Source organism: Squalius cephalus (genome assembly GCF_949319135.1).
Source record: "Squalius cephalus genome assembly, chromosome: 9".
Taxonomy (NCBI): Eukaryota; Metazoa; Chordata; class Actinopteri; order Cypriniformes; family Leuciscidae; genus Squalius; species Squalius cephalus.
Genome location: NC_137130.1, coordinates 23,707,629 through 23,995,986, shown reverse-complemented (window position 1 = coordinate 23,995,986; position 288,358 = coordinate 23,707,629). Strand labels below are relative to the sequence as shown.

The 288,358-nt window shown below is 39.0% G+C and overlaps 12 protein-coding genes and 2 long non-coding RNA genes across 23 annotated transcripts in view; 6 read left to right on the top strand and 8 right to left on the bottom strand.

Moving 5' to 3' along the window:
- Positions 1–20,828: 20,828 nt before the first annotated feature.
- Positions 20,829–37,805, bottom strand: LOC307164930. The gene is made up of 4 exons (XR_013822362.1): positions 37,652–37,805; positions 22,050–22,203; positions 21,638–21,709; positions 20,829–21,500 (listed from the first exon to the last, which is right to left on the bottom strand). It is a non-coding gene; the product is annotated as an uncharacterized lncRNA (long non-coding RNA).
- A 10,731-nt stretch (positions 37,806–48,536) lies between these two features.
- fzd7a (frizzled class receptor 7a) lies at positions 48,537–51,407 on the top strand. The gene has a single exon (XM_079881182.1). It carries the CDS (start codon positions 49,084–49,086, stop codon positions 50,743–50,745), a length of 1,662 nt encoding a protein of 553 aa, XP_079737308.1. The 5' UTR covers positions 48,537–49,083; the 3' UTR covers positions 50,746–51,407.
- Positions 51,408–54,764: 3,357 nt separating this feature from the next.
- kiaa2012 (KIAA2012 ortholog) lies at positions 54,765–91,877 on the top strand. Of its 2 annotated transcripts, none has more exons than XM_079881141.1 (29): positions 54,765–54,934; positions 55,278–55,410; positions 55,503–55,772; positions 58,591–58,705; positions 60,627–60,767; positions 61,202–61,368; positions 61,797–61,983; positions 62,112–62,245; positions 63,162–63,348; positions 63,442–63,603; positions 64,834–64,995; positions 66,011–66,142; positions 66,511–66,588; positions 80,157–80,221; positions 80,854–80,946; positions 81,765–81,854; positions 81,975–82,067; positions 82,165–82,257; positions 82,452–82,544; positions 83,418–83,510; positions 83,607–83,673; positions 83,871–84,081; positions 84,946–85,132; positions 85,211–85,343; positions 86,006–86,451; positions 87,913–88,118; positions 88,209–88,381; positions 88,874–89,093; positions 90,318–91,877. In XM_079881141.1, exons 2-29 carry the CDS (start codon positions 55,309–55,311, stop codon positions 90,484–90,486), a joined length of 4,269 nt encoding a protein of 1,422 aa, XP_079737267.1. In that variant the 5' UTR covers positions 54,765–54,934; positions 55,278–55,308; the 3' UTR covers positions 90,487–91,877. The 2 variants fall into 2 exon arrangements, with proteins under 2 accessions (XP_079737267.1, XP_079737266.1); XM_079881140.1 differs by having other exon boundaries at positions 80,154–80,221.
- Positions 91,878–92,725: 848 nt separating this feature from the next.
- On the bottom strand, positions 92,726–104,873 carry carf (calcium responsive transcription factor). 8 transcript variants are annotated; one of them, XR_013822236.1, is made up of 17 exons: positions 104,796–104,873; positions 104,093–104,178; positions 103,280–103,453; positions 102,955–103,066; positions 102,031–102,151; positions 101,542–101,623; positions 101,099–101,288; positions 99,926–100,046; positions 99,684–99,827; positions 99,333–99,611; positions 99,095–99,251; positions 98,926–98,989; positions 97,367–97,479; positions 96,417–96,732; positions 96,141–96,313; positions 95,052–95,135; positions 92,726–94,439 (listed from the first exon to the last, which is right to left on the bottom strand). XR_013822236.1 is itself a non-coding variant. In XM_079880688.1 (16 exons), exons 5-16 carry the CDS (start codon positions 102,380–102,382, stop codon positions 96,276–96,278), a joined length of 1,695 nt encoding a protein of 564 aa, XP_079736814.1. In that variant the 5' UTR covers positions 102,383–102,425; positions 102,955–103,066; positions 103,280–103,453; positions 104,093–104,178; positions 104,796–104,829; the 3' UTR covers positions 95,182–96,275. The 8 variants fall into 8 exon arrangements, 7 of the variants coding, with proteins under 7 accessions (XP_079736813.1, XP_079736814.1, XP_079736815.1 ...); XM_079880688.1 differs by lacking the exons at positions 92,726–94,439; positions 95,052–95,135 and adding an exon at positions 102,313–102,425 and having other exon boundaries at positions 95,182–96,313; positions 104,796–104,829; XM_079880689.1 differs by lacking the exons at positions 92,726–94,439; positions 95,052–95,135 and adding an exon at positions 102,313–102,425 and having other exon boundaries at positions 95,182–96,313; positions 104,093–104,199; positions 104,796–104,818.
- On the top strand, positions 96,620–100,882 carry LOC307164199. Of its 2 annotated transcripts, none has more exons than XR_013822237.1 (3): positions 96,620–96,823; positions 97,356–97,546; positions 99,990–100,882. It is a non-coding gene; the product is annotated as an uncharacterized lncRNA (long non-coding RNA). The 2 variants fall into 2 exon arrangements; XR_013822238.1 differs by lacking the exon at positions 99,990–100,882 and adding an exon at positions 97,667–98,915 and having other exon boundaries at positions 96,684–96,823.
- A 2,785-nt stretch (positions 104,874–107,658) lies between the features above and the next one.
- fam117bb (family with sequence similarity 117 member Bb) lies at positions 107,659–156,532 on the bottom strand. The gene is made up of 8 exons (XM_079880537.1): positions 155,353–156,532; positions 144,436–144,605; positions 123,526–123,618; positions 121,897–122,010; positions 114,014–114,157; positions 113,635–113,869; positions 110,474–110,597; positions 107,659–110,299 (listed from the first exon to the last, which is right to left on the bottom strand). Exons 1-8 carry the CDS (start codon positions 156,032–156,034, stop codon positions 110,041–110,043), a joined length of 1,821 nt encoding a protein of 606 aa, XP_079736663.1. The 5' UTR covers positions 156,035–156,532; the 3' UTR covers positions 107,659–110,040.
- A 752-nt stretch (positions 156,533–157,284) lies between these two features.
- bmpr2b (bone morphogenetic protein receptor, type II b (serine/threonine kinase)) lies at positions 157,285–233,263 on the bottom strand. Its single transcript, XM_079880536.1, has 13 exons — positions 232,499–233,263; positions 196,235–196,423; positions 195,279–195,452; positions 175,411–175,521; positions 175,241–175,332; positions 174,860–175,090; positions 170,318–170,432; positions 166,405–166,565; positions 166,097–166,244; positions 165,208–165,344; positions 163,998–164,170; positions 161,818–163,139; positions 157,285–160,130 (listed from the first exon to the last, which is right to left on the bottom strand). Exons 1-13 carry the CDS (start codon positions 232,575–232,577, stop codon positions 159,838–159,840), a joined length of 3,225 nt encoding a protein of 1,074 aa, XP_079736662.1. The 5' UTR covers positions 232,578–233,263; the 3' UTR covers positions 157,285–159,837.
- A 432-nt stretch (positions 233,264–233,695) lies between these two features.
- Positions 233,696–253,017, bottom strand: LOC307164113 (uncharacterized protein). The gene is made up of 23 exons (XM_079880535.1): positions 252,860–253,017; positions 251,967–252,120; positions 251,717–251,854; positions 250,448–250,525; positions 250,304–250,374; positions 250,065–250,230; positions 248,144–248,250; positions 247,444–247,683; positions 247,048–247,228; positions 246,818–246,961; positions 245,673–245,821; positions 245,203–245,352; positions 244,921–245,077; positions 243,871–244,017; positions 243,565–243,674; positions 242,701–242,854; positions 242,053–242,246; positions 241,622–241,749; positions 236,684–241,503; positions 235,359–235,565; positions 235,219–235,278; positions 234,691–234,762; positions 233,696–234,622 (listed from the first exon to the last, which is right to left on the bottom strand). Exons 2-23 carry the CDS (start codon positions 252,105–252,107, stop codon positions 234,395–234,397), a joined length of 7,842 nt encoding a protein of 2,613 aa, XP_079736661.1. The 5' UTR covers positions 252,108–252,120; positions 252,860–253,017; the 3' UTR covers positions 233,696–234,394.
- Positions 253,018–258,272: 5,255 nt separating this feature from the next.
- hce2l1 (high choriolytic enzyme 2-like 1) lies at positions 258,273–260,306 on the bottom strand (the record flags this gene model as incomplete). Its single annotated transcript, XM_079880291.1, has 9 exons — positions 258,273–258,286; positions 258,565–258,689; positions 258,833–258,914; positions 258,995–259,173; positions 259,520–259,637; positions 259,753–259,896; positions 259,982–260,041; positions 260,123–260,174; positions 260,247–260,306. 9 exons carry the CDS (start codon positions 260,304–260,306, stop codon positions 258,273–258,275), a joined length of 834 nt encoding a protein of 277 aa, XP_079736417.1.
- Positions 260,307–260,959: 653 nt separating this feature from the next.
- hce2l2 (high choriolytic enzyme 2-like 2) lies at positions 260,960–262,908 on the bottom strand. The gene is made up of 8 exons (XM_079880454.1): positions 262,785–262,908; positions 262,658–262,709; positions 262,511–262,573; positions 262,101–262,250; positions 261,891–262,008; positions 261,632–261,810; positions 261,460–261,541; positions 260,960–261,374 (listed from the first exon to the last, which is right to left on the bottom strand). Exons 1-8 carry the CDS (start codon positions 262,857–262,859, stop codon positions 261,242–261,244), a joined length of 852 nt encoding a protein of 283 aa, XP_079736580.1. The 5' UTR covers positions 262,860–262,908; the 3' UTR covers positions 260,960–261,241.
- A 177-nt stretch (positions 262,909–263,085) lies between these two features.
- LOC307164061 (uncharacterized protein) lies at positions 263,086–264,946 on the top strand. The gene is made up of 6 exons (XM_079880455.1): positions 263,086–263,190; positions 263,430–263,546; positions 263,648–263,736; positions 263,993–264,130; positions 264,303–264,442; positions 264,541–264,946. The coding sequence occupies exons 2-6, from the start codon at positions 263,490–263,492 to the stop codon at positions 264,630–264,632; spliced, it is 516 nt and encodes a 171-aa protein (XP_079736581.1). The 5' UTR covers positions 263,086–263,190; positions 263,430–263,489; the 3' UTR covers positions 264,633–264,946.
- A 1,100-nt stretch (positions 264,947–266,046) lies between these two features.
- ankzf1 (ankyrin repeat and zinc finger peptidyl tRNA hydrolase 1) lies at positions 266,047–273,216 on the top strand. Its single transcript, XM_079880452.1, is given in 18 exon segments — positions 266,047–266,163; positions 266,474–266,645; positions 266,723–266,814; positions 267,808–267,910; positions 268,009–268,214; positions 268,581–268,684; positions 268,786–268,939; positions 270,106–270,328; positions 270,418–270,516; positions 270,598–270,756; positions 270,842–270,991; positions 271,142–271,430; positions 271,553–271,664; positions 272,070–272,121; positions 272,124–272,198; positions 272,201–272,235; positions 272,330–272,400; positions 272,522–273,216. Coding segments are annotated over 17 exon segments (2,184 nt in total). The 5' UTR covers positions 266,047–266,163; positions 266,474–266,509; the 3' UTR covers positions 272,646–273,216.
- Positions 273,187–280,921, bottom strand: glb1l (galactosidase, beta 1-like). The gene is made up of 16 exons (XM_079880453.1): positions 280,667–280,921; positions 280,121–280,287; positions 279,883–280,033; positions 278,689–278,749; positions 278,516–278,610; positions 277,940–278,120; positions 277,078–277,136; positions 276,855–276,976; positions 276,700–276,740; positions 276,485–276,603; positions 275,573–275,647; positions 275,408–275,497; positions 275,140–275,253; positions 274,613–274,744; positions 274,104–274,319; positions 273,187–273,798 (listed from the first exon to the last, which is right to left on the bottom strand). Exons 1-16 carry the CDS (start codon positions 280,727–280,729, stop codon positions 273,595–273,597), a joined length of 1,890 nt encoding a protein of 629 aa, XP_079736579.1. The 5' UTR covers positions 280,730–280,921; the 3' UTR covers positions 273,187–273,594.
- A 3,980-nt stretch (positions 280,922–284,901) lies between these two features.
- The window catches only part of LOC307163943 (calcium-responsive transcription factor-like), a gene marked incomplete at both ends in the record, with an annotated part of 10,601 nt that continues 7,144 nt past the window's right edge, over positions 284,902–288,358 (top strand). Inside the window, 7 exon segments of the mRNA XM_079880290.1 lie at positions 284,902–284,978; positions 285,461–285,542; positions 285,784–286,000; positions 287,617–287,728; positions 287,827–287,970; positions 288,043–288,082; positions 288,085–288,281. Coding sequence (XP_079736416.1) covers positions 284,902–284,978; positions 285,461–285,542; positions 285,784–286,000; positions 287,617–287,728; positions 287,827–287,970; positions 288,043–288,082; positions 288,085–288,281 — 869 coding nt within the window.

Below are 288,358 nucleotides of genomic sequence, written 5' to 3'. Positions count from 1 at the left end.
CAATATCCTAGTAATATGCATGATAATAAGCAACTAGTTCATAGTGAGAATTGGACCCTAAACTAAAGTGTTACCAAAATCTGATATCACCCTGATATATAACATATCTGATATAGCTTTATTTGGTAGTATTTTCATTGGCAGAACCAAAATAAATGAAATAACTAGCAATATTGTGTCTAAACTATCAAGCAAGCAAGAGTGCTCACTCATTCAACTGATTGATCCAGTGTTTTTGAATGAATTGGCGAATAGTGAGTGTATAATTCTGACTATAGTAAAAGTAGTATGTTAGTACGCTATTGCAAATTCAATTAGTCACTTGTTTAATACATGATTGAAACATTGGTTTTGATTGAACTGGTTGGGTGAATGATGGCTAGCCCCTAAAGACATTCACTTGAATTAATTAGCGTTTTTGAACAAACCGGTTGAATGCATGAACCGATGACTCCCTCATTATGAACCGTCACTTGTCGCCACCTATAACGTAACTTGCAGAATGAGTCAGTGAAAAACCCCCTCACTAATACACAGACTGACAGTCAGTCTGGAGCAAGCAGTGTGATGCAAACAGTAAAAAATTCCAGTGATGTTTGACCACTCATGCCAATCAAATTAGAGGCTCAGAACTAACTGTTGTTAAACTGCTTAAACATTAGATATCAAACGCTGGGTAGAGACACAAAACAAACCAGATTATGCAAAGTAGCTTTCTGTCTGGGTAAACAGTGCAGTGAATTTACATCCCTGTCACAGAGATGCTCTTCGCAGCCGACCGCATGGTAAATGAATCAAAACTGTTTACCTCCAATTAATCAGTTAGTTTATCATGTGTATTGTGAGTGTAATTGGTAGGCTGCAACAGTCAGAGCCTCCTGCTTTCATCAGGCCAAATTAAGACAAACACATATCAGTGTAGTGCCAACTCCATCTGTTGAACTGCGTAAACGGTCCTGGCCACCTGATCCATGTTCTCACCTCTTCTGTGGCCCATTTGGAGAGGTACCCAGGTGGCGACACACACACACACACACACACACACACACACACACACACACACACACACACACACACACACACACACACACACACACACACACACACACACACACACACCTTTATCTGAGCCAAGTCTCATTCACACTTGGGGAGTTTGGTGTCAGGCCAGAGGTCATGCATTACAAAACATGACTGCATTTCCCCTTTTGCCCTACAGAGGTCTCTCCGTTTCCTACTAAGGTCTTGCATCTCTCAACCTCTGTAAGTGACTGTCATTTTAGCTTTTAATTATTTACAGCTCAGTCCAGTAATTGGGTAAGAGTAATTAGGTTTGCATTCCTGTGCATTGTATGGAGATACAGTGTAGATGTTTTGAGTGAGTCACAAAGCCACAGAGGAGAAATCTAATCATGAGAGTGATTATCTGCCGTCTCTCACACTGTGCTGTCGCGGGGAGATGTGTATTGAGCTGGCTTTGATGAGAGAGCAAAGTTTTAACAGCGGTGCAATCCTGGGCCTCTCTAGCATTAAATTACGTGCCAAAGGTGTTAATAGCATTTGGGAGTGAAATGAGTGATCAGATTTCACACAGATAGAGAGAACGAAGAGAGATCCCATCAGAAGGTGATAAGTCGGAGCATTGTTAGTGCATTTTGAAGAAGTAAAAACATTAACATCAAGATCTGCACTGTGATTGAGCGTTCCCTTGGGGAGGAAGATGCTTCAGACATAACAAAACTACAGATCTCTCACTCTTATGAAATCTTGTAACTCCTGAAGCAAGGATATATAATATTTTTTAAAAAAGGAATTCAGAATGCCTTGTACTTAACAATCTTAAAATATGATTATCTAACAGTCAAATTGAGTGAAATAAGCATAAACTATTTGAAAATGTTTTGTGTGAAAAAGATTTTTTTATTTTTTTATCTGTCTTTTTCAGATGTTGTTATCAAAAGTGAGAGTCCTTGTTTTGCAAGGAGACAACAATGTTAGCGAAGAGCAGCTTGAGATGAAACATGAGACAAGTTGTGTGAGGAAAATATTTTATGACTTTTAAACAGATTATTTGTATTGTTCATCAGAAAAAGTGTGAAAACAGTATTTAAGGCATTAGTAGCGAGAGTGTGAAAATTGCCCATAGTTACATCCAACTACTATACGATAAAATTAAAGTACTTACAAATGATTATAAGGTGCATTAGAAAGTAAAGGCTTACACTATAACGTTAAAAAGTTTGGTATAGATTTTTAATGTTTTTGCTATAAGTCTCATGCTCATCAAGACTGCATTAATTTGATCAAAAATACAGCAAAAAGAGAATTCACAATATTATGAAATTATTACAATTTAAAATAACTGTTTTCTATTTGAACATGTTTTAAAATGTAATTTAATCCTGTGATGGCAAAGCTGAATTTTCAGCATTATTACGCTGGTCTTCAGTGTCACATGATCCTTCAGAAATCATTCTAATATGCTGAATTGATACTCAAGAAATTTTTCTGATTATTATCAATATTTTTTAATATTTTGTGGAAAATGTGTAACTTTTCTTGAGGAATTTACTGATGAATATATATATATATATATATATATATATATATATATATATATATATATATATATATATATATATATATATACATACACACACACACACACATTATATCCCCATGCACATGAAATGGCAGCAGGTTTATTTCTAGCTCTGGTTCCATGCGTCATGTCTTAAGCCTGACTGAGACTGATCACTGGAGCCCCGTGTGAACTTGACCCAGTGGAGCGGATCCCTGAGATGCTGGTCGAGTGTAACCGGATGATAAATCATAAAGGGATACGCTGATGGCCATATGGCCCCAGGCTGCTCTCTGCCCTCTCTCCCTGCAGGACCCACCACCACACAGCATGGACACACTGACCCTCACTCCAGAGGCCTAGTCCCTGCCTCGGACACCATTAACTCTCTCAGACAAATGGCCACATTCCCTCCCCCCCCCCGACACACTCATTCCCTGTTCGCCTCTTGCTTTTTGTCAGCACTCTGACTCTCTTCTTATTATCTCATTGATACGACGTATTTTGCACAAATGCGGCACAGCGAGCGCCATCAGTTGATGGCAGGTTTTGAAGTTCCTCAGCTCATTTTGAATAGATGCTTTTTTTTTTTTTTTCTGTCATGCTGCGGAAAACGATGTGACAAATAAAAACTACTCAGAGGTTAAAGGAAAAATCATGTATGACTATTTTTTTATTTTGTCAGTACATTCAGCTTTTAGACTGGAAAAGTAACTTAAAAAAAAACAAAAAAACATTTGGACCAGTAGATATAAATCACATTTATGTCAGGTCCATTGTAAACATTATCTTGGGGGAAACATGACTGAAGAAGTCTCATTGTGATGCATTCCTTCAAATGACTTTTTTCAGCAATTAGCATGTCAACTACAAGGCCTCTTTCTGATGGAGATGGCAGAGCCCAGTGAACTAAAGTGAGTAAAAAACTCTTTTGTTGTCAGAATGGCTCAGATTGGAGTTGGTGGGGGGAGAGAGAGAGACCACCAAAAGCACCTGTTTCCCCTTCAGAAAACACACCAAACACAACACGTTTTTTTTTTTTTCAGTCTGCTTTCGGTCGCAGGTGAGAAGAAAATACAGGAATGAGCAGCGAGGTGGAGAGAGAACAGAAGAGTGGAAACAGAGGAAGCAGGTTTGAGTCGTGTCGTGTTTGTCTTTCACACTGAGTGCTGGCTCACAGCAGATGGGCTCCTCAGTGGGTGGAGCAGCGTCAAAGAGACTGAAGGATTCCCCCCTCCTGAGACCCTCCACCCTCCCTCGCACATTACCATACTCATCCCGAGGAGGGGTCGAATTCAGTACTGCGAGCCTTCAGGGCCTGAGCGGCTTCCCACCCCCCAAACACTAATCTGTGAGGAGAAAAAGATGCCAACCGCATCTGTTTACAGGACTGTAAATAAACATAGCTAGATAAACAGGGATGTGGAGGAAAAGCGCTTGATTAGGGAAGACTCCCAGGGACTGTTAAGTCATTTCTTTATTTTTAAAAGCAGATTAAGGTGTTTTCTGAGTGCCGCTGATGCAAATGTTACTCATCCGGACCACACGGAATCTGTGAAGTTCCATAGATTCCGCACAGAGTTGGGAATGCTCTACACAGGCCCTGTCCCTCGTGTGTTTGGTTATTAAAAAATACGGTTAATTTAATTACATAAGAGTGCAGCACTATTCAGCCCCGTTTACACCTGGTATTAAGATGCGTTTTCATCAATCCGATCACAAACGGGGTCTAAAACATTTTGAGCTTGTCCACTTTCGACCACTTCCAGAGTTAGTCGAAAACTCATTCGACCAGATTGCTTTCGTACAGAGGCTCATGTGGTCGAATGAGTCCAAACAACCACAAAAGACCGCTTACTCTCTGTATTACTGACCTTCGTAAACACTATGGGAAGCGAACTAGCCAGACAGCATTTAAACTTTGTCGGCTGAAGACCTCATTTTAGATTGATGACAAAAAACATACCAAGCACAATGTTCGTTCACCATACCTGATTTCTAACACACACTTGCGGCCGTCAGAGCAGAAACGAAAGCTGCTGTTATCCTTTTTTTTTTTTTTGACATCTCCTGGCGCGTTCATATGTAAATTGCGTGATATTATTTTGGCCATTAGATCGAAAGATCTGAAAAAAACCATTCATTTACCCGCCCATAGACCCTCCCCTAGAAGAAATCAGGACAGAAGTGGCTGAAAGTGGACAAAAGAGACGGATTAAAACACCAGGTGTAAACGGGAATGTGTCTGCCTCGTCTACTTGTGATCCGATCGACCAAAACGCATCTAAATACCAAGTGTAAACTGGGCCCTAGCTCACTTTAACACATTTTAATAATTTTAAATCCATTTCCATCATAATCAGGGCAAACAAAGTCAGCATAATCCATCCAGACAAACACAATTACACATGACGAATTGAAGAGAGATAACTGAAAGCTAATGCCAAATAGACCCATTCTGTCACCATTTACTCAAGCTCATCACTCTTAAAAATAAAGGTTCCAAAAGGGGGGTGTCACGGGTTGCTGTATTTAGAGCGCACGAAGACGAAGAATGCAAGGAAATAGTATTTTTTTATTCAATACTCCATGGGATACATGGCAGAAACACGGGATAACACATCCACTATGAAAAGACGGGACCGGATAACAAACTGAACATAACAGGGAGTATATATATACAAAGACTAAATGAGGTAATTAACAAATGACAGGTGAACAGAATCATTAATCAAACTCACTAAAACTGGGTCGAATGACAGGGCACACAGGCAAACAGGAACAGAAGTAAAACACAAAGAAACTAAGTCAACACAGAACATGTGACAGGGGGTTTGGCGGCGAAGCCATATAGAAGAACAATTTTCAGTTAATAACTTTTAAGTCAACATTTCTTAAAAGACTGTATTGTATAAAAGGCTATACAAATAAATGTGACTTGACATAAAATAACCATTTTTTCTTTGTATTTTATTAATTTGATTCATTTTAATAATATAAAGAACCCCTTTCCATGAAAAAGAACCTTTAGTGTGATGGAAAGGTTTTATGATGATAAAGGTTCCTCATGGAACAGTGTTAATAGTGTCTAAACCTGTATGAATGATTTTCTTCAGTGGAAAACAACAGTAGATATTTTGAAAAATGTCTGTTTTGGACCCCAATGATTTTTATTGTATGCAAAACTATAAAAACTGTTCTCAAAATATCTTCTTTTGTGTTCCACAGAAGAAAGAAAGTCATACAGGTTTGAAACGACATAAGGTTGAGTATTTGTGGGTGAACTTATCCTTTAAAATTTTATCCATCTGAATATCAATCACAATATACAAATCTAATAGATCATTCAATTGCTTCTATTAAACATACTGCTAAGAACATAATCTTCACCACAAAGTTGTTCTTTTGGGTTTTATTAACCTAATTTCAGAAGAAACAGGAAAAGAGGTCAACTACAGGAAGCTGTGGGTTTTTATACAGACAATTGTCCGTCATATTAAAGACTTCCACATCCTTTATCAGAAGCTTGGAGCATGTCCAGTCTACAATACAAACAACAAATTAGAAAGATTAAGCCCCGGTGAACAGAGAAAGAGTTTAGTAAACTGGTTCAGATGGTTGGGGGAAATCTAGGAAGACAGTCATCTACATTAGATTCCGATCTGCTGTGGAATCTCAAACTAGACACGCAGCACTTCATCCCTTAGTCATGGTTAAAAATGAACACATTTACAGCTGCAAAGAGTCTGAGCGTAAGCAAAGATAGATGGGCTGAGTGTGTGTGTACTGCAGGGTCAGCAGCTTTACATGGAGAACACTGTCCACCCACACACACACACACACACTACCCATACAGACATGGAGGGTAAGTATTTATGGCCAGGTTGTAAAGCACTTTGTCACATTTCAGCAGGAGGCATTCAGAGCAGGAAGGAGTTCTCATTCACCTGAGAGAGAACAATACAGCACATAAATATTTTTGGGAGTAAAATTACAAAAGTACAGTAGCACGTCATGCATTATGTAATACATGTGTTTCACAAGGCAAAACTATCAAACACTCAAAACTGCTCCTCCTATGATTCTACCTTTTCCTGATTCATAAAGCTAAATTCAAAAAACGAAATTATTGCTATTCTGACTGAATAAAAGACATGTAATGTAATATTATAAATAATTTGTTATTTTATATAAAATATTAGTTATTCCAGGTCATTTTCCATTATTAGGACAAATGAACCTTATTTAAAGTGAACCTTATTTCACTTTAAAGTCTTAAATTCCCTAAAATTCAGTTTCTATCTTTTAAATGCATGTTATTATTGTGACAAATTCATCCATATGTATATGTATATGTATGTGTACATGTATATGTATACTATTCTTCTTTTTTGACCTATTAATATTTAATTAAAAAGTCATAAATATTACAATACGAGTGAAATTATCTGTTGCTACTTTTTCTCTCTTTTTTTGCATTTAAAAGTTATTTATGTGCCACTAGTGGAAGCACAGGGAATTGCAAATTGTCTTTAGAGGTTTTCCCAATCACCCTCCTGTCACCAGTTTTCACGCACTGTCCCCCCAAAAAATCAGCTGAGGAAATAAATAAAAAAATAATTTATACATAAATATATATACACACATATACACAGTACAGGAGTTTGTAGAGTCAGATAAGTTTCATCCTCCTGTGGAAAAAAACTAGGGAAACACTGAAAAAGAGAGTGAGAGCGAACGGGTAATGGGACGCAAGAGAGAAATATATAAATATAATTTTAAATTGGTTAACATATTGCCTATTCAAGGTCCCAAACCACAATCAAATACTTCATTGATTACATAACCCCACTCACAGCCCATAATCTCCACTATGTGCTTGTGGGACTAGATCTAACTGTTTGATTAAGATGGCTTTATCACTCTCAGGCTGGGATCATCCACACATCTGACCTCTGACCTTTTATCCCAGTTCCCTGATTCTCCAGAGAAAAGACCAGCTCCAGCTTTCATCCCACCACTGGAACTGTGCTGTGATCATTAATCAGATTAAACAGAAGCAGAGGCTAATCTAGAGGGCTTTTTATGAATTATTTGCAGGAGGGATTAAACAACTTTGAAAGTGATGAAAACTTGATATTGTTCTTTTATTGTTGGGCACAAAGGCATGCCTGCTATGAAAATCTGGCTAAATACATCCGTACCACTGTGTGAGAAGTGCTACCACCTCCCTTTTGTTGTTTCACTGAAGCTGTTGTTGTTGCAGATACTTTGAGGTAGAGATGATGCAGAAAGTCAAGATTTTTTCATTATTTGATGCCAGAATTAAAAGAACAGCTCCTATTTTGTAATCAAAGCAACAGTACACTGGTGCTAGTTAGCCAAATGCTAGCCACACGACGATGTCCAAGGGTAATTTAACTGGGTTAATGAATTCCTTCCACACGTTATGGAATGAAATCCAGGGTCAGGTCCAGTAAGCTCAAGATGAGCGTAACCTGTTTGGAGATAAAGCAGTAGGCAGGATTACTGGAGCACAAGTACTGCCCCAGTGGCTATGCAGAGGCATTCCTCCAGTCTCACACACAATGCTCTGGCTTTACACAAACCTCTGAGGAATGCCTTTTAAGTGCCCTGCTCCGGTCCTGAGCTCAGTCTGTGAGGAGCTCTTCTATAGCTCACCTCACATGGACCTATGTGGTCTCATCCATAATATCATATCTTATCTGTCTGCAGTGTGTGTAGCTATTTCGTTAGCTAGCATAGTAAAGTACAATGAACCTAAACATTCCATCACTTGCACCTTTGGCATTATATATTAAAACACTGCTCATGACGAATAATCAGAAAGTGACCTACTTTATCTGTATTCGTCCATTTGTATGCCATAGTGATGTACATCCTGTCAGTGGTTCATCTGTACCTATATACCCACATGCATGTCAAGCAGGTAAATTGCTTTGACCTATAAATAGTGTTGCTATGAGGTTTACAAAAGCAAAACCATGCAATGATTTGAACAGAAGACATTTACTTTAGAGCAAAAAAACACCATAGCAAAACAAAATTGTATGATGTATAAATGGACTGATGTCAGGGAGCAGAATTAAATCAGGTTTATGATATTCTATATTCAGCAAATAGCAGGACTGGAAAAATGAAAAGCATAAGGTGAAGATAGCAGCTTTTCTTGTGACTTGACGTGTTCAGATAAAGGTCTTGTTTATTCTCATTCTCAGCTCATGCGAGGACAGATTTCAAGGGTGCTCTTCACACAAACACCATTTAACACCATCCCCCTTGTTTTCTACACTCTACACTTTCTTGATCCTTCTTTTTCCCTCTTCCTTTCTCTATATTGCCCACATTTTACATTTAGCTTCACTTATACGAATATTATAAATTCCAATATGGGTTTTCTTTTCTTTCTTTTTTATAATCTTTGCTAAAGTTTGAGACTATAGGTCATTAAAGCTCAGTGTGAGATATTTATCTGGAGACATGAAGACATGGGTTGTGGTTATATGTATTTTAAGGGTCTGGAAGATTCAGTGTATGAGATTATTTAGCCAAAATAGAAGCTCAACTGCAGTTTTCCACCTAAATAAAAGCTCATGCAAATTAATAAATCAATTATGTAGTATAGAGTGATTTGACAACAAAAACTAGTCATATATTTCTTCAGAAAACTATTTGCACTATTTTTGTTAAAAGAAGTATATATTTCTCCAATGACAAAATAATTATATAACAGTTTTCCCATATTGGAGCAAACAGCACATTCCAACATTCACATAAATAACAATTTAATGCATGCTTGCTGAATAAAAATATAAATCTTACTGACCCCACACTTTTGACCAGTTATCAACACAGAGTTCTGGAAGGGAATCCTAGATAAACTTCTGATCATTTTACATTTCTGTCAAATTGAACTTCTGTACATTTTACACCGAAGTTAACAGGCTTATTTCTGTCACGAGAAGACAGGAAAGATCAGAGGGGGAAACATTTATTGAAACACAAACGCATCTTTGATTTCATTTGCTTACATTATTTACGCCGGATAAAAACAAAGAGGGTAAAAACTATCATTGTTTCCATGTTGCAGTTTCTAATAAAGTTCCCAGATAAATAGCCAATAGCCCCATTCTTATTTACTCAGCAAAACAACTCGGCACTGTGATTTTGGACTTTAACAACAATTCAGCAGTGGTCAAAACATATTGAGGCCTCTCTCTTCTCTTCACGGCTAGAGGAGTTTTTCAGTAGAAAGCAAGGCATGATGGGCCGGGGAGGGTGTGGGGCCAGCATTTCTTCAGAGGCCCGGCAGAAGGGAGAGTGGGGTCTCTTTGAGATGCAGAGGGGGTTAATTCGAAGCACAATGGAATGAGCTGACAGGGCCGGGGACTTGTTCCAAAAAGTGGAGCCCGATGCCCACTGAGGTACCGAAGGGCCAGCGAGGTCGTGTTCAGCCTGTTGTGCCATTGAGCTAGGCGGGAGGGGGTGGCCGGGGGAGCGGGGAGGGGTCGGTGGAGGCCCACGCTGTGAGGCAGTGGGGGGCATTTTAATCCCCTATTACTTGGACAAGAGATTAAAAGATTCCTGCTTTATTTCTCCACATGTCCCGCTGCTTCTAGCAGTGCCTGGATGACGGCAGTTTGAGCACAGGTTTTATTTTTAGCTTAAACACACAGAATGAAGCTAGAGCCTAAGGCACCTTTGATTTGGGCCACTTAGCTGAAAAATTGATGTCATTGTTCTGAGGGCTTTTTGAGGATTGTTCACAAAAGCACGGCTAAAGTCAAGCTTACGATTGAGGTGTTGATTTGACAAGCCACTAAAATTGGGAGAACAGGGACAAAAGGTGCATGGCGACAGCAAGAGATCTCTACGTGTGACTGCGAGGAGGGCCGTGTGGTGCGAGAGAATCAGAGAAAAATACGAGCGAGAGAGGGGGGTGGGCGCAGAATGGTCACAAAAAGGGGGAAATTTGCAAGGAATTTGGCCATGATGAATGAACTCTGCTCAGTCCCCACAAAAATCACTCAACGGCAAATAAACATTCCCATCGTTGCCGCTGTGTCCCCTGATGGAGGCCCGCATAACCTGAATGTCTCGGTCCCATTTCAAGCCTTATTTCAAATAACAGCCTGTCAGATAGTATCTCCCCGTCAGCTCAACCTACACACAGCCGTCCCGCTCTCAGCCACACAGGAGCCAGCGTGGGGTCAAGAGCTGCTAGTCAGGGTCTTGTTTCTTTGTTGATCCAGAAGGGCACCTCGATGAGAGCTCTACAGCAATGCAAACAGTCTTGTGTTCCTTCTCTTGTAGATACCAACAGTCTGTGTGCATTGTCAAAGAATTTACCTGCTGACCCTGGATCTGTCAGCGAAATGAATGATGAGGGACAAGGACTTGCTAAATGCAAACACTGCAGGCTACGTTGAGAGCCAAGAGGAGCGCTTGTTCAAGACGCTCACGAACAGGCGTTGCTTCACTGAACTCATCATTCATGATTTAAATGACATGTAAGGATTGCAGCATTTCAAACCCATTTTATGTTAACATACTTGACTGTATTAACTCGACTGCATTAACTCTAATGCATGACACAGAATTTTACATGAACGCACAAAGGTGGTCCAAATGACCTGTAATAGATTCATTTCTCTTCAAAAACAAGACAAGGCAAAACACAGAACACAACAAAACAAAGCACATAAGACAAATACATTACAACAAAATAAGGCATTGTTTTCATCTGTAAAAAAAACTAAAAAAGATTCCTTTCTAAAAAAAAATGCTCAAATATAAAACTTTTTTCAACATGAAATATGAAATTGTCATAAGCATAAACTGAGATTTGGAGTAATTCATGGAGTTTTAAGGAATATTATTGACAAAATCTATGGGGGAAAAAAAAACAGAGTAAAATTTACATAGAAAATGCATGAGGGGCATTTTGAAGTAATACAAAAAAATATAATAATAATAATAATAATAATAATATGTTTATTATATATATTATAAAATATAGATATGAATTATTATTATTTATAATATTATAGTCACTTATTTTTGTAATGACTTCTAAACTTTATAATTGACTGCTATCTCCTACACTCTTCTAGGCTCATGTCTCTTATATAAAGTAATTTCAACTCAGATCAATAGTTCAGTTGTTACTTGGTTAGTTGTGTAAAATGTGGAATAATGGAGAATCAGCAACTCATTATTGCAAAAAAACAAGGCCTGATCTGTCAGGTTCTTGTGTGTGTGTGTGTGTGTGTGTGTGTGTGTGTGTGTGTGTGTGTGTGTGTGTGTGTGTGTGTGATAATGGCTAGCTGACAACAGCATTCCTTGCATAAGCTGAATTACTTAACTTGATGTTACATTATAGATTCTTCAGATCAGTAAATTGGCATTGATGTTTTTAAAGGGGTCATGAACTGACAATTCAAATTTTCCTTGATCTTTTGACAGTTAAGAGTTCATTATGCTATAGACCTTATGTAGCCCTGCCCCTTTTCAGCGCTGCGCTCGTTGTCTTTTGACTTCCGGTCTGTATTTTCACATTGATTTCGCGTGTTTATTAATGAACGGCTCGTTTTAAAATCTTCCCGGTCGACTGACATTTGTTAAGACATCTGCTTTAAAAATTACAGCCCTCATGATAACTTTCGTCAACTTTACATTAAGTAAATCCACTTGAATTGCTAATTACTCCTGGACAGCAATGCCATAGAAATATACAGAGCGACCGCAAAAACGGAAGTTAAAAGACAATATTCTAAAGACGGCGGCACCCTCGTTTCTCTAGCGCATAAGGTCTATAAAAATACCCTGTAAGTTTCAAAACTTCCTTGTTATTCCAAAAACTGCTTTTATTGAAACCAAGGCCAGAAAACAACAGGATCTAAAAAGTGGAGACTTATGACGTCACAGGGCAACGAAAGACCGCCTTTGCAGAAGAATATCAACTCCTACGTCTACATCACGGTGTCTTTGGCCCCGCCCACTGGCGCGTTAGTAAATAGTGACATGAGAACAAAAAAAAAAAAGATTGACAAAAGATCAATAAAACCATTACCAGATCCGACCTAATGTATAGGATAGTGGGGTTTTTTTTCAACAATGTGAATGTCTCAGCAGTGCATTATTTGTTTGTATTCGGTGCATTACACACTTTTATTTGGTAAATTTGGATTATTTGGTCAATTTCGGCGCAGGCTTTGCAAACAGACTTTTACGATATGAATCTGCCAGAAACGCCACAAACATGTAAGTAATCATGTTTATTCTAATGCCTGATCTGTGATCAGTGATTTCTGATGTATAATTATTAAAGTTCAGATAGATTATCTCTCAAAATCGTCTCAATACTGTTTATGCATAAATAAATCAAGCCAGTGACTAAACGTTCAACTTCATGTCGTTTCTCTTAGTAGAATGAAAATAATCTTATTTAAACTGTGATTAAATTATATACAGAAAATGCTCAAAGAACGCTCCCTTTCCAATCGCAAGCTGTCAATCACACAGTGCGAGTTTATATGGATACTTGCCAAAACTCGTTATGAAATCAATGACGCTGTTACACTGCACAAGGAAGCTCTTACTGTATTTACATCGTGTTTGCTTGTTATTTGGTGAAAGCATTCATGAGAGTGCAGAAATTACATTGCAATGGTGAAATCTCTTAATTTCACCATTCAATGATCAATCCTTTTCACGATTCGTTAATCTCGAAAGCTGTAATAGTAAAAACGTAGTAAAAGTTTTCGAGAGAGTTCCACATGTAATACTAGCTATTTCATATGCAAACATGTCAGCCAATCACAGCAATGGGCGTTTACACTGAAGTCTCACACAGACACGCCCCTTCAAACAGAGCGTTTAAATCAGAGGCCAAAATCAGGCTTGGAAAAATGCCTTTTATTTCTAAATTATGAAAAATTTTCATGTAAAAATCATACTAACATTATAAGGGCACCCCAGTAAACATAACATAATAAAATAATCCAGTTCATGACCCCTTTAAAGAACTTGACAATAAAATGTTTTTGGAGCTTAAAAAGATTATTTTCAAGATATAAACTTTTTTTGTACTAACTGGACCATTTATTTTTAATGTGTTGGAACCCGTTTTATCTCCCCACATTCCAACAGCAGAAACTGCTTAAGAAACTGATCTCAGATCAGCTCTTCAAGTTTGCTCTTCGCCCTCATGCCGTCTGTCTGAACGGCGACTGATACAGCATAAGTGCGTGGGGGGTTCCCCTGGTCTGTCTCTCTCACATGATGTGGTCAGGCATTTCTGCATTCCTGCAATAACACTCATTCCCCCCTCGCCATGTGCTGCCGTCCGGGCCTGCAACTCCCCCCACCAGCAGCCCTAGACTGCCACTCAAACCTGCTCTCAGGACTGGATCAAAATAACCCCAGCGGGAGCAGGTATCACTCATCTTAGTCAGCACAGAGTCATGATCCAAATGAAGACTTCACTGACCAGACAGCTTGAAATCCTACACAAACATGAAGATTTACCCAAAAACTAGTGACTGATAGCAGGGCCCAACATCTCACAATTGTTCTTGATCCTGAAAATCATTTAGCCTTAAGAAGAGGCTTAAGATTTCAAGTATTAAGAAGACATTTTTTCAACTGTGAAGGTATGACCTCTGCACCACAACCTAAAGGTGCGGTCACATTTACAGCTGTTCTGTGAATTTTTTTGGGCAAAATTCAGTCATTTCAATAGGAATCAACGCAATCGGGAATTTCAAATGAGGTCGAAAGATTTCCCCACGCAGATTTCACAACACTTTCTATTGGCCAGGTGAATTCGCTGTGTTAATCAGAAAGTTGCTTGGTTTGAAATTGACTTGTGTTTGAGCCACATTGCACATTTCTTTTTCGCCTATTAAATTTCGCTAATGTGACCGCACCTTAACTACCCATCCTGACCCTCATGGATCTTTGACCAATTTGTAAAGTTCTACATGGGTGCCATCTTTGTGTTCAACTTGTGTTTCTCAAGGAAAGTCAGTTCACTCGGCAGCCATATTTGCAACATGCAAGACCAATACTTATCTACTTGAATCAGGGAATCTTGAACTCTCAAAAACTGCATGTCAAACTCACATTTAATAACATTTTTAAAATCAACAACAAAATCTGACATGAAATGTCCCATAAATTATATTTCTTATGCTCAAGTAGCAATAAAAATGCATATGTTTCAGGTTGATCCAGCTAACGCACATTTGCAGTCCAAAGGGCGCACTGAAGAAACTGTTTCTAGGGGAAAGTTTCCCAATTGATGATTCCACCACATTGTGTGCATTGCACCTTTTCTCTTTCATAGCAACATGAGTGAACAGTCTTGGTATATATAGAGTCTTTGGTTTAACATTAGCATGTTGCTGAGCTAAAATACTGATAAAAAACACATAACAGTAAACCAAATATTGGGATATTTTACTTTCCGTTATTGACTGAAGTATTTTTAAGTGGTTTATTTTAATTTTAAGTCTAAGTGTTGTCCGCAAAACAATTGGAAAAGTTTTTGGGGCAGACCTGACCTGTTGAAAAGAGATGGTATTCATCCCTCCTGCAACTCTTCTCTCTAGTAATATGGCACAATCTTAGAGCTCAAACATGAATTGGGGCTCAGGTCAGGAAAGCAGACAGACTGGCTAAACCGACTGTCTGCTAGCTGTCTCACGTCACTGAGGTCAGATAAATCTCATCACATAGAGACTCTTTCACCTAGATATCATCATATAGAGACTGTGTCTGTTCCCCGAATTAGGAAATACAAAAGAAAGAAAAAAGAAAAAAGAAGACATAAGACATACGTTTTTTCTACATAAGAAAAAAGATCTGCTTATTTTTCAACCCTATTAGAAGAAAATAAACAAAACCCTAGGTATTTATTTGAAACAGTGGCTAAATTAACGAAAAATAAAGCTTCAACCAGACATTTCCAAGCAGCACAGCAGTAATGACTTTATGAACTTCTTAAAGGGATAGTTCACTTTGAAATTAAAGTTTAAGTTTGTGTGAGAAAACGAACAGTATCGTTTTTACCTCTTATAACACCACCACGTCCAAGTGATCTGAGGGCGCGGGCGCTTCCTGCTGTGTGACGTGTATGCAGACTGGTGCATAGATATATATACACTAGATGTCGCATTAAAGACATTCGTTCCAATGAACTGCCGTAACCAAGGCTGACATCTAGTGTATATATATCTATGCACCAGTCTGCGCACACGACACTAGGGCTGGGTTTCGATTCAATTTTCAAGAATCGATTCGATTCCGATTCTCAAGATCTTGAATCGATTATCATTATTCGATTCGATTCGATTCGATCCGATCTTCGAGATTTAGATAATGGTTTTTGAAAAAAGCAATTTTTTCCAGCTGTTACCTGAATTACATGACTGTACTAGTTATGCAACATATTGATACTATTATTATAGACATTCAACTGCAAATTAATGGAATATTGGTGGTTGTAAAGAACAATCCCCCTTCCAGAGTGTTGATACAACTGCTTTCACAAACTTGCACTGGTGTAGACGACCGAGGACGCAGAGGTATATCAGCAGCAGTAGACCGATTATTTAGACGCGAACCTGATGTATTATTAAAAATGACATTAAGAATTTTCCAAAAAGCTGCTACAGTTCAGATGCAAATGCACCTTTATTTTTTATTTTAATGATCAACATTTAGAACACATTTGTTCTAAGCCAGTGCAAATGTAAACAGATTGTTGGTTACTGGCTTCACAGTAAACAGACAACGAGATGTGCGGATGGGCTATTATTTCAACCGCATCACAAAACGCATCCGTCCGCACCAACGTTTTTGACCAATTTTCAAAACAGCACCCGCTTAATGTATGCATATATTTTTTATATGATTGGTTAACCGCCCGCCACCCATCCGAAAATATAATTTTTCGTCACGTCATCCGCCCGATCCACGGTTTATCCGCGGAGTCCGCGGCTGTAACCGCCAACCGCGCATTTCTATCAGAATGTAAATACAATTTGAACTTACAAAACCTTTAGAAAACCATTGCTTTTGTCAAGCTCGTTCTCTGCATTGCTTCTGATTCTGAACCCGAAATGGTGCCAGATCCATAGACTGTGGCCAGATCGGAGCTTTGAGCGTTTCTGGAGTTTTCAAAGCAACCGCTTGCTTAACGTTACTGACGTTGTTTTAATGTCCTTCCACCTCGCGCGCATGCGTGAATTCAATGACGCGGAAAGTTAAAGTTCACGGGGAAAATCGATCCTCTGAGTTACGGATCGATCTTTAGAAATTAATATGAAAATCGATTCAGAATCGGTGAATCGATTTTTTCAACACAGCCCTACACGACACACACCAGGATGCGCTCGCACCCTCAGATCACTTGGACGTGGTTGTGTTATAAGAGGTAAAAACGATATAAATACTGTTCGTTTTCTCACACAAACCGCTCGTTTCGTGTCTTAGGCCATCAATGTGTACTTACGATGGGCAATTGTTTAATTTGGACGATGGGGAATTGTTTTAATTTGGACTGTCAGACAAGAACGGTTTGACCTAAAAATATCAAAATTGAAACTACTGCGGAAAAAAAGACACCTACATCTTGGATGCCCTTGAGGTAAGCTAAAACATACCAACATTTAATTTCAAAGTGAACTATCCCTTTAACAAGATTGATAATATCAGGTAGAATTATAACTATGCAACCGTCTACTACAGTATCGCATCAGGCAGTGCATTGTAGTCTCCCTGAGGAAAAATTAGATTCATTTATTGCTATAGGAAAGGAAGAATTTTCTAAACTCGTTAAATCATCTAAATCGACAACATGTATGTTAGACCCTATACCGACTAAGCTATTGAAAGAGATGCTTCCAGAGGTCATAGATCCTCTTCTTAATATCATTAATGCATCTTTGTCATTAGGATACATACCAAAACTTTTAAGCTGGCTATGATTAAACCGTTTGTTAAAAAACTGCAACTTGATCCTACAGAATTAGTCAATTACAGGCTGATCTCAAATCTACCTTTTCTGTCAAAGATACTAGAAAAGGCAGTATCCTCACAACTATGTTCCTTTTTAGAAAGAAATGGTATCTGCAAGGATTTCCAGTCTAGATTTAAACTGTACCATAGTACCGAGACAGCTCTCATTAGGTCACAAATGATTTGCTCTTATCATCCGATCGTGGTTGTATCTCGCTATTAGTGTTACTCGATCTCAGTGCTGCATTTGATGCTATTGACCACAACATTCTTTTAAATAGACTCGAAAATTATGTTGGCATTAGTGGAATTGCATTAGCATGGTTTAAATCATACTTATCTGACCATTATCCGTTTGTAGCAGTAAATGAAGAGATGTCTTATCGATCACAAGTTCAATATGGAGTACCACAAGGCTCAGTACTAGGACCGTTGCTGTTCACTCTGTACATGCTACCCTTGGGAGACATCTTCCTAACATTGTCCGGGAAGCAGACATACTCTGTCAGTTTAAGACTAAGACTTTCTAGACTAAAAACACATCTCTTTGACCTAGCATACACATAACACATTATAAACTTCTAGAATTCAATGTTAGGCTGCATAGTTTAGGTCAGCCGGAACCGGGAACACTTCCCATAAATCCTGATGTACTCGTTACATCATAAAAAGAATGGTGTCTACACTAATATTAGTCTCTCTGTTTATCCCGAGGTTTGCCGCAGTCCGCCGGATTCAGGCCGTATCCAGATCTGATGAAGGACCTGCGCCTGGACACGACGACAACGCAGTGCTGAAATGTCAACTAGTCTCTCCCCTGTGAAGGCCCCTTCTCCTTCCCTTTACCTCTGTACACATAAAATGTCAAAATAGATCCGGTTCACATGGCTATGCGGAAGCGATAAAAATAATTCTGTATTATAAATGTTTAATGCCAGACAAGTCATTTGTTTCAAGGTCAATTTGTAAAGAAAGACTAAACGCCTGCACACGTGCACATATATATTCAAATGCGCATACCTATATAGACCAAACACCTAATACGCATGTGCACACCATCAGTGTTTTCACAGGTTTGCGTTTTTAAAGCTTGCGCAGAGATAGAAAAAAATATCTTTTTTTTTTTTTTTTTGCACCTTGGGACCTATTTCAAGGTTAGCTTTCTCGAGCCACCAGGCACTGTTGTTGTGCGAATGAGCGGGCCGGAGCGTTAAGGGTTTTCTGTTAGAACGGTGTCGTGAAGCGGCCCCTAAGTTAATAACTAATGATCTTTGCAATGGAAGTGAATCAATCAAAACTGACTTTAGCTGGATAATAACTTTATTCTAGAGCTGCTGTAAAGCCAAAACAATCTATGTTACTTTAATGTCCTATTATCACTGTAAAGCTGCTTTGAAACAGTCTATAATGTTAAAAGCGCTATATAAATGAAGGTGACTTGAAAATGCTAACCTTAGTCTAAGTAGTTGCCCTCTAAGTTTCAAAACATGTCTGCTACCATCTATATGAGTGGAAGTTTTTTCCCTTTAATAAATTCTTTGCCTCATCTGGAATTTGGTAATGCTGCTTGTAAAAAGTATGGAACAGGAAGTGTTTCCAAGGATGGTTTGTAAATGATAACACATTTTAGCTCTCATAGATCTGTTCTCAATGAGCGCCTAAGTGAATTTTTTTTTTCCACTTAGTTCACTTCCAAATCTGGCACACAAAGTGTGTGTGTGTGTGTGTGTGTGTGTGTGTGTGTGTGTGACTGTGTGTGTGACTATGTAAGAAATAGCCAGAGAGGGAGAGAGAGAGGAAGAGACAAGGAAAAGACATAGGGGTGGAGGAAGGGAAAGGAAGAGACAAACCTTGTCATGACCCCCAGCTGAGCAGAGAGGCTGCCCAGGATTTAGTGTTGTTTATGCAGCTGCCGAAAGCACCCAGGAGATCACGGCAATGGAACAGACGTATACACCCAAATTCCACACCTTCACAAGTCACAAAATCACATCTAAAAGCGTTCAATGATGAAACAACCTTTTGTATTTGGAAAGATTCTTTTACTTTGTTTGTTTTCCAGTATAGGACTGAGGAGGTGATTTCCGATCCTCATCACATCATTCTACACTTCAAAACTTCTGCCACTCAAACTCAGACCTGTCGCTGACATCTGAATTTCTCAATCACATTCTTGGTCTGTCTGAATAGTGATACACAGACTACAGACTCTTTGCATTACACTCTTTCACACTGCATTACACACATTGGCTCTAAAGTGAAAAAACAAGTCTGGAGTGGAGCTGGGGAAACACGGGTCTAAAACAAACACCATTTGTCTAAGTATTATAAATCTAAGGAAACATGTCCCACATACTGAGCAGCCTCCTCCCTCCCTGCTTACACCAGAAACAACAGGTCACAGGTAATCAATATGACATTATTGATAGGCATGCATGGTTTTTCTAAAGTATATCATTACAAACTGAAACAAAATAGGGACGATTCTTAATATAGCCAATGAAAATAGCTTCTTCGATATCCACAACTAAATTTAAATTGCTAAAATTTAATAAAATAATAATTTAAATGAAATAATAAACTAAAATTGCTGTTTACTGTTTTAATATATATTAAAATGCAATGTATTCCTATGATGGCAATGCTGAATTTTCAGCATCATTACTTCAGATTCTTTAGTGTCACATGATCCTTCAGAAATCATTCTGATATGCTAATGTGCTGCTTAAGAAATATTTCTTATTATTATCAATGTTGAAAGCATTTGTTTTGATTAATATTCTTGTGGAAACCGTGAAACATTTCCCACACGGTTCATTTGATAAATAGAATAGAATAAATTGAAATAGAATTTCAAAAGATCCGCATTTATTTTGTAACATTATAAAAGTCTTTACTGTCACTTTCGATGTACTCACTTAATACATTACTCTGTGTACTCTTTCTAAATAAAAACATTAATTCCTTAAAAAAAAAAAAAAAAAAAAAAAAAAACCCTACTGAGCCCAATCTTCTGAACGTAGTTGTTTAGCATATGCACAGTTTTGTTTTCTTCTAGTTTTATTTGCATCTGTATGCGAATGCTTTGGAAAATACCAAAATAATATTTTCCATACCAGTAAAGCTAGCGAAAATTGCAATTGAAATGGAAAAGGTTTTAAAAATCTGCAGCTAATTTCTCTTCTAATGCACTACTGTCTGTTACATCAAGCCTCACTGCCACACACACTCCTGCAGGAAAGACCTTGTGAACAAAATAATTAGAATCTTGAAGATGGAAACTGAATCCCAGTTGGAGCCTAATGTAAATGATGCTGCTAAACATTCTTGACATCCTAATGCGTCCTAATTATCTGGTGTAAAGTGTCTTTCAGTATTTTGGAAAGTGCTGGATGGACTGAGAGCCAATCCAGAAGTCACAGCCTTAAATAGAAGACACTCGCTGCAGCTTGGACACCGAAAATGCTTGACATATTGTCTAACAATGACGTCAGTGGCAAATGTTTATCTAAGTTATCTGAGGCATTTATTTTAGTCTACTGAATATGATACTGGCTGGCTGTCAATCCTTGAAAAGATGTGCATATGTATATGATCTCCATAACAATGATAAATGTTCTGAGCATATTGCAGGAATGATCTATTCAGAGTCATTGTTAACCAGACCTGACGTTGGTAAGGAACTGTGCTGTGATTTGGAGCTGGTCTGATTTATTTGAGGGTAAATATAGTCATATTTCTGGTGCTGCAGGAGGGTTATGAGAGTGGGTGTGGAGATGAGACATCCCCGTTAGCAGAGCACTATTTTCGGGATCAGGCTGTCATGTGCCCAGAGGCTCAGAGTATCTCCATACAGTTTAGCTGTTTGAAGAGTCTGAGAGAGAGAAAGGGAGAGAGAGGCATGTCAGACATGGGCCCTGTCAGTTAACCTCAAAAAGACAAAAATAATGATATTCCAGAAAAGTCCCAGCCGCCAAGACCACAAATATAGCTTCGAATTAGACAACATGCCCTTAGAGCATACTCGAAACTACCTCGGTCTAAACAACAGCAGCGGGAAGCTTCAGCAAACCTGTGAACAGCCTAAGAAACAAGACACAAAGAGTGTTTTATTTTTGGAGACCAGAAAAAGTAGCATTAAAAATGGCATCCTAATCAGAATGTGGCTAAAATAATTTTTCTTGATAAATAATTAATGTTTGTTTGAGAATCCGACAGCCTGACATTGGCATTGGTTAATGGCTGATGGCAAAAGGGGAGAGTGGTTAGAAAACCAGCTTGAAAACAGCAAATAAAAAAATGTAACTACTAAAAAAATATTTTGTTATTTGCCAATACTAGATTTTTGTATTTGTATTTGCCTATACTAGATTGTTAAAATCCATATGCACTCGTAATCTTTATCTTGATTATAAACGTTAACCTCCATTCCCCCTCCAAACGGCATGTGTTCTCTTCATGAAGTATGTCACAGCGGATGGTGGGACTAAATATCCTCCACAGCTGACTGCAAACTGCCATTCAGATGTGTGTCGTTTCAGTTTGCAACGGCCAACTTTCAACAATCCAATCAATTCCTGAAGGAAGAAATTAAGTCCCGCCCTACATATTTTTTTTCTCATTCCAGCAGTTGTTTCACTCGGATATACGTCACAACAGGGAAGAAAGGACTATTGCAAATTCCGTTTCATGCCAAGTTGCCAACGTTAAAATCCCAACCCACCTAAACTAGAATGACACATAACCCCTTCATCAGACCACAGAGGAATTTTCTCAAGCAGTTTAGGGGGTGCATTCAAAAACCAAAACACATTCCTCAAAGCCTCAGGATGTATACATTCAGACAGGCAAACGTGACAGACCTACTAAAAAAAGAAGACAGTTTGTGGTTTTACTACACATACACCATGGTATAAACGCAAATACGCTTCTTAACTTCATGCAGTAACTATGAACTTACCCTATTTTACAAACCACAAAATTTGTTAATTGGCGTCTAGCAGATCCAAACCATGGTTGAAACCACAACTGAGCTAACTGTTGAACCTAACGAAACCTGTCAAGAACATTTCTGGGTCAAATTTCACCCAGAAATTTGTACGGTCAAAGTAAGAAAATCAGAAATGACATTTAACTTAAAGAAAATTAAGCATTTTTTAAAGGACAAGATGTTTTCTTTTTTCCTTTTTAAGGCCGGATCACACAGAATGAGTTTTTGCATTTAAAAACGTAAGACGCAGGGCAGTGGAATTGAAAAACAATGCAAGATCTTGAAACACATTATTAAAACTTATTTTAACTTGAGTGCTGTTTTTAGAACGGCGTTTCACCCGTGAGACGGTAAAATATGTACGTCTAGCGGATGTTTACACGCCTTACCGTAACAGAAAAAATCTTTGACATTAAGTATGTATGCATTATTCTAGTATTTGTTTACTTTGAATTATGATCATGAAAATCATCGCATCATTACAGTAATGACAACACAGGAGGAAAATGTGACATCAATGATACTTTGCAAAAACAAACACCAAATTATTTTATTATTATATTAATTCTTTTACTTTATTTTTTACTTTTAATTTATTGGATGAGATATGATCTGGACATGTTTTTGTGAGATTCACCCACCAAAATGCTCAGCACGTAAAATAAATATTAGCCTGATGTAGCCTGAAAATAACATTGTGTATATATGCTTTCAAATATAAACTATTGTTTAAGAAACCTATAATCCATTCTCTTTTGAAATCTGATTCATAAGAGAGGAAACATTTAAAAGTGTCCTTAAAGGTTTTATGAAACCTAGACAAAGTTGCAACAGTGAGAGATGAAAGGACATGGAGGAGCAGAGGGAGTAGAGTTGGAAAAACACATGAAAATGTTGAAAAGATGAAAAGTACTGAGGGAATGTGAGGAATGAGCTGGGTTTTGTCAGTCACTCACTCCAAACTCAAGCGAGAGCTCTTTAACCAGCAGCGGCAGCCCTCCCTCTTTTCTGTCCGTCCACAACAGTCCCTCAGCCATTGACTCTCTTCTTTCACTCCTTCCTCAGCTCCTCTTCTAAAGAGCTAAAGCTCTCTCTTTTCTGCTTTTGGGATCTTGCTCACAAACACACACTGATTCATTTGACTTCAAAGCAGCACCACATCGACCTTTCTCTCCCCACAAATCACTTTCCTTTCTATCCGTACTCTCCACCCTTTTATTCTCTCTCCCCTCATTCTCTGGAGTCCCACAGCCCAGCAGCTGTAGAGTTACAAAGTGAGACGGTGAAGGAGGGAGCGATTTAAAGAAATTGCTGAAAGACAGCGCTGCTTTGAAATAAAAGGCTTCACGGGTAAACAAATCTCCATACTGTCGACAGTTTTCATCCTCTAAGCTTAATTAGTCCTTTCTCTCAATCTCATCACCCGTCTATCTTTCAGTCACCCTCACCTCCAGACATTCCTGCACTGTTAGTTGCTCTCTATCCCTCAAAGAGAGCAAAAAGCCCAACATGGCTCTGCTTTGGTGTCCTGCTGGGAAAGATCAGGTATGGATGATGAGAAGATTTCCCCTGCTTAGCGTCTCATGCATGGAGTGTTTAACCTCCTCATGCGGGCACAGTCAAGGATAAAACAGACATTTATGCACCATCAGAGAGCCACCCGGTCAGCAGCACACCAGATAAGTGGTATCTGAGAGATAGACATGTTAGGGTGAGTTTCTCATTGCGATAGACGTTATTTGAAATCAAAATTGAAGTTTTTTAGCTTTTAGTATGAATATGTTAGCTTTAAGATTTATGAATAAGCTGGTGTGTTCCAAAACAATGACAAAATTCGCATTTAGGAGATATAAGCATTCAAAACTTACAGTCTCTCACTTTCGCTAAAATGGATCATGGATTTTTATGACATCACCACGGACTTCAGCTTCTCGTCACATCTTCTGTCCAATCAAATGCTCTCTAGAATCTAAAGCGTCCCACCCCTTTGCTATAAATACCACCTGGCCAAAGCGACCGTTGACACGTCACAGAGCAATATGGGTTGGAGATGTGTGCTCGGTTGCTCAAACGCTTGAGTTTGCTATTAACTAACTTTTAACTACGACTTTTGCTTTAATAAACTCCTAATTACTGCTTATTAATAGCTAGTAAGGTAGTTGTTAAGTTTAGGTATTGGGTAGGATTAGGGATGTAGAATATGCTCATGCAGTTCTCGCTATTAACTAGTTGCTTATTAGCATGCATATTATGCTATATTATAGGATATTGGCTTTATTAGTACTTATAAAACACATAATAATGCCTTATTCTTCATGTGCACATTCTACATCCCAAATTCTACCCAGCAGTGTACAGTCAAACCCCTGTGGTGGACATAATTGAATCTAATAAACAAGGAAATGAACACTGAAAAACGACTTTACAAATCCACCATTAAGTGAAGTCAAATGAACACCAAGTCCTTTAAATGTCTTCTAAACAAACTGACTCTGGTGACATTACAATGCTATAGCGTTCCTGTAGCTCAGCTCATAAAACATGGAAGTATCAACGACGAAATCATGATGTAACAAATCAAGTGCCCAACAAATGCATAAATGTATTATCACATTGCTGTTCCACCTCAAAAATCAGTTTCAAAATGTTAAAAATACAAATATATGTTTTTAGAAGAGTTAACACACTAAACTTAATTTGCAGAACTTATATCAAGCCAAAACCTCCATTTTCTACAGTAAAAAAAAAAGATAAGACAATAGCATTTGCCCATGATGTTTAATCAACAATTACCTTTGTTAAAGAGCTGGGATAATTAAGTATGATGATAGGAGCAGTTCTGAGTGGAGCCATGAGAAAAGCACAGCTTTCATCAGGTATATAACTGACACCACTTTCATACCATTGATCCAACAGGCTTCTCCATATCAGAGTTCACACACTGTTTCTCAGGCTCAGACCACATGAATGTGCCTTCACCAGACGCACTGAAGCGAGCACAGCCACACTGAGTACAGCAGTGGAATTCATGTCTCTAGACGGACGCTCAGCACAGCAGGGTGGGCTCCAGATAAGGGCTGTATAGAGAAACAGGTATCCACTGCCACAGGGGCCTCTGTGATAACCTGATGGGACCTTAGATGGAGCAGAGGTCCTGAAAGAAAAGAGTTTGGCTTTCAGCAATGGCTGAAGTTTCATCTTTGTCAAAAGCAAAAGCTGATCTCACAATGGATAAAAAGTGGGCCAATACTGCTGATAAGATGTGTATCTTAAAGAGACAGAACTGCAAATAAACAGAAGAAAAACAGTGGCCACAATGTTAGGCCACCTAAAAATATCTTTGAATTATTAACCAAGTAACATTCATTTAAAAAAAAGACAGCACAAACACTTACCAAGCCCACCATGTTACAAAAAGTTGGAAAAGTAGGGTTCAAATTATAAAACAATAAATAACGTTCACGATTAAGACAAAATGTATTTGAACACTTTTAGAAAGACACCTGTGGTTATTCTGCTCAGGCACCTGTGTGAACCTGAGGGGAACTTAGTAAGGAACTGACTTACTCTGACACTTTCAATCTAGTTGGTCATTGAAAAAATGGCTTAGAAAATTAAAGTTAGTTCTGAGAAAAGCACTTTTCCACCTATTTTCTGTTTGCAGATGTTACTCACTTTGATATTTTACAATGAAATTCATATAGTTTGTAAGTGTGATTTAAGGCCCTGTTTACACCTGGTATTAAAATGTGTTTTGGTTGATCGGATCACAAGTAGACGAGGCAGACACATTCCCGTTTACACCTGGTGTTTTAATCCGTCTCTTTTGTCCACTTTCAGCCACATCTGTCCTGATTTCTTCTAGGGGAGGGTCTATGGGCGGGTAAATGTATGGGTTTTTTCAGATCTTTCGATCTAATGGACGAAATAATCTCACGCAATTTACATATGAACGCGCCCGGAGACGATGGAAAAACATATGGAGAGCAGCAGCTTTCGTTTCTGCTCTGACGGCCGCAAAGCCACAGTGAACACAGTGAGTGTGTGTTAGAAATCAGGACCGGTGAGAGAACATTGTGCTTGGTATGTTTTTTGCCTTCAAACCAAACTTGGGTCTTCAGCCGACAAAGTTTAAATCCCGCCCGGCTAGCGTGCTTTCAGAAGGCATTAGTTTACGCATTTACACAGTAGTTCGAATGCATTTTTGGCTACCTCTGGAAGTGGACAAAAGCGGACAAGCTCAAACTGTTATTTGTCATATTGTTGATTTTACAAACTGGTATTTGTCCTCATTTGTAGGACACAGTTTTACAGTTTACTGCACTTTGTCATTCTTCAGTTATTTACGGCTAATGAATCTGTGGTATCACACATTCAGAGAAAACAAGCTTACTTCCTTGCTGCAATATAAGGTGGATGCTTGAGAGGAAGCAGCATCTAAATACTTTCCAAAATATTTTTTTTAAAAAGGAGAGAAAAGGGTAGAGAGAAACTGTTCTCTTCAAAGAAACATTACACAATTGAGTCAAAGTCTCTATGCTGCAACCTATGACCTTCCAACCCCCCCCTCCCAGGGTCATGACACAGAGAGGAGACGGCAACCACTCACTAGCCTGTTCCCAGAAAGAGAGAGAGAGAGAACGAGAGAGTCAGAGAGGAAGGAAAAATAGGGGTGAAAGAGGGAGGGGTGGCTGCCAGTTACCAGTTTAGTAGCAGTCTCTGAGTTTAATAGAAAGGGGTGTTGACTGATTAATATTTATGAATTTGGGAACAGTTGTGTTTTTGTGTGGGACTGTGCTTTTCTCACGCAAGGTGGGACGGCCAGGGGGAGGAATGCATTACCACTCTGAAGACCAGGGGAAGAAAGAGGAAGACAGAGCGCTGAAAGAGAGATGCTGGACAAAAGAGGGAAAGGGAGAGAGGGTCTTCACTGCCTTTCCGTCAAATGAAATAAAGAAGGGCGACAAAAGAAAAGAAGTAGGTCCCTGAGAGGGGGTGATATCAGATTTCTCAAACGTTTGAGTGTTGAGAGGGCTGAACATGATCCAAACTCTCGCCTTAGTGACAATAAAAGTCTGGCTACAATCATTCAGACCATTAGTCATCTCATATAAGTGGAGTCAGATATTAAATATAGGCAAACATACCATACTAGATAGCTCATCTTGACGTGCTGGTCATTAATTATAAGAAAACAAAGGCTAACAATAGGTTGAGTATGGAAACTAATTTCTTTGACAACTCACTCCTGGCCAGATAGATGGCCTTTGTGAAGCACATAACACACACACATAATCATGGGAAGACTTCATTTAATCTTGCATTAATAAGTCATTTGCAACACATTATATAATTAACAGATTATTAGTTCATGTTGGTTGCACTTTATTTTACAGTACGTGCACTTTCAGTGGACTTAAAGTGTACTTACAAAGAAAGTACTGAGTAATATAAGGTAAGTACATGGGTTAAGATTAGGTTTAGGAACTGGTTCAGGACTAGTAGTTATTACCCGGTTATTGTAATTCATTTCTACAATAAGTATATATAACGCTATCTCACGACCAATTGGTACGAATTCGTACGAGTGATTAAAAGGTGGATAATTCGTATGAATTCACACAACCTCACTCGAATTCATACGATTTATCTAAACCCACGTGATGGGTAGGTTTAGGGGCGGGGTCAGGGGTAGGTCATTCGTATGAATTCGTACGAATTAGCTACCTCGTAAAATTCATACGAATTGCCGTGAGATCGGGTTGGTATATAGTATGTACAGGAGTGTAAAATAAAGTGCTACCATTCATGTTCATTAAAATAACAAATAGCCAATGAAAATATATAAATGAAATGAAATGCACCAAGGACATGTTAAGCAATATATTATGTAAACGTGTTTATAATTAATGAATGTTAGTACCAAGAGTGAGTGCTTTAATCCACAGGCACTTTTAAATAAAATAAAAAAACCTTTTAAATACAAAAATTAAGCAAGCTAGATTTATTCAAGATTTATGCAGTTTTATGTCTATTATATAATTATGACAATATCTGATTAAATATTTGTTTAAGTGACAGTATATACAAAAATAACACTATTATAGTATTTTTTTTTTTTAATTGAAAAAATCTTTTCTTCTTAATATTTTCAGTATTTATTTTAATTACGTTTTAGTAATTGTATGTATTTTTGTATTGTGTAAATTTATACTGTTTTAGCTTTCATTTATTTTTATTTATCAATTGTACCAACAGATTCTCTGAAAATATTTGATTCAAAACAATTAGTTTAATATTGTAATATTTGTTTATTTGTAAAAATCAGACATCACAGGCTATGACATAATAATGACTTAAATTTCAGTCTGTTTCTCACACAAACATATGGCTTCGGATGACTCAGTGTTTAAAGCACATTAGGCATATGGACTTCTTTGATGACACATTTATGGGGTCATTTTCAACTTGACAGCAGTCCTCATTCACTTACATTACTTTCTTCAGTTAACCTTTTGTGTTCCACAGAAGAGAGAAATTCTTACAGGTTTGAAACATTAAGGTGAGTGAATGATGACAGAATTGTCATTTTTGGGTGATAAGTAAAAAACAGAAGTTTGAAGAGGTAAAAATCTTCTCTTTTCTTCCTTTGTTCTTTCTCTCTCTGTGCAGCCTGGGGCCTTGTGGCCTGTCTTGTCTTGTTAATGACCCTGAATGATGCAGTAATGGGATGTAAATACCATTGTACTTTTTAACATACCACCGCATTCAAAAGTAGCCTCTCCCTATCTATTCAGTATTTCTGTCCCCTCCCCATAGGCAACTCAAGGAGGAAACTCAAGGAGTGAAAGAGTGAAACTTTTCCATTGGAGATGGTGGCACAGCTGAGGTGAGGAAAGAACTGAAGGACTGAGGAGGGTCACTGGTTTCTGTGACGCAAGAGAACTAAGATGAGGATCTCTTGTTTAGGAATGCCGGGTTTAAGGGGTAATGAGGGCTGAAAAGGGTTTTAGGCCCATCAGTGACACCACAGACATCAGCTATTTCAGACGCTGTTATATGCCCGTAAAGCCATTACCCACAACTCCACTGTCATTAGGAGATTAGAGACTCTGCCATAACCCTGACAGGCATTTAACATAAAAAGACACACATTAGAGGGAAACAGAGAAAATGCTAAGAATACAGTGACACAATTAAGATGCAGTTAAATGGGTCATGTTTAGACCAAAATAAGCAGTAGCAGACATACCAGTCTTGCATGTTCTCTGAGCATCTTTAGCACACATGAGTAAACCAGTCAGTCTTCCAGCCAATTAGTGCAGTTTCTACTCATCTAATCCTCTGGAAAGCTGCCCATTGACATGCTTTTCAATGCTTCTAAAATTCTAGAAAGTAAAAGAGCCAAAACTACATAGAGAGCATTAGGCTAAAACATAAATGCTTCAAGTAAAATGTATGTACAGATAAGATGTACACATGATCCTTCAGAAAACATTCTAAAATGCTGATTTGTTACTCAAGAAACTTTTCTAATTTATCAGTGTGTGATTAATAAGAAATGTCCATTTTTATTTCAATTCTTGACTTATTGTTATGTTGATATTAAAATTTGTAATAAACAATATTGTATTCTTTTAGAAGAGAATGCCAAATAGAAGCTTTTCCACTATAGGGGCTTTTGTTGTATGTCCTCTTTGACATATCTACGCTCATACTCATCATCCGCAGCAGCAGCAATCCAAGATGTGGCTTATCTTCACCTTACTTTCTGCACTCGTTAAAGGACATGAAGGGTTTATGATGGGTGTAGCTTGCTAGCCTTAAGGACAGGAAGTGGCTGGCCATGCACGCGAGACAGATCCCACACCGACAATTCTCAGGGTATGAAGGAAGGATGCCATCAACATGAAGCTGAAGAAGAGAATTTGAGGATGGAGTGAGGTTTAGAGGACATGACGGAGGATCCAAGATGGAGTAATAGGGAGGAGTAATAGAGATATGGATGGATATGGCTAATGAAAGGAAGAAAGGAAGGGGGCCAGTCTCCTGCTGGGGGCATCCTAGCTGATGGTCCCCACCATGGTTTTATCTGTCCTTTCTTCCTTTGTTTCACCCTCTTCCTCCCTTAATTCCCTTTATCTCTATGTCTTTCTTTCTCTCCGATGACTCTTTCTCCCTCCCCCTTTTCTCCTAAAGCAGAGAGCCCTGTTCTATCCAGGAGAGAGAGATAAACTCCTGGAGACTTCATCAGATGCTCTTTGAGGTGTTTGCTAAAGCGTACACATGTGGCTCTAGCTATGTGAATAATTCTTTTCCATTGATTGAGATGTGATTATATCTTGAAAGGACACAGAAAAAGAGCTCTGTTTCAGACGGTTGCATCAGGCAGCTAGGATGGCTAATGCACCTACCTAGCGCTGTCGCAAAGCCATATCAGTAAAACTGATGAACAAGAAAGAGAGGTAACAGAAACAAAACACCCATACAAATGTGAATACGTGGAATAAATGTTAGTCATCATGGATTGTCTCAAATCAGTTATATATAGAAACGCAGCAGCCGTAACAGTTTTGATTTACCGTAAATGAATTTGTGTGATTTATTTAGTTGCAACATTTGGAAGGAGGTGGGTAAAGAAAATGTAAAAAAATATATTTCCGATTTAAAAATCTTATTTAATATGACTCAACTCAATAAAAGCACAAAAAATAATCCAAATGTTCGTATCCAGACAGTTCTGGGTGGATTCGACTGCATTGCTATATGCAGTTGAGTGTTCTTGGTTGCAAATCGATAGTGCAGTGCACCCAAAATTCTCTATGATATTCAGGTCTCTAAATATGACTTGTATTCCTCCTTCAGTAAAAGTCACTGGGATTTTTTAAAACGATTTATCTTTTAATATTTGTTCTCTACTGCGTCCAGACGCATCTACTCTGGTGGACACTGCAGAAATCTTTCAAGCGAACTGGAAAGTGAAGACAATGTGAAGTGATGTGCTCATTCAACCAGCTGCTAAAAACATACGGTCGGCTAATCGTGATAGATTCACCTGAACTGAGCTGCAGGCCAAGAATAAAAAGAGAGAGAGAAAGAGAAAGAAAAGAGAAAGCACAACAAATTATCCACCTCACAAATAACTTGGTTAAAGACTTTAAAAGTGCATTTAGCAACAAAGATAGGCACAAAAGAAAATACAATGAGTGGCATCTTATCATGTGACCCAAACTTTTCTATACATGCCAGTGATTCTTTAAAGCAATCTCTACTGTTTCACTTCCACTCTCTCTCTCTCTCTCTCTGGCCCAAAATCATCTCTCATACAACAGAGCCATCGGCCTCAGAGCCTGAAATGATAATATATTCCAGCCACAAAGCCATCTGAACAATGCTGCCTAAAGAAAAGGCTCTTGCTGCCTTCCTGAGCAGAGCCCAGCCTCAGCCCTGTGTTTTGAGTTTCCCCCCTTCTTTAAATGACAAAGTAAATCCTCCTGGCAACCCCCTCTGAGGGGCCCCCACCCCCCTTCCTTACCCCCCGAGTGCCTAAGCAGACCAACAAAAGGGCCCATTTGCACGGTGTGAAGGTATAATGCAGTTATTAGTGTGGAGAACTCCAGAGGGTCAGAGGAGGGGAACCACCCTCCTGCCCCGGGACAATGCAGGAAAGTGGACAGAGCCAGGGGGCTTGGGTGCTGGTCATCTCAACTTTCTTCTGACTTTCATGGAAGCGCTGTCTGAATTACGGCTTTATAATTATATTGATGCAAAATGAAAACTCTTTTTATTCTGATCCATTTCACAATTTCACACAAATAGAAATGCAATCCATTTTGTTACAGAAAACTGATTGCTTTTGGAACTGAGAATATCGCCTAGTAAAAAAATACATTGAAGGGAGATCAAAAATATCTAAAGAGCCAAATGCACTGTAGATAATTAAATTCGAAATACTTTTAGAACAATCACTTGATTTTAGAATATACACCACCGTTCAAAAGTTTGAGGTCATTAAGACTTTTTTGAAAGATTAATAGTTTATTCAGCAAGCATTAAATTGATTAAATGAATGCATTAAATTGATCAAAAGTGACAGTAAAGAAATTTATAATGCAAAAAAAAGATTTGTACTTACAAAGATGTTTGTTCTTTTGAACTTCATATTCATTAAAGAATCCTAAATAAAATGTATCATAGTTTTCACAAAAATATTAAGCAGCACAACTGCTTTCAACAATTCTTGAGCACGAAATCAGCGATCATGTGACACAATAATGCTGAAAATTCAGCTTTGCCATCACAGGAATAAATTACATTTTAAAATATATTAAAATAGAAAATGTTTATTTTACATTATAACAATTTTTCACAATAAAACTGTTTCTACATTACCGTTTTTACTTTTTGATTAAAGAAATGCAGCCATGGTGAGCAGAGACTTTAAAAAATCTTGCCGACCCCAAATATTTGCACGGTATTGCAGCTTGATTGGAAACAACCAAATAAAATATTGAAATGGTTAATATTAGTTTCACTTTTTGTGTATGCTCAAGATAAGCATTTTTCACTACATCTGTGGTTTCGGTAATCTGATGTCAACTTTTCTTTACTCCTTTTACACTTAGTGCTGTCCACTTGTTGCCAACATGACAGAAACTAGCTCTTTTGGTTGTAGTCAATTTCCCATGGCTCTGGTCAGACTGAAGTTGTTGTGCATGTCTAAGACATCATCAGTCTTCATAACTATGGGCTTAAAGACAGGTTAAAACCTCCATCCTCTGCCCTGAAGCTCATCCTGTCATTAACCCCCTTCTTTACCCTTCTTCCCGAGCGCAGAGACATCACTTTGATCCACGTCTCTGATCTATTACTATTTCACATTTGGTTAAGGTTCTTGTGACCTGAGAGGAGGCGCCAGGGCGATAAAGACTAAAGGCCGATCACACAGCACCTCATCAGTCTGACGCAGGGTCAGGTAACGTGAAAGAAACCTCAGATGCACATGGGGAACTCATCACTCGCTGCTCTCTGCTTACAACATGGCAAACAAATGCAACTCAAGAGTTTCACCACCTTTTCAATACAACAGTTATCCTGAAAGATGGTCTCAGTACAGCGCAGGGTGTGGGACCGTAGTCTGCAGAAAATTCCTTAGAAACATACAGCTTATTTATCATCCATAAGGCATGCAAATAACAAAGAGAGCGCCAGTAAAGCATTTAGCGTGTGGAATAAATCCAATGCACTCATCTGAACTGAGTAATGCTTTCAGCATTTGCAGAAAAAAAAAAATTCTCTGGTGGTATTGCCTCTTCAATATGGATTTACAGAAAAAGCAATTATAACTGGTGTGTTCCACTATCCAAAGTTATTAAAGAAACAACTTATTTTTACACTGTGACAAAAAAAAAATGAATATAAATGTAGTTCTTTTAACTGCTTTGCATTAGGAATATCCCTGCTAGACTCAAACATGGTGATAGAAAGGCCTCGTGAGCTCTTGACGAGATTCACACATGCCAGACGGAGCGTCTACAGGTCTGAGGCGTTCTGCTAGAGCCAGGTCATATGAAGAGACCTGGCCAGTGTCTGTTTACTGCAACAGAGCAGATTTACAATATCCAGCCTCCTATCTATCCTGGAATCCTTGGAATGCACTTTGGCCACCTTTACAGGCATAGCGCTATCAGGACAGGGGTTAAAACTCAGTCAGTTTATTGATAAAACAGACTCTCTCTCTCTATCTCTCCCCCTCCACCATTCTTTTTCTTTCTGCTTTCATCTAAGACATACTCAAGAATAGACTGGCCATTGGGACTTTTCCTAATGGGTCAGTAGAGTTGTGGGCTGGCTCTAAATTTAAAGGGATAGTTCACCACAAAAATTGTATCATTTAGGGTGCTTTCACACTTGGTTCAATTGCCTGGTCCGAACCCTAGTTCGATTGTGTCATCATCAAAGCAGCAGATTTTTATCCTGTTGCTTGGTAATGACATTGCAGGAGAATTCGGCAAAATGCATAGCGTTGTTCAATGCTCACCTCACTTTTGGTTTGATTCCAAAGTGTCAGCACATAACGACACTTATATCTACATGCCGCAAATGTACTGCAAATGTTTTAAAGAACACGGGAGTCAACTTCTGCTAAAGGCGAACAGAAATTAGATATACATTATCTCTGATTGCGCTGCATCAGTCACGATTCTCAGGAAACAGTTTTATCAAATCCTCAATAGCAGTTTACTTCTGCGATTTAGTACAAGCATATCAGCATATCAATTCATATCAGCAATGAACCGTATCGGAGTTCACATGAACGTACCCCAGACCACCATTTTTAGGTGGACTCGGGTACAGTTCAGACAGTGTTCACATCATTCAAAAGAAACCAAACTCTGACGTCAATCGAACCAGAGAATGCACTAAAAGTGCTGGTGTGAAAGCATCCATAATCATCCTCATGTTGTTCCTGTATGAGTTTCTTTCTTAAGTGGAACATTAAAAAAAGATATTTTGAGAAATGCCCAACCCGATTTCATGAGGTGGTGATTTCATATGAATTTGTACGATGTGATTCTTATGGAAACGTATGATTTTTTAGAAAAAACTTAAGCATGAAGGTCCACTCCTAAATCTAACCGCCAATGGGGCATGAGCAGATCATATGAAAACAAATGAATGAGATTGTACAAATAACCGCCAATCTAGCAAAACGCAAAATAGTTACAAATTGCCATGAGAGTGTGTAGGAATTAGGAAATATCTCTGGGCTAATTATTTTGTTAATACAGTGGAAGTCAATGGTAACTACAGCTGTTTGGTTAACAACATACTTCAAAATATCTTCCTTTGCATTCATACAAGATTTAGAATGACACGAGAGTAAGTAAATGACTTACTGACCACTTTTGGGTGGACTATCCCTTTAACACATTCATTTAATACAATTAGTAATTAGTGAAACACAGCACAGATTTCTCACAGATTCAATAGTTTAAAAAAAAAAAAAACGTAATTCAGACATGTTAAAATACTGTGAAAAACAATATACACTAGATGAAACATCAAGCAATATTTTGTATTACACGCATGTGTGCTAAAATAGTAGAGGATTATCTGCTGTGGATTGTGATGGTCTGGCATTGGTCCTTGGCTGCTTTTTACTCCTCCCTGAGGTACAGAAGCTGTCAGAAGTGTGGAAGAGAAACAGGGTGAGAGACCGAATTGCTGAGAGTAAGAATGGATTTTAAAACTTTCAGTCACGGCAGTCAAACTTTCTTTCCAGAACAGTCCAAATGTGAGTCAAACACCTCCTGCAGCAACACTAGAGCAGTAATCTTCTAATCTGGTTTGCAGAGTTCATCTCAATTTTGAGTGTCATACAAAAACAGAATGGATGACAAAAAAATGTAGAAATAAGCCCTGATTGCTTTTGGTATTTAGGGGTAGATTAGTCGTCATGGAAATTTAGTTAGCTGCTCTATGCTTCAAGTATAATCTGGGAGCAGTGCAAATAAGAGGGGTTAAAACTGGAGCATCGGCAAACAGACAGAGACAGTGGCAGGCGAGAATCATTCCATTAGAGAACAACAACAAATCTTCGATAGTCGTCATGGAAACTGGAGACCTGTCGTACGTGTTTTGGAGTTGTGAACATGGGAAAATTATAATGAAACCACATGTGATCACAAACACACACACATGCAGATACACGACACAAACAAAAGTTACACAAACCACAGGAACCAAACATAGCAGTGGCACACTTTTTGACTGGGTTATTCCTAAACTTCTAAAAAATAAAGGTTCTTTGCAAAAAAAAAAAAGTAGGCCTACAGCAAAGAAACCTTATCTTATTGGCTGTATGAGTTCTTATCTTGAGATCGCTTTATGGACTTTTGGAGAAAAAGTTGATGCTACATTATTTCCATCAGATGCATGTGCTTCTAATTAGCTCTAATATTTTTGCAATATTAATGCTGCCTTCACGTGCTATAGGACATTTCCTACTTCCCACTTCTAAAGTCATGATTACGAGCTTATCGCGTTCAAGTGCTCTGTTGTCGGACAGAACAGGAATCATGGAAGCAAAAATCAAGCGTATAGAGTCAGTTCTGGCAGGTCACGTCAGTCAAGCTCGCATCAGCTGACTCTCAGCTGATCCACCACATCTACCTATAGACATACATTGGAGTAAACATATAACCCCATTTGGAGCAATGGGAATCCAGATTTGGCAATCTGGAAAAGTGTGTATCTGGATTAGAGTGATCCAATCCTATTTTGCTTTGAAAAACCAGCACAAAAGTAAGATGGATTACCTGATCCTAGATTCCAAATCTAGATTTTTCTGATCCAGATTAAGCTTTTTGAACATCTGGGCCTAGAGTATCAAAATTATCCCAGAGTTTCCCCATTGATAAATATGACTTGAGAGGGTGATTTGTCCAATTTTTAACCAGGAAACTCTTAGGCTATTGACGATAAGTCTGATGCATGTGAAGACAGAATTTTAGTCTTAGTGGCCACCACAACTTTCGGTGCAGAGCAGTGTATGAAAATTATGATAAAATTAATAAAAAAATGTAATCTTGAGGAAGTGTCTGTTGATACAATCCACCTTTACAATAAAGTACTAGCCTACAATGTTATGTTTGAATATAATAATGATATGTTTACTATAGGCTAGTTAATAATATATAGAATATATCTACTACAATATAATTGGTTGTAATCTAGCCTACAGTTATTAGAAGTAGCCGACAGAGAGAGCTTTCACAACACCGGAAGCTATAGCACTAAAATTGCAGCAGGAGGCCAAGTGTGGTACAATTCAAGCATTTTAACAGGGATGTCTTTTTAACTAAAGAAATTAAAACAAATACATAAATAAAACCTGCTGTAGGCTAATCGATGATATCCGACTTGGAGACTTTAGCCAAATAACTAAACATGTCCGCTTTTTCTACTAACCGCGCCGCTTTGGCATAACCACAACATTACATGTTTAAAATAAAGCGAAGCAATTTCGGCACCTGTTTTCAAACGCGTTGAAGCTCTCAGCTCTCTGCAGCGATGAAAAACCTCTCCTCTTGCTCCTGTTTTGGTGACTTTATTCTCCTCTGTCTTCCTATTTCGTTTAGGATAGCTGTGTTCGTCGTTGTTGACAAGAGAAATCCGGCTTTGAATATGGACTGATTCCTGTGAACGCGCAAAATGATTGACAGGCAGACAGCGCCTCAAAATCCTTTTTGATTGGCTATCAAAGAATATAACAGAGGCAGTTTTATTTCATTTTACAGAGAAAAATAAAAGCATTTTAATTCTTAGCTCAAAAAATGGCACCAGACTAAAAGTATTTGGGGGGAATAACCTTTATTCTAGTCAGCAAACATGACATGAAAATTCACCCTATCTTCTATATGTGCGTGTAACAGATTTTATTGTGAATGATTCATCCATTAGAACTAAATCCACTTGCATCATCCCATGGACGCACAGAGAAAAACAGACCCTCATGATGACAGAGAAAAGTGTGGAATGCTCAGAAATGAAGAGTTAGAACAGAAGAAAGAGTAAAACAGAAGATTTGAAGATAAATAAAACATGAACAAGAGGGTACCTGTCCAGAATTTAGATGTATTTCCCCTGCCTTTTACCTGTCAGAAGGACTAAAAAGCTTATTGAGGTTATATGGCCCATCTCTCGCAGGGATCTGGCCCTCCCTGATCCACTATCCTGTGACACAAGCTCTTCCCTCATCCATCCACATCACTACCTTTCCTGTGACATCACTTCTTCCTCGTTCATTTGAAAGGTTAGGTGTCTGAACAGTGAACAAAGTGGATGTTTGGAATGAAAGGAATAAAGTGATAGAGTGGCTTTTAAATTCCATCCTAATTCCAGAAACTGAATTAAAATTAAATTGAGCAGGATACAGAACTGCAGTGTGAATCTGAATTTAAGGGGGTAAAATAGATCGCGTTAGATATGATAGATAGATAGATAGACGGACGGACGGACGGACGGACGGACGGACAGACAGACAGACAGACAGACAGATAGATAGAGAGATAGATAGATAGATAGATAGATAGATAGATAGATAGATAGATAGATAGATAGATAGATAGATAGATAAATGGATGGATAGATGGATAGATAGTTCAGAAAAGTTTGAAAATGTGATAGTATCTGACCCCGTTTCTGTGCAGCTTCAAGGGTTGTGCACTATTACTGGGATCTGTCACAGTCAGCACTGAAGATACACATGAACACATACACTATGTTTTTCAGAGTGGAACACAGCCAGAGGGGTCGTAGCAGCACCCCGGCTCCCCTGGGGCTAATTACTATTACTTCCGCCTCAGGGGGATATTTAGCTAAAAGAATACTCCATATAAACACACACAGCTAACTATCGTTCTCACAATATACAAGATTCAAACGCCACATTCTGCCATGTTGAAAATCCACACACATGCACAACTCAGCAGCCATCACAAAAACATCTCCCAAGCTGCTTAAGCTGCATGAAACAGCAGCCATGTGGAGCGTAATGAATGCAACAGTGAATGAAACAACCCCATGCTCACCAACTCATCCCACAGGCCTCATCCCTTTATCCTACTTGTAGCTGCTGTCTTTTGTCTAGAAGTGTTAATATCCCTGACTGTGTAGCTCTAACCTCAGTAGTCCAGCTGTGAGGGGATCAATACCATACCCCAGTTCTGCTCTAGGTTATGTAAACGCCTCTTGAACTTTACAGTAAAAACACCAGGCTCCATCCCTGAGCTCCACTAAATGTTTTTCTTTTTTTCTTAAAAGCCAACTATCTGACAAGGTGAGGCGGCATCCAAAAGTCTGGGTCGACTCTGCAGTGATCAGCTGGGAACATTGATTTTATGTCAAGCTAAGAGCCAAACCTGCCAGGCACAGTTGGACTGGCTGCCTCCTTCAAGTTGAACTCTCCTAGCTGCCCGCTTGGCTGTTTGTTTAAAGAGGCTGATCGATACAGACGCCCCTTAGCATCACCGCAACACAAACAGCACCAGGGCAACCACATAACTCTTTCACAAGGGCTCCACATCTCCTCGGAGTGAGTAACAGGGTACTTTGCCTCAGTAATTCATATTATAGATATTCATTAGTGATGTTTACACTTACATTTTTGTTTTGTTTGGATAGACACTAAAACTTTCCAAATCACCTGATAATTAGTCAGAAGAGAAATTTTGTGAACGGGTCAATCTAATTGCAGAACATTCATTGATTTATTTACTGGAGAAACATTATGCAGAAATATATATATTTCATTTAAATATGCACACACACACACACACACACACACACACACACACACACACACACACACACACACACACACACACACACACACACACACATATATATATGTGAAATGAAATGCAGATGGGGCTACTAAAAAAGTGATACTTAGTGCTCTTGATATTTTATGGTAAATATATGTTATATTATTATATATTATTAAAGTCCACCTGTGAAAATCAAGCTTTTAATGTTGTTTTATGTCTATGGGGTGTTTTTAATATGCAAACCATGTACAGCACCATTGCAGAGTATTTTCTACTTAAAACTGCAGTGAACCAAAGACCAAACCAAGGTTTGAAATCGCTGGTGTTTCTGACGTCACAAACTACCCTGTAACCAATCACGTCAACGCGTGATCGTCAACAAGTGGATCTCTGAGCTGGTGTGAGTGAGTGGAGACGGGGCTAATTTGTTTATTCATAGAACAGCGTATACTAAATGAGGCTAAATGAGTTACATTCAAGCTATTTTAAGGCATTTTTTTCAAGGAAAAAAACATTTAAATATGTAATTTTGGTGGTCAAAGATGAGTTTTAAGGGATACAATTATTGACTACAGGGAGACTTTAAATTTATTGGTCACATTTTAGGGTCTAATTCTCACTATTAACTTACTATTAACTGTGACTTTTGCCTCAGTAAACTCATAATGACTGATTATTAATAGTTAGTAAGGTAGTTTTTAAGTTTAGGTATTGGGTAGGATTAAGGTATGTAGAATATGGTCATGCAGAATAAGGCATTGATATGTGCTTGATAAGTACTAATAAACAGCAAATGTCCTAGTAATATGCTAATTAGCAACTAGTTAATGAGAATTAGTCCACAAAATAAAGTGTCACAGTGCTTTAAATACATGTAATGTCATTAAAATTATTTATTTTATGTAATAAATCATGATGAAAAAGATCAATTTTTGTGTGTGTTATACAAGTGTGTGTTATACAAATAATATATGCTTTAGATGTTGTAAATATATTTATTCTATATGTTTCAGTTTCTATGCAAAAGTGATGCTTGTTTAAAACATACTATACACTGTACACATTTCAGATTTTTTTTTATTTATTTAACATTATTACAACCAGACATATTACACAAACAAAAGTTAGTATATACTTTAAGCTAACAATTACACATTAAAACTATTTACAGTGTATGTACAAATACATTTGAAGGTCCCACTTTGTATTATGTGTCTTTACAACTAACATTTAAATTATAGTTTGATACAAAGCACTTATTGTGTACATACATGTTTTACATTGTACTTATATATAATTACCTACATGTAATTACATCAGATATTATCTTCTGTAATTACATCTTTAATCACACAGTTGACCCTTCCCTTACCTTTTAGCCCACCCTTAAACCTACCCATACCCCCAAACAGGGACACCCCTGATCTTACCCGTATCCCACCTCAATAGCAGCAAAAGTGTTTTGCAATACAACATGAACTCAATAAATACATTGTACTTATTGTTTGATGTAAGTACATAGTTAAATACACCAAATTTAAAGTGTGACACATTTGGATTCTAATGAGGTCACATTGGTTAGTAATCAGAGATAGACAGCAGCACACACAATGCGGTTTGAGATATGATTGAGATACGTTCTCCTCTACAACCCCCCTCTACAGTTGAAAAATGTTTGGAGCAGCTGTTTCCTTCAGACCTTTGATTCAACTTGGCTTATGCAGCTGTCAGGGTGCAAGAAATGATACTTATAGAAATATAGGACAGGCACTTCATTGTTTCATCACATGTTCCTCTGCACTGAAAGACTCTAGCCAGAGACCTGATCGAGTGAAATGAATTTAAAAATCCAGGTGCTTCAATCAGACAGCATCAAGACCAAACAGTAACACACGGCACATACACACTCTTTCTCAGTGAAAACAGAAGGTTCCCTCCTGCTAAAGTGCAGCACATATTGAGGTCCTGTACTCCCAGCCAGCCAATGGGTCGCCTTGTTTATTAATCCTGTGTAAGAATGCCACTTTCAAACAGCACTGAGCTCCCAGAGGTGCCCTGGCCTTGCTTTTTTTCTGACATGTGATAAACACAAGATGGCCGCCCCCACCCCAGTTGGTTTACATAAGACTGTTAAAACATCCCTCCGCCTCTTGCCCTCTACACCGGCAGCACGTATCCTTCACAGCACAACCCCAGCAGCCAGAAACAGCCTACCCGCTCATTTGCTAGCAGACCATACGTGCTGCGTATTTGTACTGCATAAATCATCCTTTCATCACTCAGTTTCTCCTGGCGGCCATGTTTTTTTTCCAGGTTTGTGGAGGTAGCATACCTCTGCCCTGTACTGTAGCGGCTCTGTAAACCATTGACGGATCCAGTCCAGCTGGCTGGGTGAGCAGCCCTCTCCCTGACATACTCGCCCTCTTCTAGTCCACTCCAGGCAGGCTGACGGGTCCTAGCCCTCATCTACCACCTCCGCTGACCAAAAACAGCCTCATTTTTATTCATCTCCTTTTTCACTCACTGACTCTGTGAAATTAAAACCTCTGTGGGAGAAAAAAAATGAAGACTTGCAGTAAATGAAAGTAGCAACACATGGCTCGTGATGAAGACTACCCTTGTGAACATTTTTAAATGTATTGAATGGGCAAAAAAGTAGTGCAGACATTGTTAAAATAGTCCATGTGACTACAGTGGTTCAACCTTAATGTTATGAAGAGACGAGAATACTTTTTATGTCACATGGACTATTTCAATGATGTCTTTACTACCTTTCTGGGCCTTGAAAGTAGTAATAACGTGGCAGTCTATGGGGGGGGGGGGTCTTACAGGTTTGGAACAACAAAAATTGAATTTTTGGGTGAAATATATCCCTTCAATGATTAACATGCTAAAGCACAAGTAAAATACTTACAATTAAAATAATTTAACTGTATATTCGTTTTCATTTAAACTTTTTGGTTTCACAGCAGGGCTTAGATTAAGCCAGGATTAGGTTTTAGCTCAATTATGATATTTAAGTGGCTTTTAAGAACATGCCTTAGAAAAAAACATTACTGGTGTGCATCTTTCATGGGACTAGGCTTAAGCCTGTCTGTGAAACCAGGGATATATATTTTAAATGTACCAAATTGCATCTCAATCATTATAAATGTGTAATTACAAATGTTTAAATCCATGCCAAGTTTCAATAAAAATGACATTATAGTATATTTTAGTTTTTAGCAGTACATTTTAATAATATTTCAAAAACAAAATAATATTCCATATAAATATTTACTTAAGTGGGTCAAAAAAGGTAACTCTAAAGGTAAACTATTTCCATTTAATACAACTTTTAACTATAATACATTTTTATTTAATTGTAAATAACATAAAATTAAGTGTCCGGAAACATTACATTAAGTTCGTACTTAAGTAGCCTATATTAGAAGTATATTCTTTTAAAGTATATTATTTCCGTGTAAGTTCTCTTTTTATGTATACTTTTTTTTACTAGTGTAATACCACAACCATGTCACAATGAGATAACATCTATTACAAGACACTTAACTTGTATACTGAGAAATAACTGGATAAACTGGAAACATATACTACTAAATCTACTACAGATATGTTATTTAAAATAAATATGGGGTGATCCGTATAAATAGGTTTGCATATTTATTTAACTGAAAGTTGTAGAAACTTAGAGCCAAAAATCACTAACCCTGTTGAAAAAAAAAGCTGGTTCACTGGTCTTCCAGCCTGGTCAGATTTTAAAGGGGTTTTGACCAGTTGGCCACCCAGCTAAACTAGCTAAACATCAGCTTGACAACATGAAGACCAGCTTAAACCAACAAACGTTACAGTTAAGTAACGTAAGTGTGTTTGCAGCCTGCAGACTGCTTCTTTCATTTCGCCTTTGATGAGCCCACGTTTCTCTAAACTGTTTCCCTTAAAATGTATATTGCCAGACGACTGTGTTTAGGTTAACGGTATAGCGTGTTTATATGACGAGTACATCTTCCATTGTAGAAAAAAGAGAAAATCTTGCTCTGAATCAAGGGATTATAGGACAGACGCCTGCTCTCTGACAGCTGGCCACTTGAGTTTTACAAATGACAGACAAACTCCATCAGTGGAAAGTTTTAGAAGTATGTCGACCAGAACAGGAGGGGGGAAAACTGTGCACATGCAGGGTCAGGAAGAACACACTACGAAAAAAGCAGGAGGAAAGAGTGAAAGATAAGACGAAACTAACTTGTCAACTCACAAAATATATAACATAAACATGTCAAAAAGGGAGTTTACGAGTAAAGTGTGTTCATACCACTAAACTGTGTGGCAATAAAACATCTTAAGCATCACATTCTGGTGCAGTTAAGGTGTGGATATCTGTCATGAAGTCCTGTGGAGACAGCCTGGAGCTCTGTTTCCGTAACACAGTGTGATGTTCAGTAAGCTGGATGATCAGAGGGCTAAACCAAAGCTTTCCTCCCCTTTTCCCGTCCCCTGTGACAGCAGTACACGGAAAGCTGGAGAGGGACGGAGCTCTTGGCACAAAGAATAAATGAGGGAGTTTAAACTGCTAATTAATTGCAGGTCCAGCTCACACACACACACACGAACATGCAAACACCCTAAAAATTCTCTCACATGCAACTACACAAGTTTGTTCACTCTCAAACACACAAAAAACGGACATTCAAAAGCTCTTACTGTGTGTGTGTGACACATTTTTAAAGGAATTACAAATATTACGAGCTGGTGTTCCTCATGTTGTGCCCCAGCACATGATCTTAGATTCATATCAACAGCATTTTGCACCGTGGACGTCATGTTTCTCTGGAGAGGCCGTATTAACCCCTTCCCCATACACTCGGCCGTATTAGCCGAACTGAATAAGCCTCCTGTCATTTATGAGACAGCGCCTGCAGCCTATCCTCAGGCAATGCTCAAGAGTCCAGCGTAACCTGCATTTCCTGTGGCTCTCATTCTCTTTCTGCCTTTATCTGTCTCAATCTCTCTCTCTCTCTCTCTCTCTCTCATGACTATCTTCATTCATTCCTTCCGCAGACACCATCCCTTCATCTGCTGCCTGCACCTCTCCCAGTGCATGAGAACCACTGTCATAGGCAGACTTGCCTGGGGCTTTTTAAATATGTATGTGAATCATGATACTCTCTCTTGCCATTAGCAATGGAAATATAATACAAACAAAGGACATTTAAATGGAGCTGCAATGCTGATGAATGCTGTGGCATTCTTCTGCAAGTCCAGACCTACATAACTTGGGTATAAAACAGGTTTGTATTTCTTCTCTTACATGCACACTATTAATTTAGACAAGAGCAAACATTTCTTCAAACATGAAAGTGTTGAGTAGTGGGCTAATATATCGGCACCACCCATGCAGATATCTGGGTGTGTGACTCTGAGGGTTTTCTTGCAGGAAAAATCTCAACTGAAGAGAGCCAGAGCTTTAGAGTCTGACACGGTAGCTAAATGACCACAGTGATATACACTTTGCCCGGGACGATGTGCCTCAAAGCGCTCACTGACCATCCTTAAGCGTTTTATTTGGCTTGCTCGTGTATGCAGTGTTGAGTTATGTGCCACAGTCCTCTGTAAGTTAACGTTGGTGCCAGACTACGGGAAACCAAGGGCTTGACCAAATCAAAACAGACTCGCCCGCAAATTTACGGACCTGCTACTGAAAGAGCTGAATGACCGGGGGAGGGATTTTCTGCTAGCGTCATTCAAATTTGAAAAAAGCTTCTTTCTTTTTTTTGTATGTAATATAAGTTAAGAACAAAATGGGGAGATATGAAAGAATGAAACTATATAGCAAAGGTTCAGAACAGGGATATTATTTGGTGTTAATATTTGGGGGAAATGCAAGAAGAATGTGCATGATAAAAACATCTCTGGGACAGCAAATCCAGCATGGTGTAATGAGATTTCCTCATGTACAGAACGTCCTAAATCATGAAGCTTTGATGGGGCGAGCATCAATAGATCCAACTGTAAAAGAAACTCTACACAATCTGGAAAACATGTTAGTTTTTTTTTCCCTGCAAAATGTAAGTGATTAAAACATAGCACCAATGGGAGGAAATGTTCTTGGAAAACTAACAATTGATTTCCAAAATTTCCTGGAAACTTACAGTTAGTTCTCAGGCTGGGTCATGTCAGAGATGTTTCACTTTTAATCTCAGTGACGTTGAGTTTTGTCTCAAGGGACGGCGAATGCTGGTGGGTGTATCCGAGCGTCTCCCTTGGGAAATCAACCTCTCTGAAACTATCACTGACTATTAGTAAAACACATATAATTTAAGTTGCTTTACTGACAACTAGTTGAAAGAAAAACATAATTATTTTCCAAGACATTGTGATTCCTAAAGACGTCTCCTCTTTCTAAACCAAATAGGGCAGAAGATTCTTGATTCAAATTTTGTAGAATATTTGTAGATACTATAATGCTTAAAGTATTTCAAATAGAATGATTTGTTGGCACATTAAAAAATGATATACACGTGCTGTTTTTTTCAGGTGTGTCAGTCATAAAAAAAAAAAATGAAGACATGCAGAGCTCTAACTGGGGCTATAAAACACAGAAAGGACAATAAATATTGACACACTAAAAGCAGTGGTTTGATTTTTTGTCAGGATGATTAAAGGTCAAATTCAATTAGCCCCAAAAACAAGTACGACCAACAGGTTAATACTCAAAGCACAGCCAAATAAGATTGGAGAGTTGAACTGATGGCTCCAATGAAGTTCACATCATTTCACAAAATACCACAGATCATGGCACCCGTATTCCCCTCATTACCTCCTTTTACTTTCTCTCTTAGTTGAAATGTAAAAATGTGGAGCTGAGCAGTATGAGAGCTAATAAGGTCCAGTGGGAAACCACAAAATATTAATGAAGATACTAAAAACTCATGAACTTTTCAAACTTGTCTAATCATCTGTACTAAATCATTTCTTTTTGGCATCTTTCAAGCCACCCATACCACCATCATACCATCTCTCAATATCGTTTCCAAATTTCACATATTCAGCTTTAAAGTTGTTGGTCCTATACATGTAGGCACATTAAAAACACAAAATTATGTAAATCACTCTTGCAGAGTAGCATTTTTAACCATATTCTGTTCTCAAATTTTCCCTCAAAGGGACAAGAATCATGAATTCAGAAAGTCATGATGTATTTTATCACTAAAACAACATCAGAACAACTTACTGGATGTATTTTTTAGCCCTAATAAGCCAGAGAAGCATACTCTTAAGAAAATGTCGGTCGAAGTTTTAAGTTGCATGTCTGTTGAAAGACGAAGTGAGTGTATATGCCCAGTGATCAAACATGGGCTGCTGTAGAGCTGTACGGTGAGTTCCAGAATAAGCGTGCCATGGCGCTCATTTCTGAGGCAGCAGCTTTAGGCTCCGTGTGATTGATGTTGAGGTCCAGAGAGCAGATCATCTCCCTCAGCCCTCACATTTACATACCACGTAACCAGGCATACAGCTATAAAGCTCAGATCTATTTTTAAAACTCACTCAAGCAGAGGGAAGAAGATTTTTTATTTATGATTAAGAATAAGTTATTCAATAAGCCAATAGCTCTGGCTACCGCTGGTCTCAGACACTTATTAATTAATTGGTTTATAATTGTAACAAGTTGTGAATTTTTCACATTTTTGGCACCACTGAAACTCTGTTTGGTTTAGCTTCTAATCTGGACCTTAATGTACTATTTCACAGAATCTTCCAGGCAGATTTCATGTAGTGTTTCTCTTAATCTCTTCCTTACATGGACATACTCTTCATGTACATTTAATTCTCAGCATTTTTTGCCCTTAAATAGTCCAAATTGTTTAGCTGATGGTCCCCACCCACTCTGCATGAGAATTTATATGAAAATAATCAAAATATTTACCATGCTTTAGCAAGTTAACTTTCCAAGCCAGCCTGAATAGTGCGTGTGAGGTGTGTCATTGAAATTAACATTTAAACTCAGACCATTTAATTGTCTATTTCGTAATGTTACCTCAAAACAATAGGCTACTTCAATAACAAATATGCTGATATTAGATTGGGAAAGATGTAGGCTATTTACTCAAAGGAATTTATTTTAGCTCTGCTTTTTCCGATTTATTATATGATTATAGACTACTCAGATTATAACAAGAAAACAAATCCGATTAAAGGGTGTTTACATTTTGTATACTGACTTGCTAGTTGCTATACTATACTACTATACTACTATACTTTATACTTTATTTTTTAATGGCGACTATCAACATACACACATAATTATCATTTGAATTGTTTTAAAAATTAAAAGCTGGATTTGAATTGAGAAACTAAAATTGATTGACTTAGTATTAGTCATGTGCAAGGTTTGGCACCGTTTTGCATGCCCAAAAGAATCACTACACTTTCAGAACCCAGCCTATGGATTTTTTCCTCCGCCGTCTATAGAAGGAAAGTTTCTGATGGCTGAAACCCACCGCAATTACAACCAATGACCAATCAAAAGCAAGACGCAAAGGAAAACAAAACCTGTGATTGGTCTAAAACGCTAGTGGTTTCAAGGCGCCCCGCATCGAGGGGCAGTGATTTTGAATGAGGGGTGTGTGGAAACCGACGGCACATTATTGTATGTGCGCCTCACTTGCGCTCAAACCTTCCAGTCAGTGAGTAGCGCGTCTACCCAGCGCACACGAGAGCGCGCTCTGCTCGAGAAACCCGACTTAAGTTTTCCAGCACCAACACGACTCTCTGGAAGACAGTTTCTAAAGTCACTGGATACACAGGCTTTTACACGCGGGATTTGGAGAGACAGACGGAAAACTCGAAATACTATTCGAAAGATTCTCTCAAAAACCTTGAGGAAGAAAAACTATGCGCTCCTTGTGGATTTAGTTTGGATCTATTTTCGGACTTTTGTCAGGGCTTCCTTCACAAATCCACTCATTTGCTTAACATGATTGCTTTCAGACCACGAGTGTCGTGACAAGAGCTCAAACAAGGAGTTTTTAAAAAGAAAAAAATCATTTACGAACTGGTCACAAAGAAACTTTGACTGTGAACGCGCAGCTTCATTTCTTTCAGAACGAATCAACTGAACAACGACTTTCCTCAAAATGCAACACTGTTGCGGAATTACTGTATATTTTCTTCTGTTTTCCACCCTGTTCCTGCAGCCATCCAGCGCTCAGTATCATGGCGAGAAGGGCATCTCCATTCCCGAGCACGGGTTCTGCCAGCCCATATCGATACCTCTCTGTACGGACATCGCCTACAACCAGACCATTATGCCTAACCTTTTGGGTCACACCAACCAAGAGGACGCCGGGCTGGAAGTGCACCAGTTCTACCCCCTGGTGAAAGTGCAGTGCTCCATGGACCTGAAGTTCTTCCTCTGCTCCATGTACGCGCCGGTTTGCACTGTGCTCGAGCAAGCCATCCCGCCGTGTCGCTCCCTGTGCGAGCGCGCGAGACAAGGCTGCGAGGCCCTCATGAACAAGTTCGGCTTCCAGTGGCCCGAGCGACTGCGCTGCGAGAACTTCCCGGTCCACGGCGCGGGCGAGATCTGCGTGGGCCAGAACACCTCGGACGCGGGAAGCCCGACCTCAAACCCGACGCCCTACGTGCCAGAACTGATCACACTACAGCCGAGCGTGGTCAGACCCAGCCAGCAATTCACATGCCCGCTGCAGCTCAAAGTGCCCACTTATCTGAAGTACCACTTCATGGGCGAGAAGGACTGCGGGGCGCCATGTGAGCCCACTAGACCCAACGGATTGATGTATTTTAGAGAGGAAGAGGTCAAATTTGGCCGGCTCTGGGTGGGCATTTGGTCCATTTTGTGCTGTGTGAGTACACTCTTCACAGTTCTCACGTACTTAGTGGACATGAGGAGGTTCCGTTACCCGGAGAGGCCCATCATCTTCCTCTCCGGGTGTTACTTCATGGTGGCTGTTGCATACGCAGCTGGCTTTTTCCTTGAAGACAAAGTCGTGTGCATTGACAAATTCAACGACGATGGTTACAAGACCGTTGCGCAGGGCACCAAAAAAGAGGGCTGCACTATCCTCTTCATGATCCTCTATTTCTTCGGCATGGCGAGTTCAATCTGGTGGGTCATTCTGTCCCTCACATGGTTCCTCTCTGCGGGAATGAAGTGGGGTCATGAAGCCATCGAGGCCAACTCTCAGTACTTCCACCTGGCCGCTTGGGCTGTCCCAGCAGTTAAGACCATCACCATCCTCGCCATGGGCCAGGTGGATGGCGACCTCCTCACCGGTGTGTGCTACGTTGGCATCTACAACGTGGACTCGCTGCGTGGCTTCGTCCTGGCGCCGCTTTTCGTCTACCTCTTCATCGGTACCTCGTTTCTACTGGCCGGCTTCGTGTCGCTTTTCCGCATCAGAACCATCATGAAGCACGACGGCACCAAGACGGAGAAGCTGGAGAAGCTGATGGTGCGCATCGGCGTGTTTAGTGTGCTCTACACGGTTCCCGCGACCATCGTGATCGCCTGCTACTTCTACGAGCAGGCTTTCCGAGAGCAATGGGAGAAGACCTGGCACATGCAGACGTGCAAGCGATTCGCCGTCCCTTGCCCGGTCAATAACTTCGCCCCTATGTCTCCAGACTTTACCGTGTTCATGATAAAGTACCTGATGACCATGATCGTAGGAATCACCTCTGGATTTTGGATATGGTCTGGGAAAACTCTGCAGTCGTGGCGCAGGTTTTATAAACGGCTCAGCAATAGCAACCAAGGCGAGACGACGGTATGAAAAAGAAGCGAGTCTGTGTTTGGTTTTGGTCAGGCTATGAATGACCATGCAACTTTTCTCTGAGATAAATGTCTCGAGCGGAGACATGGCGAACCGTTACGCGAAACGAGACTTGTTGAGTGAGTTTTGTGGACACTACTGTGTGCCTAGACGTTTCCACAGTGGAAGCGGACCATCATGAACAGTGTTATCAGCCTGAGTCTGTTTAACCATTGGGGTTTCTCATATTATATGTATGTGAAAAAGACATTTGAGTGTATTTCTGTGTAACACGATATCATTTGCAGATGTGATCTCTGTAGACAGTAGCCTACTGAATGCTTTGCGCAATGCTCACGGTTCTGTACCTGAAATTTTGGAAGTAATTTGCCTTATACACATAACTGGGGACTTGTATGACTTTCGCAGCCCTACGTCGACAATCATGCATACTTCATGGACCGTCAAGTACGCATTAGGATTGGGACTCTTTAATGCATGTGTACAGCTGTGAATTTATGCAAGCTCCCTTTAAACGTTGAAATGTGTAAATAATCACCTTTTCTCAAAGAATATATGTATTTATGAAAATAATCTTGCTGTTTTTTACTTGGTTTTTAAAATTTGGTAAGAGACCTTTGTATCTGTACAGTTTCGCTGAATAAAATGATTAGATTTTTAACGAACTGACTCATTTTACTCTAAAGTTTTTATTTTTAAAATGATGAAAACAAAGACATGCAGATGTGGAAACCTCGCACGGGCTACTCTGTTTAACCTTTAGCATTTCTTGTAAGAAAAAAAGCCTATATCAGAAAGTGCTCGGAGTTTGAAGACTGTTGCACCAAATGTGGTATTATATCTTGACTTTCAAAACGAAAAGCACATGAGACAAATTTATTTTTAATTTAACTACTAAACAAAGTCAGCCTCAAAGAATGAGATCTACCTACATGGTGATATTCGGTGCATTATTGAACAAATTTGCGTTACTGGGATGAAGTGTAAGAGCGGTGCTTTAGCGCCACCCACAGGTGACTGATATATTGTGAAAACTTGAGTTGACTTTACAGCAAGTATTATGAATGAACTACAAAGACAAGCTTCAAGAACGAAACATACTTTATATTTAAGCAAAAGTTTAGGTTATCATCAACTGTTGCACATAATTTATCTCTTGTGCTATTGGAGAGCTTTAATATATTCAAATGTATTGTTTTCTAACAGTCTTGAAAGAAAGACTTATATTGATAAGAATATTAATATCCCTCTTGAAAAGAAAGGTTCCAGAGGGTTTTCGCAGTAATGCCATAGACAAACCATTTTTGGTTCCTAAAAAGAAAGTTTCAGTGAACGGGTTTTAAAATAACTTTTTTTTTTCCAAGTGAGAAGAACACTTTAAAAATCTAAACAATCTTTTTCCACGAAGACCCTTTTGTCCAATGGAAAGTTTTCATGGATGTTAAAGATTCTTTATGGAAGCAAATGCAATAAAGACCCTTTGTTTTTAAGAGTGCACTGCAAAGGAAAAGGGATCACCAAAATATTATATTGCATATTATATTGTGAATAAAATACATTAATGTTACATTTTATTTCAAGAATCACATTAACAATAATTATGTTGCAAACTCTCTTGAATGCCTACAAGCTAGAATGTTCTGCACCTTTAAAAATGTTTAAATCTGTTGAGCCCCTCATATAAACTAGGCTATACTGTTCTTCGAATGTGCAAAGTGCCCATATTAACTATGGCACTCGCAAAAAGCAACTGATTTGTGATATACACATTAAGTAAAACTCCAAGATCTTTTGTCATTTTAAAGACAGAAGAAAAAAATTAATTTCCTTATTTTACTATAATCATGATTTTTTTTCAATGTAGGTCAAGAGCTCAGCTCAGAGGGTGTTGGCAGGTTAATGTTAAGTATCCTAACATTCTGTCCTCATCAACCTGCAGCTGCTCAATAGGGTTCTGTTCATCGTCACAAAGTATGATCTCACAGAGTAATAAAATGATTCACCATGTAACACAAAGCACATGCATTTGTGGTTGAAGAGGCTAGTGTTGTGGTTCAAAGGCATCCCTAGCAGCCTGAAGAAGTCTTTTCGTGACACTCATTTTAAACCTCCAAGTATATTGAAGCACAAGAGCTGCACTTTACAATATGGTTCCATTTGATTTGTTAAACTAACAATGAAAAAAAAAAAAAAAAAAATTACTAATACATATTAAAATCAAAAGTTGTTTCTGTTAATATAAGTTAATGGACCTGAGCTAACATGAACTAACATTTGTATTTGTAACATTAACAAATATTAATAATTACTGTAACAAATCTGTTGTTCATAATGCATTAACTAACGTTAACTAATGGGACCTTAAGTGTTACTCAATGCACTGTTCCCAAAACGTGTTTATTAGTGCCGACACAATAAGTTGCTGCCTTAAATATTTATGTACAATAAACTTGGTTGTTTAAATCATTTCAATGAAATTACATTAAACTGACTTAAAAAATGAGTTAAATATAATTTTGCTTGACTTTTTTCAAAATTGTTTAACTTATTTTGACCAGTTAAAGCAATGTAAGAACATAATTCTCTATGTTGTCAAAACGTATTGATCACATAATTTTTTACAGTGCACTGTCATACAGCATACTTATCTTTCCTTGTCTCGTGCTTTTGTGGCCAAACTGTCACATATAGTGTTATTTTAGAATCAATGTTATACTTTTTTTTATTCATATTTTTATTTTTATATTTTATTTTTTCATTTTAATTTTAGTCAAAATGTTAGTAATTGTGTTGTGTTTTTGTCATTTTTATAAGTTTTTGTTAAAAAAAAAGTATGTATATTTATTTACAGTTTTAGCTATTTCATCAAGTTAAACTAAATGAAAATGAGAACTGTTAGTCTTGGCAACTGGCTGAAATAAAATTATTATTTTTTTAAATATTTGATTTGATTTCAGTTAACATGTATTTTATTCCAAGAAACAAAAAGTTTTTATGGTTTGGTTACACTTTATTTCACAGTAGTTGTACATACAGTTACCCAAGAAAATACTGGTAATATAGGGTAACTATATGTTAAGGTTAGGTTAAGGGATAGGTTCAGGGTTAGTCACTGTAAAAAAAAAAAAAAAAAAAAAAAAATTGTTGGTTCAACTTAAAAAAAAAAGTTATCTGGTTGCCTTAAAAATTTTAGTCCATTGAAATGATAAATTTGAGTTAATACAACAAAGTAGATTGACTTAATCAACAGAAACTCAAAATCTGAATCACATTAATCATCTAAGTTGATCTGACAAAAGAAAAAAAGTTGCGATAACAAATCATGAAAATACATTTTTACAGTAGGTTATAACCCAGTTATTGTATGAAGTAGTATGTACACTGTAAAAAAAAAAAGTTGCTGTCTCAAACATCCACGTTTATTGTACGTAATAATTTTAGTCATTTCAACTTAAATTACATTAAACTGACTTTATAAAAAATAGTTAAATCTTGTATAACTTATAAAATAAGTTGAAAATTGCTTAACTTATTTTAAAGAGTTAAAGCAATGTAAAAACACATGTTGTCATAACTTATTGATCATATAAGTTTTTACAGTGTATATGCGGAACATGACTGTAAAATAAAGTAGCTACTACCTATGATTTTAATTTTAGTTTCAGTTCCTCCAGGATCCTCTTACATTATTTAAGGACATCCTGCAGGTCTTTTAGTTGTACGTTTTAACAATTCCCCCTGTCTGTTTGATTGATGGAGGGGGTTTATGTGAAGGAAGGAAAGGTCTATATCTTGTGGCACAGTCAATAACACTAATTAGGTATGTGCTGTACTGGGCATATGACAGGACGTGCCTGTCAAGTTACTCACAAAAAACTGAGAGCAGTTATCTTCCTTTTGTTTGTATTTTAGGATGGGTTTAGCAAAGGTAGTCAGAGTTGCTGTCCTGACCAGGAGGGGGTAAGTGCTTGGTTGCAACCAAGGAAACAAGAAAACAGTGCTCTGCCGAGGAGCTGTGGAGAGCCTAGCAACACCAAAGCTCAGCAAACACAGACATTCGTAACATGGCCCGAAATGATTCTTAGTATGTAAAAGCAGCTGTGGAGATGCTGAAAAAACACGCAAATGCATTCTGAGGTAAAGAGAAATGGTCGCTGAAGAGAGGGGTGCTGCTAGGCCACAAACTGAGGTACGAGAAACAAAAAACAGTGTTGAACAACTGTGAAAATCGCTGACTTTTGACTTTCTTTGAAACCTAATTATATCAATAAGTTATATGACAACCTTTGTTTTTACATGACTTTATTTTCAGCTTTTTTATAAGTTATACTTTTTAATAAGTTATACAATATTGAACTCATTATTTTAAGTCTAATGTAATTTAAGTTGAAATGACTTAAACATCTAAGTTGACTGTACTTAAAAATTGAAGGCAGCAACTTTTTTTTTAACAGTGATACAATTGCTATATATAATATTACAAATTAAAAAGGCCTTTGTGATTTTAAAAACTTGTACATGTACTTTTTCAGCATCCATTCAAAGAACATTATCAGCGTCACAATGAAAGATTTTGTCCTGTCATTGCTGAGTCGTGGGTACGGCCAAATTGTGCCCGATGAAGATGGTAATGATGGAAGACTGGAGGTCTGTTTTGAACCAGAGGTAAATGTTTCTTACATATGTGTCTATATAAGGCCAGTTTCAATGAGTACGCAGTAAAACAGTCAATAGAAACATGATCTTTTCCTAACTAGGACTACTTCAACTGGAAATCTCAGCCTTCACTGCTGCGTCTTACGAGCAGTGGGCGTTTTTTTGGAGGCCTAGAGCCGGCACCACCTAAGACCTACAGTACAAGGAGAGGGCCTCTTATTCTGTATTCAGAAGATCTCGCACTGGCATACCAATCTGGCCAGGTTAACAGGAAGAGAAAGGCTCCTGGCTGCCCGAAACAGGAAGTTGAGAAGCAGTTGCACACACTGCAAGACCTGACTGGAGCAATTTTGGCCTTTGGAAAAAAGAAGGTAAATTTGTGAAATAGAAGAAAGAATAACACTATTACCCTTCAATGTAAAACATTTGCCTTAAAATGCCTTAAACTCAACTCAACTAAACATGAAGATATCCTTTGTTTCAACTCACAAATAGTCGAAACAATGGATTACTTTTTTTTTTTCATTTTTGAAAACGTAGAAATTTGAGTTCAAAATCCAAAACTTGTCTTGACAGTTGGAGTAAATTTGACTTTAAAAATGTACCATCTCCCCCAGGTGTAATATATATATATATATATATATATATATATATATATGAAGAGTTCAGATGCAAAAGCCTCTAAGTGCCATCTGAAATTTTCTTCTAGAATGATATTTTTATCAAGCTTGTATATTTAAGTTCAGTAACTTCACTTAAATGGCAATTAATAGGTACATTTTCATTGCCATTTAAGTGAAATTACTGAACTTAAATATATGAGCTTGATAAAAATGATCGTTCTAGAAGAAAATTTCAGATGGCACTTAGAGGCTTTTGCATCTGAACTCTTCATATATATATATATATATATATATATATATATATTAAAAAAAAATTCTTCTTCACAAGGGTAAACTTCTTTTTCACAAGGGTAACTATTAAAAATAAAATCAATTTCAATCAATTTAATTGTATTTAGTGGGTGTTACACACAATAATGTTAATGCTGTTTGCAGAGGTCATGTATTTCTGGAAATATCACTCAGATTTACTGTTCCGGATATAAAGATTTAATGGTCAAGTTTAAAAAACATTAGATACTGAAAAGGCAGCTGAACCGAACAGTCGTCTGATTAATGTACCAGGTTACACACACGTACATGACCAAGTACTGCATGAAACAGTTCGTTATCTGTCAAATTTCTTCAGTTAAGAGGCCCAGATCTACTACAAATGGACTATTGTCCAGCTCTGCCTGAAGTTGCCTCCTGATTGCCAGAGAGCAAGAGAGGTGGGACATAAACTTGAAGGACAGACCAGTACACAGTAAATCTTCCAAAATTTTACTGCCCAGAAAAGTTGAAACTCAGGTTCAGGTCAGGGTGACAGACTCTGTGGTAGTATTAGTTTACCGGCCCTCATTGGCGAACCACTACTCTGGCCAGAGGTAACACCATCCTGAAGTCAACTAGGTGAAATGTGGTATGTTCATTTTACATTTCACTTCATAATCTTTCACTGAGTGCTTAAAACTGCACCTGGACAGGGGAGATAACCCTGCCGTCAGTACGCAACACACACACACATGGTCAGTGCTCAAGGTGTCTTCAATTTCCACACATTCCAGGTCAATCAAACTGGTGATTTACCCATAATGCGCCATTTGACCTCTGTGAGATGTGAGCTGCAAATCTTAATAAAGGTGTCCTGAGGGATTTTACATAAGCACACAGTCCACAATCTATCCAATTCCCGTCCACCACAATCTGCTAATGGTCCACAGCCCTTGACTGTTCCCTCATTATATGCACATTAATCCGCCCTCTCTCTGCGCCCCCGAAAATCATCTGTCGATGCGGAAGAAGATCAAAAGAATCACCAAATCAGGTGTGCATCTTGAATGAGAAACGTAAACTCCATGGTGGCTTCCGTTTCACAATGTCCACCTTCTATCATCCAAACGTAAACCTGCATGAACCATCAGAAGAGAAACTGTGATCAGCGGGAAAAGAGCAACTTCAATGACACCGACAAATTGCTGCAGTATGTGACCGAAATGGCACTCTCTCGGGGGAAAAGGGGAATGATCCAGGTGATGAGAGCTGAATGCAGTAATCAGTGTGTTTACCTCATAGACATGAGGGTTTGGACAGGGATTTGGAGGGGATCCAGGAAGAAGGGTCTTCGGTGTGGGTGGCCTGTGTGAAGTCTCGATCTGTCACGTTCAACTGCAGCAGAATGAAAACAACACAGGTTCATCCAGAGACTGGAAAATGGCCGCCATAGTCATCCTCAGCAAAGCCAGCTGAATTCAAACAGATAATGCTGATAATCATAAACATAACACCAGTTATTTTTAACAAATCTAAATGACTAAAATAATCAAAACCAACACAACTCCAAACAAAACTGACTAAAATCAATCTTTGAAACTATTTTATAAAACATGAAACCTTTATAACCCACTTGCATTCAACATTTTTAAATAATACCGCTTTGGCACTCCTAAAATACAGAACCTATAATAAAGTGAAATAAACTTAAACTTTGAAAAAACAAAAACTAAACTGAAAAGACGAATAGAAAACAATTTTAAAAACAAAATTAAAGTTGGCATGAAACCAGTAAAAAATGTAACGCCAGTAAACACGCATCAGAGAAAAGAAGAGATATCCCTATATAAGAGGGAGGGGAAGATATTTTGTTTACAAGGGGACATGAATAATAAAAAAAGATGTGCATGGAAAAATCATTTATAATAAATATGGCAATATTCCATTTTGATTTCATGGTAACTGATTCCAAAGCATTGATGTCTAGCACCTGGTATCTCTTTATTATTGTTAAATGTTCAACCCAGGAGATCAAAACATCTCAGGTCTTTTATATTCTTTTGAAAAAAATTTGCATCCAAAAAGATTCCAGTGTGACTTCCAGCTTGGCATTCACATTCACATTTGAATCTTGAGGAACCTTGAAAATAAGTGAACCTTGAAAAGAAGGTGAACATCATGTTTGAATGGTTTCAAAAGAGATTGTTAGAGATAATGAGGAACAGTTCATGTTTTTGTAGAGGCCTAAGAAATCATGAAGATGTGAAAATCAAACACATGTTCTTTTTATATATGATTCTTTGTTTCTTTTAAGGAAAAAGTTGGATCTTTTGCTGGTGTAACGCACCACTTATTCCCAGATACTAAACATGCTACACTGAACATCCAGAGAAGAAGAGAAGATAACTATAATCTAAACCAGGTTAAAGGTGAGGATCTTTACACTCTGGTCAACCTTTTAAAATATTTTATAGGCTTAGAATTTTTAATTATTTATTTATTCATAGACAGGTTTATAGAATAAAGGGCAAAAATGGTTTTACATTATTGTTCATGTTACATTTAACGTCATTTATAATAATTAATTAATTTAAAAAAACACATTAATGTATCATAAAAACTGTCCATATGAGTCATGTGCTATATTCCAATTCTATTGAAACAACGCAATAGCTTTTTGTGAGGAACAGAATAAACTTTTTACATTTAAATCTTGGAACATGACACATCCAGTCCTTATTCACTTTCATTATATAAAAACACTGGCCCAATTAAAATAATAATAATGTAAAAAAAAGAGAAAGCAAGTCATTTGACAACGTTTTTTTTTTTTTTTTTCTTTGCATGTACAATACTGTTCAAAACTTTGGGGTAAGTAAGATAAAAAAAAAATTAAAAAGAAAAGAAATAGATTTGCACTTTTATTAAGCAATGACACATTCAATTGTGCCAGTAAAGACATTTATATAGCTAAATCTACTGATGTTGTTTTAATAAAATAAATGATTTTTTTTTTTTCTATTCATCAATGCTGAAAACATTTTTTTTATCATTATTTCCACAAAAATGTTAGGCTGTATAATGTTAGAATGTAACTGTTTTCAACATTGATAATAATTAGACATGTTTCTTGAGCAGCAGATCAGCATTATGATTTCTGAAGGATCATGTGACACTGAAGACCTGAGTAATGATGCTGAAAATTCAAAAATAACTTTTTTTGTTCAAAATTAACCACATTTAAATAATGAGTCAATGCATCAATCCTTTTTTACAAAAAGTGTTTTTGTCTTACCCTGATTCACTATCGTAAGCCCATCAACCTTTATAATACTCACCCCTGCGTGTCTCGTCAAAAAGGCTACTTTGATGTGTAGGCTATGTGGTGGTGTGGGAGTGACATAGGTTAGTTGTCTGACTTGAGATTGAGATTTGAAATGTTGTAAAAGCGACACGGAGATGATGTTTTTATTACTCAACAGGTAAGGTGTTTTATTGAACAGATAAATGGCCACATGTAGCACTCTAACAGAGTTCATTGTAAAGCATTATCTATTGTCAAGGGTCATTATGGTTGTTGTAGCGCTGTGCTGGAATTTAATTTCAAGGAAGTACCGTGATAGCTATAACATCTTCAGCTAGTCAGTTTGAGATCCTTTCCACCTAAACTGCTTATACCTCATAAACCTAGTAGTGAAAGTTTTATGAGCAGTATTCATCATCAGCACAGTCACTCACCGAAGTACACAACCAAAACAATGTTCGGTAATACTTTACAGTAAGGTTTATTAGTTAACTTTAGTGTAGCCTAGGCTATTAATCAACATGAACTAACCACGATCAATACATTTGTTACTGTATTTATTAATTTTTGTTAACATTAATTAATGGAAACACATGTTCATTGGTTCATGTTAGTTCACAGTGTATTAACTAATGGTATACAACTTTTGATTTTAATAATATATTAGTAAATGTAAATTTACATTAAGAAAGAAAGGCTGTAGAAGTGCAGTTCATTATAATGAACCTTATTGTAAAGTGTTATCCAATGTTCTTCCACAAACTGCATGCAGTTTTTTTTTTTTTTTTATTGCTGCTAGAGGGCCAAAAGCTACATAGAGTACCTTTAAATTTTAAAACATTAACATACAAAACCGTTATTTTAAATTTCAATAATATTTCACAATATTACTGTTTTTACAGTATTTTTGATCAAGTAAATGCAGTCTTGTTAAGCATAAGAGACTTCTTTCAAAAACATTACACAATATCTTAGCAACCGGAAACATTTGAACGGTAGTTACATCCCATATCTATCATAAAATTATAAATCTCATTGTGTTTCAGGAGAAAAAGCGGGACAGGTCAGATACCAGCCACAATTCCTCTGTTCCCCTCGACCGAACAGGGCCACCCTGGGCCCTCTGCCGCCCATAACGGAGGGTTTGGTACATGTACAAATCCATGAGGAAACTCATGCTGCACCAGGTATAGTTCATAAAATATAGTGACACTAACGATCAGATAAACGTTGACTATACAAAAGCAGTTCTTGATTAGATCAACAACATCCTGTGCAGGACAGCAATGCCAGTGAACACAATGCAGAAACGCAAAAAAATATGTGTTGCCAGTGTTTGCCAGTGTTTAGTAAAAGTCCATTCAGAGGGTGAATGTTTACATATTTAAGATCTTTAACACATGTCAGATACCTGCCTCTGAATGCGCTCCATTCATGTTGGGACTTACAGCTTTTAGTTTGGATTTTACTTTCCCATTGCCAAAAGGAAGTAAAAAGTGTTTCCTAAAATGTAAACCATTTTGATTTCAAGCAGCTTCTTCTGTGATGCTGTGAAACATAATTGGATACAGAGAATAACGGTTTCGCTTTAACCTAATGTCAATTTCAATCTTGATTCCAGATGAACAAATGACCTTTAAGACTAAAGTACAGAAAGATGAACTGAGAGAGAAGCCGAAAGAGAGAAAAGGACAGGATAGGAGTCTCAGGATAGCGGTTGACGCATGCAGAGCTCAGATGAGTCCGATCCCTGAGACAGAACCTGCACATCAGACTGAAGATAAAACAGTGAGTCCAATAACCAGATTAATCATCTTTAGTACATGTTGCTCTGGCTCTTTTCGTCTGTTTCCCAACAGTGACCTGAAATTCCCTCCAACCATATAATTGACACTGTGCTTTTGGCATCATAAGGCCAGACACTTGGAAAGTTCTACTCATAAATAAACATCTGACCTTTAACAGCATCTGATTTCATTTTTCTTGGTTCATCTCTGTCACTGATGTAATATACTGTTGTTTATGTGAAGTATTTGGCTTTTGAACCTTTACAATGAAAAACGGAGACCAGAAATGCTAAGGTGAAGTACATGTGAATTTGATCAAATGTCTAAATGATTTCCACTTTTTAGTCCATGTGTTTTTCCAAACTGCATGACCATAACTTCAAAACTTAGCTAAAGAGCTTTTCATTATTTTGCTTTGACATATACCAGATACTCCCACATCTTATCGACCATCTGAAGGATCTAAATGGCCGTGGGAAGCGCACTCGGATGGAGAGTGGAAATGGTGTTGCAGAGACGTGCCCTCTGAGGTCAGTGTATGTGGATTCGTCTTTGGAATACAGCCCACTCTCACGGGTCAACTACTACGGTGGACACATGGAGGGATCCCGCCAGAGTAAGACAAGAAGTACATCAGTATTTAGCGGACCATTTAAAGTCCATAAAATCCACATATGACATCCAGATACAAGCCTGAAGTCATAAATTTGCTAAGTATGTTCTGCAAAACTGTGTTTGCTTTAGTGAGACATTGTGGGGGTGAAACTCACGAGAGGAGAGTGAATATAGAAACAGATCCCAGCTTCACCGTCTTCCACTTACCACCCATTAACCAGAGCCCGCTGGTCAACTCAGACTCTGACAATACTTCAACAATGGTAAGAATTCGGTATTTGGTAATTAATTACACTGAAAGAAATGGCTGAAGAAACATTTATCTCAACCATTACCCTAAAACCAATGGACTTCTAAACAAAATATCAAACCTAAAATATATATATTTTTAAATCTCCCTCTTGTTCTCTATTTTTCTGCATGTTAACTTCTGTGATGTTAACTCTATGTTAACTTCTTGCCAGCTTCTTGACAAAACTTGTCAAACATTTTCAAAAGAGAAAACACCTAATATTACTGAAATATGTATTGTAAGAACACCTGGGACTCTTATTCAAGCGCAAATCTCAAAATGACTCTTTACTATAAATAAACCTAAAAAAAAATTGTCTCCTTGTTCTCTCTTTCCTGTACTTTTCTGCATTTTAACATCTGCTCTAGCTTCTGTTCTACTCTGAATTACTCTTCCACAAGAGGATAATGGATATTTTTGAATATTGCATGATAAATTGCTTATCATTTTCCTCATTTGTAATTCAATTCATTTTTAAATGCTAATATTGTGAAATATTATAAATTCAAATAAATTCTTATTTAAAAAAAAAATAAAAATTTTTGAGTAGATTTTAAAATGCTGAATTTTCACTCAGTGTTCAGTGTCACATGATCCTTCAAATTCATTCTAAAATGCTGATTTGATGCTCGTTTTGTATTATTATTAATGTTCTGCTGCTTACTTTTTGTGTGGAAACGTGATATAATAATATCTTTTTTTTTTGTATACATTTTTGATTTAATTTGGATTTAATTGCTAAATAAAAGAACCTTCTGACCCCAAACTTTTGAACGGTTCTCAAACATCCGAATAACAATATATTTGTCTTTTATAAATTCACCATATCTTCTGAAAATGATTTAAGTGCATACAAATGATGTAGTTCTTTTGGAATTGTCTTGAAGAATAAACCGGAAATAACAGATAAAAAAAGGAGCTGTGAGAATTTACCACAACGAGAACTACATGTACATCTCCCTGGCATCAAAGTGGGAACTACACATGAAAACCCCTCAGAGAGCCGCGTGCACAGGAAAGTGCTGCTGCTTTTCCCTGCACAAACAGAACATACAGACACCCATCAGCCGGATGGTATGCAACATCAAATTGCACACTTTTACCAACAAGTACATTTGCATAATGGATTATACCACATTTTACCATTCTTTCTTTATTGTGCCTTAGATGACCTTCATAGGACCCCTGTTCAGGAGCGTAAGCCATGTGGTGATCTGCATGCAGAGGGGCTCGACCAAAAAGGAAAGGACCCTCTCTCTGACAGCAAGTGCAGGATTATAGATATGGACCTCGGGCACATCATGTGGTCTGACGATCTAGAAAAGGGAGGTAGTGATATATTTATTTCTTTTTTAGATTTTACACAGTGTGGCTGCGGATATGACTCACAACATATATGCTGAAAGAAATACAACAAAAACAATCCATTTTAGCAAGATCGTTTTTGTGATATGATCTTTTTAAGTATCAACCTTTATGCCCAGTGCTGTACAACTGAAGCATTACCTGACACATTCAAAAAGTGGTGCTGCAATTCAATACAAACTCAAAAACTTGTCAAACATTTTCAAAAGATAATATTACTGAAATACATATTGTAAGAACACCTGGGCGCTGAACTCAAAATGACTCATCCTGAAAGTCAACAGCACTGCGGTATTGAAAACTGGTCAAGTGATGAAAAAATATTAGAACACTGCCAAGACTGAGTACATGTACAAGCATTACCAAAGAGTCTGGAATCATGTGATCCTGCTTGAAATTTATAATAACAGTTATATATGAAAATGGTTTGAATGTACTTTACTTGTTACATTTAAAAAATGAAATTCAGTATTGAGGTTTACTGACCGGTCTCACTCATGCATTACTAATGTTAATTTATAGCACTTAAAATGTTAGTCACCATGAAATCATTCTTTATGGAATATTTCAGTATTTATTATAAATGACTTAGGGTTAGGTTTAGGACAAAATCAAATTTTGTCTTGTTCGAGAAGCCGTGTCACTCTGATAAACGTCACAATAGCGAAGAAAAGACGTATTCAAAAACTTGATTCAAAAACCTAATGCATATTAATGAGTTAAAACCTTAATTTAAAGTCTTGCCAATTTATAATATCTCTTTCTCATTTTTAACCATCTCATTATTCATGCTGCTGACCGCCTTTCCTCTTCTCATTAGTTCACACATACTCTCCTCATCCAGAGCTTAAATAAGCCGTACGCTCCAGGGGTGCTGTGGCTCATACAGTGAAGCCGTGCTGGTAGAGCAAAGCCCCCCTCTGAGGGCCGAGCACCTCTTCATGTGTGGCTCGGCTGGTGCTTGGCTGCAGCTAAATGAAGTCTTTAGACAGGCAGAGCAGTGGGGAGTGAGGACAGGGGTTGGTGGGAGATCCCAGGGGCTGATACGGTAAATAACAACACAGAGGCTAAGGTTCATTTGTCCTCTAGCGCTCTGGGACCCAGGCAAAACAAGCCTCTATGAGAATATCTGAGCATTTCTGAAGTCATTTCTGGTTCAGTCTGAAGTGAATTCTTTTCCTTGAATTCCCTCAGATCAACATCCCCCCCTTGGTCCATTGCCACCCCTGGTGGGCCGGAGGGGTCCCGGTAAACAGAGCTCCATGGCTGTGTACAGACAGAACCTACATGACCCTGCAGACACAACAGAAGCACAGACAGGAAACACTAGAGGCTGTCTTCCTCCGGAGCTCAGAGGTAGCCGGATGCTTCAGACGGTTCAAATCAAGTTACAAGAAAAGCAGGCCAATTTTTTGCTGTGCACTCTGTCTAGAGTCTAGGGTATACCCAGCCCGGTGACAAGCAGGTCAAGGGTTAATCCTTCATATAGTAAAAAAAAAATTAAAAATCATATTTATTACATTGTATAATATTTAATAAATAATTATATTATAGGTACATTTGTATAGTTAGATTTGACCAATATATATATTTTTTAGTCTTTCTTTGAGTCTATACAACTATGGAATTTTTTTTTTTTATTAAATGTAGAATATTTAATAACTAAATGCAGTTGCATTAAAGATATATTTTTATAGTTTCATTTTAACATTACATTAGATATTTTTGAGTGTATATAATTATTGTATAAACTCAAATATCTATATATTTATATATATATATATATATATATATATATTATACAATAAATAAATAAATGTTTACATAATATTACAATGTATAATATTTTATATATAAATATAATATTAATAATATTGATATATTTGTATAGTTAAATTTAACCAGTATATAGATTTTCTTTGAGTTTACAATTAATGTACTTGCTCAAATTACTGTACGAGTCTGTGTCAATATAATGGCAAAATGTTAATATACAAAATGTATTTATAATATAAATATAAAGGATTGCTTTAGGAAGATGTTTGCTTCTAAATATGTGTATGCTAAAAACTTTTTTTATTTAGATGCTTTTGATTCGTCAATATTGTGCATTTCAGCAAATACTCAAACGTACAAAAATGTACATGTAAACATTACGTTAAATGCCGAATAGTGAGATTATGCTGATATTAAATATGAAAATCCCATTTGACAACATATTTCTGTGACACTTTGTTTGATATGTCTAATGCAATGACATTTTTACATGTGGCCCAAGTGTCATCTTGGAGCCCCTCTATATAGAGCAATCTCAACTTTTTTCCTTTTTTAGGTTTGTCAAGTCTGTCTGTTTGAATCTGTGTGTTTTCAGAATGGGAGCGAGGCAAAGCGTTGGGCACCTTAATAATGGGTCCTGATGGTGAAATCATACGCTTGTCTCTCTGGGATCCCGCAGTTGACACCGAGGACCACCCAATAAAGGGTGATGTCACACAAGGTCACGGTAATCGAGGCTTTACTTGGTTTTATATTGTGCTCAACCAAATAAACACAGAACACAGTAAAGTCTATACTGGCCTTTGCTCGCATTGGGCTCTTAAAGAAAAGGGGGGAAAAAACGCATTAAAATGTCCACAAGATGTTATTCTCAACGATGTGTGTTATTAGTTATTATGTTGTAAATGTAACTTGTTGTCAGGGGAGTCTGTGTTAGTGTATTACAAGGACAGAGTAGGTGCTGGTTAAGAGTTCAGGTCAAATAAAGGTACTCTGAAGGGGAAACACAGCAGACAAAACAAAAATAGAGAGCAGAGGAGGTCCGTAACAGACAGAGATGATGTTAACATGAAGAATGTACCTCTTTGTTTCCAGTTCTTAAGGTTGTGACTTCTGAGGGAGATTTGAAACAGCCTTGGACGATCATTATACAGGACCACACCACAGATGAAGGTTAGAGTTTCCTATCCAAAGCACTGGAAGAATTTACTCTGTGTGCAGATTTATTATCGGACATGGCTAAAATGAAACAATATACATTCAATTACACTACTGTTCACATGTTTGGGTTTGGTAAGATTTTTAAATGTTTTGGAAAGAAGAATCTTATGCTCCCCAATGCTGCATTTATTTGTTAAAAAAAAGAAGAAAAAAAAAGAGAGAAAAACATTTATAGTTTAGAATAGCTGTTTTAATTATATTTTAAAATGCAATTTATTCCTGTGATGTAAAGCTGAATTTTCAGCGTCATTACTTAAAGGGATAGTTCACTTTGAAATTAAATTTTGGTATGTTTTAGCTTACCTCAAGGGCATCCAAGATGTAGGTGTCTTTGTTTCCGCAGTAGTTTCAATTTTGATATTTTTAGGTCAAACCGTTCTTGTCTGACAGTTATATAATGCAGGTCTATGGTCACCACCTCAAAGAGCATGCACAGAGAAGTCCAAATTAAACAATTCCCCATCGTAAGTACACATTGATGGCCTAAGACACGAAACGAGCGGTTTGTGTGAGAAAACGAACAGTATTTATATCGTTTAATTTGGACGATGGGGAATTGTTTTAATTTGGACTTCTCTGTGCATGCTCTTTGAGGTGGTGACCATAGACCCGCATTAAATGACTGACAAACAAGAATGGTTTGACTTAAAAATATCAAAATTGAAACTACTGCGGAAACAAAGACACCTACATCTTGAATGCCCTTGAGGTAAGCTAAAACATACCAAAATTTAATTTCAAAGTGAACGATCCCTTTAAGTCGTCAGTGTCACATGATCCTTCAGAAATCATTCTGATATGCTGATTTGCTGCTCAGAAACATTTCTTATTATAATCAAAGATGAAAATAGATGTGCTGCTTAAAATTTTTGTGGAAACAATGATAATTATTTTTCAGGATTCCTTGATGAATAGTAAAAAACAAATTCAAAAAGATTAATTCTTTGATGAAACAGCATTTATTTGAAATAGAAATCATTATAAATATCTTCATTATTGTCGAATAAAAGTATTTTATTCCAGCAAAAATCTGACCCAAACTTTTTAATGGTAGTGTATATATTAATATTATTATTTTAATAATAATTATTAATAATATTAATATAAAACATGTACTAGTATTAATAATCAGGTATAATAGAATATCATAACATTCATTGTAAAATTCTATTATGCTACTCTTTTATATGTGTTTCTACCTGTAGCTGTAGATGTCTTGGAATGGATTCACTTAAGAATCTTTCAGCAAATTAGCATTTTTACATGACCAACCTTTTTTTTTTTAAATTAATCCCACTCTCAAACTCATCTGATATGGGCCCAAACGAGCAAAATATGAGTAAAAATAGTACAGTACAATGAAACACACAAATATGCATATAAAGCACACACTGCCCCCTCCCGCTCTCATGCTGGCTGCTCCACATCTGGTAGTGGTTTGCAGCAGTGAGGTATCCCGGACAGAGAAACCCGATCCCCCCCCAGGCTGAGGCCTAATCCCGGCCCAGGAGTCTGTGTGACTGACAGAGGCTGTGTTTTCTCAAGCCGACCTCTGGAGCTGTTCTGTTTCCTTTATCCTGTCACTGGTCAGAAACTCAACCCCCACCGACCCGCCTTAGCCCTACCAAACCCCCTCCTCCATCCACACTTTCTAAATAAAGACTGTTGGAGCAAATGGCTATCATCACGAGGGCAACGTCCCCATACCATGATATATATCCAAAAACCAAGGCAGCATAATTATCTGATACCATCATTGTACTATGGTACTGTGAGAGTACTATTTTGTTATTAGTTCTTTAACTACTATTATTAACGTTTAAATTAATCATGTAGTGCAATGCACATATTGCGTACATACATGTTTTTACATTGTACTTATAATTATGTATTTACATCAGTAATCAATTTCTGTAATTACATCTATAACTACAGTTGACCCTTCCCTTCCCTTTTAACCCATTCTTAAATTTACCCATGCCACAAAACCTGTCCCTGATCTTACCCGTATCCCACCTCAATAGCAGCAAAAGTGTCTTGCAATACATACAATTTACTCTACTAATTTTTTTTATGTAAGTACATAGTAGTTAAAAACATCTTAAATGTAGTGTGTCCTTTATTTTTCTTCAAGTTCTAGTAAATCCCCTACTGATATATTTCAATCGAAAGCTAAGTTTTAGCTACAAAACAGTCAGATGTGTGTTACAGCAGGCTATTCATCCATTAACATTAGTGCTGCAGACAGCTCTTTACGTTAACCTAAAACCAAATGCCAATACGTGTGTCCTTGTGCTTATTCTGGGATGTTTTATGCTTGTCTGTCTGGACATTGACAATGTGCTAACAAGTTGGTTGCTGAAAATAGTAAGGAGTGTTCAGAGGTGCCACATAGCATTCTGGGGTGTCTGGAATGCTGGAGACGGGTGGCGTTCATTACAGATGGACCAGCAGAAGGGAAGGAAGAAATCAAGAGGCAGCAATGCTCCCCTGAAGCTTATTAATTAAGTGTATATTTTCAGTACCATTTGTAGAAACATTTATTTATTTTTACCCAAGGCTGATATCGCAAATAACATTCTGTTGATATAGTAAAAACATTGTAGTCCCTCTAGACTTCCGCTGACTAGGATTTCTAAAGAAAATTTTGTGCAGGTTTTTATACATGAATGTCTTTTGTGAGAAAAAAAATTGACAGATCAAAATAATGAACTACATTAATCCAAACAGTTTAGTAGACAATCTCATATTTAATAACGGATAAGTGAAATGGAAGTCACGATAGTCTTTTCTTCCCTATAGGGACATCTTTCCGAGTTAAACGGCTTCTCCAACAAGACAAAATGTGGGGAGGGACTTTTTGGGATTTTGTCCATTTGGAATTGATTGGATCATTGTGGTTTGCTGTTGCTGTGATGTCATGTGAGTGACAGGTTGATCCCGCCCTATCGCCAGTAAACACGTCATCAGAAAAGAGAAGTCACTGCAAGAGAGAGGGGAAGTTATTTTGATTAAAGATTACGAGGGCACATGCATTAAAATAAATAAATAATGATGTGCATGGATAAGTCATTTATAATAAATACTGCAACATTCCATAAAAAAAATAAGAATTGTCCATTTTGATTTAATGCTGACTTCAACTGCTAGTAATAATAGTGAGGTAACTAACAATTGACATATACAAAGTTCTGTTATGAAACTCTAGATGGCGCAGGCTGATTGGTCCTTATTTGTTAGCAATCACATTGTTTATCTACATAACACAGCTGATTGGTTGCTGTGGCATCAGCAGCCAGTGAGCTTGCTGGTCAACATTCAAATACTTGGCATGGTTTGCAGTTAGCAATCAGTCTTACAGCGCTCTTCAGAAACCGTCTCGGTTACGTATGGTAACCCTCGTTCCCTGAGTAGGGAACGGATACATCTCGTCCCAATTCGTTGGAAACTCCTCCGACGAGACGTAGGAGTTCCCGAACGAAAGGGAACCTCCACCTTCCCCAGCTCCGCCTGTATAGCAGATCTTTTCTGCCAAGACCAACTACATTAACTTTGCCATATCAATTACCATGCCAATCTCTCAGAGAGTTGTTATATTATATTTTACATGTAAAAACAAGTGCAAATCCAATTAAAACAAATCTAGTGACCAGTGAGACGAGAATGAGAAAGCAAGCAGAAGAGCATTCCTGTTGCTTTTTGGCAGGAATTGTGTCATGGCTGATGAATAATTGCAGTGGCTGGGTGGGTAAGTTCAGAGGGCGAGGAAGGTGAGTGGGGTGTGGAGAGACAGAGCAGAGGTCCCACATGTGGAACCAAATGCAGCCCTTCTCTCCTGAGGATGGGGTCGCTGCTGCATTCACACTGCCTTACAGGCGAACACGTGAGGCTCTTTCCATCCCCCTTCAGTTAAACTCCCTCCCTCGAACTGTCTATCTCCTCCGTCCACACACCCGTTTCTTTGCCTCATTGACATCAAAGCAGCGCTGGAACCCATTAAAGCAGACAGACTTGCTGAAAAATAAACCATCAGTGACCGGTGCAGGGGTGCAAAATAACTGGCCGCTCTGTGTCCTGACTATAGGCCGGTAGGGAGAGGCACAAAGAAAACACTGCAGATCCTACAGCAGGACACTGAACATGCTCGCTGTCTCATGGTTAAATGCAGAAGACAGAAATCTGGCGTTCAAAAGTTTGTGTGAGAATATCCGTGCCAGCAAAATACATTGAACAAGTAGCAAACTGAGAAGCTGCGGTTGCTATTCTACAACCTAAATCAAACCGCACAGTAACCTCAGAACTATTTTCTCAGACAAAAAGATTTGACTGAGAAATGACTAGACATATAAACATACTATTATAAATACATTTAGCATGGCAAGCTGAAGTGCTGTCATGTGCTGTTGAGGTTTTTGTGAGCGATCATGTTTGGGACAGGCCTAAGTTAGTTGTGCCCCCTGGTGGAATGCAGCACTTTTCCATGAGGTTCATCCACGTGATTAGAGGCGACGCAAGCATACTAAACTTGCGACAACTCAGTGCATTCATGTCATGTCAGAATGATTGTATTTACAAGCTGAGCACAACCATGAAGTCATAATTACCAGTGGGAGAAAACTGGTATTGATCATAACAATCTATGATTGTGAATGTTGATGGTACAATTTATTTTGCCATCTTGTTTACAGTTGTTTGAGATTCATTAAGTTGTTTTATTTCAACTGATACGATAAAGACAAATTATATGCAAAGTATCAGTTAAATACCTAATGTGCAATGTTTACTCTTCATCTTTTTATTTTGTTGAATTAGCACACAAAAAAACTGTCTTTGTCAAGAAGTCAAATAGTCCAGTCCATTTCATTCCAAAGAAAATCACTTGACCGCATATTACATAGCAATTACGATTTCTAAACCTCCCAGGATGCAGAATGTAACTACTCGCTGGTTATTAAACAGTCCACGCTTCCGAAGTACTGATGTCCATTTTTTATTTATTTATTGAAGAGACACCGTGAAAACTAGACACAAAGGAAAAACAAACCATAATTTACACATAACACCATTACGGACACAAAACCAAACATGATATACAAAATATTAACAGTTTTACCGTATTCGCCTGGTAACCAGCAGTAGATTAAGTCAGGAGCACTAACATGCCTATCTGAATTTACATCTCATTCAGTTGACGCTAACACGTCCAGGTGAAATAAATCAGCACGGGTCACATGACACTCAACTTAAATAAACTAAATAATAATAAAGTACAAATGACAAACCAAAATTATGACATTATCATAATACACAAAAATACACATTTAAACTATAAAGTCAAAAATAAACATTAACCACCAAAATGTCATGACCCACAGCTGACTTCCCAGTGTCAGCTACACTCCCACCAAATTACCATTGAGTAACAAATAAAAAGAAAACAAAAGCAAAAGAAAACAAAAACACCTACAAAATACAACAAATCAAATAATCAATGGTAATTTCCAGGCTCCAAAATGAAAACAACAACAATTCAAAAAACATAATTCATAATTACACATTCTTACACTAAAAAGAACAAATTGTTCACCATACTTCACATTCTAATATTCACCAATATTAACCAGCACAAATCAACATGTATCCAAGATACCACCTAATACCAGCATGATGCTAATATGACTAAACTTCTAATAAGTGATAGGGCGATATTAATTTTCAACTTATGGCTACAAGAACTACCAACTTTTGAATAGGGCGTTCAATAATAGAGGGTTTAGTGAGGCGTTCACCCCTTTTTCCCAACTTCCGATCCCCAATCTGTATTGTAACTTTCCGTACCAGTCCATCATCAGCTTTGCAAACTTCAATGACCCTGGCCAACCTCCATTCGTTGCGGGGAATTTCCTCTTCCTTGACAATGACAATGTCCCCTACTTGCACGTTCCGCCTTGGTGTGTGCCATCTTTGCCTGAGAGAGATATTAGCAAGATATTCTATCCTCCATCTGCTCCAAAACTGTTCACTCAAATACTGGACCTGCCTCCAACGTTTCCTTGCATAAAGATCTTCCTTAACAAATGTCCCCGGTGGAGGAAGTGGAACAGACGACTTCATGGTAAGCAGGTGGTTGGGGGTTAGAGGCTCTAGGCTTGTAGGATCACTGAGGCCATCCACTGTCAATGGGCGGTTATTGACTATAGACATAGCTTCATAGAAGAACGTACGTAAAGAAGCATCATTAAGTCTTCCAGTACTTTGTGCCAAAACTGAACTCATTACGCTCTTTATAGTTCGAATCTGCCGTTCCCAGACCCCTCCAGCGTGACTCGAACTGGGTGCGTTCAGACAGAAATCGCACTGCTTCGCTGCCAGATATGCTGCCACTCTCTCTTTACTCACTTCCTTTAGGGCATTCTTCAACTCATTCCTTGCCCCCATGAAGTTAGTTCCTTGGTCTGATCTAATATGTCTGACAGCTCCCCGGATGGCTATGAAACACCGTAAAGCGTTGATGAATGCATCAGTCGTCATATCCTCCAACATCTCTACGTGGACAGCTCTGGAACAAAGACAAGTAAAAAGGAGGCCATATCGTTTATATGTCTTTCGACCTTGCTTGGTGTAAAAAGGACCAAAACAGTCCATGCCACAATAAGTAAAGGGTGGGGAAGGATCAGTGCGGTCACGGGGCAAGTCCGCCATCCGTTGTTGTTCTGGCGGCCTACGAGCTCTCCTACAAGGAACACACTGGCGTATGTAGTGTGCTACCACCTTACTGCCACCCATAATCCAAAAGCCATTGGCTCGTAATTCATTCAGAGTCTGTCCCCTGCCTTGATGTTGAATCTTTTGATGATGGTGCGCTAAAATAAGGTGTGTGACAACACCATCCCTTGGAAGGATTGCTGGGTACCGCAATTCAAAAGGTGCACATGCTCTCCTCAATCGTCCTCCCACCCTCATTATTCCATCCTCTATGAATGGATTAAGTTGATGCAAAGGATGGTTACAAGGCAGCATACCAGAGTCTTGACTGAGTACATTCAACTCTTCTTTGAAGGCATCCTGTTGTGCAAGCTGAATGAGCGTAAATGAGGCCCTCCTCCTTTCCTCCACACTTAAAGATTCTGGTGTCTTCATCTTCTTTGCTAATCTTTGAATCCGGGCAATCACATTCACAGCTGTAGTCCATTTTGATAATCGTGCCAGTTGCTGTTGAAAATCCACTTGCATCATGGTCTCGGTCCTCAATACCTGGACAGCCTTGACCTCCGGGTCTCCCACCAACAACTCCGACGTTCCTTGTTTAGCAAATACCTCTTTCTCCCAGAGGAATCTGGGCCCTGTGAGCCAATTTGAACTGATCAACTCTTCTACAGTGAGGCCCCTCGAGGCATGGTCAGCAGGATTCTCTCCCGTATTGATGTAATACCATTGTCTTGGATCGGTGGCCTCCCGAATTCTCTGGACACGATTAGCAACAAAGACATGAAATCGTCTTGCTTCATTATTGATGTAACCAAGGACCACTTGAGAATCTGTCCAAAAATATTCTCTATCAACTCTGAGTACCAACTCCTCCTTCAGTATACTACTCACAGCAGCAGAAATGACGGCTGCAGTTAACTCTAATCTTGGTATAGTGACAACTTTTATGGGAGCAACTCTCGCTTTACCCATAACCAAGGCACAATGCACCTTACTTTCACTCATCAATCTGATATAGGAGCACTGTCCATAACCTTGACTGCTAGCATCAGAAAAGTGATGTAATTCAGTTCTCAGAATCGGTCCGAAATTTGGAGGGGTGAAGCATCTTGGAATTTGTACCTTTTCTAGGTTGGGCAGATCATTCAGCCAACTCTCCCACCTTGGTCTGAGCTCAGAGGGTAACGGTTTATCCCAACCGATGCCCTTATGGCACATCTCCTGCAGAACCTTCTTGCCAGATATAATGAATGGGGCCAAGAACCCCAATGGGTCGTAAACTGAAGCCACCATGGAAAGAATTCCACGCCGTGTGGCAGGTTTCTCATCAAGAGCAACCTTAAAGGTGAGTACATCATTCTCTACATCCCACCTTACGCCCAAGACATTTTGTACTGGAAGAAAGTCATGATGGAAATCAACGTTCTTTACTTCGGCAGCATGATCACAGGGACTAATGGACTCCAACACTTCTCGGTTGTTGGAAATAAATTTGTGAAGATGCAGCTTCCCTTTGGCACACACAGCTTGAGCTTCCTTCACCAGCTTGATTGCTACCTCAACAGATTCCAGGCTTACGAGGCCGTCGTCTACATAGAAATGGTTTCTAATAAACCCAGCAGCCAAGGGATATTCACTTTCATTCATACTGGCAAGATACTTGAGGCCATAATTGGCGCAGCCTGGAGAAGATGATGCTCCAAAAAGATGTACTTTCATACGATATTCTCGGGGTTCTGTGTCTGTATCTCCATTTGCCCACCACAGAAAACGCAGGAAGTCCCGATCTTCCCTAATAACATGAAATCTATGAAACATTTTCTCAATGTCGCACATGACAGCGATAGGGTGTTTACGGAAACGGCAAAGCACTCCAGTCAATCCATTGGTAAGGTCAGGCCCAGTCAAAAGATGATCATTTAAGGCGGTACCTTCATACTTAGCTGCACAATCAAAGACCACCCTGATCTTATTTGGTTTCCTATGGTGATAGACGCCTTGGTGTGGAATATACCACACATTTCCCGTATCTGGTTGCTCATTTGCTATTTCCGCATCTCCATCTCTGAAGACACCTTCCATGAACGTCATATAATCATGTCTGAATTTAGAATTCTTGTCCAATTTCCTCTTAAGGTGCTTCAGCCGTCCTAATGCAAGACTCCTATTATTTGGAAGATGGGGCCGTATTTTGAAAGGAAGAGGCATCTCAAGATGGCCATATTCATTCTGATAGACACCCTCTTTTACTACCTGCAGGAACTGAACGTCGTCTTGTGATTTACTCTTTTCACCTGATGGAGTATCTACAAAATCCAGCTCAAGTGCTCTGATAACAGCGGCGGGTGTCATGGAGGGGAGCTCTCTGACTGATATGCGGTGGCATAAACCAATCACATCCTTGGAGTTTATACCTTGTGAAGTTCCTCCTATGATGCTCCAGCCAAGGTCCGTCTTGATGGCATAAGGCTCTTCATCACCGCCAGTGATGACCTGTCGAGGCGCCAGAGCTCTGGAGCAATCATAACCGATCAAAAGACCTACTCCACAATCCATCCGTGCGGGCATTTCATTTGCGATCACTTCTAGATGTCTCCACCGTTTAGCTGTTTCACAGGTGGGAATGTGTGTGCGCACAAAGGGAATGAAATCCCTTGTATAAACAGGAGGCAGGCAGATAGGGCTGTCCGAAGAAAATCCTCTAACCCGAAGTCCATTAACTCTGTGACTCAACACAACAGAGTCTTTTCCCATCATGGTGGAAAGCTTTAGTTTTACTGGTTCCATTAATGCCTGCAAGCTTTCACACACTTCCTGGTCAACAAATGTGTGACTACTCTGGGTGTCTAATAAAGCATATACGCAGACTTCAGACTCTGAGTTAGGTAAAGACAACCATACTGGGACAATCATAGATGTTATATCACCTTCTCCTCCATTCGTACAGCAGGTTAGAGAGAATGCATTATCTTCAGTCTGCAAAGCTGTCCATGGAGCCGACATCTCTCCTGGCTGACGATCTTCATGTAACGAAGTTGGGTGGCGCTTCTTACATACCACACACACAGCTCTATTTCTGCAGTCTTTGGAGCTATGTCCTTTTCTCAGACATGCAAAGCACAACTTATTCTCCATGACAAACTTTCTCTTTTCTTCTGCTGCTTTTTCCCTTAGTTTTTGACATTCCTGAATAGAATGACATTCATCACAGAACATACATTTAACTGAATTTGAGCTACACACGAATGTAGTTTTCTTTCTACCAGACTCTTCAGCCTCACGGTCAATAATGTTACTGAATTCAGCCGTAGCGCATGCTGCATCTAAAGTCTTCGTAGTGGTGGCAAACGTGTTTACTCTTGAACGCTTTATTTCCTTAGATGGCTTCTCTTCAACGATCTTTAGTGCATACAATGATGACACAGGATTACATGCTATACGTGCTTCTTTTGATACAAATGAGGCAAACTGGTTAAAGCTTGGATAATCTTTGTCTTTGTCCAGCTGTTCTGTGACATAACGGTTCCACCTGCTCGTCACCCAGAAAGGAAGCTTGGCCAGTATCCTCTGATTCTCCTCGCAGTCGTTCAGCACCTGAAGACCCTTAACGTGCGGTAAAGCATCACTACATGATTGTAGGAAGTCACTAAACTCTCTTAACTTGATGTACTCGGCTGCACCAATCTTAGGCCACCTATTAAGTTTCTCTCTGAAGGCACGTTGCACCACAAAGGAGTGACCATATCTGGCATTCAGCTTCTCCCACGCTTGCTGATAGGCCAGTTCATCTTTCCTGTAGAAGCTGCCTTCCAGAGCCGATCTTGCCTCACCATCAACATACTTCTGTAAGTAGAAGAGCTTATCTGCAGGATTAGAGCACCGTCCCTCTATAAGAGCTTTAAAGGAGGTGCTCCATTCTATAAACTTCAGTGGGTCGCCAGAAAATACAAGGGGTTCTGGAGCAGGAAGTCGAGACAGGGCCATGGACCCTTGTAACGCCTGCACTAAGGATACTTCGCTTTTAGTAACTTGCTGATTCAAACATGATGTGTCAGAAACAAGAGGACCGTGGTTGCTCCTGTCACCGCTTGCTGAACCACACTGCTGACTTCTTACCCTTGACTCCTCCTCAGTATACACTCTGAGCCTTGCTTCCATAACCTCAATGTCTCTACGATCTTCAAGCTTCTTCAGTTGCTGCCTTTGTGCCTCAATGTCAGCCTCCCTTTCCACTTCAGCTTTTTTTGCAGCTAACAGCGCAGCAATCTCTGCTCTCTTAGTTGAAATGCTTGCAGACTCAGATGCAGGTTTAGAATGGTTGCTAACAACCGTGGCTCTAGAAACTGTGGATCCAAATATGGACTCAGCGTACTCGCAGTCCAGCAGCATACGTAACCTTGCTCTTTCAGCCTCAGCATCAAATTCCATACCATCCTCCACCATGCGTACCCTCATTAATTTCAACAAGTCTGCCGTTACAGCTGAACATGCATCAATTTTCCTCCTAGTTTCTTGACTTGGTGGTGCTTGGAATCGTATGTTATCATATAGATCTTTCAATTCAAACTCTTGCCTCTCAACCTCATCCATCATATCACACAAGTCACTTTCAGAGCACTCATGTTTTAACTTTAAACGAACATCTCTGACTTGAAACTTCCATTTCTCATATGCAGATTTAAACTTCTTCTCTTTTTGAGTCAGTTCTTGCTCTTTTAACTCCTGCATCTTTGGTGTTAAACGTTTATCACGGGAAGATTTTCTGATTTCATTTGTCTCTAATAAAACAGAATTAAGCTCTTTAAGTCTTGCCTCAGATTTCTCTGTGCATGATGCACATGATACATGACGATCCCTCACAACACCATCCATATTCTCATTCTCTGCAAATAAGACTTTCTCTTGTGGTGGAGAATCATTTTGCTCAGCTAGATCGCCCTGGACAGACATTTTCCTCTAAAGGGTTTGCACTTTAACAAATAGTACAAAATGTGTAACTTAATCGCAATAGATAGCAGTGAAACAATCTTAGACTGAATAACCACACTTAACTTATCAATGCCCTTAACACTTGAATGTTTAGCTACTTAAAAACCTTAAACACATGATAATCACAGAAGTTAAGAACCAGTTACCTCATTAACTTGTAAAAACCATCCATCGTTTACAAAAACATATCATTTAATATTGTACATCTAACCTGCTGATGCACAGCTGACACAAGGTTGTATGAGAAGATCCTCCATTGACGATGTAGCAAATTTGCACACTAAAGCTCGCAACAGTCCATCACAGAAGGCCACACTGCACGCCAAAACTTTCTAGTTCACCACGGGACAGTCAAACAGCACGCGAAGTCCAGGGAAAGGCGCAACAGAGCCACGCGCTGAAGACAGCAGCATTAATCACCACGGGAAACAGTCAACCCGCGCGCAGAGACCCATAAGTAGAAGGCTGCACGCTGAAGCTGGAGAATCACCGCCAAAGCACATCTTGTAGCCGGTAGGATGGAATTAGGCTACGTTTTCACTGTAACTACTCGCTGGTTATTAAACAGTCCACGCTTCCGAAGTACTGATGTCCATTTTTTATTTATTTATTGAAGAGACACCGTGAAAACTAGACACAAAGGAAAAACAAACCATAATTTACACATAACACCATTACGGACACAAAACCAAACATGATATACAAAATATTAACAGTTTTACCGTATTCGCCTGGTAACCAGCAGTAGATTAAGTCAGGAGCACTAACATGCCTATCTGAATTTACATCTCATTCAGTTGACGCTAACACGTCCAGGTGAAATAAATCAGCACGGGTCACATGACACTCAACTTAAATAAACTAAATAATAATAAAGTACAAATGACAAACCAAAATTATGACATTATCATAATACACAAAAATACACATTTAAACTATAAAGTCAAAAATAAACATTAACCACCAAAATGTCATGACCCACAGCTGACTTCCCAGTGTCAGCTACACAGAATGACTTCCAGTTTACTGAACACAGGCAATCTTTCTTATTGCATCTAGAGTCACTTAGAATACACTACTGTCTGTAAGATTTTTTTCTAAATGTTTTTGTCTCTAATGCTCAAAAACAGCGTTATTGTAAAATATGATTACAATTTAAAATATCTCTATTTTAATATATTTTAACATTTATTCCTGTGATGGCAAAGCTGAATTTTCAGCATCATTACTCCAGTCTTCAGTGTCACATGATCCTTCAGAAATCATTCTAATAGGTTTACATCTCAAAAAACATTTCTTATTATTATCAATGTTGAAAACAGTTGTGCTGCTTAACATTTTTGTGGAAAACATGATGTTTTTCAGCATGAACAGAAAGTTCAAAAGAACAGAATTTATTAGAAATAGAAATAGTTTGTAAAATTATGAATCTTTACTGTAACTTTTTATTAAATTAATGCATCCTTCCTGACTAAATAAAGGTATTAATTTTTTGGTAACACTTTAGATTAGGGTCCAATTTTCACTATTAACTAGCCTATGACTTTTGCCTCAATAAACTCCTAATTACTGCTTATTAATAGTTAGTAAGGTAGTTGTTAAGTTTAGGTATTGGGTAGGATTACGGGATGGAGAAAATACTCATGCAGAATAAGGCATTACTACTGTATGTGCATTATAAGTACTAATAAACAGCCAATATCCTAGTAATATTCATGCAAATAAGCAACTAGTTAATAGTGAGAATTGGACCCTAAACTAAAGTGTTCCCTTTAACTCCTTTAAAAAGTCATGCAGAAACATACTATTTCTGTTTGCAGAAGAAGTCGCCACTAGTACGTCTGAAGAAACTGCTTCTAACATGGAACAGCTTGACTCTAGTCATAAGGTATGGCCTCAAGCAAACCTTTCCATCCTGCCTGGATCACAAAACATCTCACTAGATCTGCTGAGAGTCAGAGAGACACTTTTATAATATAGTATGAAATATTTCACAGTGAGAGAGAAGGAATTATCCATGAACTACAGTTCAGTGCACTCCACCTCAATATAGCAAAGTCAGATTAATCTCTTTGAATCAAAGCCAGTTCTGTTCCCAAATTAATGACATTTCCATTACGCAGACAAAGTCAGCATGCTTTTCTTCTGAATTAATATTTTTATTATACTTCAGTGTGGAGCACAGCATGTGTTGACCAGTAGATGTTATTAAATCAAGCAACATGTATGGTGCAATCTGTTGTTACATTGATTTTGTCTTTTTTGATAATTCAAGGACATTGCTAAGTGCTTTTTTGGCACCAGAGAAGTTTTCCATCCTGTATGATCCTTAGCATTGTGCAGAGCAATGGCAAAAACACAAGAACTTTGCACTGTAAACTAATCATACATTTTCTTTAGGTTTTTGATCATGCAACTTCTTTGGCCAGAAAGCCTTGAGGATCTATGAGTCCTCCTGAATTGTCCAGGGTAATTGTTTTTGTGAAAATCACAACATATTTGTGTGGTGTTTTTTTATAGGCTTTTAAGGTCAGTCAACTTGCAGAGAAAACTAATGCTAAGAAGAAGCAGCATCTTTTAGGTCCCTACAATGAAACATTCCAGAAGACACAGGTGAGTCTTTTTACACCTGTATACAGCTGAATATTAAATCGATGTTGGCCTCCGGGGAATTGCAGGATCATGTTTTTATGAAAAATCACAATAAAAGGTGAGATGCTGCTTTCTGTAGGTTTTTAAGGTCCAAACAGACGCAGAGACTAATGCAGAGGAGGAAGAAGAGGAGGAGGAGGAACAGGAAGAAGAAGAAGAACAGGAAGAAGAAGAAGAAGAACAGGAAGAAGAAGAAGAAGAACAGGAAGAAGAAGAAGAAGAAGAGGTGTATGAGAATGAGGAAAATTGTTTAGGCTCTGACAATAAACTTGTTAATAACGTACAGGTGAGTCCTTCCAAATCTGAATGACTTTCTCTATTTCTTTTACATTTTCAACTGTGTAATGTTGCTGTTTGAGCATGAAAAAAGTCAAAAACTCTGCAAATTACAGAGCCCAAAGTCCCTCCAAAGAGAGTTATTCTCTATATCAGTGCACACTGTTTCTGAACTCCCTTGTAGTCTTGAGTTTTCTTCCTGGAACGGACACGTCATAGTATTCCTCATTTTAAAAATCCTGCCCAAGGCAAATGCAAAATAAAGGGGCGAGGCCTGGTTGAGTTGCGTTAGTAGGGTGTTGAAACTCACGGTTATGGTAAGGGCTGTGACATTTCTGAAACACACTCAATGCGGTTGACCAATCACAACACACTTGTCCAGCCAACCAACCAATCAGAGCACATTGTGCTTTTTTGAGAAAACAGAGCATTACAGACAGACTGGAAAGAGAGGGGCTGCAACGAATGAAAACAGGTGATCACACATGTGAATTTTTCTGTAGGTATTTAGGAGGAAAGTGCACACACGACAGAATAATGCGGAAGATGATCAGGATGATTTAGGCTCCGACTGTCAGATAATTCAAGAACAGGTGAGTCTTCCTCTTTAAGCACACTATGGGATTTGTTACAACCAAGTAAGAGTTCACCTAAAGTTTCAAACTGGTTTTGTGGAAATCACAATAAAATACGAGAGATGCTGTTTTCTGTAGGTGTTTAAGGCCAGATCACGAGCAAAGCAGAGTAATGCCAAGAGGAAGGAGAACTGTTTAGATGCTGACAGTGAAATAATTCAGGAGGAAAAAGTGAGTCTTCCTCTTTTACCTGTATTGTGTTTAGAATGCTGTTATGAGATTTGTGGAAATAACAAACTCCAAAAAAGTAAAGTGCTGTTTTCTGTAGGTGTTTAAGGTCAGATCACGTGCGAAGCAGAGTAATGCCAAGAGGAAGGATGATCGTTTAGACGCCGCCAAAGAAATAATTCAGGAGGAAAAAGTGAGTCTTCCTCTTTCCTCTGCCACCTGTTCTTGTTTAGCATGATATTATGAGATTGGTCACCTTCAGTCTCTGCAGCCAGGACGTCTTAATAATCCGTGAAGCCTAAACTATCTTCAGAACAGCAGACCTAAGAGTTACAGATTTAGCTGGAAATAACAAACTCAAAATATATGAGATGCTGTTTTCTGTAGGTGTTTAAGGTCAGATCCCGTGCAAAGCAGAGTAATGCCAAGAGGAAGGAGGATTGTTTAGATGCTGACAGTGAAATAATCCAGGAGACACAGGTGAGTCTTACTTATATATCATGTGGCACACTATTATAAAACTGATTAACTTAACGTCATAATATTCTGTGAAGCCTTAACCGTATTGCTACCATGCAACACTTGAACTAGAGTTTCAGGATAACTGATTTTGAAGAAATCACAATGAAATGCAATACCATTCAAAAGTTTTGGGTCAGTGTAATTTGTATCATTTATTTGATCAAAAACACAGTAAAAAAATTGTAATGTTGTGATATATTATTACAATTTAAAATATTAAAAATGTAATTTATTCCTGTGAAGCTGAATTTTCAGCATCATTAATCCAGTCTTCAGTGTCACATGATCCTTCAGAAATCATTCTAATATGATGATTTGCTGCTCAAGAAACATTTATGATTATCAATATTGAAAACAGTTGTGATGCTTCATATTTTTTGTAAAACAGCGTTACTTTTTTTTTACGATCCTTTGATGAATAGAAAATAATCAATCTTATTTTAACATTACAAGTGTCTTTAGTGTCACTTTTGATCAATTTAATGTATCCTTGCTGAATATAAGAATTAATGGTCACACTTTGGTTTAGTTGATAGTTATTTACTATGACTTTTGTCTCAATTAACTCCTAATTACTGCTTATCAATAGTTAGTAAAGTAGCTGTTAAGTTGAGTGATTGGGTTATTACGGGATGGAGAATATGCTCATGCAGAATAAGGCATTAATATGTGCTAATAAACAGCCAAACTCCTAGTAACATGCATGCTAACAAGAAACTAGTTAATAGTGAGAATTGGACCCTAAACTAAAGTGTTACCGAATTAATTTATTTAAAAAAACATACAAAATATTTTACAAATGGTATGTAAGAGCGATAATGTTTTCTGTAGGTAATTAAGGTCAAATCACGTGCAAAGCAGACTAACGGCAAGAAGATCGAGGATTGTTTCAGCTCTGACGGTGAAATAATTCAGGAAGCACAGGTAATTCTTCCACTCGTATAACATATAGCATGCAATTATAAGTTATCCATTAACGCCTGGTTTAATCTGACTGAGTCTTATCCTGTCTCTCTCAAGGTCTATTTACCTGAGGAGAGATTAGAGGAAATGAGCAGCTCCACAACTCAGCAGTTCAACAAAACCGGTAACCTGAGTTACAGCTCAACACAGAAACATAAAGAGCAATGGTGCTGATCTGGTATCTAAGCTCTGCAGTCTGAGTAGACTCTGTTTACCATCTAAAAGAACAGAGCAAGAACCATTCTTGCATTGCCATTAAGTGTTTTACCTAAACTTCTCTGTATATTCACAAAAAGTAAATAGTTGTGACTCTGCCCACAGGAGAGGAGGCCAATGGGGTCTCAAAAAAACGAAAAGTAAAGGCAACTTTACAGCCGGAAGCAGGGGTGACACGGGGGTCAAGGAAGACCAAAGGTGATGCGCCTGCTATCATCCCAAAATCAACACATTTCACTCCCAGAGCACATTCACCGGAGTCTCTGTCTCCTGAAGGACAGACAGAAATCCAGACAGGATTACCAATGGAAGCAGAGTGAGTCTCAATCACATGTCATGTTTTGCTCTTGTGTTTGTGTTTAGAAATTCTGTACTGATGTGCAGCACCGGTAAGCATGATTGCCATGCTTGTGTATTTGAATTCGGAAAGCCAAATGACAATAAATTCCCTGAATAATGTGCAAATGTAACCCATCTATCCAAATAAATGATGCATAAGGGACTGAATTATGTTGCAAATGTTTATATTATTGTGCTAAATTATGACCCGGTCAGAGTGAAACAGTAACAAAATACTGTTTTGGTTAAGTGGCAGTTATAGTTTATAATTATAGTTTATCAGAGAGGGTTAGAGAGTTTTATAAAAATAAATACGACCCAGTGCTTTATCTAATTAATGGACAATCAATCCCCTAAACCTCCTTTTAATTTCCCTGAACTCCTCCCTCTCGCTTTCCGTCGCTTCATCAGTTTTTACCTCTTCAATCATCAGCCTGCTCGCATTCCCGTCATGTTTTGGGCATACACAAAGCAGGTTGCGACTTCGAGTCAGAGGTCAGACAGAGGTCGAACAGCCTGGCTCCAAGGTTTTTGGGACTCATTAATATCCTGTCTAATCACTGTTTGCATTCCTCTCTCGTCACTCCATCCGTCCCAGTCTCCGGCGCTCTTTGATTGCAGCTCAGATTTCAGCCCGAACCCTTCTCAGGCCCTGTGAGCGGTGAGAAAGCCGAGAGGAGATTAGGGTATCGCTTCACATCTGAGCTCTTATCAGTAAATCTCTCTCACTCCCTACCTCACTCCATCTGGGCTATATCTTAACCCCAACACCAGACTTCCGACACTGTGCTCCAGTTGATTCCCATTAATATTTGATATCCTTTGTTGTTATTTTTGACAGCACGGGTCATTCAAAGAACGCAGGTGGAAGAGAAGATTCACAACACACACTGGTGGAGAAAGTAAAGAAAAATAAAAAGCTTAATAAGCAAACAGTCAAATCAAAGAGGAAGACCGTTCAAATTCATGAAGACATTGAGACCCAGAATACCAGCGTCCCCGACGATCCCAGTTCTACCTCAAAGAAAGTGAGTTACATACTAGTCCAAATGTTCTTATTTATTTTATACACATTATAATTGTTATAGTATGCTCTCAATCTGCAGAAGAAAAAGAAAACAGAAAAACAGAAAATTGAAGTGGCAGAAGAAGAAGAGAAGGAAAAGCCTGAAAAAGCCCAGAACTCAATTGTTAAAGTTAAAAAGAAGAAGAAAAAGGATCAACCAGCATTTGTTGTTGGTGAGTTTATGTTGAAATAAGGTAGGCAGAATTTAAAGGCATCATGAAGTTTTGCGGTACACTGTTATATGTACTGTATAATTCTAACGTTTGGGGTAAGCACTTTTCTTTTTTCAAATAAACTAATAATTGATTCAGCAAGGATGCATTCAATTGGTCAAAACTGATGACAGTTTTTTTTTATCATGTTTTATCAAATCTGTTTCAAATAGATCCATCCATCAAAGATGAAAAATATTAAGCCGCACAACCGTTTTCAACATTGATAATAATAATAAATTTTAGAGCATCAAATCAGCATATTAGAATGATTTCTGAAGGATCATGTGACACTGAAGACTGGAGTAATGATGCTGAAAAATCAGCCTTACCATCACAGAAATATATATTTTTAATATATTAAAATAGAAAACAGATATAATACCATATACCATTTCACAATTTTACTTTTTTTCCCTTTTTTTTTTTTTTACTGTATTTTTTATTTAAAAAAGAGACTTCTTTCAAAAACATTTTACAGACCCCAAACTTTTGAACAGTAGTGTATATTTATGTTTATTAGAGGCAACTCATTAGGACAGCAATTAAACAGAAACCATTTCATAAACAGAAAAAATTAAGAACATGTGAAAGAAAATATATTTTCAATGCATGTGTTTTAGGAAAACCTCGGCCACAGGAAGCTGAGTGGATGACAAATCCAGTGGATGAGCCTGAGAGACAGATGACCCTTCAGAGAGAGGTGACAACTCACGACACAGCGGATGACCAACAACAAAACACTGAGAGCACAGAAGAACAAACCTATATTGACTCTGAAGACGACATGGATGCTGATACAGACTCAGAGAGTACAGACACACATGAAGCACATGAAGACTCTCCCAGATCAGTTTACAGCACTCAAAGATCGCAGAACTCACTCATTACAGCACGTTCAGATGCCAGCATTCACAGACTCTCACAGAACTCCACCAGAACCAGCTCAATGGGGGTGGCAGCCCAATGCGGCCCGTGCAGCCCAGCACCCCTGTCTCTCATCCACTTGCCTCCTCAGTCAGTACACCCTCCTGCCTCAGACCCCACCAAATCTGAGACAGCCAATGATGTGAGTATTTCTCATTCAACAGCTAGACATTTGTTTGAATCTATACCAGGGGTAGCCAACCCTGCTCCTGGAGACCTTCCTGCAGACTTCAGTTCCAACCCTGCTCAGACACAATTGGCTGTTGTTTTCAAGTAATCCTAAGCACTTTAATTAGGTGGTTCAGGTGTGTCTGATTACAGTTGGAGATAAACTCTGCGGGATGGTAGCCCTCCAGGAGCAGGATTGGCTAGCCCTGATACACTTATGTGCTGTGCTCAAAATCGCCCTCATACCCTCATTCACTATTCACCTCATTCACATTACTCCACTAATATAGTCCACTTGAAGGAGTTGATGAAAATGAGCACCGGAAGGGCTGCCAATTTTGTATAGTTTGTGCTTGCTGTTTAATAATAATCATTTGAAACGTAGCAAACTGGCAGTCCCAGTAGTAATGAAATTATGTATCTTGAACTCTGACATGGAAACTAGCATATAAACCTTAATTAAACAATTTAATAACAAATTAAAAAGGAATTTATACCTGTATGATATTACGCTGGACCAGCACGGTTTGGAAAATGGATGGAGGATTTGATTCAGCTGCAGGCACCGGAAATTCATTCAGCGCTCGACTCTCACAGTGCATTATGGGTATTCTCTAGCCGTTGAGCGGTTGTACACTCGTTATTGCGGTGCATTGTGGGATTGAATGAGTGCACTCAATAACGTCTGGACACCACTACAAATGGTTGTCCCTTCAAATTTAAGGGCATATGGGGTGATTTCGGACCATTTATATCAGACTGTCAGTGCATTAGTGGTGAGGATTTTACAGTGACTGCCCGCAGTTACAGTAGGTGGCGACAAGTGACTGACTTTATAAATAAGCCAACGAATCTTTAATTCACCCATTTTTTTCAAGCATACTGATTCATTCAGAAATGAATAGTCATTGAATAGTTCACTTAACCGTAAGACTCATTCAGAAACAAAACACCACTGTTTGTTGCACAGTGTAACTGCAACTCTGATTTTACTTCATTTGGAACTGTTTTTGTTGATAGAGCAAACATACACACTAGGAGTTAGAAGTAATTGGAAATACTGTGTCTTGAACGAAATTTACTCAATATAGAGTGCCTTAGTGCCTGCCCACTTTTTCAGTAGCTTTGGTTCTGGAATTATTTTTCCCATAACGTCTTTTGCAAAGCTTCATGGGAGTGGATGGGCGCTAAAGAGCTTTTTTATTCTTTTTTTTTCTTTTTACATGATTTGCTTGTACTATTTGCTTTCTCTGATTGGTGGAGATTTCTCCGAAACACAAAATTTTGCACTAAACTCTTTTTTTCATTGAATAATTGAATAAGTAAAATCCCCATTGCAGTTGTGCTGTTCTTCTGAATATCAGCACTCTTGTTTGTGTGTGATGTTGCTTAAGTACGCTCATATTCATAACCCTACCATTGACTTCACTATTAGGTTAAAAGCAGCGAGGTGCCAACTAACCAAACAGACAAAAAAGCTGCAGCGCTGGCTGAAAAGGCAGAGCGCCGTCGTCTGGAGGTGGAGAAGAAACGGAGGGAGAGAGAGGAGGAAAAGAAGAGACAGCAAGAAAAAGAAGCGACAGAAGAAAGGATGAGGCTGGAACTGGAAGAAGAACAGAGGAAGAGAGCAGAGGAAGCGAGGTACAACCTGTTTACTGCTTTTTAGAAACAAATAACAAAACACAATATACTCCAAACACTGGCAAGAAACTAACACTGTGATATATGCAGGTTACGGAAGATTAGAGAAGAAGATGAGAGTCGAAGAAGGCAAGAGGAGGAGATGGAGAGACAGAGGAGAGAGCAGGCAGAGAGGGACCGAGAAAGAAGACGACACGAGGAGAAGAGGAGGCTGCTGGAACGGCTCCAGAGAGAAAGACAGGAAGAGGAGAAACGGCAGGCTGGTAAATATCAGTGTAGTAATGATTTATAATTGGTTGGGGCCCTTAACACATGACAATCTTGATTCCTGCATTAGTTAACACTCTACTGTTGATTTAATATGTACAGAGCAACTGTTTGTGCTTTAATGTGGCCATGGTCTGGATTTCAGCCTTGACAATAGCGACACTGACCACAGTACTAAGGCCCTGTCCCAAAAATAGCACACTTGCGGTCTTGTATCTTTTATTTGTACATGAAGTCAATGAAACCATAGGAAGTCCCACTGGTCATTTTATGATTTAAGAGGGTGCTCACGGTGGCTTTACATGCCAAACCTGCAGACTATTGCGCAACAGTCTACGACTCTGCAGCATTACATCCCCTAAGCGTGCATTTGGTGAAGGAACACATCGCTGATCATGCATCCTACTACATTACAATGTAAATATCCTGCAAACATAATGCTTTATGAATAAGCAAACAAATGAATGGATGACTTTCCTCGTTTTCAGCTGAACTGGAACGCCAGCGTTTGGAAGAGGAAGCTCGTAAGGAGGAGGAGCGCAGGAAGCTGTCAGAGATGGATGATGCTGAGAGACTGGAGTACCTGCGAAAAAAGCAGGAGGAGGAGGAGGAGAGAAGGAAAGCTGCTGAGGAGAGGAGGAGAAAGGAGGAGGAAGCAGCGATGCAGGCTGAACAGGAGGCCAGACTGCATGCTGAGCTGTTTGCCAGGTATGTCACGCTACATCAAACACGTTCATTCAGAACTCCTTCAACGTTTCATCAACTAAGGTTCCTTCATGTGAGAACATTTACAGTGTCTGAAACTTCATATCACTAGCACCTCGTGTGTATCGCCTGTTTAAGCGGAATCGCTTGAGACTATTCCTCATTTGTAAATCACTTTCCATTAAAGTAACAAAAGTTTGGCAAATCTGACATTAGATAGAGAATGTGATTTCATGTTGAATCGTCGCTCTGTTGAGAACATTTAGTGTGTTCACCGTGAACTAAACTTACTCCCACACACTTTTTTTAAACCAGCATGCCTCGATTAAGCAAGGTTTGGTTTAATCTTCCGAGAGTGCAGGCCTTCAGGGTTTGTTTGACGGTAAGATAAACTTGCTTTCTGGAATACCCCCCCAGACCTTCTTTCCTTTATTTACGGCTATGGCGTACGTAAACCCACAGGGATGAATGATGAAAGTCTCCTGGGAAAGCTCTAAAATATAAATAACTATTATAGGCTCACCATTGTGGTTTAGGATAAGGTCAAACACGGTTTGGAAAATGGCTTTATGATGTATGCTACTCACTCATTATTGACATTTTACTCATTTTTACATTGTGTAGCATTCTCACATGAAGGATCATAATTTATTTTATTTTATTTTTTCAGATTTTTGATACAGATCAGCTATATTAGCATGCATTAAAGGCACACTATGCAAGACTTGTACCTTAATGTAACAGCTTGGAAATAATTTTGATGGTAAACTAACTCGTAGTAGGGCGAATCATCCCGATAGCAAAGCAGGGCGGGGGACGCCGCTGGCAAAACCAGCAATGCAAGTTTGAGAGGTGGCGCCCCGACAAATCTCGCGAGAATCACGAATGGCTTTACGGCACGACGTCACATACATCAACAACATATGAAGCAGCCTCAATGGAAGACACTAGCACGCATTTCAGACGTGAATCATGGCAGAGTCGACGAAGAAAGTGCGGTCGGAAGAGTGCAGAGACGGCTCTGCGTGAGTGGTGTTTACGACAGTAGCGTTAAATACAAGTACTCCACAGCGACTCTAGGGGTCGCTGTTTGAGAAAAACGGAAACTGCATAGTGTGCCTTTAAAATGGTCAGCATTCATTGCATTGGTTAAAAATCTCCTTACATTTTTCTATATAATATTGCTATTTTTCAAACTGAAGTAAAGTGTATTTCTCTCTACGACAGGCAGAGGGCAGCACTGGAGCAGCAGTTAAAGTTTCACAGGGGTCTTTTTGTGGAGGCAGAAGGGCTGGAGCAGACGCAGGATATTTCCCGTCCCTGGCTTTTCTCCTATTTCACCCTGTTAAAGCTGCTTGGCTTGGCTGAGGAGGACACACTCAAAGATGTGCTGTGATTCCTTCTTTTGGGTTCATGCAGTAACCCTCACCACACCAGCGCTTACAGCTAGTATTTCAGTTATGTGCAGTTTTCTGTAAGAGGTGAACAATCTGCCACATGTGGAAATCTGCTGGATTGCTCTCATCATTTCAGATGACATGACTCATATCAGCACTTTTGAATTGATTTTTCTTCATTTCTGTCTGAAAATTTAGTCCTAGCCCTATGCATACCCCTAAACCTAACCCTTCCCATAATTATCCCTAAAATCAGAGGGAATTTATAGGTGAATAACATGTAGAAGCACTTAACCCTTGTTGTAAGCTTACACTTCACATAAAATAAACTTGTCCCTCAAACCTGATTGGTTGATGGGAATGTTGTTCCAGGATCAACAAAGATGTTGATCCAGGAACATGTTGCACTTGGTGAAATCAGTCATAGAAGGAAGGAGTTGTAGAAGTTGAGAGAAACACCGACATTGAGTGAGCAGCGCCCTCTACTGTTTGTCTTTTTAACAAGATGAGAGATTTGTTCACGTGTATTCTCATATTTTATATGTAGTTCAATTTGGCAATTGACACTATAGTAGAATAAAAGTATATTGGTGTGAAAGATCACAGCACAGACCTTGAGTTACACAACAGCTAGTGGATTAAAAAGACAAGCAGGATTTAATTATGATTAGCAGTGTGAAAAAAGACCCAAAATATCTGTTAGTGAAAGACAATGGGCAAACATCAAAATCCAGATTAGTCTTCATGAGGTAATAAACATAGTAAAAATAGAAAACTTTATAAAGAATTTGCAAAAAAAAAAAAAAAAAAATTTACTTATCATGATTGAGTGGCAGATGATGATGACAGTTTTCTTCATGCAGCGCCACATATACAAACACATACTGTACTTACATACATACATATTCTATTTGCTTTAAAAGCTGTCAGTGCTTAGAGCTAGATGTGGAATACAGATCTTTTCTGTAAAAAATATAGAATAAAATCAGCCTTTTTATCAGATTATGTGAAGGAATTATCAACAGATTAATGGATTATCGTTAGTTACAGCCCTAGATATTATGAATTATTATATTATTTAACTAGCCAACAATGATATTAGTGGATGCAGACAATAAATATCTATTGATTTGCAAGTTAGCAAACATAACACAGTAAACAAAGCATACTTGCACATATAAATCAAAATTATTTGTTCATTTTCTTTTGTTTTAGGAGAAAAATCAAATGGCAGTAAAGACTGACGATCACTACATAAATCTTAGCGTAACCTGTGTCTTTGCTTTCTTCTTTTCAGCTGCTCAATGTTTCTAGAAAGAAACTTTACGTTTCTTTTCGCCCTTGGTGTCTGCAATTACAAAATCAAGAAATTACAACATTTTATAATTTGAGCAGATATTTTGTTTTATTTGGTCAGCTGCTGGACATTTACCAGGCTAGAAAAAGAACAAGAAAAGGATGAAAAATAAAACAAATAAAAATGTAAAAAACTATATGTATGTGCATCTGAATATTCATTCTCCAACAGGATTTAATCAGACTCCAAACAGATTTATTTAGTAGATTCACAACCAACCAAATGCTTCTTCACAGGCCGGCTTGTGCTCTAGTCTGTGGAGGCAGGAGAAGCCACCAGAGCAGCTGAGCACTGAACAAAATAAGACACTTCAGTGAACAAAAGAAATGAGTCAATGCAAGAATGGTATGTTCACTTTAAAGATTAATTTCAACATGCAGATTCATTCATGAACCCAGTTCCTAACAGTGATGCTGGCCTTAACAAACACCACTACATACACACAAAGATGAGTAATATATATATACATACATGTGTATATACATACACAGGGATGGGCAGTATTTCAGATACATGTATTTAAAATACGTATTTGCAATACAAAATACTATTTTGTATTTTAAAGCCTTTGGAAAAAATCAAATGTAATTTGTATTTAAATACATTTAAGATGAGTATTTTTGTATTTTCAAAATATATGCCAGTCAACCTCTTTATCAGGGTACTGATTTTGTGCATCACCTAGTTCAGACATTCACTTTTTTCTTTTTTATAAGGTGAGAATGTCATGATCAATTCTACTTGTTGATTAAAGTTAAAATAGTGCATTATTCACTTCAGTTAACATGAAAGAATTAAAGAAAGAATAGTTGATTTTTGTCAAATGTGTTTAATTAAAGCATTACTGCATGTTAGGGCTGGGTGATATAGTATGACACTACATATCATAGCGATGATATAAAGTTTGAATTGATGGAACTTTTTCTAAATCGTTTACATAGATGGGCCTATTTGTGGGGTAAGCTAATTTATCCGTGCAGCTTTTAGTGGGCAGGAATTACTGGAACGTTGGAGTGGAAAAAGAAGCACTGATGAATGATACACCACAAAAATCTTCAGCTTTTAGTTTTATTGTACATTAAAAATAATAATCAAAAAGGGGTAAATAGTGTCAAATGAATCTAAATTAATTCTATTTCTTTCTAATTTTAATAAACTTATGGAAACAAATAAACTTTACATAAATTAAACATAAAATTACTTAAAAAGCATTGGACTACCTACAAAAAAAAAAAAACCTCAAAAGAGTTTGAAATTCAGTTTATGCTGTGGAATCAAAACTGATATTGAGAATTGTGAAACCGTGATCTTGTTACTGTGAAGTAAAATTGAGATTTTGGTCATATCGCCCATCCATATTCTTTGCTAGATAGCAGAAAAGGTTCCCACAGTTTTACATACAGTATGCTCTTTATAATAGTGTTCACCACAAGTAATAGACTACATTGTAACCATAAATAAGTATATAAATGGCTGCTATTTTGCATAAATTTATTTGTAATTTCCAGAAAGAAAGAAAGAAAGAAAGGGCAGAGATGTGGTTAGGTATGAAAAGTCAGTAGGCCTATGCAGTTTCTTCATTCACTGTGGCCTATACCTGCACTGGATGGCCAATTTCACATGTATTTAGTGTATTTTCAGAATACAAAATACTGTATTTGTATTTAAATACATTATTTCACACAGTATTTTGTATTTGTATTTAAATACATTTTTTTCACACAGTATTTGTATTTTAAATACATTTCCATGTATTTATGCCCATCTCTGTACATAGAGGAATAAATGAAGATGATAATGGTAATTGGAGAAGCATATAATACATGTAACATAGAGCTCATGCTGCTCTAATTGACTTGCTGCTGATTTCAAGTGTTGTTTACATTTAAATGATCCTAAACATTATATGTCAGTCCAGTAGATTAAAAATCAACAACTGTTTCTGAAGCCTTAAAGCCTGAACGCACTTGCTGCAAGCTCTTCACAACTCTACAATTTGGTAAGTCTTAGTGATTTGTCCAGTCATTGTAGTTCTTCTAGATTCATTATCATGGAGAAGCGTTGGTCAAGAAGAACCAGGGCTCTTCCCTCACACCTGAGGGGATTCTTGGTGGAGGACGTCTCTTCCAGTCCGGACCCCTGTGAGCTTTCACAGCTGGCGGCTGTAACGTTAGTCAGGTTAGATCACACTTACAGCTGCATCTCTGCCAAAGCTCGAAGACCCACAGGTTTGGAGGAGTGCTACTTGAAGAACGCTGCTGTCCTTCCTGACATCCGTCCAGCAGTCTCAGTCTCTTCAGTGGACGTGCGTCAGCAGGATGAGCCTATCTCCATCCACGGCTACAGGCCTACCAGGACATCTACCGCTCTGTGGTGGAGCCCATGATGAAGACGCCCAGTGGTCGGCCCTACATCCTTAAACTAGAACTGAAGATCAAGCAGCGACTGTGGGAGGCACTCAACCGCCCTTCACTGGAGGAGACGGAGCATCCTGATGGACGTGTCCGGATCACTGAGAGCTTCTCCACAACCAGCAGAAGCTTCGCTCCTCAAATCCACGTGGACATCAGTGAAGAGCCCCTGCCTGAGGAACCCCTGAAGAAAGAAGCCCAGACACTGAGTCATCACTGTGTCACATGGAGCCCGGAGTATCACACAGCGGGACCTAAATACTGTATATAGAGTAAATTTATAGTTTTATGAGTAAGTTTTATTTTCTATAGTAAGTTTAGAGTTTTATGAGTAATGTTAAGTTTTATTTTCTAGAGGTGTTTTGCACATTGTTGTGAGGTTGTCAGGATGTTTTTGGTGATTGTCAAAGCATTGATATGCTGTTCATAGGTTGTTCAAAGTGGTTTTTAGCGTGTTGCTACACGGTTGTTGGGATGTTTTGGATGGTTTCCTGTGTTGACATGCGTTTGCCAAGGTTTTTTGCGCGGTTGTTAGCGTGTTGCTTTGCGGTTGCTGGGCTCTTCTGAGTGGTTTTTCATGCATTGCTATGTGGTTGTGAGGATCTTTAGAGTGGTTGGTTGATATGCGGCAGTTACTGCAGGTTAGGGTCCCTCACACAGTTTGCAGCTTGACGTGCTATGAGGGCTTGTGTGCATCAGTAATGATGAGAGCTATGCCACTGGTACTTCACAACTACTGCTAGGGTCACCCATAGTGGACAGGTCTCAACTGAGATGCCAGACGAAGACAAACCACCTGATTCTGGACAGCAGAAGATTGACCAGATGTTTCCGGCAGAAGATCACTGTCTTGTTACAACGACAACAACATCAGCGGTACCTGAATGGAAGAAAATTCATGATTCAAGAAAAACTGATTATTTGTGGAAGTCATCAATGGATCAATGGAAGCAACCGATCGAACAGAACAAGGTAAAACAGTTTAATATTAGCAAAGGCTGCATTCTTTCTTCAGCATTTTTGTAAAAGCATTCGGCCAATTAAATCAGAGGAATGCTAATATTATAATTTCTTACATTCTTGTATATGTATGATAAATATGAAATAATTCTCTTCTAAAGTCAGGCACACGATCATGTTAATACAGGCAAGCAGAGAAAATGATTAAAATACAACAATTACTATTCACAGGTAAACACTATCACAGTAATCTGAACTTCATAAACAGACACTGCTCTTCTTTACTGTTCTTCTGTTTTGTCCTTGAGAAATGTGTCATGCCTTAAAATAGCTTGAATGTAACACTACACCCTTGCCTCATTTAGTATACTGGTTCTATGAATAAGCAAATTACCCAGCTCAGAGATCCACTCATTGACAATCACATGTTGATCTGATTGGTTACAAGGTAGTTTGTGACATCATAAACACCAGCGATTTCAAACCGCATCTTTGTTTCACTGCAGTTTTAAGGAGAAAATACTCAGCATTGTTGCTGACTTATGAATTTGCACATGGTTTGTCTTAAAGCATATTAAAAACACCACATAGACATATAAACAACATTAAAAACTTGAATTTCACCACAGGGGGACTTTAAAAAGTCCACCGCAAGGATCCATTAGGCTTCTATTCAAAGGGTAGAAATCCCTGCAGAAATACTCATAAGATATTCTTATTAAAAGTTGTGAAATAGTTTTTTTGTGTGAACAGAATGCAACAGAAAACATTTAGGTTTAAATATTTAATTTTGATCTCATTCATACTTTCGAGAAATTGTTTTTTTTTTCTCCAGTCACCACTGTAATAAATTAAAATAGGGAAATGGAAACAAATAATAATACAAATCAATATTGCATGAGTTCATGTTATCATAATACTGTACTTGAAACAATGAATCAGTCCTCCATTGGTCAAAGAGCTCAATCGTCAGTCGCTGTTGTCACAGAAATGGACATTTGTTTTCTTTTCTCGTTGTTGTATTTCTGACTGCTGACACATCCATAGATTTCCCACTCTCCTATTTAACTGAAGTGTCGTCTGCTGAGGGAGTCAAAGCTGAACAATAAGAACAAACAACAGGTTTATATGTTATTTTCATGATTCTAATTGGTTAAATTTAGATTTTTTTTTTTTTATTTCTGTGGTGCCATGTACTTACTTATGCTTGCAGGGTCCACAATCTGGACTGGAATGGCCTGTCCGTCCTCCAACAAGATCTGTGTGATGCCACCTTCAGCTCCGGCATTAGTCACCGAGGTCACACTCACCAGCTGGCTCATGCCGAGCAGGGTCGGGGGGTCACACAGAGATATGCTTTCACCAGCACTGCCACTTGATTGGAGGAACTGGGACGGACTCAGCAGAACAGGCTGTGGAGGTGCAGGGCTGGACAGCTCTGGGGCTTCTGGTGGTGGTGGGAGTGTAGGTTGGGCAGTGTCTTCAACTGGACACAAGGCAGGCTGTATCTGGATGGCCTATCAGACAAGAGGAGAGCACTCTTAAAGGATAAGTTTGCCAACCAGCTTTGTCCCAGGCAACAGGGAACATTCTCACAAATGAAGCCAGGCAAGTTTTTATGAACAAACATTCTTCCATTAACGTTAATAGAACATTTGTTCAAAGTTATGTTTTTAAATAATGTTCTGAAATATATTTTTTTCTGAAATATTATAGTTGGATGTTTATCTAACATTTTTTTTAAATGTTACAACTTGTTTCAGAATGTTCAGAGAACATTCAAAAGTAACCTTCACATGTTTGCAAAATTATAAAATTGAATGTTCCCTTAACGTTCGCATAAACCACCAAAAGTTTTTAAAATGTTTAAAACTAGAGGTTTTGAAAGCCATGAAATAACGTTTTCATAAGTTAATGGGAACATTAACAAAAAGTTCAAAACAAAAATATATAAAAAATTATTACATAATCAGGTTTTCAAGCATTTCATTTTAATGTTTTTTTTTTGTTTCTTCAATTATACTATCAGAACAGTTGATCACCCTGAAGCTTTTTACATTTATTCAGAGATTAAAAACTTAAAAAATGAATGCATTAATTTAATAAATAAATAGATCCATATAAAAAATGATCATTTCAGGACAGGGTCACCTGGAGATGTGCAAAGATCTTGGGCTGCAGTGAGGTGAGAGAGCTGAAGAGCTGCACAGCCTCTGGAGAAAGAGTGTCACTCTCTTCCAAGAGTCCTTCCTTCTGAGAGGACACTGTCAATATAACAGCAGTACACTAGATTCTGTGGCAGGGTCAACAATGCTTATACTTGGACTACAGGTATGTGCTTTCTTTTTGAGGCAGGACCTTTCCTCTACTCTCTAAATTGTATTGAATGATTCCAGGATGTTAAAGGCTGGAATACACTACACAACTTCTGAACAGATTTTAAAACTCTAGGCATCATACACCGAATGACTGAGGATACGCAGACACTTGGAGAACATGCAAACTCCACACAGACAGGACTCCTGGCTCAGCCGGGACTCGAACCGGGGATCTTCTTGCTACCCACTGAGCTACTATGACAAAACCTGGGCAAAAATTCTGTAGTGTATTCCAGCCTCAAGTCATTAAAGACCCACTCCGATGAAAATCATGTTTTTCTAGGTGTTAACATGTTCTTGTGGCATTTTTCTGATGTTAGAGGACATATCTTGAGAAAAATAAGCTCAAAGTTGTATTTCTGAGTATTTCTGCATTCAAATGTCTGTGAATCAGTAGCAGGCGCTAAAATAGACTGGAGTTGTGACGTAGTAACTCCACTGGGTGGGGCCACAAGCTCATACTCCCCTCCGCCCGCTTAGGTTCTGAGGAGTAGAGAAGACGATGGCGGATCAGCACCTATGTGCGGTAGCGGGTTGCAATACTAACTGTACGTTCACACCGCCGCCGACTTCAGCGGCAAAGAAGCTCTGGCCGCACTGTCAAGGACGCTTGTCAAAAAGTACGAGGAAGCTTGTTGACGCATTGGCCGCTCTGACGTAGCAGCATTCTATGTTCGATCATGGGAGAAGAGAAGTGCCACACCATGATAAGTAAACAGAATAAACAAGCAATACATTGACACTAGAAACCTTTTATAATGACAGCATTTGTATAACCGTTTTGGTCACATTATTATTTATTATTATTAATAGTGAGTGCGCGCGCGCGCCCGGGGCTCTCTCTCTCTCTCTCTCTCTCTCCTCGTTCTTATATGCCCTGTCAAGCGCGCCCTGTTAAACTGGCAGGACTTAAAAACACATGCAAATGATAAACTTTCACTCTGTGATGGTTAAACTGCAATTAATCCGATAATGATAGGAAACCCAGCAACGGCGATGATCAGCTTCTCCTCCGTTTTCTCGGAAGCTCAAGTCGGCGCCGGCGGCGGTGTGAACGTACAGAGGAGAGGAGGGGGAGGGTCGTCTCCGTGCCAACGGCTCCGCCCACAACGCAGAGGCGAATTGCTAATGAGCTACTGCCGCTCTGCTGAAGCGAAGTCCCAGAAAACGGCACAGGTTTTGTGATTTTGGCTAAAAACGGCATAATCATCATTTAAAGACCACTGAGAATGTTTAAAAATAGCTCGAAAATATGATCGGAGTGGGACTTTAAACACTTATTGTTTTAATAATGTATGTCAAATTTCAAACAATATTTCAACAGTATTTTACCATCCACAGTAGCAGAAGTCAGGGTCAACGTCTCTGGAAGCAGGTTATTAGCCTCTGCTTTCCACTGCAACAACAACAAAAACATAAAAATAAATGCTCACTACAGAAAATGGTTGGCATATTTATGCTCACCAATCTAATGCTTTACAAACATGTTTTCTGTTCACACCTCTGTATCTGAGGTAGCCAGTGGTCCCGCCGTCAGCTGAAGAGCTTTCTGAGCCTCATGGATGTGGTTCTTGATGTCATTGACAGTGGGAAAGTAACACAGATTGTGTCTCTCAGGCACTTCCTCTGACTTGAACATCTCATGTTCCACAAACCTCCTGCCAGGGCGTTCACAAAGCAACGGTAAATATTTTTCCAGCAAATAAAACAAAGGAGATTTGAAACCATCTGAGTCATACCTGAGCTGCTTGCGGACAGTGTAAACTTGGTTATGACCTTGTGCTACCAACTCACAGATCTTCTCTGCCACGAGCGGGTGTAGTCGAGAGGGTAGGGACGCCCCATCCTCCATCGTGACATCCTGCATGGCTTCACTGTCCAGCTCCTCTGTCTCTTCCTCTTCATCTTCATTTTGTTCTTCCTCTGCAAAGCAGATCTGCTCTGGAAGTGGAGGCAGGTTTGCAGTGTCCACGTCATGGTACAGGTGGGCTTTCTCTGTAGGGAGCTGGGTGTAATACCTGTCACGAATGTAAATGAATGAAGTGAACCTTGCAGTCATGTGATGGACTGTGATGGCTAGATGTTTATACCTTACAATGCCTCCAACATCCCATAAACTCTTCTTGAGGTTGAAGAAGGCCTTCTCCTGCTCTTGTCGCACTACCTTCTTGTCCACTTTGGGATCTGTAGGAACCTTGTACTCCGGGAATTTTCGTACTTTTTTAATATATATTCTGAAAAATGGTCATATATTACAGTGTGGGTTTCATAATGAACTTCCTGTGCACAGAACAAATCTGTTGTGCTTGGCCCAACTGTAGGTTGTGTGTACCTGGCAGGGCAGGTTGCTTTGTAGAGTATGTATTGACTCATTTCTTGCTCTGACCCTTTTTTAGGTTGAACGCCCTTCCTCCGTGGACCAAACTGGCATTCCATCACAATGGCTCTGCTCCCTTAAAACCATATTAAAGATCAAGATAAAATGACTTTGTGAAATATTGTAAAACCATTACATTATCTGCAACAACAGCATTCAATCAAGGCTTAAGACAAGGCATGTCCCGCCTCGACATGCAACTTGCTATTGCAAGCATTCTCATTCTAGAAACAATTTGATTGAACAAAAATCTGGACAAATTAGTATGGAAGCTTGTATACGCCATATAATAAAAAATAAAAAAGGGTAATTGTGACTAGGGTAATTATCTCGCAATTCTGACTTTTTTTCTCAGAACTGTGTGATATAAACTCGCAGTTGCGAAATATAATGTCAGAAATGTAAAATAAAAGTTAAAAAATAAATAAAAGTCAGACTTTTCTCAGAATTGCAAGTTTATATCTTGCAATTCTGACTTTATTTCTCGTAATTGCAAGTTTATAACTGTGAGATAAAAAGTCACAATTATCTCTTAAATTGTTTTATTCCATAATGATTTGGTCTGTTTCCCCCCAAAAAAGATCAACACTGTACATTTTAAATTCACATACAATGCTTTTTAAATGTTTGGGGTTGGTAAGATTTTTGTAATAGGTCTCTGAAGCTCACCAAGTCTGCTTTTTTAAATCAAAAATATAGTAAAAAACAGTAACATTGTGAAATATTCTAAATTATTTCAATTAAAAATAACTCTCTTCTGTTCAAATATATTTAAATCGAATTCCTGTGATGACAAGAACTCATTCTGTCATCATTCTACTGCTGATTTAGCTGACCAATGTTGCTGCTTAATCTTTATGAATGCATTCACGGTCATTTAATGCATACTGAATAAAAGTATTTCTTTCTTTCAAACAAATCGTATCTGCTAAAGTTTCATTTGCTAATTTTGTGAGCCAATATACCACTAGAATTATTCAGATGTCCCCAAATTTACAGACATCGATTCAAATTCCAATTTTGAAAAATAACATATAGACTACATGACTAAAAAGCTTTAAGACTTAAATAAGGGTATCTCACATAAAGTCGTATCACAGATCCCACAAGCAAAAAGGGCCATATTACCTGCGTTAACAAAGGGAATGCCATCGTAGGGCACATACTGTGATTTCCACATGAGTCTGGTGGCAGGTTTAGCCGGTGAGGGTGATTGGCGGGTGCCAAACACAGCGTGAGTCTGCTGCTTGTGTAGAAGCAGAACGGCCTCTAGCTCTGCCTCTGTGTTACAGTAACCACGGTACGATTCTCCGATCTTCTGTTCCTCGTGAAACAATCACACAGAAAAAAAGATTCACCAAGCCGCATTAGCTTGACATCATCAGATTGTGTTGCTGTAAATGGATCTGTTTGACAGAGGGCTCTACGCACAATAGAAAAAGTACAATGCATTTAGGCTATTTCCATGCATATTACACTACTTTTTTTAAGTTATTATTTAAATTTTTGTAAGTGAAAGTTTTGTCAAAAAACCCCAAAAACTCAATTTATCCATTTTCCACTGGACAAACCTCACACCCACGCAGTCTTAGAGCCCAGTTTGGTGCCCCTGGTGGTAATGGCTTCACTGGGGGCTCAAATACATCAGGAGAACTGAAAGAAATGAGAAGACATTTCAGTAAAACTGTCAATAATTTAAGGTACACTTAAACTCCAGGAATGGGGCATGGGATAAAGCAGGGGATCAATTGAGCCAGAACAGGAGTTTAATTGGGTAGTTTGCTTGTCAACCCATTCCATATGCATATGAATGCTTTTTTACTAATCCAGTACATATTTCCCAGCTCCATATTTGCGCAAGACTTGTAAAATCTGTGTTCAAATAAGTGATTTTCAACATTTAAAACAAATCGGCTGAAAAAAAAATTTATAAAAAAAAAGCATGTAGTTTATAATAAAAAAATGGTAATAAAAATCAACAAACACAATAGGAAAGTTCATCTTTCAGATTAGATACAGAATGTGACAGATATAATGATGTGCAAACAAGGTTTACTGACCCTTTTTTCTGTATTTTAATACCAGTGACATTCTGAGCCGCTAGTGCAGATAAACTGTGGGTGCCATCACTGTCTTTTGTGGATGTGATGATTGACTGCTGTCTTTTCTCCACAAAGATTTCTATTTAACAGAACAGAAAGAAATGGCATAACCGAACAGCAACCAATTTTCTTCATTATTCTTTCCATTTTCTGTTTATTTTATTAGTTCTATTTCATTTCTTCATTATTAGATGTTAACTACTCTATTATATATGCATACACATACACACACACACTCACCAGCCACTTTATTAGAGGACATTTGAGTGTAGTGAACTGATGATCTGAGATGATTTGAGCTTTGTGACATTGTGCATTATCCTTCTGGAAGTATCCATCAGAAGATGGGTGCACTGTGGTCATAAAGGGATGGACATGGTCAGCAACAATACTCAATCGTCATTTTGCGTCATCTGAGGCTAGAGACTACAGCCAGTAGTAAGAGCTAGTTCTGTATGTTTTCAACCCGCCCATTGGGGGTGGGATATCATGATAAAACGGCGTCTTTTCAGTTTCGAGTCAACTAGTAGCCTAGTTGTATCATTTCTTCCGATACTGCCCTCTGTTACCGGTAGGCGTGGCTTGGGAGTGGCCTCGTAGGGCAGCGAAGCAAGTGCATTCTGGGAGTTGTTGTCTTTCATCCACATGAGCCAAAAATACATTTTCTGGCTTTTCTTTCTCTAGAAGACACAAACTTCTAAAATAATTTCACATTTCTACTACATAAATGACCCAATTTAAATACACATTCATCTTTCCAGCGGTGAAATATCCCTTTAACTAATAAAGTGTCCAGTGAGAGTGTGTGTGTGTGTGTTTATATAATTAGAAAAGCAATAGTCAGTAATATATTTAATAATAAAAAAAAACATAATTAATTACCAGATGAGTTTGCTACTTTCAACAGCTGACCGTGAGGTAGTAACATCTGAGGGCCCCCTACAGACACAGATGGGACACCGTACAACTGTCCATTCTCCCCTTTCACGATCACCTGAAAAAATGCATCCGTCTTTGAGATGGGGAAAAACTGTCATAAATATATCGTTCAAAATGACTTAATGGGTGGAATACATAAGGTCAAGCTCATATTTGAACATTTTGGTATATCTGGTGGCTGAGTCAATTACATGGGTAATACACATGTCTTCTAGTGTGAGTAATAGCCTGTAGTTTATAACAATGGATTATAGTGCAATGTCCTTACCACCCGCTCATACTGAATAGGATGTCCGTTTTGATCAAGTATAACTAAGTTGTCCACTTGTTCTGGGACTGTAGAGGGCTTCTGATTGGCTGCTACAGTTTCTGGGGCTGGAATGACTGACGGAAGCACTTGTGCATCTGCATTTTCTTTAGATTTTGCGTTTTTGCCAGGTTGCTGATACATCACAATACAAAAATAATAAATCGTTTGATCACAAAACATTGACAGCTGATATTTTACAATTATTCTTTGCAGTTCAGATTTATTTATTTATTGCTATTTAATATTTAATCATGCATTTTGGTAAAAGTGTAAAAAAAACAAAAATGTCCAAAAAGCCCCATTTCGTATTTCACCAAAAACCATAAGAAATTATACTTTTCTATACAGTAAAATTTATGAGGTTCTTATACTCATTACTTTAATGCCAAAAAGTGAGAGTTTAAATTGTATTATCACAGTATTTATCACAGTAATATCTGTTGCACTTTTAATAAATAAAAAAAACAGTTTGATAATATTTTACTGTAACAGAGCAAAATGTGCATAGTTAAATTAAAATGTCAGACCACATGAAAATAATAATTAGTGGAAAAAATTGTGCTGAAAATAATCAAATGAACTTTAATAAAAAATTCTTCATGGAAAATATAATACATTTTTATGACATACGATTAGGACTTTTGTGAGATTCGCCCAACTCATTTGTTTGTTTGTGTGTGGCCATTAAACATAGTATTTTAGTGAAGAGTGGGTTATACAAGGATTATTCAGCAATGTACAGTATTTCTACTAGTCTACATTTCTCCTTACCAGTCGTGTGTCTGCAGACTGTAGATCCTCTCTCTCTTCAGACTGAAGAACATCTGTCACATCTCTCTCTTCCTCCTCCATTTATTCTATCAGACATACACAGCAGTCTAAATCAAGAGCCCAAGCCAGAGATACACTACAGTTATGCATGAATTGAGATGTTTTACTATTGGGGTAATATTTTTGTGAATTTAGTACAATGAGAAAAAATAATTTTGATGGGTGTGAAACTGACCCCTTTAGTTCACGCATATGCTATTTTTGTGTGTAAGGTGGCCGTCTCTAGATTTTTAGGTAGAAGTACAATACTTCATGAATAAAGCAGCAATAAAGTCAGTGATTATTTTGCAACTCATTAATCTCCATCTCACTAACATTGGAACGTTTAGGCAACACTTCTAGTGTTTGTACGCTTTGCGAGCAATAATTCAGGTTTACGGAGAGAAGAGCGTTACACAAATGCGACACATTAACATAATTTGAAACATAAACGCCATATTGGAGCGGTGCTCGCTAGCGCAGCAGTTTCATGAAAACACAGCGTGTAAAAGAAAGAAAACAGACAGATCTCTAGCGTTATACTGAATTTAAATCATGTTTTCGAGTCAGCTCGCTCTGACAGCGCATCCCAATGAACGGGATGCAGTCGAGCCCAGGCTTTATATACAGGAAGCACCTAGAATTGAAAACGAGTCTACTCAACCTCGTCTTCGTCCGGGATTCCTCACGCCAAAAAAACGCGTAAACTGCGCATCATCCGCCTGCAGTTTGAATCCTCGCGGCTTCCGTAGGACACGACGCGCGCTCTCTTTCACTTTGAGCTGTAATCAGCTAAGAAAACGAATTTCTTTCATTTAAATATGACAAGAAGCTTATAAATGTGGAAAATAACTCGTTTGTCCTATAAAATAACTAGTTTGTCCTTTTGCAACTATGTTATGTTGTTTCAGTGTTGTTTGTTAATAAAATGTTGTTAAACGGTTTCAATTTGACTCTTTCATTATGTGCAAAACACAAGCATTTACATGTGGGAAATATAACAGAGCAAAACAACCGAGAATCATAAAAAAAAAATTAAAAAAAATGAAAATAATAATTTGTGGGTAAACTGTGGGTAATTGTCCTGAAAAGTGAACAAACCATAGTCTTAACCGTAGACTAATTTTGATCCGAGATTTTCACGTTGATCTGTGAAATGTGCTGTAAAAACACCTTTCATTTAATTTGACAAATACAAGTTTATAAATGTGGGGGAAACTTGTTTGTCCTTTTGCTTAACAACAAAATCAGACCTTAATGTTATTTCAATGCATCATTTGTATAAATAAATCGATATTCCTCATGTAAAAATACATTTCTGTGTTTTGCACAGAAGTGAAATAATAATAAAAGTTTGTTGTAGGCTACTTGCATAACGTCATATGATTTTTAAATCAAAAATAATAATACATTTTATTATATTTTACTATTATGAATAAATACTTCTAATTACTAAGGAATATTATTCTCCCATCCATATTCAACGGATGACTTGGCGAAACAATAAAATTGAACATATTTGTTGTTATACATACGTCTCACCGGTAAGGGGCGCTATACGTCTTAACAAAACAAAATGTACCCCATCCCTGACTAAACCCCTCAAAAAAGGAGCTTTGCATTTGCTTGAACAAGGAGACTTAAATAATTGTTCTCAAATTATAACTAGGGGAACTTCGTCTCTCTGCATTCCTCTAGATTCTAGAAAAACCAAACAGGAAAAGATCTGTGTGTGCTTGGACCTGTAGGAGTCTGTATGACTGTGTTGAAGCAGCTGATCCTTTGTCAGGTCTAAACTAACAGGACGGTGTTTGAGCTGAGCCTGTAACAATGAGTCTTGCACGCTCAGAGCGAAAAGAAAACGTGAGGAATCTGGGCCTATGATCCCAGGCTGGGAGTGTGATTAGAGGCCGAGCTTCCCCGGGGCCTCAGTGGGGCGTCCCGCTCTCGCTCACACTCAGAGTCTCACGCCGAGGTTTTGATGGAACCTGTCAGCAGAACCATTTTGAACTCACTGGGAGAACAATTTGCATTTTTATGTTTTCCAAAGAGATCCAGCACTTGTGCATTCACAGACTTATTATACAATGTCATATTTCTTAGTGGATTCAATCAGAAACCCCTGTGAGGCTAAACACACGCCATGTCCAATTATGTGGGCTCCCCTCGGACAAGCTTCTTTCAGCCCCTCTTCCTTATTTTAGTTTCAAACAACAAAAGAGTGCCATACGTGTGCCTGCAAGATCATCAATGGTCTATTTCCTGCATTTCTCATGGCTCATTCATGTTTAAATGCAACATGAGGCAATGAGGTGCTGATGCATTGTGGGATTGATGTCTGGGACTGACCTGAAATACTGCTGTGTAATGGCCCTGTCTCTGGCGGGGGGGATGAGGTGGGGAAGGGAGTCACTGGGGAAAAAGCCCCTGTTTGGACTGCCCTCCGTGTGAACATTTTTGCCCCTACATTCACAAAAGACCTTACAGAAAAAAGAGAGTGAGAAGGGAGGGGGTGTCAGTGGACGACGGCTGAAGAGTTTGCATGACTGAACCATTTCAAACACCTTCCAGCTACACTTGTTGGACACACAACTGTGTGTGTGTGTGTGTGTGTGTGTGTGTGTGTGTGTGTGTGGCGCTCGAAACCACAGCACCCCTTTACTGACGGGTCCACTCATCAACTCCATAGAGGATTCATTCATCAGTTCATGTGTGTTGTTCTAGTTAGTGAATGGAGATGTCAATATGAGAGGATCACCGATTTGAAATCGGCCCAGGATGAAATGAAAAATGTCAGATTCTGTTTGTGATTTAAATGTGAATTTTGTAATGGCGATTGTATGTAAATAAGCACATATTTGTTCTTGTGATTCTGGTAAATAATCATCCATTGGCATCAACTTTTACATTTCTTTCAATCTGTTTTTCCTGGCAGTTAGTGTGAAATTAAGCAGTGCGCAACATTTCTATACACCTACTACACTACCATTCAACAATTTGGAAGATGAAAGGTTTTGAATACCTTTTTTACTGACATCAAACTTGTATCATACTGTATTATCATGATGCTAAAGTATGTAGAATTTAGTGTCAATCCCTTTTGTTTCTGCAAACAGTATTTAATATATTTTTCCCTAGACCTGACTTTTCCCCAAACCAATCATATTACCAGTTATTTGCCTGAGGACTGAAAATAAACGGTCATACTTTTATGAAGACTTTTTATGATTTACAGCGTGATTTCCACTAGGTGGCGTGTGTGGGCGCGTCCAAAAACACATGGTCGAGATCTACTGCCAAAATACATATTTTCATTACTCCACATTTCTTGTTCTCAGCGAGAGATGAAACACATTTTTAATGATGCTTAAGTTTGGGAGGTTTAGTTTAATATTCTTGGGGTCTCTTTGATACCAGCACCAACTAATGATCACACACTTCACATCATCCAACAAAGACATGTAATTATTGAAAAAGCGGTTAACCCCAAGCTCAACTCGCACGTCAAATAACACCCTCAGACATTTGGAGCGAGTGCAACTTTATTCCGTTGAGTTCCATAGATGTAACAACACAGGAGACTACATGGTGTACAGTATGTGCAGAAACATCCACTGAGACAGACAGCATACAACACAGTATCCCATCATACATCACTTGTCCCCGTGTTAAGGTACGTATGGATTGTTAACATCTGACTGATATTCCGCTCGAATTAGAAAGAAGGCCACTACCCATATAAAAGTATATTAATATTGGCCCTACGGCGAGAGATTTCTCTACTTCAATACATATCCTAAGGAGATATACAAAGCGCTTGATAAAACATTATCAATTTGTGTTTGAGCAAGAGACGCTTGGATTCTTGTGCCGTTGCCAGAAGAGATTGCTGCTTTTACATTCCTGAGTACTGATCTATGATAGTAATCACAGGCTGTGAGCTTATTTCAGTTCAAACATGGAGGCCCTATACTGATTCACAATGCTGGTGTAAAAGTGCTCAAATTTTCCAGGTTTATGTTGTATTTTGCTTAAAGCTCAAAACAATACCTTAACTTCAACAGTGAACAAAAAAAACAGGAACTCTGCTAAAAATGCCTCCCAACAGAATAACTGTGAGGAACCCCACCCTGCACACAAAGCACAACCGCACAGAACACTAGCGAGAGATGATCACGAGCCGGACAATCCGTCAATCCGTGACCTGTGCGTTATCCTGGCAACTGAGCTTCAAGCTGGAAATCCTAAATCACTCCTGTAACTGATGACGGATTCAACATTTGTTTACTCATTTCAAACCTGTATGACTTTATCTCCTCCGTGGAACATAAAAGAAGGGATTTTGAGAACGTTGGCAACCGAACAGTTTTGGTGACCATTGACTTCCATTGTATGGACCAAAAAAGAACAACAAAACACTGAAACATGTTCCACAGAAGTCAGTCAGTCATAGAGTTTTGGAAGGACTGAGAGACTGATTTTTCATTTTTGGGTGATCTATCCCGCTAAGTCGCCTTATAATTCCATCTCTTCTATCTACAATGACTTGTCACTGAGCCACAGGAAATGTTTTCTTTGGCCAAGTCTACAGAAGCACTTGCGTGAGCTGCATAAAACGACAATCTTTCATCAGACACTACTTGATTTCTTACAAAATAATGATTAAAAACAACTACAGCACAGGAAATCAGCTCAAATGCTCAACAATGATGAAAACGACAGCAACGTAAGCAGCCTAGTTCATTTAGACACTGAAACGGACAGAAAATCTGTGCTGTTTTTTAATTGCTTGAATCTAGTGATACACACACACACACACACACACACACACTTGACTGAAATTTCCCAGAATGCATGCATTAAATCAATCTGGTGACAATAATGTGCTCTGACTTTGTAAACTATTTCATTGGATATCACAGGAAACATTACATGAATGTTCTGATAGACATCTGAATTGGTAACTACCTGGACATTTATGCGTTACATTTCCGCAATTTGATTTTGTTCTTATCGTGTCCTTTTTTCCAAACATTCCTGGAGCTAAATCGGCTTAATCATTGTGAGAGGCGAGAAAACACTCCATCTGTCTGTCCACCCGGATCCTGTCGTGCCCTCCTCTCACTTTGTTCCCTGCTGGGTTTGAAGTTCAGAGTTTGGACCCATATGCATTTGAAACGCATTTTACAGCTATGCAAACAAAAGAATCAGGTTTACAGGCCACTCGTCCTGTAGCTGTCAAACACGGCGATTTCTCTCACACTCGCTATTCTTATCTTTAACGCCTTTCTGTCTCCTCGCCGCCAGTGAGAAAGGTAGAGGAGAAAAGGCAAAGAACCGGTCCCTCCTGTTCCCCTGCTGCTTTTTGTGTGGACTGAACGGAGAAGGCCTGCAACTGTGACAACGATTCAGTCTGAGAGACCTTCATCAACCCAGAATTCATCCCACCAGGTCTCTTGGTCTCACTTGAAATGGCATCATTTGTATTCAATGATGTGCTGGTCCTAGTACGATAGAAACGATACTCGCAAACGCGATCCACTGCAAACTATTATAAAATATACATTGTGTCTCACAAAAACGGATCCATGTAGCCACTATTCATAGTGATCCGAGACACATTCTCAGGTTCGCTCTATGAAAGGTAGAGCAATAATATAAAGCTACATACATTTATCCCAAACCCAAAACCCCCAAAATGGCCTCTTTGTTCTTTGAGAACAAGCACAAAGCTAAAAATGTGCATAGCAAAAGGCAACCGTTTCATCTTCTTTTCACCCAACGAAAGCCGTCGTTTATTAATAAACACTTTGTTCTCTGAGAGTCAGATTTTTTTTTGATCACGTTCGATTATTGAAATGTGCAGAGTGTGTGGATGCAGTTGCTAGGACGCTCGATGAGGGGCGTGTCTAACTCTCTGACAGACAGGAGGAGGGGGAGGAGCCTGAGGGCTGCTGGGAAAGCATGCAGGTTCTCCGCGAGACTCTCGGCTCGGGTTCGGGCGTGAGGCGGGCGGCGCTCTGGTTCTTGAGGTTGTTGAGCTCCTGTGTGGACATCAGCGGTTTGGGAATGCTGACCAGGCAGAACGCGGAGCCGCTCTTGGGGATGAAGTTGACCTTGTTCCTATCTGGGCACAGGAACTGTGGGATCTCTCGTGGAGGCCTGGCCCTGAGGAGAAGAAAAAGGAGAGCGATAAGACGGTGAGAAGCACTGACTCAGCTTTGAAGTCGGTGTAAATGTTACGCTATCATCATTTCAAGGCTCATGCCGCAACACAACAGTGGAAAACAGAGTGCAGAGAGAGCAGATAAAGCAGTGTTTCAGACACACTGCAGCACTCACTGCGTTTCCTCTGTGAAGACCTTGACTCGCTCGCAGCCCTCGGGTGGCTCGCGTTTGAACATGTAGCTGTTGTTCGGCTTCGGGGATGAGGCGTATTTGGGTAACGGTGAGCAGGGGGCCAGATCTGTGAAAATGGTACGAGGAAAAATGAGTAGAATGACAATACAACACGGACAGGCTTATCAGAGATTCAACAGAGAGCTGAACAATTAGTTGAATAATCAGTCTTAATCCACCAAAAAACAGCTTGATAAAGTGCAGAATTAAGCAGAATTATTTTGAAATTGACGCATCTTAAAAATGCATATGTAGAATATGTAGAATTCATATATATATATATATATATACATATATACACACACACACACACACACCTAAAGGATTATTAGGAACACCTGTTCAATTTCTCATTAATGCAATTATCTAATCAACCAATCACATGGCAGTTGCTTCAATGCATTTAGGGGTGTGGTCCTGGTCAAGACAATCTCCTGAACTCCAAACTGAATGTCAGAATGGGAAAGAAAGGTGATTTAAGCAATTTTGAGCGTGGCATGGTCGTTGGTGCCAGACGGGCCGGTCTGAGTATTTCACAATCTGCTCAGTTACTGGGATTTTCACGCACAACCATTTCTAGGGTTTACAAAGAATGGTGTGAAAAGGGAAAAACATCCAGTATGCGGCAGACCTGTGGGCGAAAATGCCTTGTTGATGCTAGAGGTCAGAGGAGAATTGGCCGACTGATTCAAGCTGATAGAAGAGCAACTTTGACTGAAATAACCACTCGTTACAACCGAGGTATGCAGCAAAGCATTTGTGAAGCCACAACACGCACAACCTTGAGGCGGATGGGCTACAACAGCAGAAGACCCCACCGGGTACCACTCATCTCCACTACAAATAGGAAAAAGAGGCTACAATTTGCACGAGCTCACCAAAATTGGACAGTTGAAGACTGGAAAAATGTTGCCTGGTCTGATGAGTCTCGATTTCTGTTGAGACATTCAGATGGTAGAGCCAGAATTTGGCGTAAACAGAATGAGAACATGGATCCATCATGCCTTGTTACCACTGTGCAGGCTGGTGGTGGTGGTGTAATGGTGTGGGGGATGTTTTCTTGGCACACTTTAGGCCCCTTAGTGCCAATTGGGCATCGTTTAAATGCCACGGCCTACCTGAGCATTGTTTCTGACCATGTCCATCCCTTTATGACCACCATGTACCCATCCTCTGATGGCTACTTCCAGCAGGATAATGCACCATGTCACAAAGCTCGAATCATTTCAAATTGGTTTCCTGAACATGACAATGAGTTCACTGTACTAAAATGGCCCCCCACAGTCACCAGATATCAACCCAATAGAGCATCTTTGGGATGTGGTGGAACGGGAGCTTCGTGCCCTGGATGTGCATCCCACAAATCTCCATCAACTGCAAGATGCTATCCTATCAATATGGGCCAACATTTCTAAAGAATGCTTTCAGCACCTTGTTGAATCAATGCCACGTAGAATTAAGGCAGTTCTGAAGGCGAAAGGGGGTCAAACACAGTATTAGTATGGTGTTCCTAATAATCCTTTAGGTGAGTGTATATATATATATAAAAACCCTTTTATTTAATAGTATCATAGTACTCAACAAAAAATGGAGAAGTACGAATGACAGTCAAACAGCAGATGCTATTAGCATGCTAAATAACTCTGACACTGTCTTTAAATTAATCTCTTACAAAATGTGCAAATCGCAAAAATATAAAAAATAATATTAATAATATTATTAAAATAATACAATTAATTAAAACAATCATTTTATATATATAAAAAAAATCTAAATAAAATCAACTAGCTGATTGGTGGATAGTAACTTATTTAAAGGGGCACTTTTCAATTTGTGATCACACATACTCGGTGTATGGGGAGTGGCGATACGGATCGCACATTTTACAAGATCAGATATTTATCAATGACGCTCAGGATTTGTTGCTCACCAAATCCTTCACCATCGTCCTATCAGTTATCTCTCCTTACTTTCTTCACATGATAAGTGAAATCTGATGTCCTGTAATGTAACCCACTACCACAGCAAGCCTAACCATGCCCCTTTAGGGGCTCCGTAAAATGCGGTATTTATATTCTGTGCCTTTCCGAATTCAGAAGTAAGCTTCGGGCACATCGCTATTGTCAAAAGGCCATATACTATATTGTATTATATTATATTATATTATATTATATTATATTATATTATATTATATTTACATATGCAAGTGGTCACAGGAGACGCATTTGAAACGAATGATAATACCAGATGTAATGGTAATGTGTCTTGGCTGACCTTTTGTGATCTGATCACTGAAAACGCATCTTAATAGTGGAAACAGGGCTTCTTTCTCGCAAGCTCTTTTTCCGGGATATTACATATAATTTGCGGGCCTCAGGAAACCACTGAGTATGCAGGAGACATGAAATACGGAGAGAATGGCACGACTGAAAATCTGAAAAACCTTTTGTTAATGTTTGTAGTCAACATTTCAAACTGGATGACACAGAGTTCTAGGCCAAATGAAAGGAAACAACTGAAAGAAAGTGCCGTTCTGTCAGTTCTGCCTGAAGCAAAACGCTGTCACGTAAAGGTGAGAAAGCTGTTGCCATAGTGTTCCATTTTTTCCATAAGGCTTTTGAAAGGGCAAACAAAGCATGGTACAAAGTATAATTTGATGATAAAACTACTCTTACAATAACCGTTCTGTTAATATCCCTCTGTCGATCCGACTGCCCGTGGGCGGGGACACAAAAATGTGAAAGTATAATCTGTGGTTTTGACGAAAGCCATGAAGCTGTTCATTAAACGTGAATTTCTCGGATCCAGGTAACACGAAGAACGAGTAAACATTGCTCATTTACACATACTACAGAAACTGTAACAATCCAAAGTGGGTTGAACTTGAAAATTGGCGAAGTTACACTATTTTGATGAAGCTTTTAGCTACTAATAATAGCGTAGCACTGTCAGCACCATATAACAAATTTGAGCATGTTTAAAACCATTCCACACATTTTCATACACATCAATGCAGAAAAAGCGTGTGCAGATCTGTGTGGGCCTAAGGACATGTGAACAGCCCAGAGTGTGTGTATGTGGGTGTGAAAATATGTGAGCTGTACCTTTCTCACAGCCGTCAGCCAGAGTCTCGTCCTCGTGGGGGGACGGACTATCGCTGCAGGGCTCACTTGGCACGTTTAGGAACGTGGGTGAGATGGATTGAGAACGGCTGCTGCTGTTGCTGTGGTTACTGCCCGCTGCGATGCCCAGGGGCGTCTGCGTGTCGATGCTGCGGGAGCTGGCGCTGCGTTGGCAGAGGGGCGGAGGAGCCCGATGCCCGTCTGGAGCCTCCTGAGGCTGGGCAGAGAAAAAGTGGAATGATTGTAAACAACAGAAACAAACCTTTAGTTAAACACACACACAGTGTCTTTAGGGATTCTATGAGGACACCTGATTATGTAACAGAGAGTGTGCTTGACATGATTCTGCAAAAACACTCACAATAAGCTGCTCCTCTCTGTCTCCTGTGTCTCGGATAATGATGCGCTCAATCTCCTGATTCAGCCCCTCCACGCTGTTCCGGAAACGAGAGACGGAAGACTTGGAGATGGGAATAGAGATCAGGACACTCTTTGGAATAGGAGCCTGAAACAGGAGAGAAGAGAATGTGTGATTATTTGCTGTGTGTGATGTTTTAAAGTACAATGTGTTGGAGCCTTGACCTAGTGCTTTCTGCATATGCTTGAACAATCTTTCCCACAAGAGCTCAACTCCAAGTCCAAGTCGAGCTGTGTATTTTGTATGATGTGTATCTGTACTGTATATTTTATGTTGTTATATGTTACCGATAATATATTATTAAATTAAATGCGTTTTAGGTTTATGCGCATGTAGTTTGTAACAATGAGTGATCAAGAAGCATCAGAAAAGCAAAGAAGATAAATGCGTGTATGTGGTGTGTGTGTGTGTGTGTGTGTGTGTGAGTGCAGTATGCATAACACAGAGAGACGACCTCAAAACGAGAGCAGATATGCCTCTGAAAGTAAACACTGCCTGTGTGAAAACTTGCAGCAACAGCATTACACAGCAGCTGAATCAAGCCCCGCATATTCACACACTGTCAGCACACACTTCAGTTACCATATGATGCTAAACACTAACAGGGGTACGTGTTTTCACACCACAGCATACAGACACATTGCATGGTAACGTGTTGGTCTCCTCTGCAGATCAGCGAGTTATGTAACTCGGTCTGCCTCGCAGATTTCTGATTCTCGCTTGTGTGTCCGCGGAGCACACCTCACGACTGTACCGGGACACAGATAGATAACATGACGCATGAAAAACGCACTTACTGAGTTAAATCTAAAACGTGCCATCTATGCTAACTGCTGTTTGCGACGACTTCTGCGACAGATGAAAGACTGAACAAAAACGTCACCTTTCCAGAGAGTCCACTTCCTGTCATCCTGTCAGAGAGAGGTCCGGTCTTCCTCCTGGTCCACCGGTCTCTCTTTCTCTCTCTCTCTGTTCTGTGCTCTGTCGTGGCTCATGCTCTGGATTTTAGTTCTCTCGCCCCCCCCTCCTTCCTGTCTCTCTTCATCATGTCTGCCCCCCCCCCTCTCTCTCCCTTGTTCTGATCTTTCCTCTCCAAGTGTATTTCTCCATCTCACCCCCTTTCTTAAAATACATAGCACTGCTCTCGTCGTCCGTCCCTCCCCCTCTTCTTTCTCAGGGTAAGAGGGAACAATGCGAGGGCATTAGCAGGACGTTGCTGAGAGCTGTGTGGCCCTGCGGTGGCCCTCGCTTAAAGCACGCCAGATCTGCTTCATTACCATCTCAATAGAGCAAGCCAGGTTTTAAACTCACATGCAGCATCACTCCATGCATCTTTCCTCTCCAGCGTGCATGTGTGTGTTTAAGCGGACATCACATTGTTTCAACATAAAAGTCTTCTGGACTCTTTTCTTCTGGGTGGTTTGGTTATTTATCTGCTCATCAGGATAGAAAACAGCTGAGAGAAACCCTGACCCTCGAGGTCACCTCGAAACAATACACCGGTTAAGTGATTTTGTCTATTTCCTAGCAACTTTCTCGCGAGCGGTCGCTAGGAGGCAAATATTTGTTTACATATAAGATTTCCAGTGGCGTGCCGTGACATTAAAGGAAATAATGTACGGCCTGACCACAATGAAGGACGACATGATACTACTCACTGTCAGCGCCGATGATCTGATTGTCGTCATCTTCAGACAGAAGAAACATGGCTCAGCACTTTGGTGACGCCTATAGAGGCCGCATAGGATTGCTAACAAACCCATGCTAACCAGTTGAACACAGATGTCAGCCATTTACTTCGGAGGTCTCGATTAAAGTTCATTAACTACAGGAGCAGAAATGTCGATGCCTAAAATAGACAATGGCAGACAAAGGTTGCAGAGTGTGGAAAATGTGTTTACAGTTGCGATGTAACTGGAGTGGCGACAGGTTTTCTCCTCTGTACTGTGATGTACAAATGAAATTGATAAGTGGTCTAAATAATTAATAAGTCTGGCTTAAATATGAACCCTGTTCCAAAATGCGAAGGCTGTTCCAAATGCTTATACAGCGCAACAGTGTCCATCCACTTTTTTCAGCGTCCTTACGATCACGGCTACTAACTACAAAGTGAATCGTAACATTACAACATTACATTTGATTTGAAAAAAGTATTGGACGAAAGACTATTTACTTAACGGTTTTGAAGAGGGAAAAAAAAGATTTTAATCAGATACACAGAAACAATATATTTTACGTTTGAGACTAAGTAGTTTGAGAGCGAAGGGAAACTTCACCAGCCACCAAATCCCATGAAGCACTGCGAATGACCTCTCAGATTGGTGGAGCTTTTTGTACACAATCATGGGTAATGTAGTTTCTCCCAGAAATTCCACTGCCAAACAGTATTATTTCAAAAATAAGATGAAATGACGCAGGCTGATGGATTCTACAAAAACACATACCATCGATTAACAACTTCAGAGCTCACAGCAGGTCTGCCTTTAAAGGTTTATAAGTTATCATTAAAAATCAATTCCCATGTGGAGAAAATCAATGTGATTTTTACTTACGAAACCCGACTGTTGAACTCAATTAAAGTATCGTAACATTAGCATTGCAACATGTTTTAATGCTAGACTCCACTGGAATCAACTGGGAGTGGCACCAATCGTAAGCGTCATTTGAGTAACACTATTTGTGAGAGTTTCTATGAAGCATGTCCCAAATTAGTCACTTATGAGGCTCCATTTGCTGCCTTAGAATTTAACTACAACTGAGGGCTGAATGTACACTCAAATAAAACTGCATATATATATATATATAAAAATAACTTCATTTTGCCCTGTTCCTTTTAGTTGTACCAAAATTACAAGGACTAAAAAAACTCAGTGTCCATGGACACGCACAGAAGCCTCAGTAAAACAGTGAAAGTCTTCCCGACAGCATGTAAAAGGCTTTTCTTCACTGGTATGGAGGTCTGTATTGGTTACCACAGTCTGCCTTTAAAACGAGAGGTTAGACAGAAGAATCCCTTTGAAAGGTCTCCAGGCCTTGATAGCTATACTGGGCACTTTCACGTCAGCCTTTCTTTGACCACTATGGTCTTTATAAAAACAAGAGATTCATGGGGCTGAAGTTGTTGACCGGTGCTTAACTAAAGGTTTGTGTAGAAACTTAAAGGAATGACCCCTCCAAAGCCCCACGCAAGCTCAAATGACTCACAAACGCATCTCTTCTGTCTCTCTGGATTCACAACATATTCAGGTTCAGAACCACTGAGATCAAACAAAACCTGAGAAGTTCCTATTGTTCTGGTCACTGTTCCAGTAGAAGGTTAGAAAAATACAAGTCACAAGTGATCAAAAAACTTAATCCATCAGAAGTCCTGCCAATAAATTCATCAACTGCGGCAAAGAAACAACACATTAAAATTCTCAGTAAACCCAAAAAAAGGAGATTAGAGATTATGATAGAGATTAACTTCAACCTGAAATATGCTAAATGTAAGACTTTGAAATGAGATCAAACTAAAGCTAAAAAGAGTAGAGTACATAATTTCACCCGAATGCTCTAGCGACGGCACACACACTGCCTCTGCACTCCTCATTTCTGACACTAGCAGGCGCTGTGGACTCCCACACAGAGAATGGTAAGAATGCAGGGAAAGATGTGCTCAATCCTTCAGACACAAAAACAGCAGTCAAACCCAGAAAGCAGCCAAAAACTGTTAATTATTGATCATCGAACACAGCACTCGACAGACAAGAAGAGCAGAGGAGATAGAGAACAAAGCCAGGAGGTGTGTGAGTTACTAGGATCCTTTATCACTGGCCTTTACCCTGCAATACATCACACATGAATGATCAAACTCTGAATGTCATGGAGATCTGAGAGACTATCGAATCTGCCAAAAATCGACTAGGACTAACAAACTGACCGCAAAGTGCTAATCGCACAGTACAGTCGTGCTAGCTTACTTAGGGCCAAGCTAATATACATAGCATGACTAGGGAAGATAAGCTGACTAACTTGGCAGTACTTAGTGTTATTGATGAGAGTAGATGCTATTAATTGAGTTTTGATATAAACCAAAACAAGGGATGGAAGTAGAAGCCATGCAATGTGTCATGCTAATGCATTTTTCAGATCTTTCTATTGTGTTTCTGGAGGTTAGCTTATAAAAGTAATAATATAAACTAAAAAACAAACAAATTATTTTACATCCTCATTTTTACTCTCAAAAACACCAAGGATGTTACCCATTTCAGAGGTGCAAGTAAATGCCCACTGCTGTATTTCATTGCACATTTATAATAGCAATGGTCACATAAACTACACCGGCATATACTTCATGCATTCAACTGTTTCAGCTTTTCTTGCATAGTGGAAGGGACTATCAGACTCAGTTGTAGAATGATGAAATCACTCATATACTAGACCAGGGGTGTCCAGTCCTGCTCCTGGAGGGCTATTGGCCTGCAGAGTTTAGCTCCAACCCCAGTTAAACACACCTGAACCAGCTAATCAAGGTCTTACTAGGTGTTGAGGTAAGTTGGAGCTAAACTCTGCAGGACAGTGGGGCTCCTAGAGCAGGTTTGGCTATAAGTTTGTCATTTGGGACACATCTCATGACTTCTTGTCGACTGGAAATTTTTGGAAAGACATGTTTCAAGGTTGTTACTAGCTGAACTATTGACACACAGGTAGGTACACAACAGTACAACATATCGAACAGACTGTACAACCGCCTTGTTTTTATTTATAACAAATATAGCATCTACTCTAAGTATGGCCTATGATCAAGTCTGTCGTTTCTGCAATCCGTGACAAAGCAAAAATTCCCAAGCCTAAAGAAGAGATAAACATCTCCACAGCTGTTCACCCGTATTTCTGTGTTTCCTCTGATGTTGTTGTTCTTCTTTTCTTCTCATGGAGCTGCTGACCTTATGGACGGATTTCTCAAAGGTCTTCAAATGCAACTTTCATTCCTTCTCTTTTCTTATTCTCCCTCTTCAGAGCTTTTATTTCTGGAAAGAATGCCATTTTCATGACTGCCACTTCATCTTTAGCTGCTTTCCACGCACATAATGGGGAGAACACCCCCACGCACACCCGACTCAGCCCTTGAAACGACACACACACACACACACACACACACACACACACACACACACACACACACACACACACACACACACACACACACACACACACACACACACACACACACACACACACACACACACACACACACACACACACACACACACACACACACACACATCCCTGCAGCCCTCCCCCTCTACACAGAGGTCACGTTGTGTGTGTTCTTTAGGAAAGTGCATTTACATCGGAGTGCCAAGACAAAAAGGAAGTAGAAGACTCAGAGACAGAGAGAAATGGAAGTTTACGATAAAATTTGGGGGTTGAACTTGGGCAGACTAAGTGCTTACGGTGACAAAACAACTGCAGGCAGGTCCTGTGATGGAAGCCAGAGAGTTTCCAGTCTACATTACCCACTGGGCGTCACCCGACCCCAACGGCCCAGCTGAGAAACATCACGACCACTCAGCCTGAGGCGGAGAAAAATGCCCCCTCACGTCCAAATAAATGCATGCTTGTTATAATCACCCAGCCTGGGCATCTCTCATGCTCTAAACTCAACCTCAGCTGCTTCAAATTAAGGCTAATACACAGCAGAGAAACCCCCTGAATAAATAAACCTTCAAAAAACCAGTTCCACTTCGTATTCCTGTAGCTCTCTTCATGGCAGTCGGAGGCAGAACGGAATGGCACTGATTAATGATACACTGTTCAATCAACCCCACTTACATCTGCTGGAGGGGACGGCAGATGCAAGTCTATGTTTGTGTATAATGATCACATAGTAGTAGACTGGGTTCCTGGAATAGCAGGTTAGCATTTCCATATGCTTTCTCACAAAAAAAGAAAAAAAGGAAATGCTGCAAATCTCTCACTGAAGAAAGCAAACAAGGCAGAAAGTAATTTAACCATTTTCATTTCCAAGTTGACACCAGCTGAACGCCATTCACGTGAAATGTGTCATGCGAGTCATGTGATTTATCGTGGAATAAAATAAATATAAATAATAATGAATAATAATATAAATATTGTACCGTTTCACCTAATTATTTAAATAGGTAGGCAACTTGAAGCATACAGTATACTGCACATCCAATAGTAAGCTAGTACTCCATTCTGAACACAGATTTGAAGTGGGGATTCTGTACGGTGTACATCTGCGCTGGTCAAATCAGTATTCTTGTCCAATTCGGACCTAGCTGTGAGTACAGTAGTTTGGTGTTTTGTGCAACAGAGGGGCCGAGTCTGAGTACAGTTCAGAGGATTAAATACAAAAGATGAATACAGTGAGACAACAGATGGTGCTTGAGCCCAACACATGCACAAAAAAAAAAAAAAAAAAAAAAGCCCCAGCCGTACAACGGGCCCCAAAACCACACATCCAGCGGGCCGGACAGAGTGTGGCCTTTAATTGACTGGCTGGCAGCTATAGTACAGTAAAGGCCAGGCGTGCGGCACATTCACCACATGCTGGACTAATTCATGGACAAACACAAAACAGAGCGAGAGAGCGAGAAAAAGACGGAGGCAGGGAGGGAGGGAGGGAGGGAGACAAGGCAAGCGAGAGGCCACAGTAATTTATTCACTGTTTTTTGTCTTCGTGAAGAGAGGTCTTTCACTCTGAAACAGCCTGCAAGCCTGCACCTGGTCTTGCCAATTACGACCAGAGTGCAAGTACACACACACACACACTGTGACACGCTTTTACACACGGGTATGCACACTTACCCACTCACGTTCTTTCAGAATGAGTGAGAGAGAATGTGGCAGAATAACTATGACTTCTAGTTCTCAACTACAACTGCATTAATGATACACAACGTTTGTGTTCAGTTTCTTCTTCTGCTTATATGGCATTAAGTGCACTCACTGCACTGTGCTACGCTTATGTTAACAAACAGACTCTCTCTCTCTCTTTTTCTCTCTCTCTCTCTTTCTCTCTTCAATTTCAAATGAGCTTTATTGGCATGACTGTGTAAAATTGCACAATATTGCCAAAGCAATAGACATATACAAACATCTAGATAAATAAAAGGGGGAAAAAACATTTCCATATTATACATAAATATATCACAATAAAAATAAATAAATGAAAAATAAGTACAGAGAGTAGTTTAAAGGGAAAAGAGGGTTCAGCCCTTGTCCCTCATATGATGGCAGGAAGACATACTGCGCTGCCAGTGCCAGGTGAATACATTCTTCTTTCTCTCCCAAAATATAAGACAGTTTGTTTATGAGGCTCGCTTATTGGAATTGAGGTAAAATATGTGCTATTGGTGTGAAATAAGTGTCTCTGATGTTTTTATACTTGGTGCACTCGGTGATGAAGTGCAGCTCGTCCTCTATGACTCCATCAGAGCAGTGTGAACACAGTCTGAGCTCTCTGGCTCTCCAGCTCTGCTTGTGTCGGCCCGTCTCCACACACAGTGACTGTGGTCACTAATGCGATACCTTGTCATGAGCTTTCTCTGACCATAATTAGTAATCTCTCTATCTCAATGTGATTTCTGAAGGATCATGCGGCACAGAACACTGGAGTAATGATGCTGAAAATACAGCTTTGACTATTATTTGGCAAAAATACTGATAGACCATCAGCTTATGATGGGGGGAGGGGGCACTGCTAAAAACGTGATCTATGAGAGTAAAAAAGTGTTCCTGTTGGTAACTATCAACACACCACCCCAGGTAACCTTCTCCACCAGGACTTCTGGGTTCAGAGCAGTTGAGAAATAGCTCACCTGTGATTGGATGAAAGCAGCATGGTTGCCATTGAAAGGAGATTTGCGGTCCTTGTCGCGATGGTGACGGCTGCTGTGTTTACTGCGCTGGAGCTGCTGTCTCAGCTTCACAATCTGAAACACACAGAGAGAGAGAGTGTGAGAGAGAGAGAGAAAGAGAGAGATTGTCAGGACAGACATTATTTCTCACTTCAAGTGAACTTTCAAAGCACTGTTGCTTAGATAAAAGACACCATTCCATTTCACACAAAAAAACCCTACATGACAGTTGGTCATTATTGCAAAATAAACCCCTTCAGGGGTCAGGATGCTTGGTCCTGAGTTTATTGTGCCTTATTGTGTCTTATTAAACTCTAGTAATGGGCGAGTCAAAGCCCAGGGTCAGATGGGTTTGTTGATTGTCTCATTGCACTGCATTCCTCCAAGTATGTACACAAATAAACACCCCAACCCTCTCCACCCCAAACACATGCTTACAAAAACACTTATGATCGATTACATTAGTACTCTTTCCTTTATAAACATCCGTCTGTTAGACAGAAAACCAATACACCCTCCCGCTCCCTCTCTCTTTACCCCAGCCTAGGGAAGAGACGGGGAATACATGTACAGATGGGGTCAGATGTCGAGTTTAAGTCCAGCCTCAAGTCAGTAAATACAGGCTATGAGCGACACCCTTAATGAGATGTTAGCATAATCTCACCTGAAGCCTGTAGCAGCCAGGATGTGACAACACTAATTCCCAGAGGCATTTCTGACCAGGTCTTAATGTGTATGTGTGGGCTTTATCTGTGTGTGACTGTGGTGCAGAGGGGTTTGTGTTGTTTGTGAAGGTACATGATGTGATGCTTGTACCAGAGAAAACAGCTCTGTTCAAAAATTAAGAGAGAGGTTCCTCACTGCCTACTGAGGCAGATACTTTCTAGGGGAGCGTCCGAACTGAAACTGAACCTCACATTTGACTGATTTGAAATGGTCTGCATAGGCAGCAAACAGCAATAATACCGCATTCAAATAATTCATCTAGGTAGGCAGCTTAGTAGGTTTCCATCAGATTTGCCTACAGTGTGTGTGTGTGTGTGTGTGCACATATGACCTGCTGACTGTGTAGGAAATGATTAACTATGAAGTAGTACACACACTAGAGTTTAGAGTCGACTGAGCAGCGAGAGATGGCAGTTGAGATAAAGAGTGACAGGAAGATAATGTACGTACAGACACCTGTGAATCCCTGACACTCAGGGGGCACAGCAGAGACATACAAAGGGAGGAGACTCTTGAAGTGGTGGAGGAGAGGAAGAAGATAGGCTGAATAGAGAGAACAGTGTATGAAGCAACTGGAGGATGTGACAGGGGAAGGAAGGGTGTACACACAAACAGTAGGAAGGGAGGGTGTAATGCGAGGTGACACCAGGCTGCTTCTGGTTCACTAGAGACTGCCAATAATATGATAATGACACAGCCTCAATCTTCCCCTCCCCAACACCCTGTTGCTGCCTCGTCTCCTCATCCACAATCTCACACTGGGGGAGAGAAAGACAACGAGGGGGTCCAGCCCGGGCCCTGCTCCTGCTGAATGGAACAAAGCACGGGGGAGGAGAGGAGATCAGGCCCTAAACGCGTCCTGACCTCTTTTAGCTGGTCAGTGCTGCCGCAGGAGGCTGAGCGCTTGTGACAGCTCCTCTTCTTCTCTCCGCATTCATCGGCCCAGGCACTGGGGGTCTGTGGGAGACACACATGAGACCATCAGACACGAAACAACAATACGTTCTGATCATCACAGCATCATGTTGTTTCTTGACTCGCGAGTATGCGGAGGCGGTCGTTTGACTCGTTTCCAAAATAAACACTCGCCAAGATCCAAGACTGGGGTTAGCCGCCTTTGAGCTAGTAACTTTATCAGGAACTGCAACATTACCTGGTTTAAATGGAATTGTGCGAGGGATTCAAATCAACTTGACTGGAAAATGTATCATCAAAAGTTTCATTAGAAGTTGTTGTTTTCACCTTTTTTTGTCTCAATAAGCCAACAAAAGCAAAATAAGAATAACTGCACTTCAATCGGGACACACACACACATATACATATATACACACGCACAAAACATATAATGGGTAAAATAAGAAATATTTATGGCTGTTTATTTCTCTCCCCATTAGCAGGTGTGGCATAAAGTTAATTGTGGGCCCCATATACCATCACAAAGAGCTGCTTTACTGTTAGAAAGAAAAATGGATGTTTTATGACCATATAAATGAGCTGTCTAGCCTGCCCTTTAAATTCATTCATAAACAAAGTCACAAAAAAGACCCCTGACAGGACGGATCACTCCCACCCACGCACACATACATGAAAACACACACAACTGAAGGCAAGAAGCCGGTGGATGGGGAATTTGAATTAGAACTTATTAACATCCTGCAAACAAACCGCATAATGCTCATCTTTACAGAATACTTGGTTTGTGTAACTTATTTGTGAACTTCCTTCCTAAATGTAAAAATGCAGCTGCTGTTGCCAAAGAGAGCATGGAGAGGCACGCAGGGCATATGGCTTCTGGCTCTGAGCTTCCTTTGTGAAGTGTCTGTCGCTCAACTGTGTGCAAGCTCTCTACAAAGATAACCGCAAACACTAAATCCAGAGCAGAGACTGGCAGTGTCTTCAGGACAGTACACACACACACAAATACAAACTTCATTTGCTGAAACTAAGAATGCAGATATACCAATATTTATTTTTTATGTAATTATCTGATATCTGATCAATATAATACATCTATATTGCTTAGTCTATATTTTTAAACAGCATGCTTCAAGTGAAAAGAGGTAATGAGCCATTTTATACTCCTTACAATGTTTTAACCAATACTGAAGATAAAAAGCTAATATTGATTAATACTGAAGTGGTTATTGATGCATCACTTGCAGGAACTATGTACACTATTTACACTTTTTTTTCTTTTCTAAATAGCATTTGAAACTGGACATTACGCAACTATACATGTTTCAAACAGTAGTATGCTAGATTGTTGTCTGCATTAATTCATCAAGTGACATCCAGTTATCATCTTGGAAATAAAACAAATACATTATGTTGAGTCCAATTTTAACAGTCCAATTTGGCAATCTGATCAAATAATGAGTCAAGAAAGTCAAATATGAGTCAAAATATCATGATTGGAAGGTTAAGTTGTTAAAATTACACTGTGGAAAGGGTAACTATATACTTTGCAGTGTGCCTGGTTTTATTCAACTCATTTTGGCATTTGTAGTAAATAATTTGGGTATTCCATGGGTAAAGAAAATTTGTACTGTATACTATGAACTTCTAGCCTGACTACGTCAGACTTCCTACTTCCGCTAATTTCATTTCGCTCCTGTAGTCAGTCTGAGATAGCAGCGTATCTTTCAGTTTTCCACCGGCCTGAAAACAGCCGGGCCAATCAACGAACAGAGGGCGGGCTGAGAGCCGTGACGTACACGCTGATTGTACCGTGGATGCGTAGATTTACTTCACATAATCTGCAAAAGTCGTTCACAGCCATGTTCACTCCGGTATTTCGCTCGATGGTTTAGTTTTTGCATCATACATGTGTTTATAGTGGAAGTTAGATGCGGCTGAGCATGCGCATAACACACGCCATAACCAAACGTTATGTGATTGGCTTACGGGTAACCAATAATTTTAAACTTCAGACAAGCGCCCCCCGCGAGAGAGAAAACACTTCTCTATTATGCTATTCCAGACTCTGTCTACGAAACAAAGTGAAGTAGCAGAGTCTGGTATTACCAGGCTAATGAACTTCCATACCACATACTAAAATAGTTAGTATGCAAGTAAAAAGTGCTCAGTTCACTTACTTAAATAAATTGAGTAAACCTGTTGCCTTAAAATGAAGTAAATAAACGTAATGCTTAAAAAAAAAAAGTTATGTGAACTTGACAATACCACATTACTTAATTTTGTTGATTAAGCATGAAGTTTATTTACTTAATTTTAAGTCAACTGATCACTTTTTTACTGTGTAGTACACATTAATGTCAATCTTGTCTCAGAGAGCTGAAAAAAAGGACCCCAAACAAGAGAACATCAGCTCTGACAAACCTGCCTCAGATAGCCGAATAAGAGCAGTAAACATGAACAACATTCATCAAACATGTGACATACCTCGCCAAAACACAGCATTCTGTGAGAGAAAGTCGTTTCTGGTAGTTTAAAGTCGCTAACACACAACTGGGAAAGAATTTAGTCACATACAGCTCTTATAATCAGTACACCACGTCAGCCTAGAGAGTTATGAGAATCGCTCAGCTGTGAGTATGTACACATCATGGCCTTACTTACACCTTCAAATCACTTATTGGCTCACAATCACACACACATTACCTCAGTGTGTAGGGCTTTTCACACTGCGCTTGTCCCCAGGTTATTGTCGTTCTAAGCCCCGCTTTTAACTTTTCACTTATAACTGACTATTGCAACAAATTCCCTCATAAAAACACAAACACATTGAGTAAGCAAACATTTTGATGAGATAATTAGAATTTATTTTTTACAATATGTATAACACCCCCACCCCATCAAATTACCCCACCCCCCCATTAAAGTTAATGTTTATGTATTATTGTTTTTTTTAACCATGGTATCGACTTGGTGGTATCGGTACCGACTACTAGATTTTTGGTATTGTGACATCCCTAATCATAACACACACTCACACAAAGATTTGTTTGGGAACCTCTTGATCAGGGCTTGTCTTTGTCTCTGGGTAAGCACAGCCTCCCACTGCTGTTAACGGCACGACACCAGAGATTCAGCCTGTGGGTTTTCACTGTAAACAACTCAACAACAGATCATTCTACCCCCAATACACTCAACATGCCTGTACTAGCAAGTTCACAAACTTTCACTCAGAACGTTGCAGGAGATTTATTACTGGACAGCTATGGCCTTATTTAGATATCTGCCACAGATGAAGAGTGATCTTATGTTGAGGAGGTATGGAAAAGTAACTCTCTGTCACTCAAAGGTGTAAGCCAAAACTGTACAATGCAGTACAGAAATAATAAAATCTGTGGCATTGGAAACAGCCTGCCTTGGGACATTAGCTGTCAAAAGACAACCAATCAAAAACACAACACGGGACATGCTCTTTTTCAGTGATGTGCATCATGATATTAAAATAAACTTCGCTTTTCTCAAAACCATTGTCCTGTTTTTAACATACTGGTGTCAACAATCACCCATGATTAACATATGTTTTCACGCAAATTAATTAGCAGGCTCAATCATCAGGGACGCACAAACGTTGACTCACTTTCCTATGGCCTTGGACACAAATTGTGACAAACATGTGTGGGGAAACCAGTCGACTCCTCTCAGTCTCTGTACACCCTGAGGCTCTGTCTCTAGACACATCTCTAAACGTGTGTCCCAATTCACACTCCCTTCAAACAAATACTTCACGTCAGCTGACACTACACACAAGTGAACATGCATTCAAGACTGTATGATCACAGCTAAACCTTTGCTCTGACATGCTTCAAAAAAAAAAGCATTACAACAAAATTACTTTCTTATTATACTACGAGGTTGTTGAATGCTTGAATCTGATTGGTTTACGAACGTTCTAAGGTGTGCAATTATTTTCAGGGAAACGCACGCCTAAAGGAGTTCAAAGCAGGTCTTGACCGCATTACAGTTCCACTTCACTTCACCAAATGATTTCAGTTGTTTCAAAGGTCCTTATACAGACCACAACAACAAAAGAACCAAAACCCACAATGACACTGACCAAACAAATAAATATAGTAAACAATAGAGTGGTGCAGGTAGAACATCACTTAGTAGGCCAAAACGAGGAAGCAAGTTAGCATTTTAGCACTTCCGGTTCCATCGACCCGAAGTCAATGTTTTTTTGTTTTAAATGGGATATTGGTTAAATGCTGAAATAAGGTAGTGAACACAAGGTAAAGAAACGTTCACGTTTTATTCCACGACACACAATACGTCAGTATTACCCCAATCGTGACCCTTTTTTAAAGGGTTACATGTCTGTTACATGTCTTGAAAAAGGCGGTTGCTAACATGTGGCTAAATGGGTCTGCAGAGGCTGTCGGGGACAAAACATGTCATCAGGTAAACTCAGTCCACTTTTACAGCCTCGCTATGCTTATAATTGTGCTCTTATAAACTCAAACAGTCTGGGAAATGTTTTTAGATAAAAACGGAAGAGTTGTTGGAAGCTTAGAGATGGTGACGTTGAACTCGCGGGACCGTGGTGAGAGAGCTTGATTTTAGTGACAATCCAAAAATCCTATTGGGTTTTTGTCGAGACACACACTCACAAAGAAACGTGTTGTCAACGCTGCTCTGACTATTTAATCAGTAATGTAGTTTAGCAACTTAAAAGCTACATTTCTCACTAGCAAGGTAATAACGGCACTGTTCTTGGAGCAGACAAACTTACAGTTTCGCTATTAGACGCTGCTGTCGAACACTGTTGAGAGACACAGACTCAGGTAAATCACTATATATGTAGATCTATAACTGCATTAAGGCTTGGGATTAGAAGGGTAAGAAATTAGTCCTACACACAAGAACGTTTTAAGGACAAAAACCTTACACATGTCTTGAAATACATCACCTGAACAGTGTTTTGAGGTGTGGTAACCATAGCATAAGCGGAATAATTGACTCCGGGCCGTTGAATTATTAGAAAAATAATGCACACCCGAGGTGTAACGGCCACTCCACTTCGGGTGTCCTTTATTTTTCTAATAATTCAATGGCCCGAAGTTAATAATTCCTTACATAAATATTCCTGGTCTTTCGGCATGATTCACAAATGCAAGAGCTAAATGTTTGCTTTAACCAAAATAACTTTTTTTGCCTCTGAACCAACAAGATTACATTTCAATTTCCCAATCCAATCAAATTCCGACATAAAATTAAATCCCGTCTTACATTACATAAATACAGTTAAATATTTAGTTTCACTCAGAAATGCATCAGAATGAGAAACACTTATTTTTACAGTAAAACAACATTCACAACCCTTTTAATGTAATGTATTTCAAAGTGAAACTGGATATTCAATGAGGGAAAAGAGTAGAGCGGGATTTAATTATATTCACAAGGATCATGAAAATTGGACATTATATACCAGGGTTCGGAGTCGATTAAAGAGGACAGCTTCCCTCCTGAAACACTCCTGGCACCTGTTGATTAAAATATTTGCTGTCTTGGTGACCTCAATCGAAAATGAAAGGCGTTTCAGAGATGGAGAAATTTAATATGGCACAATAAAACCAGGAATGTGTAGCAAGAAAGAAAACCGGTCAATTTGATTTCATTCTGACTTTAAATATAAATTTTGACCATTCATGGAAATGTGTCAGATAAGTTAAAATTCTGACCAGTTAAAATAATTATTTCAATCCATAGAAAGAGAACAGCGCCAAAAACGAGAGAAAGTGCAACATGGCTGAACAAGCCAGTAAGATAAAGTTTCTCTTCTTAATTAACTTCATGCCCTGTGAACCTCCACGAGTTGAGCCGTAGGAGTGGCTCCTGTGCCCGGGCGTACCTCTCCTACCCCTCACCAACATTTATTCCTCTAAATTCCTTTCTTTCTTTGTTTAATTAATCCGTGCATGTGCTTCTTTGTTCCATCGCTCTTTTCTGCTTCTCTAGCTATTGTTCTGCTGGTTTTGCACACTCATCTAAGTCTGATCCCTCTTTTCTTCATCTTTTCCCCCCTCTTCATCACTGCATACTCCTTTCATACACTTCTGCTTTTTCTACCTCCTTCTCTCTTTCATTCTCTCTGCAGGCTTCCTCTTATCCTATGAGTGTTAAAGTGAATGGTGACCAAGTCCTCTGTAATGATGTGCCGTTCAGTTTACTCTGCATCACATGGGCTGATTGGGCTCATTTACACTTGGTATGAACAGACACACCTGAGGCCGATGTTTGTACCAAGTGTAAATAAATGAAGAAAGAAAATGAATTAAAATAAAATATAATTTTTTAATTGTAAAAAGTCTAAATAACAATAAATAACTAATTAATTAAAACACATGAAAACAAATACATTTATTATAAAATCGTATCCATCCATCCATCCGAATCCAACATATACACAAAAAGCAAATATGTCCTTGATATTTAACCACAAAAATTACATTTTAAGCTTAATTTCTGTAGTTGTTTAAAAATTTGACATGAACTTCTAATTATGATTGTGGCTTGAGTAACTTTCAATTCAAAAAACATTTTGGACCCTGTTTTCACCTATATTTACCCTCTTCATTTGTGATCGGTCAAAATAGATGTTATCACCAAGTATAAACAGGGTCATGGACAAGCCGTTTTCCACCATCGGGCCAAACCGTTTTTGTAGCTTAACCATTCCATTCTATGCCGGTATGTATGGGATCAAATTCCCGCCAAATATATAGCGGTCGCGTATAAAAAAATAATAAGCGTGAATCAAAAATTTAAAAACACATGTAAAAATATATTGCACAAACTGAAAAAAAGAATGCAAAATGATCAGAATAGCAAACAACGTGGTCACGGATCAAAATATAATAAGCGTGAATAAAGAAATAACAAGCATGAATAAAAACTTTAAACACATTAAAAGTTATTTTGCACAAAACTTAAACTTATGGTCATGCTTTGTTAAAAAGTATGGTTTTATTACTGTGTACTTTCTTGCATTTTCTGCTCATATTTTACTCTTTTGTATGCTTGTGATGTTTTTCTCTTCGCTCTTCTTTCTATGTTCTGCGCTTGCTCTTCCAAATGTTGCAGTTCGAGTTTCATGTAAATTAGGGCGGGCTTAAGCGTCACCATTGGTCCACTAGTTCTAGATTGACAGATACTCCTCCAGCCAATCAATCGAAGAGGGGAGTTGACGTCACACTAATGCGACTCGTGGCTACTGATGCTTACTTGTTATACAGGGGAAGACGACCATCAACAGGACACCTTTAAACTGCATGTGTGCCTGCTACTCAAACTGTTGCCGGTATACGTATACCTGGCAATATGGTATAGTTAAATTCGTCATCCTAACAACGACCTGTTACATTAATGCCTGTCTGATGATCCATCATTCACCTCTAATGCACTTGACCTGGCACCGCGAGCGTCGATCTTCTCCGAGCAGCCACCACCTACTGGCCGTTTTACTTTCATATTTAATCAATAACAAGGATGTGTAATGTCGGTCCTGGGTGCAGAGTTTAGCTCCTTCAACCCTAATCAAACACACCTGAACCAGCTAATCATCGTCTTTAGGATATTTAAGACAGGTGAGGTTTTTAATCGGAGTTGACGCTAAACTCTGCAGGACAGCGGCACTCTAGAAACAACGTGTCTATCGCTGATGGAGATGTTGCTGTATTCAAATTTTAAGCTATATTTAAAACATTAATTCTAAAGTAATATGCAATTATGTAGCTATGTAAGTAAACACAGTAAGTTTGTAATAAATCACTGTATTAAATTCAACTGGTTTCATATCTTCTCTGTAACACAATCATTTTCAATAATCTTGTCAAATTTGGCGAGGTTAATAAAAAAAGGTAGGCAATGCGTAGCGGCGACAGGTCAAAGTCCTAAAGTCTTCAGACAATGGCCGTTTTTAACTTAGTTTTTGCAACGAATTGTAGTGTTTCATAATTGCAGGATGTTTCGCTTACAGCAGCCTTAACATATTGACATCATGAGCCAAGTAATATTGTTTAACACCAATTACCAGTGTGCACATTAACATTCTCATGTATCTCAAAAAAAATTAATTTAATTATTTAGCCTATGTCCAGAGTTCAGATAGCTTTAATGATTGAAAGTCTTTGTAAAGTTAAATTGAACTGCCGTCTTCCCTTGTAAGTGTAGCACTCCTGAAAAGGAGTATAATGATTAAAGAAAAATGAAATAAAAGAGAGTGCAGCAGTGCTTCTTTGTTGTTATATTTACTCAGAATGAAGTGCATCACGGGCGCGCACCACCCACTGAAGTGTGCGGTGACCTATTTTTTTACAATCTATGGCGGTGACGCAATCACGCTGGTATGCCAAGCGAAAATAATTAATTTAATAAATGCACATATCAAAGCACAAATAAGAAATTGAACAGTATATAAAAGTATTAGAAAAATAACATTTTAAACATAAACAGCTTGTACCACGAGTCGCATTAGTGTGACGTCAACTCCCCTCTTCGATTGATTGGCTAGAGGAGTATCTGTCAATCTAGAACTAGTGGACCAATGGTGACGCTTAAGCCCGCCCTAATTTACATGAAACTCGAACTGCAACATTTGGAAGAGCAAGCGCAGAACATAGAAAGAAGAGCGAAGAGAAAAACATCACAAGCATACAAAAGAGTAAAATATGAGCAGAAAATGCAAGAAAGCACAAAGTACACAGTAATAAAACCATACTTTTTAACAAAGCATGACCATAAGTTTAAGTTTTGTGCAAAATAACTTTTAATGTGTTTAAAGTTTTTATTCATGCTTGTTATTTCTTTATTCACGCTTATTATATTTTGATCCGTGACCACGTTGTTTGCTATTCTGATCATTTTGCATTCTTTTTTTCAGTTTGTGCAATATATTTTTACATGTGTTTTTAAATTTTTGATTCACGTTTATTATTTTTTTATACGCGACCGCTATATATTTGGCGGGAATTTGATCCCATAGGTATGGATATGGTTTGAAAACAGAGCTCTTTAGAATGCGTCAGTCGTTGCATTGGTAACGCAAGAGTTTACGGATGGGTAGAGATGCAAATAGCAACAGCGTTATGGAGGATGATCAGAGTGCGTTTGGTCAGCTACAGAGAAAAATGGCAGCCAGACAACAGACAAGTGACCAATCCTGAGTAGCGGCATCACTACACGCATTCTACCAGCACGGTTCCAGGCCGAGTTTGTAATCGTGCCGTGCCGAACCAAGCTCAAGTGGAAATATAACAGACCATTCGGCCCGACGGTGGAAAAGCAGACATGCACACCTCTCATATATGCTTAGATTCCTCACATTTGTTAGGTTTCAGCTAAAACACTGGTTTACACCCACTCCTGCAGTCCCAGAGTAATTTACGACTGCGAGTGTCAGGCCTGTGATGGCTCAACCTGACAGCTAAGTCGATTGCTTTGAGATAGACAACAAACAGTCCATCTCTTTCTGAAGGCTGCTGCGTGTGTGTGTGTGTGTGTCGTCTTTCAGCTGTGCTGCTCTACAGCAATCCGGCTCCATGACTGATTCTGTTGTGTTGAGTGCAGGACTGGGCTACCCAGCTCCTAACTCTCTCTCAGAGCTGCAGCCAACTGCCAGGATCACTTCCTCCTTCCCAGCAGTTTAAGATTTCCAGCGGAGCAGGCTGGCTACACACAAACACGGCTCTGTTCAGCAGCTGTGGACGCTGCACAGGGGGATTCTCTGCTGAGGAGGGGGGAGCATCTGTCTGTTCAGGCCTGCCAGGACATACACAGTGTGTGTGATACTCGCTTTCACACGCGTTTACAGATACACAAGCAGTTTGTCAGGCTAATTTAAAAGTTTGTGCCACGGATTTGGCAAGCAAAGACTGTGTGGTTTGACTGGTCTTTTCTACAAACCTCACCCGGAGATTATATCGGTACAATCCCTCACTTATGCACTGCAAGAAAAAAAAAAAAAGGTTGCTGCCTTAACATTTTAAGTACAATCAACTTGGATGTTTAAGTCATTTCAACTTAAATTATATTAAAGTGACTTAAAATTTGTTGACTCTTAACTGTAAAACAAGTTGAAAATTGCTTAACTTATTTTGATGAGTTAAAGCAATGTAAAAACATTTGTTGTCATAACTTGTCAAACAGTGTACAACCCTTACAAAACCATGATAAGCACTAACATTAAAAATTGTGGCCAATAAACTGATAATTATTTATGTTATGATAAATGGCTGACCTTCAAATTCTATACTTTTGTCTAATTAAAAAAAAAAAAAAAAAAATCAAACACTAAAAATGTAAAACATTCATTTTAAAACTCTACAAGTCAATTTAGGCATCATAATATTAAAATATACAATATGAAAAATAAAATAGATTGTCATTTAGTTAAGGATTACATTTAACAGTGTTATTTAGATTTAGATTATAACAAAAGTAATCTAAAATTAAACATCAACATCAATTGATATGAATAAAAATATCTCTAATATTGGTCAAAATCCAATATGGGACCAATATATTGTATTCTGGTCAAAATACCATAGTTACACTAAGAAAAAAAAGATCTGTAATAGTCATAACATTCTTTGAAATACTACAGACTGAAGTACCAAGGTATTTTGACAGAAAAAAAAGTGACCAAGGTACATTTTTGTAAGTGAAGCATGAGTGTGGTTTTCTAGACCAGGCTGCATTTGGGAACAGTGTGTGTGTGTGTGTGTGTGTGTGTGAATGTGTGAATGTGTGCGTATGCGTGTGTGTGAGAGGGTTGAAGTTACAGTAGGGCCCACGCTCAGAGTAGATTAACACAGAAACAAAAGGCTCTTTATAAACAGAGGGGCGCTGTGTTTGGACTCGCTTTGAAGCACAGGTCATGAGTAAAGGCCCTGGGTGTGTGATGTAACCCCAGTCAGCCAGTGCAAACTCATGAGCAAAGTCACTGGAGTTTAGTAGACCATGAAAGAAAGAAAGAAAAAATAAATAAAAGTGCAAAAAATATGCAAATCAATGTTGGAAAAGGACCCAAAATGAAAACACAAACAACCTTTACAGCAGATAAACTCTCCTGTGACAGACGTCATGAGAAAAAAAAAGAAAAAAAGAGAGAGAGAGAGATGGGAAAACCCCAATTCCGCTACGTAAATATCAGAATTTGCATTTCCCGCCCACATCTGTAGTCTGAGGACCTAACAAAAGTGCCAGTTGTTATATGTGGCCCCCAATGAGGGCCCTAAAAAGTATTTGGACACTTTTGGAAGAAACATTTAGATAGAAAGACACAGCAACAGACAAAAAGTTTTAACACTTAGGGCCCTATCATACACCCGGCGCGACAAGTGTTTTTTTGCCAGTTTCAGCCTGACGCAGTTATCATTTTCACAACCTGCGCCACGTTGTTTAAATAGCAAATGCATTTGCGCCCATTTGTGCGGTCTCGTTTGTTGGTCTGAAAACGAGGTGTGTTCTGGCGCATTGTTGACGCGCTGCTATTTTGAGGCAACTGAAATGGACTGCGCCATTGACCAACAAAAACCTGGTCTAAAGTCAATGGTGCAATATTTTTTTGTTTGTTATTTAAAGAGCGCGTTAGTAACGTCACACGCTTTAACCTCGCACACGAGCAGATCCATATGCACCCTGGAGACAAGTTCAGTTTTTTCCGCTTGCAAATTGCGTCATGTAAATAGCAATCCACCATGGCGCAAGCGCCACTGGCTTTTAAAGGGAATGGGAGATAAGACTCTGGTTGGTTTATTTCACGTTACGCCACCCAAAGCACACCCATTACTCATTAAGAGAATAGGCACAACCCTATTATACCATGCGCCGGGCATGCCAACCATTTTTCCCGTCGTTAAACTAGCAAAAGTAGATTCGGATACACCCTAAGTGCAATTGCGCCCTGCGCTTTAGACCATGCGCTTAGATCGTTAAAATAGGGCCTTCTGTTGTCAAACATTAGTGAATTATGTTAATAGTTAATGTGATGAATCACTCCTGTGGATACTCTCCTAGGACACATATGTGGCATCAGGAGAACTGACTTTGTACAATACTGTTTAAAATTTTAGGGTCAGTAAGATTTGTTTTTTAAAGAAATAAATTATTTCAATTTACTATTATTCAGCAAGGAAACATTACATTGATCAAAAATACCAGTAAAGAAATGTATATTGTTACAAAGATTTCTATTTCAAATAAATGCTGTTCTCCAGATTTTCTATTCATCAAGGAATCCTACAATTTTTTATCAAAAAAATTAAGCAGCACAACTGTTTTCAACATTGGAGACTGGAGTCTGATGCTGAAAATTCAGATTTGCCATTGCATGAATAAAATACATTTAAAAATATATTCATATAGAAAACAGTTGGTTTAAGTTTGTAATATTTCATAATATTTTTTACTGTATTTAGATCACATAAACACAGCCTTGGTGAGCATGAGAGGCTTCTTTACAAAAAAAAAAAAAAAAAGAAGAAGAATTTTTTTTTTTTTGCATGTTGCTCAAGTCTCCAAACACTTTTTGGGGCCACTGTACATTAAAACCCAGATAGAAGGCAGTTTCGGGTCCTCACTCGAGAGCTGAGCACGGTCTGGTTAATCTGCCAGCTAAGCTTTTCTGTAACCCTATGAGCGCTCATACAGAGGGGAATACAAGTGGTGAATTCCCCTTGGACAGGCTGTTATTCGGTATTCACCTGTCTCTCTTTCAGCTGGACTGAAACACAAGGCCTGTTACTGAGAGAGTGCCAAATTTACCACAGGCTTTCTGAACATTGAACACCAGTGTTGGAAAATAGTTCAGATTTTTAGCCTGTCAGTGCGGAAGGGGATTATCATGGCAAAAAGAACTTTCTTGTTAAAAAGTAACAAAGCTGGCAGGGCCACGGAGGTTTGTGGGCCGAGTGTGCGCACGTTAACATGGCACTTGTTAAAGGTTAATGCTTTTCTTCCGCAGGTACATGGTGTTGTAAACCTTACAAATAGAAATCCCCCTGGCAACAGCACAGATGTATCCCACAGCATATTTTCCAGCCTAAAAATGTTTCTAACGTCAGAAAATCACTGCGATTGCTTAATGTAGGTGAACATGGGGGGATGAATTCACGTGTGTACATTTATCTTCATAAATGGATAGCTCTCGGATTGTACATGCATTCCACACATAACAAAACAAAGTCCACTATCAGGTGGTCCAAATTAAAGGATGCTCATGGAGACATGACATTAAGTTTTCTGAAGGAAATGTGAGTGGCGTTTTCCCATGCAAAACTTGTTGAGGTTGCTGCTAAGGAATTGTTGCCATGTTTCTAGGGTGTTCTGGGTGGTTGCTAGGTCAAAGGAGCCCACCCACAATTCTGAACTGTATAAATGGCTCAGATCCCTCCTTCAAAGGAAGTATATATTTTATTAAATATTCAAAGATTTGTTTAAATCTCGTAAATGCGTATTTACTGAATGCTGACGGTAAATGAGAAAGTAGTACCGTGTTTGCCTTTATTATTAATAATATTAAAGCAAACGCTATAATACTTTTCCGTATACTTTCTTTAACAATTCTATCTAATAATGTATTAGAACCGTTAAACAGAGAACGTAAAGTAATGAAGAATAAGAATGGGAGTGCTATGCGCTCAGGCGCTGCCGTTCTCAGCTTTGTCAACAACAACAAAAAAAAGTCAGATAGGCCGTCAAAATAAAAGTCCCACTTCTGACACATCAGCCAAACAGAAAAAAACTGATCGCCGATGTCGATATAAAAAAAAAAAAGCCAAATATCGGTCGACATATCAGCCTTGGCGATATATCCAGTAGCACCTTAATGCAGTACACAAGATCCAGGGGGCGGAGTTGGATCTTATATAAGGTGTGGAGATTGGTAGGTTTAGGGGTGGGTTTAGGGATCAGGGGGTGGAGATGGGTAGGTTTAGGGGTGGGTTTAGGGATCAGGGGGTGGAGATGGGTAGGTTTAGGGGTGGGTTTAGGGATCAGGGGGTGGAGATGCGTAGGTTTAGGGGTGGGTTTAGGGATCAGGGGGTGGAGATGGGTAGGTTTAGGGATCAGGGGGTGGAGATGGGTAGGTTTAGGGGTGGGTTTAGGGATCAGGGGGTGGAGATGGGTAGGTTTAGGGATCAGGGGGTGGAGATGGGTAGGTTTAGGGGTGGGTTTAGGGATCAGGGGGTGGAGATGGGTAGGTTTAGGGATCAGGGGGTGGAGATGGGTAGGTTTAGGGGTGGTTTTAGGGATCAGGGGGTGGAGATGGGTAGGTTTAGGGATCAGGGGGTGGAGATGCGTAGGTTTAGGGGTGGGTTTAGGGATCAGGGGGTGGAGATGGGTAGGTTTAGGGATCAGGGGGTGGAGATGGGTAGGTTTAGGGGTGGGTTTAGGGATCAGGGGGTGGAGATGGGTAGGTTTAGGGATCAGGGGGTGGAGATGGGTAGGTTTAGGGATCAGGGGGTGGAGATGGGTAGGTTTAGGGGTGGGTTTAGGGATCAGGGGGTGGAGATGGGTAGGTTTAGGGATCAGGGGGTGGAGATGGGTAGGTTTAGGGGTGGGTTTAGGGATCAGGGGGTGGAGATGGGTAGGTTTAGGGATCAGGGGGTGGAGATGGGTAGGTTTAGGGGTGGGTTTAGGGATCAGGGGGTGGAGATGGGTAGATTTAGGGGTGGGTTTAGGGATCAGGGGGTGGAGATGGGTAGGTTTAGGTATATGTAAGGTGGGAGGAGTTGGATCTGGATCCGACTCTCCCCCCGGATTTCGTGTTCTGCAGTGAGGACCATCTCGATATATCGGCCAACAATCTACAGTAATCAATTAGGAACAGTTTACGGATCAATGACGTGACGGATAATTTTTTTTGTCCAAAGGCCTTAATAATAATAAAAAAACAAATATATAACATCCAAATTATGTAAGGTAGTACAACTTGATCTCTTTTACTGAATCCAAAAGGTTTTAATTATATTTTACTACATATAAAGGTATTTTAAAGATTTTGAAGTGTCAAAAGGTCATTTGGTAAAACCGATATAGTAAATATTTATATATTTTATAAATGTATTTATATATATTTATATATATATATATATATATCCATTAATAAATGGAATAATATTGTTTTTAATAACTAAAGGAACTACAATAATACAAATATAAAGCAGATAAGGCTCTTTTTTTTTACATTTCACCTTTTCTCCTTTCCCTGTGCAATGTTTTACTTGAATATGTTGGAGTGTTTAGAGTAGTCCAATAAATGATTACATTTATGAGATCAGTGATATTTTTTTTTAATATTTCTTCTGTGGTACACAATATATACTATCTCAACATCAATGTCAAATCAGTTTTTAACTTTCAAATCAGTGGTTAAACCGAATGACTTTTTTGGTGACATTTATTCCATCTTGTAAAAAATGACAAAAAACAGTGTTAATTGATTGTACAAACCACAAAATCTTATTGTTAACACCTAGGTAAACTAAAAAAATGTCTATTTTTTTACACTTTTAAAAACCTAATTCGTCAATGACCCTTACACAGAACATGTTCTTGAGTTCAAAAATGTAAGGCACAGTGGAGGAGAAAAGGTTTCTGAACCTGAACTTCTTTTGAACTTTTTTAATTGACATGGCATCTTAAAAATGTGGAAAAAAAAAAAAGCAGTGAGAAAGCTCAATACGTACTTTTTTATTTTTTCCATGGAAAAATAATTAAAAAGCAGCACAAGGGAGTGCAAAAACACAGACAAGTAGAAATTCACTTCCATAAATGGTCAGTACTATTTTATAAAAATAAATGTTATCACATTATTATTTTGTTGTTTAGTATTGATATTTAACATATAATTAAGGTCAAATATTGTATTGAATTTGACACCTCTAAAAAGTCATAAAAACACCCTTGTTTTCAATTTATTAATTGAAATTCTCTCATCATTTGGCAATGCAATTGCATTTTTTTTGCATTTATCTCTTCTTAATCATTTAAAAAATAAAATCACTAACTGGATATGTGAGGAACCGGAATTACTTAATTTACGAAAAGTTCTTCATGATTCCTATCCCTAAGTCACACTATTAGAGATATCAATCTTGTCCACAGCACATATGACGTGCCGAAGTGTTTGTTCAAAATCCTACCCTACCTATGAGCAACAGTAATAGTAATGCTGATGCTTGCCCTAGCAAGCACTACTAAAACTAGTATGACAATGTACAGTTGAAACCAGATATTTACATACACTTCAGAAAAAAACACAAAAAAATGTATTTCTTTACTGTCATACATTAAATCAGAGTAAACTTTTTCTGTTTTAGATCAATAAATATGAACATATTTTTTGCATTTGTTAAATGTCAGAATCGAGCGAGAGAGAATTTTTATGAATTTTTTTTATAACTTTCATCAAAGTCAGAAGTATACATACACTTCCTTAGTATTTGGTAGAATTGCCCCAAAACGGTTTCACTTGGGCCAAACGTTTTGGGTATCCTTCCACAAGCTTTCTACAATAGTTTGCTGGAATTTTGGCCCACTCCTCTTGACAGAACTGGTGTAACTGGGTCAGGTTTGTAGGCCTTCTTGCTCGCACTCGCCTTTTCAGTGCCGCCCACAAATTTTCTATGGGATTGAGATCAGGGCTTTGTGATGGCCACTCCAATACCTTGACTTTGTTGTCCTTAAGCCACTTTGTAACTAATTTGGAGGTATGCTTGGGGTCATTGTCCATTTGGAAGACCCATTTGCGCCCAAGCTTTAACTTTCTGGCTGATGTCTTCAGATGTTGCTTCAATATATCCACAAAATTTTCTTTTCTCATGATGCCATCTATTTTGTGAAGTGCACCAGTCCCTTCTGCAGCAAAGCAGCCCCACAACATTATACTACCACCCCCATACTTCACAGTTGGGATGGTGTTCTGAGGCTTCAAAGCTTCGCCCTTTTTCCTCCAAATATACCGTTTATCATTATGGCCGAACAGTTCAATTTTTGTTTCGTCAGACCACAGGACATGTCTCCAGAAATTAAGATTTTTGTCCCCATGTGCAGTTGCAAACTGTAGTCTGGCTTTTTTATGGTGGTTTTGAAGTTATGGCTTTCTTCTCCCAGAGTAACCTTTTAGCTCATGGTGGTACAGGACTCGTTTTACTGTGGATAATGACACTGTCTTACCAGTTTCAGCTAGCATCTTCACAAGGTCTTATGCTGTTGTCCTGGGATTGATTCGCACATTTCGCACCAAAAAACGTTCCTCTCTGGGACTCAGAATCCGTCTCCTTCCTGAGCGGTATGATGGTTGTACATTCCCATGTTTTTTATACTTGCATATTATTGTCCTAACAGATGAACGTGGGACCTTCAGGCATCTGGAAATTGCACCTAAGGATGAGCCACACTTGTGGAGGTCCACAATTCTTTTCCTGATGTCTTGGTTGATTTCTCTTGATTTTCCCATGATGTCAAAGAAAGAGGCTCTGTGTTTGAGGTGTGCCTTTATATGCATCCACAGGTGTGCCACCAATTAACTCAAATGGAATCAATTAACCTATCAGAAGCTTCTTAAGTTCAGAATGGAATCATCTGGAGTTTTCTTTTTGTTTAAAGACACAATAAACTTAGTGTATGTATACTTTTGACTTTGATGAAAGTGATAAAAAAAATACAAAAATTCTCCCTCGCTCGATTCTGACATTTAACAAATGCAAAAAATATGTTAATATTTATTGATCTAAAACAGAAAAAGTTTACTCTGATTTAATGTATGACAGTAAAGAAATAAAAGTTTTATATAAAAGTATGTAAATATCTCGTTTCAACTGTATATCCGCACAAATGCCTCTGTGGATTCACATTTCTACTTGTAAGCTTCAAAATGAGTAGTAACCTTTCGCCATCAGACAGGAGGGGCAGTCTATAACCATGAGAAAATGTATGCAGTAAAAAAAAAAAAAAACACATCGCCAATAAAAACATTTCACAAACTTCATTCCAAGGATTCGGCCTCTTCCCCAAAGGTGTGAGCTGATGTAATTTCAGCACTCATTTATCTTAAATGAGCAAGTTCTCAGGTCTGGCTTCTTGAGAATGCTTCTGATCACAGCTTAGCATGCGTGTCTGATCAGGTTTCTTTATTGTTGTAATTATGATGCGGCGTGGCAGAAGGCTCATGTAGAACTTGTCTCGATTTCCCCTCCTTGACTTTCTCAGCGCATGACAAAGCATGAAACATAACCTACAGCACTGGATCTAGCAGCTTCAACGCGTGTGCCGCGCAGTCCATAGAAGTACTGTACACAACCGCTATTTTACAGAACGCAGTCTCACACTCCACTGATCCTGTATCGGCTATAAATCTGTTACAGCTGGTGTATACAGATTCACACAGAGCGCATTCATGTGTGTGTGTGTGTGTGTGGCTGCATATTTCTCTGCTCCCCACAGGAGGCAGGGAGAGCAGCAAAGGGCTTCATTCCATGTTGTTGTTTGGTCACTAGGTGTGAGCTCAGCTCCCTGGCAACTGACACCGTAGTATGGATCCAAGATCTGGTTATTTTGGCGTGATGGTCGAGGGAGAAAGAGCAAGCTCTGCAAATGTCGTCCAAATTCCACACTCGCCTCCAACTCACCAAGCTCCCTTTTGCACTCATTGTAAGACAGGCACACTGCTGACAAAAAGAGCTGGGTGGAGGTCTAGGATCTCCAGAGGAAACTCACACACACACACACACACACACAGTACGCTCAGGCTTTGATGAGAGAGGGTAAGATAAGACCCCAGAGAACCAGGGCGTTTAATCTTTGATGCTTTTTCTTATGGATGCCAGGACTGGGTTTGAGTGATCGAAATGAAAATATGCCTCTGACATCACTTCCTTTTTAATATATGCCTCCTCACTCATGATAGCAGACATATGTACATTAAAACTCAAATCAATAAATCATTTGTTGAAATGCCAGCAACAAATAATTACCTTTTTTTTTTTGTAGTGCAAAAATGTTGTTAATACTCAGATATGTACTGGCTCTGATGTGTTTCTGGAAGAAAATAAGCTGGAAAAACAGGCAGCTTCAGGAAAGAATGCTTCAAGCTCAAGCTTCAGGCCTTCACCAGAAATATGCCACAGTTTCCTCTCATCTCTCAACAAACCAGGGAGAGGCTTCCTCCTTTTCTCTCTCTCTCCCTCTACAGACTATCTTTTTTTATCCATAACTTTCGCATTACACTTCTCTTATTTTGTAGAGTTACGTTTTTCAGGCAGTGCAAAATTAACATCTGTGTTTAGACTTGTGGAAAAACTAAATTAAAATCGTACAGTAATAGATGTTAATAGCTGCTCACAAACACAGGCAAGAGTGTGCATGTGAGAACACATCTGTGTGTCCTACGCACTCACCGCACCAGAGGTAAAAGAGTGACGGGTTTGTTTTGAGAGGTGTTTATTTTGCACACTTTAGTTTGGTCCGATTATGGCATTACTCTACTGGAAAACTATGAATAAAGATTAATACAGGCTGATTGATTGTAATATTTGTTTATTTGACCAGGATTGTGCTGAATATATTTTTGCCTTAAAGGGATGGTTTACTCACCCTCATGTTGTTATAAACCTGCATGACTTGTTTATTCTGTGGAACATAAAAGAAGATCATTTGAAGAATTGTTTTGGTCCGTACATTGAAAGTCCACACTGGCCAACAACATCAGCACCCTACTGACTTTCATTGTAGGGACCAAAACACACAGAGGATTTTTTGAAAATATCTTCTTTTTGGGTTTCAGAAGAAAGAAAATCAAACAGGTTTGGAACAACATGAGGGTGCGTAAATATGAAAATGTGGATTTTTGAACCATTTCTTTAGGAATCAGTAAGTGCACTACAGAGTAGACCCACACTGGTTCACTACCATTCAAAAGTTTGGGGTTGGTAACAAACTCTTATGGTCATCAAGACTGCATTTATTTGATCACATGCAAATACAGTGAAAAATGTAATACTGTGAAATATTATTACATTTTAAAATAGCTGTTTTATATTTTACTACATTTTAAAATGGAATGTATTCCTGAGATGATAAAGCAGGATTTTCAGTATCATTACTCTGATTTCTGAAGGATCATGTGACACTGAAGACTATTCTAATATGCTGATTTGCTGCTCAAGAAACATTTCTTATTATCATCACTGTTGAAAACAGTAGTGCTGCTTAATATTTTTGTGGAAACTGCGATACATTTTTTGCATGTTTCTTTAATAAATAGAAAGTTCAAAAGAACAGAATATATTTGAAATACAAATCTTTTGTATCATTATCAATTTCTTTATTGTCACTTTTGATCAATTTAATGCATCCTTGCTGAATAAAAGTTAATTCCTTTAAAAAAAAAACAAAAAAAACCTGCGGTATGAATAATTGAAATTGTCTCCTGGTGTTTCACGGCCAACTGAAGTGGGCAAGTGAACCAGGCTGCGTGCTGATACTCAAACGTCTAGCTACACGAGACTCAGGTCGACTGTGTCTCACGGGTGCAGAGCGCATACAAAAGACATGTCTGTGGTGGTTTCATGGGTTTGTTTTTGCACAAAGCAAGTGTTTCTCAGGTGATTCATGCTAGTGGTTTGCAAACACGCGATTATGCAAGTATGTATTTGGTGTCGGAAAGGTTGGAGTGGAAAGTTTTCGGGTAGAAGTGAATGGCTGATTGATAGGAGGTGTGTATGCGTGAGATGTTGGGTAATGCACAACTTGTTATTACACAGTGTAATAACATAAAGGGTACAAGTGGGGCAAGCTCACCTGGGTGGATTTGTCCCTCATGCAAGGGGCACAAGGGGCGTGGATGACGTCCCGGGGCCAGTGTCCAGACAGGTAAGGGGCTGTGAGCGCGTCCAAAGAGGAGGTGCGACGAATGCTACCGTTATTGCTGGTGGTACACCAAGACCCTGCCACAGGAAGTCTATGCTTGTCTGCAAGACAGCCAGAAAACGCAGAGGAGATAAAGAGGGGAAGGAAGGATGGGGAGGGGGAGACAGGGTTCGATTGAAAGATGGATGAATGAGACATGTGAGGAAGAATAAAACAGATGGGAGGGAAACAGAAGAAGAACATAAGTTAGAGGCTGCATGTTATGAACACAATACATCACAGTAAGTGCTCAGAGAGCCGTGTGTGTGAGATTACACCAGCTTGAGAGTAAATGTCCGCTGGGCTGATGGTGATGAATATTAAAACCCAGCAGATTGAGACAGAATTAGTCTGGTGTCCAGTAGCTCTTTTAATAAAACTAAAGCTGATTAACTGCTCGACTGGCGTGGAGGAAGCGGCCCGCGTGTCTTGACCTACATTTGGTGTGTCTCCACGAGTAATTGCCCCCTTCACTATCGTCCCTGCTCTCTTTTTCTCTCGTCAGTTCTTTCCAGCACACAATCGATGGCCTTCTCTCCTTCTCTTGTAAGTCTGAGTCTTTTAAAGACTATTCTTTCATGTAAACTCACACTATTGAATACACAGCGCAGACGTACAGTAAAAGAGGGCGGCTTGCTGCTTTGTGCCGCTTTGAAGAGATGACATCTGCGAGGGATTTTACACAGGAAGTTCAGCGTATGAGCCTTTCAGAAAGGATTTTAAGAAAGTCCCATTATCTTTTGCCACATAGGTGACATCAGTCTTTCTCTCGCTCTCTGTGTGTGTGTGTGGGTGGGTGTGTGTGTTGTATCCAGGGAAGCAAATCAGAGGGGAACCATTAACTTTGTTTGCTTCCAATAGTCCAATGGGAAAGTGAACACACACTTCAGCAACAAAACAACAACTACTCTTTACTGTTGGGTGGATCTTCTGTTATTTTAAGACAATACTACAAAAAAAACTGCAGTCTCACAAAAAGCAGAACAGGGATCTTGCATTACATTTTAAAATACAGAGCTGGCATGACTTTCTGCATGTTGTACACATTGAAGAACGTAAGAGAGGATCTAAAGAGAAGGAACCTGTAAGGAATTTTGGGGGAAGTCATGCGAGAAAGAGAGAGGAATTGGCTAGTTAGCTCAAGTTGCAGTCTCCACATGGTATGTTTTTGCTCACTGGAAACTGAAGTGCATGTGCAAGGCCCTGAAATATCTTCACAGCTCTATGCAATGTGAATGGAAAGGCTTCTAGCTAATCTAAATTCAGATTAACAGGTTAATGAATTCTGAAATGCAAATCTGTGTCAGAACGCAGATCATAATGCAACACGAGTATTGCCACAGCGGGGGGGCTAGTGAGCATTAGCATACAGTAAATTAATTTAGCTTTCTAAAGTAGGTTTTCTCTGTAAAAGATACAATTTGAAAAGAAATCTTAATTAGTTTGCTAAACTTGACATGTATACATGTAGTTACCTGAAAAATAATAGCAATAAATGCCGTTATTTATCTTTTATGCTTCAGTAGGCTAAATCAGCAATACTGTGAAATATTATTACAATTTAAAATAACTGTTTTCCATAAAAAATGAAATGTATTCCTGTGATGGCAATGCTAAATTGCATTTCCTTCAGTGTTACATGATCCTTCAAAAATACATATTTTTGCTCAAGAAACATTTCCTATTATTATCAATGTTGAAAACAGTTGTGCTGCTTAATATTTTTGAGGAAACTATGATGCATTTTTTGTCCAGGATTCTTTGATGAATAGAAAGTTCAAAAGAACAGCATTTATTAGAAATAGAAATCTTTTGTAACTTTATATATGTCTTTATCAGAATTTGTATAACTGATTAGGGTTACTGGCTTAGACATAAAACCCCTTTGAGTACTGAGGTTTCACAGAAACACAGGAATGCACAGGAAATATGTCCAACAGGACCACACGCCTGCAATGTAGTGGCTAAACATTCACATCTGTGTTTGCGTTCTTGCATAGTGTTTGTTTCTGGCCTAACTGTGCACGGTTCTTCACTGAAATGACTGATAAATCTTTATGCATGTGTGTGTGTGTGTGAACTACATAATTACATACACATGCATGCATGCATGCATGCACACAAACAAGCTGCACAGAGGACAGACTATCACACGGGGATATCATCTCATCTCTGATTGGCTCATATAAGAGATGCTATGATGCACTACTGAGCAGTGAATTCTCTTATCGTCTCTGTCTATGCACAGTAGGTTATTGTGTTGCGTCTACCCTGCATCTCACTCAGCAGACTTTGCAAACACACTGATAACACACACACAGCGGCCCATGAGCCGCGTCCTTGGGAAAGCTGTGCTCTTGACTTTTGTCTCCTCAAACTAGTGAATGTGACTAGACTAAAACAATAATAACGTCACAGCAATTCATCAAAAGTACCACGAATACGCCTCCAGTTCAGTCAGTACAGATAATCATCTTGTACTCAAACATCTCAACCCACAGGATTATGATGAGATCCAAACACACCCTTGACATCTAACACTTCATCTTCTTTCGAAATTATATAAACATTTACCTACATTTTATTTATTTGAATGAACAAACACCTACTAAATCACATAAAAACAGTACAGACTTAAATTTAATTAAATCATTTATTAGTCTATAGTGCTTCAATCAGTAAATTATGAAATTAAATTTAAAGCAGGAACCTAGTAATGTAATTGTCATTTAAAACAGTTACGGTGATGATACACTGGGCAACTTTTTGAGCAATGTTGCTGGGCAATGTTGCCGTCAACGGGCAACCAGGTGAGACACAGGGCCCACGACCGATCAAAATTATCCAGATAGAAATTTGTTGCCCATTCTCAATGGGAAAGTTCCCAAGCAACAAACGCTCTGCAACATTGCTCAAAAAGTCACACTTGTTCACACTTCACACTTGTAGTTCAGTTCTCCGTTCTTCTGGTCCAGACGAAAAAAAGAAAACGACATTTAGACTAGTCCTGGTTCGCTTGGTGTTCACTGCCATTGCACCTAAAGATACAAAACAAAAAAAACACTGCTTTTTGATGTATATTTTGCCACAGAACAAACGAACAACTGAAACAATGCTGTGCACTGGCCTAAATGCCTAAAATGTAAAAAAAAAAAAGATCGAAAGCACGTCTCCGCTTCCTTCCTCTGTAGAAAAATGAAGCCAAAATATCCCAGTAAAGGTTGTTGCCGATTACGTCGTTCCAAGTCTGCCCAGTAGTGACCCTGAGATCCCGCCCATTACACCCACTCGCGCAAACTCAAATCGCAAGCACAGCTGTCAATCATGACGTCACACCCCATTTTAAAAATAAAACCAAACTTACTGGGAAAACGAACACTTGAAAATGCGTTTGCGTGACAAGAACTACTTAAAATGACAGAAACAATCTTTGGAAAAAATATATTTGACGTGTAAGCCAGTCAAAGCCAGCCAGCCACCAGGGGGCGCTTAAATGTTTTGGCTTCACTTTTCAGGATTTGTGCAGCACACATGGTGCGTAATATTTTTACAAACTTTATGAATTTTTACGATTGTGATGAACGATCTTATAAAATGTGAAAAATAGTCAAACCAGCAGCAGGAATTCCTCCGATAAACATTCAAACTGCTGCAAGGGGACCGCATTTCCGACACCTGTAATGAACCGTAATGGGAAACGAAGCTCCTGTGATGAAAAGAATCAGGTGCTTCAGCATTCTGTCTTTTTTTAGGGTTGCATCTTGTGACATCACATCCTGTTTTGTGCTTCTTTCAGATGCCTTTGGTCCATGTTGTGTTCATATATCAGTCGAACTGCACCAGAGTTTGTTTGTTGCACACCTGGGTTCAGCTGGCAGTGTTCACACTTATTCAAATAAACTGAAATAACAGAGCAATTGCACCAGAGTTTGTTTTAATCGAGCCACACCTACCAAGTGTGAACAGTTCTTAGGCTAAAACAAGGGCTGTTTAAATGCTACAAGCATGTTAAATACGGTCTCTTGTAATCTCACATTTAATTTCAAAGCCTGTATGGACCAGTGAATAGATACTTCAAAACACTCAATGTAGCTCTAAAACTGTAGCTCAGGCCTGCAGCTGAAATAAAAGGGTGTAATAGTGACCCGACTCCTAATAGTGTTCTTTGTGAGGACAGATAGATCAGCCTGGTCTCGTCCCAGCCTGCCTGTACCATCCCTCTCTGTAAAGACTGGGAGTGTGCCCCGTTAAAGCCCCAGCCAAGAGCAAAAGAACCATGTCTGTATGGAGATCTTAAAAAGCACGAGCAAAGCTATTGAGAAACACATCAGCATATGCAAAATTAGTTGCAACGATGCGGAGCTTATGCGCAATGGTGCCATTTAATCCTGAGAACAATGAACTGAAATGTTGAGGAATACATTCAAAGAAAAACACTTTCACACCCAGATACTGTGGAAAGAACAAGCAGGGACGGTGTGAAGTGAAGTTCACACCATCAGTGAAGTCAATTAGTTCTAGTTTTTTCTTATAGGTTTTTTAGTTGTTTTGAGAAGTTCCTCTTACAGTCACTAGTCATACACATGAAGACGGATGTCTTTCGCCATTGCGTCTTGACTCACATTGCTTTTTTTGAAACATCCTGTTTAATTAAATGTCAATTACCCACATTTTTATATTTATAACGTCATTTTGCAATCATCGTGACGTGCAATCATTAAAGGGATAGCTCACCCAAAAATAAAAAAATTCTGTCATCATTTACTCACCCTCATGTCATTCCAAACCCAAAATACATTATTTATCTTTGAAACACATGAAGATATTTTTAACTCTTTCCCTGCCATTGACGCGATAACCCTTCATTTAAAGCAGCGCTATGCAGTTTTGGCAATTTCTTCGCTGTTTTCTCGCTTTTTGCTCGTGGGTTTCTCTATAGAGCTCCCCCTACAGCTTCAGAATAGATATCTGACAACACTGTCGTCAAAACTCGTCGGCGACTCGCCCCCCTCCCATCTTCTCCCTCTGGTCATGTGCATTTGTTTTCAAAGAAGCCGGCGAACGCACGGAGCCATGTCCACTGAGGTATGTATGATACACAGAAGGCTAGCATATAAATGTTTAGATAGAGTATGTGTGCAGTGCCGTAAAGCAATTCGTTACATCGCGAGAACTGATATCACGCGATACTTCCTGACGCCCGCCGGCCCAAAGCTGCAAGGGTGGTTTTTCCGCTCAAAGGCGCTAGGGGGGCGCGAGAAGACCACCATTCAACCCGAAAACGGTCATATAACCATTCCAATGACTCCGAAGCTGTTCAGTTAAGGTAAATTAAGCTAAAAAAAACCTGCATAGTTCAAAAAGAAAACGCTTCCCAGCCAATGACGAGTTTTTACGGCTTTCCGAGTTATCACTGTTATAAGGTAGGGGCCGCTATTATCTCCTGAACGAATACAGAATCTCCTGATCAAAACACAGGCAAAGAAGAAGCAGAAACGAGCGATCTCATATGCAAGCAGATACATATGAAAAATAATGCGACATCACAATAAACGGCATATAAATTAAAATGGCCTAATGTTACTGAAAGAAATGTTGACACAGGAAGTGCTATATGACTGTGCACACATTAGGGGTAGGCCTATTGATGGACTCGATCTACTCCATCTGTGTTTTGATCATCGTACTGAATCAGATCCAGATGTATTCTTTGGCAAAAACGTGTTTATCTCAGCTTTTTGAAAAAAAAATTAAACAAAATTTAACACATTTAAAGGGGAACTGAAACAAACAAAATATAATTCGATAACATGTTGGTTATTAAAATTGTAAACAAATTAATAAAAAAATAATATTAAAAACAAAACATATATGAAGTTTCTCCCAATACTGAAATTTACATTTGTTGTTATCAGAGCGCAGTCGTGTTCGATGACGTCACTGGCATGGTACCACTGTAGGCTACTAACGTTATGTCAGGCTACTCTACTGCTACTCTGACTGAACTGACTGATTTTGACTGTACACATTTTACAAGTTAACACTAAAAACAGCATTTAAGTAAGAAATTGAATCATAAAAATGAAATAATAAAACTGCATATTCTTCACTGTATGAATGAAACGTATACTGATTCTTATATAGACTGCTGTCACTTTAAGAACTACAGTAATGCAGGGATCTAGAATATACTAATACACGTAGAACCTTGTGTTTTTGACACTTTAAATGCAATAAGACGATAAAGAGAATTTAGTTTAGTGCACGCGCTGTGACAGCTGGCTGTCTGTGCATTGTTTAGGCGTGTGCGCTCGTCAAATTTAAACTGGCAAGGCGCGCCGCCGCATCTCATACACAGTTTGAAAGCGGCTGAAATCACACTAACAAGTATCTTGCGGGTGTCGTCGATGGATATCGCTTATATTGGATAGCATCCTCGATGTCGGATTCATTTAGCAAGGTGATTTGCGGTGAAGGTGAACATCACGATAACAACTAAGAGGAGAGTGGAACTTGTTTACAGGACCTGCCGTGGTCACATTTATGCCACAGTCATTTTGCAAACAGGTTATTCGGTCCTTGATGGCATCGGAGGTGTTATATTCGTTTTGGACAGATCACAATTTTTGAATTTTTGCAATGCAATAAGACCCCCCTCTTGATCTGTTATGCTCTTGAGATGCCATTTTGCTGGAGCTGTCAAGGTAGCCTATCATGCCAGTGACGTCACGGACCGTTGAAGCTCAAGATGGCTGCGCCCTAGTAACATAACAACAAACTAACATCACGGTTTTCCCCGCTTGTAACTACTTCAGCAGTTTTAAGTGTCAAATAAAACTACCACATTTGCTACCACAAATAACAATGATGATGATAACAACACATCTGTTATATCACCTTTACTTCCCATTTCGTTTCAGTTCCCCTTTAAGTGTTGTCAAAAGAATGCATGAAGCTAGAATAAAACATTGTTTTTTTTGTCTAAAAGCAGAGGGTCTGGTCTTTCTTTTGATATAGTGCATGTTCAGATAGGCTATTCATACAACAAAATATTCTGGGGGCCATGAAACGTTTGTGAAAATTACCAGAAATGCTGGCATAGGCTGGCAAAGTTATTCTTCTAGAGTTGAGGGAACCTGAGATATATCTGTCTCTCCCTCCATGTCTATTCACCCAAAACTCTGTTCATTAGAACATCGTACAAGAAATCATGCAAGAGAACAAAAGTTATTGGTTGAGTGTCAAGCTCTTTTGCTATGTCTTGATGAACTTTTTGAAGCAAGTTTTGGTGGAATGGCCTTGCCATGAAGGGACAGAAATCTCATTTGTGTTTCAAAGATGAATGAAAGTCTTATGGATTTGGAATGACATGAGTGTGGGTCAACAATCCCTTTAAAAACACTGCTGAATAACAGTGCTAAATGTAATCTTTAGCAAATTTCAAAATTAATAGTACTGATTTTTCATAATGTAGGCCTACAGTATAATGTTGTGATGCCTAAAATCACACACAGCATTTAAACACTTGATTTTTTTTGTTTTATTTTTAGTTTATTCAGATAAAAATGTAGAATTTAAATATCGGACTTTTATCGATAATCTTCATTACATGAAAATCCTTATTGTCTACTGGTATTAGCCAAAATCAAATCATAGGAACAATCGCTCTTGTGTGAAAGCACCCTTAGTCTGAGTAATTGGACGGGTCGTTCAGTCCATCCTGACTAGTCAGTTTAAAAAGGGCCTAATTTTGCACATGACAACATGATCTCTCTGACTATGATGCTCGTTCGTTGGCCAGAAGAGAACTGGCTCCCTGACCGAGCCTGGTTTCTCCCAAGGTTTTTTTCTCCATTCTGTCCCCGATGGAGTTCGGGTTCCTTGCCGCTGTCGCCTCTGGCTTGCTTAGTTGGGGACACTTAATATTCAACAATATTATCGATCTGACTGCACTGACGCTGTTGTATGAGAACTGAACTGAGCTTTTTTGCAGAACTGCTTCATAGATGAAATGAACTAATTTAATAATTGATTATCTTTACAATGGAACTGAACCAACACTGAACTGACTTTAGCTGAACAAAAGCTGAACATTTTCCTGTTATCACTGTAAAGCTGCATCGAAACAATCTGTATTGTGTAAAGCGCTATATAAATAAAGGTGACTTGACTTTTCCCAATTTTCTCCATCCTGTTATGTTCCTCTCGTGTGCTACGGCTTTTCATGTGATCTTAGGCAAGTCTGGTGATCTGGAAAATTACTGGACATACCAGAGCGGAGTGTTTTTAGTGGGATACAGTGAAAAGGGGAGGCATGGCTCAGGAGACTAAAAACAGTAATCACAAGGGCATTCCAACAGGCATATGAATCGCTGACCCGAAGTGAAATGAGGACCCAAGATCAAGTTTCCTCTTGTTCAGACATATCATGCCATTATTGGACTAAAAAACAACAACAGTGACACAGAAACATAACTAAGACATACACATGACCTCAGAGTCTGTTTGAGGAGGCTCCAAGAGAATCATGGGTAATTTACTAAAACAATGAAACCTGGGTCTGGGCCAAAACACAAAGGATGACACTCCCAACCCAACAACCACTACTGTACCTTTCTCTCTTTGTGTCTTTAAGGCAGATAACCTCTTCTTGTCAAAAACGGCAGCAGACATGGTGTGATAACTGAATTCAAGTTAAGTAAAAAGCTGAAAATGATGTAGATGCGTTCTCTTAAATCTCCTTTTTGAGGAAATTCCATTTCTGAAAAAATTGTGGTACCGGTCACAATGCCAGTTCAAACAGTTACAGTAACTGAGACACGGTGCAACACTCGCTGGCAAACCAATCACAAAATAAACCTTTGAGATTCAAAGGGCCAAACCAGCGACTGGCCACCAAACATTTGCATTCTTACCAGTCAGCAACAGAGGAAAGCCTCTGGAGCAGCAGGCCATAATTTTAGAATAATAAAGTCAATAAAACTACGCAATCATGGAACACTAATATATGGGAAACAAATCTCCCCAAAACTCTTGTATTTCAGCTTATTCAAAGAAGTCACTATTTACCTCGATTCAAGAGGTGCATCCTGGGATGCTTTGTGAATGCTTGACACTTATTGGCTGCTTTGCCTTCATTATCAAGTCCAACTCATCCATTTAAAGGTGCATCACTGACACACCATTAATATATTTTATTAACAAAACTAAACTTTTAGTTCATCATAAAAAAACCAGATTTTGTTGACTTATTTTATTGATTATTATATTATTGATTATTTTATTACATAAAATTAAATAAATGATGAAAGATGAATTAAGTTTTGATTTAATTTTTATGTATTAAATACAGATTATTTTTGTAAATACAAATTGTATTATGAAAGATGAGTTTAATTATTTTGTATAATTTAATTGTGTATTAAAATACAGATTAATTTAATACATAATTAAATGAAGAATTATGAATGATAAATTAAATTATAAATTTATTTAATTGTCGTAATCTAACTAAATTAAAATGTTATATACACACACACATATACACACACATATATATATATATATATATATATATATATATATATATATATATATATTATATTATATTATATTTTATATATATATATTATATTATATTATATTTTATATATATATATATATATATATATATATATATATATTAGGGCTGTCAAACGATAAATCGCGATTAATCGCATCCAAAATAAAAGTTTGTTTTTACATAATATATATGTGTGTGTACGGTGTATAATTATTTTCTATATATAAATACACACACATGCATGTATATATTTAAGAAATATTTGCATGTATATACTGTGTATATATATTTATATTATATAATTTATATTATATATAAATATTTTATATATAAATAACACATTTTTCTTAAATATATATGCATGTGTGTGTATTTATATATAGAAAATAATTATACTCCATACACACACATATATATTATGTAAACACAAACTTTTATTTTGGATGCGATTAATCGCGATTAATCGTTTGACAGCCCTAATATATATATATATATATATATATATATATATATATATATACACAGTATATATATATATATATATACACACACACACACACATATACAGTATATCCTATTAGTGCTAGTATTAGTGCTGTCAAATTGATTAATCGCATCTAACAAAAGTTGTGGTGTATATAATAGGCCTGTGTGTGTATGTGTATATCTATATGCATGTATGTATGTATGTATGTATGTATGTATGCATGCATGTATGTATATAGGCTATACATATATATATATATATATATATATATATATATATATATATATATATATATATATATATATATATATATATATATACACACACACACACACACACACACACACATACATACATACATACATACATATGCACACACTTATATTATATAAACAAACTTATATTAATTGATTTGACAGGTTGGAAAATAAGCAGGTTTGTCATCATTACAGGCACATCAGAAATATAGTAATATTTAGCCTATGGGAACCCCTGCTCTATAGGATACGAGTACGACACTGAATGTTGAGTTGAACAAGTGAGTAATATCGCATCTAGAACGGCACATTATGACAGTGAATCACCATGTCAACCGCTCTATACTGTGAAACCGTTAAAACGTCTCCTGAAAGCATATGTAAACCAACAAACCACATGGACTATTTAATGTTTACAAGTTACCACAGTGATGTGAAATAAACATGGCCCATCAGCTCTGACTTCATATAAAATCAATAGCTCTTCTGGATTGAAGATTTACCTGTGAAGACAGGTGAGCTGGGGCTGAGCCTCTCTGGAGACAGCCTGTCATGCTCAGGGGTCTGGAGGTGTTTGGCCCTGTGACCGCAGGAGGAAGACGGGGAGGACGATAAATTAGAGGTAAGGGCTGAAGTGTCCCAGTTGCAGTTGCTCTGCTGGGAGGGAGAGCAGCACTGGGGGCTCACGTGCACACCTGTGTAGGATGATGACGAGGATGCCACAGGTACCTGCGCGTGGGACGCTCTGGGGTTTGACGCGTGCACGGCTATAATGGGGCTAGTTCTTGATGATGATGAAGAAGAAGATGAAGAGGAGGAGGATGAGGAGGAGGAGGGAGCGGAGGAAATCGCTGTGGCCGCGATGAACTGTGAACACGTCGCAGAGGAAGTGGACGTGGCTGCAGAAACGTTTGAGGCACTGGAGGAAAGGGATCGCGTGGGGCTCCGGCTGTGGGATCCGCTGCTGTGGCATTTACCGTTACCGGTGGAGAGGACTGTCCGTGTCTGTAGAGGGTGCTGTGTCTGCGTTTTCAGCTGGAAGGGAACCGTGGCTTTCATGGGCAGCAGGCGACCCAGTGAACTCACTCCAGCGGCGCTGATCCCCGGGGATCCGCTCGGGCTTCCCGCGGTCACTCCGCTGCAGTTAGACGTCGGAGATCCGTTTTTGCGAACTTTTTGAGACATTACGTTCGCTGGGGAATCACACAAATCTCAACATGAACACTTGAAACGTACGTTTACGGCTGTCTGGGGTGGCTAATGGTCTTTGGTGCCCTTGTCACTCCATGTGATGTCTGCTTTCTGCTCCCTGACTGGCGAAGCTGCGCCGTTTCGCGAGCTCAAGTAAAACTGAGAGAGAATCAGAGCCACGCACCGTCAACTCGATCCAGCGCTCTGCCTCCTCGCCTCTGATTGGCTGTGCGCTCTCCCCTCTCAACTTCTGATTGGCTAGAAAGTGGGTTCTCTAATTCCGTATACTTCATTATAATACACGCAGTTAGTATTATGAGGAAGTTTGTAAGTTACCATTTCGCCAAAAAATAAGAGAATTATGATTTATGCTGGAGTTTTACAGGATTTCTTCAACTTATGTGTGACCCCACAATTGCTTGATCGTAAACATGACCAGTTATGTTACTTTATGTTTGCATTTTTTTATTCAGTAATACAACTACAGCTTTCACTCACTGTTCTGAATCTGTTGTCGTTGTTTTTAAAAAGGCTGCATTTTCTTTCTTTCGGAGTAGTACATCACATGTGCTTACTTAAAATTAATAATAATAGTCTACCGTCTTATGTAGCCTACTTATGTGTCATCTAAAACACACACGAACATTGCATGCGTGCACACATAAAAGTAAACCTTTAATCTGAATGCTTTGCACTGTTAACTGAATGGAAACTGTTGTGTGAGGAGGACATGCTTTTGGTCATGATTCTGTGGTTGCCTTTACCACCCTCATGTGGCCACTTAATAAAATTAAAAACTTCAGTGTGGTTTTCAAACGATCCCAGAAATTTTACATTTTCTACCAGGTAAGCGGAAACAAATAACAAGTAAACGTCATGTACAGGTTTTCATTAATATAATCTTTAATCAACTGAGTAACGCAGGGTTGTACAGCAAGCTTTATTTTCTAAATGGCATTTTAAAACATCTTCTGAATAGACTAAAAGCACGAGTTATCGTTTGTTCTTTTTCTCAAAGTGCTTACTTTACAAGCTGTAATAGAAAACATGTCAGTGGCTTTTTTTTTATTTTTAACATCCGTCTATGCAGGGGCCAAATGAAAACTTTAGCTTCAATAATGAACGCAAAAGTAAAAAACAAAACAGCAGCTTGTCAACAGACCCTTCATTCATTCACTCATACACACACCCAATATACAGTTGATACTCCAAGTTTGTGTCTTATGAGGACACATTGTTAACCATTTTCATGTTGGTTTTGCGAGTTTAATGAGTTCCAATCGCTGTAGGATTCAGTAACTGATTCATTTCAACTTTAAAGAGTTCGACTTTGTTTGGTTAAAACCATCCTACAACCTGACTGAATTAACAAAAATTCTAACTTCTCAAGGCCTGCTTCCAATATAAACAAGGCATGTAGGGTTTATGCATGTTTTGTAGAGTATTGTCTGTAAATGATTCGTTATTCATCAGCATGCTGTAAAACTGGACAATGGCTCTGGTGTAAACATCTTGCATTATTAACAAGTAGCAGATGGACAGTCCTCCAGAACAAACTACACTTCAAATGACTCAGCTCAGCACGACTGCATGTTTTAGCCACAATACTTTGGTCTAAAATCCTAAACGTTTGTTCATTTTATTCAAATTAGCATTGGAGGTTTGATTTGACGTTTATTATGCAAGTCATCCTCATTTCAGGTCATGATCTTCTGTTTGACTCCAGCATTCACACTGACGTATCTAACTGAGAACAGTCTGACGTTACTGTGTTTATCTTCAGATAAATCTCACAGTGATTTAGCGTTGTTCTTGGTCCCAAAGCAACAGATGAAGAGTCTATATATGTGCATACAAATGCACTGTGTATTTACACTTCAGAGGTTAGACTATATTACAAACATATACAAAAGTCAGACTGAAGCACTGTTGTTAGAATTGAATCTCCACTGTATAGCCTTATTTACAGACAGAAAAAGCCAGTGGAGGGGAAAAAAATCAGATGACTTTTTTGAAAATTCCCCACTCTGAAGTGGTCAAAGTCCAAAGATAATGCGGGCTTGTGCCAAATCATGGTTAATCCTCACATTCATTATAAATGCATACAGCACGGTAAGCGCTCTCTGATTAAACGCATACTATCTTCATTTCTTGGGAAGCAGGGCCTTGAGGCCCATGTCATGGCTGTTAACTCTCAAAGTCTAGATGATTTCAAAATTAGGATGCGACACTTAAACTTGACCGTTCTGAAAGTGTCAATATCTCCTCGATTGTACACGATTGACTTGAAAAAGAAGGGTAAAAGAAGGAAAAAGAAACTACATGTTTCCAATGTATTTGATTGAAAGTATCATTCAAATAAGATAACTTTACATGATTATAAACAACTTACTGATTCAACTTCATGAGAATAATAAACCCAGAGCGTGGGTACTACATAAATTAAACACTTAAAAAAAAAAAAGGGGGGTGGAAAAAAATGGATAAAATCATGATTTCTTATTGTACACTATAATGTCACTTGAGCTTATCTTTAACAGAAGCTAAAACCGAACTAAAGTAGCTAGCTGTGAGCTTCAGTCTGTACATGCTGTATATATTTTGATCATGGCGTATGTATGTGTGTGTTCGCTTTCTGAAGCACACAGAGCCACGTCCACTGTCCTGGCAGCAATGGGAAGTGGAAAGTCTCATTTGACCGATGCCTTGTTAGCAGTGATTTGAGGAGCTCCGCTAAGCAGAAATAGACCCATACATACACATTTACATACACTCTCACAGAGGTAAAACTGCACTGAGCGTGTGCAGAGAGGGATTTGATTATTCAGTGTTTTCAGAGAGCATGATTTCCAGCAGAAAGTCCAGGTTGATGCCTGACTTGTAGTGTAACAGAGAAAAAAAAAAACTACTGTCCTCCTTGAAGCTTGTGAGAAGTCATCCATTGTGAACTTCCAGTACTTGAAGCAAACACCCCGATATTTTCTGTTTACTTCCCTTTTCGAGAATGATGGGATTGGTGAAAAGGTGTGGGATTGTCATTTTTACGATGTTTCTCGAACGCGGTCGGGGTGGCCGAATGGACACAGGATTGCCACTGCTAAGTGCAGCGCTTCGAAATACTAAACTAAAGACAAGAAAGAAACAAATGCGGCAAAACACATAGCAAAATTAAATTGTCTTATGGAGCACCTCAAAGCTAAAGTCTATTGCACATTTCAAAATATGATACAAAACTGAGTTACATAGATGCGTACAACAAATACAAAACATATGAATGTACTGTGGGTTAAAAGTTATTAAAGATGCAGTCAACCCAGTCTTAAAGACCACTGCCTTTTTTGAAATGGACATGATTTTAATTTCGTCCAATCGACCATGATTGTTAAATCAAGAAATTGTCATTTGCGTTTTTTCCGTTTTAAGACCAGTCTGGTCGGAGGATCCGTGATTAAGATTACTTACAAAAAAGTGCAACAAATGAAAGAACAACTGTAAAACAATCATACTTGATTGAAAATGAAACGACAAAAACAAATGGAAGCATTTTATGCCAATGTTGCTGCATAGCTGGGTTCGGTTTAAAGCGATTTCTTCAAAACAAGTTGGAGAAGTTCAACAACGTTAAGTGCTTGCCAAATTACGTCCCGTCCAGAGTCTGCTTTCCAAAAAAATGTATTTTCATATTTCCTTTCGTCATCAGCTGGATCAGTTCTTGGAGCACAATAGCATACACAAACCCCTCCTGGGTTCAAAGTCTGATCTGGGCTCGTCCTCAGAGGAAAAGCGGAGATGGGAGTTCACAGGCAGGTCATATCTGGCGGGTCGGAGGTTAGAGTGGCGGTCGCGGTTCCGCCGCTCACCAGGAACACAGCGATGCTGGATTTTGATTGGCCAGAACTTGGGTGGCCGCCTCCAGACACTGCCATCCCCGTCTGCTGGCTGTGCCCGTTGTTGTTCACCTCTCCATCCAGCGTTTCTGTAGAGACGACCCAAGTGGAAGGGCGCCACCTTTTCAAAGAATAAGGTGTCTTCACACGCTTCTTTATCTTCTCGGCCGATCCGGCTTTTCCCTCTTGTGACACGACCTCATCTAAAAGAGAAAAGAGTAGGATTTTAACAAACATCCTTGATTACAGTCCTACACGACAATAAAAAACAGCTGTATGTTTTGCAATCTGCCGACTGGGAATACTAGCAGAACTGCTCCAAACATCCCGCCCAGTGAAGCACCAGAGAGTAGTATTTCAGCACACTCAAATTTGTGGTTGACCTTTCCCACACTGACTCAGTGTGCGCTCGAGTCTGAATCATCGGGTTCGAGCGGTTCACGTCTCCGTTCGAGTCCGCATGCGGAATGTAAACACGTGAGCAGCATGACTGCTTGTTTTTTTTTCGTCTTCCTGTTTAGCGTTTGATCCAGAGGTTCCTGTTAACAGTGACAGACACGTCATCACATTCACATCTGTCTGTTAGCATCGCTCTTTATCGCCGCTGCCAACTGAGGCCGAACGTCTTCTGGATTCTTATCAATCCAGTGGAATTTCCTTCCTTCTCCACATCTAAACACTCCATCACAAAGAGCAGGAGGACGGAACAGAGATAACGATTAGCCACTCGTCCCGTTTTCTACGAAACGTTTGGCTTATGAGGAGATGTGCTCTTAATTATCTGGGCAATGCAGGATATAGTGACCTCAGATAGGAAAAACAGCCTGGCGTCTTCTTTTGGGTGGTTATTGTTTTTAGTCAGGCTGACACGCACACTGAAACAGTGTCATGAGTCTGTCTCCAAACTCATAACAACACTGATCAACTGATTCAAACATACCAATGGTGATTTATTTAAGACTGCACTGGAAATACAGCTTTCCCCAATAAAACAGTTTTTATTCCTTGATAAGATAAGGAAAATTTGCTTTAATCTAATGAACTACAGGATTACATGAATGCACAGAGCGCCACTGAAGTGGGAACATATACTACCTTTCAAAAGTTTGGGGTCAGTAAGATTGTTTTTCTTTTTGAAAGACATTAAAACGTTTATTTAGAAAGGATCACAAGGGCACTATTAGGAAACGTATGCCCTTTTTAATGCGCTAAGCAAAACGATGTAGGCCTACTGGAAAAAAGTTAATGCAGTTTTTAAAATGAAGGAGAAAAAACTGCTAAATGAATGCATGTAAATGATGTACACTACTGTTTAAAAGATTTGGGTCAGTAATTCTATTTCAATAAAGACTGTTCTTTTGTACTTTCTATTCAATTGTTTTCAACATTGCCAATAATAAGAAATGCTTCTTGAGTAACAAATCAGCATATTATAATGATTTCTGAAGCATCATGTGACACTGAAGACTGGAGTAATGATGCTGAAAATTCAGCTTTGCCATCACAGGAATAAATTACATTTGAAAATATATTAAATTGGAAATTGTAATAAAGTTTCATAATATTCATATTTTTACTGTATGTTTGCTCAAATAAATGCAGCCTTGTTGAATGGGAGACTCCAAAAACAAAACAAAAAATGTTCAGGATTTTTTTTATGAATAGAAAGTTTAAACGAACAGCATTTATTTGAAATAGAAAACTTTTGTAACATTAGAAATGTCTCGACTGTCACTTCTGATCAATTTCATGCATACTTGCTGAATAATAAAATGATTATTTCTTATATATATACACACACACACACACACACACACACACATATATATACATACATAAAATGCTGTCTAGGTAGAAAACTAGGGTAAGCCAAACTAAAATAGGTCTTACCTAAGGGAGATGAATCCTGGGAAGTGGCTGACAGGTCCAATGAGTTCGGCCGCTCAGGTCTCCTGGGTTTAGGCTGCCTCAGTGGAACCCCATCAGCCCTTCCGTCTAGTGCCCCAAGAGAGCAGGTTAAAGTCTCCATCTGGGCATCTGCAGGAGCTAACGTGCAAACCGTGGCAGAGGCATGAGTCGTGTGGATGTTGCTGTTGTTGTTATTTGAGTTGGTGCGGCTGGAATGATCACGCGCGGACGGCTGCTCTCTCCTCAGCAGTGGCTCGTGTTCGTCGGGGCTGGAGTTGATGTTGATGTTGAGACGACTGTCTTCTCCACTCAGCTGGCTCTGGAGCAGAGGGGCAACACCCTCACCCTGTGGCCCTGCTGGGTTTGTGTTTCCAAACGCATCAGAGGAACCGGCGCCATTGCACCCACCATATCCGTTAACAGCGACCACTCCGACGCCGCTACGGACACTGGGACCATTGTTAGTGACGGTGGCCAAGTGTGGCTCGGCGGCCACTACAGTGTTCATCTTGGCTACGCCCGTCTCCACCTGCTTCAGGTTGGACTTGTGCTTGCCGAACTTCAATCGTGACGAAGAGGACTCCCTGCCAGGATTTTTGGTGTTGAGGGGTAGGCTGGTGGGCCGCTTGGGGAGATTCTGCTGTTTGGGGAGTGGGAACATGGCTGCAGGAGCATCGCCCATTCCACTGCTGGCCACGCCGAAATCAGCCTGACCACTGGCCCCGGACCCTCCGGTCACTTCTGCGGCAAGTTTGATCAGTGGGTACAAGAGGCTGGAGCTGCCCGAGCTGAGCGGGTCGGGAGCGCTGAACTGCTTCTGCGAATGCTCCATCAGGTTCTCATCAGAGCTTTCTTTCAGGTTCTTGTCCACCTCTTTGGGGTCCAGTTTGGTAGTCTCCAAGTCTTCCTCTGTGAGCTGCAGGCATACTGGTACAATTCCTCCAGCTCCTGCTTCCTCCGAGTGGCCTGATTCAGAGATGGTGGTCATAATGGTGGTTGGCGTGAGGCCCGTCGTAGTGGTCGTGGTGGACAGGCTCGTGCCGCTGGTCTCCGGGCTGGGCAGCCGAGCTTGTGCCTGAGCCTGCTGTCTCTCATAGTTGATGGAGTTTCTGTTCTTCTCTCCCGTCGCTGTCACGCCACTGCTAATGCCGCTCACGGCCATGCCACCCACAGAGGAAGTGCCAGACGTGGAGACGTCACCTGGGAGGTTCTTCACCATGCCCTCATGATCCTCGATGTAAGAGGATGAAGAGTAATCTGGATAAGAGCCCATTTTGGGAGCCCTGCGACTGTGGGTGAGATTCCTACAAAAACAAAGAGAGAACCAATCAAAAAGGAGAACAGATGGTTCATTTACTTAAAGGTGCTCTGCAAGTACGGGATAACGTGCAGGTCATTATTGCAAAATAAAACCCAACAGGGTGATACGAACCCTGTCGAAAATGACCCTGAATAGTTTTTTTTTTAATATATATAATGACTGACAGTACATTATCCCACTTATTACAAATGTATACTACACATTTGTATATATTATATATTTTGATACATATTTTTATATCTTACATTATACCTTACACATACGAGTGGCCTGATTCTATGAAATAAAATAGAATCAAATAGAAAATAAAATAGAATAAAATAGGATGAAATAAAAACTCGAAGGTTTAAAGTTTGAAAACAAAGAAAATATTAGTACTGTAATTTTACAGTACTAATATTTTCTTTGTTTTCAAACTTTAAACCTTCGAGTTTTTATTTTGGTGGGAAAACCGTAGGAAGTCCTTAAAGCTTCTTTTTTCTTAACAGCCGGTTTATAAGCGCTTCTCACCACAAGTTTGGGAAAATAGTTGGTGCATGTTGCGTTCCCAAATGCACATTATAAGCAACCCAAGCTCAAAGCACATGCATAAATACGTTTATGTGGAGCAGTATTTACAACAAACAGCCTCTCTGAGACATTGAAAACACCAGATCATGAGCTGCTCGCAGAACTAAGCCATTTTGTACGTTTTATTTAGATGAATCATGCAGCCCTACCTTACAAATAGATACAAAAAAAATATTATGACATTTCAGGACACCTAATTCAGTGAAATATGTTGTGTGTGTAATAAACACAAGGCAGTCTCATTGTGAGATTGTGCAAGATGAGGTCAGACCTCTCGTTCTGCAGCGCAGTGCTCATGGGATTGATGGTGGGGCTGACAGGTTTGTTCCTTTCCCAGATCAGAAGCAGTTCTGCCATTCGCTCCTCTGCACACTGGGCTGTCAGGCGAGCCTCTGCGTCCTGATCCCAGCAATCCTCCATAGTCTCCTTTAGAGAGCGCACAGCCTGGGAAAGAAGAGAGTCAATGAGTGGATGACTTACTGGAAGTATGCTAGTTCTATGCCTTTGCTATATTGTTTGCTTACTGGCCCAAGTCTGTATATTCTGGTCACTAGTTACGGCCTTTAATGTAAGTCTATGGGCAGAAATGGTTTTCGAGGGATGAAATCACCAAAACAGCACTTCTCAGATGACGCGTTTTGACTGTCAGGGTCTATTTCATGCACACATTTCAGTGCATCATTAATTTAAAAGTAAGCATAAGAAAAGTGGCATTTATTTGTTGTCACATCAGTATTTTATAGATCATTTCAGATTCTGTTGTAAACATGCTGCTGAAAGATCAGCACTGCATTGTGTGCTAATGTTGTCTTTGTTGCTGATGTGCTGGTGTCTCTAACAGGATAGATCACTAGTTTAAGCCTTAGTTCACACAAAAATGAAAATACTGTATAATTTACTCACCCTCAAATGGATTTTCTTTCATCTGCTGAACACATATTTTGAAGAATGTGGGTAACTAAACAATTGATGGGCACCTTTAACTTGCATAGTATGAAAAAATATATACTATGGAAGTCAATAGGGTCCATCAACTGTTTGGTTACCGATATTGTTCAAATTATCTTCTTTTGTGCTCAGCAGAAGAAATAAATTCATAAAGATTTGGAACAACTTGAGGGTGAGTAAATGAAAGAATTTTCATTCTTGGGTGACCTATCCCTTTAACCAGTAAACTTCCTTGGATGACCAGCTTCACCAAAAAGACTAATTCAGCCAATGATTGTTAACCATCCAAACTGTAATGGTGAACAGCATGGACCAGCAGCAACCAGCAATAATTGGCTTGGACTTAATGGTGTTTTCATGGTGCTCCACGCTTTCCACTTTCATTTGATTTGATAACTTTCAACAAGACATAATTCAGGAACTGAGTCAACTGAAGTGGATATAGGGCTGGAAAAGATCCTCAGCTGAAGTTGTAGCAATAATCTGACCACTTCCTGTGACAAGAACAGAATGAGATTGTCTCAGTGGCTCACCAGACTGTTCTCCTTCCAGGCTTCTGGGAACTTCGGCCTCTGTTTCTCTCTGGACACCAGCACCTGCATGTCCTCAAAGGAAGGGTGGTTCCCCGCTTCGGCCTGGAAGGCCATCTGGTATTCTGGCACTGCCTCCCCTTCAAAACAAAAAGAAAAGTCAGTCAGTCAAGAGACCTCCACATGCTTACACTCACTAGTATTACTAATAAATACTCTTATGAGATGTGGCACACTCATAACCCATTAACATAATGAGCAGGATACAACAGAGGCTTTGTTACATCCTAATGGTGTAGCCTAGTGGTTAAAGATGTAAATGGTGATGTGGTGTTTAATAGTTAAGGCTCAAAATGAGTGAAGATAGTCAACATGATGTCCACCAACCAGTTGATTTTTTTTTTAGTCCATATTTTTTTATAGCGAGTGAACTAAGAAACAACTTCTCTGCGAGGATTTTAGCATGCTGTTACACTCTCTTAGGGGAAGTTACATCGAAATTCATCCCATACCCTAAAGTACCGCAGCTACAATCTTCAAAGCACTGCTGTTGAAGCAAATTCTCTTTCAATAAAAAACATAAAGACAATTACAGTCGGACTTCCAGCTGTGAGCATTATGCATAATCCATAACTCTCTTTGTGAGGACTGCAATCATTTTGTGCAACAAAAAGTTGGATGGAGGCACTTCATGTTGGGTGGTTCTTTGCCTCCTTGTCGTGCATTACAATCATTTAATGCTCACTTAGCTGTGGATTATCCTTCTTATAACATGGAGACACGATAAGACACTGAAACTATCTTAAGTTACATGCTACAGTTAGTTCTGCTTAGCCAGAGGTATACTATCTCTACATGCTCGCTGTTGTTCGTACACAGTTGCAGTCCTCACCTGGAAAAAGATCAGTGCACCTCATGAAGGTCTCCCAGTAGATGAGGCCGATGGCATACATGTCCACCTGTTTCAAAGCCGACTCGCAGTCCCTGAGGTTCACAGCTCCCTCCAGCACTTCCGGCGCCATGTAGCGGATGGTGCCCACCTAGACAGCAGAACAGAGCAGGTGTGAGGGGAAAGGTGCTCTCATGTTGGGTCTGGATCAGCAGTTCTGGACATTCTCAGGTGAATACCAACATGGCCTAAATTTCAGCAGCTTCAGGTTTGTTATAATGTTCCAGTTAAGTGAGCGCTTATGTGCTGACCTCACTGATGGCGGCGTTTTCCTCTTCACCGGGCCGTACGAGGCGATTCCCTGTCAGTTTCATGGACAGACCAAAATCGCTAATCACACTCGTGCCATCATTCTTCACCAGAACATTGCGGCTGTTTAGATCCCGGTGTGACACGGCAGGTTTATATATATCTGTGAAGAAATTGAAGAAAAAGTAAAGAAAATTAATATTTGTATTCAGCAAGGATGCATTCAATTCATCAAAAGTGACAGTAGGAAATTGTTAGGAAAGATTTCTATTTCAAATAAATGCTTTTCTTTTGAACTTTCTGTTCATCAAATAAGCGCAAATATTTTCTAGAATATATCTAATAATATGTTTCTTGAGCATCAAATCAGCATATTAGAATGATTTCTAAAGGATCATGTGACACTGAAGACTGGAGTAATGATGCTGAAAATTCAGCTTTGCATCACAGGAATAAATTACATTTTAAAATATATTCAAATACAAAATAAACAGTTATTTTAAACTGTAATTATGAAACCTTGGTGAGACTTGTTTTAAAAATCTTACCAACTCCAAATTTTTGAACGTATACGTATGTATACGCTATTTTTAGACAAATTAAATAAATCAGTCCACAGGGTCAAAAGAAACCCTATTGTTTTTGTGGAGTCCTGACAAACCACTTGCACAACAGAACCAGCAGAGGGCGCTGACAGAAGCACATGATGTGAGTAATAGTTTCAGAATGAATGCCCTCTCTCCCAGTCATCCCCCCCCCCCCCCCCCCCTCCCCCCTCCCCTCCACATGCTGGCTGTCTGGCTCTAAAGTTCAGCCAGTAATGAGGGCAGTGGCAGAGCAATCTGAACCGCGGCTGTACCGAGATCAGCTCGTAATGACGACAGGCGCAGGAAGCTGGTGGACGGCTGCTCTGAGATCAGTTCGTAATGAGGGCAGGACCAGAGACAGAGAGGGAAATTAACTTGAGATCTGATGAGCTGCAGATTGTCTGTAGATCTCTGGCAACGCTCCAGCACCCAGAGAAACACGAGGAGCGTGACGCACAAACTAGCCAAGTGTTATCTCTTTTGCACCGCGTTCTGGCCCTTTAAGGCAAGACACTACAGTCAAAACCATTTTTTTTTAAGCAAACAACTGTCTTAATGTACTGGGCAAAGTATTGTGATATCTATTAGTAAAACATGTGCTGTGTCTTACCTCAAGGATCATTGGAAGAGCCAAAGACTCAATTAAGCATGTAGTTGTATTGCCTCATTAAAAACCCTGAGCCTCTCTTTCATTTAAGACAATGTTTTGGGTAACTGGCATATTATCAAACTGTCCATCTGCATAAAATATTTCTTCCAGCTGTGAAGCTCCAATGTGTACGCGCTCAGCATTATGAACTACACGCTGTCATTCTGTTGAAGAGTCATGAAAAATGAATAGTGTCTGATTCACGTTACAGAAAACATTCTGTCTGACCCAGATGTGCAGATTATAGAAGGCAACCTCTATTTGACGCAGTCCACTGGCCCGCCGATGGTCTTTGGGTGGATTCTCGTAGCTTTTTTTAACCCATGTGGTTAGACACACATTCCTGCTGGGCTACGGCATTAAAGGGGTTCTTCACTGCTAGCAAAACGGGCTTTCAATAAAACTTGACTGCCTATGCAGTATGCAGTAGATTTTTTTTTTTTAAATCTGTGCTACCTGACTAGAGGAAAAACACAGATTCTTTTTTTCCCCTTTTGCCAAATAGGTAGGAAAACCCATAATGCACTGGGCACGTTGCCATCCAATGCCACTTCCGCCACTCTACTATGGATACACTTACCAGAGACAACAGAGTCTTGGTTCAGTAGGAAATACTTCTTAGCAAACTTTTAGTTATAATGGTGTCGACTAGTATTTTTCCCGGGTATAAGAATTCAAAGAGTTAACATTTGGCGGGAGTGAGTTACTTTCCAGTTAGTTTTCAGTGAAGGAGCACGTTGTAGGCAGTGGCTAAAGGCTGCAAAGAATCATAAATACAGAGAAAACACTGCAACAGAAAATCTGAAAAACCTCAATGTTTAGTCAACATTTCAAACTGGATGACTACGAACACTGTGTTTTATGCCAAACAGAGGGGAAAAACTGAAAGAAACTGCCATTCTGTCAGGTCTGCCTGAATCAAAACGCTGTCAGGGAAGACAGTAGTTGCATTTTTACTATAAAGTACGGAATAATTTACAGTGATAAACCTACTCTTAGAATAACCGTTCTGTTAATAACCTTCTGATGATCTGACTGTCTCTGGGCAGGGATACAAAAAAAGCAGAGGTATAATCTTTACTTTTCACAAACTATTGCTGACAAATAAATATGAACTTCTCTGTCCAGGTAATAAACATTGTTCATTTACATACACTACGACATTGTAACAATACAAATTGGGTTAAAAATCAGCAAACTTGCACTTTAAGAGTGTTGTGTCAACAGAACTCAAGAACCATTTATTGACGAAAGTAGTTTAAATACAGAATCTCACAAACTCAACAGCAGCACATACAGAAAACGAGGACAACAGAACATTCACCTTGACCAAGACTGTATTCAACCTCAATTTTTATTCTACACGACTCTATTAAAATGCTTGTCATATATTATATGAACACATCTGCGCCTCCGGGTCATGTTATGATTTATATCTCCAACGAGACTTCTGCTAAATGCTATGCCAATCAAACTCATGGTGAAGTCTGTTAACACTGAAAATGAAAGATAACTACTTTCTTATTTGAAGATTTGAACTCGGACATCAAACGTTTTTTTTTTTTTTAACAGAATTTTAAATAGCGATGAATGTATGATCTTTCTTCAAAGTCTCCTAGTGGTCAGATGACACGTTCATTTATTCGTATTGCAAGCTGGTACAAAATGGAAAAGGGGTCACATTATGATTTATTTCTCCTGTGAGACTAAATTATATGCCTATCACACCTGTGGTGAATGAGACATCAATTCTTAGCCTAAACCCACCTTTTTATCATTATATTTTATTTTAAAATGTTTTAAAGTCTCTTATACTCACCCAGGCTGCATTTATTTAATCAAAAATACATTAAAACAGTAATATTGTGAAATATTACAGTTTAAAATAACTTGTTTTCTAATGAAATGTATTTATTCCTGTAATGTGAAACCTGAATAATTGTCAGCATCATTACTCCAGTATTGAGTGGCATATGATCCTTCAGAAATCATTCTAATATGCTGATTTGATTATCAAGAAACAATGTTGAAAACAGTTGTGCTGTTTAATATTTTCTGAAAACTGTGATACATTTTTTTTTCTGGATTCTTTGATGAATAGTCGTAAAGAACAACATTTATTATAAATATAATTTTTTGTAATATTATAAATGTCGTTCCTTTCGATCAATATAATGTGTCCTTGCTGAATTAAAGTATTAATTTCGTAAAAAAACAACGAACAAAAATTTTTTTCCAGATACTTCCACACTAGCGCATGAAGATGTGAAATCAATCGGGGTCAGATGGTTGTTATACCCTCACATCATTAGAGGTGAATTTACTTCATTTCTTGGATTCTTTGATGAATAAAATGTTCAAAAGAGCAGCATTTATTTGAAACGGGTCTCTTATGTAGCATTATAAATGTCTTTACAGTCACGTCTGATCAATTTAATGCACCCTTGCTGAATGAAATTGATGTGCAGTCAAGGTCTGCCCTACATCTTTTTAAATATCTTATTTCACTATAAAATTATTTAAAAAAAACAACACACTTCACCTTCAAACACAAATATTAAGTGGTTTATAGCACTAAGGCTTCATTCCTTTATATGGGCAGCAAGATACTGTATACTGCAAGGTGGTGGAAAATGAAGAAGTGGTTGAGTGAAGGATGTGTGTAGAGGTGAGCCTCACCTCCTCTCAGGAGCTCAGTGTGTAGGTAGGCCAGTCCTCTCGTGAGCGAATGTGACAGACGACAGCAGCTCACCCAGTCCAATGTGTGCAGACTCAGGTACCGACACAGAGAGCCCTACAAAAACAGTCACAATACAGTTAAACTAGCACACACACAAGCTGTAACTCCTGAAACACGCCACTAAAAGAGTTGTAAAAGAACATGGGCGTGATGATGATGGTTATAGCAGGAACTCTTCGGTTGCAGAAAATAAGAACTGCGCTTTTAACACTGCTCTACAACAACAATGTTGCTTCTTTTCCACAGAAGTCAGCATTGCTTTTACATCAGCATTTCAAATCTCTGTAGAGCAGATATGAAGCTCTTGAATAATGAATTGGAGCTTCAACAAAGTTGTAATGTAAAGCCGCCTGCAACTAATCACTGCCTCTGGGGTATTTAAGCAACGCAATTAAAACTAGTCAACAAACATAACAGAGAATCTTTTCCAAACTAAACTATTAAATAACACTGTAGATTAGATTTGATTAGTTCAACAGGAAGCATTTGAACATGCAGTACACACGAGCTGCTGTAGAGAGGCAGATGTAATTATGCGGGTTGTAGAAATATACTGTCAAACTAAGACCAAATTCAAAACCTGTGGCATTCTGCATATAACATTGAATTGTTAGGTCACTTTGCAGATGACAAGCTTTTGAAATGTGACAAAAAAAATACGGCTGACAATTGTGTAAAAATGACGATTACAGCAGATCAAGAGATCTTTGACCCATCATCTAGGATGGAGGGGTACAAGAGAAAACAAACAGACTGCAGGGCGCTCTGGGTAGAAGAATGATTATCTACCTGTAAGAGTACATCAGAGCCATAAAAGCCAATCACTTTCCCTTAAGCCCTGCCTGAATCATCTTGTTACCATAGCGACAGGGAAAATGATGTTATCCTCGGACACTGGCGATGATAAGTGATGATTTGGAGTGCTTTTCAGGCATTATGTGCCACACAAAACTGCAAAAATGTGCAACTCATAGAAGACTCGACTCATAATTGATTTCATTGAAGATCTTAGTATATTGCTAAGAAAAAGGCAGGACTCTATGACACTCTTCTAAATGTTTCTATTCATACTTTCCAACGCTGAATAATTTAAACTGACATTTCTCTCTATTGCAGGATTTTTTTTCACAGAGTCTCTTACAATGCATTCTGGGCTGCCTAGGAATTTAGAATTTGGACAACACAAGTTCTTTTGTAATATCCGTTTAGCTAAACTAACTAAAGCCAGTTTTTGGTAGGAAAACAAGAGCACAAATATTTAGCAATGGGTTGGATTAATTCTGTGAATTACCTATAAGTTGGTTTGTCTCACGGTAAAACTTGTAAAACTTGACAACCTCATGCAACTCTCAATCACTCACTAAACAGTGGCTTACTTTAGCTTTTTATTTCCATCCAGTTCATTTGCGACAATGTATAAAATGATGTTTTAATAAAAAATATTGAGTGTGAAACAACACAGATATAGTAATTTGTTTTACAGTTGCCGAGTTCAAAAGGTACAGCATATAAGGATTAACCCAAAGAGTTTTTAGGGTGTGTTCGCACTTCGGTAGTTCGGTTCGCTTGGTTCCTTTGGTCCGGACCCAAAAAAACAAAAACAAAGAAAAACATTTAGTCCTGGGTCCGCTTAGCTTACACATTGGCATTTTAAAATCGAACCTAGATACCGAACTTAAAGGCATAGGGATATGTTCACAACCTGATTGGTTGGCTTTTATGACATATATTTCATGACGGAACATACCAAACACATCCAAAACAACACTGGGTGCTGGGATAAATGCGCTTGTTGTATGTGCGTAGCCTACATATGATGGTTTTTTGGCCAGCTGAGAAGAGCTTATAAAATGTGTGAAGGAGTCAAAACAGAGGCAGGAATCCTTCCGTCACACACACAAATGAAAATGCCTGCCTCATCTTCCTGTTTTTGGTTCGTTTACATGTCTTTGTTCCGTGTTGCGTTCATATTTCATTCGAATGGCACAAGAGTTGGTTTGGAAGCGGACTGAGACCCATCTTTTCAGCGGTCTCGATCCGCTTGTTTGGCAGCGTTCACACTTATTCAAATGAAAAGCACTAACAGAGCAATCGCGCCGGGGTTCATTTTAATCTAACCAAACATGCCAAGTTTGAGAACACACCCTTAGAATCAGCCTAAAGGGAACCTTAAACTCATGTCTAAATATGAAGTGAACATTCACCTACAAGGGTTTTTCCTGTACTTGGGCTCTAGGCTATAGTGTGAGTTCATTATATAATTCATAGATTAGAAGTGAAACAGGACAAGAGGAAACACAGCACTGTCTCAAAGAGTGCTGTCTGTCTGAAGCCAGACACAATAAAGGTGTGTCTCATTCCTCACTGCCATTCAAAAGGCCCAGGCGGGTAGAAGAGGCGACTCGCAGACAAAATTGCGAGTTATAACATGTCAAACAGGAATGTACAGGAAAACACCTTGCACAGAATCTGGGGTTTTATTGTGCGAGTTCTGAAAGCTGAAGGGGGGATGACTAAGAATGAACTGAGCCTGTTGATAGTGCTGTTTATTGGCATGTGCTGTCTTGCATTGTTTTAGCACCTGATTAAAGGAATTATGCAAATCGGATAACAGCACAAACATGCCCAAAGAATTTGTGCTGAGTGAAATTTAAACTACTGCAATCTGGCGTACTTTACTGGGAATGTAAAGCATCACTTCACCAGTGCAATTCAGACACCCATATTGACTATTAAAAAAGCTGAAAGTGCACTTGAGTGATAATATATACACAGTTATAACAATGTTCCGCATCATCTTTTTGTCGTTTGATAAATAACTGCTTCTGTGATCAATACAAATTTACAGAAAATCTCTTCTAAGTAAAATTCAGTTTACTCTCTGCTTTTCGCAGGTGATATTAATTGTGTCAGAATCTATAAGCTATAAAAAGCCTACTTTACAAAGAAAGGAGGCATGTTTTTGTTAAAAAAAAGAGTCAATGACATTTAAATACATTGGTATACATGTAGAGTGCTGCGGGAATGAGTCCTAAAACTCAAAAATAAGTTAGCATTTTTGCACTTTCGGTTCCATCGTCCTGAAGTCAGTGTTTTTCTTTTTAATGCTTTTGTTGTCTATGTTGAGCTCAAGCTCAAGCAACTTTTATACTTTACTCTAAAGTAAACATAAAATATATCAGTAATACCCCACTTGTGTTTTTGTTTTAAGATTTTACGCGTCTTGAAAATGGTGGTTGCTAACAAGTAGCTAAATGGGAATACAGATCTTGTTGCGGACATTAAACATCACACTGAACAAGAAAATTAGTCTATGCACTAGTCCACTTTTACAGCCCTGTTTTGTTTATACTCATACTCTCGCAAACTATTCTGACTCAAACTTTCCAACTTTTAGATTTTAATTAAGATTGAAAGAGAGTGGAAACTTAAGCTGCGTTAACACTACCACCAACCACTGGCGACATGGCAAAGTCGCTAGTGGGCGTTCCCACTACTGGTTGCCTAGTAATGTTTATGAATGACATTCACTGATGATACTCCATGTTATACACACTGAATCAGTTTTATTGCCACTAAAAACAAACATTTTAGAGGGAAAAGACTAAATATAAATTGAATCAGTACATAAAATGCTTAATATTAGAGATGAACGGCAAGTGCTTTTTGCCTGTTTATCTGCAGCACAAGCGCCGGTCTATCTGAGTTCACAAAATACTTATTGTGTAATATCACTTTTGCTTGTATTGAGGTGGGATACGGGTAAGTTTAGGGACAGGTTTGGTGGTATGGGTAGGTTTAAGGGTGGGTTAAGGGGTAAGGGAATGGTCAACAGTGTAATTATGATGTAATAACAGAAATAAATTACAGCTGTAATAACATGCAGCTATTTTTTAAATATAAGTACAATGTAAAAATATGTATGTACCATGTACACAATAAATGCATTGTATGAAATTATTAACTTAAATGTTAGTACATAGTTATTAAAGACAATTAATATAAAGTGGAAACAATAAAACAGAGACATTTGTGCTGAAATACTGCACACAAAAGTGGCAAAACTGTTTAGATTAGGAGAGAAAACACCTTTATCTGACGGTAATGGCAGATGGATACAGAAAAAATGAAAGAAAATAATAGGAGCAAGTCATAGAGAGAGAGAAAGACAAACAAACAGGCACAGGGACGGCTAAAACACAAAGCCGACATCCGAGTCACCCTTCTCATGCTGCCTGCTGGAAATGCATCTGAATCATGGATAAAAATATCTAGCCAGATAGCGGCAGGACATTCGATTCCACTCCCGACTTTGACAGAAATAGTCAGGAGAGACCAATGAAACAAGGAGATGAGGAATAAAGGACAGATGAAGGTAAAATGTGGAAAACTACACCAAGCAGGGCAGCCAGGCACCAGAGCCGTGTCACAAACAACTTTAAGGATGAGAGAATGAGGGCTTGAACTAGATCAATACTCACATGAGGGTAGTACTCCATGACCAGCAGGTACTCCATCCGCCCATCTGCCGTGAGACGCTCATCGCCAACGATAAAACGAGCAATGTTCTCATGCTCCAGAAGAGGGATTCGGTAGATGGAGCGCTCATTCACAAAGTTTTGCCGGTTGGCATAGGTAAAAACTTTAACAGCAACCGGGCGTTCATCAAGCGATCCTTTGTAGACAGAGCCATAGCGCCCTCGACCAATCAACTGCAAGAAAAAAATTATTCAGGTGTGAATTGTAGCAGATGCTACATGATAAACAAATACAGATGGTTCAGGCTCATTAGAATGCAATTCAAAATCAACATATGATAATTTCTGCACATATGTGATGGCAGTTTGAAGAGCTAAACTCACTTCGAGGAGTTTTAAACTGTCTAAATCCAGAGACGGTTCTGATGGTGCGGCCTCTATCATGTCCATATTGTGCAGGCCCTGTTTACACTCGCCTGTAACAAACACAGTAACATTATTACGTGACCTTCATTTGCAAACAGCAAATCATAACACCGAGGACTGAATCTCACCCATCATCATGCGATAGCCGAAGAACAGCGCCACAATCAGGACCGCTACTATGGAGACAGACGCGAGGGCGATGAAGATGGCCTCATCTCTGTGTAAAGGCTGTTGATCTTCTGGAGGAAGAGAGAAGAGACCAGAAGAAAGAGAGGTACGTTAGACCTTCAAATGTTATTTGCATTTAAGCTCATATTTAGTGTATTTATGTCTGAAACACCTGGATTTGAAATGGCAAGTTGAAAAATGAATCAACACACTGTCAATTTAAAGGGATAGTTCACTTTGAAATTAAATTTTGGTATGTTTTAGCTTACCTGAAGGGCATCCAAGATGTAGGTGTCTTTTTTTCCGCAGTAGTTTCAATTTTGATATTTTTAGGTCAAACCGTTCTTGTCTGACAGTCATATCATGCAGGTCTATGGTCACGGTCTCAAAGAGCATGCACAGAGTCCAAATTAAACAATTCCCCATCGTCCAAATTAAACAATTCCCCATCGTCCAAATTAAACAATTCCCCATCGTAAGTACACATTGATGGCCTAAGACACGAAACGAGCGGTTTGTGTGAGAAAATGAACAGTATTTATATCGTTTTTACCTCTTGTGATCTGAGGGCGCGGGCGCTTCCTGCTGTGTGTCGTGTGCGCAGACTGGTGCATAGATATATACACTAGATGTCGCCTTGGCTACGTTAGTTCATTGGAACGAATGTCTTTAATGCGGCGTCTAGTGTATATATATCTATGCACCAGTCTGCGTACACGTCACACAGCAGGAAGCGCCCGCGCCCTCAGATCACTTGGACGTGGTTGTGTTATAAGAGGTAAAAACGATATAAATACTGTTCGTTTTCTCACACAAACCGCTCGTTTCGTGTCTTAGGCCATCAATGTGTACTTACGATGGGGAATTGTTTAATTTGGACGATGGGGAATTGTTTAATTTGGACTCTGTGCATGCTCTTTGAGACCGTGACCATAGACCTGCATGATATGACTGTCAGACAAGAACGGTTTGACCTAAAAATATCAAAATTGAAACTACTGCGGAAAAAAAGACACCTACATCTTGGATGCCCTTCAGGTAAGCTAAAACATACCAAAATTTAATTTCAAAGTGAACTATCCCTTTAACTCTGAAAATACTTTCGTAAAAACGAACCAAAATGATATACTGTGCAGTAATGAACTTATAATTGAAGTCAATGGGGCAAGACATTCCAGAGGTTTTATAAGCAGAAATGTTTCATACTCATATGTTTGTGTGTTCTTTGAACTATTACTTGCGTTTTGTACTGACAAGGTTAATAAGCAACTTTATTAGACACTAGTATTCACATACAGTAACACACACTATTGTTCAATAGTTTGGGGTTGGTAAGGTTTTTAAACGCTTTGAATAAAGTCTCTCCTGCTCACCAAAATTGCATTTATTTGATCAAAACTACAGTGAAAAGTGTAATATTGTAAAAAAAAAAGATTACAATTCAAAATAACGATTTTATATTTTAATATATTTTAAAATGTAATTTATTCCTGTGATGTAGCCTAAAGCTGAATTTTCAGCATCATTACGGTCACATGATCCTTCAGAATTCATTCTAATATGCTTATTTACTGCTCAAGAAACATTTTTATTATTATCAAAGATATTTATGTGGAAACTGTGATACATGTTTTTCAGGAATCTTTGATGAATAAATAATAATCAATTATTATTAATAATAAAAAAAATTATAAAAATCATACTGAACCCAAACATTCGAATGGTAGTGTATACTTTGGTCAAGTGACTATACTTTTAGTGTGTAATGTTTATCCCGGTCATAAAACTCATTTAATATGCATTTAATCCAAAACATTCCTTTAATCCTTCCGGTCCAGGAACAATGTGCAGTAACTTCATGAAGATCTGCTCTTACAATGCGATTTGGTAAATCCTGAACACATAAAAATCTGTCCACCAGTTTTGTTAAACACTAACAGTCCACCCACCAAAACTAAATTCTACTAACTTCTGTTTAAACCCCAAAAATAAAAAAATAAAATCAGGTAGAAACGTGAAGTCTGAAAATGTTCTGGTCAGTCATGTACGTGAGCCATACAGACTCCTGCCGCCCAAAATCCAATTAAACCCAGCACTAGTTTTCTTTAGCTTTTGATTCTTCTCACTTTCTCCATTTTCTCACTCGGCTTCAGACACAGACATGTCCTTGCATACAAGAGTGAGAGCTTCGAGGCAAGAAAGCCTCTCTCACACACAAAAGAGCTAAAGAGAGAGAAAGATGAGTGGGAATGATAAAACCACAGCTATGGACTTCAGTTTCAAGCCGAGAGAAAGAGAACAAACACTTAAAATGGCAGGACAGTCTCTTTAAAACAAACCCGACCACACAAATGCTGATGATTAAATGGAACTTCAGATTGAATTGAGCTTAAAATGTTGTGCCTGCATACATATTTGAATAAATTTGAGGATTGATGCATGCAGAATACAGCAGGAAATGTGGAATTTAGCTGTGTTTATCTTCAACGCAATGAATGCGGATATATGGGACAACAAAAAACAAATACATCAACAAGCATGCAAATCCTCACTTCTGGCCATGTTTTTTGAGCTGGACCCTCCCAGGCCCACTGCAGCAGCTAGAACAGCATGGCTCAGAATGGTTTGGGTTTCTCAAGACAGATCAATAAATATGAGATTTAAACCACAGCAGTGCGTCAGTCTGCATGCTGGTTTTGGCTTCTGGAAAGTGATCTCTCACACACACTCATATATAGCCACCCTCGTGTAACGCTCAGAGGATAAAACGCAGGCATTTATAGGTATAGACATAAAAAACGCTCTCTCATTCTCATGCATACATAGACACTGTTTACACGTCTTGGAGCCGTCGGCATTTAGCTCGGAGGCAGAATGTCTGAGTGTCCCTCCCTCTTCCAGACTATACCAACAATCCTGTTGTACTTCCTGCATGTCTCCCTCCAGCCCTCCGTCTATTATGAGAGCTCTCCTTCCTTCTCACGTATCCATATTTTCATATACTACCGGCCAAAGTTTTAAGCTAAATAAGATTTCTTGATGTTTTTGAAAGAAGTTTGTTATGCTCACCAGGACTGCAAGTATTTGATCACAAATAAAACTATTCTTTTGTCATATTATGTGCTACAAAAGAAGACCTTCGTGGAGACACATTAAAATACTTTTTTTCTGTGTTTTTTGTTTCTCTCTGTAGCTTCGTGTTTGTCCTCACTTCACACACGGATACGATCTTCTGTCCTTCACATTCTTAGAGACGATCATCAGGACAGATGCAGTTTCCCTGGGTAACCAGAACTCTTCTGTGATTTCACCGACTCCCACTCATGATGCCTGGCAACAGTGTGCAGTCACAACCTTCCTGCAATAAAGTCTGACTTGCCTAAATTTTCGCCTTTCCTCGCTTTCTCTTTTCTATTTGTGGGAGTGCTGTATGAGATTAAAGAGACAGCACTTAGATATGCTTTTAAAGTTATAGGTTAAAAGCACACAGAGGAAAAACACTAAACCATATGAAATTAACATTGTGGTTTTTAGTCCACTGTAAAAAATGTTTATGTTTTTTTTTTTGTCAGATCAACTTAGATAGTTAATGTGGTTCAGATAACATCATATTTTGAGTTTCTGATGATTAAACCAATCTCCTCATTGTATCAACTCTTAAAATTAAGGCAACCGGGTTACTTATGTTTTTTTTTAAAGTTAAACCAATGTTAAATTTGAAACCATCTATGTTAATATATTCCTTAACATTGACAAAAAATACTGATGACTCATCCTGCACTATACAGATTTCTGTCCAATCAAATGCTATCTAGAGTGAGAATGTCCCTCCCCCCATGGCTGTGATGTAACTTGAGACTTTTTTTTTTAACAACCTCACAAGCTCTATTGTCTCACCTTTCTGTTTTAATAGGAAACAAAAATAACACAATTGTCATGGAGATTTGAAAGGGATTCATCATTTACTCATGTCATTCCATCCAAACTTGTATGACTTTCTTTCTTCTGCTGAACACACACACACACAGTTGCTTGACACAACTGTTTTTGATCATGTCTCTTCAGAAGACTTGGATTAAACCGCTCGCTTCATATAGATTACTTTTTCTATATTTTATTTTTATGAACTTTTTAAAGCATCAATTTTTGGTTACGTGAACTTTCAATTCATGCACACACATTAGAGATTATGAGAGAATATTAAAAGTGTCTTCATTTGCATTTCGAAGATGAATGAAAGTCATACAGGTTTGATGAGGGTGAGTAAATTATGACAGAATTTTCATTTTTTGGTTGAACTATACATGTAATGGTTTTCTTATACAGAAGTACATCATGACCAGTTTGTGCAAAGAGCAAAACAAAATTCTTACATTAAAATTCAAAAGAGAGAGGGAAAAATACTTTAAATCAGACTCATGTGAGACACCTGGAAAACCGATTGTATGAAAGCACTGGAATGATGAATTGTGATTGTGTTGTGATTATGGGTACCACACAGCGTATTTTCCAACAGACAGGCAAGTCACATCTTAGATATGCATCCAATTCATCATACAAAGCCCATGTGGGAGAATTTCAAAGACTACCGACTCAGAGACACCAGGGAGACTCTAATAGGAATCATTCATGAGCAAGCAGACTTTCATGCTGCCATTACATCAACAGGACTCAACATCACTACCTGAATCCCCCCACCAGCAAGGACAACGAAAGCCACTCAAAGGGAATTCTCTGGCCTACATTCAGCTTTCAGTGTAGGATGGAGGGGAAGGGAGTGGGGGAACCTGACAAACTACATTCATACATTCTTGTTCCAGAAAAACACAACTTGGCTGAAATCTGCCTTTAACCACTATTAACTTCAGATCCAAGACATGTCTACAGATGGCAACTTTCATGAAGGTGGGGCTTTCTGACACCTTGCATTAAGAACAACCAAAAAAAGGTAATAGCAAGCACATAGCAACACACACACACACAAACAAACAGGCTTTTCAGAGACTGGCAAAAAAAAAAAAAAAAAAATTCACATGAATGCTACAAAAAATGATTTTTGATCTATGATTTGGGAGGTCTTGTTGTACAAATTGCACTCATATTGTTGTTAGGGCTGCACGGTTAATCTAAATAAAACCAAAGAGGAAAGGCTACGATTTAATAAAATAAATTTATATCACCACAGGGTTGTTGAATGCTTGATTCTGATTGGCTGACAAACGGTCTAATAATTATTTTCCAGTCAATTATTTAAAACAAATTAGACATTTTTGAAGCTATGAAGCTTTGTCAACAACATTACAGTTACATATCATTACACCAAAATATTTCAGTTATTTCAAAAGTTCCTTACACCTTACAACAGAAAATGAACCAACCCCCATTAAGACACTGATCAAGCAAACAAATATGAAAAAACATAGGATAAAAATTACATGCAAGGCAAACAAGATTTGCAGCAAGTGCCAATCAACAGCACATTATTTTTGTACACTTTGTGCACTTCTCTCTGCCTCCTGACACACTCATTTTTTTTTTTGAGTGTGATTAATTGGCCAAAAAAGAGAAAAATACTAAAAGAGTGTTAAAGCAAAAGCACTTTTCCTCTTCGGTCCCCCTACAGGTTGGAAGCGGAATTGTCCATTACCGCTGTCGTAAATAATTTAGCCTACCGCAGCCTACCATCGCACGCACGCTATTTGTTTATCCAGCACCAGCTTTGAAAATAATGATGTCCACAGACAAGGTAGAGCATGTTGTATGATTTTATGAAAGTATGATATATTGCGACATCAGAAACGAAGAAAAACTAAATAATGACATTGCTTGCTATTTTTTGCTATTGTAAAGCTTGCTGTAAAACAAGTCAAATTTGTAGTTTCTTATGTCTCATTCGAACTACAGATCCGCTACCTGATCTGGCAAACTTGCATTATAGTGCGGTTATAGCTAATAGAGGGGTCGCAGAGCATGCAGAAGTGCCGTTCACCCTGTTACGAGTTGATGAACCACTGAAACGATTTTGGAAACATTATTTTAAGGTACAAAATAATCTTTGGTGTTGCTTTAAAGATAGCATTATATATTCTTTTGGCCACGATAATAGTGTAGCGAAATCTCTATTATTGTGACAGCTCTAGTTGCACTATATCTTAATTGACTATTTACCTGCACTATTATTCAAATACATTTTCATCAAGCTAACTCATTCTCGGTTCTCAAAATACTCTTGCCATTCACTGTGTAAAGGTTAAGGTTAAAAGAGACAAAGCTAATGAATAAATTAATTAAGGGAAAAGAGCAGATGCTTGTTCGCTCACAGCTCCGCTGGCAGACAGCTCATCAGCACAATAAAATGATGGACTCAATCTGGCGAGCACAAGCACAACTACAGCGTTTTTGGCACATACTGTTGTGGAATTTAATTCTTACAGGCACACTCGTACACAGACACACTGCTGGATATCAGCTCAATGGCACAGCTCAGAGCAGAGCTTCTAGACATTCTGCCCCATTATTATCTGTAACTGCATTAAAAGCACAACAGTGACCAGTCTTGAGGGTAATGCATTACAAGTAACACGAGTTAAGTAATCAGATTACTTTTTTCAAGTAATTAGTAAAGTAACGCATTACTTTTAAATATACAACAAAATATCGGAGTTACTTTTTCAAATACTTTTGATAAATATTTCATTTGCTACTTTTGCGTTACATTGCTGAAGAAAGAGTGTTGAACTTTTTTCAAATTCAATCCAGAATGGCAGAACAGCTGAAAGGTTTTTCAGCAAATTTCCTTCACCTTGAGGCTTATTCGTTTCACTTTTGGTGTGAAAGAGCCTTTACATTAGCCAAAAATATAACTTTTGTTTGTTATTAAAAAAACAAAAAGCAAGTCCAGCCCAGGTGAGAAAAAGTAACTTAAATGTAACGCAAAAGTAACAACACATTGCTTTGCATAAAAAAGTAACGCAATTAGTTACTTTTTAGGAAGTAACCCAATATTGTAATGCATTACTTTTAAAAGTAACTTTCCCCAACAGTGACTGCCCACTTTATCAGCAGTCCAGAAGAATTTTCCCCTATTAATTTTCTCCATAGGGATTGCAGCTCAATAAATTGTTCCAAGCTATCTGTGCCCAAAGACTTCCACTCAATTGGAATGCCATTCACAAAGTTGTACACATCCCTTGCCTCTTGAATCATTATTTATTAAACATCATGGCTAATTTATATGTGCTTTGCTTTCACAAATCAATAAAGGCATAGTACCGCATCTACACAGTGCCGTGCCGCTCGCATGTTAGTTCAGTTTAACACATTATACCAAATCCATTCCACATTTTCCTCAAAATCAATGCAGAAAATATGGGAAAGAAAAAAAGGATTTCGTATGGGCCTGGTGATTTGTCATAGCAATAAAGCACGAAAATTGAGAGAGGGAGAGGGAAATGACAAAAGAGACAAAATATCAGTAGGAGCTCTTGCACAGCAAAAAAAAAAACGGGACAGATTTCATAGAGCAATATGACGACAGCAGATGACAAATACATTGCAGAGACTCTGCATGTCTGTTTTGCAGAGATTGAAAGAGTAAAAGCATTGACCACAATATACAAAAGAAGATCTACAATGGATTGCAAGGAAATATCTGTGAGAAAAAACACAAATAAACACCTGTATTCAGTAAACAAGAGCATCCTACAAATGTGCTTTTTTTCTTTTAGCTATCAACAATCGATTCTCTTAAAGCTGATAAATCTTGCATTAAATCACAGAAAGCAGAAATCAACTGTGGTTCGAATGGACAGGGAAATTAATGTTTCACATCATGTCCAATGTCATTACATGACGCAACAGTTTAAAGTCTGTGTGAACCGGAAGTTGCAACTGACTTCAGTGTTGTGGCTTATTCCCAAGTGAAACGGGATATTGAATAGAGTGCAGGGTTTTACTTCAGCGCACCTCCTCTCCATCTCTCGTTCATAATAGACTGACGGTTGGATGGGAGTGGTTAACGATATTCAACCCAAGCCGTCAAACTGACGCCATCAGAGAGGGAACGCCATTCCAAAGGAGAAGCAGATTTTCATTAAAGATTATCACGACAAACATTTGTTCTCTGTGTATTAACTTGCATGGGTTAATTGTTCACCACAATACTATTAATGTGCACTAACAAAGTGAATGGTGTCAATTTTGATTTCATGACGACTTTAGCCCACTTGCTATATGAGGTAGAAATTGTGAGTACAAAATATTTCAAACATCCTTTCCCTTAATCGTTATTCAGTAAATCATGAACTGGTGTCATGGGGCCTTTTAATATTTTTGTGGACAATAGAGGGATTTGGTTGAGAACCACTGGTGTAATAATTTACAAAGTAAATAATTCTTCACACTAAATCTATTTAGACTATTTTACATTTACATCATTTACATCACTATCAGAACAAAAGTTTAAATATCTAAATGAATGGTTTAGTGTCTAAATAATACTTTAACAAGACTGAGAAGGCTTAAGCAACACTACCCTGCCAAAACTGTGGGATAGGAATATTATGGCACTACTACATTTGAACTGGCAAATAACCGGCGGGAATGTGTGCCGATCATAATGAATGGGATGAAGGATTCCAAATACAACAGGCATATCTAGTTCCACAGTGACATGGAGTTTTTCCTGTTTGACTTTTGGCTTTTCTTGTCTTTGTAACAGTAGCTGTTTAGAGGCCCTATGATGCTCTTTCGGCATTTCAGGAATACGCTTTCCGGCAGATAGCAGTTTGGCAGCGACTGAGTCAAAAAGGCATTTCCTCTGTGGATAACCTACTCCCTTTCTCCCACTTTCACTTCCTGTTCTGCTTTTTTCTTCTCCGTGTCTTTCTTTCTCATTCCATATGGATGGCTTTAATCCTCTCACGGCTGATTCAGTGTTCCACTTTATTCAATTTTTATTCATGGCGACTGCTGTATAATTCCTGGCCGTCTGAGCCCACTGCAATTCACACCGCTCTGATAAATAATCTCACGGAGGGCGACTGGATTTTCAATAAAGAAGAGGAATGGTGACAAAAACAGACTCGTTTGCATAAGTGAGTTACGGCGCAGGCCGTAGATTCCGCATAGGTGGAGGCGGAGACATTTCACACTGATCCGAGACCGGTCCTTTTGTTGGTCATTATAATTTTCAGCACAAAACTGCAAAAACAACCCTGGGTTTGTGAAAGAGAGCGAGAGAGAGAGAGAGAGGAATCCTATTTATTTGGCAATGCTGCAGGAGGACTGCCACACCTGAACTGAACAAAGACACATTAAAAACAGAGGATGAATGGAGCAGAGTTCACATACCTTTTGACCAGAACATTTACCTGACCTGCATTAAAATAAAATAAAATAAGTTTGCAAGACAAGATAAAGTTAAGACATAAAAAATAAGATAAGTTTGCAGAATTTCAAACAGCTTTGTATAGTTACAATGTTGGTAATCAGGGTTCTAAATTAACACCCGCCAAATGCGGGTTAAAATTCATTTTGGCGGGTGTTAATAAAAACTTACTAGCCAGTTTGGCCGGTGATGCATGAGGCATTACATGCATGATACATAAGGCTCTGTTCCGGTCTGTTCTCGGTCATTTATCCCCCTGGCAGTACTTCCTACGTTTCCCATGAACACTGTGCCGTAATGCTACGTGATGATGTTTCATACGCCCATTGGCTGCGCGCAGTTTGCAGTGAAACCAGCGCGAGAAACCATGGAAACGAACGAACACAGAAAACACAAGAAATAAGACGAACGGAGTTGGCAACTTGGCTAGTAAAGTAGGTTAATATTAAACGAAATGCGGCGGTGGTTGGGACAGACTTCTGGGGGCGAGAAGAGGAACGAGGCAGGGGATGAGGAGGGTATCGACAGAGAAATTAAGAAAAGAAAATTTAATGCCAAATGGCTGACGGGTCGTGAATGGCTAGGATTTGATTACAATAATGTCGTCATGTATTGTCATTAGAATTAGAAGTTAGAATCATTAGAAGTTAGAATTGCCAGCAATTCTAATAAAATTATCAAATGCATTCAGTGGCACTCATAATGTCTCTTATTTTCACCGGAAAAAATTTGGCTAGTGGATATTCTGATTGGCTGGTAAACTTTAGAAAGTTACCAGCCACATTGGCTTGTGATCAAAAAAGTTCATTTAGAACCCTGGTTGGTAACATATGTAAATATATGTAATATACTGTTTTCTCTAGTCATGTAGGATTGATTTCAAAACAGTTTTTACATTTCAACTGCACAGACACCCAAGTTTTATTAAAAAGGAAGGAAGGAAGGAATGAAAGGAAGGAAGGAAAGAAGGAAGGAATGAAAGGAAGGAAGGAACGAATGAACGAAAGGAATAGAAGAAAGAAACAAAAGAACGGAAGGAACGAATGAAAGGAAGGAAGGCAGGAAGGAATGAAAGAAAGGAAGGAAGGAATGGAAGGAAAGAAAGGAATAGAATGATGCAACAAAAGGAACAGAAGGAAGGAACGAATGAAAGGAAGGAAAGTAAAGAACGAAAGGAACAGAAGGAAGGAACGAATGAACGAAAGGAAGGAACGGAATAAAGGAATGAAAGGAAGGAAAGTAAAGAACGAAAGGAACAGAAGGAAGGAAGGACGGGACAAAAGGAAAGAAAGAAAGAAAGAAAGAAAGAAAGAAAGAAAGAAAGAAAGAAAGAAAGAAAGAAAGAAAGAAAGAAAGAAAGAAAGAAAGAAAGAAAGAAAGAAAAAAAGAAAAGAAAAGAAAAGAAAAGAAAAAGGATTACTAATCAATAAAATATTTGGGCATAACTACAAAATGTTGTATTCACTATAGAAATTTCCATGACCTTTAAATATTTGATTCATTTGCATGACATTTCCAGGCCTGAAAGCCACAGTTTAGTCAAATATTTTGATGATATTGTCAGGATTTCCATGTGTAAAAACCTTAATGGAAGTGTATGTGATGAAAATTTTCATTTTGGCACCTTTGACAAAAGATAATAGATGTGAAGAAAATATAAGAATTCAAACCCCTTTAGTATCTAGGAGGTCAGAAAGATTGGTTCTTTAAAATAATAAGATAAAAAATTATTCAAAAGAAAAATTAGTTTGCAAAATCATTAACTAGCCTAATTCAAGCTTCTATTTTTCCAGAAATACATCAGCACAGGATAAAAAACTTCACTTGTGAGGACATTGCACGATGCTGTTTGAGTCTCAAATTAAAAGTGTTCCTGCTCTCGATCAGCAGACGGGTCTGTTGAGCGTCTAGACATCTGTAGGGCGAGCGCCGGGCTCAGGTTTCTCACAGCAGATTGCACGTCTGTGACCGTGAACCCTGTGACCTCAGATCTGTTGACCTCCGTGACCCCTGTCAGGGAGAAGCACATCTGGAGTCCCCGGTGGGGAGAGTGCTGACACGGCCATGAATCAGACACAGTCGTTCTGTCTCAGCAACGGCCCCATCAATAACAACACCAGCCACGATCCTCCAGCTGAATCACAGAGAAGAACACCGTCTGCTCAGCCGCTGTGACACGTCTCCTCTTTACATGTGCTTTTCACATTCTCTAAGGCCAGAAGCGTGATCAAAATCACTGTATCAGAATGCAACTTAAAAACATGAAACAAGCGTATACTGCATTCTCAGTGTATGTGGTGGTTATTTATACACATTTGGAAGGGTTAGGTAGAAATACTAAATACCCACGCAATATGACTTGCCTTAAAAGGGACTTCAATGATAACTCTGGTTTAATGCCACAGATATCTGAAGGTAATATGACTACTAAGGTTTGTTATCACAGCAATGCAAGAATGCATGTCAAGTATGTACAACAGGACTGCACAATCTGCCAAGCATTTACGTCTATATTTAAGCACTTGCTTATGTTTCTAGTCTTAAAGGTAATTTTAGAAAAGAACCGCCCTCTCCACTTTTTGAAAAAATGCACATGCGCAACACTCTGCTCCCGAGAGGGAACGCCTATTAAACATGTGCACGAGAGAGCATGCACGAGCTAATCATAGCTTACATTAACTTTTACTAGCAGTGATTTTAAATGGATTTCTCCAAATAGCATGCCAAACTTTACCTGTCAAGTAGAAACTTCGCGACTGAGGCATCAGTGGGAAGCCCAACCTGTGTTTTGAGCGCACGCCATCTTGTGAATCGTGTGCACGAGCACGTACGACGGCCTTACGTAAACATATCACCAGAATGATTGACACTTAGGAGGACCAATAGTCTTGATGATCCACCCGGAAAAAGAAAATCCTCCGCTATACCTTTAACGAGCATCTTAGCGATCGAAACAATTCATCCCCTTAATTTTCCATCATGCAGAGAAGTTCGATACTAATTTTCTTCATTTGTCGGTCCCAGGGGTAGATATTCAATACGTGATTTTCTACACACAAAAAAGCAACTGCTCAAAGCTTTATGATGATATAGCAGCGGCAACCTGAGGTGAAGGCTGGTAGATCTTCTGCCCTGTCACTATAGGCGCTTGGCAATCTCATCTCACCTCCGCACAGTCTGTGTGCCGCCCACGTGTCCGCACATGCTCACGCTCCAAACAAGCCACAAACATACTCAAACAAACAACATACACTCATATGCACCTCTAACAAACACACTAATGCTCTAATGACCCAAATAATACAGAAAAGCTCTGAAATCTAATTGGATGAGCAATGGGAGGCTGTTTTTAATCACACTTAAAGGGATAGAACACCCAAAAATGAACATTCTGTCATCATTTACTGACCCCCATGTCGTTCCAAACCTGTATGAATTTAATATCTTATTTTATGTTCCACAGAGGATTGTAGGTCATACAGGTTTGGAAAGACGGTCACTTTATACTTTTTCCATCCTACTCTGAAAGAGACGGGAATTGATTGACTGAATGAACGTTGCATATTAGCCAATCAGACGGGAGCTTGTGATTCTGGCATGTCCTTGGCAAGTCAGTGATCAAACTGTTTTTAGTGACAAACAATTTGTCTGTTTGTTCACATCAGTGTTATATTAGTATTATTTATATTAGTGTTAATTTCGTTACCGAAATCTCGAGCTTTTTTCCATGACTAAGACGAGACGACACCAGTGTCATTAAACGATAACTGTGACTTTATCAACATGCGATATCTCTGTGTGAGAATAAAAATACTTTTTTTGCGGTTGTTTTAATAGAAAAACATTTGGAATTATTGGAATTGTTATTAGTAATTTCACCATTTTAATTTTTGAGAAGTTTCTTGTTTTACCAGTTTTCATAATGCAGACAGTTAATTTATATGATAAATAGCCTATAATAAATCAGGAAACTAGATGAGGTCAAATAAACCATGAGTGCGAGTCGACATTCTTTTGATTTGTGCTTATAAGTGAAAACGCAATGATTCTGATAAAATGTAAAAAAAATACATTTCTCAAATAAGAACAATCGTTGCGATTATAACTTTGAGCAAAATAATTGTGATGATCAATTTAACCATTATGGAGCATGATGAAAATATGACAGTTTTCATTGACTAAAACTAGACAAAATTGCCCAGGCATTTAGTCGACTAAAACTTGACTAAACAAAAACAGAGCAAGGTTGACTAAATATGATAAAAACTAAAACATTAAAATAGCTGACAAAATCAACACTAATTTATATACTATTATGTACAAATATTTTGAATGAACATTTATTTGTATATTTCCAGATTTCACTTTTAGTTTAGGTTTTAGTAATTTTGTGTGCTTTTCTCAGTTTGTTTAATTATTTATATTTAGCTTTAAAAAAAATTGTATCTTAGTTTTAGAAGTACTTCAACTTCAACTTATTTATTTTCAGTTAGTTGCCAAAGGCAACCTTTCTAATTTATAAGTTCAAGCGTTCATCTAATATTCATTTCATTTCATTTCATTTCATTTCATTTTAACAACACTGGTTTACAACACTTTAACAACACTGGTTCACACTGAACGCAAACAAAAATCTGTTCAAGAACAGTCCATTAGAACAGAGTTTTTAAATCGTTTTTATTATTTGTCTTTTGATTGTGCGTAGTTAGGACAAAGTGTAACAGGCTGAGATTTTATTGACATCTTAGCGTATCCCCAACCCATCGTGAAATCCCATTCTGCATAACTTCGTAAATAAATCGTGTCCTGATATCCTGCATGTCATCGTGCAGTATTGCAGAATTTTAGCATTTAGTGTGGACAAACTAATCACGTAGTTGCTGGAAACTCAGTCTCTCGTGGTGTAGTGCTTTAAAATAATATTCACCGGAGGGCAGCTGCTTTTTATCAATGAGAACAATGAGAGAGGAAGAGGGCCATCATAAACTAGAGCAGCCTAGAAAGCTTGTGTGAAAGGATGGGATTCTAGCAGCCATTATAGATGTCACCATGAAGAAGAGTGGAGAGGAGGATAGAGCACCATCCCAGAGAGAGGAGAGAAAACTCACTAAGTTATGGCCGGGGTGAAGGGTGACGATGTGTGAAAAGAGAGGGAGAGGAGAGGTAGAGGAGGTGTGTGTGTGTGTCAGGGAGATCATTCCCCCTCCGCAATTAAAACAGCTGCCAAGGTTAATCTATGCCTGATCGATCAGAGGCTCCTCACACTCCGTTCACAGTCTTCAGCTGGGAGATCGCACCGTCCATCTAAATGAAGCTCGCCGTGAACTTGTGTGCGTGACTCTGAAAGAGCGTTTCACATTTTCTAAGCAGGTGTACGGCTTACAAAATCAGTCAGAGACTAGCAGATGTGCACTGTTCTGTGGATAACAACAGCCCTGTTTCACGGCAAGCCAAAAGCATAAATAAACGGCATGGAAGTGTGGAAACCTTTTTCTGCACCAAATCTATTCATGCCAAGCCTGGTGCAAATGAAGGACATTTTTTGAAAACAAAAAAACACATGAAAATAAATAAAATCTGAAGACAAAAAATATACAAATTTATACATTTACAAATACTGAAAACATTTCATTCTTAATGTCTTTTAGATATGCATGTGGAGAAATGCATTGCAGTTTTTCCCCAAGTGAATGTGACCCCTCCCCCCCCCCCCCCTCCTAAATTTATGATGCTGATGATAACCCCCACATTTATTTATATAGCACCTTCCGTGCATAGAATCCATATTAAAGTGCTTCATATGTCAGGGTATAAAGCATAAACAAATTTTTAAAAAAACTCAGCACAACAAACCGAAGCTTGGGAAGCTATACTGTTTTAAAATAGCAACATGCAAAAGGGCATAACCCCAACATGCAAAAATCAACCAAACGTTCATAAAAAAGGGTGGATGATCTCAGTATAAGCTTTTAAACCAACAGGAATGCATTTCTTCTTTTTAAAATCTTCTTGCGTGAAAGTCTGTCCTGTCAATCACATACTGCATGTCATAAATAAGGCTAAAACAGTTCGGCTCTGTGACCCACAGAGAATGTTAAAAGTGTATTGTGTTGATGTCAAAACAGCTGGACTCAGTCAGCAGGTGTGCGCACATCCTCACAAACACACACTAACAATGTGCCTCTGTGATGCAGCAGAACAGCATGTTTGGTGATGCTCAATTTACACACAATCTAAAGCAATGTGTTGTTTTTATTCTCCTCCTGCTATTGTTAGCAAAATAAAAGAAACCTTGCCACCCTAATCTTTCTAAACTGTTGCTCACACTGCAGAATTCAAAGGTTTGGAAAGCTTGTGGCATTCAAATGAGATTTCTCGTTTTGGAACGTAACACTTGCGTGCACAATTATCATCAGTCCCGGGAATATGTTCACACAGAGGATGTCTTCACATCTGCTGCTCTACAGGATTAAAAGTGAAATAATTCCTCCTGTCACAGCCTTTGGTTCTGGTGTGACATCCTCCTTCTGTTGAAATCCTTCCTTAAGAGCGTGTTTTTGTTGTGCCGCCCATTTTCCGAGAGCTGAAAAGCTGCCATAAATTAGCACTAAAAAAAACCACACACACACAAAAAAACAAATGAGTCACCACAGCAGCTCTCCAAGTAAATGGAAACGTAGAAAATGGGGTGATGGAACATTTCCAAATCTGCACTTCATTTACGTATATCTATAATTAAAAAAAAATTGTTCACGGAATAACACATCCGGTGCTGGGAATTTGGTGTTGGAGGGGTGAAAATATTGGTAAATGGATTGTATAACAAGTGACGATGCCAGCTGTCTTGCACTCAACGAGGAAGACCTCAGCAACATGTGTGTGAAGACGTCGTCCATCAATGCAAGTGTCGGTGCATTTTGCACAAGACTGCAGATTCTATTCGCATGTGCTGAGGACTGCCGATACGGTCAGTCTGATGTCTCTCGCTATGCGTGCAGGCATGTCCGCGGACAGCTGCGGTGGGAGGGGTTTGGATGCAGTGCACCCTGCTGCTATACGGTGTAACTAGGGAAAAGAAGGTTTGACTGGCTCTGTGGTGGCGGTAAGGGGACAAACGGTCTGGTGGTGTCTGAGGATACAAAAGACACATGTGCGCGGGCATTCCGCCCGGTAACACTCGAAAGCAGAAATATGATTGGATGACATTGAGTCTCGAATGTATTCTCAAACTCTGTGGCCTCTTCACGCAGGCATCCAAACGCGGGGCCCCCTCCACAGCACTACTGCATTCAACCTCTCATTTTGTTTTTAGAGACAGATTAATTGGAATGTTGTTGTGCAAAGTTGATTTCCAGGGTCAAGCCTTCAAAGCTTAAACATGCATTCATTGCATTCATTGAGCCTTGAGCCTTTTATTTTTCCATTTCTTTAAATCAAAACTTGCTTCTCAAGGCTCTTCGCTTGAGAAGTTGTGCTTCGGGAGAAAGAGAAAAAGAGACTAACGGGGAAAAATGCGCTGAAAAGAGGTTCGAGAAGCGAAGCAGCATGCAAATAACTCACTATACAAAGTCTGACAACCATTGATTTTTCCCCCTGTATTTCACTCTATTTTTCACTGCATTGTTTGATTGCGTTTGTGGTGTGACTCATTTCTATCCTTTAAGCAGGGCCATCCGGCATTTCTTTAGATACACTCTCAAAAGCAACACAAAAGGAGAAAAAGAACTGAGAGAGTGAGCAAGAGAATGAGAGGGCACAAAGAAAGAGGTAAAGCCGTGGTTTTGTCCTGAAGTAAGGCATTAGACAGCTCTAGGAGAGTGAGGATGGGAAATGAAAGGCTGTATGGGTTAGTTGAAAGCAGGACTACATCTGAGCGGGACTTAGTATTTATTAACCAGAGACACTGTCAGGAGGAGCAGGCGGGCAACTCATAGTTTAAACAAATCTGTGGAATTCGCTCTTCGCCGGGAGTTTGATTGACAGGCGATCTGACCAATCATAACGCCGATATTTTGTGCCCCATTGTATTTGTCCAACAAACAAACCAGACAGTAGAGTTATTAGATTACCGTCGGTGGAAAAATGGTGAGTATTGAAAACATTTCCGCAGTTGAAACAACATACCTTCTGATGTTCATTCATGTTTAGTTGGTGCTGTAACTAGTAATAAAGAGGAAGAGATGATGAGTTTACATGCCGCTTGAACTGAGGCCAAACAGCGATCTGTCATGACACATTGAAGAGCCACAAAATGGTATTTATTGTTTGAATTTCTTTTTAAAAAAAAAAACTAAATTTGAAAGCTGAGACTTTGTTTCATTCCAAAAGTAACCTGCTCTATCTTGTCTGTTCACTCTGTTGGCGCGTTGTCAGTGTCCTCCGCAATGTTATTTTCACAGCGTGAGAATGTTTACATGTGCACCATTAATGCGCTTATTTCCAATAATCAGAGTAACGACTTAATCAGAATTAGGAAAATTCTATGTAAACGGAAGTGAAGAGGTTTACTTGTGATTACTGCGATTCTGTCTTTATGGTATGTGGTTATTTTTAATCGGCATTTTTTGCCTACCCCACAGTACAAATGATGAACTCATATACAGTATGCGTGTTACTGGCCACTGTTTTAATCTACTTGCATCAAATGCAAATCACATTTCTATGGATGTAATGGAAGGTTACTCTGCGCCGTGATGAACATCGCAACGCCGCTGTAACTGGGTTGGCCTACGCTGCGCCGCTTTCTTTGCGCCGTCTCTGCATGAAGATACGGAGAAGAGACAGCACAGTGTTGATAGAGTTCAGTGATTCGGAGTGGAGGGAAAACTTCAGAATAGTGTTTATTCATGAAGTTGAACAACATACGGCATCATAATGGTAATAATGTGGTAAAGTGGTAATAATGTGATTATGGTGTTTACATACGAGATTAAAATAGCCCTACGCCATATATTTTATTTGTGATAGTTTACTAATGATTATGAGCTTAATTGCATTAGTTTAATCGCAATATTGCCAAAATCCCATTATAAATCGCATTATGAGGGTGCAAGTAAAGTATGTGGTGTGAGAGCTTGTCGGACATAGCAACAGTAACTAAGGATGGCGGGTATTTGCGCAGGGTCAACTGCAATGTTCAATATGATGGTTATGAGAGAGGAAGCCTGCCTTCCATTTAAAATAGCTTATTGACTTTTTGGTTGGTTCAACATCTGATTTTTAATAGTAATACAGTAGGTGGTTTTCAACAAGTCTGCCAGATGGTATCTCAGCCTTACCAGCTAACAAGTGTCCAAAACCCCTGTAAAACGACACCCAACACCCAAACGAGTCACTAGATACCTAAACATAGTTTGATATTGGCTGAACATGTACCATAGGGCTGCTTTGTAATATAAGAATAATATTTAGTAACCTACAAAGTTAACCTACGACTTCAACAGCATTATGGAATCACGAGCAATGTCGAAAAAGGCCAACAACTGGTATGAATCAATGTGAATCTTAAAATAATGAATTTGTTGATGGGAATTTGGTAATGGAGCTGGTGCTAATTCTAAAAGCTAAAGACAGTCATAACTGAACAATAGCTTGTGGGCATACTTGTACTAGAAAAAAAAAAAAAAAAAAAGCTTAACAATACAAAAGAGCTACTTTACAACACTGTGTGGGCATTTATGTTAAAAAGCAATGACCCCATGGACGAGAGGATGCTGACCTTCCATCGACTGCATGGAAGTCAATATGACTATTAGACTATTGAGTTTTCTTACCCAACATTCCAAAGCACAGTCGATACAGTAGTTAGTAGAAGAGAACATAAGAGAAAAGCCAACAGAGTCCAAACCACATAGAGTAATTTATACAATCATTTAGACCAGAATAGCCTTAGATCCCATAATGCACCACACTCTTTATAAGCAGAGACAGATGAACACATTAAATGCAGTTAGCGTTAACGTGTTTCTCAACAGTAAAATCAGTCACCCACACACAGGTACTCTAATGTTAGTAATTGAGTATATTGGTAACTGCCGATCACTCTAGTGCTCTCTCTCTCAAACGCTCACTCTAAATTAATTTTAGCAAGCATTTCCATTTTTAGTGTTAATACTACAATAATTGAACTGACACTCTGTAAAAGTGTAGAAATGAGCTTATACAGGACAATAATCATCTAAAAGAGTCTCCTAGTATATTACAGATGTTTCTCTTTATCTGACAATTTATGTATATAAGAACATACAACATGCTCATATATGAACATTATCAGTATGGGTTGTGGTGAGATTGATGACAATGGATCCTGCAAGACCAGTTCTAACTGTATCACAGAAATCTAATATGGGCGTTGACTCTCAGACAGCGACATGGAGCTTTCAGATGAGACCTAGAGGTGCAGACTGCAGAGGCCCTCTGTTTAGTGTTAGCAGGACTTACGGGGGCTGGTCTTGGTGGGGCTAGGCACCCAGTTCTCTGTGAAGTTGACGTTGCACATGTTGGTGCCGCAGCAGCAGAATCTGTAGGTGCCGTTCTGTATCTGCGACGGCGTGGTGGTAACCACACAACGGTCGTCATGGCAGTCCTGCTGGTCGCCGATGTAAGTCCAACAGCCTGCGATGAAAAGATGCAGATGGTTGAGTGAATGAGAGTGAGACACTGTAAAGTGAGTTTGTAAGAATGTGCAAGGGGGAAAAAAAAGTGTGTGCGCGCATTTCAAGGAATATAATATAATATAATATAATGTCAGTTTTCAGTGGGTAAGCTAAGCAGACAATAATAGCATACTCTGAAAAAAACATGACGGTAATAAAGAACTTACAGTCAAACCAAAATTTATTCAGACACCTTCAACATTTCCCACATTATCACAGTTTATTCACTATAGTTTAGAAAATGGTAATAAAATACTACAAGAACTCAGTTATCAAATTAGGGTTAGGGTTGATATTTTACTGGTTTTGGCCATCCTTCTGTTAGACTGTCTAACAAATGAATTAGGTTGAATAGCTGTCAGATAATACCAATTTAGGTCAACCAATTACCAAGCAATGCTTAATTTTGTTCAGTCTGTGGTGTAAAAAGGTCGCATTAGCAATCAAAGAAAAAAACACTTCAGCAAAACATGGTCAGGTCAAAGTGTCTGAATCATTTTTGGTCCCAAGTTTTTATAAATATTCCTAATAGACCAGTATATGAAGAATTTTTGGGTATAATGTCACAATTTACTTTATTTTGCTATCCTCACTTACATAAATGAACTATAGGCGTCCTATCTGGTGTCTGATTAATTTTTGGTTTGACTGTATATTTTTGGTTGAACTGTCCCTTTAAGAAAAACAGAAGTCAGTTGAAGGTTTTTGGTGGAAAAGTTGTGTGTTTGAGTTTATTCTGACCTTGTTTGACCAGTCGGATCTCGCCGTCATGCGTTTTCTCCCACAGGCCGTAGCAGCGGCTGCTCTTGCTGCACAGGATGGTGTTATTTTCTCTGGTGATGTGCCAGTCACCAGCCACACTCTGTTCATCCACCTGCTGGTGCTGGTCCTTAAAAGCACACTCCCGCTCTCTCTCCTCACTCTGAGCAGCTGCCGAGACACAAAAAACAAAAAGAGATGAGATTATTAACAGAACATGCAACATCCACCAGGAACACTTTCTGTAGGCCTACATACACAGCATGGAAAAGGAAAGCGATCGTTAATTATACCGATCATAAAAATGCAAGTTATTGATCTTATTGTGAACAATTCAACCATGATGTACCGTACGTTTCATTTAGAAAAAAAATGTTGAGCTCGTAATTTTTATCAAAATGTCAAAACTGGTCGTCCGGGGAAAACGACTTCTCTCTGGTGACGTAAGCAGGACTTCCCCAATCATTCAGTCCGTTTAAACTGCAAGCTCACATTCATTTACCTCCATTTTTGAACACCCACATCTCAAAATTCAACCAATAACCGATGGATAGAACCAAATCTCCACCCTACATTTTACACAAGAATGTACATCACAATATGAAAGTAAAGATCTGTCTCTACTTCCATTTCATCATAATGTTAATGGGGAAAGACCGACGTCTCCAAAACAGCTAGCTAAGATTACACGTCAATAACATATTTTCACATCACCAATACATTTTGACAAAATAATTTGAGCTTCTTGAATTTAAGTTTATGTTAACTTAAAAAAATAAGTAAAGGCCCCTATGGTGAAAATCAAGCTTTTAAATGTTGTTTATATGTCTATGTGATGTTTTTAATTAGGGATGCACCGAAATGAAATTCTTGGCCGAAGCCGAATAATAATGAAATGCTTGGCCGAAGGCCGAAGGCCGAATACCGAACGCGGTGTTTCGCATTTTTTTCCATTTATTTTGACAATTTTTTCACCAAAATAGTAAAAATTTGCTTTTTAATATTTGGTGTTGCTTTTCAGAGAAATAAATCAAATAACAAAAATACAATTTCAAAATATTTATTTAACACTGAACATTTTTTTTAACATTCCAGCAGATATTATACAAACAAAGCACAATATAACTTAAAATAAATAAATTAGTAAAATAAAAAAATATTTTATGATACTTATTAAAGCTACTATTAAAGTTATCAGTCAAGAGCAGTGAGTGATTTTTCTCTTTGCATTTTGTTGTTTTATTAACATTAAAGGGATAGTTCTATAAATTCAAATTGTCATAATTTACTCAATTAAACTCAAATAAGTTTCTTTCTTCTGTTGAAAATAAAAGTTACTGAGCCACATTCTTCAAAATATTAATATTAGAAAAATATTAGAAGGAAATTAATGCCGGTTTGGAACAACATCAGAGTGCGTAAATAATGAGAATTTTTATTTTTGGGTGAACTATTCCTTTAAGGACAAGCGGCAGCGTGTTTTCTATTCTGCTACTGTCTCTTTAAGAGCTGAGCGCGACGCGTCTAATATACACGCATTTGACAAGCAGATTTTCTCCATGATTTTCTCTCAATTTTCTCAAGTTTGCTTTCACTTTAGACATAACCGACTTTGTTTATGTAAACATTGTGTATTTGACAGTATTAGCACAATAAGACTCGAAAGATAACTCAGTATCCAGGCACTGGTAGACAGGCCATGTGAGCTTCACATAATTTAACGTACGCACTGAGAAACGCGCATCAGCACGCAAATTAAATGTTTAACCGACAAGTCATTATTGCACATGCAAATTGTGAACTTTTGCGAACTGCAGTGTCCCGTTCCGCTGCGTTAACATTTTATCATGTGAATATACGTTGTGCTGTTCAGTGGGACAAAGGCGCCAGAACAACTGATAGAATGCACGATACTACGATATTTCTTAAAAAGCAGATCGTGGAGACATTTTAATCGTCCACGATCAAAAATCGTCATATCGCACACCCCTACTTTCTCGTACTCTGCATGATGTTCGGGGTGTCTTGATTTTAAGTGATAAATTAAACTTGAAGTGCTGTACGTTTTTGCAGATGCACCCCCTCTGGACAATTCAGCAGAACAGTGTCTGCAAACGGCCGTTTTTGCCTCTTTCTCTGACACTTTAAAGTGCTTCCACACTGCTAACATGTTTGCTGCATAAAGCGCGCGCCTCTCACTCTACGCGGGTTACTATTTGATCACGTCATTAAAAACGTCATTGTTCGGCAAAATTTATTCGGCCTTTTTACTTATTCGGCCGAACACCGAAAGTGCTTTTTTTGCCTATTTTCGGCCGAATAATTTCGGTTGCCGAACATTCGGTGCATCCCTATTTTTAATATGCTTTAAGACAAAACATGTGCAAATTCATAAGTCAACAGTCAATACCATTGCTGAGTGTTGTCTTTAAAAGACAGTCTCTGTCTGCAGTCTCGATCAAATCGCTGGTGTTTCTGACGTCACAAACTACCTTGTAACCAATCGGGTCAACATGTGATTGTCAATGAGTGTATCTCTGAGCTGGTGTGAGTGAGTGGAGGCGGGGCTTACTTGCATATTCATAGAACCTTGCATACTAAATGAGGCAAGGGTGTAAAGTTACATTCAAGCTATTTTAAGGCATGAAGATTTTTTTTTCCAAGGAAAAATTTTTTATATACTGTAATTTTTGTGATCAAAGGTAAGTTGTTTTAAGGGATAACATTATTGACTATTGGGGGGCTTTAAATGTTATATTTGTTTGTTTTAATAAACCTTCATGATCTTCTTCATAAATCATGAAATTAATGATATGCAATATTTTATATTTATACAGCATATAATGTTTAAATAATACAATAAAATTATTACTTTCAGTCATATACTGAGCATTATGATTTTTACCGTTCAATTTACATGTGGTTTGCCTTTAAACATACATAATTCCGCAATGATATACACATCCCCTTGCACGTTTGTTTATTTGATATTTTGACAAATTTAATAATGCTTTCGGTTCAGTTCATTCATCTTCAACAGATTTCTCCCCATAATCAATGCAGGGTGCCGTGTGAGCCTACATATGACTTATTTCAGCCCTACAAAATGATTTTCTGCCTCGTTGCAGGAGTTAATTCTGTGCAAAAGATAATGAGGTTGAATGTGGGCGCGTACTTCTGATCGATAGCTAAACCTTGATTAATCGGACGCAATAGGAGGGGCAGGAGGATCTGAAACGGTCCAATGGCTTAATGCTGGGTGAAAAAGAACAGAACACCTGGGGTCTCCTGCGCACCTGCTGCTTTTTGAACCAACCATGTACAAATTCACTTGTGTGTACACAATGCACACCACCCAAAAAACTCCTTTACAGTGCTTCCCATAAGTCACTGTCATGACAACACAAGAAAAGAGGGGGGAAACAACATCGCGCTGAGAGTACGTGCAGAAAACGAACCTTTTGAGCAGTGCCGTGTAGTTAGAGAACACAAAACCATGATGACTGATAAGGGCCCTAGCCAACGGGATTGCCCTCATTTCCATGAGCAGAGCCAGCGGGGCTGAATTCTGCTGTCGGCTGATCGCAATCTCCACCGCAGCTGGCCCGCACTCACCCCAACTGTATCCAATGAATTAATCCTCTCTCTCTTACCCGCAATGTCATGCAAATCGCCAGGCCAGTGTCTGAGTTACCAAGAGGGAAAAATCATAATGCCACTCGTTTAACAGGCTTGGTGAAGTCATGGATCTGGACTATTGTATTCACAGCGTTCAGACAAGCGAGCTGGGAGGGGAAAGAGCCCCCTGGTAGCATCTTCGCCGTATCCACGTCCCATCGGAGTCCAGAGAGAGAGAGAGAGAGAGAGAGAGAGAGAGAGAGAGAGAGAGAGAGAGAGAGAGAGAGAGAGGGGGGGAGAGAGAGAGAGAGAGAGAGAGAATTGCCGCTGTATGTCCCTGAGGGAGGCCTTTGTCTGCTCCTCTACAGGAGCGAAGCCTGAAACGGTTGCACCGGTTAATATCATGCCACACACACACCAGCAAGTGGTAGCGCAAGCTAGGATGAATGTGTCCTTTGCGTAGCCGCGGATGCCTGACACTGCAGGACACCTCATTATACGAGCAATCCTTAATCTAAAACAGCGCTGCTCGACCTGAGACCGAGGCGCAAAACAGTCCCTCTGTGGCTAGGGGAGAAAAAAAATTGTTCCAGTTTGGCGTGCCTCTCATCAAGACAAAACACAGAGCTCCAGTGGGGGCCATACAGGGCCGCTGATGGTTCGGAGATGCCTCCCAATTACAGAGTTAAAGATGGAGGATTCCGTCTCTGCTGACGGTAATGAGCACATGAGGGCTGAGGCAGATGTTTAATGCTCATGTCCACTTCCTCTGTAACACACTGTCTCTGAGATTGAGCATTTGTATTTGCGCAGTTACGAGAGTGTGACAGGGGGTGTAATTTCACGTTTGTGCCGATTGTGTATTTTAGGCCCTGTCTTTGTTTTTGAGTCAGCGACACAGGTCATTAGGCGCGGTGGTTTCCTGTAATTTGGGTGAGAAGCCGTGGCCTACCCCCCGACACAGGGGTAGAAAGGAACAAGAGCGCCCTACAGCACGACTTTCAGATCCAATCACAGAACAGCACACAGCAAAGGAAAACAGTGTAGCATTTTGTCTGGCTCAAGAGCAACACCTCAGGCCATAAGTGGCTCAGAGTGTGTGTGTTGGAGAAGAACGGCAGAATGCTAAACCTTATAGCAGGGCACTGAGACAAAATCTCTGTTTATTGGTTAAGAGTTTGCCAAGGAGTTTTCTCAAGTGTCTCCTTAAAAATCAAAGGAGATAGGACTATTTCAACTCAAAGCTGGCTCACATTTCCACTGACTTAAGTGCCGAACGATGATGTAGCTGATATAACTATGTTACAGAATAACAGGGCCATGACACACCACAATCTTTGTTTAGAGCTCACTTGCCTAGTTTATGAGGTATATTATAGAATTCTAGGCTCTGAAATAAAAAGCTGCAAGTTACTTGAAAAGGAACATTTTTACATCAGTCATGTTTTGGCACATCTCTTCTGTGCTGATGAATTTAATGATTTGAGGTAGAGGTTTGATTGGGAAGGATTACCAATCCCGCAAGAATCTGCCTTGCCCACAACTTTCACATTTTGTTCTACTTCAATGCATAAATGCCAGCAATAAGAAGTCAGTCTCCGTCTGGTGATATTTTGTCATAGACCAGAGGTCTTCAACCCTGCTCCTGGAGACCCACTATCCTACAGAGTTTAGCACCAACCCGAATCCAACACTCCTGAACCAGCTAATCAAGGTGCTTGAGATAACTTGAAAATTGCAGGCAGGTAAGTTGGTTTAGGTTGAAACAAAATTTAACAGGATAGTGGAAGGAGGCACATCACATTATGTCACACTGACCACACTGTAGGATAGACAGACAACATTGTTCATTATGGGAGCCATTTAATTGTGTGGCATCAGTGTAGAAAGACTTTGTTGAGGATTCTGGTTCATCAGCTTCAACATCAGCTCAGATACTGTCTGACAGAAATGTCATTATAGCTGATCAATAGTCATCCAGACACAGTAGAGATTTGCAGTTGGTACAATATATTTTTTTTCCTTGAATCCCAAGTGAAGTTTTTTTTTCTCATAATTAGGTCTGACGGCACAATCTGAATTTCTTTCATTCCTGTACAGTACAGCTGGGATGAGAGAATTTCGGTCAAGTGTTTTCCTCATGTCATGATTAATTAAGCTTTCACCAACTGGCTCCGTTCCATCTGGACATGCAAGACAGGCATCTTCAAATCTCCCAACTGACTCGGATATTTATTTTTCTCTGGTTGGTGGCGAGAAAACATTCCTCCACCTCTAGGTGGCAGGGTGCTCTGCTCTCCATCGAGAGAGAACCGCAGAAGGGAGGAGGGTGAGGACAAGGGAGGGGAGAGGGGGATTGTGGGATTGTTTTTGGGGGCAGTGGAGGCAGTCTGTACCAGCCTGACTCTACCCTGCTACTGTTTGTGCACCGGCTCAAGGTTAAAGCTGCCGCTCAGAGGCCTGTCAGCATTTTCCCCAGATAACACTCAACTCTGCCTTACTGGGGACCTTCGGCCTGTGTTAGTTCCACCTCCCGGTCTTCATTTTAAAGGGAAAGTGCAGTCAAAAAAAGCTGGTGCTACTTCGTAACAACCGTAACTGACTCTTTTGCTGGCACTGGGAAAAACGAAACTGGGCTTTTCTATAAAGAATACATCAGAGTAAAGGACTACATGAACCTAAGCCGAGTACAAATCATGATTAATTTATCACATCTCCGCTGAGGCCAAAAGCTGAGGCGGTGTCTGCCAAAGAGCCGGAGGGCCTGTGGCCGTTTCCTTTCGAGTAGATTATCTGAGAGGCTGGCACAGGCCCCATCTCCTGCCAATGTCTCTATGGACAGGGAAGCTGTCAGGCTGGCTCTCAGATACAGGAAGGCATAGGAGGAGTGCTGGCACTGGAGGGGGCACCAGCAGAAACCTCATTCCAGCTTGGCCTAGGAGAACTTGGGGGCCAAATGAAAGGAAGGAGGATGGTTCAACAATTCCAGGGCCATCTGGCAAGGCAGAACCACGCAAGACCATCAGGCAGTTAGATTAAGTGGCATATTGGTGTAATATAAAATGACATTGTACTATAGTAAGGAAAGGAAGGCTGTGTGAACATTTACCATACAGTAGATCTTGCATAGAAGTTTAAGTGTGGCATTTGTAGTAAGAACAAAGTAAAGAAAATTTAAAACCAAGAATTCTTCTTCTGGCTTACTGAATACTGCCATTGGTCAGTCAAACAAACTCGCACCATTGGTCAAGACAATAGCCGATTTTCCACCGTCGGGCCAAACGGTTTTCATTGCGTAACTGTTTCATTCTGTACCGATCCGGGCAAGCTGGTACGGATACGGTTTCATTTTCCACTGTGGGGCTGATAGCGGACGCTCTTTGGAATGTAATACAAACGCGTCAGTCGTTGCCTTGGTAACGCGACGGTTTACTGATGATATGAGATGTAAATAGTGACTGCGTTATGGAGAATTATCAGCTATTGCTTTTAATTTTATAATTTTTTTTGTTTACTTCACACAAATAGCGCACTTTGCCGGCTACAGAGAAACTGGTAGCCAGGCAACAGACAAGTGACCAATCCTGAGTGGCGACATCAGCTAACCGTGCTGAGAATTCCGTGCCGGGAACGGTTTGTAATCGTGCCGTGACGTACCAGGCTCAAGTGGAAACACAACTGGAACAGTTCCTTACCATTCTAAGAACCGTTCGGCCCGACGGTGGAAAAGCGGCTAATGTTGCTTCAAGTATTTTACATTGCCACAGAAGATCTGCAAAGTTTCTAACAAAGACTCTAACACAGAAAACTGCTTCAGACCAGCCTAAATCGCCTTGATCGAAGTCCAGATATTACTTCTCAGCATGTCTACGTCACAATGTGACATATTAGCAAAATGCCCATTAAGATTTATTTATAAACGCTGTTCCTGAGCAGTACAACTCAAAAAATAGCTTGAGAACAGCGCATTTTACAGAGGACAGCTTCCTGAACCTTGGAGAGTACAAAGCCAGCTATACAAATTTAATAAATTGGAACTATACACTTCAGTATATTTTTAAACTGTATTTTATGTCGTCACTTCAGGACAGTGAAGTCGTTACAGTGAAGTCTATCTGCTTGATCATCTGCTTTTTCAGAATCTGACTCGGGCTCAAACTAATATGGTGAAACCGGCGACATTATTAACTGTATGTTTACAATTGCTTTAGAGTCAAGCTGAAGCTCACGATTGTGGTAAGGGGCGTTACATTTCCGACACACGCTTGAGGTGTTTGGCCAATCACAACGCACTGGGTTAGCTGGCCAATCAGATCACTCTGTGCTTTAAAGAAGGAGGGGTTTTGTAACAATCTGCATGTTTCAGACAAACTGGGAATAGAGGTACTGCAATAATGTACAGTATGGGAAAAATAATGTTTTTTTGAGCATGTTGACCTATTCTATTACATCCAATAAATAAAATACCGAACTTTTAAAATAGAATCATATTACCCCTTTAAATATGAATATTGAATATATACTCATTTCCTATATTTTTACATTTAGATTACCTTTGTTGTCATCTAAAGCTTACTTAAAGTTATTCTTCAAAAATGCTAACTATTTAATAACACTGTTAAATATAATCTTTAGCAAATCTCAAAATTAATATTCATCTTCCTATTGTAGATTATTCTGTTGTGATGCCTAAATTCAAAATTTCAAAGGCAGATTTTAGTTTAGCGTTTCATTTTTACATTTATGTAAAAAAAAAAAAAAAAAAAAAAAAAACCTGTATAGAATTTTAAATCAGCCATTTATCAGTTATCAGTCTTAATATTAAATTAATTATAAGCCTGTTATTGTAGCCAGGAATATTTTAATATCAATGCATTCTATGTAGGACACATTGTATCCACATTGATATTAGGATATCAATCCTAAATGTTTTAGTTGTCTTGGAAAATTAACTTGAGACAGAAGAAAGTATTTTAACTGGAAAAAAAAATTGCACACATTTAGAAACTATAATTGCAGCTGCAATATATATAATTAGAAAGGAGATTCCTTCACTCCAATAATTTTCATAAGACTTAGAGTACATTGACGTTAAGAGTACTTGATCCTAGCTTGATCCCTGAACCAAGCTCACACAAGCAATCGAAAAAGTCATTAAATTGCAACAGCAATTAGCTAAACAACCAGAAGTGGGGATGAGGATGAGCTCAAGGCAGTGATAAAACACAGGAGTAGGAAGCGACAAATCCATCTTTTTAACAGGCAGGAATTTATTTGGAGCTGTGGTTTCATAAGGTAACATTTACTGAGCCTCAGGGACAAGGCCATCGACTCGCTGCAAGGAACAGCGAATCGAAAAATAATACAATTACTGCTCTACAGCCTTTCTCCCTTTAGCTCAGGACAATTTGTGTCTCAGTGTACTCGTTTAATCAAAGTTGAAGTGGAAAAACAAGGCAACACACCAAACACGTGAGAGATTCAGCTGCAGTCTTAACATGTAAATGTATCTTAAAAAGCTTTTAATGCCAGCGCTATCTAGCTTAAATGCTTTTCAAAACAAAAACAGGCCTCTAGACAATTAGCAAAACGCAGAAAGAGAGAATTTTATTGAACTCAACAGACACTGTGGCGCTTGCAGTGTTGCTCAGATTATTAATAACAATCAGAGTCTCATCCACCCTGTCCGTGTCCAGGATAATTTATCTTATCTATCCACCACTGCAGGAAACCAGCTCTCCATCCCTGGACGCTAACACTAACGTCTGCTTTACATCATGATCATCTCAATAAGATTAGCTGAATTAACATGAAAGCATGGATGTTTGATGGATACAAGATACCAACCTGGTAGCGGTGTTGGTTTCAAAATAGGGCTAATTACTATTCTGATTATCCAACAATCTGTTCATTATCTTACTGATGCTTTCTTTCAAGCAAATGTTAAAACGTAAAGGTATGTAAAGCATGCAACACATTGTGAGCAAAAAAAAAAAAAAATTCAAAGCACTTGTTGCGGAAACCATGCCCATGTAAAACTTGATGCTAATGAACATCTTTGAAGTGTTTAATATGAAGCATTTTGGACAAGTTGAATTGTACACTTGTCTTTTTCTACTGCAGCTCGCTTTGTGCCCTCTGGCAAAAAATTTTTTTTTTTTTTTAAAATACGTCTATTTCACAGAAATAGGTTTTTACTGCAATGTGACACAATGGATTAAGGTTTTCCATTCACAAACTAATCCATATATATATATATGGATTAGAAATACTATTTGAACAACTAATACTATTTGAAAAAAAAATAATAATTTTGTTCTGAAAGCTCAAATAAACTAAAGAACTAAATTGAACTAAAATAAAAAATTAACCTAAATAGTAATATTTTTTTTAAAAACACTAAAATTACAAAAATCACATAACAAAATTATAAAATATTTAACAAAATTAAAATGAAACCTGAAACTAAAAATAAAAACTAATTCAAAACACTAATAAAAACTATAATTGTATTATTCTGAATAATATGAAAATAACTAGAATAACTGCTTCAAACAACAAAACAGAGTCAGATTCAAACGGGCCAAACACCAAAATGCAATTAGCTTCTGCAGGCATTTGTTGGCACTTTTTCAACTGTGATATTAGTGTGCATTGGCTGTTTGGGGCCCTTTGGGAGTCTTGTTGCCATTTCTCAGGAGCTTGCAGAGACAGTCTCTGTCTCAAGACTCTGACTTCCAGGAATCAGTGCTAGTGCCGTGCATTACAGTATACAGCTGAGCAACTTCATCTGCCTGTGGCTCTATGAATACAGTGAGAGACGTTTCCACTGCACTCCACTTCCTCGGGACAAATCTGACCCACATAATGAAGTCGCCACAGTGTCATGTTTGAGAGTTTTGTTGCCATTTGCCCCGCAGAGAGTCGCTCGCAGAGGAACACGGCGATGTTTACACAAGAGCGGCCCGCAAGTCAGTCATTAATCATCTGAGCAACACAAAATTCTTCCTTTCAAATGGCCCCTGCAATACAGCAAAGCAATCCCAAGAATACAAAACCACCCCCCGAGGAACTGTAACAATGCAAATGACTTTTTCTCTGCAACAAAATGGACGTGGTTCCGAAATTAAGATTATTTTACTATAAGCTGCACTAACTGTGCATACTCTTTTGTAAACGGACAGATGCCACTTTAAGGGATGGGTGGCATAGTCTAATAGGAGCCATGATTAGTGTATTTTATGTGTGAGAGGAGATTACACGGCGCACAGCAGAGCACTCTGACCTGAAACTCACAAAAAACAACACTCAACCTAATAAACAATCATGACCTCTGACCAGATCCTACTGCCTGGTGTCCTGACAGCTGGCGGGAGATGTGTACCATGTCGTGTGTGTATGTGTGTATCTATGTCCAGACTTTGGGGGGGTCTGGGAGGGGCGGGGGCTTAGGGGGGAACAGCTAAGTCTGTCTGGACCCTTCCCCCCTCCTTTTTTCTAATGCACCCGGCTCTCCCTTAACGCCAGGGGGTCCTAAAGCTGCTTTGGCCAATGTAACCCCAGCGTCTCTCTCTCTCTCTGTCTGTCTGTCTGGGTAAATCCAGACTTAAAAAATAAATAAATCAGGTTGCTCTGAGGATCTGACTGGGTGCAAGGTGAGGTCAGGGCAGCAGGTGGCTACGAAAAGTAAAGGCCAAAAAAATATATACAAACGGAAAAACATACATTATATAACAGATAGTTCAGATCGTTATGACTCTGATTTCTGATTAGCTGAGCAACAATCAAAGCAATTGTAAAATGACAATAAACGCAGACCTTTTAAATGTGCCAAGATGCTAAGTTGCCTGGCAACAATGTTACTTAGTGGAAGAATGTATCCTGTATATGAACATACATTTTAAACATAATCACAAAAATAAATGTAGCACCGGTATCTTGGTGTATGTCTGTCTGGGTAAATCCAGATTAAAGGTCCCGTATTATGCCCCTTTTCACAAGATGTAAAATAAGTCTCTGATGTCTCCAGAGTGTGTATGTGAAGTTTCAGCTCAAAATACCCAACAGATCATTTTTTACAGCATGTTTAAATTGTCATTTTTTGGGGCTCAGAAAAACGCTCTGTTTTAGTGTGTGCCCTTTAAATGCAAATAAGCTGCTGCTGCACGACACAGGGGGCGGAGCTTCACGAGCTCGCGCTCAGTTTCTCAGGACAATTTCATCTCACAGAATGATGATAATATCAGAAACTCTCAGTAACGGTGTTCAGTTCGAGTCGGACAATAATGCCTACAGAGTCAGAGTGCTGGATAGAGATGAAACAGGTATAGTTTAGTAGTTTAATTACGGTTATTATAACGTATTTGTCATCTGCTTGTATGTATCCATTATTTATTAATAGCCTACAAGTCTGCTGTTTCGGACCAGGTCCGAATGATGATCAATCATATACTGATGAGTTTAATAAAGTTTATTGTACATCACACAAAAGATGAAGCGTCAGTTTTACTTCAGAAAATCACCGTAAGAACTGAGTAAACACAGTAAGTTATAAGAAGTGCGCAAGTACATAAACGAATTTCGGTAGAGTGGAGGGAGCATTTCTGTGGGCGGAGGTTAGTCAAAAAACTGTTCTACTGACGTCATTAAAGAAGGAAGTAGAGGGATGTAGTCCAAACGGGCCGTTCGATGTAGGCGACTTCTGTTAAATAAAATATATCGCTTGGCATTGAACTTTGAGCTTTATCATTTTACAGATATTATTTATGCTCTAACAGCAACATTACACACTAACTAAAGTTTGAAACATTGGATCACGAAGAACGGGACCTTTAAGAAAAACTCGGGTTGCTCTGAGGGTCTGACTGGGTGCAAGGTAAGGTCAGGGCACAGGTGGCTACGGAGAAAAGTAAAGGCCAAAAACACAAACGGAAAAACAGATAATATATGACAGATACTTAGTGAAAAAATGTGTCCTGTCTAAGAACATTTAGACAGAACGAAAGTGAGGGATTTTCTCTGACAGTCACACCCAGTCCGAGAGGCGGCTTTCTGTTCGCGCGAGTACTTTGCTTATTGCGCCTAATAATAATAATAAGCATGTCACACGTATGTAACAGTCATGTGTCTATTCTACTCTCTGTGGCGACCTAAACCTTAAACTTTCTGTAATCTTTCGGAGTATTAAAGGAGAAGTTCACTTTTAAAATGAAAATTCTGTCATCATATACTCACCCTCATGTTGTTTCAAAGCTGTATGAATTTCTTTCTTATGCTGAACAGAAAGGAAGATATTTAGAAGAATATCAGTAACCAGACAGTTTTTGGGTCCCAATGACTTCCATAGTATATTTTTTTCCTACTATGGAAGTCATTGGGACCCAAAAACTGTCTGGTTACTGATATTCTTCTAGATATCTTCCTTTCTGTTCAGCATAAGAAAGAAATTCATACAGCTTTGAAACAACATGAGGGTGAGTATATGATGACAGAATTTTCATTTTAAAAGTGAACTTCTCCTTTAAAATCATGTAGTTATTGCAAGCCATCGCGATATGTACATTTACGATATTTCGATAATTTCGATACATCGTGCAGTCCTAATTTGAACTATGACATTTGAATGAAATTTAGTGCTTTTGGTATATTATCACATGATGGTTGTTTGCCAGTGACAGACATAATTTTCTTGTTTCCTGTCATAGGAGGAAGTGAAGAATAAATGCGCGCCGTCCCATCATTCAGCACATCACGCAGGCAACAGACATCACGTCACTGAGTCTGGATCCCTTGTCTAGGTAGCAGCAGATATCAGACACAGCCATGGCAGACAAAACATGCATGCCGTAAACATACGCAAGATCACCTATATACAACCTGTGAATGAGTCAAATGAAAGCCGTAAGAGGAAGTCAGACGCTATCTTATTGCAAAGCAGACAAAGAACTGGAAAACAAAGTAAAGTAAGCTGTGGTTGAGAGCTGCGCCGTACACGCCTTTTCCTCATGGTTGGCCTAGGAACTAGACGTTCCTGCTTTACTGTTGAACAATGCCACTCTAAAACTTGAAAAAACTAGTCAAACAAGACACCTGTAATTGGTGCGACAACTGTTAAACATTCACAAGTAATGCCTCTTGTGGCTGTCTTCCTCAGTCGGGTGACTGGATGGGCTGGCAGTGGTCCAAGAAGAGCGTTTAACTGGTATGAATCAACAGAAGCAGGCGCGATTAAATTGATGACATCACTCAGAGAAGGAGAAAACACTTCCTCCGTCGGCTCACCTGCCGAACACCTGCGGTGAGCCACCAGAGGCACAGACACACCCTACTACGCTGCAGTCTCACTCTTATCACTACAAACAAATCTCTCTCTGACAGTCAGACTCCTACCATGACAAGCCCTTACACGCTCATTTTGGAATACAGGCCTTTTTTTCTTCCATTGGCTAGACGGAAGTAGTAGTATTGGCGCTGCTTAATACTTTTGTGGAAACCGTGAAACATTCATTTTTGTCTGAATTGTTTTGATGAACAGAAATTGCATTGATTAGAAATAGGGATCTCTTGTAAAATTATAAATATCTTCACTGTCACTTTTGACCAATTTAATGCATCCTTTCTGAATAAAAGATATTAATAAAAAAAATTTTTGTATTCATGTTGATTTCAAACACTTTAAATGTCATGTGGTGTAACACTCAAGTTAAAAGTAATATTTTCTTTACACCTTGAATACATAATTTTTTTACAAACAATATGAATTAATAATTTATAAATATCATTATCATATTCATAAAAAAAAATTCACCACATGAACTACCCTTCCTTCTCATAAAAAATAAATAATTATGTATATATATATATTAGGGCTGGGCGATATATCGCATGACATTGTTAGGCGCATCTCATCAGTAAAGCCGGTTCCTTGATTAGTAGTAAATCGTCATCACCTGCTTTCAGATGGAGCGGCATTCACTACAAAGAGCCGTAGTTAGCTGACAAGCTGAGCCATATCGCATTAATTATCGCAGGCGATACGTCCGATACCTGACTTACCTGATTATATACATATACATATACACATATATATATACACATACACATATATATATATATATATATATATATATATATATATATATATATATATATATATATATATATATATATATATATATATAAAATCTCATATTCATTGCCATTTAAGTGAAATTACTGAACTTAAATATACAAGCTTCATAAAAATGTATCATTCGAGAAGAAAATTGTTCATATATATATATTCATATATTATATATATATATATATATATATATATATTTCACTCTTCATATATATATTACTATTACAGGTTATATATATTATTATTTTTCATATGATTTTAGTTAAATTTTTATTTTAGTCATTTTGTTATTTGTTTTCCAGTCAATGGTAACCAAAACCAGCAATGGTTACCAGCATTTCTTAGTTAGTTAACAACTAATACTATTAAAAAAAAAACTTTTTTTTTGTTCTGAAGGCTCAAATAAACTAATCAAAAGAACTAAACTTAACTAAAATAAAAAAAATTTACCTAAATAGTCCTATTTAAAAAAAATAAAATTAAAAAAAACACTAAAATGACAAAAATCACATAACAAAATTATAAAAAATTTCACTAAATTAAAATGAAAACTGAAACTAAAAATAAAACCTAATTCAAAACACTAATAAAAACTATAATAGTATTTGAATAATATGAACTAGAATAACTGCTTCAAAACACTCAAATTAATTTTTTTAATGTATTCTTCATAAATTAATAGACAGGACAATAATATTGAGCGTCACATCCAGCTAATACTTACTACCATCTGCCATTATTTTCGAAATGTAGAGAGCGATCAATAAGCATATAACATATTAACATATAATACTGGATTATGAGACAGTGTTGAGCTTCATTAAGGAAGGAAGGTCTTAATAAGGAAAGCTTCATCATCAGTGGGGAGGAAGCAAATTAATGATTATAAAGCATGCTGATGGTAATGAGCAGAAAGAGCAGCCTGAAACTTAATTTACTTTCACCCTGCATCATACAGGCAAAGTTCTAATTAAAAATGATGATCTGAGAATTAAAGGCATGCTCTGACATGAGGTCTCATGTAACGCTAAACTCTGTGCCTCCATGTGAGCCGCAGTCAGTTCGGCTAGATATCGACAGGGTTCGAGACTGAAGGTATGAGTAGACATAGAGGAAAGCCTCAGATCTGCTAGCCGGTCACGCTTCAATGCCTGGAAACGGCTCACTCCCCCCCATTCTTCCAAACGTTCATCTATCTGCTCAACAGCACCTGGACCTCACAGCTGATTGCATTACTGGAAGGAACACATCAACACTGGAGCAACCAAAAGTCAAAGCAATGAAATCCTGATTGTTGTTTGTTTTATATGATGCGTAATAATATTAGTCATGACCGCAAATGCCAAACATTTCAACATACCAAGACTTACGCCAGTTCTCAACTTGGGAGTCAGGACTCTGGAGCTTTTATGTTGATGAAGCTGTGAAATATCACAATTTATAAACAACTTGGACAACAGAGAGAAGGTTAGAGATATGACCAATATGAATTTTTGATGGTTGATGCCATCAAAAATGCGAGTAAAGAAATGTATAATGTTACAAAAGATTTAAAATAAATGCTGTTCTTCTGAATTTTATATTAATCAAAGAATCCTTGAATAAAGTGTCATGGATTTAACAAAAAAAGTGCTTTCCACCCTTATAATAATAATAGTAATAATAATAATAATAATAATAATAATAATAATAATAATAATAATAAATGTTAGAGCACCAGATCAGCATATTAGAATAATTTCTGAAGGATCATGTGACACTAATCACTGGAGTAATGAAGCTGAAAATTCAGCTTTGCCATCACAGTAAAAAAATACATTTTAAAATGTATTTAAATAGAAAACAGTTATTTTAAATTGTAATAATATTTCACAATATTACTGTTTTTACTGTATTTTTAAATGTAAAATGCCTTGGTGAGAATAAGAGAATTCATATCAATAATAAATATTCATAACTGTGTTATAATGGAAAAAAAAACTGTCCGTTTTAAATGTTTACATTTTATTTACTTTTTTCAGTATGTATGCTTAAGTTACTCTGTGATCTTTTCATTTAAAATGCCTTGGTGTCAAAAAGTAACTAAAACTTATAAATCAACAAAGTTTGTCTTTCGACCTGTTTTTGTATGCATTGATAAAACTACTCTAATACCAGTCAAATATGAACTTTTTTCCTTTTTTCTAAAGAGTTTACAGAGGTGTAGCAAGACTGCAAGTCAATGTCTCAAGGCCTCTAGCTCGGCTCAATAAAACAATGCTTGGTTGGAAAGTAGAAGGTCAGTTAATCTCTTGTTGGACAGACACTATTTATAGTCCAATCCTACATCTGAATGACGCCAAGCGAAAACCCGTGTAGAGCCTCCAAAATCACGTCCGCTAGAATAAAGCCACTCTCTTAGCCTGCTATTTACACATCTGAGGCTGAGGTGCACATTCACATGCAAAGCATCACCTTTTCCCTTCCTTTGAGGGGCTCGAAGAGGGAGAGAAAGGGTCCCAGCAGGGGCAATAGCCCTAGATTCGGACCCATCCCAAAGCTCTTAGCTCCTCAATGAATGCTGAATGAGCTCAAAGCAGCATTTTGTGTTCAAGACGATGAAAGCCAGGAGAACTGCTGATCGAGCTTAGAGGACCAGTGGACGGTCAAGACATGTGAAGCTTCAGTTTGCGCGTTTACGAGACAGAATCATGATGACACATGACATCAGGATACTATGAAAGCAGACGAGCTCCACCGCAAAATGAAATTATGACATTGTGATTTATTGGCAGGCAGTAATGTAACAAGGAGCACCATTTTATCATACATTACAGTGGAGACGATGAGCCTCGGGCCTCCTTTACGAATAGAAAGCATGATAACAGCACAGGGAATGCAATGCATTAGGGCAGTAAAGGTAAAAGATCCAGACGCCAGGCCGTCAATGACTCACGCTCAGGAGGGTTTACCTCTTGGGACCTTTCCCAAATGCACAGACTATGAATGGCCTAACAACCGAATGAATAAATGTAGAGACATGCAGCTTCCTTAGAATGCTGATCATCTGTAGCTTCTAACTGTATAGACTATGCAGCAAGCCAAAAAAATAAAAAATACAACATTGAGTGTTTCCTAACATAATAGACCTTATTCAGAGCAGCGCCATGACAGGTATGAAAGTGAGGCTGTGAAGGATAGACTTACTGTGTTTTACGCTGTATAAAGCTTCCTGATTACTTATAATTTTCCACAGCTCATGTTGTCTAGAGTTTTTTGTCTACTGAAACTTCTTGGAAAGATATTTTGGCAGTGTTTTGTGAGCAGAACAATCCAAAATCAACATTAAGTAACAGTACACAACCCCACTGAAGAGATATAGGCCTATGTCTATCGCTCACATCCTCGCTTTCATTCCCGTTAAAAATCAAAGATGCCGCTGGCGCTGATGTGAAAAAAGGTTGTGGTTATTGGGAGTGTCCCACTGACAACTATATAAACCTGATTATGAAATATAATTTACATGAGGAGGAAATTCTGATCACATATACATACATATATATATATATATATACACACACATTAATGGGTGTGTATATTATATAAAACTTTAATGTTAGATGCGATTAATCGATTTGACATTGATTGTTTTTAATTTAACCATTACTTACACATAAAAACATCCAGACAATTTGCATATACAACATGCATGCGTATATCTTTGTTTCCATATATATTTTTATTTTTGTTTGCATACCTTTGTTTCCAAAACTATTGTCACATAGCATCTGAAATATTGCTCAGTCTGGTCATTCTGATATGTTTCCATCAAAATGATTGGCTACTTGCCTGACACACAGTAACTTCATAAGGCATCAGTTTTGCACATGCTCAGTTTTGTTATTCGGCTGGTCACGCAGACAATTTCCTACCAACTATGCATCAGTCTACTGATTCATAAGTAAACACTTTAACTGGCTTAAATACAAACATCCTGTGCCAAAAATGAAATCCAAAAAAAATAAAAAGGAGATCAGGAGAGACCAAGAGTCTTTTCAGAGAGAAGAGCTGGTTTAATACACAGCTGCATAAGGCCCACAAGCCCACCTTTTGCTTTTACGGTGTGAAATGTGAGCTCACACAAGCGCCTGCTCCTCTTGATTGATGACGCTGAATCTGATTACATGCCAGTACCTTAACCACAAACACACCCGGCTCCTTTTTACACCCTGTCCCCTTTTCAATATCCACATAAACACACTCTCAGACACCTGGCGTTTGTCTGCCTTTCAATGGGGAGGACGCAGGCTTAATCTTGCTGATTCATATTTCATGTGGCAATGAGATGAGGAAGTAGCAAATGTCAAAGGGAAAAAGTCGAAACCAAAATAAGCTTAGCCGTGTCCTTTAAAGCACAACGGCACAATACAGCACCTCATCCTGACGAGGATTAGAGCCAATAGAGCTCACCGATATACGGAGCTCAAAAATAAAACAAGAAGAAAAAAAAGTTGTTTTTCTCCCTCGGTCCTCCTTTGCGCTAATTCCCCACCTCTTTCCCTTCCTCCCTTTAAGTTCCCGCGGACTACAGCACGGACTCACGTCTGAGTGGCTGGCAGACTTCCAGACTTCAGTAATGCACTAATGAGTATTTGGAGACTCCCCTCAGCATTGCCGACGCCATTTGGGGCATGAAAAAGGACAAAAAGAAGAGGGGGAGAGGAGGGGGCAAAAAGGGAGAGAAGAAAACATTGGTTGGCCCTTTGGCCTGACAGATAGAAACTTCAGTGACTTACTGTCATGCAGTGTACTGACGCTTATTTACAACATTGACAGACACGCATGTTCAATGTTTGTTGTGTTACATTAGCAGCTCGACATATGCCACTGGTAAAACGCACTAAACAAACACACGCCACACAAAAGAACAAAGACGTGGTGATCGGCGCCAGCGCGGCAAACATAAACCGCAGACGGGGACGACGTAGACCATGACACACTCCACCGAGAGCTGAACCAAAACCTCATAAACACTTGAAAAACACAAAAGCAGTGAAGCGGTCCAATGCAATTAGGGCCCGGCTTATCAACAGAGCTGGAGAAGAGGAATAAACAAGGAATGAAGGAAAACAGAATGCATCACACAGCGCATGAGTCATGAGTTATATTTCTATCTCGCTTCAACATTCACTTGTCAACATTCACACGCCTCACTTGTCTCATTTAAGGCCCGGTTCTTTCTTTATTCCCACTTTTATCATCTCCAGCTATTGCAAAAACAACCATTTTCCCTTTGTTTACATTGCACGCCAAAACAGCATCCCAGACCAACCCTGGTCATCCAAATGGAGCTTCAGGTAAGTCGTTTTAAGTTTCAGCGCCATGTTGCATTGATCAATATGCCATTTCATGTTGCATTTGCATTGGCTAGTCAGTAGACGTAGGTCGTAGCGGCAAACATACTGTGCGAAAATCATGCTGAACTTCTGAAAACGGCCATTTTTGAACTCTCTCACTGTACGACGTAGCCACTACAGGGCATTAGGTAAAAAAAAGTAAACAACTTAACATAACTCACAGAGTATATCATATTATGTCTAAAAGGTGCATTCAATAGTTGTTTAGCTAGCATTAGCGCTACTGTTCTGTGTGACTTTAAGTACTGATACCACAATAGTGTTAGATGCTGCACTGCACAAAGAGGCAACTTGGGCATCATCACTACTCATGATTTTGTCCATCATCAGATTTTTACATTTTGTCTATGCCGTACCAGTGTTAATTCTCATTTTATGTTTTTGCCTGTCTTTCTGTCTTCTGGCCTCAGATCTTTCCTGTTTGTTCAGCTGTTAAAGGTAGGCCCACTGATTCTACTTTTGTCTCCGCTGGTAAAACATGATAATAAGTGTGTTTAGCAATTAGCATGAGGATTCTCTCCATCATTTAGTGAAACACTGCAGGCCACATAGTTTATTTTAACATGGTGAAACACACTGAGGGGGCAACCCGCACCATATATAATTAAAACACTTTTTACAGAAAACTATTGTGAGTACAGCCTTGTGAGTGACAGCATACAGATGACTCTTCACCAGGGCCAGACTGGGACAAAATTTCAGGCCGGGAAATCTCACACCCATCCAGCCCATCCCATACACCCACAACAAATTTTGGAACCACGGAGAACCATATTTTTTGTATGGCCATCACATTAAAAAAAAGATTTAAATCCTTAGGCTGGGGCCGTGCGAAATAAATAAAGGTTCTCTCTTGAACTGCACCTTTACTTTAAGAATTTTTTTCAATTTTGGTTTCTATAGGAAATTATATAAAACTGCAATGCTGGAATGAGGCAGCGACTGAGGAAAGTGGTCTGGAGAGGGGGAGGGGTGGACAGTCTTAAGCCCCTCAGACGCCGCTCTGTTCTGGATGAGGTTTTTGAGCAGTGAAGCTGTCAGCTCAGCGGGAACCGCTGACACATCAGCAGACTCACAGTAACACACTCCACCATTATAATGACCTAAAACAGCAGTGGATCCCTCTTTATGTGGATCAGACATGTGGGAAAAGCCTGTCCTGGCTCTCTGTGGATAATGGCAATCATTACGTCAGAATTTAGACAGATTTAAGAAATGAGAGTAAGATATGTTCAGAGGAACACTCAGCAAGCACCAAGTACAAACTGAAGTACATATTGGCTTTGGTGAGTAAATGGTGAGTTTCTCACTTCTTGGCTGATTTTTTGGTAGGAACAGCAAAATAATATATGTTTGGAAATGTAAGATTGACCCAAACTGATACAAGAAAGTTTTGGGAGTTTTTTTATTTTTATTGTTTTATCCAGAACTCCAGGTATCAACACACCCATGTAAAATATCCCTCACATTAAAGATGCAGTCACATTTTGGAAAAATATTTGGCAAGATTTAGTAGACAAAAAGTCCATTGTCTATTGGCAATAGTATGCAGCACCGCACACACATAAGTCACTTTCAAACCAAGCAGCTTTCTAACAAAACCAAGCAAATCCACGTGACCAACTCTTGCAAAATCTGCATAGGGAAATGTGACATAGGGAGGAGACCGGCTCATAGTGACACAAATGTGCAAAAATATTTAAATTTTTTATTAAAATAATGCTTATAACATATTGCAGTATTTTAAGTAATCATTTTTCAAATTTGATTTACTGTAAAGTGACATTACTGACTCAGATCCTCTGTGTCACAACACACATCCAACTAATCAATAATGAAACTCATTGTTGATTATTTTCATTATCCACTTTTATTGATTTTATGGATTTGTTGTTGCGTCCCCAGTTCCTTCACCTGCATGATCTTGTATGTTTGGTCAAGAAGAGAAGATTGCAACCACTGGATGTCCACGACACTAGTCCAACTAATTTAGTTTGTGGCTTTTTGCCAATGTCACCCAAATCTCACCAATTTATGCATGAAACACTGAAACAGATCTTAGATCAGCTGTGTGCAGTAATGTAACTTCCACACTTTCTAATCCTATTGCCTGAATAGTAGAGGGACTAAGACCGGAATAAACCATGCAGATCAGACCACTGCTCGGCCAGATGGCGTCTCCGTCTCCATCCATCACGCCCCTTTACGACGCCCAGATTAACAATCTCCAGACTTATTTACCTATCATCACAGAGGAGGAAGTCCAAGATTATCCGTACAAAGGATCAGGAGGTTTGTGAATGCGGGTGGGATAATTAAAACTCGCTGAATGTGCAGTAACCACAGGCCTTCGCTGTCACTATGGGAACCCGCAGCGAGAAGATCCTACTTCATAAAAAAAGGAAGCCACTGTCACCAAGCGACTGGCTCTTTTTTCAACAATTACAGAGACTGACAGTAATTAAAGACACTCCTGCACACCCTCAAGCTAATTAACAAGGTGAAGGACTTTGATACATGAGAACCGCCACATTCCTTACAAGCCACACGGCTGGTCGTGAAGATATACCTACACGACCAGACAGACGACAAAGCAGGCAAGGCCCAGTAAAACAATACTGTCTCAAGACAATTACAACCCAAGAGCTCACCAATGTGTTGCAAGTGATACGCTGTATAGGTCAATGTCGTGGTGCTTATTTTCAATCTAATTCAAAATTCACTAAAAATGCAATTCATACATACAATGAATTAAATACACCACTTCAATGAGCATGTTTTCAACTAATGAATTTAACTCTTTCCCCACCATTGAAGGAAATTTCCATCATTTGTGAAACCGGACATTTACGGCTTTCGCTGTTATATGGTAGGGGGAGCTATTAGGAATCTTCTGAAAGAGTAAAGAATCTCCAGATCAAAACACAGGCGAAGAAGAAGCAGAAACAAGCGATAACTGCCTAATGTTGACGAATGAAATGTCGACCCCCCAGATCATCATTCTAAATCCCATCCAGATGTAGCCTAGTCTTTGACTAAACCATAATTTTCTCAGCTATTTGCTCAAAATGTTGTCATTTCACAAAACACTTTTTATTTAAAAAAATTTTTAAATAATGATTAAGATGCATACACTACTGTACATGTATTTTCGGCATAAGGAAACTATATATTTAAGCAATAAACTCCGCTCCGCATCGTGCCTGTTCTAAATCCACTGTAAAACACGGCTTCAAGGGCTTACTGTTTTTATAAAACGGTTACTCCATAAAAATATTCATTTTAATATTTTATTCATAAAATAAAGCCACACCAGCAACAACAAAAAATATAACGTTATAACACATTCACAGGTGTATGTTTGTTGAGTAATTTACAACGGCTTCGAACGCGGCTCAACCAATCAGAATCAATGGAACTATCCGTTTTATAATTATAATTACTATAATTACTGCTTTTACATGATACACAACATGACATTTTTATCATTAAATTAAAACTTGAAGTGGTATAAAAGTTCTCAAAACCATATGAAACCAACACAAATGCAAAGAGTACATTTCTAAAAAGACACATGCATTTAAACTAGATAGTAAAATATTTGTCCTTTTTTTTTTTTAATCAGACACTCTTATACAGTATGTCATTGACCCACCTGTCACTTTTGTTTTTGGACATCGGTCTAGACGAAGACATAGCTTGTGGAAAGAGGACACGTACCATCAGGGCTACTCATGTCTACAAACTCCTAGTTTCAAAAGTAGTTGAACATCTGTGTCCAAACAGTATTAATCACAAGAAGGGCCTGACAGCGCCAACCTATTTTTGTCACGGGCAGAAGCTGAGGGCTGAACTTGTATCTCATTAAAACGTAAATACTACACAAATTATCTTGAATCCAGCTTGCTGGGATTCATAAATCGTTGATGGCTTTGGCTCGAGGTCAAGCCACTGACGGCAGAGCTAATGTTGATGTTGCACGTGTCAACAGTCATCTTCCACAGGGACGGAGCAAGTTTGCTCACAAACCCAATAGGAACGTGAGAGAACTGCATTAAGTGTGTTCATAATTTAGCAGAAATGCACACAGCAGGGTCATTATTAATCGTTCAAAAATGTATACAATATTTATCTCAAAATGAACCCACATTAACACGCGGGTCACCTTAAAATACGAGCCTTTCATGCACCAACAACTACATGGCAACAAGATCAGGGGTGTTTAACGGCTGGCAGGTTTGTCAGCTCCTCGCTTTTTCCACTGGCTTTTCTCGATCAGGTTTGCCGTGTGACTGTGGCGGAGGGCAGCTTGAAAAGCTTCGGAATTGAGCCTCTGACCACAGAGAGAGTTGTGCCAGGGTTTTGAAATACCCCTCCACAAATACACCTCCCATCCAGAGAGCTCTGGTGTGCACTTGCCTCTCACCACCCAGACATGTAGGCGCTGTTGGCAAGAGAATGGATCCTCCTCCCTCCGCTGGAGAGGCTACGAGACTCGGCAAGTTTTCCAATGCAATGCAGCTCAACTTGGTGAGGTAAAGTCTGCTTAAAGGGTTACTTCACTCAAAAATAAATACATTAATTACTCACCCTCATGTCCTTCCAAACCCGTAAGACTTTCGTTGATCTTCTTAACGCAAATGAAGATATTTTTTGATGAAATCAGAGAGCTTTCTGTCCCTCCATTGACAGCTATGCAACTACCACTTTGACGCTTCGAAAAAGTTCATAAAGAGATCGTAAAACTAGGCTAATCCATATGAATTTAGTGGTTTAGTCCAAATTTTCTGAAGAGACTCGATCGCTTTATATGATGAACAGATTGAATTTAGGCTTTTGTTCACATATAAGCATTCATCAACTCACACATCAGTTATGGTAAACAGAAGCTCAAGCATGTTTACTTGACGTGTGAGAACCAGTGAGGTTCATTCTCGTGTTACGCAGCACGTTTGAGTTTCTGCAAGAACCAATAAGGTTTGTTCTCGTGCATCAAGCAGGTTCGGTTGAGCTTCTGTTTATGTTCGCTGATCAAAGTTTAAATGTGAATAAAAGCTTAAATTAAATCTGTTCATCATATAAAGCGATCGAGTCTCATTAGTACATTTCGACTAAACCGCTTAAAGGACAAGTTCGGTATTTTACACATAAAGCCCTGTTTACAGATCGTTTCTGATGAAATAGAACGGTTAAGATTAAACTTTTGACAGATGCTGCTGTCGCGAGAATTTTAGGTTTATTTCGCTTCCCACCCCCCCTCAAGAATGGTAGTCTATGTGCACTGGAACAATCCTTCCTAAAACGCATTAAACTTTCATTTAAAAAGAGATGAAACTCACCGAGTGGTCAGGGGTGTTCACTGATATGCTCATACAAAAATCGCTGCAAAAGATGCTTTCCAACAGGTGTTTTACCATTCGTTGTAAAACTGTGGATCTATTTTTCCAAACGTCTCACACCCGTAGATTCTTCCGTTGAGAGCTTGAATAATAGACACTCCAGCCCAGTTGGTGGCGATAATGCACATTTGCCAATTGCAAGCAAACCACTGGCATTTCACTGAATACACAGAAGAAGCAGAAGAAGAAGCGGCGGAGTAATACCGTACCTCACACAGCACATTCAATGCAAGTCAATGGAGTTGGACAAAAACTATGATAAAACCTGTTGGAAAGCATCTTTTGCAGCGATTTTTGTATGAGCATATAAGTGAACACCCCTGACCACTCGGTGAGTTTCATCTCTTTTTAAATGAAAGTTTAATGCGTTTTAGGAAGGATTGTTCCAGTGCACATAGACTACCATTCTTGAGGGGGGAGGGGAAAGCGAAATAAACCTAAAATTCTCGCGACAGCAGCATCTGTCAAAAGTTTAATCTTAACCGTTCTATTTCATCAGAAACGATCTGTAAACAGGGCTTTATGTGTAAAATACCGAACTTGTCCTTTAATTCATATGGATTCGTTTAAGATCAGATGAGACATCTTTATGAACTTTTCGAAGCGTCAAAGTGGTAGTTGCGTAGACTGTCAACGGAGGGACAGAAATTTCTCAGATTTCAACAAAAAGATCTTCATTTGTGTTCCGAAGATGAACGAAAGTCTTGCAGGTTTGGAACAACATGAGGCTGAGTAATTAATGACGGAATTTTCATTTTTGGGTGAACTAACCCTTTAATGCCCATCTTCGTCCAACCTGGATGTATTTACACATTAAAGTCACCATGAAATAAAAATGCACATTTTTTCATGCAATATTGCAGTATTTATTAGAAACAATTTATCGTGCACAACTTTGTTTTTGAGCCCTTGTAATCTTTAATCAAAATAACTTCACCTCCCTCTTGCAGTGACATATTTTCTCTTCTCTGGTGGCTAAAACCAGAGAACCAGCTCTGGTTCTCTGGTACGCGTTTACTGGCGCGAGGGCGGGACAACCTGTCACTCAGATGACATCACAATCATCTGACGATCCAATCAATTTCTGATTGTCAAAATCAAGTCCTGCCCTATATTTCTTGTATTCACTCAGAAATAGATCACAATAAGGAAGAAAAGACTATCGAAACTATCGTTTCATGTCGACTTCAACTTTACCACAAGATCTTAAGAGGAATTGTGAAAAATATTTAACCAAAAGGAGAAGATAATTTTTTAGCCTCTGCTCGACTTGAGCAAAACAAATAGACAAAGCCTCACATAATAAAAGCAGTTACTTAGAAACATTATGCCATTTTGTACAACCCAGACCATTTTAACGCAATTTTGTGCAGGTCGCAGATCATTCTTCGACGTAACAAATCAATTTATCAAAGCTGCATCTGTTATTTCATGACAGCGTAAACTGCTGCATGTTTCTGAAAGCAGGCTCAACGGTGCTCATAGACAGCTGGGGTAAAGAGGAACAGAGCGATGGACTGAATGTGGCAGATAGCCAGAGGAGAGCCACTGCATTTTAATGTGAGCTAGACTGAGGGTGTGTGCTTGTGTTGGTGCTCAAAGTGGGGAAAAAAAATAGGTGCTGGTACTTCCTTTGATATTAGCACTACCAAATTTAACTCATTAGATTGGCTAAATGTTTACTAGAGGTACATTTAATCAAAATAGTTTTACTCTATCTGTGTCACTTTTTAAAGGCAATTAGAAGAGCAGAAGCACAGTGAACATCAGTGTTTAAAATCATAAGTACTAATAATCTTAATTTAGATTTAATCTATATATCTATACTTAATCAATATATATGATTTATATTTATCATAAATTAAATTCAGATCAAAGGTAATCATTTGCTTGTCTGGTGAAATTTAAGTTCAGTAATATCATCTATTATATGGAAAACACTGTTGATTGCACTAATGTTATTACTGGCACCCGAAAACCTTTCCCTTATCCATCCTCCAAACCGCTTATACAGTAAAACAGTGATAATGTGAAATTGTATTCATTTAAAATAACAGTTTTCTATTTTAATATATTTTTAAAATGTAATTTATTCCTGTGGTGGCAAGCTGAAAGTTCAGCAGCCGTAATATATTTGCTAGGGAGAGCGACAACATTTCATGGTGAGGTTAATGTCAGCACGGTATGGGCTTGAGGTTTGGGCCCAAAATGGTTTTATCCACAGGTTCCACAGTGGCCCGATCTGAATTAGCCCCAGTCAGATTATATATGATGAGATTCATTTGAACCTCATGGAAAAACTATTTAGTGTCCAAAATGCCTACGTTGGCCCCACCATGAAATGTTGGATGGGAGATGGGCCGCTGATTATGAGGACTAGTTGCTCATCGTTTCATAGAATCTTTTAATTAAAAAAATAGTTGCGGCTGTTAGCTGCAAAGGAGATATCCCTGCTGATTCATTCGCCCCATATTAAATCATTTACCCTGACCATGGTCTATCTACAACATGTACCAGAATAACAACAGTCAACACATTGCAAGACTAAACAGTCTTTGTGTAGTGAGAGCAACAGGGCAGATCTTGTTGAGCATGGATAGTTGCAAAAACAATTACGGTTACTGTGAAAAGCATGGTGCAGAATTTCCAGAACCATATACAGATGAGCACTGGCTCACAAACCTGATGTATCATATTTGATAATCACGTTAACATGTTTTTTTATAAATAAATAAATGGGGATCAAGTAAACCTTCAGTTGCTTCAGTCCAGTAAGTGTTCATCTTGAAATGTTAATGACAATATAAATGTTATTCTTACATTTACTTTATAAAAATCAGTGAGGATTTCACTGCAAAAAGGCACGTATACCACAACCTAAAAGAGGAAGTTTTTAGAATGATACTAAAAGGCCTTTTCCTTGCTAAAACAAGTATAACAATAGTATGTCCAAATTCACAGAGCTCATAAAAGAGTAGGCAAAAGGTACCTGTATGACCTACTACTTCCGGTGGGATTCGGAAGTGTGCATACGATGGGCACTTTACTATCCCATGAGGCTGCGGGAGAGGATTTGTGAATCGCAGTGAAGCGACACAACTGACACTGGTAGGTCACATGACATGATAATGACAACATGGCAGATGTAGTACATCCAGATTATATTCATACTACACCCATTCATACTATATAGAGTATTAGCTATGACTTGACAACAAATGGTAAAGCCCTATTCGCACGGGATAAGTATTACCTGGTGACCTCTAGTCATTTGTAATAATTGCGGTTGTCAGTGATCTTAATCCCGTGCGAATCGGCCATGTCTGTAATTTGTAAGGTAAAAATTCCCCCGCAAATGACCTACCATCTTTTCAAGGTTTTTGTTTCCTGTGCGCTTTTTTATCCATCTTTTGCAAAGAATGGAGGCTGCGTTGGAGTGTTTTGATAGTATTTTGGGTGCTGGGTCATATCACTATACACAATACAACTATCTAATTTGCAGAAAGAGAAATCTGAAAACCATGATTAGATGGAGATGAATGACAAGGAACATTCTTCTGTTTATGATACATCATACAGCTAGACCTATAAGACATTTCCAAGCAATAGCCTATTGACATCATATCTGGGAGATAAGTCAGTAAATTCGAGTAAAATCACAGGCTTCGCTTATCCCGTGCGAATGCGCCACACGAAATTCAGATGTGGGTGGGTAATTTCCAAATCGCACAAGGTCCCCAGATTATACTAATCCCGTGCGAATAGGGCTTAAGACACTCTTCTCCGCTCCTCCAATACATAAAACATTAGCCTTATATATGTATAAGCAGAGACGGTTCAAAACGTCTGCAGCACTTCATTCACAATATAGCCGGGGTGGAGTTATGCTGAAAGTTTGAGGAGCCTATGGAGTTACGAGGTTTAATCACAAGCTCTTTTTAATACTTTTCATTGGTTAAATATTTGCAAAGCCCACCGACAGAGAGACGTAAAGGGTGACAAATAGTAATGATTTATGAAAAAAAGATGAAATATGCAGATATGAGGTTTCTGCCCAACAGTGATATTTTAATTTGTATTCATTTATAAAGTAATTGTCTAACAGAGTTTTAGCAATAGAGTAAAATAATCATTTTACAAAATATATCATTTCTCCTCATAGTAATTGGGCCACCCTGGACCTGTGAGCACAGGCCACGAGCCTAGAATGCCTATGCATAAATCCGACCCTGTGTAGGCTACAACAGATTTTACAACACCGTTTTGATGAAGTTGACAATTCAAATGCCTTTGAAATTTGCACATTAAATACAATACAGTACGAATTATAGTGTTAATCCACCACAGTGCGCACAGTCCACCTCAGAAGGACGGTAAACGACGCAACAAACCCATAAACCGGAGTCGTAATTTTACGAAGGGAGTAAGCGAGGAAAATAATGACAACAAATTAAGCGGCTCTCAGAAACCTGAGGGACGTGAGCGATTAGAGACGCATAAAAAGAACAAGATCGAAACGAGATCTAGAAATTGGTGTTTTGCCCCCCGAAGCAACGTGAAGAACTGCAAAGGGGCCACATTACATTCCTCAAGTGAAATGATTTTTCAATTAGTGTAGTGAACTGCGTTTGGAACTTGGAAGGGGGGAGAGTCTATCAGAGGAGGGGGCTCAGATTCAATCAGTTAGGCTGCAGACGGAGGGCACTATGTGAATGTGTTGAGGGGGGGTTGGCGTCACCACAAGGGAATCTCTCTCTCTCTCTCTCTCTCTCTCTCTCTCTCTCTCTCTCTCTCTCTCTCTCTCTCTCTCTCTCTCTCTCTCTCTCTCTCTCTCTCTCTCTCTCTCTCTCTCTTCTCTCTCTCTCTCTCTCTCTCTCTCTCTCTCTCTCTCTCTCTCTCTCATCTCTCTCTCTCTCTCTCTCTCTCTCTCTCTCTCATCTCTCTCTCTCTCTCTCTCTCATCTCTCTCCTCTCTCCTCTCTCTCTCTCTCTCTCTCTCTCTCTCTCCCCAGCCGCCCTGCCCCTGGAGCCAACGAGAGAAACATTGTTTAGTCTAAATCCTGCTAGTGCAGGGCTACACACTCCAGATCCCCAACCACACACACGGCAAAACACACAAACAAGAGGAAATGCGCACCGAAAAACAACAGTGGACTTCAAGAACAGAAAATCTGTGCATTTGCTGCTTTATTTTGAAGTGTCACGCTACAGACAGCTGTATACGTGATACACGCAGCAAAAAACGCAGACGCCACACTGACATGACATGCAATACCATATACCGTGCTGAGCAGTGACACCACAACCAATGCACACATGCATATGGCACACCCATCCTGAACTGCTATCAGAGTACAAATCAAAAACGTGGAAATGCTTGACAGAGTGTGACAGCCAACTCCTACTTCCCGCCCTCCCCCACAGACAGACGGGCAAATTCCTTAAAGGCCGACAGCTCAGACGCAGACGGTAATACATAACACACAGGGCAACAAACACACCGCTGCGGCGGGACTACGGTGTGTCTCAAAGAAAACATCAGGAAATATCACAGAGCGTCACGTCTGTGCTAATTTGCACTCGTTTTAAGTTCCGCAGAGATAATCATCTTTGCTCATAAAACGCTCAAATTAGAGCGATGGAAAACCTCAAAGGAAATTATATTAAGACCAGACGTTTGAAATCATATATTTGGGTAATTACAGAATGGGATCCAATGTAACACTTCCCTGTGTGTAATTTTATGTTAACCCCTTTGGCGTGATGAAAAGGAAGAAACGTGAAAACCAGAGTAGGCCTTCCACCTTTTAAGTAAGAACAGCAGCACATATGTATAGCATACTCTGGTAAAGTGGTATTGGATGGTATACTATGGTAAAACTATCAAAATAGAGATGAAGCAGGGAGCTCCCGTTATATTTTGTAGAAAATTAAGTGTTGCACTTTAAGCCTGGCCTATAATAATATACGTATAGTATTGCATGGAGGAAAATACTAATATTTTTATTTTACTTAATTTATTTTAATGTACTGTAGGATAGAAAATGAAAAGTTTAGTTAAAGCTTTTAAACTGTAGTATGTTAAAAGCTAACTTAATATTACTTTTTTTTTTAAACAAATATTTCCATTTTTCACAACAGTTGGTTTAAGGACAAACAGTAATTAGCAGGCTTTTAAAAGTTTGGGGTTAGTAGATTTTTTTTTTTTTAATTCAGCAAAAGAATTAAGGATGCATTAAATTGATCAAAAGTGACTGTAAAGACATTTTATGCTACAAAAGATTTCAATTTCAAATAAATGTTTTTTGGAGATAATAATAATAATAGGAAACGTTTCTTGAGCAGCAAATCAGCATGATTTCTGAAGCATCATGTGACACTCCTGGAGTAATGATGCTGAAAATTCAGCTTTTCCGTCACAGGAATAAATTAGATTTTAAACAACATTCAAATAGAAAACAGTTATTTTAACTTTAATGATATTTCATATTACTGTTTTTACTGTATTTTTGATGGAGCCTTTGTGTGACCATAGACTTTGTTTTAAAACACATTAAACAGTACTGTATATAAAAAATAGTGCTGGTACCAATGGTACCAACTATCATAAACATAGTATCATGATTGCAAACATTGTTTGTTATGTGTTATTGTGTTCAAAGTCACGTTAGATAAAAGCATGTAATGTAAAAATGTACATTAAATTTTTTTAATGTAAATGGTACCGTGTCCAAAAAAACCCATAATATCTGTATACGTAATATAATTTATTTTTATATATATATAAAAAAAAGTCACTTGGCAAAGCCTGAGAAATTCTGCCACTGTGTGTGAAATAAGCTGCTAGTTTGTCAGCAAGTTCAGATACGGTGTCCAAGATAAGACATGGGTCAAGACACAGGCTTAATTGTGTTTCTAACATGGTGCACAGTCCATTATCCAGAAATTGATGCACAGTCTCCACAGAACGTCCTTGATCAAGAACACAATGTCTCTCTTCATGGCCCAGCTAGAATCTCATACCACGGCCTGTCGTCTCTGAAAAGCGCCAATACCGTGTATGAACTATCGCCAGAGCCTTAATGGTCATGTTACACATGTGTGTGTATATGAGTAATGAGTGCTGATGGGCTTAGCAGAGTGGCAAAAGATCCATAGCTTCATGCTCTCACAGCGGTCACAGACGGGGTAATGACTCTCGCACACCGTACAGCCTCCCCTTCAGCTTAATCTTTTCCATGCTCGACAAACCGTCCTGTCGCTGGTTCCTGAAAGGCCCAACCCCAACTGCGGTACATTGCAGTACTAAACTCCCTCAAGTGAAACTAACTACCCATCCAGATCTAAATCACTGTGGCAGCTCCTAACGGCTTTAAAATGAGCTTGTGACGAGTCCACGAACCGGTTTACCAGCATGGTTGGACAAGACCACACTTTTAATTACCATGTCGTCTCCATTGTGTGGTCTTACCTCTGTAGTCACAACCGCAAAGCTGAAATCACATTCCTCACGGGACCTGTGGGTTTGAAGGACAGATGATGGTGGAATATTATGTGACCTAGTACGATCACTTTAACTAAGGAGAATTAGTATGGCGATAACACTCAGCTGAAAGGAATCTGACAAGAAGCTTTTGTTGGAGATTGACTATATTTGAAATGTGAATGAGCCATTTCTATTGGTGTGCCCTGAAGGTTCAACCAAAGATGAAATTAAAAAACATAGCTTAAGTTATGACTCATAATAACTGTAAAAGCAGTCTCTCTAGCTCTTCCATTTCTCAAAATCAGTACTGGGTTATTTTCATGACCGGAAATTATCTGGATTAATATAATATAAAGAAGATATTTTTGTGGATGCGCTTGCTGCATTCAAAGACAAAAACAAACAGAGCATTAACAACAAAGTAGCCTACTATGATGATACCAACATATTGGACATGTTCCACCATGATAGGACCAATTATTCTTTGAAGTACCATGTACAAACCATATTTGAATATGGTAAACATGCAGTAATGTGGGTCATGGTATTACCATGTGACACATCACTGTACCATGGTATCATTACAGAACTGTAAGGTAAAAGTGACACAATCAAATAAAAAGTGTGGTGATTTGTAATTGATTCATTTGTTGTTGATGCATATGCTTGCTGTATACAAATCCTGCATATTCCCAATGTGAATATTAGAGAATCTAAGGATCTTACTTTCCATTCGACTTTAAGCTGCACTCATTAATGTTTGGGATATATTTTGCTGGCTCTTATTCATCCCAGTGGTCTTGGACTTCATACTGACAAATCAACACTGACAAGCTTTTCTGTTTCTTATCAAAAAAGAAAACAGCTTTTGTTGTATTCCTTTCCATTCTACAGTTCAAAAGTTTGGGTTCAGTAATACTTCTGTGCTTTTGAAAGAATTCGCTTCTGCTCACCAAGGCTGCGTTTATCTGATCAAAAATACAGTAAAACATTAATATTGTTGTGAAATATTATTACAAATGAAAATAACTTAAATAAAAGTAATTTATTCATGTGATGGCAAAGCTGAATTTTCAGCATCATTACTCCAGTTTTCAGTGTCACGTGATCCTTCAGAAAACATTCTGATATGCTGATTTGCTGCTCAATAAATAATTATTTTTTTATCAATGTTGAAAACAGTTGTTCTGCTTAACATTTTTGTGGAAACCATAATACATATTTTTAAGGATTATCTGATAAACAATTTTTTTTTTCAAAAATAAATGAAAAGGTAAAACTATTTACAAATTGGTATTTTTATTTTTCACAGAACTCTTTAAATTGCATGACACTGTAGGTCATGTGATCTCAACATGGCAGCCTCCATGAGTGTAAGACATTTTAAACATATTTGTCAAAAAAGTTCTAATTTCTTTAGGAGTAAATGACTGGGTGCACCTTTGAGGAATAGAGCACAACTGACACGTTCATAATCCCATCCTCTCCATAATCTACTGTACAAGTGGAGACAGAGACCGTTATCTCACCGAGGTCAAGGCTGAACCCAAAATACATTTCCAGCTAGCATGCAGTTAGCTCACATAAACAATAACTACCCTACAAAACTCTAAGTCTAGTAATTGACGCTTAATTAGGGAACAGACTTGAATGAATTATTGTGTACAGCATAGGGAAATATATCCGTTCATCACATTCCTGTAATGTTCTAGGGACTTTTCAAGGGTCTCAAAACAATCAATGGTACAATAATCACATGCTTCTGATCTGATGACCAACTGCACATCACATCAGGGTAAACAGGCTCAAATGGCCGACACACAGCATGGTCGATCTGATCCATATGAAAGCAAGAGATAAGAAACAGACATCAAAACACACTCTCTGATAATGATCCCCAGTCTGTGTGATTTATACACACACACAGCCTTATTTTAACTTGATCCTGCACTACACTATTGCCAACATTTTCACACACAAAAAATTGCAACAGTCCAGTTTTTTGTAATTCTGTATTTCGAGTCCTAAAACAGACATATAGCCTATGAGCAAGCCATCATCTGATTATGAAACCAACAATCCAGGCAGAAACGTTTCTAATTTCTCTCCAAATATCCCCCAAAGCGCATGCCTGTGTAACTGACCAATGCAGAGTCAAAACACTTCAGTTTAAACAGACTAAAAAACATTATTAAAGTTCATTATACTGACATCAAACTACCAAAAACAGGATTCACCATAATATGTGACCACTGACTAATGACTGAAAACTTGAGTCTTGATTCATATACCAGGAAACATTGTCAAAACATTTGCTGCATTCAAAAGACAAAAACATTCAAAATACAGACAAAACAAGAGCACTAAAAAAGTAATACCAAAGCAATACCAAGATTTTAGGACATGCCCCATAATAAAAATTTTTTTAAATAACATACACTTTTAAAAGAATTATATGATCAATAACTTATAACAACTTACATATTACTTACATATTTGCAACTCATTAAAATAAGTTAATAACTGAATAAATGTTTTACTCAGTTTAATGTAATTTAAGTTGAAATGACAAACATTCAAGTTGATTGTACTTAGAATTTTAAGGCAGCAACAGCAGCAAAAAATATTTTTATTTTTTTTTACAGTGAGTGCATTAATAAGATAATTCAGAAACATGGACCATAATATTACCATCTGACACCATCACTGTGCTATTGTACCAACAGGCTTCCAATGTGTTCAGGAAATGCATCAATGCAAAAACTAATTCATCACAAATCCATCAAAACAATTTAAGTTACAACTAATATGCAAATCCAATACTATATATAACCAATTAAATTCTGCATATTCCCAATATTCTGGAATATTCTCTCTAGGTCTGTTCTTTCTAAGTAGCACTAAAATCACCTGCTTGTGTAACTGTCAAAGTAAATCCACTTTAGTTTAACTAGACTAACACAGAAGACGCCCTTCAAGTTCAAGCTATTGACAATGATATTGAAACAAGATGCACCTCAACAACATCACTCAGTGAGTGAACCAGCAAAGCAATAAGAAGCACGACAGTCCAGACAGTTCACATTTGTACAGTAAACCGATTCAGTTCACCTCACATTAGTGTCCATGCTGCAGCGGTGAGTGATTCTAATGAACAACATGCACATAACTCTGTAATATGGATACACATAATATCAGTTGAAATGTAGATCTGAAGCATATTTACCAGCCACAGCACCGAGCAGAAGCATTGAGCACAGCCCCAGTGACAGTACTGATGTTCGGTTTAGGATCCGCACTCTCATCCTGATGATAGTCCCGGTGCTTCTAGATGGGTTCAGCTCCAAAAAAAAAAAAAAAAAAAAGTTCCAGTAGATTTCCTTTTTTTCCCCCTCTTCTCTATCGAACGAAGTTCAAGCTCATGTGCTCGGAGGGAATAGTCCGAAATGAGACGTGCAGATATAGGTTTGGAGGCAATGCATGCTTTTAGATGCCTTTGGGTTTCTGTGTGCTTTGATAAATAGATTATAAACACATTTTCTCCATGCTGGTTCGGAGTTTGAGCGATTACACTTCTTGCAATCCTCGCATGTCTTCAGCCTTTTTAAGAGAGGGCTTAAAATTGCTGTGATCACGTCTCGGTTGTTATCAGCGTTTATAAACAAGATTTAGTTTCGATCTATTTGGTTCTGGTCCAGACGCTCGAGCAGTATCTCAATATGGGTCAGGTTTCTTCGTGTCAGCCCGCTTCAGTCGATGTTTAGCTTCACGAGCTGGCGACATGCCCGACATTTCCCGGCTTTATCCTATTTTATTCCCGCATAATGTTTGATAAACAGCGCAGTGACTCTCAGTCGATGATGGGCGGTAAACTGATCGCTGGTCAGGGTCTGCTCGGGTAAATTAACGCATTTCTCCCGGTGTGGATGATTATCGCCTCGCGGATCGTGTTGAGCTCCCGCGGCCGCTCTCGGTAACTTCAGCTCCGCCTAGAGCAGACAGATGAAGGGTAGCCAAGTCCTACTCCTCCACCCCCACCTCTCCCTCTCTCTCTCTCTCTCTCTCTCTCTCTCTCTCTCTCTCTCTCCCTCTCTCCAATCCAATTCAAAATTGTGTCGCTTTCTTTCTCTCCTTTCACCCTTACAAATTTACCATGGTTACATTAGTTTCCGCCAAAACACCACGCTTACTACTGCATTTTATAAGCAAAGGTTACTTGTAATTATTTTGAAGTTGGACTGCTTGTATTTTGATTGCGCCTTTCGGTTGATACTATCAAAGTTGAGCAAGGTTAGACTACGACAGACAGTGATGTACATGTGGGTGACTTGAGGCCAGACGATCTTTCCATACAAACAGCGCCCCCTGGTGACCCTGTAAGTAAAGCAACAAGGCCTCAAAGGACCACGAGAGCCCTGTCATTAAAATCAAGTGCTCTATAATTTATTTTAAGACGTTGACTTTCAAGAGAAGCAGTCACACATACCACACAGATTTGATGGTATCCGTGTTGTAACAACTATAGTGAAAACACTTATATTTATGCATTTGGCAGATGCATTTATCCAAAATAACTTTCATTCAGGTTATACACGTTATCAGTTTATACATTCCAGTAAATCAAACCCAAGGCCCTGAGCTTAAAACCTATATTTGTGATTTGGTATCAGAGATGTGAGGACACAGATTCTGAATCGTTTTTACTTTTATTTGAAAATAAATGAAAAATGAAATAATAAAAAAAATAGTATTACATTTAATTAAACAGACTGCTTATATTGCACACATTATAACACTGACGGAATAGCTTTGAAAAGTATTGTAAACTGATCGTAAAGCTTTTAGCTATTAAATTATCTGCCAGGAAAAGACAGATGTAAACCTGAAATTCGCCATCTAAAATAGTTGCCTCTTTTAAGGTGATATTTTGTAGCTAATTGTAATTGTAGCTCATTTTTAGAATGGTTTAAAACACATCAATTCATATGTAAAATAACAGTAAAATCCTGAGTGTAAAATAAATCTTAGGCACACGGCCAGAATTACTGAATGTTAAGTGCAAAAATATGGTGTTAAATGAACTATATAATAGTCATTACATATAAAGGAGTGTTTTATTTCTTTAGCTTTGGCTGAAAGACAGTCGGAGCTCTTCCTCTCTGATGCTCCTGTCCAGCCTCTGTGTCTCTGACTCCAGCACTGAAGGGACGGGCCGCTGAGAGACCGCAGCTAGAGACTCGTTCAGATCCTGTCTCAGGGACATCAGACTCTGGCTGTTCTTCAGAGAGCGGTCTATGAACTCTGCCCTCTGCTGATGGTCCACAGCCAACATGAGACGAAGATGGTGAACCTAGAAAATTGGGTTTAAGTTTTATATGCCAAAATACTAATGAACAGTTGGAAGTGTTAAGGACGAACCTGTTCTTCTAGCTCCCTGGCTCGGGCTCCGAGTCGCTTCAGCTCATCCTTGTCCGTACCATCTGACAGGTCCTATACATGATATGATATTTAGCTATTTAAACTTTCCACTGGCAATTAACACATGACTCAAAACAAATGTATTGCAGAAGTTTGGCATTATCATGTTGCTAACAGTATTGATATTAACTAAAACAAACTAAATTGTATTAAAACTTGTTAACTAAAATAGTTTTCGGTAAATAAATAGAGCTGAAATCAAATAAAAAATATTAGATGAAAAAATTACAAAATTACAAAATCTTAAACTAAAATTAAAAGCTAATTTAAAATATTAATAAAAAATAGTATAAATAATACAAAAATAACACTGGTTGCTAAAAACTAACAAATTGATACTCTAATAAGAATAAAAATACATAAGGCTAACAAAAACAAACATCGTCCCTTCTGTGACAATCCATCACACAGGAAGACAACCAGAAAAAAAACACAAATGCACTGCAAAATGTACTCTCTCCATCATACCAGAACTCCAGCTTCTGACCGTGACAGCTGATGCCTCAGTTTCCCCCTCTCCAGCTCAACCTGGTGATGGCCAAATACAGTAGGTACATTAATCATGCTGACATCATAATATATGGTCCCTTCGTGAGGTGTGCTCATACCTGTGTCAACGTCTCTCTAAGGTGCTGTCGCTCAGTTCGAAGTCTCTCAATTTTCTTCTCCAGATGATTGTTTTTCTTCTGCAGAAGGTTCTGATCCACCTCCAGTTGTGCCACGGCCCGTTGCATGGCCGACAGACGCTCCTGCACAGCACAGTCTGTATCCACCTCATCTATGGAGTCCTGGGCCTTTGGTTCAAGCTCTTTCTCCTATTAATATTGGCCAAAATGTATAATAAACTACCAATTCACTAAATAATGTGTTCAAAGGGCACATGTCATGAAAAACATAATTGTCCTTAATTGAGATTTCCTGATACTACTCTTTCCCCCGGTGTCAGACAAGCTGTTTTAACTGAAAGCAACTTGCACTGAAATATGTCACTGCCATTGTTTTGTCTCAAGATGCACACCAGTAATGTTTTTTTTCTAAGGCACATTTATAAAAGATACTTAAATGTCCTAATTGAACTAAGGTCTAATCCTGGCTTAATCTAAGCCAGAGGTCTTCAATCCTGCTCCTGGAGGGCCACTGCCCTGCAAAGTTTAGATCCAACCCTAATCAAAGACACCTGAATCAGCTCATCAAGCTCTTCAGAATCGCAGGTTCTTCAGAATCGCAAAGGCAGGTGTGCTGAAGCAGGTTGGAACTAAACTCTGCAGGACAGTGGCCCTCCAGGAGCAGGATTGAAGACCTCTGATCTAAGCCCTGTCTGTGAAACCAGGCCTTAATTACATACCAGGTTAATCAAACAAATCTATATTTAAAAGTGCATTTTTAGTAACTATTTTTAGTCGAAAATATTACTCACTTCTTCTGTCACCCAGTGTTTTTGCTCATAGAATATGATTGAGTAGGGCATTTTTTTTTTATTGATAACTGACATCTTTAGCTTTTGATGCATCCACACCAGTAGGTGTCAGTATGAAGTCCAAGGCCATATCAGCACAACTATATAAATATGTACCTTTAAATTAAAGTGAAAGGCCAAGTATAGTAACCCATATTCGGAATTTGTCCTCTGCATTTAATCCATCCAAGTTAGGGCACACAGTAGTGAGTAGTGGACACACACACACACACACACACACACACACACACACACACACACAGACAGAGCAGTGGGTAGCCATTTTTGCTGTAGTGCCCAGGGAGCGATTGGGGGTTAGGTGCCTTACTCAAGGCCACTCCAGTCATTTCCTGCCGGTATTGAAAATCGAACCCGCGACCTTTGAGTTACCAGTCTGATTCCTCTTTAATTGTGATTATAATGATAGGTATTTTATGCTAGGTATTGTAAACTTGGGGATGTCTTTGCCTTACTGACCTGTGACGCATCAGCTTCTGCTCGGGTTCTCTTGTGCTCCTGCTGTCCCAGCCTCTCTTTATAGTAAATCAGCATGGCTTCAGTCTTCTCCAGAGCCGTCCTGACCCGGTCCCTGTCTTTAGTCAGTTCCTTGGCTCGCTCATTCAGAGCATATACTTCAACATCCTTCTCTCTAAGGAGTCTGTCCCTCTCCTCCTTTTCTAAAAGGACAGCGGACACTTGTTCCTTTAGCCTTTCCCATTCCTCATTCTCTGTTTGCCCAGTTTTTACATTTGCATGTCTTACTGTGGAGTTCAATCTGTCTATCTCAGTCTGCAGCGTCTGAGCCTTGGTCCTCAACCTCTCTATTTCCTGTTCCTTTCTTGTAAGGTCCCTTCTAAGTGCGTCTGTCCCTAACAACTTGTCATGAGGCTGATGATATTCAGCATTTATCTCTAGGAAGTCTGACAGAGTGCCATGGCCACTATCCATCTTTAGTCCATTGTTTTTCTTTTCAGATTCTCTAAGATTACAGATATTTTCTTCTATTTTGGTCTCCAGCTCGTGTTTCTCTTTCTTTAAGGTTTCCATTTTTTCCCTCAATATCTTAGCATCTCTTTCCTCGTCTTCAAACTGATCCTGCAATCTAAGTCTTGCTGATTGTTCTTTATATGCCATTTCTCGAATACTCTCCAACTCAGTTTCTTTATCCTTCAGTCTCTCTGAGAATAATTCTAGTTGTCTAACTTTCTGCTCCTCCGCTTGCTGGAATCTCTCACTTTTTCTTTTCTCATTTTCATATCTCTCTTTCATCAATTCTGTCTCCTTTTCCTTTCCCCTCAATGTTTTTCTGAGGAACTCCAATCCTTCTAACACATTTTGTTTCTCTTTATTTTCATTTTTGAGTTCCTCCCAATCTTTACTCTCTCTTATTCTATCCTCTCTCAGTCTGTCAACTTCCTGCCTCAGCTCTCTGAATCTGTTACTCAGTTCTTCTGCTTCTCTGGTCCTCTCTGCGGCCAAAGAGCTGAGTTCAGTCCTCTGATCTTCCAGCATGTCTATTCTAGCCCTTGCTCTGGTCAGCTCAGCCTCTCTCTGCTCCACTACGCTCTTCATGGTCATCAATTCTTCTTCTAACTTCACCTCTCTTTGCAGCATTTGTTCTATCTTTTGCAACCCTTCCTCATTTTTCTTCTTAAGTTGTTCCTCTTGGAGTTGCAGGGCAGACTTAAATTCCTGTTTTTGCTTCTCAAACATCTTGACTTTGAGTAGAAGATCTTTGGCTTCAACTTGTGCTGCCCTAACTCCATCCTCTCTGCTCCGGACCAACTCATCCTTCCTTTCCTGCATCATGGACCTGAGTCTCTCTCCCTCACGATGACTCTCTTCCAGCAGTTCCTTCAGAGTAGCCATCTCCTGAAGCCCTGCAATCAGCCCCTCTCGCATCTTCTGGTTCTGTTCTTCTCTTTCCTGGATCATTGACCTTGTTTGTTCTTTGGTTCTAGACAGATTAACCACCTGTTCTTGCAAAGCATCCATCTGAGCAACCAGTACTTCTTTCCTTTCATTTGCGTCGTTCAGCAAAGAGCTTATTCTGTCTTTCTCTCGCCTCTCCCGAAACATTTCATCTCTAAGAGCCTCAATCTCTCTCTCTTTCCTTCGAAGCTCTGCCGAGCGATGGTCTCGCTCCTCCTCCAGCTCTCTAATGTGAGCCCCAAGCTTATCCACACGTCCCGTCCTTTCCTCCATCAGGATATGTTGACCTTTCTGAAGATCTTCAAGCCTGGCTCTCAGTCTTTCCCCTTCTGTTATTTCATCTCTCAGTTGGGTCTCCAGACGCTTCCTCTCATCTTCAACCTGACTTAAAGACCTCTTCAATCTTTGTTTCTCCTCTTCACTGTTTTCTGACCTGGATTCAAGCACCTGTGCTTCCCCTCTGCTGTTTTGCAGCAGTTGTGACAACCTTCCCACCTCTCCCAACCCTTCATCCAGCTTTCCCTTCAGTGTCTTCGCCTCTTCGCCTTGTTCGGCTATAATTTTCTTCAGTTCTTCGACAGTCTCTCTCTCTTTATCTAGCTCACGTTTGACCAAAAGTTTCTCTTGGTTACAGCCCATAAGTCTCTCATCTTTCTCCTCCAGCCGTTCCTTCAGAGTAGCCATCTCCTGAAGCCCCGCAATCAGCCCCTCTCGCATCTTCTGGTTCTGTTCTTCTCTTTCCTGGATCATTGACCTTGTTTGTTCTTTGGTGCTAGACAGATTAACCACCTGTTCTTGCAAAACATCCATCTGAGAAACCAGTACTTCTTTCCTTTCATTTGCGTCGTTCAGCAAAGAGCTTATTCTGTCCTTCTCTTGCCTCTCCCGAAACATTTCATCTCTAAGAGCCTCAATCTCTCTCTCTTTCCTTCGAAAGTCTGCCGAGAGATGGTCTCTCTCCTCCTCCAGCTCTCTAATGCGAGCCCCAAGCTTCTCCACACGTCCCTCTTTTTCCTCCATCAAGATATGTTGATCTTTCTGAAGATCTTCAAGCCTGGCTCTCAGTCTCTCCCCTTCTGTTTTTTCGTCTCTCAGTTGGGTCTCCAGACGCCTCCTCTCATCTTCAACCTGACTTAAAGACCTCTTCAATCTTTGATTCTCCTCTTCACTGTTTTCTGCCCTGGATTCAAGCACCTGTGCTTCCCCTCTGCTGTTTTGCAGCAGTTGTGACAACCTTCCTACCTCTTCCAACCGTTCATTCAGCTTTCCCTTCAGTGTCTTCGCCTCTTCACCTTGTTCGCCTATAAGTTTCTTCAGTTCTTCAACAGTCTCCCTCTCTTGATCTAGCTCACGTTTGACCAATAGTTGCTCTTGGTTACAGCCCATTAGTCTCTCATCTTTCTCTCTGTTCTGACATTTTTCCTTCTCCAGTTTCATTTCAGTCTCTCGTAGACAGCCTGAGACTTCAAGGTACCTCTGTTCAGTTTCATGCAGCTTTTCTCTCAGCCTTCTCATTGCTTCTTCATCACGGTGGACTCTCTCTCTTTCCTCTTTTTCTTTTTGTTGTAAACTCTTCTTCAGTTCCCGTGCCGCCGCCTCAGTGTCTTGTAGGATGGCAGTTTGTCGTTCAAGGTCTTCTTGTTGCTCCATTCTTATCCTCCTGTCCTCCTCTTTTTCCTGGTTCAGTTCATCAATCTTCAATCTCAACTGCTTCAGCTCCCGCTCCTTCTGAAGGAGCTCTTCTCTCAGTATCTGCTCCCTATCTCTTTCCTCCATCTCCTGTCTTTTCTTTTCCTCTTTCTCCCTTTCCTCCAAGCTCATCCGGTTTCGTTCCATCTCGGCTAACTTGGCTTTGCACCTGTTCACCTCTTCGTGCTCTGCTTTGAGCTTCTGTTCAAACGTCTTCTGTTCTTGAGTAAGTTTTGCTTGTAATTCTTTCAGCTGACTATCTCTCTCTTCCACCCTTTCTAGTGCCGCCTCTTTTTCTTGATTGACTCCCTCCATTTGAGTATTGAGATCTTCTAATTCTCTTTTCAGTTGTTTCTCCTGTTCCTTTACCTCTACTTGCTTCCTGTCCACCTCTTTTTGTTTCTCCATCTCCCTCTCTTTCATCTGTGAGATTTGTTCCTTTAGAAGTTCAAGTTGTTCATCCTTCTGCTGAACATCAGTCTCTAGTTTCTCTATGATTACGTCTAATGACTGAATTCTACCTTTGAGATCACCAATGTCCTCTTCTCTCTTTTGTATCTCTTCTTCTTTTTCTTTAAGAAGCTCAGTCAGTTCTGTTCTCTCTCTTTCAGCAACCCAATTTATGCTCTCCTTCACTTTTTCCATGTTGCCAGCTCGTCTCTTCCACCACTCCACATTGTCTTTTGCCTCTTTCAGTCTCAGTTCAAGAGTTCTCTTTTCTGTTGACAACGCAGTTTGCAATTGTTCAACATCTTTATCCCTTTCTTCCAAGAGTAATGAGATATGTTCTTTCTCTCTCATTAGTTCTTCAACTCTGCTTTTGAGTTCTATCAAGTCTTCATCTTTCTGTTGTAACTGTCTTCTCCACCTCAGTTCTTTCTCCCTCTCTTGCTCATCTCTTTTCTTTTGCCTGTTTTCATTTTCTCTTATTTTCTCCATTTCTCTCTCTTTCAGTTGAGTGTTGTGTTTCTCCAGGGCTTTTACTCTACTCTCCAAAGTCTCTTTCTCTTGTAACTCTATTTCCAGACTCTCAATTGTTCTCTCATGCAATTGGACTTTTGATTTTAACTCTTCGATATCCTCTCCTCTCTTTCGTATTTCATCCTCATTAATTTTCATTAGATCAGACATCTTAGCCTTCTCTCTCTCTGTGATCTTGAGGTTCTGACTTTCTTTTTCCACTCTTTCTATATACTTCTGATTTAACTCTTCTTTCTCTCTCTGAACCTTGTTTTCTCTCTCCTTCCATCCCTCAATCTCATCACACGCTTCTCTCAATCTCAGTTCGAGAGTCTTCTGCTCTTCTGCTGATTTCATTTGTAGTTTCTCAAGGTCTGTGTTTCTTTTATCTAAGTGGTCTGAAAGCTCTTCTTTTTCTTTTAACAAACCATCAATCTTGTTTCTCATTATCTCCACTTCTCCATCTTTCTGGCCAAGTTCTGCGTTCAGAGCTTCTCTCTCTTTTTGCCATCTTTCTCTCTCAGTTTTGTTCTCTTCCGCTTGTACTTTGTTTTTCTCCATTTCTTGTTCAACATCCCGCTGAATTCTCTTGCATTCCAGCTGCCAGTTTTCTATCTCTCTTTCACTCTTCCTTCTTTCTTCCATTGCTTCTTGGTTTTCCTGTTCTCTCTGTGCTGTCTCTCTCTCCAGGTCTGTCTGTAGACATTGAATCTCTCCTAAACAATTAAGAGAGAAAAGTTTTACATTTTAATTACACACACAAATACAATGACATATTAAATCATTAAAGAGAATAGCCAATGAGAAGTTTGTTTTTTAATTAAACAATCTGACCTTGCAAAACATCTTTGGTCTGTGTGAGCGTGTCCACCTGTGTTTGAAGCTGACTGCATTGCACCTCCAGACCTGAGGACTGTTCCTGAACCTGAGCAATCTGCTTCTGGAGACATACCACCACACCTCTGAAGAGAGACAGCAGCAGCTTAGAAACTAATAAGGTATTGGTACAAAAAATGGTTTGAACAAAATATATATTAATACTAATATCTATTTGAAATACATATGTAATATGGTTGATCTATTTCTATTATATCCAGTTATAAAGATTTAACATAAAATATGAGTTGATGTTGATGTTATAGGTAAAAATGTCCTCATAAAGCACACACTGCCTCTTGAAAAGAATAGTATAAAAGAATACTGAGCTATTAGTATATTGTTTTATGAGAGAATGTATTTTTCAAACAAATAAACACAGACTATACCCGAGTTCCTCTTTGACTTGTGAGAGTTCCTCCTTTTCTCTCTCCAGTCTACATACTGTGTCCTCTAGTCTCTGGCTCTCTCTCATTAGGTCGTCTTTCTCTCGTTCAGCTCTTCTCTGCTGCTCTGCTGCTTTGAGTAGTTCTGCCTGGACACTCTGCAGCTCCTTCATTATCGTACTGCACTGTTCAGTTAACTGACCCACAAACACATCACTGTCCATGAGTGGACCCAAAACACAAAATGTATTCAAAAACAGGGGAATATGTGTACAGGTTAATGAACAGTAAATCCCATGATTATCACAATTTTTCCCCAATATGACCTCTCACCTCATATTCCACACCTACTCAACAAATAAATAATTGTACATGAAACAGAGATTTATTTTTATTTTCATTAAAAATACATTATTTTATCATTAACATATTTTATATTTATGAATGCACTTTTTATGCATACAGTTAAAAAACAATTTAATTGGTCATATATACATACACACATATATAGAGAGAGACAATTACTTGGAAGCTTGTCACCTTGCGCCTAGTTAAAAAACAGTATAATGTTAAGTTTTTCGAAAAAAGTAGACTACTTTTTTGTTTTCTGAATCTAGTTGGCAAACAGTCAGTGTTGTCTGAGATTCTCACCTCTGCAATCCTTTGCTCATCTTTCCTCTTCTCTTCTGTGAAAGCAGTCACCTCCCTCTCCCTGTCCTCCCTCTCTATCTCCAGCTCATTCTCCAGCTCTCTCTCTCGGTCTCTGAGCTGCTGCAGAGTTTTCAGATCCGTCTCTCTCCGCTCCCTGGAACACAGTTGCTGTCATCAACACAATTGCTGTAAAGCATCACTGGCTGTGAATAAACAGGGCCAGCATACTACATCCAAATATAACAGCTGCTGAGATAAACTAAGACATTTATAGTGTAATCTAAAAGCCCCAATGTATTCATTAGTATTCTTACCAAAATCCTACTAGCTCATTAGGGACCCGATTAGTTGTTATTTAAAGTTCAAACTGCCTATTATACAAACACATTTTACTCTGCCTTCTGCATAACAAGTAGGTAAAGGTAAGGGGTAGGCCTCGCTCTACATTATCCCGCTAATTACATGGCTACCCACCAAATAAATCAATAATTTGACACAAAATATTGATTTAAAAAGGAGTTTACTGATTTAAAAACGATTGTATTGCTTCCACTAAAGAAAATAGTCCGTTCCGTCTCTACGGTTAGAATCGTGCGTCCTTAGCAACGCTCTTTTTTTCATGGCAACGGTGTGTTATACTTAGCAGTGGTCTGTTATCAAGAAATAACAGACCGCATTCTACATTGGAATTCAACCAAGCCATGTAATAAAGACCTATAAACAGCATTTCCAGTGCTATAAAATTAAAGAAATACTTGCAAGCTTACATTTAGCATTTTCCTAGTCAGCAGACTTTCTAATACACCTATAGCTTTTTCATCAGCTGACTTGACTTATGAATTTTTTAATTTTGCAATGCCGCACCTTAACTCATTGGCCTCTAGAGACGTGGTCTTCACTTCCCTGCACAGACCCGCCATCTCTGTGCCAAATGCCTGGATCTGGGCCTGGGCTTCTGCCACCTCCGTCTCCAGCTAAGGGGTCAGGAAGACAAAAATCACACCTCTCATCCCTCCATCCCAAACCTGACCCTGCCATCAATGCATTCTGGCAATGAATCAAGTAATTAAAGGCAGGAGGCCTGTGACAGCTTGCGGGGATTTGGTCATGTCCCTAGGCAGGCAGTGTAAGTGATCTGTGCTAAAGATGGGCTAAACCTGCGTGCCAGACCTGCAGAGCACGAACACTGAGTTCTCTCTTGTCCTTGGCCAGAGCTTCATTTAAAGCAGCCATTTTCTCCAGGGCATCTCGACCTTCTGCCAGCTCTCTCTTGAGCTGGGTTTGACTGGAGGACAGGGCCAGTAATGACTCCCGTGCCTGGAAGGGAGGAGAGAAGGAGAACACCATAAAGGAATGATGAAAAGTTTGGAAGGGTGATGAAATACAGGATGTGAAACAACACAACTCATACAAAACTCCATGAGCTCATTTTAACAGGCATGACTCAATGAGAAGAGTCTGATTTGAGAGAGTTTCGGGCCAGTTGTGACACAACCATCACATGTTCCATGGCTGTGCTGTCACTGCATTCTGCATTCATTAATCATGTTTATGCCTTACAAACATAAACATTTGGCATTCTGTGATGTATTGAACATTGTTAATTACACTTATTACAAGGTTACAATACCATTCAAAAGTTTGGGGTCAGTAAAACATTTATAAATTAATACTTTTATTCAAATTGATCAAACAGTAAAGACATTTGGAATGTTACATTTCTATTTCAGATAAATGCTGTTCTTTTGAACTTCCTAATCGTCAAAGAATCCTGAAAAAATGTATCAGGGTTTCCACAAAAACATTATGCAGCACAACCGTTTTCAACATTGATAATATAAGAAATATTTCTTGAGCAGAATGATTTCTGAAGGATCATGTGACACTGAAGACTGGAGTAAGTATGCTCAAAAATTTAGGTTTTCATCACAGAAATTATCCTATTATATTAGAAAATATAATTATTTTGTAATTATTAAATTCTTTAAGTTGCAATAATATTTCACATTATTATTGTTTTACTGTATTTTTGGTCAAATAAATGCAGCCTTTGTGAACAGAAAGGGTACCCTTTCGAAAACATTAAACACAAATTATTCTAGCCCCAAACTTTTGAACTGTAGTGTATATAGCTGGCTACCATAGGTGAGATTTTTTTCAAAATTGTGAGTATGATTTGTGACAGTCACGCCTCTCTCCACTGTAATTATATCAGTTTACCTTCAGTAAAGAATCTTTAGTGTCGGCTATCTCTTGCTCAGCTCGTTCTCGGTCCAGCTTCTCTCTCTCTAGTGCCCCCTGCAGGCTGTGCAGCTCCAGACGGGTGCGAGTCTCTCTCTCACACAGCTGAGCGGCCTCTAGCATTTCTGCCTCCATGCTGATTTACAAAAACAATTCATTTATCATCAAAATTTAGAATCATAAGCATGACTAAACAGTGATCTAATGACACGCACACCCTCAGTGAGTTCAGCATTAAGGGGGACTGATGGGTAAGCATACCGTTTCTGTCTCTCTCTCTCCAGCTGGATTCTCTCCTCCTCTTCCTTCTCTCTCTGTCGTCTCATATGTTCATTCTCCTGTCTCAGGTCCTCGGTGAGTCTCTCGGCCTCCTCCATCTGACTGCGCAAACTAGTCACCATCTCCTTCTCACTGTCACACACAACACCTCCATAGATTACTCTTTCAAATTCAGCCGTGTCAGTTTACAGCAATTACAGTTTTATAGTTACAACTGATAAGCCAATAATTATTTGTAATGGCTGCTAGAAAAATTCAGTACCATTTTGTCAAAATAGTATTCAAATATTTTGTAAATAACCAAAATAGACGTTATATTACAACTCAAATGTTTCAATAAATAAAAACAGTTATTCGATTAAATTAACCTCTAAAGGTAGAATTTGGAAATATTAAAAGGTAAAAGTGTATTTGTATGAGTTATGAAAATGAGACAATGAAGCATTAATCACCTGTTCAGTAGTTCCTGTGTGTGTTTCATCTGCAATGCTCCCTGATTGGTCTGTTCGTGAAGCTCCGCCTTCTCACTCTCCAACTGAATGATTAGCTGCTCCAGTGATTCCTTCTCTGTCCCAAGTCTACGCAAGCTCAACTGAGTATCCTGACAAAAAAAGACCTGGCTTACTAAGAGGGCTTCATGACAAGCCAAAAATGTAACTTTGAAAACTAAGTTATTACATTTGGATGAAAGATTAATAAGCCATTGTTATTGTTCGGAAGACAACAACAATTAAAGGGGCTATATGTAGAATTCAGAAAGCCTTGTTATTAGCGACACTGGTGGCCATTAACTGAACTGCAGCCAGCAACTTATTGCTCATGATCGCGCACTCGTGCACACATACAAGAGAAAGAACGTGATTCAAGGCCTTGATATACTCATGGCGAAATTGTTTTTCAGTCTTCGCTTAGAAGTAAAAAGAATTTGGAAATACCTTTGCAGTTACATAGTGTTAATGGACACCACGATGCCGTCCACTCGGTGGAGAGCAAAGTTTAGATGAATATGTAAATATGTGCTGCTCGCTTTTCTCTTAATAACAAAATAAACAAGCAGAGGTTAAGAAAATATCTGATGATAGCGCTGTGGATATGTTCCCTGCTGGAAATATACCGGCATTATGTCGACAGATGAGGTAACGTTAATTAAAATTAGTTATGATACACAGTTATGATAGTTTGATTATAAAGTATATTTGAGACTATAGACTATATAGATCAGCCTTTATGAGACTATAGTTTGAATGAATCCTTTTCATAGCATGACATATTGACATTACAGTACAGAATGGCTCTTTTGGCATTATCCTGGACATTGTATAAGCATTCATTTCATGTGCAACTGAATAGAAGAGATGCTCTCGGGAGCGTGTAAACGTCTCATCCTCGCCAAAAACGTAAAGAGTCTTTCACATAAAAATCAGTCTACAGGCTTTCATAGACAACCTGGGAAGTTGGGGATAGTCTCGTTTTTTTAAGTTACGTTACAAGCTGTTCACACACTGGCAATAAAAAAAGCAATTAATACATGAAAATTCTTACATATAGCCCCTTTAAGAAAATAAATGGGGTCAATTCTGGTGTCACGTTGACCAACCTGTACTTCCTGTTGTCTCCATTGCAAGGCAGTCTCGGCTTGAGCGATGACAGAGAGGACAGAAGACAGTCCTTCACTGGACACATCATCTGCAGACAGAGAGCCTGACTGCCCACTCATCTGCTGAGAGCTGAGAACCCTCGACTGGACAAAAAGAGAGTGAACCCATGAATTAATTCATGCTTCAGTACAATAATCACAATTCATTTCCTGTTCCCATGCTGACTCACCAGTGTCCTGATAGCATGTCTGACAGACTCAAAGTTTCTCTCCATTTCTATCTGTCTCTGCCACTTGCTCTCTTGCTCTTGTTCTCTCTCCATCTCCTGCCTGTGTCTCCTCTCCATCTCAGCCTCCTGCTTCTCCCTTTCAGTTTCAAGAGTTTTAATTGTCATATTCAGCTCTGTTATCCTGAAAAACAATCACAGTACAATATAATGAAACACAGTAATACATCTTTTAACTTGTAATAACATCTTGTAATTTTATATCTAGATATTTTTTTAATAATGCAGTGAACAAAATTATTTTAAATGAATTTATCACCTGCAAAATCATTGCAAATATATTGAGAATACTTGAAATAACTCAGTATGGGGTTAATGTTTTGTGAACCCTGTAATGACCTATTCCTGAGTTCCAGTGTCTCTGACTCGAGGTTGGCTTTTAATTCAGTCGACTCCCTCTCTTCATGATTCAGATCATCAAGAGACAGCGGCCCCTGGGTGGAGGAGAGAGGTTGCGCTGTAGAGGAGTGGGCTATATGGAAGTCATGGGGCAGCATGGGAGCCGATCGAGGAGAAGCCCATACAGAGAGGAGAGATGAGGAGAGACGAGAGAACTCTGCTCTCAGCTCCCACAGGTCTCTGTGACACAAAAACACAACACATGCACATGGAGGATGCAGAAAATACATACACTAAAAGTCCAAAATTCTCGGCCGAAATTTTCGCACATTATAAAATAAATACGACCTCCCGTCATGTCAATCATGTTAACACACTGCCTCCAAAACTTTCGTCCGTCATAAAAAAAATTTGGATTGGGTTTCCGATTTCTGCGTTTTTCGCATCCCTAGCAAGCATTTTGAGACAATTCAGAGCCACCGAATGACGAATACGGAAAAAAATGCATACGAAAATTTCGGACTCAGTGTGCAAGGACCTTTACATTCAAATGTTTTGGGGTCAGTAAGATTTTTCCGTTTTTTGGGAAAGAAAAAAAACTTTTATTCAGCAAGGATGCATTAAATTGATTAAAAGTGACAGTAAAAATATTTATAATATTCCAAAAGTTATATTCAGTAGTTTTTCAGTATGTCCTCACTTGTCAGTAGCAGTCTTCAGAGAGTGACACTGGCGTCTGAGCGTGACCACGTGTCCCCACAGAGTCATCAGTTTGGTCTGCTCCTTCCCTATGTGGTCTGTCAAACCCTGTATTCAAAATAATGGTACAACTTAATTAATAAAGTATTAAATTAAATCTGTTCCAATAATAAAATATTGCTTATATTGCATAAACGAAAACCAGTAGATGCTCCCTTTACATTGTGACTGATCCTAAGGCTACTGTTTGTCAGAAACTGATTGTACTACCACAAACACTCATCCATCTGTGTCTGTCAGTGGAAAAGAAAGCAACAAGTGGAGCAACATCTTCCTGCTACATTTACAAAGCCTTTCTCTCCAAATTCAGTCTGAGGAAGAGAAATCGCAGTGCTACATGTTTACAGCGGCAGAGGTATGAGAAAATATTTTCACATCTCACTGACATTTGAGAAATACTATAATTACTGCACGGTAACAGCATTGTAAGCCAAATAAAGTGCATTCTAAAATGTTTGTCTCAAAATGTAATGTGAAAAATGACTGGATGCAATATTTGAGGTTATTTTGAAGAGCTACCAAAGCACACAATGCTTTTAGTTAAGGAATATACTGAATGACCCTCAAGCTAAATCTCCATTCTTTTGGAAACAATCACCATTTTATGCTCTTGTAATATCTTTACACTCTGTGAAACACCTCTGAAATATCTTTTCGCACCCATCCACTAATACATACTTGACTACCCAGTTGCTTGGTGACAATATATTGCAACGCATTCCCTAATACGCTGATAAAATCAGCTCAGAAAAACTGAGCCATTGCTAAGCAACTACTGAATGCTCATGAACCTGCTTTTAAGGCCACGTTCACATCACAAATTTCAGGATCGAAAACTGCATTTAATGCTGCACATTGGAATTACCGTAATTACAAGATGACAACTCCAAGATTTTGCTGCCTTTACATCCTCAGAGGGCAACACTCATACTACCAAAAATGGACTGACTTTGTTGTGGCAACATAAAACCTCTTGCAAAATAAGAGAATTAAAAAAAGTGCACCTGGTAATGCTGGATTTAGTAAATGACAAATAGATCAGCAGTTGCTTCCAAACTAGTCTTGCGTAGCCAGACCTTCAGACTGACGGCAGAAGGTCTAGACTCCTTAGCAGCTTTCAGCGACCAAGGGCTACCCAAGAAGGTGTCTGACCGTGTAATGCAACCAATCAGTTCGTTTTGATCCACGTCATGTTTAGGGGTCTGAAAATTTAAAATATCCCCATAATAACAGACCGGCGTGCAATTCAATAAAGAATGTTGTGCAAGTTTACTGCAACAATGTCGCTGTGAACTTCACATACTTTTGAAAATCCAGCGTTTAGCTAATCCTGATAAGCGCTCATTGTCACAGTTGTAAACACGACGGCTTTCTTCTTCCATGGAAGTTTGGCGTCACAACGGCTTTGTTTCCATTAACGGACCATTAAAGACCGAAGCACACATCTCCTGGAAATTCTGGAGAATTTAATCAGATGACGACTTCGAAACTCTCAAAGTGTTTCCCATTTTGTGTGCCTTATGCATCAGACGTTCAGCCAACGGTCCATGGGTGTGACGTCTGAGGTTGAGACTACTTCCCAACTAACTTTAACAGTAGTTGAATCCACTGCCAGTTTGGTTGTTTTTACATGACAAGACTGAGCATACATAAACTATTAAAAATAAGCAGTTTAAAGAGACTAACAGGAAGAAAAAACTGCATTAAAACCTTTTATAGATTTACATTTACACATTTCAATGACGCTTCCAATTTAAAGCGATTTTATCAGTATGTGTGTTGACTTTGATCCCTGGGAATCCAACTCAAGATTTTTCTTGACAAACACACATATCCCTAATATGTATAGTTTTCTTCCTCACCTCTTTCTCTTTTTGCCAATCGATTTCCTTCTCCACCACCTCCTCCACAGCTTTAGACCAGTCAGCTGTTAGCTTTCGCAGGTCGTCCCTCAGGGCTTCATTAGCCTCTGTTGATTGGCTGAGCTGACTCCGCAGAAGAGCGTTGACCTCCGACAGCCCCAAACTTCTGCTCCAGTGAATAAACACAACTCAGTCACAGCACTAAAAACATAAAAACCGTTCTTACACAGCTCCCGCACCTCTGCTGTTCCTCCTCCAGCCTGATGAGGGTGCTCTCCAGAGTGTCACTGCGTTCATCCCGCAGCATCCTCTGTGAAATTCACAGTGTTAATGTGATGCTCACAGCTCTCCAGGAAAACACTGAGGACTGTTGTTTGTCTCACCTCTCTGATCCTCAGCTCTTGCTCCTCGCTGATCGACTGTTGCTCCAGAGCTTGACAGCGAGCCCTGTACTCCAACACCTGACACACACATGCATGAGAGCACATTAATTACCAGTGAGGGACTGTTTGGTACTAACTGAGATATGATTGGTCCTCATAAATGGGTAGGCTAATGGGGCATTCACATATGCAGCGTTTTTTATTGCTGGAGGTTGCTGAGTGATTGTATTGCTGGTCGTAGTGGCTGTTCTAGATGCCCTGTCATTATCAGTGGGCATAGTTTTTGAAAACCTGATCACAAATGGGCTTTATTGCTGGTAAAATAAGATGTCTTTTCAGTTTGACAAGGAATCAGTTTTCTTGCTGCTAAAAAAAGACATGAGGAAAGTGTTTGTATATAAATCACAGAAATGTATAATATCATGAACAAGATGACTGATTATCAGTGCACGAATCAAAATAGAATGGCAATAATTTCTAACATGGTTTTCAATGCATCATGTTTTTTATTATATTACTGTATGTGGGCAGTGGTAAATCATATATAGAAGTGAAATAGCTCTGAGTAGCATTTAGGGTTCCCGCACTTTCTGACTAATGAATTTCCATGATTTTTTTCCATGAATTTTCCCATTTTTGTTAAGGATTTAAAAAAAATACTTTTACAGAGATTGTATTTACAAATTGTATTCATAGCTGAAGAAATACTTTAAAACTGAGGTAACTAGAAAAACTAATATTGACTACAGAAATTGTATTATTTTATAAATCCCGGGCTTCACTTTGGAGCTCACACTTCGGAAATTCTTTGATACAGAAAAAAATATCTTTGACAAAAGCTAAAACTACAAATCAAGAAAGTTTTAATTTTAATTCAACATAAACTTCTGGAATTCTAAAATTTAATTATTTTAATTAGAATTATTTTGGTTACTTATTTTAATCTGTAAATTAAAAAGGGGAGAGGGCATCAAATATTGTAGTGGAGAACGCCTTGGAGTAAATAAAAGTAGAGAATCACAAGCATAGAGTTCAACTTCTCTCAACTTTGCTGTTGCTCATGTCATGGAATTACTAAACTGTACTGTAAATTAATAACTTCCAGTCTCGTTGTCACTGCAAATTGCTGTATGTGTGAATCCCCCTTAAATGTTTTAGATATAAAATTAGAACAATGCAAGATCCATGAAACTAGAAAGATAAATCTCTACAAGGCTCTTCAGCCATCAGTTATATGAAGGAATATAAAATGTGTGTGTGAGTCCAGACCTTGTTCTGAAGTTTATGGATGAGCAGAGCCTGTCTGGCTTCTCTCTCTCTGCCCTCTCTGAGCTTTCTCCGCCCTTCTCTCTGCTCATCGTCCAGACGCACTGATAATGACAGAGAAGGGCCCAGTGTCTGAGACAGCTAAACAGCATGAGTACAAACACACAGAGAGACCATCAGTTAGGCATCAGTTCACTTTGTTATTGATGGACCCCACACACACCCCACACACCAATGGCTTCCTCCTCCTCACCCTGTCAGTCAAAGCTTGAGCTCGAGACTCAAGCTCCTCCCTCTCCGCTCTGCTCTCTGCTAACTCATCCTGCAGATGTGATAACTCCGCCCTCAGCTCCGCCCTCTCCTGCTGCCATCCAATCAACAGTTCTGATTCCATACCTGGCCATCAGCTGTGAAAAATAAAAAAATGAAATGATTAAAGGTTACATGAAACCCTATTCTTGGAACTGGATATTACACAATAAGTAAAAAAAAAAAAAAGTGAGATTGGAATGTAAGATATTATCCATTGGGAATTGATTGGATTGTGAAAATAAGTCACTCACTATAGGTGATTAGGGACTGAAAAACAAGAGGGTTTAAGTGACAGCAAAGCAAAGCAAGTAATAAAATTTCAATAAGAGATTGACATAAACATTTTTAGCATTTGGAATAACACGCACGGATAATTTGCTCACAATAAATAAGGAACATTTTGATTTCATCAGTGATGAAATGTTAATAAAGAACAATTAGCACAACGGCAATATACTAACACTCGTATCCTAATATTTATTATGAAGTGCTTTGCAGATCACCTGCAAATCTATCCAGAAAAGGGCTGATATTACACACTCAGATGATCAGTTATGGGACTCTATTGACTGTATATTGTAAATTTATAAGATTAATATGCTAGCATTATTTGACAGCTTGGACAGCTTCAAGCTTTAATTTATTTATCAGGTAATACATATATATGATATATATATACAATATATATGAAGGATGTGGCTATCCAAACAGTTGCTGATCCCCATAATACATATGCAACGGTATGTCTGTATGTACAGAAGAGTCAATGCGTATAGAGAGCTTTAACTGCTTTAGAAGTCTTTGTTAAAGTGCAAATATAACGTAGTAGCTTACTTTTAAAAACACGAATTACTTCACAGTGTCCATTCACGTATTGCGGTCTGAAATAACACGCAAAACCTCGGATATACGTGTTTTAATCTTATGTTTCTGCCTTCCTGCAGCATCCGGATTTGAAACCGCAAAATCGAGTGTTTTGAAATGAGCACTGCGCGCGTGCCCGCGTGCGTCAATGCGCGTGCTGTGGACAGCGCCACTAGGCGACTCGGAGACGCGTTTACTATCTGTTTACTGCTGTATATAATTGAACATTTGGGGCGATATTATGCTGTATAACATGTAATTGATTTTAAATTCCATAATTTGAAAATCTGTAGCAAAAAAAATATGCTAAGCAAAAGGTTTGTTTTTCGATATTAAATATTGATAGCGATATTGAATAATTCTGTGTAGGCTGGGCCTACACAGTATGAATCCAGAGGGAATTCCCCTTTAAAATAATATTATTTAAAAAAACAATTTTGTTAAATAAGATTTGCCTATAATAATTATTTTATAATATATAACAGAATTGTAAAACATTTAATTGCTTTCCTTTTACTAAATAATCATACCGTGTTTGTTGAACTATATGAACTACAGAGACAGTATTGAGTCATAATATGAGATAGGTGTGTGTCATGTCATGACACTGGTTAGAACAATCTAATCTAGTGTAAGCTGATTAGAACAGAGGAAGGTAGGACTTGTTTTACATAACATGCAGAGTTGCTGCACTTCTTTTCAATGGGGTTTGAAAACAGAATTGAGTGAAATTTTGACACTTTCTGCCATGTCTATCTGAAGACAACACATTTTAAAACGGTGCCATTGTGATATTCTGTCCACTGCATTATTTCTGATGCTAGATCTCTAGCTAGATTTTTAATGACATGTTGATTCTATGGTCCTGTTATCTTTTTCTCACATATCTTTCTCTCTACCTCTCCTTCAACTTCCTGAGAAGTTTACTCGTGCTGGACAGTGAAAAGCAAAAGGTGACTGCAAGAATTCGCAGAAAGTCAAGTCAAGTCAAGTCATCTTCATTTATATAGCGCTTTTAACAATGTAAATTGTCTCAAAGCAGCTTTACAGAGATAAGCGTATAATTTAAGGTAACAGAGATTGTTTCGGCTTTACAGCAGAGTTAAGTTATTTCCATCTAAAGTTAGTTTTAATTGATTTGCTTCCGTCGCAATGATCATTTGTTATTAAATTAGGGGTCGCTAAGACGACACCATTCCCTCTACACAGACTTTAAACGCGAACCTGTGAGAAACGCTGATGGCGTTCACATGCGCATTTAGAATGGGTTCTATAGTTATGTGCGTTTGAATATACGCAGGTTTGGAATTCCCTACAAGCCAAGCCTAAACAAAATACTTGTCTTTCCTTATAAATTTTGATAAGGAATTTTATTTTATTTGTTGCTTTGGGGTAGGACCGCGAGACGAATTTTCCCGACAACGCCTTATCTGTAGAGTGGGAAAGGGATCCTCCATAGGGAGAGACTAGTTGGCACTTCAGCACTGCGTTGTCATCGGTCCAGGCGAAGGTCCTTCGTCAGATCTGGATACGGCCTGGATCCGGCAGGCTGCAGGAAAACCTCGGGATAAACACAGACACTAAAATTAGCGTAGATGCCATTCTTCTCATGATGTAACGAGTACATCTGGATTTTTGGGAAGTGTTCCCGGTTCCGGCTGACCTACTATATGCAGCCTAACATTAAATTATAGAAGTCTATAATGTATTATGTGAAAGCTAGGTCAAAGAGATGTGTCTTTAATCTGGCTTTGAACTGACAGAGTGTGTCTGCTTCCCGGACAATGGTAGGAAGACTGTTCCAGAGTTTTGGTGCTAAATAGGAAAAGGATCTACCACCAGCAGTCGATTTTGATATTCTAGGTATTATCAACTGGCCGGAATTTTGAGATCGTAATAGACGTGACGGACTATAATGCGTTAAGAGCTCGCTCAAGTACTGCGGAGCTAAACCATTCAGTGCTTTGTAAGTAATCAGCAATATTTTAAAATTGATGCGATGTTTAATAGGGAGCCAATGCAGTTTTGACAGAACTGGGCTAATATGGTCATACTTCCTGGTTCTGGTAAGAACTCGAGCTGCTGCGTTTTGAACCAGCTGTAGTTTGTTTATTAAGCGTGCAGGGCAACCACCCAGTAGAGCATTACAATAATCTAGCCTTGAGGTCATGAACGCATGAACCAATTGTTCCGCATTTGTCAATGAGAGCATATGGCGTAATTTAGATATATTTTTAAGATGGAAAAATGCAGTTTTACAGATACTAGACACGTGACTTTCAAATGAAAGATTGGTATCAAAGAGCACACCCAGGTTCCTAACCGACGACGAAGACTTAACAGAGCAGCCATCAAGTGTTAGACAGTATTCTAGATTATTACGTGAGGAAGTTTTTTGTCCAATAATTAGAAACTCTGTTTTTTCAGAATTTAGAAGTAGGAAATTACAAGTCATCCAATTTTTTATATCCGCTATGCATTCCGTTAATTTTGTGAATTGATAAGTTTCGTTAGGTTTTGAAGAAATATAGAGCTGAGTATCATCGGCATAACAGTGAAAGCTAATGCCATGTTTCCTAATGATATCTCCTAAGGGTAGCATGTACAGAGTGAACAGCAGTGGTCCTAGTACTGAGCCTTGTGGTACGCCATACTGAACTTGTGATCGATGAGACATCTCATCATTTACTGCTACAAATTGATAACGGTCAGATAAGTATGATTTAAACCATGCTAGTGCATTTCCCGTAATGCCAACATAATGTTCTAATCTATTTAAAAGAACGTTGTGGTCGATGGTGTCAAATGCAGCACTAAGATCGAGTAACACTAATAGCGAGATACAACCACGATCGGATGATAAGAGCAAATCATTTGTGACTCTAACGAGAGCTGTTTCGGTACTATGGTACGGTCTAAATCCTGACTGGAAATCCTCGCAGATATCATTTCTTTCAAGAAAGGAACACAGTTGTGAGGATACTGCCTTTTCTAATATCTTTGACAGAAAAGGTAGATTCGAGATCGGCCTGTAATTGACTAATTCTGAAGGATCAAGTTGCGTTTTTTTAACAAGCGGTTTAATCATAGCCAGCTTAAAGTTTTTTGGTACGTATCCTAGAGACAAAGACGAATTAATGATACTAAGAAGAGGATCTATGACCTCTGGAAGTATTTCTTTCAGTAGCTTAGTCGGTATAGGGTCTAACATACATGTTGTAGATTTAGATGATTTAATGAGTTTAGTAAATTCTTCCTCTCCTATAGCAACGAATGAATCAAATTTTTCCTCAGGGAGGCTACAATGCACTGCCTGATGTGATACTGTAGTAGACGGTTGCATAGTTATAATTTTGTCCCTGATATTATCAATCTTATAAGTGAAGAAGTTCATAAAGTCATTACTGCTGTGTTGCTTGGAAACTTCGGTGCTTGAAGCTTTATTTTTCGTTAGTTTAGCCACCGTTTCAAATAAATACCTAGGATTATGTTTATTTTCTTCTAATAGGGTTGAAAAATAAGCAGATCTAGCAGCTTTTAAAGCCTCTCTGTAAGTAATTGAGCTCTCTTTCCATGAAATGCGAAATACCTCTAGTTTTGTTTTCTTCCAGTTGCGCTCCATTTTTCTGGCTGCTCTCTTAAGGGCCCGAGTGTGCTCGTTGTACCACGGCGTTGGACTATTTTCTTTAATCTTCTTTAAGCGCAACGGAGCAACTGTGTCTAAAGTGCTGGAAAAGAGAGTGTTAAACGTTTCTGTTGTAATATCTAGTTCTTCTAAGCTATCTGAGATGCTGAGATGATGAAACTGATTAGGAAGATTATTAATAAAGCAATCTTTAGTAGCAGAAGTGATAGGTCTCACATATTTGTAACACGGAGTTGGCTTTGCAGCCTTGACTAAATGAAGTTTACACGAGACTAGGTAATGATCTGAGATGTCATCGCTCTGCTGCAGAATTTCAACGGCATCCACATCTATTCCGTGTGATAATATTAGATCTAGAGTATGATTACGATGATGAGTAGGTCCTGACACGTGTTGTCTAACTCCAATTGAATTTACAATGTCTTTAAATGCCAATCCCAATGCATCTTTTTCATTATCGATGTGTATATTAAAATCACCAACAATTAGTACTTTATCTGCAGTCAATATTAATTCTGATAGAAAGTCCGCAAATTCTTTGATAAAGTCTGTATGGTGCCCTGGTGGCCTGTATACAGTAGCCAGCACAAATCTCAAACGTGATTTATCTTTTACACTATATATTTTTACATTAAGCACCAATGCTTCAAAAGAATTATATTTAAAACTTGATTTCTTAGTGGTTTTGAAACTATTACTATAAATTACAGCAACACCACCCCCTTTGCGTTTCAGACGAGGCTCATGTTTATAACAGTAATCTTGCGGGGTGGACTCATTTAAAGTAATGTAATCGTTTGGTTTTAGCCAGGTTTCTGTCAAACACAGCACATCTAGGTTATTATCTGAAATCATATCGTTAACAACGAGTGCTTTTGAAGTAAGCGATCGAATATTCAGCAACCCAAGCTTTAGCATTTGCTCATCTGTATTATAGCTGTTTTTTATTTGTTGAACATCAATTAAATTTTTAACCTTAGTTGGGTTTAAACGTTTTTTGGATTTCCAAATTCGGGGAACAGACACAGTCTCTATATGATGATAGCTAGGTGAAAGAGGCTCTATGTGATAGGATTTATCTGACCTTGGTGACGTGAGGCCGCTAGCAGACGGTCGGTTTAGCCAGTCTGTCTGCTTCCTGACCTGAGCCCCAGATTGTCAAGGTCAAGGCTGTCCAGGATGGGTTTCAAACGCAAGAGTGCACACTAGAAGCCCAGATGCACTCACTGGATCTTGTGAGTATCATCCAGCCACTGGACCAAGGTAGTTACTGATGTGTGTTTGCATTTATGATGTGCTTTGAATTCTCTTTTCTGTCGAATCTTACATAATGACACACAACTATGACTCGAGACAAAATATAACTGGTTTGTAATGTTTAATGTTCCCCCTATGAGTAAAAATAATAGAATGACACTTATTTTGTATGGATCTATTAATTTATTCAAAAATACATTAAAAATGCAATTAAAACATACAGTATAATGACCTGAATATACATGTTTTATGATGAGAATGTTTTTAATTTCTAAAATAAAATTCATGGTAAAATTTTACTGACTATGTGGCAAGATTAGTTCAGGTTAAAACTCGCCCAAAACTTAATGATATTTATGAATACATTTTCAGATGTTAATTGCCAAATTTCATCATAAAATAAAAAAAGGAAAGGTGATTAAATGTTGACCAGTGAATTATGGTGGGTCCATTCCATACGGCTCTTTCATAAATGATGTTTCACACAAAGCCACCTAGTGGACACAAGAAAGAAACATCTAACATGAACTAACAATGAAAAACACTCCTAAAGTATTTATTGATCTAGTTAATGTTAATTTGAACATTTACTAATAGATTATTAAAATCCAAAGTTGCGTCTGTTGATGAAACTAACATGAACTAACAACACTAACAGCTGTAACCAACATTAACAAAGATTAATAAACACTGTAACAAACGTATTGCTGATTATTAGTTAAGGTCAGTTATTGTAAAGTGTTAAATTTGACAAAAAGTGAAATGACTGTACCACAGTTATACAAGATGTTTATTTTGTGAATGTCTAGATGACTTGGTCCGTCTCGCTGGCCAATGGGAATATAAGGGTCTGGTTTAGGGATGATGGTGGGTCCCCCATCCTCTGAGAAGGAATACCTGTGTGTGCATCAGCAAAATTCTTTGGTTTAAGGGAATGTTTAAGCAACTAGGCTATATGGACTACATTTTTAATGCATTTCAGATTATCCACTAATAATTTAGCAGATGCATGCATGCTGTATAGATTTTCCAATACTCACCTCCCATAGTGCATGACAGAACTGTAGTCATATGCTGTATTGAGGTTGTTTGTCTCATACTTCCTAAAGTTGTGCCTTTGATCTATATGAAAGGAACCGTACATCACTGTCATACTGAACACATCGGCTTCAATAATTACAGCGCTGGTTACAAAAACTTACTCTCTATGATGTTTTCCCACAGGATGGAAACATAGTGGTCACGATCAGAGCGGGACTGCTCGTGTACGAATCCCAGAGCGTGCATTATCTCATGGGACGCCACTCCTGACCACATACAGCCCGGAGTCTGCAAAGACACAGTCTGACTGCCTCCTGTCATTCCCAGATATGACCAGCAGCTATGAGGACGACAATCATAATAGTAAATAGGTAAATAAATGAATGCCGTTCAAAATTTCTCAAAATGTAAGTGTTCAGTGTCACATGATCCTTCAGAAATCATTCGGATATGCTGATTTGATGCTCAAGAAACATTTCTTATTATTTCATATGTATTATTTTTGTGGAATCCGGGATATATTATCATGCTGTCATAAAAAAAATAATTTAAAAAGATTTTATTATGATCATAAAAAAAAATACTAAGCAAGAATACAGATCCAAAAACTAGTATCAGACTGTGTAAGAGGAAATATTAAATGGAACGTTAATAAAAATGACTGTGTATGACTACAATGGACTCACCCAGATCTAGACTGGATATTAATGAAGTTTGCTTGATGTGTGCGAGGCACAAACTTCACACATGTTGCGGAGGAAATGTCCAGCATTCCCGTTTCTATGGTGATTCTGTCCATATCATCTGTTGAGACACAAATCCTATAATTCATTATTTCATATCAAAGACCTTGATTTAACTTTGACCAATAATATTTATCAAGACCTGTTATGGGGTTTAATATAGAAATCTTACTCACCATATAGTGGGGACATGATGTAAGGTACATACACAAAACCATCAACAGATTTAGGCCAGCGGCAAGAATCTCCTAAACATGTGATGGCACTGCGGGATCCTGAACTCGCTATGTCACCCTCCAGTAATGGAAAACCTCTGGACACTGGTGGTGGAGGAAGATAACCACATGTTTCACGCTCAAGGAGTAATTCCCTGTAAATCTATGTTTGTATCTGTCATGCACATACGTTGGTTTGCTCTGAGGATCCTGTCCATGGCATTCATCTCCTCTGGGTCCACGTATTGCTCTGTTGAGAAGGTTAGGAATGGTACATTTACATCAATTCATTGTAACAACCTTGATTGCTCAGCATGATGTACCAGTTTACCTGAATATTCTCTCTTTGACCTCAGCCTTGTCTGATGGACCAACGAGGAGTTCTAATACAAAAAAAAAAAAAAATTATTCGAAGGATATGAATAACATCAACATAACTGTAGAAGTACTCTTACCTGCACAGGTAAAGACCAGGACTCTAACACCAATCCCACAAAAATACCCACACAGAGCATAATGGTGGTCACTTTTGAGTCCGTCCTGGTGTTCTGAATGTAATCGGGTTTTGCATGTTAAGGCCCTTGGAGCAAGAATTTATACTCTCAGGGTAACACCCATCTTTACTCCAGGTTGCAAATGGAGGGTTAGCATGACGTAGCGTGTCATTATTTCATATTCATCCGTTTCCCTGATGAAAGGTTTGGAAAGCATTCATGTTGCTATCAGTTAGTTCTTTCTTGACACTTCAGCATTTTTTTAAGATGGCGATCACTACAATGGCAATTTGAAGTCTTGCTGATTCTTGCGTTATTCACTCTGACCAAGCACAACGTGCAGGTAGTGTTCAAACTCAACATCGTCTTCATTTGTGCTGTATTGACATTATACCAAAATGTGGTGCAAATAAACAACCCCTCACCCTTTTCTATAACATATCATTTTTGCATTACTACAAATAACAGGTTGTTTTAAGTTCAGCTTGTGTAATTCATACCTCCATACGTATTTATTAGCTCTGAGATCATCTGATTCTGTACACTATTTTTAACATTTGATTGTCAACAGTTTGACTGATTTGACTCTCATTTGGAGATTTTTTTTTTTCCATCTAATAATTACTATTTTGCAATGCAATGAAAGCTTGAATGAAATATCAGAGAATATATATATATATATAGCCATGGTTTATTAATGTATTGTGTTTATAGAAGGCATCAAGGTGTCAAAAACAGAGTAAGACAGAATATACTGAAACAGCAGGTTACAGATTACAAAAGAATGTTCCTAATTACTTATTATATTTGATTAGCAAGCAATCTTCACAATCAGCCATTTTACTTTAAACATATAATGTTAAAATGTTACAATAAAAGAAGTAAAAGCATTAATGCATTAATAATGTCAGACTTTAGCCTTGTGATGGATCGTTTGTTGTTGTGAATGGATTTCATTACACATTACAGTTATACAGTTTATTAATCTTCATAATATCCAAGTCGCTGGGCCCAAATCTCTGTCCAATCTTCACATTCCAGTTCCTTTTTGGTACAATAGTTGGTTCACCGTCCTCAGAGAAGGCATACCTGAAATGACCAAGAATAAAATTACATAATTGCAGTTTCTTATATCCCTGAGTTATGATTTCAAATGTACTGTGTGTCAACATACTTTCCAAAGTGCATGACGGAGCCGTAGTCGTAGGGGGTGTCCAAGTTGTTTGTTTTAAACTTTTCAAAATTCCTCAGCCTGTCTATATTTATGAGCAGAAGAATAAGTGAGCGATAAAACTGCATATTGACTCTTAAGTATAAGAATATGAAATATACAAATGCTACTTTACCTTTCCATATATTGGACCACATGATGGTGACATACTTGTCCCGGTCGGCTCGGGATTGCTCATGCACGAAGCCCAGGGCGTGCATGAGCTCATGGACGGTGACCCCTGACCCGGTGCAGTCGGGTGTCTGAAGAGAAATGGTTTGTCTGCCACCACGTGCCCCCAGATATGACCAGCACCTACAGTATTGACCATCAAAAAATGATAAGAATCACTCAGAATAATCATGCATCTCAGGAAATAAATCTGATGTTTATACCCTGTTTTGGGCTGAATGTCCAGGTAATCCCTCTGGTGAGTTCTGGGCACGAAGCGCACACAGGTGTCCTGTGCAATGAGTTCCATGCCTTTCTTAATGTTCTTCACGTCTGCATCGCCTGTGCAGAGGAACAATCAAAACCAAATAATAAGATTTACTTAGTTGGTGACTCCTGTGGCACTGTATATGAAAATTAAAAAGCCTGCTTACTGTACGCATGAGAGAGTGAGTATGCAATGTACACATTTCCATCCACTGATTTGGTCCACAGGCAGCTCCTGGCAAAACAGTTCTTCTGACTCCTACCGGATACGGCTATATCTCCTTCTCTGAGGTTGGTGCCATCCACGGAAAAGACGCCTAGAGCAGAAGAATAAAGATTCTTAATTTGGCATCTATGGAACTTTTCCATTGCACAAAATGTTCTGTATAGTGGGGAAAAAAGTTTCTTTAGATTATTACATTGCTCTTCACACTAAGAAAAAACGATTCTTTTAAGAATCACTGAAAGGTTCTTTGGGGACCTTTTTGGAAGTAGCCATTATTTTTTAAGAAATATTACAGTAAAACATTAGCTAGAACATTCGCATCTTCACAGACTTACACTGCAAAAGCATTACCTTGATAGTCATTTACATCTATGATCTTGTCCATTGCAGTTTGGTCGTTTTCTTCATTATCATCTGACAAAGAGATACATGTAATGTAACTGTTAAAATGTAATTGATTTTCAACGAATAATGATCATTTAATATAATACAAAATACCAGCGTAGTTTCTCCTTTGTCTTCTCGCTCCTAAATTCGAGTGAGAGGAAATCTGCAGAATAAATGTATTAAAATATGTGGTTTTGATTAATATAAACAGCACATACACTGACTCATATTCAGTTACCTGAGCAGGCAGGGATAAACATGGTCCTGCTAAGAAGAAGAAGAAGAGGAGGACGAGAAGCAGTGTGTACTCCATGAGTGCACTGAGGTTTGCTGTCTAGGTTCATGCTGCCTGCTATTTAAGTGCTCTTCGCCAGCTTCCTGTTACATAATGTGTAACCTCGGTGGCCAACCAAATGTTTGTTTTTCTTCTCTACGCTGTTTTTAATTGTCACATGCTCTTACACATACTTAAATACTATTTTCATATAGGTGTTTTTTATTTGTTCCACCATCACATAAAACTTTTTCCGCCCGAACAGGGACTTGAACCCTGGACCCTCAGATTAAAAGTCTGATGCTCTACCGACTGAGCTATCCGGGCTCCATAAACGTTGTCTTTCAGGCGGACATCACAAAACTTCGGTGTAAGTTCTTTGAACTCAGTAAATGTTTATATTCTATTGTTAAAATTTCAATTATAGTTCATGTTTGTATGTGTCCCACGTTGCAATCATTCTGATGATCCGATAATTTATTACTATCGGTCTCGTAAAAATATAATGCCTGTTTTCAGTTTTAATTGAACAGAAGAATATAGGCTAAAATAAAGTTCGGCAATGTAGTATGTTGATCATCCAATCAGATTTCCTCGGAAATTATTTAGAAGGATACGTGAGGTACAAAACGCAATTGGTATGTGTGGGAGAAAACACATTTTGCTGTAATGGAGACCCCATTAATTTCTCAGAACTTCATCTTTCAAGACGATACGGAAATTCAGGTGAGACTCGCAACTGTTAAAGTCTGTGGTTTATAACCTCGGTAATTAGTTACTCACGTGACTCACGTTTTATTTTGTTTTGTTTTGTTTGTCGCTGTCAGGATTTGTTAAAACAACTCAATGATGCCAAAACTGAACTACAGCTTACTAAAGACGAGGTGGAGCAAGTAAACAAAGATGTTAACAAATGGTAATTAATACTATACCATCATTATCTATCTGAAATGAAGACTCAGCATGAGATGTCCTAAACATAGTCATATCAAATGCCATCATTTTACCTTAAGAACAAACCAAATCAATGTTTAATATCTTTCAGAAGCACTTTGCCTATTTAAAAATGAATAATATAATATAATTTATGAAGTAATTAGCTGCATGCATCAGGGTTTTAGGTGCCCTTTCTAGGTGCAGACATGAATCGGCTCAGCTTAATATTACTTTAGCAGAGAGGAGATGGACCGAAGGATAATGATGATGGTCCAGGTGGATGAAGGCCTCTGGAATTCACTGCTTGAACTGGACGCTCTCATGCAGGAGAAGAAAAGTCTCGCCAGTCAGTTAGAAGAAGTCACTTTGACTAGGTATGACCATCCAGTAACTGATCTACCAGCCCTCTGTATTTCTGTTGTTCAGTTTGATCCTTCCAAAAGAATATGTTGTGTTATTGCTTGGCTTAGTTTTCGATCTAATACGAATTTGGTTAAAGACCTTGTCCATAGATGCATTTGATTCTTCAAAGCCATTTTGTTACAGTTCTGTGGAGTCAAAGCAAGCTCTTGTGAGAAGTTTGCAGGAGGAGAAAAGCGGCCTTCTGGAGCAGGAGCGTAATCTGAAGCTCAAACGTGAGCAGCTGACGAAAGCACTGGCGGAAGCTTCTTCAAACATAGAGGAAGGTACAGCTCATGATCTCTAGAGTTCTGGAGTCTGCAGGTACTGAACTGGCAGAATAATGTGTATGTGTTGATCATTTTTAACTGATCTCAATTTCCAGTTTCACAGGGTGAAAATCAAGGTAAACCAGGCTCATCCAGGCAGAGTAAGTCTACTGAAAAGCCAGTGAGAAAAAGACGAGCACGGAAGTGAACACATCAAAAAATGCAACACAACGTTTATTTTTGATATTTAGTCAAATTAAGCCGCAATAAAGATGTAAAACTATAGTGACTTTTTACATCATGTATTTTTGTTATTTCTTACTACTTTTGTTATTTCCAAGAATTCTAAGCACAGTTAAAATGTTCATTGAAGGTCATTGTTGTAATGATTCAAGATTCAAAAGATTGTCCTTTGGCAATGATAAATTCAAATGGGTGTGCTGAATTTTCAAACTTTAGCCTGGAGATGCCTCCAGGGTAACAGTTCAAAGAAAAAAAATAAAATAATGTTAAAGTCAGTATGACACAGAAGTTGTGGTAGTTTTTCTTCCCTATTGTGATGTATATCTGAGTGAAGCGGCTTCTCGAACAAGAGTTTGTTTTTGGGTGGGACTTGATTTTGTCCATCAAGAATTCGTTGGATGGTTGTGGTTTGCTATTGCTGTGATGTCATGTCACATCCTAATTTACTTTGCTCTGACAGTGACCCCCTTTTTTAATAATTTAAACTTTAAATATACACACTCTTCCTTTTGACATCTTTGCGTTGGACTTGATCTCCTCCGCGCTCTCTATCACTGACACTGACATCGGATCCTGCCTTCACTATTAGGTGACAATTGTGATTGGATGATCACTTTATTCTTCAAAATATACTAAGATGTGATTGGCTACCTTTGATTTGGCTATTCTTGCGTGAAAGAAGACTTGCTCTATCGGTCAGGAATAAAGACATGAAATACGGGATGAAACATGATTTTTAATAAAAATTCAGCTCTAAAAAGAGAGTTGAAATACGGGACTGTCCCTGGAAAAACGGGATGTCTGATCACCCTACATGTGGGTGACAGTGACAGGTTGTCCTGCCCTCATACCAGTAAACATATCATCAGAGAAGAGAAGAGATGATGCTGTAAGACAGGGGGGAAGTTATTTTGATGAAAATACTGCAACAGTGCATAAAGAATAAAAAATGTTGATTTCATGGTGACTTTAAAGGCATCATAAAAAAAATCTGTCATCATTTACTCATGCTCATGTTGTTCCAAACAGTGGATGTTTTATTTATGTAAAACTTTGGGACAGTATTTTTTAGTGCGAAAAACCATATGCAAATACATATTTAAAAAAGGAAATTGAACAAGATACACTGAGAATATAATACAAATAAATATTTTACATATAATATTTAATAAATTCTTCTGGCTTTTGTAGAATGATGATAGGCCACTATTTTTATTGGTTATATATTTAGTTATTTAAGATTTGTTTACATGAAAATATATTAATATTGTTACCTTAATATCAGAATATTTGGGGGTCCTTCCTTGGCATGAGGGATCACACATTTGAACTATTTTAATGCACTCGATTTGAAGTCGACTTTCGCGCTATAGTTTTATGACACTTCTCGGCCACCGTAGAGCACTAACACGTGTGATGTAATATGATTCATGTCAGCTTATTCGTACTGAATATATAAAGTCACACCGTAAAGGACCGATGTTTTTGCCAAAAAGGTAAATAAATACATTTACTTTGAACCCATTTATAATTAATTTAGCTAAATTTAGAGACAGCAGCTCAGTGTTATCTTTCGCCGAATCAGGCATTACTCTGGTAGAGAAGCAGCTGTCAAATGGAGAGAAAACATGGACATTGCTTTGGTTTTATCAGCAGTCCATATTCTTCGGCTGTTTAGTGTAATGACTAAAGGTCAGGTCACTCACAATGTTTGTTCTGTGTTTTGCTTAACTCTCTCTCTCTCTCTCTCTCTCTCTCGCTGTCATGTCGTGCCATCTCTCTCCCTCTTTTACTCGTGTATTTTAGGTGATAGTGGTGGTGGTTTATTCTGTCGACTGAATCATGGCATCCCCGGAGCTGCGGAGTGTGTTTTCGCTGTGCGCTGATCAGACAGTGACCGCAGGTTTGAGAGAAGTGTTTGGACTGCAGAGCAACCCTGAACCTCCCCAGCCCTCTGCTCCTAAAACATCCAGTGAGGGTGAGAGAGTCAGACTGCTCTAATGATGTCGCATACAGCTGCTGACAGGTGTTTAAATCTATACCATACACTCACAGATGCTGGAGGAAAGACTGTATCTGTCGGAGAGGTGTCTGACAGGATGTTCTGCTTGTCCTGTCAGTGTCGTTTTGAGAGTCGCGAGGAGCAGGTAAAAAAGTCCAAGCTGATGCGATCTGTTTAGGGTTGTTGAGAGACACGAACGTGTCATATGATGAACAGATTGAATTTAGACTTGAATTTAGCGAACATAAACAGAAGCTCAATCAAACCTGCTTTACGCGCCAGAACAAACCTCATTGGTTCTTGTGGAAGCTCAAACGTGGTGCATAACACGGGAATGAACTTCATTGGTTCCTGCAGAAGCTCAAACGTGGTGCGTAACATGAGGATTAACCCTTATTGTTTCTTGCACGTCAAGCGAACATGCTTGAGCTTCCATTTACCAAAACTTATGTGTGAGTTGATGAATGTTTATATGTGAATTAAAGCCTAAATTCAATCTGTTCATCATATAAAGCGAATCAAGTCTCTTCAGAAAAGTTTGGACTAAACCACTAAATTCATATGGATTAGTTTTACAATCTCTTTTTGAAGCTTCAAAGTAGTAGTTGCGTAGGCTGTAAATGGAGGGACAGGAATCTCTCAGATTTCATCAAAAAGATCTTCATTTGTGTTCCAAAGATGAATGAAAGTCTTACGGGTTTGGAATCCCAAGCAATCCCTTGAAGCAATGTGAATGAAATAATCATATTAAAAACAATAGATAAATATATAAATAAACTATTGATTTTTATATATATATATATAATTATTATTATTATTATTATTATTATTATTTTATTTTTATTTTTTTATATATATATATTTATATAATATAATATATATTATATATTTTTATTGCATATATTTCCTCCACCCTCATGTTGTTTCAAACTCACGATATTTTTTGTCTTCAGTGGAACATAAAAAGAAATGTTAAGCATTCTGCACTTTTCCATACAGGGAAAATGAATGGTGACCAAAAAGCACCGTAAAAGTACCATAAAAGCCATCCAAATCTTTTAAAGCCACATGATAGCTTTGTGTGAGGGATAGAAAGAAATGTAATATGTATGTTAATGCAGCCCCAATCTTTGATCAGATGGAGCATTACAAACTTGACTATCACCGCTTTAACCTGAGACAGCGGCTGGAAGGAAGATCAGCGGTCACAGTGGAGGAGTTTGAGAAGAAGACTGGGACAGGTAGATTTGTGAATGCTCGTATGACCTCAATGAGAAACTCTTTTGTGTCATCCAGTTGCATAAGTGTAATCTTTCTGTTTTTCTCTTTTTGTCAAAAGGCGATATTTCAAGCATTTCGGGTTCAGACTCAGACAGTGAGGATGAGGATCTTGATGAAGATCCTGGAGATGAAGTAGTCCCTGAGGAGAAAGACAGTGCTCTGGACACAGATCAGTCCCCATGTCGACGTTCCACCAAAATAGTCTTTCAGAACATGCAGGGACAGTACCTATCATTGTATCGCTGTGTTCTGCAAAGCAAGAGAGTGAGTAAATGTAGCCATCATTTCTCAGATTTGTTAATCTATGCCAGATCCTTCACCAAGACGAATCCCCAATGAACAGATTATTATTTTCAGGGGAATTTTTAATGATGAGGTGAATAATGATTTATTTATTTTTTGGGGCATTTTTTCCTTTATTGTTTAGTGCAGTTGAGTAGAAACATGAAGTGATAGGAGAGAAGAGAAATATTATTTACAAACACTTCATTACCAATTTCACTTCAGTTTACTTCAGGACAATGGAATGGGAAGTTCAAAAATTTGAATACATTTCCAGGTTTTAGGACTAGGTTGCAGCGCTCTATTCTTTCTGTCTCATCTAATTCTATTATCATATTTCATTTTCAGGACAATGAAGACTCGGTTTCCTCTTTATTGAAGCTATCAAACAGCACTATTTGGGTCATTCTGATGACTGGTGGTGGACACTTTGCTGGAGCGGTTTTTAAGGGGTCAGTGAAAAGTTAAAAATTTCTTCTATGAGCACAAATATTTTCTAAATTTAAAAAAGTTAATAAATTGTTATTCCCAAATTGATTTGTGTAATGTATAGAAAAGAGATTCTGCAGCATAAGACGTTCCATCGGTACACAGTGAGAGCGAAGCGAGGGACTGCGCAGGGACTGAGGGACTCTCAGAACCGCAGCCACGTGCCTAAATCTGCAGGGGCAGCCCTCAGGCGTTACAATGAGGCAGCGCTGCACAAGGTACGAATCCAGTGTTTTCATTAATATAAATGTCTATTTTGAATTTCCACTCTTTGTTATGTATAAAAGCTTGAATAACATTTACTGGCACAGAATGTATGAGTGTAATTGTTATAGAGTGCAACAGTCGGGTTCTGGAAGTAAAAACTCTAAAAAATGTTCATAGGGAAATTGATTTTTAACAATAACTTATAAACCTTTAAAGACAGCCCTACTATGTGAGCTACAAGGTTGTTCATCAGTGGTATTTGCTGCTTTTGAAGCCATCAGCCCACATTATTTCAACTTATTTTAAAGTAATTGTGTATAACAGTGGAATTCGTGGTAAAAACCCAAAATTACCCATGAAGGTGTTCAGAAAATTCCACCAATTTCACAATTCCACCAGTCACAACAATCAATACATGCAAAAATAGCTGTTTAGCTCCGCCCACTCCCTTGAAGCACTGTCTATATATGTATATTTTGCAATAAACTTAAAATATACTGTTTATATATACAATCAACTTTTTTAAACAAGTAGTTTTATATTTCTCGATCACTTTTAATTCAGTTATGCTGTTTGCAATGCTTCGTGGGATTGTAGTTATTTCCCTCATAAAGCAGTCAAGTACACATTCTTGTACCTTTGTCTTTTTGTCTGATTTTCAAAAACTTTTTTGCTTCAAATATAAGTTTGGGTTCCACTTTATTTCGATAGTCCACTTAAGACATACTACCAACTATAAGTAACTTTTCAACTACATGTTCAACTAACTCTCATTAGAGTATTTGTAGACTGTTAAGTTAGGGTTCGGGTTAGGGTTCAGGTTAGGAGCATTAGTTGATTTGTAGTTGCAACGTTACTTATAGTCAGTTGAATATCTGGGGGGACCATTAAAATAAAGTGTTACCAGATATTAAGCAGACAGTCTACTAATACTCTAGTGACAGTTAGTTGACATGTAGCTGCAAAGTTACTTATAGTTAGTAGAATGTCTAAAGTGGACTATCGAAACAAAGTGTTACCAAAGTTTGTAATGCTATGATTCACCTCATAGCAGGTTGGCTTGGTTCATGTCTCATAACTCTTGTACCAAGACTTTTTTTTTTAAATCCCCAGAGAAATAAATGGGGGAAAAATTCACTGTTGCACTCTATTGATGTACATGCCTTATTTTAACCAGGATATTCATGATCTTCTGGAAAGCTGGGCTGAGTACTTGAAGGAGACAAGTGCCATCTTCCTACGAGCACCAAGTTACAACAAGACCATATTTTTTGGAGGTCGTGGAGCACCATTGGACAAAAAAGATCAGAGAGTCCGCGTACTTCCTTTTGCCACACGTAGAGCAACATTTAGTGAAGTACAGCGAGTCTTTGATCTGCTCTCAACTCTACATGTTTATCGTACGTTGAGATTTACCACAATGTAATATATTTTTCTATACAATCTTTTCATTTCTTTCATTTTAAAATGAATGCCTGTCAAATTTCAGAAAAAGACACAGAAATCTCCAGTATTCTCGGTCCATTGAAGAGAGTGTTGAAGAAGAAAACTCCTAAACCTGTTAGTCATCCAATCCCAAACACTAATGGTGCGTCTGAACACTTGACCGTGTCTTAAATGCTGTGTTTCTAAAAATAAAAAATACTTAAGGGCTCTTTTTTTTGGTCAGTGCCTGCAGAGGAAGAAGAGGGTGAAGTAGAAAGTTCAGGGAATGAAGACTCAGGAACGCTAGAGATGGTGGAGGTGACACTGGGAACTCTGGACCTCAGAGAACATGAGATACAACCTAAGAAGAAGAAAAGGAGGAAACGGAAAGAGAAAAGAGAAGGTAACGACCTTTGCAGAACAAAAATAAAAAGTTTTTATTAAAGATAGAAAAGTTTATTTATATACATTTTTTCTTTTGTCTTCAGACTCAAGCAACAGAGATATAACTGAAGAAAAGGCAGATGATGAAACTGTGGAAGAAGGGGAACTGGAAGGTGAAGGCGACTCTAAAGAAACTCAGAGGAAGTCAAGGAGCAGGAGAAAACCCAAAGGCAAAAAACATCAGCAAGAAGAAGGTAAAACACTGATATTGGAGCCGAAAAACAACCTACAGTTGCCACAAAGCCTTTATGCCACAGAAACATGGCCCATTGGTGCAAAAACATGACTGGCAACCCTTCAAGTTGAGAACTGCATGCATCACAGTTTTCCTCCTGTCTTTTCAGATGAAGTGGATGAGTCTTGGGAATACGGTTTGAGGGATGCTCTCTACACTGCCTGTAAAACAGGGGACATCCAATCATTACGCTCCCTCCTGACACTACCAGAGGACCAGGAAGAGGAAAAAGATGGAGGAGAGAGAAAAACTGAAGAGAATCCTACCTCAGGGGTTTTATGTCTTCTCAACAAGCCCATTGACTCAGCAGGCTTTACTTTACTGCATGTGGCATCCGCAGCCGGACAGAAATCAGTCATCAAGCTGTTAATGGATGCAGGGAGTGATCCAGCTAACAAGTGCGCATATGCAGAATCACTATAATGATCTTTTAGCAGCATTAAAAACATACTGCATGAATAAGCTTTCATGTGGTGAGATTGGTCATTAAATTCTAAATAGAAGTCCATTTCCTTTTCAGGGATAAGAAAGGACAGACTCCGTATGTTGTTGCTCCTGAAAAAGATACCCGAAACACGTTCAGAAAATACATGGCAGAACACCCTCATAAGTATGACTACACTAAAGCACAGGTAGACACATTTATTTTGTTATGATGACTAGCAGCACAAACAAATGTTAACAAAACCTTCATCGGCATATCTAAAAAAAAAAAAAAAAATGTAAAGATCCAAGGCCACTAATGAAAGTGATTCTGTTTTTCAATTGAATTTGTATTTAAAAAATGTTTTTACTACAATTGAAGATACAAAAGTTTAATGTACATCATTACATTGGGTTTTATTTTTCCAGACTAATGGTCTCAGACCATAACTGTATAAAAATGTTTATTAAAATAAAATAATATATAATGTTTAAATTAGATTTTGAATCTCAGATGTTTTGAACACCTTTGTATATTCAGCAGTCTTATCTTTGCAACCAAAATTAATAAATCTGTCACTCTTTGCTGTATATTCTTTGCTTTAATGGTTAAGGTTCCTGGACCACTGACTGAAGAAATTGAGTCCAAAAAGGCAGAGAAGAAGAAAGCCAAAAAGCAGCACGGAAACAGAGAGAGAAAGAGCAAAAGGAAGAGAAACTTCAGAAACAGCAAGAGGAGGAGGAAAGAGGAGGTTCACGGCTCTTAGTGACAGAGAGAAGGTGACTACTTTCTGTCTTCCTCTTGCTCTGTACTGTAGCTCTTTGTTACGTCGTTGACCCATTGGCTGATTGTCATATTTCTGATGTCACACAGCGAGCTCTGGCTGCAGAGAGGAGATTGGCTCAACATGTTGCCACAACTGGTGTAACACTCACTACCATCAGGTATTATCTTTTCTCATCATGTAATCCCTCTATGGAGAAATAATTGTGTCCTTCATGCAAGTCGTGTTTAAAGGAAAAGTTTACCCCAAAATTAAAATTGTCATCATTAATGTTTTGCTAGGAGATGCTTTCAGTGTGGAGAGTCGTTGCTGGGGAAGATTCCTTTTGAATATCTGGACTTCTCTTTCTGTACACCTCGCTGTGTTCAAGCCCACCGCAAAGCCAATGCTGCTGCCCGGCCCTGACCTCTCACATGCTACTGCACCGCATTAGAGGAGGGGAAGGAGTAGTGCCATATTGTGGCCAAATTTCACGTTATGGGAGTTAACTGAATTTTACAGTAAATATATCATGGAACTCAGTTGTCTTTGAAAATCACCAGACTATGACAGAAGGATTACCTGAAAATGGATTCTAGGATGATTAATAAATCATAAATGGGCAAAAGATTTGAGTAAACAGTGTCAGCGTGTCTAGTTTTTGTAATTTAACATTGTTTTACGTCTCAACTCACTCAGGACACAGACCAACCACTATGATTAAAATACAACTATTTGTGTTTTTTGTTTAAAAAATGCAAAACTATGGCGGAATCGCAAAAGTATACGTTTTTAAAGTTTATACTTTCACCTGGATTAGCAGCTGCAGCAGTTTTAGATTGTGCAAATACTGTTTCTAGCTTGAATCCGGTTTTGAAACCATTCTTTTGGTATATTGTTTCCAAACTAGTGATGTGTAATTTTAAAAAGAAGTATATGATTGACACCACAGAATGCTACAATCACTCAAATTAAAACGCAAATGTTTTATTAATTTATTCTGAGTGGCTTGAATGCTTTTATCTTATTAAAAATATTTTACATCATACACATGCCGCACAAAAAGCTGAATATAGAGTTATGATTCTGAGATTTAATCATCTTCTTTTGAAGCAGATTAACTTTAATGCACATCAATCATTCTTAGATTTATCATATAGAGTACTAAAATTAACTTCTGCACTTTAATGGGGAAAACAGCATTTTTACCATGTCTTAAGAAATCAACTGACCAGTAAATTGATCAAATGTGGCAAATATTAAAGTATATTAACATGTATTATGATTTCTCTGTAATACTTGATAGATTTAAGCAGATAACTGGTTTATCACATAACTGCAAAAGGCTTTTCAAAGGCACTGCTAGAGTATGTTGTCATGTCTTCTGTCCAGTGTTGTTGAGCTGAGGCCGGTCCATAAACAGGATTCTGCAGTGTGATGGAGCTCTTTCCAGCTCCAGCACTGTGATGTTGTTTGGCTGAGTGGCACTAAGAAAAGGTCCAGGGACATACAGCGTCTGCTGGGGGCCCCTCTGGGGCCAATACCTCCCCAAGTTCACCCCATTTACCCATATCTGACCCTGAAAGAGAAAAACAGAATTACGCAAAACTGGCACGTAGTCAGTCAAGTCTCAAACAATAACAAATACTGGGTCAGGGGTGCCCAATCCTGCTCCTGCCGATCAACTGTCCTGCACAGTTCATCTCCAACCCTAATCAAACACACCTGAAGCAACCAATTAAGGTCTACAGGATCACTTGAAAATTAAAAGCAGGTGTGTTTGATTAGGGTTGGAGATGAACTGTGCAGGACAGTCGATCGGCAGGAGCAGGATTGGGCACCCCTGTACTAGATAATCTTCATTATATGAATAGTGTGCCTCACCTTAGTCCATCCATTAAGTTTTACAAAAGTGTCCCATGCAAGGCCTTTAGGCTTCAAGGTTCCTGAGTAGATCATTGGTCCGTCTCCTGCTTCCATCCCTGACCCCGAGTGAGCCGACTGCAGCCAACCATTGGCTACTGCAGTGTCAATGTCCAGTGGGTAGATGGACCAATCAGTGAGCACGTCATTTCCCAAAATGAGATTACCCAAGAGACCCTTAAAAATAGAAAATCTCTTTATTCATTCTAAATGGATTTTCTCAGATGGTTTAATCTAGGGGTGCCCAATCCTGCTCCTGCCGATCGACTGTCCTGCACAGTTCATCTCCAACCCTAATCAAACACACCTGCCTTTAATTTTCAAGTGATCCTGAAGACCTTAATTGGTTGCTTCAGGTGAGTTTGATTAGGGTTGGAGATGAACTGTGCAGGACAGTCGATCGGCAGGAGCAGGATTGGGCACCCCTGGTTTAATCAGTCTTAACAAATCCTGAACAAAGTATAACTTACCTTATTATCATTGATATAACTGCCAAAATTAACCCTGCCCATGTTCTCCACGAGCATGTCCAACTGATCCCCTTGACGTCCTGTAACGTTTATCACCAGGGCAGTGTCCCTCTCCATAATCCCTTGGTAAACCTGCTCATAGACAAGCTTGGTTTCAATCTAAACAAATTGCTCTGGCAATCATCTGTCTCTCAAACAAAACCATGGTAAATGTAATGGTTAAGTATAGACACCTGGGCTCAAATAAACAGTTAAATATAAGTAAACTATAGAAGTCAATGGGGTCCATCAACTGTTTGGTTAACTATATTCTTCGAAATATCTTCTTTTGTGTTCAGCATAAGAAAGAAACTCATCGAGGTTTTGAACATCTTGAGGGTAAATAAACAGAATTTTCATTTTGAGATGACCCATCGCTTTAAGCTGCAAACTGTGTTTTTTGGTAATACACACTGTTGTAGTGTCTGACTACCATGGCGAGAACAAAAACATTGTGTTTACGTGACCAAAACAAGTGGTCTGCTCACCCCATTCACAGAGACGTATGCACGATCATGGATGCCATTGAGGGGCGAGATGAGAGGGGTCGGCTCAGGAACATTCCGTGGCAGTGTCGTTCGGTAAAGCATGAAGCCATAGTACTGCACACAGTTGACATAACACAAGCTCAGACCAGCTTTTACACTTATCCAAGACCAGCCGCCAAAGCCCAAACCATATATCCACATCTATAGCTATTTATGAGAAAATACAACAACGTTCATGGACTGTATTATGTTCTTTTAATTATCGTACCTGTTTAATCTCCTCAAACATCAAAGGATGTTGAGATCGTACTGGACCTTGAGGTGACAGCGTATCTAACAGGCTGCTAATGTTGCCAACCTATGAAAGAACATGATTTGAATGGGCAAGAAAGCATGCAAATTAATAAGGTTTTGAAATGTGAAATATCCACACCTTCTGAAGTGTAACAAAGCCATAAGCGAACTTTGGGGTGGCTGGTGGCATCGGCCCAACTGGAATATCACGAAACTGAAAGCAAACACATATTATTACTACATCTGAATGGATGTCTGTTTTGTTACTCAAAAGATGCTAGTGACAAATACTAGAGCCGTATCGTCAAAGTTTTATATCACAGCAATATGACATCTCACCATTTTATTTTTGCTGGAAATATAAAAAATAGAAACAAAAAATATGTATATATTCATTAACTACTGTGTAATGCTTTAGATGATCCAGTGTATGTTCATCTCATTTGATTATTTTCTCTTTAATTTGGAATTTGCAAACAAATAGATATGATTATTCATAAATTATTTGTCACTCTTACATGTAAATAACATACAAAGCCATTTCTATTGTTGCAAAGAATATACTACCACTCAACATTTTGGGGTCAGTAAGATTTTCTTTTTGTTTGAAAGAAATTCATACTTTTATTCAGCAAGGATCCATTAAAATAAAATTTTAACCATACAAAATATTTCTATTTCAAATAAATGAGATTCTATTTATCAAAGGATCCTGAAAAAATGTAGCAGTTTCCACAAAAATATTAAGAAATGTTTCTTGAGCAGCAAATCATGTTAGAATTATTTCTGAAGGATCATGTGATTCTGAAGACTGATAGAATTATAATAATATCTCACAATATTACTGTTTTTACTTAATTTTGACCACTTGGCGAGCATAAGAGACTTTCAAAAACATCAAAAAATTTACTGACCCTAAACTTTTGAACGATAATATATGCAGTCATACCTTCCAGCCCAACCAACTATTTTTTCCCTTTAAATTGGATACTGTCATACATGTACATCTACAGACATGCACATTCAGAATGTACTATATGCAAGTTCTTACATTCCTAATGACATCTCTGATGGCAAGCAGTTTGTCAGTGGGGTCTCCTGCCTCTGATAAAGGTGCATTGTAATCATAACTGGTCACCACAGACCGAAACCTGGTATCGTGGTCCGCTCCTATGAGTGATAACATTACAGTTGCACGTTAAGATGACTGCATTAACATGTATTGTCATGGATATGCGAACAGGTGCGCTGAGATAGCAGTTATACCATTCCAGTAGCCAAAGTTCGTTCCTCCCTCAAACATGTACCTGCGATTAGAAGAAAACCCTTTATGTAAGTTGAATTATCATGATGCATCAGTACAGCAAAGATTTAATATTAACTAGTATTAACTAATGGCTTCTATAGAAAATATTACTTACATGTTCACATTGGCACCCATGGACAACATTTCTCCCAGTTTTTTGCACACTTTGTCAGTGTCCACATAAGCATGTTTGTCACCCCAGTGATCCAACCAGCCAGTATAGAACTCAGAATTCACCTGAAATCATGACACATCAATTACTGACACATTTTACAGCTCAAGAAATTGAAAAACACAATCAATCAATACATAAATGTTCTCTCAAACATCTTACTTACCAGCGGGCCTTTAGGCTCAAACCTCCTTTGTCGGATGAAGGCTGTAGAGATATTGGTGTCTGAAGGCGGGAAAAAAGTTGCAGTGTGAGTAGCATCACAACGGCTTTGTGTGACATTTCACATGCAAGCTTGAGTTTTTATATTTTTTTAGCCTATAAATTTAAGAAAGGTTTTTTTTTGTTGTTTTTTTTTTCGGATACTGATTGTTGATTATTGACATATAGCTGATATGAAGAAGCTTTTAAAAATTTAAAAGTTTATTTGAAAGATTATTTTTGTTGTATTTTATTGTTGTAAAATAAAAACAAATCATGTATTATGCATGCTTTAATAACATTTAATAATATTTATATTTAATAAAAATAATTATTATTAATTTAATAACATTATTATAAGTAGTAGTAGTATTATTAGTATTAATAATAATAATAATAATCATTATTAATGTTTATTAATTGAATTAAATTTATTTATAAATAATTTTATATAGTGTATTTAATTTATTACATTAAAATTTCTGTTCTATAAATTAATTAATAAATTACAAAGTTTTTCTGCAATCTAAATATTTGCCAATTGATTGTTGTCTTTGTTATGGGAGTAAATGGCTCTCAATCTAAATTGCTGTTATGTAAAAGTCGAGTAATTTTTGTAAACGACGACATTAAAGTTAGTCATTTTGAATTGGTAAAAAATATAATCTCATCATCTCATCAAACTCATTTATAATAAATTTTAGAACTGAAATTCTTGTTTACGGCATTCCACTGGTTATGCATTAGTGACAAGGACTAAAACTCTAGTTAAAATGTCTGCAGAGGTCAGTACAATTTAGACAGAACTGACCTCACTTCTGCCTTACCTGTGCCGAAGTCTATAGTGGCGTACATGCCCTCAAGTGTGCCACATCTCATCTCTTTATCCGTGTTCCCATCCGTAGTAAAGAGAATGACGTCTTCCCCCAGGAACAAACGGAACAGAGTGTGGAGATGCCGCAAGTAGTTATAATCACAAGCGAAGTAGCTGCCATATTCATTCTCCACCTGATAAAAGAGTAAACATGCACAAAACATACAGACTTCAACAGCCATACTTGTCTATACACTGTAAAGCACCGTTTACATGTCAACACCAAACATAATTATTGTGTGAGGGCTCCAAATCCTACAAAACATGAGCATCAGTCACTGTAATAAGTTCTTTGTTATTATGCGCAATTGCTTACTCGGTAAATATTATTTTCTTTGGGTGGGGCAGCATAGTAGTTAAATATCTCAGCTGGTAACAGAATAGTTATAGGTTCTAACCCAGCTATCAACATCGTGTCCTTGAGAATTTCACACCAGGTTCATCCAGTGCGACCGACCCATTCGTTTGGGGACTATACTATACCTTGCATTGGACAAATGTGTCTTGTAATGCTAGCTCTACATTGTACCTGCACACTGATAATATTTCCTCCATTCTGATAAAGCCACGGTTTCATCTTAGGGAGCAGCTCAGCCAACCAGTTACTCGCTGCCTGTAAATAGTCTGAAAGAGACAAACACTGCCATTAAAGATAGGACTGACCCTATGTGAAGTCATGTCTCATGCAGAAGTAACAAATACCTGTGTCAGCTGAACGAAGGATAATGTTTGGCTTTTGTAGCAACCAGGCAGGCAAACCACCCTATCAGACAAACAAGAACCCACAATTTACAACTCACAAAATAACAATCACACAGCTGTCTCTTGTGTTGTGACCAGAACTAATTCTTACTAGTATTATAAATCAAATCCTTGCACTATTTTCCAAGTCTTCATAACCCCACAACAGTGGTTCTCAACCAGGGGTCCGGACCCACTATGGGGCCTCAGCAAACGTCCAAGTTTCACAGTCTCAACAACTGCTTTTTTTTTTTTTACATCGGTTTTGGAAAACCTGGATAAATGAGGTAGCCTATTTTTGATTTCTTAACCTAGAAAAGTAATGTAAAATAATAAAAATAAGACCATGGCCATTTTTATATTACTTTAATATTATTCTAGTTATGCCAAGCTCTAAAATATTGTATTTGGTAAAAACTAGAAGCTAGAATTTCACTTTGTAACGTGTTAAAAATGAATATTTTTCTTACGCAAACTCATCGCTTCGCTTCAGAAGGCCTTTATTAACCACCAGAGCCGCATGGAGCACTTTTATTATGGATAGATGCACTTTAATGGACTTCAAAGAAGTCAGAAAACAGAAACAGCAATTCACTGCCATTATAAAGCTTGGAAGAGCAAGGACATTTTTTTTATATATATATATATAACTCCGATAGTATTCGTCTGAAAGAAGAATGTCATATACACCTAGGATGACTTGAGGGTGAGTAAATCCTAGGTGTATATGATCATATGACATGTATATTTCATTTTTGGGTGAACTATCCCTTTAAATAAATACTTTTCTAATTATACTTTTTCTGATTTTTCAGTAGATAATGACTTAATTTTAAGCCTTTTCTCCCACAAAACCATTGTATGTCTTCACGAGACTAAGAATGGTCCCCTGGTCACCATTCACTTTCATTAAACAGAAAGGAGCAGCATGGACATTCTGCTTAACATCTCATTCTGTGTGCTATTGGAAAAAAGAAAGTCCTATAGGTTTGAAACGTTATGAAGGTGAGTACAAGAAAATATCATTTTTGGATGAACTATTGCTTTAAAAACATACTTCCTGAGAAGTCGTTCTCACAATCACATTCAGAGACACATGACATCAACACATCACATTTCATCACATTTTTAACAACATTAGGAAATAACCGTCACCATTTCCCATTCTGCACAGATGTACGGCCCTGGTCGCAGGATGACTAACAGCCCTGTCTGATTGGCCAAGTTCAAGAAGTACTCAAGATCTCTGTCTCCTGAAAAGCTGAACACACCCTGCACAGTCTCATGGAAGTTCCATGGCACATACCTGCATGAAAGGATTTAAAAGATTTTTGGCAAGAAGTGTAACATAAGCATGCACTTAATGTTTGCACTGTTGCTCTATTCCACGTACACCTGAATGGCATTGAGTCCAGTCATGTACATCTTGAGCAACCTGTCCTTCCAATATTCCCGAGGGATGCGGGAGTAGTGGATGCTTCCAGAAATGTACTGAAATGGTTTTCCATCCTTTTGAAAGCAGTTGTTCTTGTAGTCGATTGAAAATGAGCGTGAATCTGCCTTAAAACAGAAAAGTCATGTAGTTGAAAATGTGCTGGGTGTTTGTAGTCAGAATCCACTTTACCTCTTTTAAAAATATTATAAACAGTATATGATATAATAGATTGCATTCACAATGAACATGATAAAAAAATCACAATAAATTAACTATGTAAAATTGTAATTACCTATCCAGGCCTAAAAAAAAAAAAAAAAAATCACAATTTTGAGATTCCCCTGATATAACGTTACAGTATAACAGTGGGAACCCAGTCACATGAATTTGGCTCGAGTCTAAAATACACATTTTAGAAATACGTATTTCTTCATATAAGCTAATAATTGATCACAGTGTGTACGTTAGATGTGATAGACGTGTTACTTTGAATCAGGTACTTACCAACACAAAAAATACTGGCATCAAGCAAAGACTTATTAAAACAAAAGTTATTAGTGACTTCATCTCTAAATCAAACTGTTCAGACGCAGTAACACTCCGTTTGACATTATGCTTCCAGCGCGTTATTGTAACGTGTCAGGAAATAATATTACAACTGCTCAAGCATTTCAGTTCTGGCATTTTTGCATAAAGCTGTCCACTTTCGGTCTTCAATAGATTTGCAGCGTTTCTTCTCTTTGAACATAACGGTCATGTGATTGTATTCTGTTTAGTCATAATCTGGGTCCTAAAGTCCGTCATTTTCAGCGATTCATTTCCATAACAAGTTAAGTGAAGTGTATTTTTTTTTAAATGCACATGCACAATTGTAATAAATCAGCCTATTGTAGCTCAATGAACAACACTTGCTTGCAGCAAAAAGTTTATATTACTTAAATGTATTATCATATTTTGTTGCAACATTTTTCATGTGCCAAGAACCAGCCTAAACAAACTGAGACAATTTAGTTTAGTTTAATGGTTCTCAATTTCAGGCCTGAGGTCTCAGCCAATGTCCAACTGGGTTTCTTACAGTGGTGTAAGTCAGTGGCGGCTGCTGGTCTTTCAAAGAGGAGAAGCTCATTTTCGGAATACATCATAAAAATTGTCCATTTATTTATATGTAAATTCTACGTTCCTTTTCAAGAAAATGCTCTGTGACCCTGTCGTACCATCTAGCCGTCTTTTCCAGTGACTTGACCAGTGTCCTCTCAATGGCCAGCAGAGTTATATAATAGTAGTAGCCTATAGTAACACACACACACACACTCTCTCACTGGACACTTTATTAGGTACACCTGTTCAACTGCTTGTTAAAGGGATATTTCACCGCTGGAAAGATGAATGTGTATTTAAATTGGGTCATTTATGTAGTAGAAATGTGAAATTATTTTAGAAGTTTGTGACTTCTAGAGAAAGAAAAGCCAGAAAATGTATTTTTGGCTCATGTGGATGAAAGACAACAACGCCCAGAATGCACTTGCTTCGCTGCCCTACCACTACCAAGCCACGCCTACCGATTACAGAGGGCAGTATCAGAAGAAATGATACAACTAGGCTACTAGTTGACTCGAAACTGAAAAGATGCCGTTTTATCATGAGATCCCACCCCCTATGGGCGGGTTGAAAACATGCGGATCTAGCGTGTATGCATATATAATAGAGTAGTTAACATCTAATAATGAAGAAATGAAATAGAACTAATAAACAAAAAATGAAAAGAATAATGAAGAAAATTGGTTGCTGTCCGGTTCTGCCATTTCTTTCTGTTCTGTTAAATAGAAATCTTTGTGGAGAAAAGATAGCAGTCAATCACATCCACAAAAGACAATGATGGCACCCATATTTTATCTGCACTATTGTGTTTGTTGCTTTTTATTACCATTTTTTTTTTTATTATAAACTACATGCTTTTTTTTTTTTTTTTTTTTTTTGAACAGCCGATTTGTTTTAAATGTTGAAAAACACTTATTTGAACACAGATTTTACAAGCTAAATGGAGCTGGAAAATATATACTGGATTAGTAAAAAGCATTCATATGCATATGGAATGGGTTGACAAACAAACTACCCTGTTCTGGCTCAATTTATCCCTTGCTTGAACAACAAGAAAACTGCTTCAGGCCATGCCCCTGCCACGAAACTGCTCCGAGGCACGAAGGTAGATCCAAATGCAGCTTTTATTAAGAGGCAATCCAGACACGTAATCCAATAAACAGGCAGTGGGTCAAAACACAGGTAGGCAGTCCAAACAAACAAACAAACAAAAACAAAACAAGACAGGCAGGGGTCAGAGGCAAGAGAGTAATCCAAGGAACAGGCAAGAAATCCGAAAACCAAGAAACAAGAAAACCAGGAAAAACGCTCAGAGTTGCAGTGTGACACTAAACAAAACTTTGCAATGATTGAATGAATGAACAAGGAATAAATAGGCTGAAACTAACAAGGATGATGAGACACAGGTGAATGCAATTAGTGATGATGAGTCTGGGCAGTGAGTTATGGGAAATGTAGTTAGTGAGAGAGTGACAATAGTCGGGTGTGGAGTGCCCTCTGGTGGTTCTCAAGGGCACTCCAGCTGGTGACCATTACATAGCCCCCCCTCAAAGGAGCGGCTTCCAGACGCTCTGAAATTTTCCAGGAGGGAGGTGGAGCGGAGGCGGACCCGGGGGCGGGATGGAGGGCCAGGCCCGTGGAGCGGAAGACGACCTGGAGACTGCGGCAAGACGGGAGGCCAGGGTGGATCAGGCTGTGCAGGCGACCAGGGCGGATCAGGCTGTGCAGGCGACCAGGGCGGATCAAGCTGTGCAGGCGGCCAGGGCGGATCAGGCTGTGCAGGCGGCCAGGGCGGATCAGGCTGTGCAGGCGGCCAGGGCGGATCAGGCTGTGCAGGCGGCCAGGGCGGATCAGGCTGTGCAGGCGGCCAGGGCGGATCAGGCTGTGCAGGCGGCCAGGGCGGATCAGGCTGTGCAGGCGGCCAGGGAGGAGACGACCGTGCAGGCGGCCAGGGAGGAGACGACCCTTCAGGCGGCCAGGGAGGAGACGACCCTTCAGGCGGCCAGGGAGGAGACGACCCTTCAGGCGGCCATGGCACAGGAACAGACACCGGCTCAGCAACAGACACCGGCTCAGCAACAGACACCGGCTCAGCAACAGACACCGGCTCAGCAACAGACACCGGCTCAGCAACAGACACCGGCTCAGCAACAGACACCATGGCAGCGACTATCTCTGCTGAGGGCTCAGGTTCAAGCGTGTCAGCGGCCATCTCTGCTGAGGGCTCAGGTTCAGGCGTGTCGGCGGCCATCTCTGCTGAGGGCTCAGGTTCAGGCGTGTCGGCGGCCATCTCTGCTGAGGGCTCAGGCGACGTGGCAGTGGCCATCTTGTCCGGAGACACTGGCTCGGCGGCGACCATCTTGTAATGAGACACTGGCTCGGCGGAGACCATCTTGTCCTGAGACACTGGTTCGGCGGCGGCCATCTTGTCCGGAGACACTGGCTCGGCGGCGGCCATCTTGTCCAGAGACACTGGCTCTGTGGGCTTGACGTGAACAGTCTCTGGATCGGCAGACGTGACGTGAACAGTCTCTGGATCGGCAGACGTGACGTGAACAGTCTCTGGATCGGCAGACGTGACGTGAACAGTCTCTGGATCGGCAGACGTGACGTGAACAGTCTCTGGATCGGCAGACGTGACGTGAACAGTCTCTGGATCGGCAGACGTGACGTGAACAGTCTCTGGATCGGCAGGACGTGACGTGAAGCTCTGGCTCGGCAGGACTGACGTGAAGCTCTGGCTCGGCAGGACTGACGTGAAGCTCTGGCTCGGCAGGACTGACGTGAAGCTCTGGCTCGGCAGGACTGACGTGAAGCTCTGGCTCGGCAGGACTGACGTGAAGCTCTGGCTCGGCAGGACTGACGTGAAGCTCTGGCTCGGCAGGACTGACGTGAAGCTCTGGCTCGGCAGGACTGACGTGAAGCTCTGGCTCGGCAGGACTGACGTGAAGCTCTGGCTCGGCAGGACTGACGTGAAGCTCTGGCTCGGCAGGACTGACGTGAAGCTCTGGCTCGGCAGGACTGACGTGAAGCTCTGGCTCGGCAGGACTGACGTGAAGCTCTGGCAGCTCTGGCTCGGCAGGACTGACGTGAAGCTCTGGCTCGGCAGGACTGACGTGAAGCTCTGGCAGCTCTGGCTCGGCAGGACTGACGTGAAGCTCTGGCTCGGCAGGACTGACGTGAAGCGCAGGCTCGGCAGGACGGACGTGAAGAGACTCAGGCTCTGCAGGGCTGACGTGGAGCGCAGGCTCGGCAGGACTGACGTGAAGAGACTCAGGCTCTGCAGAGGCCATGGCGGGATGAGGATCTGGTGTGACTGCGCTGGTGAGCGGTGTTAGCACAGGAGTTGCCAACACTAGAGTGGGCATGACGTGAAGCTCAGGCTTGGCAGACGTGAAACCCACAGAAAAAGTTGAGCCACTCATTTGCAGGGCCAAGTCAACATACTGCTTTAGAGTCCAGCTAGGGTGATAAAGTGGCATTACGGAGCTAAGCGGCTCGGATAGTCCTCCACGAAAAAGATCATCAGACATAACTCGTCCATACAGGTCAAGCGAGCCAGCTCCAAAAAGTCCATGACGTATTCCTCTATGGGCTGGTCTCCCTGACGGAGACGCATGATCTGTGCTGCTGGATTCATGATGGGTCTGGGTCTTACTTGGCTGCTGGATCTGTGTTGGCGAAGTTTTCTGTCACGAAACTGCTCCGAGACACGAAGGTAGATCCAAATGCAGCTTTTATTAAGAGGCAATCCAGACACGTAATCCAATAAACAGGCAGTGGGTCAAAACACAGGTAGGCAGTCCAAACAAACAAAAACAAAACAAGACAGGCAGGGGTCAGAGGCAAGAGAGTAATCCAAGGAACAGGCAAGAAACAAGAAAACCAGGAAAAACGCTCAGAGTTGCAGTGTGACACTAAACAAAACTTCGCAATGATTGAAATGAATGAACAAGGAATAAATAGGCTGAAACTAACAAGGGTGATGAGACACAGGTGAATGTAATTAGTGATGATGAGTCCGGGCAGTGAGATATGGGAAATGTAGTTAGTGAGAGAGTGACAATAGTCGGGTGTGGAGTGCCCTCTGGTGGTTCTCAAGGGCACTCCAGCTGGTGACCGTTACAGCCCCATTCCGGAAGTTTAAGTGTACCTTAAATTATTGACAGTTTTACTGAAATGTCTTCTCATTTCTTTCAGTTCTCCTGATGTATTTGAGCCCCCAGTGAAGCCATTACCACCAGGGGCACCAAACTGGGCTCTAAGACTGCGTGGGTGTGAGGTTTGTCCAGTGGAAAATGGATAAATTGAGTTTGTTTTTTTACAAAACTTTCACTTACAAAAATGTAAATAATAACTTAAAAAAGTAGTGTAATATGCATGGAAATAGCCTAAATGCATTGTACTTTTTCTATTGTGCGTAGAGCCCTCTGTCAAACAGATCCATTTACAGCAACACAATCTGATGATGTCAAGCTAATGCGGCTTGGTGAATCTTTTTTTCTGTGTGATTGTTTCACGAGGAACAGAAGATCGGAGAATCGTACCGTGGTTACTGTAACACAGAGGCAGAGCTAGAGGCCGTTCTGCTTCTACACAAGCAGCAGACTCACGCTGTGTTTGGCACCCGTCAATCACCCTCACCGGCTATACCTGCCACCAGACTCATGTGGAAATCACAGTATGTGCCCTACGATGGCATTCCCTTTGTTAATGCAGGTAATATGGCCCTTTTTGCTTGTGGGATCTGTGATACGACTTTATGTGAGATGCCCTTATTTAAGTCGTAGTCATGTAGTCTATATGTTATTTTAATGAGTTATGACTATAATTCAAAATTGGAATTTGAATCGATGTCTGTAAATTTGGGGACATCTGAATGCTAGTGGTGTATTGGCTCACAAAATTAGCAAATGAAACTTTAGCAGATACGATTTGTTTGAAAGAAAGAAATACTTTTATTCAGTAGGATGCATTAAATAAATATAAAATGACAGTGAATGCATTCATAAAGATTAAGCAGCAACATTTTCAATTCAATTTAAACATATTTGAACAGAAGACAGTTATTTTACTATATTTACTATATTTTATATGTTTACATCACAATGTTACTGTTTTTTACTATATTTTTGATTAAAAAAGCAGACTTGGTGAGCTTCAGAGACCTATTAAAAAAATCTTACCAACCCCAAACATTTAAAAAGCATTGTATGTGAATTTAAAATGTACAGTGTTGATCTTTTTTGGGGGGAAACAGACCAAATCATTATGGAATAAAACAATTTAAGAGATAATTGCGACTTTTTATCTCACAGTTATAAACTTGCAATTACGAGAAATAAAGTCAGAATTGCAAGATATAAACTTGCAATTCTGAGAAAAGTCTGACTTTTATTTATTTTTTAACTTTTATTTTACATTTCTGACATTATATTTCGCAACTGCGAGTTTATATCACACAGTTCTGAGAAAAAAAGTCAGAATTGCGAGATAATTACCCTAGTCACAATTACCCTTTTTTATTTTTTATTCTATGGCGTAAACAAGCTTCCATACACCCTGATGAAGGCATGTAGCCGCAACGCGTAGGTGTACTTCTCACCAATTTTTAAAGCCAGCCAAGAATGAAATAAAGGCTTTTTAACTTTTTTCACTGACATTCGAGTGCCTTGGAATTCTTGTCTTCAGAGATATACTATCCCACAACCAAAGAGCACCGAGATTTTATACCCCATGCAGCACTTTTATTTTTGCCTTAAACTTTGAAGCTTCCATACTAATTTGTCCAGATTTTTGTTCAATCAAATTTTTTCTAGAATGAGAATGCTTGCAATAGCAAGTTGCATGTCGAGGCGGGACATGCCTTGTCTTAAGCCTTGATTGAATGCTGTTGTTGCAGATAATGTAATGGTTTTACAATATTTCACAAAGTCATTTTATCTTGATCTTTAATATGGTTTTAAGGGAGCAGAGTGTCACAGAACACACACGGGACAAGTAGATCCAAGTGCAGTAATATTTATTGGGTGATCCACAATCGTATCCAGTCCAGGCAAGGGTCAAAACCATAAAAGCAATCCAAGAAACAAGAAACAAGAAAATAAGAACAGGGAACAAACAGACCTCTGGAAATACATTGACATAAACAAGGACTCCATAACAAACACTAAACAGGCAGGATATTTATACACACAGAAACTAACAATCATGATGGGGAAGAGCTGGGTGCAATGAACAGTGATGAGTACAGACAAGGATTGTGGGGAATGCAGTTCATAATGTGGATGACACTGTGGGGAAGAGGACCTCTAGTGGACACCCAGGGAACACAAACCAGACACTGTGACACAGAGCCATTGTGATGGAATGCCAGTTTGGTCCACGGAGGAAGGGCGTTCAACCTAAAAAAGGGTCAGAGCAAGAAACGAGTCAAAACATACTCTACAAAGCAACCTGCCCTGCCAGGTACACACAACCTACAGTTGGGCCAAGCACAACAGATTTGTTCTGTGCACAGGAAGTTCATTATGAAACCCACACTGTAATATTTGACCATTTTTCAGAATATATATTAAAAAAGTACGAAAATTCCCGGAGTACAAGGTTCCTACAGATCCCAAAGTGGACAAGAAGGTAGTGCGACAAGAGCAGGAGAAGGCCTTCTTCAACCTCAAGAAGAGTTTATGGGATGTTGGAGGCATTGTAAGGTATAAACATCTAGCCATCACAGTCCATCACATGACTGCAAGGTTCACTTCATTCATTTACATCCGTGACAGGTATTACACCCAGCTCCCTACAGAGAAAGCCCACCAGAGCAGATCTGCTTTGCAGAGGAAGAACAAAATGAAGATGAAGAGGAAGAGACAGAGGAGCTGGACAGTGAAGCCATGCAGGATGTCACGATGGAGGATGGGGCGTCCCTACCCTCTCGACTACACCCGCTCGTGGCAGAGAAGATCTGTGACTTGGTAGCACAAGGTCATAACCAGGTTTACACTGTCCGCAAGCAGCTCAGGTATGACTCAGATGGTTTCAAATATCCTTTGCCTTATTGGTAACACTTTACGGTAAGGGTACATGAATTATCATGAA

Excerpts from the sequence above, each read along its gene's own strand:
- kiaa2012 (XM_079881140.1), top strand. The coding sequence starts at position 55,309 with ATGAAAGATTTTGTCCTGTCATTGCTGAGTCGTGGGTACGGCCAAATT. Across the intron at positions 58,706-60,626 it reads TAATCTAAACCAGGTTAAAG|GAGAAAAAGCGGGACAGGTC; the intron begins GTGAGGATCTTT and ends ATTGTGTTTCAG. Across the intron at positions 81,855-81,974 it reads GTCAGATAATTCAAGAACAG|GTGTTTAAGGCCAGATCACG; the intron begins GTGAGTCTTCCT and ends TGTTTTCTGTAG.
- glb1l (XM_079880453.1), bottom strand. The coding sequence starts at position 280,729 with ATGAAGTCACTAATAACTTTTGTTTTAATAAGTCTTTGCTTGATGCCA. Across the intron at positions 276,977-277,077 it reads TTGAGCCTAAAGGCCCGCTG|GTGAATTCTGAGTTCTATAC; the intron begins GTAAGTAAGATG and ends TCATGATTTCAG. Across the intron at positions 274,320-274,612 it reads GTTATATCAATGATAATAAG|GGTCTCTTGGGTAATCTCAT; the intron begins GTAAGTTATACT and ends TCTATTTTTAAG.
- LOC307164061 (XM_079880455.1), top strand. The coding sequence starts at position 263,490 with ATGGAGACCCCATTAATTTCTCAGAACTTCATCTTTCAAGACGATACG. Across the intron at positions 263,547-263,647 it reads AAGACGATACGGAAATTCAG|GATTTGTTAAAACAACTCAA; the intron begins GTGAGACTCGCA and ends TGTCGCTGTCAG. Across the intron at positions 264,443-264,540 it reads TTCTTCAAACATAGAGGAAG|TTTCACAGGGTGAAAATCAA; the intron begins GTACAGCTCATG and ends CTCAATTTCCAG.
- carf (XM_079880683.1), bottom strand. The coding sequence starts at position 104,173 with ATGGAGGAGGAAGAGAGAGATGTGACAGATGTTCTTCAGTCTGAAGAG. Across the intron at positions 99,828-99,925 it reads AAAGCAACCTGCCCTGCCAG|AATATATATTAAAAAAGTAC; the intron begins GTACACACAACC and ends ACCATTTTTCAG. Across the intron at positions 98,990-99,094 it reads TGGCTACCTCAGATACAGAG|TGGAAAGCAGAGGCTAATAA; the intron begins GTGTGAACAGAA and ends TTGTTGTTGCAG.
- fam117bb (XM_079880537.1), bottom strand. The coding sequence starts at position 156,034 with ATGTCTCAAAAAGTTCGCAAAAACGGATCTCCGACGTCTAACTGCAGC. Across the intron at positions 113,870-114,013 it reads ACAGAGAGGAGCAGCTTATT|CCTCAGGAGGCTCCAGACGG; the intron begins GTGAGTGTTTTT and ends TTCTCTGCCCAG. Across the intron at positions 110,300-110,473 it reads GTCTTCACAGAGGAAACGCA|GGCCAGGCCTCCACGAGAGA; the intron begins GTGAGTGCTGCA and ends TCTTCTCCTCAG.
- fzd7a (XM_079881182.1), top strand. The coding sequence starts at position 49,084 with ATGCAACACTGTTGCGGAATTACTGTATATTTTCTTCTGTTTTCCACC.
- bmpr2b (XM_079880536.1), bottom strand. The coding sequence starts at position 232,577 with ATGAGAGTGCGGATCCTAAACCGAACATCAGTACTGTCACTGGGGCTG. Across the intron at positions 175,091-175,240 it reads ACAGTTTAAAACTCCTCGAA|TTGATTGGTCGAGGGCGCTA; the intron begins GTGAGTTTAGCT and ends TTTTTCTTGCAG. Across the intron at positions 164,171-165,207 it reads CCTGGAAGGAGAACAGTCTG|GCTGTGCGCTCTCTAAAGGA; the intron begins GTGAGCCACTGA and ends CTTCTTTCCCAG.
- hce2l2 (XM_079880454.1), bottom strand. The coding sequence starts at position 262,859 with ATGGAGTACACACTGCTTCTCGTCCTCCTCTTCTTCTTCTTCTTAGCA. Across the intron at positions 262,574-262,657 it reads ACAAAGGAGAAACTACGCTG|ATGATAATGAAGAAAACGAC; the intron begins GTATTTTGTATT and ends TCTCTTTGTCAG. Across the intron at positions 262,251-262,510 it reads AGATGTAAATGACTATCAAG|GCGTCTTTTCCGTGGATGGC; the intron begins GTAATGCTTTTG and ends CTTCTGCTCTAG.
- LOC307164113 (XM_079880535.1), bottom strand. The coding sequence starts at position 252,107 with ATGGAATCAGAACTGTTGATTGGATGGCAGCAGGAGAGGGCGGAGCTG. Across the intron at positions 250,375-250,447 it reads AAGAGCTGAGGATCAGAGAG|AGGATGCTGCGGGATGAACG; the intron begins GTGAGACAAACA and ends TGAATTTCACAG. Across the intron at positions 245,353-245,672 it reads ACACAGGAACTACTGAACAG|TGAGAAGGAGATGGTGACTA; the intron begins GTGATTAATGCT and ends TGTGTGTGACAG.